The following is a 288,358-nucleotide window of genomic DNA, read 5'->3' as shown; positions in this document are numbered from 1 at the left end:
AGCTGGACCTAATTCATTTACTAGGGCCACCCTGTGACAACCCCCCTTCTAAAACTCTTGAATTTTTTAAGCCTTAATAAATAAATAGTCACTCAGCACCATACACATTTCTTAAGTCCATAGGAATTGCTGTCCAGTGGTTTGGGAATCTGGATAGTTTGACACCGAAGGCCAACTTCATGTTTGTGAAACCAACAACCAGGTCACAGTGAGAACAGAGCTACAGGCAGAAATAAGCCTCAGTCTTCTTTAAGAATCTCATTTCATGGAAAAGGCAGGGAGCAGATGAGGCAAGGGATTTAGCCACTTCATGCGCTTCCACAGCATAGGGGAAGGTAGAATTGTTCTAGGCAGAGTTAGTATAAACTCCAGAACCCCAGGATAGGCAGTTCGTTTGTCATCCTCCATGTCCCATGTTGAAATTGCCTTTAGAGAACCCTTGTCTGTATCAGAAGAAACAGCAAGAGGCCAAATACCATGTATAATTCTGGGAAGCTCAAATGAAGAATAGGTTGCTATTTTTTTAACAGTTTTAAAAATGTATCCCAGAAGAGACAGCCAATGCAAATGCAAAGTTCACGTAACTCAGTGAAAACTGCAACGCTTCCGATGACATCTCTCTTTTGGCTCTCTGAAGCAAAAAGTCAAGTTAAAACTTTAGCTATGTTACAAAATTATAACTGTAACAAGTGTGGGCTTTTCTATTTGCCTTTTTTTTTTTTTTTTTGGTATCACAAACACTCAAGTTGTTTGAAGAATGTGGAAACCACTATGGGATTTTTAGGAAACATCAGAAGACTATGGCCCTGAAGAACACACATGGGATCCTGACTCCCCTGTCCATGCCCCTGCCCCTGACCTGATGAAAGAATTCCACAAGTCTCACCCAGACAAAGCTGGACCGGCACCATCCTGAAGGGGTGCCTGACAGGGGAGAATGATGTAAGAACCTACAGAGCTGCAACCATGAGGGTTGAGGGCTGATTATGCTTCTGCATCACCACTGAAGACTTAGGAGGCTAGCCTCCCATGGGAGGACTCTGTGAGGCTGGGCTCGGTAGGAAGTACCGCCCAGCAGGACCTGAGTGGCGGCCCCTCACAGCCCACTGATTGGCCACTACCAATACTTAAACCAAGCAGCTATGATGGGAAGCTGTCTAAGCAACAACACAGACTGCCTGCCTGTCTCCACTCCAGACTCTGCTTGCACTAGACCCTAGACTACAGTTTTTGACCCTGGTTTGTCAGTGACTTTGCTCTTCGATTGCTGTCTGTAACCTGGCTGGCACCTGATCCTGATCTCCTGGTAGCCTGACCCTACCTGCCTCTTGATGCCTGAACCTCGGGATGCCTTCTGGCCTGTCTCAGATTCTGACTTCCCAGTACCTAACTTGGCATAGCTCCCAACTCCTGCTCCGATCACTGTGTCTGACCACCCTCGTCCCAGTCGTGACACACACGGAAGTAAAGGGCCAGATTGTGTTTGGCCCCGTGCATAAGGAAGAGCACAAAGAACATTCTTCCCCCCTTGTGTCTGTGCACTGGGCCCAGTTCCATCAGCAAGTCCCTGCTTCTTCCCCAGCACAGGCATGCTTCCTTCAAAGGGGTCAGGGAGGAGGCAGAGCCAAGCCCTCCCCTTCAACACTTCCTAGCTCTGAGGAAAGCATGTTACACTTATTGTAAGGGGGTATGGTGTGTGGGGGTTGAGAAAGAGAGAGAGAGAGAGATAGGGATCCATTTGGAACAGTGCTTCCTCCCAGTGCTCTCCATTGGCTGGGGTAGCACCACACTTCCTGCACCACAGGCCAGCAGCCAGTAGTGATAACTGACCCTGAAGTGACTCACCCAAACAGAGCTCGGAATAGCAGCCTGATCATCTGACTCATAGTCCTGTGCTTTAATTCACAGCAGAGCTGGTTAAAAAAAACTGTCCATTTATTTATTTACTGACAAAAATGGCCTTTTTTTCAAGACTTGTTCAGAATGTTCCAGTTCCCATAAATGAAGGTTAAATACTTGGCTACGCCAAGGCTGGGCTTGTTTTTGAGGCACTGGAGTGGGACCCAGGAGATCTGGCTTCATGTCCCAGCCCTGCCCCATACTTCCTCAGTGACCTAGAGTAAGTTATTAACCCTTCATTGCCGCACTTTCCTCCTCTCTAAGATGGGGCTAACCAGACTTTCTGACCTCACAGTGTTGTTGTCAGGGCACATTAATTAATGCTGATAGGGACTCAGGACTTCTCTACTCAGGGAAATTAATTCAGATTAAGGTAGGGCATGAATTTAAAGCAAAATGTCTATTTCTGATTAACTCCCTGGGCGGCTGCTGTTATTCCAGAATTAAAGCATCTGCACAGTGAGTTAATCAGGAATAACTACCCCGTACCAACTCCCTGTGTAGAGAAGCCCTTAGACACTTAATGAGTGCCAAAGAAAAGAAACAAGAATCCGTTATAAAACCTGGATGTCAAAGAACTGTTATTTCCCTGTAATATGTTCTACTGTGAAAAAGCCCAACTAGTTCCAAACCCTTCAGGGGGAATATGGGTGGGTTTCCTTTGAGCATCTGTTCATTGATATTGTTTTGTATTGTTCCAGCCCTACCATTTCTCCTGGTTTGTACAAGGCAGTTGGAGCTATGCCCCTGCAGTGTGTCTACTTTTAGTTTTCCTTCTTTTTAAAGAGGTTGCTGTAACTACTTCCAGTAGCCCTCTGTGAACATTTCCTGCCTCTCCTTCCATTGCAACTATCACCTCCTACGACTTGTCAATGAAGTGGTCTCAGATACCTTGTGACCTGCTGAATAAAGTGTGAAATGTGAGCTCTTGCATCTCTCTGTTGGCAGGAGCCGCCTGGTAAAGCATGACAATAAGGACAGAAACGCTTCCAGCCAGCTCTATGGCACCAGACTGTGCTGTGTTACAAGTGGCATGAGAGCAGTAGCAAACTGTTTCTCAAACATGACATTGAAAAGAAACCAGACTGCTGAGTGAATTGTTTGGCTCTCGTTTCAGCAGGGTAATTCTATCTATTAAGTGCCTGCACAATACAGCAGTGTTCCAGGGAAGCTGTAAAAACATTAGAAACCATTTTCAAAATCAAAGTGTTTATGCATCGTGTACTGTATGCCCATTACCCAGGAGAACAGACTGTTCAGAATATTTGTGCACGTGGCACTGAAAAGCAAAACGCCTGCTCTCTTGTAAGATTTTCTCAACGCAAAGGAAATCATATCCCCAGTAGCTGGGCTGCCAGGGCATATAGAGAGCTGAGAGTCACTTCAGAGGTACAGGGCATACTTAGATCTCAGGAGAGCCACTAATTTGGGGCCTTGAACCCTCTGCTACTTCTGTGAGGTGGAAAGATGGACCTCAAGCCCCAAGCACAGAATTTTGAGGAAATGCTGCAAGTACAAATTCAAGTTGCTGCCTCTCTGTGTCAGTCAAGAGGGCGGCTGCCCACGGAGTGAACCTCCTACCTGCACTTTGAATATCTTGGCTTTTGTTGGTTTCTGTTTGACCCTTATATTTTATTCATTCCTTTTTTTCCCCTATCATTTTAGATGCGACAGGCAGGAACTGGCTGCTATGAAATGGATTGGAACTGAATGATAAATCAGACTTAGAAGCATCTCTGGCCGCAATTTCTAGAGCGCTCCAGTGTCAGGGGCTCCTTTGGCACGAGAGCAGCGTTTGTGGCACCACAAGGAGAGCACAGCTCGTTTTCCTCTCCACCGCTATTGTCCATTTGACTCCATTGAGGGTTACACTTCTCTGTTGCTAAGTGGTCCATATGCTGCCTGGGATGCTGTTGTGTGATGTGCTGCAAAGGTTGCTTGCCCAGCCAGTCATGGAATTATATATATAAAAAAAAACCCTGCAAAATCAATATACATCAATGTTATTTTTATTTTCTTGAAATGCATCTAGTAGGAAAGGCTATGCCAAATGCACAGTTTCCTCTCCAACTGTTTCATGTAAGATATTTTGACAGGACATGGCAAGGGGCACAACTCAGCCTGCAGCACTGTTCAGTAGCTGTATCTCCACTGTCCGTATTTTGAACTCTGATGAGCCTATTTATAAAGTCATTGGCTGATACAAACCGGCACAGTTCCATTGGTTTCAATGGAGTTGCACAAATTTACATCTGCAGAGAGACTGGCCCACAGAGCTTAATATAGCCCATTCAGAAGCACTGCTTTGAACCCTTCATTATTTCAACCTTGCGTCTATTAGCTGTGCACAAAATGTGACCAAGAGGACACTTAGAATTTTATCAGGTCTAGATTTATTTTATATAGATTGCTCTTCTGTGGTGATTTTTACTGCTCCTTCAAACTTCATCATGATCTTTAATTTTAATGAGTTACACTTTGAAAGCCTTTATAAAAGTCTAAGTGATCGAGAGAAAGAATTTGCACACATTCTGGTTCTCTGTCAACTGGCTGCCTGGCAATAGGAGTTTCCCCCTATATTAGAGCCCAGCGTGGGATACCAGGGAATTACCTACCATGTGCACAATTTTTTGTGTTCTGGTCCCTGCACATGGCCAATTGCACAGGCTAAAACAACAAACACAGACTGTGTGTTTCATCGACCGCCAGGACTCCCACACCGTGCCACCCACCTGCAGGCAGGGAAGGTTCTCTGAGTACTTATTTACAGGTTTCAGAGTAGCAGCCGTGTTAGTTTGTATTCGCAAAAAGAAAAGGAGTACTTGTGGCACCTTAGAGACTAACCAATTTATTTGAGCATGAGCTTTTGTGAGCTACGGCTCACTTCCGTAGCTCACGAAAGCTTATGCTCAAATAAATTGGTTAGTCTCTAAGGTGCCACAAGTACTCCTTTTCTTTTTGTGAGTACTTATTCAGCTCTCCAATTCAGGGAGGTTGCCCAGGAAGCAATGCCTCCTTTTGGCTCCCAGTCAAAGAGTTCTCCTGTTCCATAGAAGAAATGGATGCTTTTATAGGCAGGGTTTTGCACATGTCTCATGTGTCGTGTTCCGTGTTTTCAATTTCTACCAATTGTCACTGATAAATTACCAGTTTTTTTAAAGTAGTTTGGTTTTTATTGATTTATACCTGTTTATCAATTCATTCAATTTTGGGGGGGGGTACTTATTTTTGTTAAACACTAATGCTTTACGCAATTATTGTGTCCTGTTGCTCTGTGTTTCAAAGTTCTGAAGTGTAAAACACAGAACACACACACAGAGGAGGTGGGAAAATCAAACAACATTAATATCGCACAAGGAGACATGGCCCGCCTATTTCTTTGCATCCATTTAGTGCGGCGCTGAATTTAAACAATCAACCCTCCACAGATAAACTTAAGATAAAAAGGTAAACATGGGGCAAAAATACAAATCTATGCCTGAATGCCAACAAGAAAATCAGTGCTTAGAAATTTTCAAGAAAAGTAAAGATGGGCGTGAAGAGGACGCCTCACGCTGCAAGTACTGCAGCACTGAGGTCAGTCCTCGCGCTGACAGAATAAAGGAGCATGTCGAAAGCAAGCGACACAAGAAGTTTAACAAAGAAAGTGAGCATCGGGATAAACAGTCCAGATCAGGAGCCTTCACCAGGGCTTTAATGAAAGCGTGGACACAGCATAATTTTGTGTCAATGAATTTGTGCATGCTCTTTGCTTCATTGGACAACCGCTGTTAATTGCAGAGGGGCCTATTGGTGACTTTGTGTGAGGCCAGCAGCAAAAACCCTTCGTAATGCAGACAACTTCACTCGTAAGTATCTGAATGAAAATGATGGTGCTTTCGTATCTAAACTGGTGGAACGAATTGATGGAATTGTGGTGTCTAGTCTGATTTTTGACAGGACTCCTGATGCTTTGGACCGTCTGATTCTTGGCTTTTTGTTTTCATTTTTTTATTTCCAAGTGAACAAACCCTCATTGTTTTGTGTTGATTGTGACATTCATCCCTTTTGCTGACACCTGTTTTGTCTATGCAACAGTAACTGACATGTTTGAGATGTACCAGCTAACTTGGGAAAATGTGGCCACAACTAACATGGATTCTGCTTCCGATATGGCTAAGTTTGCACAGGAGATTAAACTCAATCAGAAACCGGAGCTGCTACATGTTACCTGTCCTGTTCATCTCCACTGTCAGGACAGGAGCTACTGCTACAGAAGAAATGAAAGATGTGAAATCTTGCATCGTTGTATTCAGGGCCATTTTCAAGTATGCAAACAAGTTGAAGGTTTTGTTTTAGACGGTGCAAGATGGGTGCAGAGTTGACTGCCAGTCACTTACCCCTGTTGTGCCACGTCGATGGATGAGCTTGTACTTCGCTGCCTGTCATGTAAATAATGCATGGATTGTGCTAATGTGTCTGCTAGATCATCCTGAGTTTGTTGGTTCTAAAGCAGAAACTCTGAAGAGACTGGCAAATAACCAAAACAACTGCACACCAAGGTAATGTTCATTACTGAAAACTTGGAATCACTGTGTGACACACAGAAATCACTGGAGTTTTCTCTAACTACTGTCAACTTGTTTGTCAATACAGATGTTTAACAGATTCTGACAACCAAAATCTCAGCTGAATTGAGCACAAAAACTGCAAGAGAAACATACAGAGAGAAAACTCAGCAGTTTCTGGAAACTCTTCCGACCCCAGAACACAGGAGAACCAAAAAAGCATTCAACACAATGCTGAGTGAGAAATGGGAAACTATTGTGGCCCATAATCTAAACCTCAAAGTGTTTGGTGCCAAAGATTCTTTTTGGAATGTCATCCAGGTGTTGCACCCCTTCCTCAAGGTGAATTTTGCAGCAGACTATGACCGTTATGCCAGAGTGTTTCAACCATTTGCCACTAAAGATGAAATTTCAAATCTGAAAAGGGAATTTGCTACTTACATGAACATGCCTAACCCTGACAATGTGACACTGGATGTGCTGGTTTTTTGGAACAGTCATCAAGACACACTTCCCAACTTCAGCAAAGTGGCATGGCAAGCTTTGAGTTAACCCCTGGATCTATTGATACATAGTGCTTATTTTCAAAGTTGGACTACCTCAAAGACATCAAGAGGCTAAACATGAGTGAGGATACTTTGAAGAAAATTATGCGAACATACACAAACCAGGATTTCTGGAAAAAACTACTAGCTCTGAGAGAGACCAAAAAAAAACCTTTGTACTTTAAAAAAGTGTCAATTATACTGTAGTAAAATGTGTATATTATGATTTTGTTTGTTTGTTTTTATTTTTTCCTGATTTTTCAAATTTTTTAACCCGATTTCATCCTGGTTTTAATGTTTGGAAAAGAAACACTGAAAAATTCTGGAAATTTTTTTTTTTTACAAATAAAAACTGAAAAAGCAGCGGACGACTCACTTGGTGTCCTTGTAACTACTGCTGGTTAAGAAACCACGGGTGTTTCGCCAGAAAAAAACCATCAATCATGTTGCCAGGCAGCTGCACACCATTATCTCCAGATTTGAAGGACTTTGTACAAAACAGCCTAAAGGAAAAACATCCTGTGGTTCCCATTCAACTGACTTACATGTAGTGGGCTGTAGTTCACGAAAGCTTATGCTCAAATAAATTGGTTAGTCTCTACGGTGCCACAAGGACTCCTTTTCATGTAGCCTTCTGTCATCCTATCCCCAGAAACCCAGCCTGAGGGAGGGAAGGGATGGCATTTCCCCTTTGACTCAGCAATAAAATGCAAAAGGATTATTAGGTGACGATACTGGACCAAATTCAGCCCTGGAGTAAATAAGTGAAATTTGCATGCAAGACAATGGGAGCTGCTGCAATTTACTACAGGGGTGAATTTGGCCCATGTGTCTACCTGCCTGGCTTCTCAATGCACATCATGAAACTCTGTAAATTAGGAGAAATAGCACTAATAGAAATAGAAATGATTTTGTCAGGACAGATATGTCTATGGCCAGCTTAGGCACACCAGGACCCCTGCTACATTTGTTAGAGTTGGGGCTGGTACATGCACAACTGCTCGCACATCCAAACCCTAGCTTGAATGAGTGCACAGGGGCATCTGACTGCCTAAAGTGGGCACACACAAGACATTTTGGGTCCCCCTGCCTGATAACTTAGCTTTAAATATATTCATTTTTCATAAGTAATTGCATTCCATTGAAGTTTTATTGTGTATGGTATTCAGACAGCATGTATATTTAAATCAATGTACATCATAATATAGTTCTGTTGGATATTTGCACCCTGTGTGATGTAAAGGTATTAAGAATCCTTTTTGGCTTCTTCATATAGGTTGGTCACTTAACAGTCCATGATTCAATGATGGAACATACACAATAATTGTAAATAAAGTCCATCCAACTCATGTGGGAATGAATGAATAACTAAATAATAAATTAACCCTTCTGGGGGAGCCTCTCTCTCCTGGCCTCAGGTTTCTTGGAAGCACACTGGTCCTTTAAGACCTTGCTCTCCTAGCCTTCTAATTCAACTATCCCCAGATACCTATGGGTATGTTTACACTGCAATATAAGCCCAGGGTTCGAACTCAGGCTCAAGCCTATCCCCCTTTCTGTCTACACACAAAGCATGCTAACCCAGGGCTCAGACCCAGGGCCCCAGAACCCCACAGAGGTGGAGAGTATGAGCCTGAGTCAAGCCAGGACCCAGGTTTCAAACCCTATTGCTTTGCTGTGTAGATGCAGCCCCAGTGAGAGTCCACCAAAAGTATCCCACACTCCCATGGGCTGACTTTCTTTGTCCCCTGGACAGTCAAGTTTGGTGGGCAGTCAAGTTTACTCATACTGCACCAAGAACAAAAGGCTTGAGAGGCCACGTTTTGGGAGGGTGCTAAGAAGTCTGGGATATGGGTGGTTGGACTCCGGCCCACATAGTGCAGTGTAGATGCTGGATCCCCAGGTTGGGACCCATGGTTAAACAATTCCTAACCTGGGGTTACAAATGAGTGTAGACACTCAAGCCCTAGGTTAATAAACCCAGGGTCTACTAACCCTTGGCTTGTGTTGCAGTGTAGATGTACCCCAAGTCATAATCCTCCCAGACATGGTAACAGGGCCCTAGCATGTCCAGTTCTCCTCTAGCTTGCAAAGTTGAGGAGGAGTACCACCTGCTTAAGGCCTTCTCTCCCTCACCCCGCAGTCTCACCCAGTTCTCAAGAGCTTCTGATCCTGCTTCTTTTGTGGCTTTCTGTGTGTCTGCTGCTGAGACAGAGCAACTCTCAGCCTCTCGGGCAGACACCTCATCTGCCTGGGCTGTGGCCTCTTATGCCAACTGTTGTTGGTCAAACAGCTACAGCTGGGGAGGTAGGTAGTGTGTCCCCTAACCCCTTGGTGGCTGTGGAAGAGTAGGGTTTGCATACCCCCATCATGCCTTCTAAGCCCCGTTTGGATCAAGGGAAGTCCCTGCACACACTTATTCTACTCAAAGCTCGATCCACTGAGATCTATGGAAAGACTTTAATTGACTCCAGAGGGCTTTGGATCAGACCCTGGTCAATATAAATCAGCTGGCTCTGTGGGCTCAAAACCATATTCAGCCAAGGCCTCCCTCCGGACATAGGCTGTTCCCTCATATGATGCTGTGAACTAGTTTGTGCTGAAATAAACAACTTTACAGTTTTTCTGATAGCAATTCACATTTTTAGAGCAAGAAAACGCTCTCACAGATGCACTTCTTTGCCCTTGTTTTTCTCTCACTCTAGTGGAAGCAATGCAGACACAAGGAGGGGAAAAGAGCCCTTCCACCCAGGATTTAAATATCAAAACACAATGCTTAGCAATCAGATAAAAATACTTAAGGAGATTATCCAATTTCCTGTAGTTAATACCAAGATACAAGGTTTGTTGTGGATTTCAACCAAGAAATACATTTCCTGCTGGATAAAGTAGCTGCCACATTTTTCCAAGTTCCTTTATAGTCTTATAAAATCCTGATATGTTTGTATTGCCATAAAGTGGTCACCAGCTGGGATCAGGTAGAAAATTCTCCTCATGGCACATAGGTATGCAGAATTGTCCAAGTGTTTACAATGTTTTTTTCTTTCTGTTGCTTCAGATATAGGCCACTACTGGAGAAATACACCGTACAATGAAACTTTGGCTTGCTCTAATATGGCAATTCCTACATTCCCATGTCATTTAGGGGCCTGATCCTGCGAGGTGCTAGGTTCTCTTGAGTACTAATATGCTCAGGAGCTCCCAGGGGCAGGACCTTAAGGTCTAACCTGGGAAATGTTGTTCAGGATGATAATGTTGCAGATATTTTCATTGTGCACATATAAAAATGCAAAGAGGAGGGGGAAACGTTTGTTAGCAAAAATACCCCTGTACATTTTTGCTCCCACAAGTTTTTTTTTCTTAATAGGAAACATCTCTGTGCTGCTGCCACAGGGAAGCAAGGCCTGCAATGGGTTAAGTCTCAGACTACGGACTGCAACTGACTCAGGTGACCAAGTGTCATGGGACAGCAGTAGTGAAAAAGACCTCTGTGTGAAATCCTGTCCTCATTGAAATCAGTGGGAGTTTTGCCATTGATTTTAGCAGGTCCAGGAAGAGGATAAAGGTTGATTGCTCAGCCCTCCAGGGCTGAGGGGATGGGTTAGCTCAGAAAAAGGACACTGTTGGGTTTGGGGAAGAGCCTTGTGGTAGTAGGAATGGGGAAAGGAACCTGCAACCTAGCTCTGGCATGGGGCAGAAAGAACTAAGCCCAGAGGGGTAAAAAAAGGTTGTGAAAACCTGCTGTACAGAGAAGGAATTACTTGCGCCGGGCGTTTGGCTTTAATAAAGCGGAACCCAAGGGGGAGGACACATTATTTGAAAGGCCTGTGTGTTGGAGCTTGTCTGAAGAGGGAAATTAAGACCTGAATGACGGGATGCCAGGAGCGGTTAAACAGATCCCCTGACAGTTACATGGAAAGGCATCTCAGGGACATTTTAGCAGCATGCACCAGTCTGAAAACTTGGCAAGCCCTGACTTCAGACAGGTGTTTTAATGCTACCACCAATGCATTTAGAGAAGTATTTATGGCACTGACTTCCCTTGTGCCACATTCTGGAATGTAGATATCTTGCACACATTGTAAATCTGTGTTCCATCACCTATCTGCAGCTGAGTACAGTATGCAGATACAAGCGCTTTTCCATGTCATGTAAAGGTATCAGTTCCATATGATGAGGACATACAGTGGGTTTTATTAAAAAATAAGCACAAAATAATTGTTTATTCCACCTTGCCACATTATGAAAAGCTAATCTGATGAGAATACAGACTGATGTTTTAAAATAACATTTGGCTAGAAAATTTGCTCTTTGAGAATAGGATACCGCTGTAGGATTAAATGTGATTAAATTCAATAGGAGCTATTCTTATCTCATGGTGGAGGGTTTAACAAGTATTTCTCCTATTAACATTAATGGAAATTATGCATGTCAGTTCCCTGGGCCTCTACAGAAGACTTTATCCCTGCTCTGGGAATATGTGGAGATGAAATAATCCTAAATAAATAAATATTACAGGCAAGTCACTTGGAGATTATTAAGATTTGTACATTTAAAATATTACAAAATGTTAGCAAGAAACATATATTGGAAAGGTGGGAAATTCAGAGTTGAGGTTCTAAACAGAAATTTAATTCTGATTCTGGATCCTTCCCCCATCCATGTAACAGAGATCTTAGTAGAGTTAAATTGTAAATCTTACTGATGTATTACAGCCACTGTAGACGCTTTTCACGTCACAAACTATAATAGAAAATGCAATACATTCCTCACACGTACTGCACTGAGTTTCAGGGACTGTGGGACTTTGGCAGCTGCAGCCAGTTTGGGCCACGTGAAGAGGCTAGAAGCGAGTATCACATCTGCTTCTAGAGGGCAGGATCTCAGCACCATCTGGGATATTAGTAGCAGACACCTGTACTTGAACATGTCTTATCTTCGGTATAGTCACATCCTCTTCAAATTTGCCATAAGTCCGTTGTAGGGATACCCTACAGGTTTTCCTACACATCCGACTTCTCAAAGACGGGTAAAGGATAGGATGCCTCAGGGATGAAAGTAAGTCCAGTGACTTATCGGTACTCTGGGGCCAGCTCTGGCCCCCGGAAGGGGCGGGACCTAGGGCGGAAGGGGCAGGGTTGAGGGGGTCAGAGCCAGCCCCAGCCCACCCTGTAAGGAAGTGCCCCCCCACAGGGGTAGCAGCAGCAGCCCGGGGCTCCGGGGGCTATTTAAAGGGCCCTGGCGGCTATTTAAGGGACCGGGAAGGCAGAGGCAGCTGGAGCCCCGACCCTTTAAATAGCCCCTGGAGCCCCCGCTACCCCAGGGCTCCGGGGGCTATTTAAAGGGCCCGCGGCTCCCCTGCTTCTACCGCCCCAGTCCTTTAAATAGCTGCCGGAGCCCTGGAGTAGCGGCGGCAGGGTTCTAGCAGCTATTTAAAGGGCCCGGGCGGTAGAAGCAGGGGAGCCCCAGGCCCTTTAAATAGCTGCCAGAGCCCTGCAGCTGCTACCCCAGGGCTCCAGCAGCGGGGCTCTGGAGGCAATTTAAAGGGCCTGGGGCTCCAGCCACTGCTGGGAGCCCCAGGCCCTTTAAATTGCCCCCTGGGGAAGCCAGGCTGCCCCAGTACGGTGCACTGGCTCTTACCGGTATGCCGTACCGGGGTGTACCGGCTTACTTTCACCTCTGGGATGTCTGGATATGCTTCAAGAACATGAAATGGAGATGATACTCTAAGAGACCAACACAGAAGAGTGCCAGGAGAAAGATCAAAGAAGTTAACTCCTCTCTGTAAGGCAGCCCCTTCCTTGAGATGACATAAAGCCTTGCACAGCAACCGCCTAGCACTGCCTTCAGTTCTAATTCCTTATGCTCTTTTAAATGAAAATGAGCATCTCTTAAATAATCTAAAGTTACCATAAACAAAACTAAAAAAAAACAGATGCCCAGGTGCACCTGGGGAAGAATAAGTGATGTGAGTAAAATGAGAGTTAAATGGATTGATCTCTGTCTCACACACACATACACAACCAAACATTTCTCCACCACAGCTCCATGACTTTTTACTTTTCTGCCATGATAAAACTGAATTTCCCCTTCCAAATTTATACTAACATTTTACCCTGTCAGTTACCACCTCTGTTTTCACTACTCCTTTACCCAAATGCACTGAGCAGAGTGGCCCACATTTACTGTAATTATTTACACTCTTTCTCCATGTTTTTTAATCATAGTATCCCCCTTTTGGCCAATTTCCAGGTGTTTTTCTCATCTGCATAGCAACACAAAGGTGGCAGGGCATTCATTGGGTCCAGTCTTACAGCCCTTAATCACGTGAGTAATCTATTGATTTCATGTAAATAAGGACTGCAGGATCAGAGCCTTAGAAAAGAGTCTGCTTATGTTAATATTTATATTCATTTGACAACACAGGTTATATAACTGCTGAGAGAGTGGAACAGTGTACGTGGTCTGATTAGGGAAAGATGGGGGCTAGAAAAGAGGGGGCTTACTGCAATAATTCTGTAATAGGCCCCTAGCTGCTACAGCAATAGATGGTGCATAAAATAATTCAAGCAACTGACAAAGAACTAGGAGTGTTTCTAAATGGAGAAAGATAGCCCTTTTGCGAAACGGCAGTCACTATATTTGGCATGTTGCCCTGCATGAGATCTCACACTTATAGATATCATGCATTTGTCTGGCAGTTATTTGGAACTGGGAAGAAAAACCATCAACTCTGTTATATCTTGTACACCTCTACCCCGATATAATGCTGTCCTCTGGAGCCAAAAAAATCTTAGGCATTATAGGTGAAACCGCGTTATATCGAACTTGCTTTGATCCACCTGAGCGCACAGCCCCACCCCCCCGGAGCGCTGCTTTACCGTGTTATATCCGAATTCGTGTTATATCGGGTCACGTTATATCGGGGTAGAGGTGTATTTCTATAATATTCCCTAGCTCCAAGTTCTGCCAATGGAACTTTGACAATTTACACCAGCTGGAGATCTACCTCCCTGTCAGATTTTTAAAAAATGGAGCTAACACTCCCACCTTTTTGTCTGTCTTGTCTATTTAGATTGTAAACTTTTGGGGGCAGAGATTCTCTCTACATGTCTGTACAGCACCTAACACAATGGTGCCCAAGTCTCGGTTGTGGCCCCTAGGCCCTACTGTAATATAAATCAATAATAATAATAATAATGGGAAATATTAAGTCTACCAAACAAGACAGTCACCAGAAGTCTTCCATATATATATAAAACAGCCTTTATTGCCAGTCACTGTATGATATTCCCCAACAGGGTCATACACTTGACAGTTTGTCAGTTGTTCCTGGTAAATGCACTTGTCACAGTTTTCTTTTGTAGAGAGGGAGGGGCTGACCCAATCTGTCACCAGTTAGTCATTTGTTGCTTTCCTCTTTCTCTCCCCCTAACTTTAATAATCTTAACCAATTTTAGCTAAGCCTTCTGATGGCACTGAAGTTACCCTGCAGTTCTTTTCTTCTAGAACTGTAACAGTCAATGTGGTGTTGTAGCTATTGTACAGGATCATGGCCAACAGAAGAATGTTTCTAGCAGGAATAGCATTGATGAAGGGCTGATTAAGCCTTGTACATGCTACTGCATCTGCCTCAAAAAGTTTCAATTTTTAGTGCTTTTATTTTCAACCTGAGTAAACTGACGATGCACCCTCTACCTTTTAAAGAGACCTCAGGGGCCACACTGAACAGAGCTATCACATACAATGCCACAGCTGATGTAATAGTAATAACAGATAGCATGCACCAATAAAAAATATCCGTGGTGCCCAAAGAGGAGACTTTGTATTTGCTTCAGTGAAAATTCACACATTTAGCTAAAGAGTATTGGGAGGCTCTGCCTCCAGTGTCTTTAAAAAGACAACCCAACTCACACTTCTTGGGTTAATTTAATGCTCACTCAGGGGGTTAGATTGACAACCCCAGAGACTAGGGACAATGGCCTTGATCCTGCTTCCCATTCAAGTCAATGAAAAAAATCATATTAATTTTAATGGCGCAGGATCAAGTTAAATATGAACATGAGCGTCCCTACATTACCCCACCAACATGCCTTAACCCGGACCCAGAGGGATCATCAGTATGAATGAGAGGATGGTTCAGTTTCCTTGTCAGTTCAGCCCTTCGCCTGTCTGCTGTGGCTTGATCCTGGGAGATGCAGATTTCCTGTGGAGTCAATGATGTGAGGTTTAGATGCTAACACAGCTCAAGGTCAAGCTGTCCATTAGACAGATACAGAAGTAATCAAGAAATCCAATTGACGTCACTGGTAAAATTCCCATTGACTGTAGTGAGAACAGGATCAAACCCTATGCTGACGGTTTAGCAGAAAAGGCAGGCGTAGTCAGAAACAAGAACAATAAACTCCTCTGATACCTTTGTTTTCTCTAGTGAGTGCCATGGTGACAGTGATAAGGCAGCAGTGGTCTCACAGAAGTAAAGCCAACACATTGCAAAAATTCCGGTTTGATTCCAATGCGGTTTCCTCCACAGTTATCTGCCTCTGAGGGAAAAAATGTGGTGGAGTCCAACATGGTTTTAAATAAGCTAAATAAATCCAGTCCTCCTCGGAACCCAAACAAAAACCTCACTGGGAAAGTGACATTGATTGGTCAGAGATTGTACAGGTGAAGTGCTATGGACAGTCTGCTGTGCATGTTGAATGACTAGCTTATTTTCAACTCCAGGAGCAGATGTACATTGGAAGATGTTGCTCAAGTCTAATAATTGCAAATTGCTATTAGACTGGAGCAGAAAAATCATCCATCTGTAAATTTTACAATAAGTTTGCTTATTCCATCAGTTAGTAACAGCGTAAAATAAAATCCATCATGCAGTTTCTGTTCTCTGTTTAATTTAAAGAGCCCTGGCCACACTCGGACATGTTTGTCTTCAAAGACCAGGGACCAGGTTGCAGCCCCCCCACTTTGGCAGTGCAGAGGCCCTAAAAGAACCACAGAGAGTTCCCACAACGCAGCAGCAGCAGCAAATGGCTTTAAGCAGCTCTTTACCATGCTCCTCCCCTCTTCAGTGCCCATTATAGGGGCCAAGAAGGGGCATGTCAAGGACAGGAGAGGGAAGAGATGTAGCATATAGTACTTTGGAAATTATGGGCAATCCTGCAGCCCATAGGCACGACAGGTAAGGGTGCCATAGGTAAAGCAGCCCTTGAGACTTTACTGGCTAGTCTACACAGTGGGGTAATGCACTGTGTGTGTGGGGTGGGAGGATTTCTAAAGGGCACTAACATGTTACACATTAATTGATCCATGTAGACCCTGCTGGCATGCTTTAAAATAGTGCTAGATACCTTTAGCATGCACCAGGAGAGTCTACATGGACCAATTAAAGCTCAGCAGAACACAGAACATGTTACCCCATGACGTAAACAATCCCTAATGTACTCTGGGCGCCCTTTCCCTCACTGCATCAGCCCCGTCTCTGGGAACACAAAGATGGCGTAAAGCCATATTTGGCCCGCCAGTCTGTGCCCCTGAGCTGTGGCATTCAGGAAATGCAGCTATGTTTTCCTGAATTCTTAATTTGCTGTCTTGGGACATTATTCTGCTCTTGTTGAAGTCAATGATTTTGCCTTCTCTGACCTTTTGCAAGTCCCAAAGTGATGTAATTTCTTGATAAAACTTGAAGAGTAGGACCGCGGCTATCCTAATCAAAGGAAGAACTTTAAAATCAGCCTTGCTACTTTTTAACCAAGTTTTCTGTTTAAACTGTGCTGCCAGAACATGTGGGGGGAGGGGATGGAGGAATTGGGTCAGAGCCATGGCTCCACCCCATCCCATCCCTGGGGCTTTCAGGAGAAGGTACTGGCTGTACAGCACTCCTCCCCCGCCCCAAGCTACAATTTGAGCAGGCCCTACGTGGCAACAGTGAGGGGTGGAAGTTCCTTATTCCCTGACCCCACACACTTGTACCACGACAGAAAAATCATTAACTGAGATAGTCACCCCTTGACAGCAAATGCCATACAATGTAAGCCTTGCACTCTTCATGGTGTATTTTGAAGCAAAACATTTGTGTCCTCTTTAGTTTCACTATGGGCCTTTTCAGAGTAGCAGCCGTGTTAGTCTGTATCTGCAAAAAGAAAAGGAGGACTTGTGGCACCTTAGAGACTAACAAATTTATTTGAGCATAAGCTTTTGTGAGCTACATCAGATGAAGTGAGCTGTAGCTCACGAAAGCTTACGCTCAGATAAATTTGTTAGTCTCTAAGGTGCCACAAGTCCTCCTTTTCTTTTTACTATGGGCCTTCTATCTCTGGGATTTGCCATCAATCTAGTCGTCCATCTCTTTTTTTATTACGTGGTTTTTTACTTGGTTTTTCACTCCAGATGTGAGTACTGAGAAGTCTAGTGAGCTACCTGGGTATTACCTCATCTTTATAATGCTGTTAAACAGGCATGTAAATCAGAAGACATTTTCTGCTACCTTCTCTATCAGTCACTGTTGCCAGAGTTTGTTAGATGGGACTCAGAACATGAGATGTCTAGAGACAATCTTGACCGATGACTGACAGACAATGGTAATGAAACACAAAGGTGGTTGTTCCACGGCTGTTGCACGGGAAATGGTGTTGCTGTGGTAATGGGAACGTCTGAGGTGACCTTGGATTGGCTCATACCACTCCTTCTTGCAGTGTGTCAAAGCAGTCTGGCTCCAGCCTCAAAAGGTTTTCCCTTACTGATGACGGAGTGATGTGAGTCCTTAACGGCTTCCGCCTTTGGCAGTGAATAAACATGGAAGCAGCCTTTAAGCATTAGTGATTGAAAGGTGATCTATAGGGATGAGAGGGTAGCTGCTAGCCTCCTGCCCCATAAGCAACAGGGACAAAGCATAAGAGTTTGAGATGCTGGGCCCAATTCTTCTTGTACACCAGAGTAATTCCACTGACTTCAATGGAATCACTCTTGATAGACACTAGTAAATGTGAATAGAGAATCTGGCCTGCTGGGTCCAATTTGCAATATGTGCTGTACCCAAGGCATCCAAAATGATACTCAGTATTCTTCTAGAGAAAGTACTTTGGTCTGCAGGCAATTGAAGGTTCACGTCTTGACACATCCATTGGAAATAAATGCCCTTTACAGTATTTTATTGCCATTCCTTCTAACTTTATGGCTTGAAATTCTAATTTATGTTTCAAAGATTTTATTGCTTTTCTGTCACTGATCTTATGTATGCTGAAAGGTATTTCTCTCTCTCTTCTGTATTATTTAGGGCCCAATCCTAAAGTTAATGGGAATTGCAGGTGCCCAGCACTTCTCAGAGTCATTAGCAGAAATGCCGTATAAAAAGATATTTCATTTTTATTTTCCTTCTTGTTGTTGCAGCACATTTGTACAGAGGAAGGGCCCTACGGTAAAGGCACTGGACTGGGACTCAAGGTATCTGGGTTCAGTTGTCAGCCCTGCCACACACTTCCCGTGTAAACTTGGGCAAGGCATTTAATGGCTCTGTGCCTCAGTTTCCCTTCTGTAAAATAGGAAGAATAATTTTCTCTCCCATGCGTTTGTCTGTCTCGTCTATTTAGACTGGAATCATTTTGGGCCCAGGACCATTTCCTACGAAATGTTTGTACAGCAGACCTCATCTTGGTTCATACTTCCAGTTCCCACTGTAAGACAAAATAATAATAAATATCATTTGTGCCTTCCAGGCTTGAGTAGAGTAACATACTGAACCAAACAGATCCAAATGGTTCCAAATGCAGCAGCCCATCTGCTGAACAACACAGGGCAGCAAAAACTCCTCACACCTAGTGTTCCACTCTCTGCCCGGCTCCCTGTTCAATACCAAGCCAAATTCAAAGGAAGCCATTCTCATTTTTGATGCTTTCCATAGGACCGGTCCAAGGTCTCTCACTCTGTATGATCACAGCCTCCCATGACAGCTACGCCCTACTGGAACAATGGGACTGCCAAGCTCAAGAGCCCACAACTATGGAACTTGCTTCCGAAGGGACAAGAACAACCTTGAACTACAGCAACTTCAGAACCATTTCTTCCCCACAGTACCAGAACCAAGAATGAATCAAAGAAAAACACTCAATGACTAACTAACTAAATAAATAATTCCTAGTGCCTGGGGGCTGCTAGAGAGCAAACAAGAATTTAATATATTCCCTTACACAGTGTTTTTATGGCACTCAAATATCTTAAATAGGTATGATTAAAATAGACAGGACAACTAAATAATAACAATAATTAATAATAAAAAAACTTAGCTCTTATATAGTGAGGAATAAACCTGACTGATGATTGCCATAGACAATTGCAAAAAAAACGGAAAGGTTCTGTTGCAAGTACGTCATAAATCCCTTCTCCTTCAACATTTTATATAGAATTTTCTTTCTTCCTGTTTCTTATAATTTATTGTCACATTTACACTGCTCACCTTCAAACAAGATCAGTGGGGCCAATCTGCAACTGGTATATATTGTCACTGCTCCATGGCAATGCACTGATGTCAGTTAAGCTCTGACAATTTACTCCGCTGAGAAGCTGGCCCAGTATCTGCAAACTATATCATACAATGACTATAGGTATTTCCTATTTAAGTATGGAGTAAACACAGATACCACGGGTTGGTAACTCTTAGCATATGCTGACTTTTTATTTTTTTAATTAGTAGTAGTAGTGGGGGGTGCAACTGGAAATCACAGTACTAATCATTGTGTTGCATTGGTGTCTGTCTTAATAGTTTTGTTGCACATCATCTTAGCCATTTGTCTTGCTTTAGCAATAACCCTCATCAGGTTGTTGATTCCAGTAAAGCACATTCATATATAACTTCTGTTTAGCGCTTGTTTGTTGTTCTATGGCAAAATGCCTTGTGAAATAAACATTAAGCCACCTTGAGCTTTGTGTGTTCTGAACACCTTGTCATATAATCAAGTGTTTTTTTCAATAGCAAGTATCTGCAGCTTTATGAAAAGATGATGTGAAGAGAATTCTGGCATTAATCAAGCAATCTGAGACATTTAAACCATAATTATTCTGTTTCAGGAGTATAGTTTGAAAGATGATGTAGATTAATGTACTCAGGTCAAGTGTCCTGGAAAGTGCTTTCTTACATGAGTTTCACGTTGGGGATCCTTCCACTAGATAAATTCTAACACGCTGCTTTGTCTTAATAAAGGTAGTTTTCCAGCAAATGAGAGACCACAGTAGAAAATCTCTGTTCTTATTCTTAAGTTTAAGTGCAAATTATTGTCAGAAAGATCTCATACACAGTGGCCCTGATCCCGTTTTCACACACAGCAGCCCTGATCCTGCACTGAGCTCCATGCAGCTAGAACTGACTGGAAAATATAGAAAATTTTCAGAAAAAAAATCAACTTTTTTCATAAACATTTTTTGATCAAAATTTTCAAGTTTCAAAATCTTTCAATCCCCATATAAACTGACCAAAGAACAGTCCCACACCCCACCCCAAATTCTAATGCTTTTTCAAAAATAATTTCACAGAAATTTCAAGAATTTGGGACCCGTTCTAGTGTGAGCAGATCCCTCTGCCTCCACAGAGCTCCACTGAGTTCCGTACTGCAGAGGTCAGCCACACAGAGCTCATTGCAGAATCATGGTCTGTATTGCTACCTTTGAAATCCCATTGGGCTGAATTTTCAAAATATTGCCCTTAGCATTGGGCACCTAAAAGCAATTTGGCTGTACAATGTACAAGACTTTCAGTGGGCACATATTTTTCTTGCACAAATATGTAACACACTCAAAACCTGTGCAAGCAGCTAGCAGAGCTTGGGAAGGTTTTTGCTGCAGGTGACTAATTTTCCAATGCAAACCATGCACTCAACTTCACCATGCAGTCTATGGATACAGATGTAATCTTTGTGTTGTTTTTTTAACTTTAAACCTTGCAGGGTGTTATTTTAGTTTATATATATAAAATTTTAAAACAAGTATAGAAGACACTTAACCCTCCTTCTAGGAAATGGTAAGATTCATTGAGTCTTTTTAAGGAACTTCATTGTCTGGATTTTAATTCCATTGTCGTGCCATGGCTGTCAGTACAGACCAGTGAAATGCGGCTCTCTAATGCTTTTCCTTGCGCTTCATTTTTTGTTACACAGAATGCTCAATGTTCTTCTCTCTCACTCTCTTTTTCTCTTTGTCTCCTCTTGCTCTCTCACTCTTCCCCTCCCTTTGGTAATTTGGCTTCCATTTTATAGCATTTCTGTTCTCCACCTTAGTAAGAGAAACAACACTCACTTATTTGCCTAGAAAATTCATTTAATAAATAAAAGGAGGACTTGTGGCACCTTAGAGACTAACAAATTTATTTGAGCATAAGCTTTCATGAGCTACAGCTCACTTCATCAGATGCATACAGGGGAAAATACAGTAGGGGGATTTTATATACACAGAGAATATGAAACAATGGGTGTTACCATAGACACTGTAACGAGAGTGATCAGGTAAGGTGAGCTATTACCAGCAGGAGAGAAAAAAAAACCCTTTTGTAGTGATAATCAAGGTGGGCCATTTCCAGCAGTTGACAAGAATGTGTGAGGAACAGTAGGGGGAAAAAATAAACATGGGGAAATAGTTTTACTTTGTGTAATGACCCATCCACTCCCAGTCTTTATTCAAGCCTAAGTTAATTGTATCCAGTTTGCAAATTAATTCCAATTCAGCAGTCTCTCATTGGAGTCTGTTTTTGAAGTTTTTTTGTTGTAATATTGTGACTTTTAGGTCTGTAATCGAGTGACCAGAGAGATTGAAGAGTTCTCCAACTGGTTTTTGAATGTTATAATTCTTGACGTCTGATTTGTGTCCATTTATTCTTTTGCGTAGAGACTGTCCAGTTTGACCAATGTACATGGCAGGGGGGCATTGCTGGCACATGATGGCATATATTATTGGTGGATGTGCAGGCGAACGAGCCTCTGATAGTGTGGCTGATGTGATTAGGCCCTATGATGGTGTCCCCTGACTAGATATGTGGACACAGTTGGCAACGGGCTTTGTTGCAAGGATAGGTTGTAGATCTACAACCTATCCTGAAGGACGACCCATCACTCTCACAGATCTTGGGAGACAGGCCAGTCCTTGCTTACAGACAGCCCCCCAACCTGAAGCAAATACTCTCCAGCAACCACCCCCCACACAACAAAAACACTAACCCAGGAACCTGCTCATATTCTTTACCTTGACCAACAGTAAACAACCAAGCACAACTGGCTTATTAAGGTTTTTGAATCGTTTTGGTTTGCAGACATATAAGACAAAGTGGGACATGTAAATCAACCAAAAATGGAAAAGATTTCTGTTGCTTCTGGGCTGTGGATCCTCTTCACTTGGTGACTATCATCTCTACAGTCTATTCTTCCCTTAGGCCTGATCCTTCAGAAACTTAAGGGCTTGTCTACACAGGCAGTTAAGATGAAGTAACTAAAGCTGTGACGTTAATACACATAAATTAAAGCACTTTAACACAACCTTCCCCACCGCCCCGAGGTGTGGATACTCTCATTTAGAAGCAAAGTGATCTTAGCTGTTAGTTATGATTTCCTTTCATTCTTAGGACTCTAAATTTGGTAAATTATTGAAACTATTGAAATGTTCATTCTCTGAACAGTCTGAACTATGGAATCCCATTGTACCAAACATGTAACATTTGTCCTGCAACTCCTACACACATAAAATTCCCACTGATTTCAAGTGAGCCGAAGGGATGCAGGATCAGCTCTGTACCACATGAGTAAGAAAGAAGCTACTCTGAGTGGAGAAGAATTAGCAGTAAAGCAGCTGTGCAAACATTCAACTATCCCAGCAATGAGAATGGTAAATAAGAGAGATACATACTCTATCTAATCTGGTTTAAGTTGAACAAATACCTTGGCCTAAGGTTGAAGGACTAAATTGCTATGTTAGTGTCATGGCCCAACTGAGCATGTGATAACCTAGGTGCCTATTCATCAATTTCTCAGCATTCGTGCTGGAGCTCAGGCATGTATGGATTTGTGTATCTCAGCTTTTCCAACTGCATTCTCTTTTTTCAATTGTGAAGTTACTGACAGGCCTTCTTGCAATCTAGCTGAATCTTTACACATATTCTCAGGTCACTCAATTAACATCACACTGGAGGAGCTGCAGGAGTCTATGGGATTAAGGTGCATTAATCTCAGTGTAAAGACAGGGGATTACTTAAAATCAATAAATACCTCCCCCCCATTTCTTTTCCAGCCCAGCAACCACTGAGCACGGTGTAAGGAAGTCTAGGTGAGGCTGGTTTGAACCAATGAGGCTGCTGCTTCAGATGTGTAGGAGGGTGAGGTAATATTTTTTATAGGACCAATTTATATTACCTCACCCACCTTGTCTCTCTGATATCTTGGGACCAACCCAGCTACAGTAACGCTGCAGCCTTCAGATGTGTAGTCACATTGCTTAATGCACACTGGAAGGCACTCAGATACTATGGGATGAGCGCAGAATAAAAACTTGAATAAGTAGAACAGACTAAATTAAAATAGTTAACAGTGGCACACTCATCCCGGCTGCTGGAGGCCCCTGATGCTGGCTCTTTGTAATTAATCAATCACCAGGGTATGCACATCAGTCTGTGAGGGATGTGTCTGATGTGCCCAACTGATGTTTGCATTCAGAAAACGCCGACAGTCTCACCCAAGGTTTAGCGTGAGGCTCAGTTTTCTGCAGGAGAAAGCACAGATTTTTATTTCCTTAGCTCCAGTGTTTGTCCTGCTGCTCCCACGCTATTATGGAGTCTGTTTTAGTGTTACCTCGGTGTGCATTTTGCATTTCATTTCATGGTATTTTGAAAGACTAAACGGACAAGCATCCCCGACTCAAGCTCCTGTCTCTTGGCTGAACTCTCCCACTACAAATCTCTGATACTCTCTGCTGCTTCACCCTCTGCCTCAGGGTGATGCAAGAGCTGCTAACGCACTCCAGACATGACAGCACATTGCCTCTTCTAGTTTCAGCTAAACCACAGGCTTTTCCCTTTGGAAAGAGTCCTTTCAGCGACTGCCCCGCTCTTACTAACCAGGTGCCATAGCAGACTAACGTAGCACTGCTAACACTCTGTGATGATGTGATTTCAGGTGAGGGAGGGGTTACTGTCCCTGGCCACGCTGGCCTCAACTCCCCACTCCAGCAGAGCAGGCACCACAATCGGAAATCTCCTCAGGGCTGCAACTGGGATGTTCTCCAGAACCCACCACCACAGGCTCTTCAGTGGATTGGGCCTCTGGGCATCACCATAAATAGATTAGGCTAGGATGCTTCCCTCATCACAACATGGGCAAGGGTGGGAGACCCCACTCAGCAGCCCAGAGGGGTACAGGACACCCATTCTCTCATGAGGTCATTTCATTTTTTTAAAATTTGGACTAGTCAGTCTTCCAAGGTCCCTGCCTCGGTACAAAGGAATGAAGGTTCCTACAGTTCTTAAGGGGGCGTTTACAACCACTTTAGCAGTGGACTGACTCCCTGGGGATTTTCCAGGACACAGACTTTGCTGAGAACTGGACAATGTCAAGCACAGAGACTGGGAGCTTATTTGCACCTCATTGCTCCAAAGATGCAGCATTACCGTGTTAGGCCTTGTGAAGCAGGCTAACCCTATTGAAAGCAAGGTCTGCTGTGGTGTCAGTAACCTCAGCTCCTCGCAGCTTGCACAGCCCAGAGGGCTGCAACATGTATTGCATTGGAGTAGGCTCTAAATGGTTTGCCTTGGTAAAGAAGGAGAACTGCATTCCACTCCAGTCTGTTCACCCAATTACCATTAAACTTAATGGACAGACTCCCAGGCCCAGATCCTCAAAGGTATTTAGGCTCCTAACTTCCATTGATTTCACTGAGGATCGTGGCCTCATTGATTTTAACAGAAGCACGATCAAGTCCTAATAGAGCCCAGCCGCTTTGCCAGTGAAGCTTGACTATACCAACATACATGAGGATAAGCAAGCTGGACCATTCTGCAGACAGGTTAAAGGAGGGAAAAGACAAAAGAGTCAATCTTCTCTTTTGCTGAAATCTGAGCGACTGTATCCAAAGTCTAAGGCCCCGTCTACCCTATGGGGACTATGCCAGCATAGCTACAATACTGGTACCGCCCTGCAGTGTAGACACAGTTTTCACTGATGGAAGTGGATTTTCCCATCAGTGTAGGAACACCACCTTCCCAAGCAACAGTAGCTAGATCAACTGAAGCATTTTCCATGGACCTAGTGGCATGTATGCCGAGGGTTAGGACCAGCATAGTTTCTCTTCTTGGGGGTGTGGATTTTTCACACTTCTGAGTGACAGAGCTATGTCAATCTAAATTTCAAGCATAGACCAGGCCTAAGTTTTCTTACTTGTGTGTTAAAGTAGGACACGCACCTACAACCTTGAATTTGTCCTTTTTTGTTGCCAAAGTGGGGGAGACGGGGCCTGCATCACGCTGGATCTAGACTCTCAGGGCTTCCCAAACTTGGTTCGCGGCTTGTTCAGGGTAAGCCCCTGGCAGGCTGCAAGACACTTTATTTACCTGAGTGTCCACAGGTACGGCCACTCCCAGCTCCCAGTGGCTGCAGTTCGCCATTCCCAGCCAATAGGAGCTGTGGAAAGCGGTGACCCGGCCAGCGCCACGTCCCGCACCTCCCATTGGCTGGGAATGGTGAACCGCGGCCACTGGGAGCTGCAAGCGGCCGTACCTGCGGACGCTCGGGTAAACAAAGCATCTCGCAGCCCACCGGGGGCTTACCCTGAACAAGCCGTGAACCAAGTTTGGAAAGCCCTGATCAAGAGGTAAATCATCTTGAGAGCAGCATGATTGACAGGGCACACTCTGCACTGACAGAAACTACTTAGCCTACTTTCCCCTCCCTAAGGCAAACAGTTTCTTTGATTAACAAAGGCAGCATCCCTGGAGCTGGCATATGCCAGAAAATCCCTATTGTAAGCGCTAAAAACACACAGCTCAAAAGAGCCTCTCTGACTAACACAGTGAACAATAACAGCACTTTGAAGTTTATTCAGAAGATTCATCCACCCTAACAGTGTGCAACAGACACTATATTCAATAGCTGCACCAGAGCATGTTTTAAAATGTCCTGCCCTTTGGATACATTTCATTTTCTGGTCCAGATTCTGATCTCAGTTATGCCAGTGTACAATCAGAATTACTCCAGTGAAAGTGACTTGTAAGACACAAATTCCCCTCTAAAACTGCTAGTGTAAATCCTCTAAACAAGTGCCTGTGATGGGATAAATAAAACAAGATAGAGAGCAGGATCTGGCTCACAAATCAGGCTATTTAATTTCACACTAGCAATGCAAAGTAGCCTAAAAGTTACTGCGTAACCAGGTGGCATATAGCAGACATTACTGGCTCTATGTCACCTGTCCCTGGTCCCCCTCCAGCCCACAAGTGTAAAAAGTATGTCAAGGGAAGGAGTGTGGGAATCGGGGGTGGCAGATGTTGGGGAGGGTGGGATGTGGCCAATGATCCCTGCCTGTAGAATGGCCTCTCAGGATGTTCCCTATTAGGTCAGGCACTGGACCAGCCCCTGGTAGCCCCAGGAACTGAGGGAGTAAAAAGGTGCTTTACAGCTATGCAGAGCTCTGATGCAGATGAGGCACTGGGCCTGTAACCTGGTGTCAAGGGTGGCAGGGTTGATTACAAAACTGCGACCCAGATACCTGGCAGCTTCGTGAAATGGGACGTTACACAGCATGCTGTATTTGTGACATCAGAGTTAATTACACAACAGATTGTGAGTGGAGAAGGCAAAAGCGCCTCTTCAAGAAAAAATGACAGCTCATGTACATGGGGTACATGCTTTTTTAAAGCACTTTCTTTAGAACTTTGGAGCTGATCCCATAATTGGATGATGTCAATAGCTGCATTCACGATGGACTGACAGGTTGGCCAATTAAGTTTTAAATGGAATGGTAGGGAGGCTATTCCCATAGGGGAAAAACAAGGCTCATAGAAGGGACCAGAAGGGACCATTCATGATCATTCTTTGCTCCTGCTCTGTACAGGGTCAAGGCAACCTGTTTAGTGACTGTGGAAGACTGACAAGAGATAGGAATTAGGAGAGAAAATAAAGCTAAAACATTTTCATGAAAGCAAATGTTACTGATAGAGCACTTAGACAAGGAAAGGAAAAAAATCGTTTGTTATTTACTTGCTTTTTTGGGATGGGAGCAATGAGATTTTCTTTTATTAAGCTTTAATTTTCTGTTGCATGTTGTGAAGAGCTTAGAATTGTATGGAGATAAGAATACTGTGTGACCCCACCACACCAGAAATACATCACCACCACAGAATGACTCACAACATTAAACTACAACAGAAACAGCAAAACCACACAGCTTAGATTGCTTTGGGGTCACACCTTGTCTCTTCTTACTTGTTAACTATCCTCTCCAGTTCCAACAAATATTGTTGAGAGGAAATCTAAACCTCAGCATTCTCAGTGTATAAAAATAAAGCAAGATTCTTAGCTACTTGAATTTTGGAAAATAAACAAGTACGCCTGCAGCAGACAAATTAGTCTCAGGTACAGACCATTTACTAGTGATGACAATGCTTATGATTAAGGATCTACTCCAGTCAAAGGTCAAAACCTTTAAAATTCATGCATTAGTCATGGGACAAAGACAAAAGTCACAGGAGAGCCATGGGCATCACAGCTTTCCCAAGCAGCAACCCAATCCAGGTCCCCTCCCACTGCTGACTCCGCATGCACACCTTAGTCCTTTGGCATCCTCAGACTCAACCTATCGCAACCATGTCAGCACCAATATTCTGAACCCAACAATTCAATTGCTCAATCTGCCAGTAACTTCCCACTCCATTTCCTAGCAGGTCCCTCAACCTGATGAAAGGTGAGGGGAACAATGAGGAGCATTGGCCTGGGAGGAGGAGACAATATCAAGACAGCCTCATGGATTTTAACAGCTTTTTATTATTTTTTTAATTAAATACCCATCTGATGTAGGGGGCAGGGCTATGGAGGGGGCAGGGCTCCTGCATGTGTCCTGTTTTTTCATTTTGAAAAGGTGGTCACCTTAGTCACTTCCTGCCGCCGGAGAAGACGGAGAGCAGAGAGGAGTTACCAGGACTGTTGTCAGCCATCTACCCTGAAGTGACTTAGGACCCACTGACTACGGAGCCACACCAATAAGAAGTAGCCCCGGGGAACCAGACTTTGGTCAAGTTGTGCTGCCGGGAAGCGAGCAGTGGAATTCAGTTTCCCTGCCAACCCAGTGGCAGGACTACCCATCACTAACAGGGCCCTGGGGAGTATGGTGGACCTGGGTCCCCCTACCTCTTTCCCTTCCCCTTAGCTGCCAATCCCATAGCTGGGGATTGGCCACACACACACACCGTAGGCCCTCAGGCCTAGACTGTATTGCTGTCTGCCCTAACCCAGAGGCTGAGCTAAAGACTACTTATTGCTCTGCCCTGCCCAGAGGGTCAGAGCTCCAGACTGTCTTTGCCGTCTGCCCTAGCCAGGAGGCTGGACTAACAATTGCTGACCACTCTGCCCCACCCCAGGGGAAGGGCAGAGCCATGCTAAATGAATGTTGTTTGTTGCCTGACTCAGTGAGTCAGAGTGGCCTCCCTCCAGGCCTCAGGGGCCATTACACCTCTCTCATAAGGTAGTTGTGAGGCTCAGTTCATTCATGGTTACAACGCTTGCTGAGATCTGCTAAGGGAAAGTTCTACCAAGCCAGAGGGCCAGACCCACCACTGATTTAAATTGTCATACCTCCTGAACGGAGCTACAACCATTTACACAAGTTGAGGATCTGGCCCAGAAAGGACAGTCTTGGTATTGTTAAAGATTCCGGGTGCTATTGCTAGGGGAAATGAAATGTAAAACAAATAGATATTGTTCTCCTTTTTTATGGTGTGCTCGGGAATGGGAATGGGTGATACTGAAGCCTCACTACAGCAAGTTGTACATGATATATGAAATGAAGAGTCCCTTCTCAGAAAAAGAAAACCAATAGTGTGATACAAATACATACTGTGCAATCTGTTGTGTGCTATGTATAAAGGTATAGACTATTCAGCCCCCCGGTCCACAAGTCTCCATACCAAGATCAGAACTTTAACTGATGTCAAAGCATAAGGCAAGGGAGAAGGAAAAGGTATCAAAATAAAGAAATAAATAATAAGCACATTATTTATATAATAAAGCTTAATAAATCAGATTACTCTTTTGATGTTTAGCTACCTCAGTGGTCAGCACCTTGAAAGATAAAAGATTAGCTTAGATAGATTGCATCGTAGGTATGGTATATATTTCAGTACAGCTAGAGATTACCTGAAATGGCTGCCTAGCATGGGTTAGGTATAAAAGGAGGATCAGATTCAGACGTGAGAAAACAAATGCAACCCAGGTGCCCTTGAACCTACTTACACCAGTGTAGGCTTTTACATTATGGTAACTTATACATTAAGGAGTGAAATAGTAATTAAAATAGGTGTCCCCTGTAGTTTACATCTTTTTCTATCACCTGTTAATTATTTTTCCTACTGCAGTCCTCTTTTCTTACCTCCCACCCGCCCAAGTATGTGAGTTACACATCAGTTTAAACTACCACACACTTGGGGATGTGTAATGGGGTACAAGTTACATGGTGGTAAGTGGGTCTCAGGGTCAGATTGTGGTTGGTCCTTGCATTGGAGTAACTCTAAGTAGGGTGCAAACCTGCACAGTGGGCAAGCCCTGGCCTCATTTGCTATCCCTGTGCTCTACTGAGAACATGGACTGTTTCCTGCTAGCACCCCCTAGGCACAGGAAGGAGGCAGGATCACGGCTCCACACTCTGTTGTGTATCTGTCCAATACCACCCAGGTATTTTGGCTGAGTTGGCAAATTTCCCTCTATGGATGCCAGCTGCGGTGTGGCTTCTCCACATTCCCCTTCACCATATCCCAGGGTGTCTCAGTCACAATCTAGCCCATCATCCGTAAATCTGAGCTAGTGTAACACACACACACTGAGGGAGCAGGAAGAAGGTGTAAGTGTGACCCAAGAACCCCTTAATGTCATATGGCCAGGGGATTACAGGACTAGCTGGATTCTGGTACATACATTCTGATTCACCAAAGAATGTCATGTAAGTTCTTACATAAAATTCAGGGTCACACTAGTCATTAATAGCATTGTGAAATGTATATACAGATAGTATGTAAGGAGTTATGTTTATATACTTCTTCTTCTTCTTCTTCTTCTGCCATATGGCTGGGGTAGAGCAGCAACTACAATTTCGCCTGAAGTTGATCCAGCCAAATGGCTACATCAGGAGTAGCAGAATTTATTGCAGTGATGCCTCCTTTATATTTATAAATTGGGCAGTAGGTAATGATATGTTCGATCATCTGTTGTGGGGAACCACACTTGCACACCAGGGAGTCCTTGATTTTCCATTTGTGCATTAGATGTCCACATCTAGCATGTTTCAGAGTAACAGCCGTGTTAGTCTGTATTCGCAAAAAGAAAAGGAGTACTTGTGGCACCTTAGAGACTAACCAATTTATTTGAGCATAAGCTTTCGTGAGCTACAGCTCACTTCATCGGATGCATAGTGAGCTGTAGCTCACGAAAGCTTATGCTCAAATAAATTGGATAGTCTCTGAGGTGCCACAAGTTACTCCTTTTCTTTTTACATCTAGCATGGTTGGTTCTCATTTGGTTCAGAGGTGACCAAGATGACCGTGGAAGGTCAAATCCAGGAACCTTCTGCGTGGGATCTGGCACAAGGTGCTTATTTTTAAAGTCTTGTTTAGCCCAATCTGCTTTCCAAGCCTCCTTCTGATTGTAGCCTGATTGCACGAGGCTAAACGAATGTTTCCAGAAAGGCTTGTGGGTCTTAAGGCTTTGCAGGGTTGGGGGGCGTTGTCAAGGTCTTGGTGGATAAAAAGACATCTGTTTTCCTGGACTCGCTGAGCTTTACAGAATGTTGCAGCAGTTCTGTGTGTCAGCAGGGGAGCGATGTTAGAACAGGTAGCCATGGTGCTGGAGTCAACTTAAGGGTTCCCTTGATGCACCGCATCACTGTATTCAGCTGGGTATTCCCAAGTCGCGTGTGGCTGCATCTGCTCCATACCGGTGCACAATATTCAGTTACTGAATATACAAGTGCTATTGCAGATGTTCACAACACTGATGCTGATGCACCACAAGCTGTACCTGCTAGTTTCTTTTTTATCTTTGCAGCTACCTTCTCAAGATGATCATGGAAGTGTGAGAGTGTGGTCAAGTTTCACCTCAAGATATGTTGGAGTGTAATTGTGTCGCACATTTTTACCACAGAAAGCTACTTTCAGTGTGGTTTTGGCACTCCTATTATCAAGATGAAATACGCTTACTATTGTTTGGAAGATGTCAGCCTTCACGGGGCCCTCTCTGTTAAGTGAGAATTCATGATGAATGCCATCAACTCGTCAACCAATCATCACTCAGTGATCTCCCAGTCATCAGAGTAGCAACTCAACTCTTTTATATACTGAAAATATGGTTTTAAAGTCTGTATCAAGGCGGGGTGAAAAACTGGTTTCCCTCAAAGAAGGAGGTCAGAAATGTCTCTATTTCTCTCTGCCGGAATGTAAATTAAGCATTGTAAGCTAATACAACAGATTGTCAGAAGTTTACATACAAAGTCAGACGTTAGCAAAGAAATGTGAAGTCAATAGGGAATGAATACACAGAAAAAACAAATCATGGGTGGATATCCTGGGTGTGTGCACAGACAATAAACTTCGGGAGTATATCTATGAGGCAAAGATGACACCACATCACCCTGCACCTGGGAATTAAACGGGCAGTGTGTTTACATACATGAAGATGGGATTTCAGACAACCATGGTTAAAAAGCTGCAGAGGATATTGGATGAGATAAAACTTCTTTAGACTGGTTAACCTGTTGAGTTTAATCTCTAGAAGCGTGTCCGGGTTTTGTTTTTTATGTAACCATTTATTTCCAATATTCTTACTTGCTGTCACTTGAATCTGGAATTTTTTGATAATAAATGGATACATTTAAAATAGGGCTGTTGATTAATCACAGTTAACTCACATGATTAACTCAAAAAAATTAATCGTCATTAATCACACTGTTAAACAATAGAATTCCAATAGAAATTTATGAAATATTTTTGGATATTTTTCTACATTTTCAAATATATCAATTTCAGTTACAATGCCGAATACAAAATGTACAGTGCTCACTGTATATTATTTTTATTACAAATATTTGCACTTTAAAAATGATAAACAAAAGAAATTTTTCAATTCACCTCATACAAGCACTGTAGTGTAATCTCTTTATCATGAAAGTGCAACTTACAAATGTAGGGGGTTCTTGTTACATAACTGCACTCAAAAACAAAACAATGTAAAACTTTAGAGCCTACAAGTCCACTCAGTCCTTATTCTTGTTCAGCCAATTGCTAAGAGAAACAAGTTTGATTATATTTACAGGGGATAATGCTGCCCATTTCTTAATTACAATGTCACCTGAAACTGAGAACAGGCATTCACATGGCACTGTTGTAGCTGGCGTTGCAAAATATTTACATGTGATAAAGATTCATATGCCTCTTCAAGCTTCTGCAATTGCTCCAGAGGATATGCTTCCATGCTGATGACACTAGTTAAAAAAATAATGCATTAATTAAATTTGTGAATGAACTCCTTGGGGGAGAGTTGTATATCTCCTGACCTGTTTTACCCACTTTCTGCCATATATTTCATGTTATAGCAGTCTCAGATAATGACCCAGCACATGTTGTTCATTTTAAGAACACTTTCACTGTGTATTTGACAAAATTCAAAGAAGATACCAATGTGAAATTTCTAAAGATAGCTATAGCTCTCAACCCAAGATGTAAGAATCTGAAGTGCCTTCCAAAATTTGAGAGGGATGAGGTGTGGAGCATGCTTTCAGAAGTCTTAAAAGAGCAACACTCCAATGCGGAAACTACAGAACCCAAACCACTAAAAAAGAAAATTAACCTTCTGCTGGTGGCATCTGACTCAGATGATGAAAATGAACATGCATTGGTCCGCACTGCTTTGGATCGTTATCGAGCAGAACCCATCATCAGCATGGACACATTGTCTGGAATGGTGGTTGAAGCATCAAGGGACATATGAATCTTTAGTGCAACTGGCATGTAAATTCTTGTGATGCTGGCTACAATAGTGCAATGTGAACACCTGTTCTCACTTTCAGGTGACACTGTAAACAAGAAGCGGGCAGCATTATCTTCTGCAAATATAAACAAACTTGTCTGTCTGAGCGATTGGCTGAAGTAGGACTGATTGGACTTGTAGGCTCAAAGTATTACATTGTTTTATTTTTGAATGTAGGGGTTTTTTTTATATAATTCTACATTTGAAATTCAACTTTCATGATAAAGAGATTGCACTACAGTACTTGTATGAGGTGAACTTAAAAATACTATTTCATTTTTTACAGTGCAAATATTTGTAATAAAAAAAATATAAAGTGAGCACTGTACACTTTGTAGTCTGTGTTGTAATTGAAATCAACGTATTTGGAAATGTAGAAAACATCCAAAATATTTAAATAAATGGTATTCTATTATTGTTTAACAGTGCAATTAATCTCACAATTAATTGAGATAAATTTTTTTAATCCAGCAATTAATCACGATTTTTTTTAATCGCTTGACAGCCCTAATTTATAATGAAAATAGTAATGAGTGCTCTGCTTTTGAGCAAAGTGCTGGGCCTGAGTTGAATCATACGAATGGGTGTGTACACTGTTCTTTTGGGAACACAGACCTGGTATTTCTGTGAGTGTTCAGTGGATAAGGGCCTGGACACTGCAGGGAAATGCTTCAAATGGACTCAGGGTCTGGGGTGCACCTAGTGTTAACCTGCAAGGCAAAGTAAGGGCTGGCATTGCCTAGAGGCGAGCGTTTGGGTGGCTAACAGGCTGGTGGTGTTAGAGAGCTGGCACCCAGCCAAGCATACTCCTGCATGCTGGAGGCAGGACGTAACAAGATGACTCACAATCCTGCAGACCTGTGAGCCACCCCTGTAGGTCAGACCAAATCGGGTTCTTTCCATTGACTTCAATGGGCTTTAGATGAAGCCCTTAGACTCCCATGTGAATACGGCCCAGAGTCTCCTGAGCGAGGAGCAGAGCCTTCATTTCAGAATGAGTGTGGAGAAGTGGCTAGACTGGGCAGCTGGGTCACACATGCTCAGGTTCACTCAGCCCAGTTCCCTGGATCCCACGTGCGGCTACTTTAGGGGTACAACTCAAGACACATTGGTTTGGTTAGGCTTTTGGGTGACTGAAGGTTTGTCTTGTGCCTAGTTTTTCTTGTTCGTTTTTAGATCTTGACAATATGGCTGGTATTTCTAGCAGTAGCAGCAGTTTAATGCTATCCGCTGTAGACTGCTCTGTTCTACCTAATTGATGCCCTTAATTTCTGTTCATACCATGGCGAACATGATACAACACTGATAACTGCCACAGCAATAACAACTCGATAAACCTATACTGTAACTAATATTCAGGGTAGTGTACCTGAACAGTTCTGAGTTGGCTGAGCCCGCCTCTAATCTGATGTAAATGTTAGCTTCGATGCAGGTATTAAAACAGAACACCCAAGACAGGGTCTAGCGTATAGGCCCCCCTGGCCTGTAACTCCTACATGAGCATTCCCTTACTTCCTAGCATAGTTCTGTATCATTGGAGCTATGTAAGAATTACTCACATGAGGAAGATTTGGAAGACTGAGTGGGGAATCAGTACTCAGTATGACTCTGCCCTATATTGTTACATGAAGGACTTCAGCCAGCATGAAATGTAGGTGGGAACATAAATCCAAGGATAACTAGTATTCTCCTATGAGGCCAGAGATAAACAAATTGTGATGAGTGCAGCCTGTCAACATTTTGTGGTTGATTGGACCTGATATTGTAGCTCAGCTGAAACAGTTATGTTATGGCTAAAATTTTCCAAAGTGCTTAAGTGACTTCAGAGCCACGTCCTGTTTTCAGAAGTGACCTAGACACTTAAGGGCCCAAGACGTTCAGTGAGACTTTGCTGCTAAGCCCCTAACGATATGTCTATGATGGTCCTACTGAGCAGGAAGAAAATACTCACTGGCTGGAGAATTTTGTTGTGCTCTACTGCAGCATATCTGCTTTCAGAAAAGATTCTCGGTTAACCCCCTACTGTAACTGCATCTGTTCAACAGCAAAAATACTTTTTGTCCACTGCATGAGCCCTTGAGCCCTTGAGACAGGTTCCCTCACTTCACTCCTCCCTCTGTTTTGTTCTCTGGGAGACCATCCACTTGCCAGAATAAGGTCACTAACCTTTCTCGACCAGATCTGCAAAGTTTAACTCACGCTATTATTTGCAGCTGGCATAAACAAAAGGGGAAATAACATTACAGTACTCATGGTCCTCCCAATGAAGTGTGAAGAGGTTTATGCAGAACTGACTACTGGTGAGCTATGCAAGTATAGGAGACAGGTGCTTTGGTGTCAGTTTGACTGAGACCGGCGTCAAGGTGAAGGATATCAAGCTGGTCATGTCCCAGGCGAATGTATCCTGGGTGAAGGCTGTCCGGGCCCTGAAGAACAACAGTAACGATATTGTAAATGCTACTATGGAATTGACGATGTAGCCATCAGAAGGGAGGAACCTTTTGGTTTTTCAGAGAAGAGTAAAATGCAGCTAAATTGAACATTTGTACTATTTCTATCAATAAATAAAAGTTGTGGCTTATTGTCGGTGAAAAAAAAAGACTCTCAAACTGTAGTAGCCTCCATTAGGACGCCACAGGGAATCAATGTGAAGGGAAAGAATAGACACTAATTGTCTCCACGAGCATGTAGAAAACTATAAACAGAGGAGAGACAATCAGTACTAAGAAACAGATGATAACATAAAATACATACCTAGCGATTTTAGATTTTAGAATAATCACGTAACTAGGGTCAGGAGATTTTGAGAAGAAACAAATAACTAGTGTCTTGTGACAACTGTGAAGAGTCACAGAAGGAGTTGCTTTCTTCTAACAAAGCAACAATCTTTATTAGAATAAAGGAGTGCAGTGTTAGAATAAGGAAATTAGAATAAAGAATTATCCCTAAAGCTACTGTTTCCATCTCTACTCAAGCTCACTGTAGAGCTTCTGCTTGAAACCTTCCCCAATCCCACCCTTACCGCTACTCCTTCCACACTCTCTGATATTGTTTCAAGAGAAATCCCAAACATATCTTCACAGCTAGAAGAAAAATTTGTGTTAAGGAGACCTACCTGGCCCTCAAAACATTTAGTTTTTCAGAATTATGTCCCTCTGTTTTGGAATTAATAGATCAATAGTGCTATAATCCCAACACTTTGGAGATCAAATATTTCACTGAAGGGTTATTAAGCTTTTGCTGCTGTTCAGATTTGATCTGCAATCTGACTATTGCTGGAATGCATCTGATGGAGAGGGTTCTTTAAAAATGAGCTTGTCCCCCTTAAACTAGCAAAACAAGATACACTGTTCTCTTCATTTGAGCTCTCTCTGTGATCAGTGAATATTGCAGCAGGGATTCTGGTAATGCAGGAATGACATCATCTCTTTAGCTTAATGTCAACATTGATACATTGCATTATTTGTCACATGCCAAATTGTTACAGTGGGCCAAGTATAACCCTGGTGTTAACTCATGGGGGTTCCGCAGAGTTATGCCAGGGATGAACTTATCCAATTAACTCTAAACTCCTTTCCTACCATAAACTCAGGAGTAAGTAACAGGGTGCTGCATGCAGGAACTGGTATTTATGGGCAAAGAAACATCCAGTAGCAAGTAGTAAGGGGGGAGGGATAGCTCAGTGGTTTGAGCATTGGCCTGCTAAACCTAGGGTTGTGAGTTCAATCCTTGAGGGGGCCATTTAGGGATCTGGGGCAAAAATTGGGGATTGGTCCTGCTTTGAGCAGGGGGTTGGACTAGATGACCTCCTGAGGTCCCTTCTAACCCTGATATTCTAAGATTAAACCAAACAGAAACTCTTAAAGAATGTGTCAAAGTGGTGACATAAAATGTCAGTATAGCTAAGATGGCACGCTGAAGTTCAGGGAATGAGGAAAATTAACTTGTATTCTAACCCAGGTATTTCAAAGATAGGAACTGCTGGATGCTTATTAAAGCTACAGATGTTACAAGAGGATGTAGCATCTGGGTTTAAGTCATTCATTTCAATTTACATTTTCTGCAAATAAATTGTGATAGGACAGGAAGGATTAATATTTTTTAATTTCCAGTTGAGCCAAGAGTTATCTCCCTACTCAGACTGTAGGATAGTTGTACCCTAAGATAGTCATTCTCTCTTCCTCCCGCCCCATTTATTTTAGATGTATGTAAAACCGTTTTTTAAATTTTGTTTTTCTTATTATAACAAAAATTTGAGAAGGAAAACTTGACTGGCAGGCAGACTGTTGCTGAACAAGCTGATCCACTCCACCAGCTTCCAACATTAAAAAGTGTCCTGTGGTAACAGCAATGGAGATGAAGGAAAAAGATTTATGAATAGTCTGTTTCAGAATAGTGGTAGCTGTGGCTCCTTTCCTTTCTTACAAAGAGGCAGGAGCCATATGCTGAGGTATCTGCTCAGATTATTATTAAACATTTATATTGGGGTAACACCCAGAGGCCTCAACCAGGTCAGGACCCCATAGTATTAGGTGCTATACCAACATACAGTAAATGAGTCCTGCCCCAAAGAGCTTAAACCTCCCATGTCCCTCCATCCTTCCACCAGCAGTGATGTAGGGTTTGATGTTGTGGTGGAAAAGTTCTACAGATACCACCCCTGCCTTTATCTCGCCCTTCTACAGTAGATGCCATGTCCTCACTGCTGTTCCTATTCCACAGGAGATGTTAATACTTCTTCTTAGCATATAGTTAATCAGGGTCTAGCAGTATGTGTCCTATAAAAGGTCATCTCATTGTTTAGAAATGTCATTCTCTATCATTGATGAAAAGAGGCAGGGCACTAGTTCCACAACTGAGATCGTTTAGATCCTCAACAGAATCACTTTCACACCTGTGCTAGGAAAGTCAAATGGTCTTTAGCAATATCTAGTAACATACAGCCTCCTGCAGCAAAATATGATGTCAAAAGACAAGGCAGTGTACATTTAGTTAACCCTACAAAAAGGAGGTTAACCCATACAACATAAACCGTCTACGAAGGAGTCTAAATATCACAGCCACAAATAATTCTAAGATCACAATCTTATGGCCCTTTGATCAATGAGTTATTCTTCATGTCTGGCTCTTTTTTTTTTTTAAATGGCCACTCAATAATATTGGAGGCGTCAAAGTTGTCTAGCACACCATGACAGAGAATGCTACTGCAGGACATAATGTGTATGAAAGTTTATTTTTTATTCTAATGGGAACAATTGCAAAAAGTAGGCAAAATGGAACCAAACTTGCAATTTTCATTTCTGTTTGAAGCATGAAAGTGTTTGCTCTTTTCTTCAAATGCTACACGCAGCCTGCCTAACCCTGAAAATTCTGGTAGCAGACCCTGGGAACACCCTGCTTGGCAGTGCTCTACTATTATGACTGGGACTGCCTCTGGTTTTTCTGGTGAGAAGCCATTCCTCTCATTCAGCAACACACTGTGAGCTCTGCATATAGTGTGTAAACAGACTCAGATTTTAAGTCCAGAAGGGACCATCATGATCACCTAGTCTGACCTCCTGCATATTGCAGGCCACAGAACCTCACCCACCCATCCTGTAATAGACCCATACCCTTGGCTGAGTAACTGAAGTCCTCAAATCATGATTTAAAAACTTCACGTTACAGAGACTCTACCATTTACATTGGTTTAAACCTGCAAATGACCCTGCACCAGGCTGAAGAGGAAAGTGAAAACCCCCCAGGGTCTCAGGCAATCTGAACTGGAGAAAATTCCTTCCTGACTCCAAATATGACAATCAGCTAGACCCCGAGCATGTGGAGAAGACCCAACACCAGACACCTGGGAAAGAATTCTCTGTAGTAACTCAGAACCCTCCCCATCTAGTGTCCCATCACTGACTATTGGAGATATTCACTACTAGCAGTCACAGATAGCTACATGCTGTTAGGATATAGATATTCAGGCCTGTCTGTAAAGGTCTGTACTTTAAGAATTTAGGGGTATTCTTATCACTTCGCTAGTTCTAGAAGTATAAAAGAAAGATTCAAAATCACTGTCTGCTGGTGTAAGGGCCTTCTCTTACTGTGACAGTTTGAGGCCCTGTTCTTAGGCTAAGGCCTTTGGCTAAGCAGCAGAGGCAGCCATAAGCTAGGAAGCGACCGGTCACATCCTCACATTCCAAACTAGTCACATTGAAATCAGGTGCTATTGGGCTGTTAGGAATACAATCCTGTCCTGATAATGCCTATCACCTCCAGAGAAAGGGAAGTGCCTAGAAAATGTAAAAGGAAACAGCATCCTGTCTGGCAAGAACTCACTTATCAATACTGGGATGTGAAATCCTCACTTCTGTATTGTTTTGTCATTATAGTTCCCACTTTGCTATTGTTTGTCTGTATAATCTCTGTCTGGTTCTGTGATTGTTCCTGTCTGCTGTATAATTAATTTTGCTGGGTGTAAACTAATTAAGGTGGTGGGATATAATTGGTTACATAATCATGTTACAATATGTTAGAATTGGTTAGTTAAATTTCAGGAAAATGATTGGTTAAGGTATAGCTAAGCAGAACTCAAGTTTTACTATATAATCTGTAGTCAATGAGGAAGTGAGTGGGCGTGGGTGGGTGTTTGTGGGGGAGATGGGAACAGGGAATGGGGGTAAGGAAATTGGAACCATGTTTTGCTAAAGGGGGAAATGGGAACAGGGAATGGGAGTAAGGAAATTGGAATAATGTTTGGCTAAGGGCAGGAATGGGAACAGGGACACAGGTGTAAGGCTCTGTGGTGTCAGAGCTGGGAAGGAGGATACTAAGGAAGGAAACTGGAATCATGCTTGCTGGAAGTTCACCCCAATAAACATCGAATTGTTTGCACCTTTGGACTTCGGGTATTGTTGCTCTCTGTTCATGTGAGAAGGACCAGGGAAGTGAGTGGGTGAAGGAATAAGCCCCCTAACACATGCCATTGTAAGCAGCATCAAACCATCACCTCCATAAATGTATCAAGCTCCGTCTTGAAGCCAGTTAGGTTTTTTGTGCCGCCCCCCCGCTCCCTTGCCCCCCGCTACCCCCTTGCAAGGCTGTTCCAGAACTTCACTCTTCTGATGGTTAGAAACCTTCGTCTAATTTCAAGCCTAAACTTGTTGAGCAGTTTATATCCATTTGCTCAGAATCCTTCTGTACAGACCTATTATTTGTGGTATCTGACTTGAAGATGTCACAGCAATTTTAATAGATGCTCCTGTCTGGCTTGACCAAGCTGTTTCTTGGTACACTGTGATTGTGTAGTGCTTATTACAAGCAAACAGCGGAACCAATGATAGTGTGTCTTTCTGAGATCCTTTACTGTCCTCTTAGCATTAAAAGTTCAAAAGACAAATAGCTTCCACTTGTAACTTTTTCTAAATACATGTAATTCCTGACTCATTCTTATGCAATTTGTGAGAACTGTTCATCTATTTTATAGCTTTCTTCTGTGTGCAGTTTTATAGAATAAAGAAAACAACTACATGGTAGGAGTCTGCAGAGTATAACAACTACTTGTCATGCAAGAGACAAGTGAAAGTGAGAGATCGAGATGAAGGAGCAGCAAGGCGAGAGGACTAGGAGGTATGTAGGGAGGGAGTGAAAAAAAAATAAAACCTCTCCACAGGCAGCCTAGAAGTTTAAGTTATTTTTTTAAAAAAAAGTTAATTAAACCACCCATCATCCAGGATTCCTAAAAGTGAACCTTCCTCACAGATGACCTGTTGCCAGCCATGATACTGCTACTTCAGACAGTAATTAGCGAAGCAATATAAAATCGGATTGGGGTGGAAGAATTCATGACCACGGTTTCTCTGGTGTTTGCCTGATTTCCCGTGTCATTACTAGCATTCCAGGGTTGCCTTCTGTTTATATGTGTCAGTGGTTGTCTCAGTGGTAAGTTAAATGTATCTGGATTTTCCTTGCTGCCCCATTTGAGAGGTTATCCATGTAAGTCATCAATCTTCTCCATCCTGTATCTGCTGAGTCAGCTGTCTGTGAACATCACACAATCTACCATGAGTCTGCAAGAGACGAAATGCCTACTCCACTCCTTCAGGAAGAGTTTTGGTTTCAGGCCACAGATAGATAATAGGCAGCCATCCACTTCAGTGGAATTATTTCTGATTTACATCATTGTAAGAGAAAGGAGAATCAGGCTCAACGTTTCCCATTTTCCTGGGAAAAAACTTAGGCTTCAACCTTGTTCCAAAAGATAGGCTATTGGAGCCCAAACAAAGTAATTCAAAATTAAATGCCCCTAACCAGTGTCCAAATGGGGAGACAGGGATTGTTAAATGGGGCAGACCTGGGAGAATATGATTTGTGTAAACAAGAGTGTTTTAAAGGGCAGAGTTATCAAAGCAGACTGATCAGTGCAGGGTCTTAGAGACCTGCACTGATGGGCATGGAATAAAGAGAGCTGTCAGCCTCAAATTATCCATCTAGCAAACAAGTCCTAGTGATTACCATGTAACAACTGGCTGTTAAAGTTAAGTATATTTGCCTGCTGTAGGCCAGCCTAACAATAGAGTGATAGGTTTAGGAAATTCTCATTACCAAATTAGTCAGCGTTTGTTTATATTATTCTTGTGAAGTTTTGCTAAATGACTTACATGGCAGCAAGGGCAGGGCATAAGAGCCCGATCCCACAAACACAACATTATTCGCACAAGTAGTCTCATTGATTTCAACAGAGCTCCAAATGTGAATAAAAATTATTCACATGCATAAGTGTGTGCCAAAGTAGGCCCTAAATTTGTAGACCTGAATTGATCTCCTAGAAAGAATTGGAATAAGGTCTGCCAAAAATGGGATAACCCTATGTAGTTATTTGACAGCATTTCTATTTCTGATCTCTGCAATACACGCACAAAATGGTGCCTGTCATTTTCATTTCAACATCATCTACAGAGGCGATGCGTGGGGGCTGGAGGGCTTGCAGTATCACATGCCCCTCCCCAGATTTGCTGCTTGGCTTGTACTGAGCATGCTCAGAAACTCTGCTAAAGTCAGCTGCTCTCATTCTGCTCTCCCCCCCACTTTCAGCAGGCATGAGTCATCTCTGATCTAGCTCCTAGTAACCCCAATCTAAGATCAGGGTCGTATTGTGCTAGGCACTCTATAAAAAAGTAATAAAGAAGATAGAGAGGCATCAGCTCTCTGGGGTAGGGACTATCTCCCTTTTTCAAGTAGGCTTTATGGAATTACTTTAATTTTGCTAGCTCTTTTCAATGGCACTCATCCAAAACAACATGGAAATGTGAATAGAACTTTTGTTCTCTGCCCCACCCCAGCTAGAAAAAAGGCACCTCAAACCGTGATTGTCATTCAATGCAAATAATTACTCTCAAACTCTGATGTCTATTCATACTCTTATTATTCATTTAACATGAACGTTACTGCATGTTATTAACTCAAAGTATGTGCTTTAACTCCCATTCACTCTCCAACCCCTGACTAATGCCCAGATCAGAACCCTAGAGATCATGGAGATTCGCCACAAAAAATAAAAGCACTTGGGAGCTGCTTCTGTTCTCACACCTTAACTGAAGGGGCAGGATGTTGACTTTTAAACCAATACATTCTTTCTCTAGCAGGTTCGTTTTTATATGAGTATAAACAAACTATGCAGTTTTGAACAGTCTGAATAAAGATCCTCTCCCTTCTCAGTTGCTGAACTTACACTGTCTCCACTCTTGTTATGTCATTTCACTAGTTCTCTATTAGTTATAGAGTATTTCAGGCTACAGAGGACCTAAATTGCTAATATTATAAAAAACAAAACAAAAACAAAAACCCCTTTTAAGAAAAGTACAAGCTTCCTTTTATACATTGTAAGAAGAATGGACGAGTCTTTTTTCCCCTTTAAACTTACGATTTGAAGTGGAGAAGGGTGATAAGTAGCTTAAAATATATATTCAGGACATTTAGGAGAAGAGGACAAAAATCATGGAATAAAACAGAGTTTTAATGGAATTTCATTACTGTCAGAAGTCTAGGCTGATCAGTGTTGTGGTTAGAGGTGCACATGACTGCTCTGCTGATGAGATACAGGAAGATTGGGATGCCCTGGATCACCAGCAGCTCCAAAACAAAAAGTAAATGAAAGGTGATGCTTGTCTTAAATTCAATAAATTAAAAGGTGGCAATACCCAGCACAAATACAGAAAACAGAGTTTTATCAGAATCACTTTAATCAGAAACTCCCTCTCATTTGAATCTAGGTTATGTCCCCTGATGTGAATCCCTTTCCCTGTAATTCCCCTAGCTATCAGAATGCTTATGTTCCCAGCAGATTTGCACTATCTACTCCTGGGGAAAGTCTGTGCCACTGAGCATTTGCAGAATTCAATGTCCCACACAGAATTTTTTTTCTCTTCAGAAAATACATTCTGCTGGTGAGGTGCTGCAATTATGCCTTTCACCCACCAGGGGCTGCTGTGGCACCAGAATAGAGAGCAGCCGCTTCTGAGCAGGAGCAGCCCCAGCTGTAGATAGAGAAGAAAAGAGTCTGTTGGCAACATCAGGAGGTACGGGATATGGGGGGATGGACAGTGTGGGGCACATGGGGCTTCTGGGGGGTAATGGACTTGGGTTAAGAAGGGCTAGTGGGGTGGGGACAGACTCAGCAGGGGCTGAATGGGAGTGGGGGTGCAGGGACACATAAGGTCAGGGGAGTGGGGTGCAAGGCCACATGGAGGGACAGGGAAGGGGTGGCTGAGTGGGGGTACAGGGCTATATGGGGACAGGGGGGTGCAGGGCCATGGGGTGCAGAAGGGGTGGCTGAATGGGGGTGTAGGGACATATGGAGATAGGGGCAGGGGTGCAGTACACATGGTGACAGAGGAGGAGGGGAGGCTGAGTAGGGGTGCAGGGACACATGGACACAGGAGCAGATATGCCTGGCTGAATGGGAGAGGGTAGGGATCAGTCAGGGGCTGCATAGGGGAAGCTCCCTAACAATCCTGTCTCCAAAAAATACCAAACCCTTATTCCATATATTTCCTACCCACACCCTCCATGTTCACTCCCAGACTCCTTCCCAGCAATTACTTACCTCTCTCTCAGCTCCTCCCTTACCCCTGACTCCCCCAAGCCTTTGCACTGCTTCCTAGAAGTGTGGGAAATATGTTTCCATATTGTAGTTTAAATGAATTACTCAGAATTCTGTATTAATATCACTACTAAGAAATCATTTGTCAAAAAATATTTCCTGAATCTTTTTTGTTATCTGTATTGTTACAGACATACTTGCTAACAGGTATTTTGAAATAAATTACCAAAATAATTGAAAATGGCATGACAATACCACATTATTTTGACAAATAAACTATACAGAATTTTAAAATATGGTGTGCAGAATTTTTAATTTTTGGCATGGAATTCCCCCAGGCGTAACTACCACACATAATGAGCCAGGTTGCATGCAGCAGGCCTGGGTGCACAAGAACTATCCCACAGAGTTGGCGTCATGCATTCTGGAGTATATGCTTTACCCTTTGAAAGGGTGTAGTAGTGGCTGGTCTCCTGGAGGCACTGTGCTTGAAAACGGCAAAATGCCTCTGTTAGGATATAGATATTCAGGCCTGCCTGTAAAGGCCTATACTTTAAGAATTTAGGTATATGTTTATCATTTAGCTAATAATAGAGGTATACAAGAAAGAATCTGTGTAAGGGCCTTCTCTCACTGTGACAGTCTGAGGCCCTGTTCTTAGGCCAATGCCTTTGGCTGAGCAGCAGAGGCAGCCATAAGCTGGGAAGCGAATGGTCACATCCTCACATTCCAAACTAGTCAATATGGGGCTGTTAGGAAGGTGATCCGATCTATCACCTCCAGAGAAAGGGATGAGCCTAGAAGATGTAAAAGCAAATTTAGTTTGATAGTTTTCTGTCTGGTAAGAACTCACTTATCAATAGACACAGCTGGGAAACCCTTATGTCTTTATAGATGTAGTTGTGAAATCCTTACTTCTGTATTGTTTTGTCATTATAGTTCCCATTTTGCTATTGTTTATTTGCATGGTCTCTGTCTGGTTCTGTGATTTTTCCTGTCTGCTGTATAATTAATTTTGCTGGTTGTAAACTAATTAAGGTGGTGGGATATAATTGGTCAGCTAATCAAGTTACAATATGTTGGGATTGGTTAGGTAAATTTCAGTAGAATGATTGGTTAAGGTATAGCTAAGAATATTACTATATAAATTAGGGGCAAACAGGAAGTAAGTTGGGATTCGAAAATAAGGAAAAAGGAACTTGGATTTAAGCTTGCTGGAAGTTCACCCCAATAAACATCGAATTGTTTGCACCTTCGGACTTCAGGTATTGTTGCTCTCTGTTCATGCGAGAAGGACCAGGGAAGTGGGAGAGTGAAGGAATAAGCTCTCTAACAGCCTCCAGTAGCCCCCCCTTCCCCTCCCCATACAATGTGGTTTCAGGTTTGTTTGCATTAGTCTACTGATGTTTTTAGTTTTGTTTTCAACTCTGAGAGAAAATAAGTGTTGGATGAGCAATCTTCCTGTGCATGAAGCAGCAATTTGGGGTGGAGGAAGCATGTATCATGAGCCCTGAGAGCACAGTCTGGGGAAGTCAGGGCTGATGGAGTCTGTTCCCTCCTTTGACTATGACTCGCTAAATTCAAGCAAGTCACTTTAACTTTTCTGCACCTTTATTTATCGAGCTGTAAAATTAATATAATGCAGAACAATGTCATGGGGGTGTTAACTCCTGCAAAGTGTCTTCAGCTCCTTGGGCAGAAGGGGCTGTAGAAAAGCAATACATTATTCTTATGATAATCAGAAAAAAACAAGGGAGTCTACTAAACCCTATGTTAGGAATAAAATGGCCAGAAACAGCTCTTCTAGTTGTCATGATTGTGCTGTTCCTATCTCCAATGGAGGCAGAACCAGAGGTAGGTAAGGGCTTGAAGAAAAGCCTTTGGCAATAGCTCAGTTCACATCTCGAGTACAGAAAAGAATCTCAGACAGTAAATGTCCCACTTATCAATTGGGTTTGTGTTCTGGCTGTTTGGCTAGCACAGTCCCTAGATTATAATTATGCAGGCAAGGTAACTGGTGTTATGGAAAGGAGGAAATTGTGAAGATCGTATTTGTGAAGCCATTCTGATGCTTCTTGGCCAGATTCTTGTTGCTTGTTGCTTAATCCAAGGCAAAGAGTCTCTAGGAATCAAAGGCCAAAGATATGAGCAGTATGTGTGTTTGTCCATTTAAAATAGCATGGGCTACTTCAGTCCAGTAGTGTCAAACTCCTGCAGTTTTTATGGGAGCCAGTGAGTTGCTCTCTTTTCCTGTGAAACAGTTAAATTGGGTGCCAGCTAATTGGGCACAATTTGCTCTAATGTCACTGACTGATGGTTTGAGTTGTTAATTGACCTGTGCCAGATTTAGCACCCAACATTACGTCAGGATTTATCATAGACCTTCTCCTCCTCCACTGAGTCCCTTTGTCTTCACGGGGACATACATATACAGGGTGTCATATTAGCAGATCACAGAGCAAAAGCAAGGCCTTAAACTGGTTACCTAAAGGGGAAAAGGCAAAAACTGGTCTTGGAATTTTCCAAGGCTGTGGTAGTTGGACTTTAAACTTGAAGGCTGTGTCTACATCAGGGAAAAAATGTGTATTTTTAACCCGTGTTAGCTACACACATTAGCTAACAAGTTAAAATCCTAGGGTAGAAAAACAAATTGTAATTTTAACATGTTTGCTGATTAGTGTAGCTAACATGGGTTAAAAAAATACATCTTTTCTCCGAGTGAAGACAAGGACAAAAAGAGAGATATTTCCAGCAATGGTAAGTCGCTTCCTGTAGCTCAGCTGAGTAAAGAAAGGCTTAGTTCCTCTCGCTGTTTAGTAACCACTCATTTATGAAGCTCTGACCTCAATTCTAAGTACAGCGGTGATGCAAGCTGTTTACTGAGCTACTGCAAAATGCTGTGCAGGATTTAAAAGATAGCATCTAATTCTTTGGAGTATACCAAGCAATAAATTCCTGCTGAGATTGATTCATACCACTCTTTCTCTTCAGGTATATGATCAATCTTGAAGCTATTCATTCCAAATACACTTCAAAAAGCAAGAGAGCTTATTTTTATTGTGCAGCAGTAGGTAACAAACAAATATATTTTTCTTTTTTCATGTTGGAAAGTGCAGCTGGATTGTTTCACACGTTCCAGAACCATCACATTACAGCCAAGCGAGGCTGAATAAACAAGTAGAGGCTGGATTAAAAAGGGAGTAGTGCTTTGAGACAGTGGCCTGGGTGGAAAAGGTTGTGTGTGATTGAAGCTCAAGTCAGTGGAGGTTTCTGTGTCATATTACGAAGAGATAATATTCAATTTTCAGGGCCATGAGTGGGAGTAGTTCTTTTGTTGTACAATTCACAATAACTATCCATTAATTCTGATGGAAAGAATAGCAATTCATGGTATAGCTACTGACTTTACTTCATTGCAACTCAGTAAACAACGTCTTCATTGTACATTCAGGAACAAACATATGCTGATTGGTATAGGTTTAAAGGTCACTTGATCCTGTAGCTCACTAGCTATCTAGTGCAAATACAGTCAAATTATTTTTTTTGGCACTGTATGGGTAGAGCTTAGAGCACATCTTGTAACCGTATGTTCAATACAGAGTTCATGTCCTTTCCAAACAACACCGGGAGTGAAAAGGTTTAACAACCAATACACGTTGGAGGGTCTAGTATAGTTCCATATATACTATGTTTAAAAAAAATAAAAAGACTTGCACTGGTTTATAGCAATGACAATCAAATTCACACCATTAATTTACAGAAGAAATTGTAAAGTAATTGTGTTAATAAAACATTGACTATAATGTCTCCTGCTAGGGGAGGGCTTCCTGTATCGCAAACATGGGATATGTGTGTCACTGCTTAGCCTCTACATGCTAAGGTCAGAGTGGGAAGCCTACCTCAATCCTTTAAGCACCCATGAATAGAGCCCTAGGCATGGGTGGTGGGAGGACCCCCTCTCCCGCTTTGGGGACAGTAGACCCCGGCTCTGCTCCTTCTGCCCCACCCCCTGCCTGCCAGAGGGCCCCCTGTGGCCAGAGCCCAGAGCCCCGGGCTGGCTGGAGCTCTGAGTCTCCCCACCCCGCATCCTCCCACAGCTAGAGGAGCCCCAGGCCAGCCCGAGCCACCAAATGGGAAACTTGCCACGCCAGCAGGCCCGAGCCACCCCAGCTGCACCGCCCCTCTCCTCCCAAGACCCCGAGACACCTGGCAGGAAAAGCAAAAGAACCGAAGAACCTGAGCTTTTTATATGCCCCATGCAGGTTCCAGGGCGGCTGAGGAGGCAGTATCTGCACTCAAGGGTTCATCTAATCTTTCTGGAGTCCTGGGAGATGACTAATGAACCAGGAACCTGAATTGCAGATACCACTTCCTCAGCTGCCCCAGAACCTGCATGGGGCATAATAATAAGCAAAAACTTCCTCCAGTGGAAGCCCAGCCCGTTCAAACCGCCAAAACCCACAGCCTGGGGTCTGGCGGCGGTGGCTGCACCAGGGGGAGGCTTAGCCTTCTCTGGCCTATTATACCCATTGCCTATGGCCCGAGCTTCACGGTGCCTTGCACACTTCATTCCAAATGTCTGTTCACTAGTGCATGCAAACTTCACGAAGAAAATTTACACTGGGCTTAAATGTTCTCCAGGAGGCTCTTCGCTCCAAGGTAAACTTTGAAAATTGTCTGAGTTATCAGAGCAACTATTACCTGTTAAGGAAACAGTTCCAGTACTTATTTTGGCACTCTGAACTCAGAACTGCTGAACTGAAAACCTCTTACTTGTCAAAGAATGTGTCTTCAGTGAAGACAAAGTGCATCTGACAAATGTGAAGAAATTCTGTTGGGAATTAAGAGAGACAAGGTGGGTGAGGTAATATCTTCTATTGGACCACATTCCCTTGGGAAATAATCTCTTCCATGTTCACAGTGAGTTGCTAACAAGAATTCTGCATGTGGAACTAATGGAGACTTACATAGTAACTTAACAAAGAATATGTTCAGGGGTGACTTGATTACAATCCATAAGTACGCGAAAGGGGAACAAATGGGCTCTTCAATCTAGCAGAGAAAGGTATAACACAATCCAATGGCTCGAAGTTTAAGCCAAACAAATTCAGAGTGGAAATAAGGTATACATTTTTAACAGTGAGGGTAATTAACAATTGGAACAATTTACCAAGGGTAGTGGTGGATTCACCATCCTGATAATTTTTAAATCAAGAACATAAGAACACAAGAATGGCCCTACTGGGTCAGACCAAAGGTCCATCTAGTCCAGTATCCCGTCATCTGACAGTGGCCAATGCCAGGTGCCCCAGAGGGAATGAACAGAACACGTAATCATTGAGTGATCCTTCCCCTGTCGCCCACTCCCAGCTTCTGGCAAATAGAGGCTAGGGATACCATCCCTGCCCATCCTGGCTAATAGCCATTGAGGGATCTATCCTCCATGAATTTATCTAGTTCTTTTCTGAACGCTGTTATAGTCTTGGCCTTCACAACATCCTCTGGCAAAGAGTTCCACAGACTGACTGTGCGTTGTGTGAAGAAGATTGGATGATTGGATGTTTTTTCTAAAAGACATACTCTAGCAATTATTTTAAGGAAGTATTACATGGGATGCCAGGCTAGATCATTGGTCCCCAAACTTTTGAGGGTCACGCTCTCCCTGACCCCAATCTGTGCCCCCCTCTCCCCCACTCTCCTCCCAGAGCCAGGGCAGGGAGCAGGGTTGCGGCTCAAGGGGGGGTGGGACACACAAATAGGGGTAAGGGGGCAGAGGCTGGGGCCACAGCTGGGAGCGGAGCTGGGGCTGGAGCTGGGAGCAGAGCTGCTGCCGGGCTGCACTGGGGGTCAGCAGCCAGGCCCGGGGCCGGGTGTGGCTCCACTCCCGGCCTTGCCCCTAGCCTCAGCCTCTGCCCTGGGCCAGGAATGGAGCCATGGGGAGCCTAGGGGAGGGGTCAGGAGTAGAGCCGCCACTGGGACATGGTGGCGGCTGGTAGCCGGGCCCCAAACCAGGTGCAGAGCTATGCCAAGGCTGGGGAGGGGGACAGGCACAGGTCCAGGAGCCAGGGCCGGGGTGGGGCTGGGAGGCACTCTCTCCTTATCCCCTGGGAGATTACTGATGAACCAGGAAGCTGATACCATTTCCTCTGCTGCACCGGAACCTGCATGGGGCATAATAATAAGCAAAAACTTCCTCCAGTGGGGGCTGGCCTGGGCTCTGAATGTTACTCTCTGCCCCCCTAGGGCACGCCCCAGTTTGGGGACCTCTTGGCTAGATGATCACTATGAATCTTGAAATCTATGAACAGCTTTGTTACATATCCCAATTTCACTGTCATCTGTAATCCTTTTGTATTTGCATTAGTTATAATTCTGCCTTTTTATGTTCATCTTTCAACATATTTCCTAGCAAGTATTTAACTTTTTCATCTGTGTTCACTAAATCACAGTAAATATTTGTTGTTGTTTTTTAGCCGAGATTAAGCCTTTAGTCCTGTTTTAAATGCATGATAGTCAGTTGGGTTTTTTGTTTGATGTTCTCTACGCTACAGTGAACTCTGGGCTGTAAAGCTCACAAATGGACCAGATCATTCATGAATTACTAATACCCTTCACTCAGATTTTTCATGGAATAGATGCTATATTTATTCATCACACTTGGAAAATCAGATTTGAAGAATTCTTAGGCATTTTTGCATTCAACACCATTAATTGCCATTAACAGGAGTCTATTCAACCCTTGATGATGAACAGGTGTAACTTATTGAAGGCAATAGGAGCTACCCATCCACATCAAGAGGCTAATTAAGGTTAGGCATGAAGATTGAGAGGAAAATGTACTTTAGACTTAACTATTTTATCTCATTTACACTTGTGCAAATCTGGAATGACTCCATTGCCAGCTTCCAGATTCACAGTCATGAAAATGAGATCAGAATCCAGCCCCTTTAAATTTTTACCATCGGCTGCAGGCAGTGCTCTAAAACTCTGTTAGTAAAACAATTAAAATGCAGGCTACATATTTCACCGTTATTGCTGTAAACCAGTCTCCCTCAATACTATGCTGCTTGATTATTTCCAAAGACCCTGTGAGCTCAGAAACCTCTCAGTGCCAACCGGCTACAGAGTTACAAGAATATCCTGATCCTGGTATATTCTGGTTCAAAGAATGTCATATGAGAACTTAAATGAAAGCCAGGGTCACACTGGTCATTAATAGCATTGTGAAATATATGTACAGATACTATGTAAGGAGTTATGTATTTATACTGAAAATGTGTTTTAAAGTCTGTATATAGGCAGAGTTGACAAACAAGGTTTCTGTCATTTGTGACTGTCAACTGTAAATTAAGCATTGTAAGCCAACACAATGGCTGCACATGTAGAATCAACAGGGGATGTGAAATCAACAGGGAAGAAGCAGAACACAGGAAAAACAAGTGACAGAATGGTTTACTGTCTGTGTATAGACAATGAACTTTGGTAGAAGACAAAAAGACATCACTTTATCTTGTACCTAGGAAGTAAACGGGCTGTGCATTTACATTCATGAAAACAGGATCTCTGCCTACTTTGGTGGAAGATGCTCCAAAAGACTTTGGGTGAGATAAGACTTCCTTTGAGAGGAGATTAGCCAGTTAAGGTTAGTCTCTGGAAAACATGTTATGATTTTCTTTTATATGTGAACCTTTTGTTTCCATTATCGTTGCTCACTATCTCTTGAAATTTTGATAATAAATGTATTGTTTTTACTATACATTTATCTCAGTGCTGTGTTATTAAACAAGGTGCTGATCCTGAGTTGAATCTTACAACCTGGTGTCTACACTGTTCCCTTGGGGACAGCAGACCTGGTATTTCTGTGAGTGGTCAGTGGACATGGGGCTGGACACTACAGAGGAATGTTTCAAAGGGGTCTGGAGATTGAGGTACACCTATTGTTAACCTACAAGGCAAAGTAAGGGCTGGCATAGTCTGGAGGAGATGGTTTGGGTGGCTAACAAGCTGGGGTTGTCAGGAAGCTGACACTCAGTTAAGCACAGGCAAGTCTCCCTCTTGCTGGAGGCTGGGAGATAATAAGATGACTCACACTCTTTGGTACCCTAAGAACCATCACACCCTCCTGATAATGGATCCATATAGACTATTATACTGATCCCAGCCTCCTGCCTATATCTGATCCCCAGCATCCAGACTGATGCATAATCTTTACGATAAAGTGGCAAGATTATGTAAATATATGACCTGACTGGCCAATGGCAAATCCAAGTTGCTTGTATCTGTATACGTATTTGTGAGCATATAGCCCAGAACTTATTAGCAACACACCTATCAAAACACCGATAAGAAAGCAGAAAAAACCCACTATGCAAAATATTTTCCCCCCCACTACATTTTAGAATGTAATTTCATCTGAATATGATTGTTCTATGTACACCTTAGAGGGCTGCAGGAGCCTAAAGCAAGCAGCAGCCTGCATGAGACCAGATACTTTAATGTAGCTGCTGGTGACCAGAGATAAAGAAAAGTTTTTAAAAGGGAAGGAAAACTGAGAGGCTTAAAAAAGAAATCTATTTTTATGTTATCAATCATACAAAAAATCAGAAAATGGCTCCCTACTTCCTTCAAGGTTGCTCTTTTTATGACAATTATATTTCTGATCTTACCCTTAGTAGATTGAAATATCTATGCAAATGTTTCCTTCTGTAACTTCCCCTGACAAGACGATGTCTAATACTTTGAGGGATGCAAATAAAAGTGTTTTTAAAATACCCCACAACACCTTTGTGTTTTAGATTCCAAATCATTAGCAGAATACACTTGCAGACTTAACACACCCCGCACCCTACAATAAATGCATTTGTAGGCTTATCAGTGAGGATTTCCGTTCAGGTACTGAGGGCTCCATGTTCCTCCTTCAGCATTTGGTGACATTTCAAGAAGATCAACAGTGCATTCTTTACACCTTCTCAGGCATTTATGATGCAGCTTCTGATTTGGGAAGGCAAGAGCCTCCAGGGAAAGAGACAAAAAAGGTTTCCTTTTATCCTGCGACAGCGTGGGATAGAGGTAGCTGAGGCTTCTTTAGCCCTAGGGGGGAGAGGACCTGCTGCTCTAGAGCACCTGAGAACACTTGAGACAGCCTGTGGTCCTCAGGTGGCTACCACCCCTGCTGTATCTTATAGGGCATTCCAGCACATCAAGGAGAAGCTGTTGACCCAGTGTACTGTATATGGAGGCCAGGGAGGAAGCGGAATAGAGGAGGCTGTGAGACAGACTTTTCTCATTGCAAAATTTAAAGAGACAAGCACATAAATTAGATTGAAAACTCTTCAGAGTAAGGGCTGCCTGCTACTGTGTTTGTACAGTGCCTAGCACAACAGGACCCCACCCACTAACATAACAATAAATAATTTTCAGGTAAAACTTTAAAGTGCTCTGGCCATGTCCCCTCCCACATGATACGCTGGGAGCAGGGAACCAGAGAGGGATGGTGCTAGGCTTGCTATGCTGGTAACATGGTATTAAGAGATTCCTTCGGGCCAGAGGAATCCCTAGGTACCTGATTAGGGAAGCTTTATGTAACAATAACAGGTTTCAGCCTGGATTAGTTTAGGGTGCAAATGGATTTATCAAAAACAACAGGTTCACCACTCAGCTAGCTATGTAAGAACTTTTATTTGTGTTTGAGATTGGTGATATGCACACAGATTTTATGAGCTTTAGTTAATATAGATGAGTATAATCAAAACCATAAGAAACTAAGATATAGAGTATGTAAAGTACAGCAAAATGACCCTCTGGATCGTGCAGCCTTAGGCTGGTACAAGATAAAGCAGTCCCCCAGTGTTGACATACTTACAACCTTGTGCATCCTTACAACTTTATGGAGGCCATTAGAAGCATAAATACAAGAAAGAGTCAGTGAAGCACACCGCAAGAGATGCCAGTGTTTTGGACTGATGCCAACTCATTCACTCCCAGTGTCCCACTTTGTGAACATTCATGCAGCCGGTTTTATACTCCCTTTTTCCATACATTTACATATCCATGACCATATTTTACTTAAGTCTTGGCCCCTTGTGCATATGTGGCAATCCAGGTACCCATAATCGGGGTTCTGACTGCTGACATAAGCTATTTGCGTCAATAATGTGTTAATACATTTCCCAATGATTTCCAATACATTACTGTGTAACCTCATGGTTATACATACCACAAATCACCGCCCCCCCCAAAAAAATCCATTATTTCATGCTACTGTGGTGTACTTGTGTAACAAAAGGTACTCACTGCAAAATATTGCTAAATCTTATAACATTAGGTTAAACAGTCATACTAATTCCTTTGCTACTTAGACTAACTATTACAACTACTAATAGGCCCAGTAGGCCTCTGTTTATTATCAAGTCTACCTCAGTTATTATACAATTTCTTGTGTTTCCCTACTATTACAGCTTTAATAGCTTCTATTTTACTATCTTGAAGCATTTTAATATGCCTTGGCACATAATATATAAATTAATCTTATATCCTAACATCAAGTCAGGGTAACAAGGGAAAAGGGCAGTAGTTAAGCCACTTAAGGCCCAATTCAAAGTCCATAGAAGTCAATAGGTGTCTTTGAGTTTTGGTTCAAGCCCTCAGTCTTGTGACTACCAAGGCATCCAACAATCCTAAAACCTTTACATTCCTGTTCTCTGGGAGATTTTCTGCCCTGAAGAATGAATTTTATTAAATGACAATGCCTGTTAAAACACACAAACACCCCAAATCAAAAAAGCCAACCCCCCACTCTTTCCCCCCCAGTATATGTGGAATGTTAAGGCTCCTCATCTTTGTGTGTTACTACTTGATTTTTATAATCTGTCAAGACAAATCCTTCTAAAGGACTTATTTCTGCATCCAGTGAAGCAAAGGCAACATTCCAACTATTCATAACCCATGGAAGTAGGTTATTCTATGTCTCCTGGTCATGGCAAAGCCAAAAGAAACAACAAAAAAGTTACACTCACTTCCGAGTTGCATCACAGTTCTGACATTTAATGTCACCTGCATAATGAGTAAGGCTGTGGCTCTCCAGTAAATTTTCTTTGCCACAGAGTTTGGATTTTAACCAGAATATGTTGTGTGTGTCCCCTTTGTTTTATGACTACCAATATGTAACAACATGTTTTAGCAGGGAATTAAGGCTTTAGCTTCAGTTGCTAATGGCACAAGATTCAGTTCCTTCTCACTTGGCAATGCAATGTTCAGGATTATGACATCACAATTTTAGTACAATCATATCTCAATCTAGGATGCTGTATCAGGTTAGCTATGTTAAGGTCCAAAGTCAGAACTGAAAGATTGCCTAGGTGCACACAAAATGTCTGTGAATATTTTTCTAGAACAGATATAAGATGTACCAGATATATAGGAGGTATAGAAATTGAAGTGGTACAGTTAATGCCAGTTTAGTATTTCTTATGCATACCAGATCATCTCTGACTCTACCAATGGTTGCTATTGGCACTGAATCAGAATGAAAGTACTACCTATCTTTATAGGACTCTTTCAGTTAAACTAGGATCAATGTGTTGAAACTGAAAAATATGGATCCAGATCCCAAACATCCCAAAATTTGGGGCTGTTTGCATACAGGGTTTTGGTTTGGACCCAGAGAGCTTATGCCTTTTCAAAAAATTACCTTGGAAGGTCTTTGAAGGCAGAAATAAAATAATAAAGACCAGAGATAAATGAGAGTATTATGCAGATCTTTACTGGAGCCATGGGTTTCTTATTATTTTAATGGTGGTTGTAAATCTTCTAGGATCATGTACTAGTGGTAGCTAAATTGAGAATGAAAATAAGAACAAAGAAGAGATCTGACAACAGAGATGTCCACTTTATAACATCACCAAGCCAAAAGAGATGACAACACAAGAGTTTAGAATTGTGCTAGCAAACAGATAGTAGGTCAGAGGGGGCAAACTATGGCCCGCGGGCCACATCCGGCCCTCCGGACCCTTCCCTCTGGCCCCCGAGCTCCTGCCAGGGAGCGGGGTCAGGACAGGCTTGCAGAGGAACCAGCCCAACTCCCCCACAGCGTGGTGAGGGGGCGGAGGCTAGCCCCTGGCCCCTCCCGTTCCTCCCTGCCTCCCTCTCTCGCAGTCACAGTTCCCCCAGCACCTGGGCAGCATGGCTGCAGCTCTAGCCGGGCGGTACAGCTATAGCGCAGCCAGACCTGGTGCTCCAGGGCGGCACAGTCAGGGGGAGTTCCAGGGGAGGGAGGGTGGGGGTCTGGGCCCTGCTGCTGGGGACAGGGGCAGAGCAAACCAGGGGCCCCCTCTACCTCCAGCATGCTTGGCCCCTGTCCCCAGCAGCCAAGCCCAGACAGGGAGCGAGCCCTGCCCGACTGCCAGGGAGAGCAGCCAAATGAGCAGGGGAAACGCACAGGGAAAGGACTGAGACCCCCTTTCCCCCACCCCACAGGTAATGTGGGGTGGGGAGAGCAGGGAGGGTTGGATAGGGGGCTGGGGAGGCCCCAGGGGGCGGTCAGGGGGTGGGGAGCAGGGGAGATTGGATGGGGCAGGGGTCCCAGGGGTGGCCAGGGTTTGGGGAGCAGAGGGAATTGGATAGGGGATGGGCATCCCGAGGGGATGGTCAGGGGCAGAGAGCAGGGGTGTTTGGATAGGATGCAGGAGTCCCAGGGAGCAGTCAGGGGTGGGGAGCAGGGGGGGTTGGATGTGGGTGGGAGTTCCGGGGGGCTGGAATAGGGGCGGGAGCCAGGCCACGCCTCGCTATTTGGGGAGGCATAGCCTCCCCCAACCTTCCCTACCTGGCCCTCCATACAATTTCTGTATCCAATGTGGCCCTAGGGCCAAAAAGTTTGCCCACCCCTGTACTAGGTGCTTGAAGATGAAGACGATGGAACAGTAGAAGGCAGATGGAAAGTATTAAAGGAAACTTTCACTAAATTGTGAAGAAGTGCTGGGATTCAGGACAAAACATCACAATTAATGGTTACCTGAGCATATATTGCAGAAAATAGAAGAAAGAGTTCAAATTAAATGAACTAAATCAAGCAAGAACAAGAACACAGACACAGTGACTCCATGAGGAATAGCTCATAAAGATCAAAGAGGCCAAAAAGAATGCTAGGAAAGACAAACAAGACTTTAAAATGGCAACAGATGTACAGACCACTGCAGCACAAAGACATGAAGACTTCATTGGACAGTTGTCAGGAAGAAAAATAAATACCAATGGAGCAGTTCAAGAGAATGAGGGCCACTTAACAATGAAGACATCAGAACAATTAAATACCTGGAGGCATGATTTTAGTCAACTACTGAATAGTGAGTCAGTAGTGAATTACCCAGATAGAGAGGAAGAAGATCTGGATGTCGAACTAGGATCTGTAACCCAAGTAGAAATAGAGAGGGCAGTCAACTGGTTAAAAAGTGGAAAGGATGAAATTCAAGCAGACGTTCTTAAGGCAGACTTGAAGAACACAATAGGCAGTTTGATAGGCCTCTTACAAAAGATAAAGAGGGGGGAAACAAATGAGTGGACAATGGGTCATATAGTGAAGCTGCTAAAGACAGGAGACCTAAGTCAGTGTAAAAACTGGAAGGGCATTCAACTACTGTCTATACCAGGTAAGGAATTTACACATAATAAAGAAAGTGGTAGATTCAAAGTTACAAGAACATGCAGGGTTCAGACAGGAGAAATATGTATACATCTACTAGTAAGCCCTAAATATCATCATAGAACTGTCAATTGAATGGCAGTCACTGCTAGGATGAATTTTATAAATTTCCAAAAAGCCTTTGTTACAGTGGATAGAACAGTTTTATAGAAGGTGCTATGTCACTATGGAATCCCTCAGAAATTTGTGAATATCTATGAGAGGGGTCGGCAACCATCAGGGTAATTCGCTGGCGGGCCCCGAGACTTTTTTTTTTTTACGTTGACAGTCTGCAGGCATGGCCCCCCGCAGCACCCAGTGGCCGCGGTTTGCTGTTCCCGGCCAGTGGGAGCTGCAGGAAGCGACGCAGGCCGCAGGGATGTGCTGGCTGCCGCTTCCCACAGCTCCCATTGACTGGGAACAGCAAACCGCGGCCACTGGAAGCTGCAGGGGGCTGTGCCTGAGGATGGTCAACGTCAGCAAAATGTCTCGCGGCCCACCAGCGGATTACCCTGATGGACCACGTGCCGAAGGTTGCTGACCCCTGATCTATGAAAATAAGTCATGCCAAGAATTGACTAAGCCATTTGCAGTTACTACTAGTCAGACAAGGATGTTTTATCTCACCTATGATCTTTTTACTAGTAGTGGATTGGGCAATGAGAAAGCCCATAGAACGTCCAAAAGGCGTATGCTGGACTTTCACACAGATGTTAGAGGACCTTGACTTTGCAGATGACATTAGCTTGTTATCCCATACCCATAGAGACATGCAAGCCAAAATAAATCATTTCCAGGCCCATGGGAAATTAACAGGGTTGAAAATCAACACCTCCAAAACATAAAACTAAGGTGCTCAGATACTACACTAATTAAGGTGATATAAGAACCTACATAGAATAGAAAGTTTATACAAGTAGTTACAGCTTTATTGACTGTAGCTGTTTCACAACTACTGAACACTAACTATAAAGCATTTAAGCTGGACAAATAAGAGAGCCTGATTCTGCCACCTTGATTCAGGCCGAGTAGTACCTTACTATGCAAGCAGGCCCGTTGATTTCATTGCTTTCTTAGGATTTTAGTTAGCCTTCTTTTATAGTCAGATGCATTGGAGTAAGAATGGCAGGATCTGGCCCACGATAAATGTGGGGTAGAATGGATCTGTCATTAGTCATCCCTCTCGAACCATGGCAGTTATACAAATGTTTGGGTGACTAGTCTAACCTTGAATACCTTCAAAGGCTGAAACTCCACCGCCTCCCCCTTTGGTAACTTGTTACAATGCCTCACACAGGGCCGGCTCTAGGTTTTTTGCTGCCCCAGGCAAAACATTTGCCGCCCCAAGCTCGGGGGGAGGGGAGGGCTGGGGCTCGCAGGCAGCGCTGGAAGTGGGGGCAGTGATGTCACCTTCTCCCAGCGCCTGCAGGGCTTTACCCCCTCCCCCGCCCGGTCGCGCAGAGAAGCCCCAATATAAGGGGTGGCACAAGGCAGCGCGGCAGCCAGTGCGCGGAGGAGGCGGCGCAGCCCTGGCTCCCCGGCAGGACTCGCCCTCTCCTCCCCAGGTAGCGGCTGGGCCCTGGCAGCTCAGTGTCCCCGGGGCTGGGGCTTCCCCTTCCCGCCGCAGCCGGGGGCACGGCGCCTTCGCCCCATCTAAGTGGTGCAGCTCCGGAGCGCAATTGCCCCGAAGAAAAAGGCTGGCCGGAACGCCGCCCCTGGAAATGGGCCGCCCCAAGCACGTGCTTGCTTTGCTGGTGCCTAGAGCCGGGCCTGGCCTCACAATGCTTAAAGTTGCATCGTTTTTCCTAAGATAGCTAACAAATGGTCTCTACGTGTCGTCAGTTGTTGGCTGCGTGTGCGTGTTCGCTCTGCACGCTGTACTGGCTCTGGGCAGATAGCCTGGAGAGCAGGCTCCAGTCAAACTTCCCAAGACAAGCGCAGACTCCGTGCAGTAGCAAAGGCACTCGGCCAGGTTTATTATTATTTCATTGACGAAGCATGGTCCCAGTGTCCTGTACGTGCTACAGGTACCCTAACAAACGTATGCCCGTGACCATGGACTCGGCTCAGAACAGTGGAACTTTCCGTTCCCAGACAAAGATACTACCTCTGTGAGCCCTCTTTTATACACTGGTACACACAAGTTACATATTGCCCCTCTGACATGGTTAGTTACCACCCTTTACATGTTTGTTCAATCAAAACATTTCTATTCATCACCCTGTCATCCTGACCTGATCTTTAAGAGGGGTCGGTGTGTCCTTGTATCATCTTTGGGGACTGTGTTTACACCATAACCTTGTATTGGGGTGTTCTGGTACTACCCTTCTGGAATGTGTTTACGTGAATGCTTAGTGCCTGGGAGTGCTTGTGTTTTTGCAGCCCCAGCCCTGTTCTTGCCAAGCTCATGTATCAGATAGTGAACCTGCAAGCAGGCACCTGCTTTGTAACAGGGCAGGGCCTGACTCTTGCTAACTCTGCTTTATATTAGCAGGGCTTGACTGTGTTTGGGCCTTAGGCATTACACCAGGCCTTTTATACCGGGCCTAATGTCTCAGGCGCTCTCTTTTTATTACAGTACATCTTAAGGATGTTAATGTTGACCTCGTTGAATAATAAAAAAGTGGATCATGTCCTCTTTACAATATCCATTGTTCTTGCCAGAGAAAAATCCTTTCATGGCCAACATTTTAGTCCCTCCCTGCTTGGTTTCTCTTTGCAGACCTCTGAGGAAGACTCCACAAACCACTGGTAGTCCATGAACCCCAGAAATAGACCCATTGCTATAGTCTAGACATGGCAGCTTCTCCTAAAACTTGTAAAGAAGTCTTTCTCCCCCACCCCCAGAATCACATCTCGTCTTTGTAACCAGAGCATTCTTCTGAACACAAAGATGCAGAAGGGTAATTCTGTTTATGTTTCTCTTCAATTGCAAACACATAGAATAACAGATGGGAATGTTCCTACTGGGTGGTTGTTTATGCCAGATATTCTAGTTACAGTTTGTTCTGAGTTGCTTAGAGTTCAAAAGCTGGTTAATGGCTCCAAGGATTGATGAATCAAGTATATGGCCTCATCCAAAGAAAAGGAAGAGCTCCTCATGCTCTCTTTTCTTTGGTTAGTTATATTGCAAGGTATCATGGAATGAAAGATTGGAGAGAGAATCCCTACTATATAGATTTCCAAAACTACTGTGAAAAGGAATAAAAGAATTTAATACAAGGGAGTTTTCGCTTCTGTCTCTTCATCAAAATCTCAATTTTCCTACTAAATTTACAAGGAAAAATCAGAATAAAATATGCAACTGGTAAAACTGGTAAGTACTTGCAAAAAGGAAAATTGAGACACAAAGATCAAGGACAAAATTGTCACATGCCCACTAACTTAGGGTTGTCTCAGTTTTGTGGGCTCCCAACCTAAGACATCTAGGGCTGGGCTGAGAACCTGGAACCCTAGAGACTAAAGTTAGCAACTTCAGCATTGAGGCTGTGATGGGTTGCCCCCATTTGGATGCCACCTGATGTGCTGAGATACCACTGATCCTGCCTGTAATGCCAACCTGGGCACCCTTTTTACCTGTCTTGTTGAGCTAATCCAGTAAGCTTCCTCCAGCACACACACAGACAGGGCCACACCAAACTGCAGAATGAACCAGACACTGAGATCAGTTCTGGGAAAGCTCAGCTTAAGGGACTTGCCACAGCACTCAGGTGTCCACCTCCCTTGGAGCACAGACCCAAAGAAATCTTATTTATTATTATTTATTTATTAAATATTTATATTTTTTATATAAATATATTTTTTATAAATATATTTATTAAATATTATGAAATCCACCTCCTCCCTCAATGCGGAGGAAGGTATGCACAACCTGTGGACCCCACCACCACCTTTAATTATGAATTGTACACACAGGGTTATGTTATAAACAAGAAATAAGTTTATTAATTACAAAAGGTGAATTTTAAGTGACTATAAGAGATAAAAGACAGAACAAAGTAGATTACTGAGCAAATAAACCAAAGGATGCAAACTAAGCTCAATATATTTAAGAAACAGGTTACAAAATGTAATTTCTTACCCTAAATGTTATTTTAGGCAGGTTGCAAAGTTTCTGTGGTTCAGAGTTCCAGATATATTTCTTTTCAGATTGGACCCCTGTCTCAGTCTGGACTCCCCGCTGCTGCCCTTCACGTGGCTTTAGCAGTCTTTCTTCTTGGGAAGACAGGCCATGGAGAGGAGGAGTCCTGTTTGCCTTCCTCTCCACCTTTAAATAGACTTTACATAAGGCGGGAATCCTTTGTTTCCCAAACTTGGCCCCCCTTCCCTTTCAGTGGAAAGTTACAAGAAATCCCAGGTAATGTATAGTATCAGGTGACAAGACCACCTGACCTAGTAGTGTCACAATTACATCCCCGGATGCCTCCCAGGAGGGAGAGAGATTAGTATGTTCATGGTTTTGTTGTTCCTTCCTGATGGCTCATCCAATTTGATGGCCTGTTGTCCGGTGGGTGTCTTCCCAATACATACCCAGTTGTAATGGTTACATAGTCTGTATTCCTAACTATAGGTACATGCATACAAATTGGATAATTATATTCAGTAAATCATAACCTTTCCAATGATATCTTACATGTGCCATCTTGCATAAAGTACATCTCAGTAATGTCATATTCATATCATAAGTATAAATTCATAAAGAATATGGAGTGCAATTTTGGGCTAAGTGACTCACCGACCGTGATATAGCAAGTCAGTGAGCAAGCCAACCACAGAACGCTGGAGTCTTAATCCCAGTGTCCTACTCTTAATACACTGAATCACATGCCTTCCGTCATATGAGAGCATGATTCTCTGAGAAGTCCACAATACTGGCTAGTTATTGTTCCTTATATTTTTCTTTCACAAGAATTTTAATTTGTTGAACTTTAATTATACTGATTATATCAATAACTGCAAACAAATAATATAGACACATCCATCACACAAATGCCTCTAAATAAAATAAATAGCATTTTTAGGATGTTCCTTCCTCAGGGCTTTTAATGCTTCATTTCACAATGCTCATGGGTTTCTAAACTCCCCAGCATTTACCTTCTTCAGATCTAATACTCGTGCTGCTGTGTTCATTAACCCATTCCCTAACTATCCTATATACCAGCAGTCCTCAAACTTCAGCAACCCAAGGACCCCTATTTTGATTTAAAATTTTTGGGGACCCCCAGGCCCTTCCCTCAAGGCCCCACTCCCACCCCACCTCTTCCTGCCCCCCGCTCACTCCATCCCCCCACCATCACTCACTTCCACCAGTTTGGGGTGGGGGTTGGGGTGTGGGAGGGAGTACAGGAGGGGGTGCAGGATGCAGCTTCTGGGAGGGAGTTTGGGTGTGCGAGGGGGTGCGGGCTCTAGGGCAGGGGGTTGGAGTGCGGGAGGGGGTGAGGTGTGCGGCGCTTACTTTGGATGGCTCCTGAAAGCCACCGGCACATCTCTCTGGTAGCAGCTTCTAGGCGGGGGTGACCAGGGGGTCTCTGTGTGCTGTCCCAGCCCACAGGCAGTGCCCCGCAGCTCCCATTGGCCAGGAGCTGCGGAGTTGGCACTCGGGGAGGGGGCAGCACACGGAGACCCCCTGCCATCCCCTCCCAGCCAGGGGCCACAGGGACATGCCGCCACTTCCGGGAGCGAAGTGGAGCTAGGGCTGAGGAACCTGCCTTAGCCCCACTACACCTCCAGAGGGGAAGGAGTAGATCAGCGGGGCTCGTGGACACCCTGGAGTACCCTCAGGGAATCTCTCTAGGTACCATTTATAAAATCCAGTTTAATATTATGATCTCGCTGTATGTCACACTACAAACTCCATTTTGAAGGTGGGGCTTGTCTGCCTTCTCAATTTTCTTTTTACTTTCATGCTGAACTGAAATTCCAAGGAGTAACAACACAAATTTAACAATGGAAGGTTGTTAAACTTTGATGATCTTCTATTCACATAGAAGCCCCCTTGGACAAAGAGCTGATTACCTCCCAGAAAAACCAGTGTATTCAAGTGGACTGGTAACTAGGCAGTGAACCACATGGTGGGGGACTGATCATGCGATGAGACTGATCAGAGGGCCCCCTGACAAAGGGGACGGGAGATTTTAAAATTGCAGATCAGAAGCATAGTTAAGAATGCATGTGTTAGTATGCAGTGGTTTTGTAGCTGTGTCAGTCCCAGGATATTAGCGAGACAAGGTGCGTGAGATAGTATCTTTTATTGGACCATCTTCTGTTGGTGACAGAGACAAGTTTTAACTACCTTCACTCCCAATCAGTTTCTCTCTTCCCCCCACTCCACCCCAGACTATCTTCAGATATTTTAGCTGTGAAGGTCTAGTAAATCTCTACTGAGTACATGCAAACTGCAATTTTTCAGTGGCTTATAACGTAAGCCCGATTTGGGAAGATTTCATGGTGATGATAAAGGCACATCCCTGCCCCAGGTCACCTCCTGCCAAATTTCAAGTCCCAGCTCCAAAGCATGGAGGCACAACATCTTCTCAAAGGTCACCAGAATTTTAACAAGGGCAACACAATATGTTTTTCCCTAGCCTCATTCTCAGAAACAGCTAAAACATTTAGGCTGAAATTAAATAAATAAGCAAGCCTGAGAGACACCTGGCATGCATCCAATGAAGTGAGCTGTAGCTCACGAAAGCTTATGCTCAAATAAATTTGTTAATCTCTAAGGTGCCACAAGTCCTCCTTTTCTTCTGGCATGGAAAATTTCAACTCAAATAGAAATTTTGGGAAAATTATAAGCAACTGAAAACAGCGTCCTGTTGGGCAACCTTAATAATATAATACAACCTACAATATTGAAATACACTACTGGGAATCTTCATAATTTTATTCAATTATAAAAACAAAAGTGTCTCAGGGTTTAGCTGATCGCCTTATTCGGGGTCGGGAAGGAATTTTCCTCCAGGCCAGATTGGAAGAGGCCCTGGAGGTTTTTCGCCTTCCTCTGTAGCATGGGGCACGGGTCACTTGCTGGAGGATTCTCTGCTCCTTGAAGTCTTTAAACCACGATTTGAGGACTTCAATAGCTCAGACATAAGTGAGAGGTTTTTCGCAGGAGTGGTGGGTGAAATTCTGTGGCCTGCATTGTGCAGGAGGTCGGACTAGATGATCATAATGGTCCCTTCTGACCTAAATATCTATGAATCTATAAGATTACAGCACCTGAACATTTTAAAAAGTGGCTTGCACGGTTATATTTTACACTATGAATAAGAAGGTACTGAAACAGACCTGCTTCGACCAGTCAACACTGGAAAAGTCAAGATCAAGGCTGAAACTCCTTAAGGTTTAGACAGTTCACTCTTTTATGCAGCTGCTCTGCATTAAGAACTATCACTGATATCAATGAGAACACAGCTGCAGGATTAGGTCCTCAAGAATTAGATTCTGCCTTCACAGTTGGTTAGTTTGAAAGAAGAAGAAAAAAAGACCCCTCCAAAACCCAACAACCCATCAATAAAATGCACTTCTAATAGAATGGAAATTGGTTATACATCAAAACTTTCACAGCAATATAGAACTATTTCCAATATTGCATGTATGTTCAAGGGACTGAGTTAATATTTATATTGTTATGAAAATAATCCTATACACATTTTCCTCATGAACATGGTCCACTACCCTCAACAACTATTTTCATTTCCCCTAAAGCCTAAACGTAATCCTCATCTATGTTACTAGACATATGACTATTAATGTTAAAATCTGCCTGGATATAACTCTTAAATATGAGTCTTCCCCCCGTGCAGTAAAATCAACCATGTGTTTACTCTGTATAGTTACTTTTTGTATAATGTTTAATCTGATGCTCTGACTGGAAAATGAAGACTCCGACTAAAATGTAGGTCAGTTTCTAAACCCTATTGTTGTTATTAATTATATTTATTATTAATTATTAATTATTATGCAAAGAGAGTATGTGTCCTGCTAGATTTGTTAATAGCAACTCTCAACATAAGGGATCAGGCTACGGTTTGCTCTGTTAAGAGACAATATTTTTTAAAAACCTCACAATGGAGATATAATGGTATACAGTGGGCTTTGCTGGAGGCAGGGTAGGATGAAGCCACATGGGAAGCAATGTTACTGACGTGTCCTTAATCCTGCACGGAATAAGAGCTTCAGTGCAGCAGTTATTTTATCTGCTGGTGATTTCATGCAAGATAAATTGGCTGCTGACCCAGCATTTTCTGTAGCAGAACTATTTTGTATTCTTTTTGCCATAGTGTTTTAAACCAAATCAAGTCCTATTTAACACTTCCCCCTCCAGATTGATCACAGATGTTAGCACTCTGTCCATAGGCTTGTCTCTTTTTTTTGAATTATAGAACAGGCATATACTCCTATATTAAAGCAACTTCACTGTTGCTACTAATTATGTTTCATTTTCCATTGCCCTGGTTATTCCTGAAAATAATCACTGGTTTCAAGTCACAGGAAAATGATATTTATATTCATAGCACAGAAAGTCCATTTTTATAGTCATTAACAGAAGAATATAGATGTTGCCTTATATAAATTGCTACCCAAATGTTTTAGTCATGTTAGCGATAGCCAACACATTGCAAGAGCTACATTTTATAAACTCAGACAAGATCTTGTTGATTTTTATCTACCTATATATAGCCGGTTTGGCAAATATCACTAGCACACAGACTTTACTCTTAATCATGACAAATATATTGTATATGTCAGACTTGAAGAGCAGCTAATTCAGCCAACACAAATAACTCTTTAGTTTAATATATGAACATACTTGCCCAACTAATAAATAGTTGCACGGAAATTTACCAAAAAAGATGCCACAAATGGGTCTGATTAGCCTTTAAATTGTATATATATACACACATTTAGCCAACAAAAAATTATGATCTCTGCCTTTATTAACAACCTTGTTGCTCAAGTAATAAAAGCCAAATTCACCACAGGTGAAGATGGATACAATTCCATTCCAGTTAAGGGGGTTGCACCTAATTAAATGCAAGAGGTGAATTTGGTTTTTTTTGTGTCCGCTGCTGATTAATCAATCATCAGGGACACTGGAAGGGCAAGTTATAAAGATAATAGTAGAACAATACAAAATCCTTGTTATGCACCTTGACTTTTGATACAGAGAATGTTGAGTACTGAACAACAGAAACACTAGAAATATTGTATAACAAAGACAGCATTCTCATTTACCACTCCGCTTTCTCTTAAGGTGGTCTTGTCAAAAATAAATATATTTGACAGCATTTCCCTTAAATATGATCAAAAGTCCACCTTTACAGGCAAATATGGCTTGATTTAAGTATACTAAAACACAAACACAGGTGAACTTGCTAATTACCAGAAGTAAAAGTGAGAGTTTCCACTATTTTGTGATTAATATTTTATAGATTTTTGTAAAGAAACAGACAATACAAAATACAAAAAGGAAGCCAAGTTACAGCTTGAATATGTTCCTGAATACTGTACACTTTATGGGAGCTCCAACAGAGTTATGTAATTTTACAACTTGTCAAAGCTGCACAAATACAAGGCAATACTAAACAGACATTAGGATGGGGGTTACAATATTACATATCACATTAGGATGGGGGTTACAGTAATAAAACAGAAGACGTGCATGAATAGGGTGGAGAGAATAGGGAAGGAACGGACAGGGGGAGAGAAAAGGAGGGGAATGTTAGGTGCAATGGAGGTTTAGCATTCATAAAGAGGTCAAGGTTTTTTATCCAAATGTCCAAGGGTCCAAATTTCTTCTAATTCACATCACTAGTTTACAGTGGTGAACTATTTTTTCTTTGTTTGCAACACAAAAGGTCTGAATACCTCTGTTCTACTCTTCCATTTTTCTTATATCATCCATCTGGTGATAACTGCAGCCCTCAAAAATCACAGGCTCTGCAATGGAGTTAAACCCAGCTTCACAGGTAAGTATCCTAGGACATAATTTTCAGCAGGGCTTTGGCTTGTTGAAGTCAAATGCCATTTTAGCTTAAATTCATTTCTTTCCATGGTTATTTGACTGTTGAACAGTCCCACAGTATTATGCCAAGAAATGTCAGATGATAAAGCCTTATCTTGTGCAACCTCTATGGTACCCAGTCATTCTGAATAAAATCTTCTGTTGTATCTAGCTTAACCCGAGATCCACAGAGGCATTTTTAAATTACATAACATGTTCTGTCATTGACAGTTTTCTAAGGACTCTGATAAATCCCCTTTCCATGCTGTCACAAAAAACTCAATTAATTGAGCTTTTATTAATAAAGCATACACAGTGGACGTGGGCCTGGGGAGTTAAAGAAGCATTTCTAAAGCTCCCCGTAATTCTGGGGTTCTGGAAGTCCTAGGGTGTCTGAGCCAAGTTGATATCTAAGCAAGTGTCTTAGGCCTCGTCTACAGAGTTTTGTTGACAAAAGTCAGTTTTCGTCGACAAAACAGCAGAGGTGTACACACTACAATGATCCTTCCTCTGACAAAACTCCCTGCTTTGCTGACAAAATAAAACCACCTCAACAAGAGACGTAGAGCTTTTTGTGGCAAAGCTATATCGACAAAATGTCAGTGTAGACACCGCACTTGGTTATGTCGCTGTAAATGGCCTCCAGGAGGTGTCCCAAAATGCCCATCCTGACTGCTCTGTTCAGCAGTTCGAACTCCGCTGCATCCAGATACACAGGTGTCTGCCCCTCCCCCTTTAAAGGCGTGGGAATTTTTGAAATTCCACTTCCCGTTTGCTCGGCAAGGACAGCTCACATTGCATCTTCCCAGCTGACCAGGGCGGCTCCATGCAGCAAATGTTCTCCTGCTTGGAACATATCTGTGTTGTTGGATCTGCTGGCACTAGAGGAGAGGAGGCTGTGCAGTCCCAACTCCTTTCCAACTGTTGAAACTTTGATACCTGTAGTCAGATAAAGGAGCTGAGGCAGGCATACCAGAAGGCAAGGGAGTCAAACCATCACTCCAGTGCTGCGCTGACGACCTGCTGCTTCTATAAGGAGCTGGACACCATCCTTGGCGGTGACCCCACCTCCGCCGCCAAGAGCCCTGTGGATACTTGGACGAGGCTGGAGACAGCAGACAGCAGACTCAACCCAGAGGACAAAGTAGTGGACAAGGAGATCAAGTTGGAGGATGATGTGGAGCACACGGCAGGGTCATCCGGTGGTGCAGCGAGTCAGGACCTCTTTCCCACTCCAGTGGGGTCTAGCCCCAGCAGTCTGTGTCTGGCATGCATGATGCAGGAGAAGGAAGCTCTGGTAAGTGATCTTTTTGAGTTGATGCTGCTCGGTTATATGAGGCAGAGCTGCCATTTGCTTTGTATATTCTAGAAATGTACAAGACTAGCTGTGTTTGTGTGTGCTTCACATTCCCCTGTGCAGCTAAACAGTGCAGTGGAACAGTGTGTTAATGCACACTGAGATTTCACATGGGAATCCTCCAGAGAGATCTCTAGGAAACTTTCCTGGAGGTACTCGCCAATCCTTTGCTGAAGGCTCCTTGGCAGAGCTGCTTTGTTCCTTTAGGACAAAGTGTTTTAGGACACTTTCTTGTGCCAATCAGCAATCATTTGTGCGGGGACCAAAGCAGCACACAAGCGAGCAGCAGAAAGACCCAGTCTGAAGCTGCACGCATGCAGGAGATGCACCATTGCTTACTCTTAGGAGTGAGACATCAGCTTCAATCACCCCTGCATGTGGAAAATGGTGGCAGAATTTAAATATTTTTCCTAGTCACCTGTTGTGATCCCCTTAAAAAAACACCAAGACTCTTTGTTCCATCTTGAGTGCCCCCTGCTTCCCAGCTGAACTCACCATGTTTACAGCATTCGCCGAGCTGTGTGCTTGCCAAGGAACAGTGAGATTCATGTTTAAAAAGAGGTTCATTTTACTACAATGATTCGATGCTGTGCGTGCACTAGCAATCATGCTTCTGTTTATTGTTTCTTCTGTTTATGCAGATGTGGCCTTCAGTGGAACTCCTTACATACCGGTGGAGCACTTCCTCCAGATAAGAAAGAGACCAAGGAGGACATGTTTTGAGAGGTGCTCCAATCCTCAGAGGCCAAAAAACAAGAACACAGGGCATCGAGAGAGACTTTAAAATAAAATTATAAAACAGGCAGACAAAACAGAAAGGAGAGCCAGGAGCGAAATTTAATGGGCCAGAAGCGGATGATAAAAAGTGATGGAGGAGCAACCAGAAATGTTAAAGTCCCTAATCATGCTGCAGGCATAATTAATGCATGCTCGGCCCCGACTGCAGCCGATACAGAACTGCTTTCCATACCCTTCCCAAACTCCTCCCACACATTCCTTGCAACTTCCTGACCCTGTTCACTCCACCTCTTCAGACAGCTTCCAGAATGATAGCTGGACTTACACACAGTTATAAGAGCCTACATTGCCCTTTGCTGTTATCTCCCTTCTCACTGAGTCTTTTGTGTGTGTTATTAATTGATATTTAATAAAAACATATTCATATTAACAATAACCAATCTTTATTTGTCTCCTAAACATGGTGGTTGCTTCCGGAATTAAGATACAGTTGCAATTTGATCATTTGCTGACTACAAATCACGGTCAGTAATCATCAACGTTTTCATGAAAGGCAGCAAGTTAAAGCATGGAAGAGTGCTGTATGGAAAGACATATTACTGGTGCGCATTGTCAAAATGGTGCCGCAAAGCCTCCCTGATTCAAATAGTCCTCGTTGTGCCTCTCTAACGGTGCTCAAAAATCAGTCACCAGGATATCCACCTCCGCGCTCCACTCTGGGGGAAATTTTCTATCCTTAGCCTCACACATATTATGGAGCACACAGCAGGTGCTATGACCATGGGAATATATTCCTCATTTAGGTCTAACCTGCCATAAAGGCAGCGCCAGCATTCTATGGTCATTCTGCACCTGCTCAGCCTGTTGTTGAAGGGTTCTTGCTCCTGTCCAGGTTTCCCATGTAACGCTTTGTGACCCACCAGAGTAAGGCAGTGGTGGGCAACGTGTGGCCCATCACGGTAATCCACTGGCAGGCTGTGAGACAGTGTTTACATTGACCGTCCGCAGGCACAGCCGCCCGCAGCTCCCAGTGGCCGCAGTTCACCGTTCTTGGCCAATGGGAGCTGTGGGAACCGGCGCAGGCTGCAGGGCCGTGCTGGCTGCTGCTTCCCGCAGCTCCCACTGGCCGGGAACAGTGAACTGCGGCAACTGGGAGCTGTGGGCAGCCACACCTGTGGACAGTGAATGTGAACACTGTCTTGCGGCCTGCCAGCGGATTACCTTGACGGGCCGCAGGTTGCCCACCACAGGAGTAAGGGGTATGCTGGGTCTCCCAGGATCACTATGGGCATTTCGACATCCCCCACTGAAATCTTCTGGTCTGGAAAGAAAGTCCCTGCTTGCAGCTTTCTGTACAAGCCAGTGTTCCTGAAGACGTGTGTGTCATGCACTTTCCTGGACCAGCCTGCATTGATGTCAGTGATCAACAAGCACCTGCAATACCATAGAGAAGCACTCCTTTCTATTGATGTAGTCCATCACAGGATAGTCCTGGCCCTAAATTGGGTTGTGTGCCCCATCTATCACCCCGCTGCAGTTAGGGAACCCCATTTCTGCAAAGCCATCCACTATTTCACACACACTGCCAATAGGCACAGTCTTTCGTAGCAGGATGTGATTAATGGCTCTGCACATTTGCATTAATGCAGCCCCAGTGGTCGACTTCCTGACTCCAAACTGATTTGCAACTGACCAGTTGCAGTCTGGAGTTGGCAGCTTCCACCCAGCGACCACCATGTGCTTCTACACTGAGAGGGCGGCTCTCATTTTCCTGTCCTTGCGCCACAGTGCTGGGGTGAGCTCCACCCACAGTTCCTGGAAGGTGGCTTTCTGCATGCAAAAATTCTGCAGCCACTGCTCATCATCCCAGACCTGCATAACAATGTGATTCCACCACTCAGAGCTTGTTTCCCGAGCCCACAAGCAACAATCCCCCATGTGCAGCTGCTCCATGAATGCCAAAAGTAATCTGGTATTGTTTCTTTTCATGGAACACAGCAGGTCAGGCACCCCTGATTCCTGTTTAGATTGGGTGCTCATGATATACTGCAGGACCAGCTGTGATGTGTTCATAACAGTGACCACAAAGCAGTGCAGGATCCATGCTTTCAGACAGAAATGGTGGGTGCACAGTAAACAACAGCTGCTGAAAAATGTCACAAAACTCAGTCAGAAGCCAACGGAATAATGGGAAAGAAAAAACTGCATCATGGGACATTGAGCATGCACCTCTGGTGCATTGCAAACCACTCTGCCTTCCCACAACTCCTAGCTGCAGAAGGTGGCAAGTAGCACAATGGAATACGTACCCACAGTGCACTGCTCTCACTGTCGATGCTAGAGCACCAACTGTGGATGCGTTCCACAGACAGAAGGAGCATTGTTTGAACATGCACAAATGATGTAATTATACTGGTTTTTGATCATCAGCATAATCTCCGTCAACAAAACTCTGTAGTGTAGACAAGGACTTAGCCGTAAGTATGGACACTGTGGTGAAGGTGGCAGGCCACAGCCCTGCTTTTGCATTAGAAAAGAGACAAAGCTCTCATCAGTGACTAACTGGGAAATCCATATGATGCCCCTGCTCAGACAGTTCTTCCAAATCATAGATTTGTTCCCAATTTTCAAGTCTGGGTTGTCCATATAGGCACATCTGCATGAAGCTGAAGATGAAATTAGATTGGATACCTCAGAGCTTTTCACAGCCACCATTGTAGGCACCTTATTTTTCTCCATCGAACAAAAAGAGCCCCGTTTCCCACGGTCCCATCTTTCTTACCGAGAGCTTCCACTTGCTGCCTACTGTTCATCAGACCAGTAACACATTTTCATAACAATAATAAGTCCAGCTTCTAGCCGTCAGCCTTTCCGAGCATGACAAACTTCTTTGTGCATCAGTTGCTCCGGGAAGAAAGAGGGTGAGAAAAAGCCCCCAATACATACGTAACAATATATTCAAGCCATTTAGTAAGTTCATAAATCATCACACAGTTATATGGTAGTCCACATAGAAATCTGTCCCCGTTAGCAATCTATATGGCCACACCTGCCAAAAAGAGGACCTGGGCACGTTAACCACACAAAAGAGGCAGGAGATTATGTGTCACTGTATCTAGAAGTATGTGGAATACCATCTGTGACTGGTTCCCCCAGGGTGCCGCCTGGAACTGGGGTACCACTGAGCCCTCTGATCCACCAGCATGGGCTCCCTCTCACGCTGTGCTGCTGTGACAAGCTTCAGACATGCTCCCAATCTTACACTTCCACCAGCATACACACAAGTAGGGACACACCCAGCTGCAGTTACATGCAGGCTCTCTGACTAGCCACTGCACATCCAACAGTAGAAAGGCTAAACCAAGATAACTCTCAGCTCCCCAGGCACGCACACCCTCTGGAGCATAAACCCAAAATTATACTGTCTTGCACTGCCCAGGGAACTGTACAGTGTAAGCTCACAGAGTTCGCCCCCACCCCTCAATATGGAGAGGAATATGCAACAGCCTCTCTGAGCTAAGATTCCCAAGCCCTTCATTCAAACTCACTGATTTAGATAAAACAACAACAAGTTTAGCAACTACAAAAATAGATTATAAGTGATAGCAGACAGATCAAAGCAGATTACCTAGTAAAAAAACAAAAACACAAACTAAATTTAAGATAGGATATGACTTAGCAAATTCTCACCCTGGCTGATGATACAAGCAGACTGCAGATTCTTAAGGGAATCTTCAGAGACAAGCTGCACTTGCTTTACAGCTTGGAATCCCCACGTCTTTCATACACAGGCTAGAAATCCCTTTAGCCTGGGTCCAGCACTTCCCCCAGTTCAGTCTTTGTTTCTCAGGTGTTTCCAGGAATCTTCTTGTGCGGGGAGTGAAGAACAACAGATGATGTCACTCCCTGCCTTATATAGCTTTATCATATGGAGGAAACTCTTTGTTTCAAAACTTGGTTCCCAGACTGGTTTGTGGAAAAATACTGACATCCCAAGATGGAGTCCAGAATCATGTGGCCTTGTCACATGTCCTTTTAGAGTCATAGCAGCAATTATTTACAGACTGTCTGGAGTGTTCTCAGGAAGGCTCAGTTCTTAGGAAGGAGATAAGCTTTTCATAAGACTTATTGTTTTCCCTAATGGCTCATTACCCTGAATAGGCCCTTCCCCACCCACTAGCCCGACCAGGGGTTCTCACAACAAATTTTTGTGTGGCCTCAGAGTGCATCCACCAACTATTGCTGGTGGCCGCACTGACAATTTTTCCTAAAATACATAATTAACTTTAGGAGAAACAAATAAATATGCACATACACATGTCCAAATCATAGTAAGTTATTTATGTAGGGTTTTCTTCAGACTCAGTAATAAATATAATTTACAGTTGTCTCTATTCTTTACTGGACCTAAACAGAACAGAAGCACAAATAAGGCGCTTTGCATGTTTATATCTTGTTGTTGTTGTTTCTTTTGCTTTTTTGGCTGTACTTTTTTTTTTCTAAGACTTGCTAGTTGGTAAATCTTCTGCTGTGAAAAATGATATTTGTATGTTTGTTAATATCAGTTTTCACAGCAGACTTACTCAATCCCGGCAAGCCCTGACACAAATTAAGTCCTGGATGGGGAGGTGGGCAGGGAGGCAGTGCGGCCCAGCGGAGCCTGGAGCCAGAGCCTGCCACCACATGGACTAAGCCCGAAACCCTTTGGCCGAAGCATGCCCCCCCCCCCCCCGAGGAAAGTGGGGAATTCACCAGCTGCCTGCACCTCCAGCATTTGTGTCCCTGGAGGGGGGCAGGGCCCAACCACTGCTGTAGGCCCTGGGAGAGGGGCACTGCTTTGTACCCTGCCATCACAGCCCAGATGGCTGTGGCCGCAAGAAAAGGCTCTGGTGGCCGCATTTGAGAAACACTGATCTAGACTGAAAGCATCTTGCCTAGTGGGCGTCACCCAGATATAGCTACATGTGAAATACAGATACATAGTCAATATTCATAACTTCAGATACAAAAATGACACTTGCATACAAATAGGATAATCATATTAAGCAAAAAACTTTTTCAGTGGCACCTCACATGACTTATCTTATACAAAATGCATCATAATTATGCCATAATCATATAATAATAAATAATAATAATATAATTACTATGATGAATATGGGGTGCAGTGTCACACCATCCATGAATATGTTAAGACTGAGACAACTCCCAAACAGTAATATTGAAAAACTGAATTATTGCCAGCCTAAAAGCCCATCACATCCTGACTCTGTTGACCTACAAGAGACGCAGTTTCAGTTCCTGGACTTGCTGTATGAGCCAGATTTTCAAAAGGTGGCCTCTATTTGTTATCATGCTACTTGATATGTGGCTAAAACTCTTGCATATATTTTTTTTAAGAAGTCACATGCATGTGGAAGTGAATATCATCTGCCAACACAGATTATAACGCTTAAAAATGTGCATACACCACCCAGTGGAGATGGACAGAAGCTTCAAGGAGAAAATACCAGTGGAGACATGCTAGCTCTGATCTAGGACATGAAAGGTCTCAGACAGGTTTTGAGGAGTCACAACCACTCTCCCTTTATGCGTAGACAGAAGGTGGGAAGTCCAAAAACATTTTTTCTGTTCTAACATGGGGTCACAGTATGGAAAAGGTTGAGAACCACAGATCTAAAATGTAGAGGATTCTACTATGGAAAGAGACAGATCAGTCGGTGAACCTGGTGGCATCTGGACTAATGCCTTTCTCCCTTTTCCCTGAGCCTGTGGAACAATATGATCATAATGCATTTGGACCAGGATTGAAAATGAAACAGTCATATGCTGGATAAGTGCCTCACAATGGCCAATCCAGAAAGCAGAACTAGAGTTGTGGCCCTGTCTTCTTCACAAAATGAGGGCCATGCTCTCAGCTGTCTTTAGTAGTTCAAAAGTGAAAAAAGATGGTTCCTAAAATAAGAGCAGGAAAAAGGGTAAAATTCAAATACTCAACTTAACTAGTCTTCAGAGGTGAGAGATGCAATAAAGCAGGGTCAGATGTTGAGGGAAAGGTGGAAAGAATCAGTGGAAAAGTATCTTAAAATAATTATATGGTATTGTGATGCCACATGATTGAAATGTGACCATGTATATCATTGTTTCTACCGTTATACAACTGCAACAAATTTTAAACAAAGTGTATCATGTAAGGTGTCAATGGAAACTTATGATTTGCCGAGGATGATTATCCTGTTTATATGCATGTATCATTCTTGTATCTGAAGTTATGAATATTGGCTATAGATATGTATCCCAAATGTGTTTGTTCCTGGGGTGATACCCACCAGGTAAAATATACAATGAAGCCAGACAACTTTGTGTTGATGGTTCACTAAAGAAAATTAACTCTCACAATTGGCCACAGAAGAAACTCATCCAGCTCAGCAAGCCTTCCTATGGACACTTTAGAAATAATATGGGCAATAGCTGCTCCTGTGAGTCATCAAAGCATGTAAGGGCATGTGACTTGCTCATGTGACCCTGGACTCCCTCTTGTGCCTGTAATTTTCCACAATCTGAGACTGGGAGCTTTGTTTGGGACAGTAAAATCCCATCCACATGGGATTGGGAGAACATATAAAAGACCCTGGAAAACTCTCCATTTTGTTTTAATTTCCTGCTTCGTTTCTCTGGACTGGATTTCTAACAAGGAAGCTCTAAACAATGACTGATGATCCCCAAGCTGTCTGGGTAATTTCCAGAGAGACATCTGCAGACTCGCAGTTTATTCCATCACTGTTTCAAACCTAACATAAGAACTTTGCAATTACTTGCTTATATATGATTTCCTTAGCCATTTTAACTCTCCACTCCTTTTCTTTATAAATAAACCTTTAGATTTTAGTTACTAAAGGACTGGCAGGAGTCTGATTATTGGGTAAGATCTGAGTTAAATATTGACCTGGCTATGTAGCTGGTCTCTTGAGATCAGAAGAACTCTTTGTTTGATTAAATTGGTTTTCTATAACCACTCATCATAAAGTCTTGTGTCTGGGTGGTGAAATAAATGCTGGAATGCCTAAGGAAACTGCATTTTTTACTTCATGTTAACCAGTGTGGTGAGAGAGACATTTACTTTTGTTACTGGCAAGGTACATCTAATGGTAGAATAACTACCAGTCTAGGGTAAGTCTGCTCTATTTCTCAGCATTTGTCCTGAATCTGGCATCCGCAGCTGTGTGACCCACTGAGGCACAGTGACAGTATATCATTCTATTTTGTAAATTCTCCCACATAACTTTTGTATACAAAGACAGGATATTTACACCTGACATCAGCTTTGTCAACTTCTTAATTAGCCTTAATGCTTTAACCAGGATAAAAAAAGTATAATCTAAATCATTTTATCTTGTGGGGCAAATGATAGGTAATGAGCTAATCCCAAACTGCTTCTCCAAGTGCCAGGAATCCTAACTACTCTCTTATCCAGCGATCAGATCCTTCATACTCAACAGTACAATTTTGCTTTATCTTTACAAAAATCTGTGGTACACAAACTGAAAATGTGACAACAGTGTAAAATAAATTGAATGTCAACATAAATAACACCAGGGGACAGAGTCCTGATTGTATTACTCATTTTCATATTTAATAAAAACTCAAACTTTAAAATGCAAATGGTTTATTCTGTGGAAGCTTCAGAGTGCTGCAGATTTCATACGCCCTTCACCAAAGTTGTGGACCAGTTTGCCACAAGATACATAGGAACCTGCATACCTGTTAGGCTGTTTTAGTAATCTATTATCAGGTTAATACACAGAATCCAAGTTCAAGAGTGATCCTCTTTCACCTCTTCCTTTTAACCTCCCCCTCCCCCCAAAACAAGTGATTATGCTAGCAAAAGATAACTTAGACCTTTAGCCTGCCATGAGAACTGTAAAGGCAGACACTTATGCCTACACTGGGACCCGCTATTTTGTAATGAATCAAGTGCAGGGGTCCACCCAAATGGAGATGATTGCAGGACTGGGTCCTAAATTTTAAAAAAAGAAGTTATTTACTAGTCATTACAGTTGATATTCCTTGTGTTAGAACAGTCCGAGGCACCCATATTTTTCTCAAATGAGAGCTGCACTAGCAACTTACTGGAGCCTATGGTCTACACTAATGTGCATAAACTGGGGTCATTTGCCCTGCCCTCATCTTACTCAGACAGTGCAGCCCAGAGACTATAGGTCCCATCATGACGGGCTCAAAATGGAGAATCGCATGCTGGGCCTTGTAATCACTTCATTAAACATGAAGGTAGCCTTGGGGAACATTTTAAAACAACAAGCTTCACTATAGTCACTTTTTTTTTTTTTTAAAGCAAGAAGTTCATCTTTATCACCACAATATGTTTGAGCAACTTTTTTTTGCTTCAGTTTAACTCTTTTTCTCAAATTTCCTAAAGTTCAAGGTACTGTACCAACTTAATTTTTGCTCAAAATTCACATGCTGTAAAACAAACTTTTACAAAACCCCAAATTAATAGAAATTTTGGCAAGATTTTTTAATTCCAATGGAAATTTGTATTTAAATAAAGTTTTCTACTGTATTTGCAAACAAAATATGGCAGTAGAAGGACCTGAAAGTGAAAATGACTTCAATCAATCACCACTGAATGTACTGAGAAAAATGCAAAAGGGAAACAAACAGCACAAAAAATGAAGAAACCTGACATTCAGTTTTAATAATGTAAGTAGTTATTGACGAGAGAGAAAAGTATTTGTTTACAACATATGATTTTTAAGTTTCCCATATTACTTCAATTTAATAATTGATTATAAAATCCCTGTTGATATTAGTATTAATACCTAATACTATTACTAGGGATGCAAATATGATCGCTTCTCCCAGCTGCAGCTGCCCATTTACTCAGTATTCTCCTTCCTCCATGCATCACTATCCTGTTGGGATCCAGGGAGTGGGTGGGCGGAAGCCCGCCCACTGCTAAAGGACCTCCCCCAGCCTAAGGGGAGGATCCACAGGTCCGGAATTCCAAATAATTATGGGGGACAACTAAGGAGATAACAGGAATGGTAGTGAGGTCACAGGGCTAAATGAAGGGAACCTGACGGGGACACTGAGCAGAGAACCCCAGACAGTGCCCACTGCTCCTCGAAGGCATCAAGGAAGCCAGTGAATGCCGCCCAGAGGAACTCTGCCCAGATGCATGAATGGACGGAGGAGCGGAAATAGCCCCTACAGTCGCAGGAAACCCCGTTGGCCAACCTCCTCTCCCTGGTTTTGTAGATTGCCATTTTGGCCAGGGCTAGGAGGAGGTTGACAAGGAGTTCCCGTGACTTAGTGGGGCCACGGATAGGGAATGCGTAGACGAATAGGTGAGGGGGAAAGTGCAACCAAAACCATAAGAATATATTCAAGAGGAATCGGAATAGGGGCTGCAACCTGGCATACTCCAGGTATACATGCGCCAGGGTCTCCCTCATGCCACAGAAGGGGCAGGTGTCTGGGAGGGGAGTGAACCACGCCAAGTACACACCTATGCTCATGGCTCCGTGAAGGAGCCATCAGCTGATGTCCCTAGTGGGCCTCGGCACCAGGGTGGAATATAGGCTGGCCCACCGGGGCTCCTCACCCTCCAGAGGTGACAGGAGGTCCCGCCACTTTGTGTCGGGGCAGGACACGAGGGTGAGGATCTGACGAGTGCGGAGCACGAGCGGGTACAGATGTTTTCTTGACATGGTCTGAACCGAACGGGCTACAACTCGTGCAGCTGGCTCACGGTAAAGGGGCATGATGGTCGGAAGGTTCACAGGGCAGGGCCCTGTTGAAAAGGTCCAGAGGACCTGGGGTGGAGGGTGGGCAGGCAGGGCGTACCCTCTCGCAGGACCCAGTCAAGGAAAACCCGAGCAGTGGGCGATAAAGCGGCCCTCACCTCCTGAAGTTCATGCCGGGTCAGTACTAGGCCTGGAGAGCCCCATGTGCCAAGCGAGCGTCAGGGGATCCAGCTAGTCTCCCCAGTCGTAGTGCAGGAGGTCTCTGACTCTGGTGACTTCCGCCAGGACCAACCTCTGGCGCACCAAGGGGGACTCCACCACCTGCACAAAGAGCTGGGGGTTCTGTAGCAGGGGCTCCACAAGGATATCCACCCCTTTGGTGGCCGCCACAGACCTAGTCCATGCATCACTATGGTAGACCGTTAAAAAAACAGGTAAATTAAGGCATCAAGTTAAGACTAATCTTCAAGTAAGTCTTAGGATGAGAAACTTATAGAAAACTGACAATCACCACAGTTTGAAAAGATGTTTAGTAGATGTTTAGGAGTTTAGTTGTACAGCCTCTCTTCTGCACTCAGCCTATTTTTATAGTGACACAAGACCATGAGCCAGAATACCTAAAAATATTGGAAGCCATGAATACCATGTAAAAACAATCTGACAGATCAAATGTTGGCCAGTCATAATGTGGATTTACTTCCTACTATCGCTACTGTGATCAAAATGATTAGCTAAAGAATAGAAATTCTAGATTTCATATCCAGTCAGACAGTGCTTTACAGGAATATACTACAGTGGCCTAGAGTCTACTGTTGGATGTCTTAACAGTGAAAATATTGATGTGAAATGGATTATAAGAATATGGTAGACAGAAAAAAATTAGGGAAAATATATACAAAAACGGAACACAGTGTTTAAAATCATATTTAATTCAACTCCTTATGAAGGTCAATAAATTACAGAGACATTTTGACTTTTTAAACAACTGTTAAAGCTAGTTCTTTAGCTTTCCAAAGTTTTGATGGCACATACCACAGGTAACTTGCCAGGGAAACCAAAATTCACATTTAATTTGCATAAATATTTAAATGTGAAAAATGAGGTGAAATTCAAAATTGGGCAGATTCGCACAAGACCCACCACAATATGGTGCACAGGGCCAGAATCAATTTAACCCTAAATGCATACTATTACATTTGCTTGCGTTTGAAACCTGCCTGATAAATTAACAGAAATTGCTTTACTGAGTTCAACAGCAATACAAACCTGCAGTGATCTGCTTTTTCTTCCCTCTTTGTTATAGGAAGAAGTATTTGTTCTTGCAGTGAGCTTTGGGCATCCAGACTTGACCAGAACATGTTGTCACATAAGATTTTCGCCTCAGTTGCCCGAAATGCTTTATCAAGCCCTAATAGACAATCTGCAGAAAAACCTCGAAAAGGTTTTAAATTCACCAAAATTTTAAATTGCTTAATTGAATACAAAATGAGTGGTGGTAGTGTCAGGACCCTTTGGCATGCTTAGAATAGTAATTAGTTTTAAGAATAAAGCTTTAATTAAATAAAAATTAAGAATAATTTAAATTAGAAAATACAGTGATGGCGGCTATAGTATAGGATTACGTAATGTAAAGTGGGAAATCCCATAGGAATGCATGGGAGCCCACAGAAATGAATAGGGATGATGCAATCAAGGCAAATTATTGCATCACTTCCTGTGGGGAATGACTCAGCAGAACCCCATAGGAATACACGATAGCCCATAGAAACCAATCGGACGTCCAGACAGAAAGTAGCTAGGGCTCATCCAAAGATCAGCTGAAAAACCTCATAAGGATACATTGAGCCCACAAAAGTCTATGGAACAGAGGAGGAGCTTTTGGTAAGTGACTAATTAGCATATGCTAACCAGTAATTAACATTTGCTAATAACTGGAAGCTGATTGGCTAAGCTTGAGTGTCACATGTCAAGACACATGACAAATTAGCATATGCAAATCTCTGAAGGCTGATTGACTGAATTACAATAATAAAATAATAGCTAATGAGCTAAACTCATATTTAAAGGCAACAGCCAGCAAGCTAAAGCTCTGTAGGGGACCAGGACCAGCAAGAGACTGGAGCTCTGCCAGACACCTGCGAGGAAGAAAAGTGCTTATAGAACAGAGGCTGCAGCATAAGCAGAACCCAGCAAGGGAGAGGCTGCTTGAAAGGCAGTTACAGCAGCAGCCCACCCAGGATTCCATTTCTGCCACCCGGCCAGCGGGAGGCCTCCGCAGCAGCCCAACAGCAGCAACCAACAGGCTTCTGTCTTTCCTGCGTGAGGTATTGCTTTCACCTAAGGGAAGCAGTCAGCAGGTGACCCAGCGGCCAGTGACAACGGGCAATAGCTATCGATGCTCCCTAAATTTTGACAAAGCGAAGGACCTTTAGACAGTCTCAGAGGGAATCTTAAGAGGCCTCTAAGTCAAAATCTTTTTCTATTAAACATCCTTGAACGTATGTGTTTTAAGTATAAATAAAGTTGGATGCCCGTGGTTTGAGTGAGATCTCCCAAGCCATTTGGTACCTGCCACGCCAGCATGTACTAGATGTTTAATTTTAAGTGATTAATATTAGGGCTATCAATTAATCGCAGTTAACTCGCAATTAACTCAAAAAATGAACTGCGATTAAAAAAATTAATCGCACTGTTAAAAGATAGAATACCAATTGAAATTTATTAAATATTTTGGGATGTTTTTCTACATTTTCAAATATATTGATTTCTAGTACAACACAGAATACAACGTGTACAGTGCTCACTTTATATTATTTTTTATTACAAATATTTGCTCTGTAAAAATGATAAAAAGAAATACTATTTTTAATTCACCTCATAGAAGTACTGAAGTGCAATCTCTTTACTGTGAAAGCGTAACTTACAAATGTAGATTTTTTTGTTACATAACTGCACTCAAAAACAAAACAATGTAAAACTTTAGAGCCTACAAGTCCACTCAGTCCTACTTCTTGTTCAGCCAATTGCTAAGACAAACAAGTTGGTCTACATTTACGGGAGATACCGCTGCCTGCTTCTTATTTACAATGTCACCTGAAAGTGAGAACAGGCATTCGCATGGCACTTTTGTAGCCAGTGTTGCAAGATATTTACGTGCCAGATATGCTAAATATTCATATGCCCCTACATGCTTCGGCCACCATTCCAGAGGACATGCTTCCATGCTGATGATGCTTGTTAAAAAAAATGCATTAATATGTGATTGAACTCCTTGAGGGAGAATTGTATGTCTCCTGTTCTGTTTTACCCACATTCTGCCATGTATTTCATGTCATAGCAGTCTCGGATGATGACCCAGCACATGTTCATTTTAAGAACACTTTTACAGATTTGACAAAACGCAAAAAAGGTACCAATGTGAGATTTCTAAGGATAGATACAGCACTTGACCCAGGGTTTAAAAATCTGAAGTGCCTTCCAAAATCTGAGAGGGACGAGGTGTGGCGTATGCTTTCAGATACCTTAAAAGAGCAACACACTGATGCAGAAACTACAGAACCCAAACCACCAAAAAAGAAAATCAGCCTTCCATTGGTGGCATCTGACTCAGTTGATGAAAATGAACATGCATCGGTCAGCTCTGCTTTGGATAGTTATCGAGCAAACCCGTCATCAGCATGGATATGTCTTCTGGAATGGTGGCTGAAGCATGAAGGGACATATGAATCTTTAGTACAACAGGCACGTAAGTATCTTGTGATGCCAGCTACAACAGTGACATGTGGAAGCCTGTTTTCACTTTCAGGTGACATTGTAAACAAGACGCGGGCAGCATTATCTCCTGCAAATTGTAACCAAACTTGTTTGAGCAATTGGCTGAACAAGAAGTAGGACTGAGTGGACTTGTAGGCTCTAAAATGTTACATTGTTTTATTTTTGAATGCAGGGGGGTTTTTTGCACATAATTCTACATTTGTAAGATCAACTTTCGTTATAAAAAGATTGCACTAAAGTACTTGTATTAGGTTTTAATCAAAATAAATATAAAATGAGCACTGTACACTTTGTATTCTGTGTTCTAATTGAAATCAATATATTTGAAAATGTAGAAAACATCCAAAATATTTAAATAAATGGTATTTATTATTGTTTAATCGCATGATTAATTTGTTTAATCTCTTGACAGCCCTAATTGGTATATGTAATAAATATTGTTATAAGGTATAGAGTACTAAGTGAATGATCATATTGTTATATGTGATAGTTAACTGAAACTGTAATGGTAGGGCTGTGTCTTTATTTGCCACGCCGCTTCATGTTTATACTGTAACTCTATTACAGTAACTTCTCACTTAACGTTGTAGTTATGTTCCTGAAAAATGTGACTTTAAGCGAAACGATGTTAAGCAAATCCAATTTCCCCATAAGAATTAATGTAAATGAGGGGGTTAGGTTCCAGGGAAATTTTTTTCACCACACAAAAGACAATTTTTATATATATATATATACATACACACACACACACAATAAGTTTTAAACAATTTAATACTGCTACACTGCAATGATGATTGTGAAGCTTGGTGGAGGTGGTGAAGTCAGAAGGTGGGATCTTTCCCAGGGAATGCCTTACCGCTAAATGATGAACTCGCAATCAGCTGAGCACTCAAGGGTCAACCCATTGTTGTTAACGTAGACTCACACTCTACAAGGTAGCACGCATAGAGGGAGGGGAGACAGCATGGCAGGCAGAGACATAAACTCTGTGTGTATGTGTGTGTGTGTGACACAAAGAGAGAGAGAGAGAGAGATATTTGCATTGCCCCTTTACGTACACTGACCCCACTCTAAGTACACTGCCTTTTTAAAGTAGATTAGCAAGTTGAGACAGAAGCTGCTGCCAGGAAGCTCCCTCTGTCCTGAGCCTTGTTGTGTCCCGCCCCCCTCCCCCCGCTCTATGGAAATGGGATAAGCGGGGTACAGGAGGAGGGGGACATCCTGACATTAGCCCCTCGCTCCCCCCCCCCCCACGGCAAGCAGGAAGCACTCCAAGGCAGAGGGCAGGAGCAATACATGTCAGTGGGACAGCAGGAAGGACAGCTGAACTGCCAGCAATTGATAGCCTGCTGGGTGGCTGCTGCACAGGGAACTTAGGGGAGTGGGGAGCTGATAGGGAGGCTGCCAGACCACCCTGGTTCCAAGCCCCCACCAGCTAGCTCCAAGGGGCTGCTCTTCCTGTGAGCAGTGGACAAAGCAGGCGGCTGCCAAATGACGTTATAAGGGAGCATTGTGCAACTTTAAACTAGCATGTTCTCTAATTGATCAGCAACATAATGAAACAACGTTAACCAGAATGACTTTAAGTGAGGAGTTACTGTACCTCTATCTCTACTCTTTTACTGTAACTATTCACTTCCAAATAAATATTTTTGTTTTCGAATAATTTATTGTTTGTAGTCTAATCTTGGAGGGCTGTATCCCTGTCCTTCAAAGGAAAGTTAGCTAGCTGCTACTTTCCCGGGAAAATCACTTACGGCAGTCCACAACCTTTCATACCGAAACAGATACATTGGAAATAAAGGTTTTAAATTAAAAGCAGTGTTTCTAAAGTAACATCATTGGCTTAATATAATTGAATCAAAATCTTCCGGTAACAACATAGGAGAAACAAAAACATTGTTTTCACAAATCTTCTTCCGAATCATTAACCTCAGTCTTTTGAGGTAGTCTCCTAATACCAATTATTAAATCAATAGTGAGAAGGTTTGTAACACAATGAAGAACAGAAGCTACTAACTGATATTTACAATACACTGATTCTAGACCTTGGTGATGCATGGGCAGCTGCTGATTAGTTTGAAGTGCACTAATGGCTTTGAAATAGACCTGAGTAAAACTGTTCTCTTTTGTTGTCTTGTAAAGGATTTTTGGAATGCTTAGCAATGCATCAGCAATTACAGTAGAAATAACAGCTATTTTTGGTTGTTGGCATTGTTTTGCATAGGAATGGAGATAATAATGTAACAGGATCTCAAAGTTACCTCCAACTGGCAAAACTGACCCTGCCTGTATGACCATGTTGGTGTAACTTTGGACTGTGTGTTTATAACTCTTCTCATACTTAAATGGAACTATACGATTGCCTGCTTTCCAGTTCTCCTTAGCAGCGTTCAGCTGTTCAGACACAACTGATGTACTGGTGTTTTCTATAGCTGTCATAGCATCATTACAAAGCCTGTGGTTGTTGACAACTGGCTCACTCTTATTCTTTACCCACATTTCATTTGGATGCTTGCATTTCAGTGGCGGTTTCTGTAACTCTCTTCCAGAAATACCTCTGTCAATTAGAGCTGAAAACATAAGATCACTCTCTAATTCTACAATGGGCATGGCTAGGACTGAGGATTTTTGTAAGTCTGTTTGATTACATGATGGATTTTCACCTACCCATGAAGAAGAGTCTATAAACTGTTTTTCTGTTTCAGCCATAGATGTTTTCAGTTGTTGGTCATTGACCTTTTCCCTATTACAAGAAATATTCTCCATTATGAGTTTTTGTTGAGTAGCTGAATGTTGCCAACTACAATGTACAGCTTTTGATGCATTATTTGGGTTTTCAGGTTGTGCTTTACATCTGTAACTCAGATCAACTGCTTTAAATAGTTGCTGTAACATTTTAAATGCTCCATGAAAAGCAGAGGCATGCAGTTCAGTGACACCATGCACTGGTCCACAAAAGATTACACAATGAGGCTGAAAGGCACATGTCCTTGTCAAACCAAGATGAACATATCTCTTGGAGCCAAGTACAAGAGGCCGACAAAATTTTGCCATCATGGTTTCAGTGATCTCACCACATATATTGTCCCGAGTAGGTATAAAAGGTGAGATACCTGTGGTCTTGCAGAGAAGAGAGATTTCTTCTGATGATAAACACTCTACAATAGATATACCACTTATTTTTGCATAGTAACTAACTATTTCCTGTTGTTTCACGCTTGACAATAATACTTTTATATTGTTGTTCTTCAAGTGTTTCATTATAGCTTCTGTTCTTTTTGTAATCCAGACTTGGGATGCCTGACACTGAACTTCCGCATTTACAACAAAGTCTAAACCAGAGGCAGAAAGAGGAGAGTGGATCGATTCTGTTACAATTAACATTCTTATGTCCCCATCTGTTGGACAGTACACAGCAAAATCTCTGTGAAGAACAAGTCCCTCTAAGATCCTGGAATTTGAAACAGGAAGACCTGTTACAGCAGAATGCAATTCTACAAAATATTCATTCACTAAATTCAGCATTTCATTTCTACCATTTTTGAAAGGTATACACTGGTAATAAAAATCACAACTCAACTGGGAAAGAAGCTTCTGATGACTATTTCCTATTCTTCCACAAAAGTAAGCTTCGAATATTGACTCCATTGTGTCCCTATGTATCTCTCCTTCCCAACTAGAAAAAGCAGATAAAAAATGTTTTCTTAGGTCTTGTGACATAATGTGGTCCAATATGTGAGTCTGAAATGTCATAAGAGACTGAGATATTTGCTTCAGACTGTGACAATGTTTTTGATATCTCTCTCTCCTTTTAATATCTTCACAAAATGGAGATCCTTCACTTTTATCAAGAATTGCTTGAAGTCCTCTGAGTAATTTGGACAATAGGATGATGAATGTTTTAGCACCATCTCCAGTCATGCTGTGGTGCCTGGAGACACAAGCTACCATCATTCTGGTAGAAAAAGGAAAACAAAGTAAATTAAGGGCGGCTTTTACCAACACATTTTAATTAATAGTTTCAATTTATTAATAAAAGTGTTTCAACTATTCACTTTTCAAAAGATAATACTAGCCACTCATGACTCATGCTCCGTGTCTGTCACTGAGGTCATGGATTCCGTGACTTTCCAGGACTACTGTGACTTCTGAAGTGGCCCATGTAGCTGGCTTGGGAGCCACCTGAGCAGCACAGGCAGCCCCTTGGCCAGTCGCACCAGCTGCTGCTGGGGCAGTCTGACCCCCCCCCCCAGCAGCAGGAGTTTCGGTGTGGGGTCTGGGTGTGCGGGGCAGTGCTTACCTGGGGAGGCTCCCCGGAAGGGCAACAGGAACGCCCCTCTCTCAGCTCCTAGCTCCACCTACTGCCTCCGCCCGCAGGCACTGCCCCTGCAGCTCCCATTGGCTGCAGTTCCCAACCTGTGGGAGCTGCAGAAGCAGGGCTTGCGGCGGAGTGGAAGCAACACGTGGAGCTAGGAGTTGGAGATCACTGCTTCCAAGGAGCTGGGCAGGGAACCTGCCCCCACCCCACCTCCTGAGGAGCCCCTGGGCCACGCTTCCCCCCCTCCTCCCCCGAGTATCCGTGGCGCACCCACCCAAGTTTTAGTCAGGGATATATAGTAAAAGTCACAGACAGCTCATGGGCTATGAATTTTGTTTACTGTCCATGACCTGTCCGTGACTTTTACTAAAAATACCTGTGACTAAAACAGAGCCTTACTCATGATCCGCTGCAGGTTCTTCCAAGGTGTCATTTTAACAAATGGAAAGGTTTACCCACGGCTTGAAAGATAGGCCAGACCCAGAAGTAGGCAAGAGGCAGGCAGGCACCAGTGACAGCCAAAGGCCACAGCATCCTAGCGAGAAGCCCAAACCCCTCCCTGTCCCCAGGTGCTGCGAAGGGCGAGGGCCCTGGCCTATGCTGGGGGCAGGGCAGGGCTGTATTGCTCCCATCAGCGCCCGGCTGACGGAGGGGAGGATGAAGCTGGGTGGGTGTGAAGGGGTGTAACGCACCCCGGAACTGCTGGCAGACGCTGCTGTGCGGTCTCTGCCCAGGGTGAGCAGCTGCCCCTCGTTTCATGGATTTCTCTTCTCACTGCCGCCCGCCTGCTGCGAGGGCACCAGTCGCCACCGCTCTGCCCCGTGGCCTGGGCCGGAGGAGGGACGTCCCAGAGCTTCAGGGGCCGGCTGCGGCCCGGGAATCCGGGACCCCCACACAGGGGCGCTCGGCTCCGAGGCGCTGCAGGCCCGGCCCGCTCACGTTTCGCAGCCACAAGCCACCGAAACGCGGAGGCGGCGTCGGCCGCCCCGAGAAGGCGCGGGCGGCATGTACCCGCCCGGCGTTACCTGGCCGTGGGCGGGCCGAGGTTCAGCGCCTCCAGCACTCGCCTCCCGTCCCGCGTGAGCAGCGTCTCTCCCGTCGGGCGGGTCAGGAGCACCTGCCCCCCGCGCGGCCCGACCGCGCCCCGCACCGCGCTCGCCAGCGCCTCGGCCTCCTGCACCAGCCGCCCCAAGTCCAGGGACGCCGCGGACGCCATGGAAACCGCCCGCCGCTGCGGATCTCCGGCGCCGTGACGCCATCACGTTGGAAGGCGGTAACGTGCCCAGTCAAAGGGGAGGGGTGAAAACCCCCACCCCTTTCTGCCGTTTGGGGGTGGGGGGAGGGCGGAGCACGCGGCCGCCTTTTCTAGTTCGTGCCGCGTCTCCCAGAGGCCGAGCCTCGCTCTGAGCCGAGCCGCTCGTGAGTGGCGCGTGCGGGTACGCGCGCCTCGGGGGAACGCGGACCTGGCCCTCCCGCTAGGAGCAGGGGGCGGGCGATGCTGGGGCTCACGTGGGACCGCCTGCCGCCGTCTCCCGCAGAGCACGTGTTAGCCGCGCGCTGGGAGCACGCTGCCTAGGGCAACACGGCGGGGACTGCGCGGGGTTAGGCCCTGGCTCAAATAAGGGCGGGGGGGGACGGAAGCCGAGTCTCCTCTTAGTCAAGATCCGTTTCTAGCGCTGCGGGGTGTGGGGAAAAGCTCAGGCCTCCGAGGTCCCAGGGGGAAGTGGCGTCAGGAGCTTCCTCCCTCCAGCCAGGGAGCAGGGTGAGGTCTTGCCCCACTTCGCACAGCTCCCAGAAGCAGCAGCATATCCCCCCTCTGGCTCCTACAGGTAGAGGCAGCCAGGGGGCTCTGTGCACTACCCCCACCCCAAGTGCTGCCCCCGCAGCTCCCATGGGCCAGGAACTGCAGCCAATGGGAGCCACAGGGGTGGCCCTGCGGACAGGGCAGCACACAGAGCTGCCTGCTGCACCTCCATGTAGGAGCCAGAGGGGGATATGCTGCTATTTTTAAGAGCCGTTTGAGGTAAGTGCTGCCCAGAGCCTGTCTCCCTCCCATACCCCTGCCCCAGCCCTGATCCCCCTCCCATCACCCAAACCACTCAGTCCCAGCCCAGAGACCCTCCTGCACCCCTCCCCATGCCCCCCTGGAGCCTGCACCCCCAGCTGGAGCCCTCCCTCATCCCAACCCCTAATTTTGTGAGCATGGCCCACCATACAATTTCCATACCCAGATGTGGCCCTTGGGCCAAAAAGTTTGCCCACCCCTGCCCTATGCCCTTCCCAATTAACTTACTGCCAAAACTATTCAGTAGTAGAATTCAACAGCATCTCAAGATAATGGAGCTAAGCAAATTACAAACTACTCAAATGGACACAAACTAACAAACATATGATATACACACAGGAACGCTCCAATATATGGCTGCAGATCAGAACTACTGTAGGATTGCGGCAGGATATCTATCTACATCTATAGGAGCACAGCTTTTGGTGCAATCTCAACCAAAACAACATAAATTCCTTCTCTCAAAAAGCACAGTGATAAAAACTTGTCACACCCCACTCCTGTATTTTTATATATATTTTAGGGATGTCAATCGCAGTTAATGCATGCGATTAACACAAAACAAGTAAACTAGATTTTAAAAAATAGTTACAATTAATCGCAATTTTAATCACACTGTTCAAAATAATAGCATACCAATTTAAATTTATTAAAAATATATTTGGATGTTTTTCTACATTTTCAAATATATTGATTTCAATTACATCAAAGAATACAGTGAGTAGTGCTTCACTTTATATTAGTATTTTTGATTTTTTTTACAGTATAAATATTTGTAAACAAAAGAAACAGTATTTTTTCAATTCACCTCATTCACATCCACTTAGTCCTACTTCTTGTTCAGCCAATTGCTAAAACAGACAAGTTTGTTTACATTTATAGGGGGAAATGTTGCCTGCTTCTTATTTACTGTCGCCTGAAAGTGAGAACAGGCATTCGCATGGCATTGTTGTAGCCAGCGTTGCAACCAGATATACTAAATATTCATATGCCCTTTCATGCTTCAACTTGGAGGCTCTAAACGTTTACATTGTTTTGTTTTTGAGTGCAGTTATGTAAAATTCTACATTTGTAAGTTGCACTTTTATGATAAAGATTACACTATAGCGGTGGCTCTCAACCTTTCCAGACTACTGTATCCCTTTCAGAAGTCTCATTTGTCTTCAGTAACCCCAAGCTTTACCTCACTTAAAATCTAGTTGCTTAAAAATCAGGCATAAAAATACAAAATAGTGTCACAGCACACTACTGAAAAATTGCTTACTCTCTCATTTTTACCATATAATTATAAAGTAAATCTATTGGAATATAACTATTGTATTTACATTTCAGTGTACAGTATTTAGAACAGTATAAACAAGTCATTGTCTGTGTGATAAATGAAGTGGAAGGGTTACTCCCTTTGATGGACACCTAGCCAGTTAGCTGTAAAATCCACGTCAAGGCTAAATCCCCCTCCGTCACTTCGAGTACAGAAGGTGGGGGCCCACAAGGATTTTAAAAATTAATACTTGCCACTCCAGGCTTGTATTAAGCTCCCAGGGTTACAGCTTTTCTCTGACCTTGGCTTGGTAAATGCTGCCACCACCCCAATGCAAAAAAACAAACACACACTGGAGCCAGGAAGGAGTACTTCAGAATACCTCCACGTGGGGTACCCTCAAGCCCTTTCACCCGCCCTCCGGGGAAGAGCCGAGAAAAAAACCAAAGGAAATTAGCTGTTGCTACCAGCTAATCAAACATACACAAACCTCTTAGGACACCAAAAATCCAATCCTGTTTTTAATAAAATTTACCTTTTTTTAAGAACAAAAGGGAAGAAAATACAACTGGAACTTAGGCTTTTGCTAGATTTTAAAAGAGCAATTCCAAAAATTAAGCACCCAAAATAGTTTTCTTGGGGGTTATCTTAAAGGTTACAAGCAAAAAAATGCATCTGGGGTTAGCACAGAGGAGTCCACAAGCCTTAAAAAATAAACAGAAATAAACCTAATTACATCTTCCTAAACATTCCTAATTTACTTACATGTTTGGGTTGTTAAAAGTAGTTCTAGATATGATCTGATGGTTTTCATATCTGGTTCAAACTTTACACAGCATTCCTATTGCCCTCTCTTCAGCCCAGCGAGAACAACAAAGGGAAAAAGAAAAGGAGTACTTGTGGCACCTTAGAGACTAACCAATTTATTTGAGCATAAGCTTTCGTGAGCTACAGCTCACTTCATCGGATGCATACTGTGGAAAGTACAGAAGATCTTTTTATACACACAAACCATGAAAAAAATGGGTGTTTACCACTATAAAAGGTTTTCTCTCCCCCCACCCCACTCTCCTGATGGTAATAGCTTATCTAAAGTGATCACTCTCCTTACAATGTGTATGATAATTAAGGTGGGCCATCTCCAGCACAAATCCAGCGTTTAACAAGAACGTCTTGGGGGGAGGGGGGAAGGTAGGAAAAAACAAGGGGAAATAGGTTACCTTGCATAATGACTTAGCCACTCCCAGTCTCTATTCAAGCCTAAGTTAATAGTATCCAATTTGCAAATGAATTCCAATTCAACAGTTTCTCGCTGGAGTCTGGTTTTGAAGTTTTTCTGTTGTAATATCGCAACTTTCATGTCTGTAATCGCGTGACCAGAGAGATTGAAGTGTTCTCCGACTGGTTTATCACCAGCAGGAGAGTGGGGTGGGGGGAGAGAAAACCTTTTGTAGTGGTAAACACCCATTTTTTTCATGGTTTGTGTGTATAAAAAGATCTTCTGTACTTTCCACAGTATGCATCCAATGAAGTGAGCTGTAGCTCACGAAAGCTTATGCTCAAATAAATTGGTTAGTCTCTAAGGTGCCACAAGTCCTCCTTTTCTTTTTGCGAATACAGACTAACACGGCTGTTACTCTGAAACAAAGGGAAAGTTTCTTTCCCAATTTTAAAACGTTCTAGCCTTCCCATTGGCTCTTTTGGTCAGGTGCCCATTTTTTTTTCTTTACCTGGGGGATTTTTTAATCCTTTATAGGTAAAGCAAGTAGCAAACAGCTACCAAGAGGGATTTTACAGCTAACCAGCTGGCTGTCCGTCAGTCAAAGGGAGCTCTCCCCCCCTTCATTTATCACAGTATGAAATTTTAGTTTATACTGATTTTGCTAGTGCTTTTTATGTGACCTATTGTAAAACTAGGCAAATATCTGGATGAGTTGATGTATCCCCTGGAGAACCTCCGCGTACCCCCACGGATATGTATAATCCTGGTTGAGAACCAGTGCACTATAGTTCTTGTATAAGGTGAATTGAAAAATACTATTTTTTTTTTAAAATTCAAATATTTGTAATAAAAATAATATAAAGTGAGCACTGAATTCAGTATTGTAATTGAAATCAATATATTTGTAAATGTAGAAAAACATCCAAAGATATTTATAACAAATTTAAGTTGGTATTCTATTATTAACAGTGCAATTAAAACTGATTAATCGCAACTATTTTTTTTAATCTTGTGATTAACTGCGATTATTTAAAAAAATTATTTGCCAGCCCTAATATATGTAAAATCACCACAACATCTTAATACTAACCTTCACACCGAATGAGGAAAACCACCTCAAAGTAGCCTAGTACATAATTTATAATATTTGGTCTAATTACTTAAGTGCCAAGACATGCTCCCTGAGGAAATTTTAATCAAAATGAGAACATGATATCCTAGCAGCAGCAGAAGAAATAAACAAACAGTACAACTTAAATTGCCAGAGATCTCTTTACAGAGGCTTCATTTTGCAAGACTCTTACCACAGCAAAACACCTACAATAGATACCTTAGGCAGACCAAATACTAAATCTGTATTCAGAAACCGGAAACAGAAACTAAATAAGGAGCACTGGAAATCCAGGGATAAATGATTCTGTAACCAATTTGAAGTGTTCCTCTCAGTACCATTCCTACCATCTGTTTAAATGCAGTGGTGTCAGACACACAAATATGACTCAGCATACTGTGCTTATGCTGTTGGTGACATCTCTTTATTCTATTCATTAGTCATACAAAACTATTGACCAGTGGTAGTGCTTTAATTTACAAATGGCCATTTAACAAAATGTTGAACTCAGATGTACATTTAAACATGCGATATGGTCACAACTTCTGGATCTTTCTAAAGAATTCATAGTAGTTCTTATCATACTACATGAAGCATGTTTTTTAAAATAACCTGTGCAATACTATACTAAAGCAATTTTAACATGATATATGCAGAAACAAAACATACAGGAATAAAGGATTTTCCCCCATATAAATATTTTAGTACACACATTCACATTCATTTTTGTCATGGGATCTGGCTCTTTACATATTCTGTGAATTGGATTAATGAAACACTGGTCCTATACAGCTTTTGTATAACAGTCCATTTTCAATTTTCTAAAAAAAATATAACAGTACAAAAATTCAAACAATATGTAACATAATAAAAAGTGAATAAAAGTGTGCTAGTCTGAGTTACCGGAAATCCTGAAACTAGAGAAAAATGAAGAATTAGATAACAGTGGCAAGCTATGTATTTTAAAGAGCACTTTTCCCATGCAGTTAAATATACCTTTGGTTTGTAGTTTGTACAAAATGGCTAGATAATTAAAAAGGTACCACATGCTTAAGGGGAAGATTTTCAAGACACATGAATGGGAGTTGGGTATCTTGTTGCCCTTTGTGCACTTGAAAACCTCTCCTCCCCCCAGTTTTTCCTTTGTATCAGTTAATTTCTCGATTAAATTTAGTCAAGTACAAAGCGAAGCCAAAATAATCTGTCTGTGATGTTAAGTTTTTATTATGGCTATTTCTGTAATATCACAAACAAAGCACTGCAGCTTCATTGTACAGAAGAACAAAAAAGCAAAGACCAGACATACTGCTCACTAGCTAGAAATTCTAGAAAACTGAAACAGAAGTGGAAGGATGGATTTTTTTATAGTGATTTCTGATTTTTAAAAAAGTCTGACGAAGGGGGAAAGGTAGTCTTCAAAAACATAGCCCCCACAAAAGGTCAGCTGTATGTATGGCACAAATTTGACATGTCTTCTTTATACACCTCAAAACAGTGTGAAATCCATCAAGAAGGCACTGTTTACAATATTCAGAAATATCTGACTATTTTCAATGATGTCCAAAGAGTTCAGGATATATTTGAAATACAATGATTAGTCAAACTTTTATAAGAGTACAGCATTCTTGTTTACAAAAAAAACTAGGTGATGAAATAATGGCCTTTAAGAAAAATGACCACCAAGTTATGCTAGACAAATACACTGAATCCAAATTTTGTTTCATTAACATTAAACAGACAAGAAGGATTTCCCAAAGGCACAGAAGGGCACTGAACTGTAAAATCCATGAAACATCTTACAAGACAACAATAAGAATGAAGTTTTCAGGATTTAATTTGGAGAAAAGAAAAGAAAAAAAAGACATACTGTACCCTTATAAATAATGCAAACGATTTAAAAAATAACCAACATATGAAATACAAGAAACATTATCTATTGCTGGAACTGTGCTCTTCACATGACGCATACTTTCTTTGTAGGTCAATTATACCTAACTACAGTAGTTAAGTGGCAAATTAAAGGCTTAGAGTGCATTTTAAAAACAATCAAAAAACACATGGCAACAACCATCAGTTCAGAATATTTCCTAATTCCTGTACAAGAAAAAAAATAAAGAATCTAATCAAGTGAGAAAACAAGTGCTCTGTTTTAAATATTAACAACTAGCAGGAGGCCACTGCCTTCAGACATCTGCAAACTGTACAAGCAGAGTTTTTATGACTATGTGCAGAAAACTGATAATCTTCAGTACAGAATATTTCAAGATCAACTACACGTGGTGGCTAAATATGAAGTTATTTATGTATTAAGAAAAGGGTTTACAAACCAGGTCTGTAATCAACCTTACCCTAAAAATCAGGCAATACATACCTTTTCCTGCTCACATAAGGGAATTACATACAAAGAAGAGCAAAATAGGAATTATCAGGCTTTCAGTGCATGTGCTTTTTAGAATATGAGTAATAAATGCAGCTAAGAGCGGACCTGTTGCTTTACTTTTTCATGAAAAAATTTCATGAAGTACTCTTGCCTCTTGGGACCGGAATTAAACCAACAGCTCTTATATCTTAGATAGTCAGACTCTAAAAACATTGAGAGAGGAGAAAAAAAAAAAATCATCTTGCATGTAAGTAAGGGCATTTTGTCTAGCTCCATCTTATTCAAGTATATGCATATGCAAAACATAAGAGTTGAAGTGGGCAGGATCTCAAATATGGAATATATGGTGTGCATACATGTATTCTGATATTGGCCAAAACACCGTCAGCTAACGATTACAATATTTTGGCCTATACAATTGCAGCATGAGTATAAATATGCAGTTCTATAGATGCTTGCAAATCAATACTAAATTAGTTTAAAAATATATCCGTAAAGGGCTTCTCCTTAACTGCCCTTGAATAAAGCAGTTAAAACCCATAAATATTGAGCAAGATGGACATTTTTAACAAACATTTCTTTTAAATTTAGATAAGTTATTACCAAATATGAGGTTCAACACATAAAAACTGTAGGAATATCTCAGGGATCTAATATTACTGCCCAAATTCTTGGTGTAGTGCTTGTTAGCTCTCACATTTGCCTATGTATTATGTGTCCCTGTCGTGTATAGCACAAGTTATATGAGTATACCAACTACATTGCAGGTCTTGGAACAGATCTGCATAAGAGATCTCTCTCTTTCTGTGAGTGGTGTAATGACAATCTCTGTGCAATGCTGGCAATGTCAAATCAGTATTACAACATTCCATTTTCATCTTTTAACCTACCCTTTATGTTGTATCTGCTAACCTTTTATATATGTCTGCCACCTTTAGTTTCTATTAGGGACTTATTGTGTTGAACTATCTCCTCTTTACAGTAAAGCTCTTTCTATATTTTAAAAATTTAATTACAAGGTGTAGCATGGTAGTGTTCCAACCAAGTTACAAAAATTTGGTTGTGCCTGTGTACACAACACCGGTCTAGATTATAGTCATGTTAAAGAACAGTGCTGTAGAGAATCGTTCAAGACAAAACTAAGTTAGGGCATTCCTGAAAGGCTGCCGCATCGACCACAGCACTGCCCAGAATCTTTGCAGTGCTGTGGCCCTGCCTCCTACTTGCCAAACCTTGAGAGGGGCTTCTTGGAAAACAGCCTTATGGCGGTCTTCCCCAGTGTCTACACCAGGGAAGGTCTCCCCATCTAGGACTTGGGATTCTAGAGCCCCTTTTAACTTGTGTAAACGGGTCAAAATGGGGGCTGGGAGGGCGGGGGGAGGGAGGAAGAGGAGATCTCACCCTGTAAATGCTGGTATCTAAACTTAATTTTACTTAAAAAAATTGGTTGTTTGCAAACATATCAATTAAGACCAAAACCATGTTAGAATAAAAAGTTATATTTAAAATCCAATTTCAACTTCTATATTATTAGTTTGTCCAATTGTGGAATATTGGGATGAGTTCCAGAGTGTGTATATACTGCAGTAAGGAGGAATTTAATAAAGATTTAGGGCTTCATCTTGCTCTTAAATAGCTAAGGTTTGTTGCTGTGTATTTTATAAAATTAGCAGTGGTAATCTAATAGCAGGACTGAACTCTTATTTCTAAACTGCCTTTCATTTTGGAACCTAACATCAAGCCCTTCACACTAAACACAGCTTTGCATGTTAATATTTTTTTCTGAGTTACAGAAACACCAAATAAACCATTTGATAGCAGTAGTCTTTATCTTCTTCAACTTATTGGAAGTTCCCACACAATTTAATTCAAGTTTAGTAAACTGAGAAAAATGTAACTACATAGTTATAAATCCCTGACATATGGGTTCATAATGGAAATGTTGGTGGACCATTAATATAGTAGTCTTTATGGGTACTGTAGACTTGTACAATTCATTCTATGTACAATGTAAGACAGTGTTTTTAATAAAAGGATTGAAGTGGCCATCCATGAAAATCTAGTGGTTTGTATATCACCACCATAATCGAGAATTAAAATACTGCCATATATTTAGAAAAACCTCCTCCCAAATCAGAGCACTAAAACACACAGATTTCAGGTAAAGCCATAAACTCTGTGTTGAGCCAATTCCTATTACTTATGGTGCTTACTAATGTATTTGTTTTGTTTGATTTGAAACACGTTTCACCATACTTTCAATAAAATAGTAAAGCTGGTTACTTCAGAAGTTATTTTGTTACAAAATTGTTAAGTTTGTTCTTTTCTCAATTTATCTTCATCAATAGACATTACATGTCCCCACTAAGAGGGGAACAGATTTCTGAATTCTGAGTTTGACATTTTCTGGACGGAAATTTGTTAGGACAACCTATGAGATACTATAGATACAAGGCTATTGTTGTGTTTGTGTGAGGCATACACAAAGAGCAAGAGTACTGGCACTTACACATTTCCCACTTCAATTGGCTAGGCAGGAATACAACAGATCTTGATCCATGTACGCATAAAGATTTGAGGTGAAGTTCTTTAAGTTTTAACTATAGGTCTCTTTTAGATAATATTGCATCATTTAAAGTCCAAACCAACTTAAAATATGGTCCCCGTAGTATATCAGCATTCCAGTTCAAAGAGTCTTTTGTTCAGACCTTCTATTTGAATAAGAAATTGATGATAAGTTGCAGCAGAACCATGAGAAAAATAAAGACATAGTGCTTAAACTGCAAGAAATTGTTTTCCAGGGGTGGTGAATTTGAAGTAACACGGTTCCGTAGAGCCATAATATCCCTGTAAAATATAAAAAGAAACTCTCTTAAGTGGACATCCAGATGATTGAAACAGTTTCTTACATTATCTGTCTTCTGTGAGGAACACCATGAAATATCAAGAGGCTATTTTCTTTCAGCTTTCGGAGAAAAGGTTAATTGATGTAATTCTACTGGGCTTTTAGATACACAATATCAAGACACTAACCCAACAACAACAAAAAAAAATAAAAGACCTAAAATGAGAGATAAAATTGCAGGAAACTAACATTTCTCATCCCAAACTCCTCATATTGTTGAAGGCCTTGGAGTCTGCAAGTAAGAATACGGCAAAGCAGAAACATAGTCAAGAATTGCATTTTTCATCATGTTCAATAGATACTAGTCAACACATTCTCTTCAGTTAAACCAGGGGTCAGCAAACTTCGGTATGCAGCCCAACAGGGTAATCTGGTGGGGGGGTCACAGGACATTTTGTTTACGTTGACCATCTGCAGGCATGGCCCCCCACAGCTCCCAGTGGCTGCAGTTTGCCGTTTCCCCCACAGTGGGCAGTCAATGTAAACAAAATGTCTCGTGGCCCGCCAGCGGATTACCCTGATGGGCCGAGTGCCAAAGGTTGCTGACCCCTGAGTTAAATAATGCAAATCCTGTTTTGTAGTTGGCTATTGAAGGTAGCAGAAAGAAAAAGAATGTCAATCTCAAAGTAATACATACACAAACTATTAGAAAAACACAACTGTTTTAATCCCAACATCCGCAAAGCAGTCTGTAACTTTATTTTGATGTACAACATATTTCAAACGCCTGCATATCACAACTGAAAATCAATAATCTTCCAGTTACCAATATGCAGCTGTGTAGTGTGAAGGCAATTAAGATCAGGTTAATTCTTCAGCATCGAATCTACGGAATTTCTCTTTTGCAGCCAAGAAACACATTATATAAAAGGGGTATTTATAATTTATGAATAGAGGTAAAATTTAATGTTTAAAATTAAAAATTAAAAAACCTTTGTAACTAGGATCAATAGAATAATGAGGTCGTTCCCTTGACTTGGCAGAAAAATTAAAAAATCTGTGGAAATTTAAGTACATTTCTTCAACACACATGACAATTCTAGGTGAACTGTGTAGTAAATAGGGTTGCTAACCCACCAGAATTGTCACGGAGTCTCCAGGAATTAAAGATGAATTTTTAATGAAAGATTATGCCATGTGATGAAACCTCCAGGAATGCATCTAACCAAAATTGGCAACCATAGTAGTAAGTTAGCTGCTAATAAGTAGCTTTAAAGAAATGACTATTTCAGTTTATTTTTTTATTTTTGTTATCGTTCTTTAAATCCCTCTCCCTCCTTGAGCTCTTTCATTCCCACTTAAATTAAGCTATCTCCATATCGTCTCTCCCTGAGTAAACTTCAAATCCCCGGAGAGCTTTTGCCTTCCCCTTCCTGCAATAGCTTTACACTGAAGTCCAACAAGTAAGTAAAACTCAATATTTGTTTGGACATTTAGGACCCAATCATGCAATGAGATGCATGAAGTTGGCCTCTCAAGCACTATCTTAACTATTTCACTATTGGTTATTTTAGTAAACATACTGACATTTAAAGGGTCATCCTTTGGTTTCATAGTTAATATGCTAATGATAAGAATTAGGCAAAATCCCTCTGCAGTATCATAAAAACAACACTGCATTGGTTCACATAAGGAAGGGGTAGAAACTTTAAAAAAAAACAACTCCAGAAAACAATGGGAATACTAACAAAATACAGTGACCCAACATTTGTGCTATATATGGAATTCCCATGGTATTTATTTCCAGTAAACCTACTTGTAATTTGACAAACATACAGTGACGTTGATCTGCATTAACCACTGTATCTACCCAGTTTCTGAATCCGAGACGAAGTAATCAGGCTTGTTAGAGCAGCAATATCATTTTCTTTGACCTACTCCAGAGTACATTATACAAAGCAGAATTAATGACAACAAGAACAATCAACGTCCATTTTTCAGCAGAAGGTTCTGTTTTGATGTATTTATATTTAAACCAGGAATGTGAAAGTTTAATAAGAACAGTTTATATTCCTAACTTATTTTAAGCAGAACAAGCCTGATACGCTAAAATATATTTTAAAATATTATCATCGAATACTACCTCTTAATGTCTTCTTGTGTTTCTTTTATAGATTCAATGGCACTTTGTAGTTCACCAAGGTCTGCCCCCTTCTTTCTGATTCTTGTATTATGCTTTAGTAGTTGTGCTATGAAGATATGCCAGACAGATGCAATTGGTTAGAATTACTAATTTATCCAAATCTAAACTCCTTTAATCCTACGATAAAACTATTTAGAAAACACAGTTAGGTGAAATTGTCCAATTTGAGGTCCTGCTGAAAGCTTTGTTCCAGTCACTTATATCACAGGAAATCCACAACTGAAATGTTTAATCTTTTTCAACTGAGTATAGAAGTTTTAAGATTATAAACAGTGCCAACAATTATTTACACACATTTCATTGTTATATAAACCTAATGAGCTATATATTTAAACAACTGCTTTCTTAATATAGAGACTAATCCTTTTTTTTTTTTTTAACAAGTGAACGAACACAGTAGTTGTACCACAAATACTAACTATATAAAGTAGTAAAGCCTACTTAAATTACAGCCCTACATTTATAAAATGTAAGAAAGTTTTAGATATCTCACTACTAATACCATGGGCTACCTGCTTTTCTTGCGCTATGCATTTTTTGTCTTTCTATGAAGACACACAGTAATGCACTAGTACTGTAACTTATCATATTCCAATAGTTATTTTATACCACAAATATCTTGGGATAATAAAGAATAGGAAAGTAAATGCATGACTGTACTGTAGCAGTGCTCAGTCTAACTGAACAGAAAAACAATACAATTTGCTGAACAGATGCAGCTTATCCTACCTTCGCTTCCCGAGGAGTCCTGGTTATCAGGTTCTGGGGAAGAGAATCCACACTCTCCTTTCTTCGACTGACTGGTTGGCTTTCGTTTTATTTTTGGAACACTAACCTGCAATTCACAACCGAAATACTTATCTGCACAGAATCAAACGTTCTGGTGAAAAAGCTGTTGGTTTATTATAATAATGGCTGTGTGTTAGAAGCCTGAGTTAATATTTGAAAACGATATCCTAGAGGTTTTGGAGGGTTTACATTAGATTAATTAAAACAAGTGTGATGTTTTTTGTAAGTGGAATTAAGGTAACATAACTTTCAATACCTATCCAATTATGTCAGTTTTTCTACATAGCGAACAGCAGGAGAGTGACAGGCTGGGGCTGACTGGACTACACCTTTGTAGGACATGGGTGAAGAACCACGCTAGTGCTTTGGTGAATTCTAGATTTATAACTTGACGTTTGCAAGTGTCTGACCTCACTGTTTATTGAGAACAATTACAAAGCCAGAACGTACCATTGGTGTCCGATGCCTGACTTTTGTTTGGATGGCACCATCTTTTTCAAACTGTATCATATCATTCAGTGGATCCCATGGTCTGGTTCTACACAGAAGCAGAATGAACACAGTGTTACTGTATAACAAATCAGAGGCATTTTCATTTTTGTGTTAAGTTGAGGAAAGCTTTCAAGCAAATATTTTGAGAGAAAGGTGCCAGTATGACATTCAAAAGATTCAGAACTCCCCACAAGATGAGTAGAGAACAGGCATAAGTGATGTAAGCCTCCTCATATTACCCTGCTGATGTGCCTCAGCTCGGACTTGGAGGGACTATACACCCAAAGATGATATGATAACTCAGACTCCATGCACAGGTCAATCCCTACCCTGGCTATTGAGAATACCTGCCAGAGTATCACTCAATTTTGATAGCCTTTTTGTTATGCCAGTACCTAAGGCTGAGATATGTAAAGATTTCCTGACATGTTACATAAACATACCACATTCTGGAACCGGGGAAGAAAAATCTTGTTGCTTTGTCTCTTTGAAAGTGCACGACAAGGAAAAACACTGGTTTATATGGAGTGTAGAAAGTTTCAAGGCTATTTTTGTCAGTTGTGAAAATCTGTTATGTATGATAGAGTTTACAGTAAGGTATATAGCTCTGGAACCAACTGTCAGCACAAAGCTAGATATAACATTGATTTCAGGCCTACTACATTCTTATATGGGTATAATATCCCTCAATATTTTACTTTTCCCCCTTCTTAGTACAAATTAATATTTCAATTGAAAAAGGAACAGAAGCCTTTGCATGCTGATCCTGTGGTAACTGCTACTGGTAAAAGGCTCAATTCTGCCATTGCTCTTCTTGCTGAACTGCTTGGAAGTCAGTGGGAACTGAGGATGTGGATCAGTGCCAAGACTGGACTCAAGTTTCACATTTGTTTGTATACTTGCAGAGTTACACCTCCACCTTCTGATGCATAGTACCAACATAAGCCTTTAACAGTGAGCTATTCAGTGTGTGTCACACTTGTCAGGAGAACAGAGCTGTGTGGACCCAAGTAGGGGGTCTTGTCTAAAAAGCACGCTGAACTAGTTGTAAGAAGAAAAAACAAGAGTCAGTCTGACCCTCTATTAGCAGCAAATTACTACTTTCCGGTACAGTTACTTAACTGAGCATCAGCCATGTCTTTTTGTGGACACTAACTACATCCAAAGCCAACCCCATGCAAGTTTATACATTAAGTTTAATGTTGTAGTGTGGAAATGGCTTTAGGTGAATAGAGATATAAGACTACTCAATACCACTTGGACAAGTGTGGACTCATCCACATTTTCATGTTCTTTCAATCCTGACACATAAAACAAGTTTTCTCTACGTAACAACTCCTTTAAATATGTAGAATAGTTTAAACTGTAAGCAAAACACTCCACCACTCACTCTGCATATTTGTAGTGCCATTCTCCTGTGATTGAATCCTGTTCAAACAGTTTGCAGGTCCACTCTTCACCCTTCAGTTTCCTTTCTTTGGCTGCTTTTCTCTGAGCATCCTCCAGAACACATTTCTCATTAGTAGCTTCTGTCTGATCTTTGTTGGTTATAGCTCGAGTCACCTGTTGCCAAAGTCTAGCAAAGTAATGTAATAAGGGTGAAAGAATCAAAATCAGGATGACAGAAATAACTACAAATATTGCTTTGACAGAGGTAAAATGAGATTGATGATCAATTTATAAAGTTACTATTTACTGCATTATTGTGTTTGCTAGTTTTATTTTATTTACATTTTCCTACATTGGAACTTCTGTAAGTAAGGTTGCATTTAAAGGTGTTATTTCTCTCCATTTTACAGACTGGGAATCTGAAGCACAGAGAAGGTAAGTGACTTGCTCAGATTCACAAAAATAAGCTTTCAGGATAATCAGAATTAAAATCCAGATCACCATCTCTAAATCTTATGCTTTAACAGTAGGTCACGCTCTCTTCCATATTTTATTTGTCAAACAGCATATATACTCTCTTTTATGTAATTAACTAAAAGACCAGGAGCTAATAGTTCATGAACTTACTTCTCCGACTCAAAGCCATCTTGCTCATCAAATTTCACTGTGTATCTTGTTAATCTGCGCTGCTTGATCTCAGATGTTGGATTCCAGAAGGTCTCTGAAACATCTGTCTTTTTGTCGCTAATAATAATTTCACTGTCCTATAAAGTTCAACATTTTTAATGACTTTAGTTACCAAAAACTGTAGCAGCCTTAAATAAAGCCAGCGAGAACAAATCTGAGGAACAGAGACCCTGGATACAGAACTGTTTTGCAAATGAAGACTTTGTTATTCCCTTTTGACACACCTGGCTGGGAATGCTCAAAAGTCATAGCTCAAAACCAGATTTCCTTGTCTCTGCTACTCCTACTAACTTAGATTATTAAATGTATGAGGCAATTTCAGTCAGGTTCTAATGCACTACATAGCACAATGCTGCAGTATATTTCACTGCCACATGTCTTGTTAAACTTTTGATTGGAAAATAAGTTTATGGAAACATTTTTAATATTATTAAATTATGTAAAAGCACATTCCTACAAAAAGCTACATTTAGGGATAAATTTGACTTGACAGGACTATTTAAATTTCAAAGAAACTGATTTAAGGGATTTTCTACTTTTCTACTTATAAATATTAGTATTTGAAGTATTTGATTGTTACCAAGGAAGTGGAAAGGAATGAGGCTAAAACACCAGTGGTAGAGATCATATTTTGAATCTCACTGGCAGAAGCATGAAGAGTTCTTGAAATCATATGCAGTAGTTGTGATGTGATGGAAGAGACTCTAATGTCAAAGAGTTCTCAAGCAGGGTGACTGTCCTGATTAGTATAAAGTTTGATGAATTCAGATTGTCTCAGCTTGAATTCAGACAGTAGAACAGGGATGGAGAAACTATGGCCCACGGGCTGCAGCCGGCCCTTCAGATGTTTTAATCTGGCTCTCGAGCTCCCGCCGAGGAGCAGGATCTGAGGCTTACCCCGCTCCAACCGGGGAGCGTGGCGTGGCTCCGTGCGGCTCCCAGAAGGAGCGGCATGTCCCCCCCTCTGGCTCTTATGTGCAGGGGCAACCAGGGGGCTCGGAACATTGCCGGTGCCCCCGCAGCTCCCATTGGCCAGAAACCGCAGCCAATGGGAGCTGCAGAGGCAGTGCTGGCGGAAAGGGCAGCACGCAGAGCTGCCTGGCCACGCCTCCCCATAGGAGGGACATGCCACTGCTTCTGGGAGCTGCTTGCGGTAAGCACTGCCCAGAGCCTGCACCCCAATCCCCTGCCCCAGCCCTGATCCCCCTCCCGCCCTCCGAACCCCTCGGTCCCAGCCTGGAGCACCCTCCTGCATCCCAAAGCTCTCATCCCCAGAGCCTGCACCCCCACCTAGAGCCCTCATCCCCCCCGTGCCCCAACCCCCTGCCCCAGACCAGAGCCCCCTCCTGCACCCTGAACTCCTAATTTCTGGCCCCACTGCAGAGCCTGCACCCCAAGACAGAGCCCTCACCCCCTCCTGCACCCCAACCCCAATTTTGTGACCATTCATGGCCCGCCATACAATTTCCATACTCATATGTGGCCCTCGGGCAAAAAGTTTGTCCACCCCTGCAGTAGAACGTTTAGAACTATGGCAGTTTTTGCTTTAAAATCTGTTTATTGGAAAACTGTTCAGATTCAGACCCGATTGTCTGCATTCTTCAGAGCAGATCTGTGTCAGGATAATGCAAAAATCTCAGCATACATTTTGGCCTATGTTACTTTCTGAGTTTCTGGGGGAGACTTTGATTATGACTCAAGCAGGTACGCTAAGGAACGAGAGATATTCATAAAAAAATAATACAGATATTTCCCCTATTCTCTACAGTTTTGACCTGAACTTATCTATTTATTCATAGACTTGCTCTCAGAGAATGGGGTGCAGCTGGGTTCTGCTTAGCGTTATTTGTTTCTGATGAGTTTGGGACTGTTTTTATAGCATTGTGGAAGGTTGGATTATTTTTGTGCGTTAAATTCTGTATTTTAGAGAAGCTAGAACATTTATTATAAAGAAGAATAAGTAGTCTGAGCACATGCTACTTTTGTACAGAGTTTTGGTTAATAATTAAAAAAAATTTTGATGGGTAACATTGAAGAGCATCTTGCAGTACACAAAAATCCCAAGTATGCAATCTCCTCCTTTCCAGCTGCCTGGACCAAGCAATCTTGTGATGAATTGTTTGAAAAAACTGTGTGGTATTAAAAAAAGAGCTCTTCAAATATTAGAGGTTTTTTTTAAAAAACTCTTAAAAAGTTATACTTTAGGCATTAAATGAAGATTGTGCCTTGTACCCTTTAAGATCTACATAAGAGATTTGAAAAAGTTTCATATTAGGTTTTAGCACTACCATAGATTATTGCACTAGAACTTAGTATTTTAAACATCTAGTTTATTTTGCAATATTTATGCTGTCTTTAATTTTTGTATTTTGACTGGGGAGACTAAAAATCTTGTCACTTGTCACTATCTGGTACTAATATGTTGACATAATGTTATTGTGTTCTCAACACAGTAGAGGAATATTTTAAATCCCCACTTACCTCTCAAAAAACTGTTCTCAGTTCAGTTTTAAAAAATGAAAACATTTTTCATATTAATATTTTGGACGCCTATAATCCTGTAATACACACACTTGAAAACCCATTAAGCCTAAAATGTAGGTTTAAGCTACCTAACAGGGCCGTGCGACAGATCCTGTACTCGTTTAAGATTAAGCCTTATACTCTACAATAGGTAGTTAAGCAGTTTTGAATATCTAAATGAAAAGAAAAATTATGTTAAGCTGAAAAAAATTAGATACTCTGTTGGTTTAGACAAAGTTTGGAATTTTAAATGGTGAACTGCAAATATTATTTCTTAAATAAAAGACACTGGTATGTGCTAATGTCCAAAAGGACAAGACTAGAAGAGCATTTGTCCTATTTTTAGTTTAGAAGCTCCTGGGATTTCCTTCCCACCTCTCATCTGAGCTTTCCCAAAGCCATATTCTTTTGATGTTGCAGAAGAAATCCACCTACGAAGTTACAGCCATTACATTACATTAATGTACAAGTGGCCCACAGGACTTTGGGTAAGTGGTTTTTTAAAATTATATACAGTGGCTTTGCAAATAACTTTTAAAAATAATTATTCCAATCCCTTTAGAAATAAAATACTAGAATCACTGTACAAAACCACGCAACTAGATTAATTTTATAATATATACATAATATTATATATGTGTGTGTATATTTTGTACATATAGGGCCGTCAATTAATCGCAGTTAACACAAGCTATAAAGCAAAACAAATGAACTCGATTAAAAAATAGTCGTGATTAATTGCACTGTTAAACAATAATAGAATACCAATTTAAATTTATTATAAATATTTTGGATGTTTTTCTACATTTTCAAATATACTGATTTCAATTACAACACAGAATCATAAGACTAGAAGGGTCCTCAAGAGGTCACCTAATTTAGTCCACTGTACTCATGGCAGGACTAAGTATTATCTATACCATTCCTGACCGGTGTTTGTCTAACCTACTCTTAAAACTCTCTAATGATGGAGATTCCACAACCTCCCTAGAAAATTTATTCCAGTGCTTAACCACGCTGACAGTTAGGAAATTTTTCCTAATGTCCAACCTAAACCTCCCTTGCTACAAGTTACGCCCATTGCTTCTTGTCCTATCCTCGGAGGTTCAGAAGAACAATTCTTCTCCTTCCTCCTTGTAACAAACTTTTATGTGCTTAAAAACTGTTATGTCCCCTCTCCATCTTCTCTTCTCCAGACTAAACAAAGCCAATTCTTTCAATCTTCCCTCATAGGTCATGTTTTCTAGACCTTTAATCATTTTTGTTGCTCTTCTCTGGACTTTCTCCAATTTGTTCACATCTTTCCTGAATGTGGCGCCTAGAACTGGACACAATACCCCAGTTGAGGCCTAATCAGCAAGGAGTAGAGCGGAAGAATTACTTCTCGTGTCTTGCTTACAACACTCCTGCTAATACATCCCAGAATGATGTTCGCTTTTTTGCAACAGCGTTACACTGTTGACTCATATTTAATCTTGTGGTCCACTATGACCCTCAGATCCCGTTCCGCAGTACACCTTCCTAGGCAGTCATTTCCCATTTTTTGTGTGTGCAACTGATTGCTCCTTCCTAACTGGAGTACTTTGCATTTGTGATTATTGAATTTCATCCTATTTACTTCAGACCATTTCTCTAGTTTGTCCAGATCATTTTGAATTTTAATCCTGTCCTCCAACCCCTCCCAGCTTGGTATCGTCCACAAACTTTATAAGTGTACTCTCTATGCCATTATCTAAATCATTAATGAAGATATTGAACAGAACTGGACCCAGAACTGATCCCTGAGGGACCCCATTGGTTATGCCCTTCCCAGCTTGACTGTGAACCACTGAAAACTACTCTCTGGGAACGGTTTCCCAACCAGTTTTGCACCCACCTTATGGTAGCTCCATTTGGTTGCATTTCCCTAGTTTATGAATACAATGTACAGTGCTTAATTTATATTATTAGTTTTTGTTACAAATATTTGCACTGTGAAAAAGAAACAAAATAAACAGTATTTTTCAATTAATCTCATACAAATACTGTAGTGCAATCTCTTTATCATGAAAGTGCAAATTACAAATTATTTTTTTATGGCTGTCAAATCCAGTTAACGAAAGCGATTAACACAAAACAAAATCAATGCATTTTTTTTCCCCACAAGAATTAATCGCACACCTTTGTTCTGACCCTCTTCACATACTGTACTTCATCATTTAGTGGACACTGGCACAGTTCTACTGTGTTCTCATGATCTGGAGTGATTAAATATCAGCAAAAATTAACGGCGCAAAGCAGCAGAAGGTCAGGTCTTTTGAATAGGAAGTTTATTTGTAAAAAACTTCTGGATGGTTCTCTGGATAAAAAGACAGTTATCTGTAGCTGGTTTCAATACCAAGTCTGCAGTACCGCCTATGTGCTTTCGCATCCAGTTCTTGTGCTACAAATAACCCACCAATAGCAAATGAATTCTGCCAGTCACGACAGAGTATGCTTACAGGGTTTCACGATCACTATAAGACCACGGATCAAGCAAAGTACTTGTATGAGGTGAACCGAAAAATATTATTTCGTTTATCATTTTTTACACAGCAAATATTTGTAATAAAAAATAGTACCGTATATACTTGATCAAAAGCCGATTCGTTTATAAGCCGACCCCCCCAAGATGGATAAGTAAAGATGGTAAAAACTGTATGACCCTTTGATAAGCCGACCCTATATTTCAGGGGTTGGCAAACTTCAGCTCCCGGCCCATCAGGGTAAGCCACTGGCGGGTCGGGACATTTTGTTTACCTGGAGTGTTCGCAGGCACAGAGCTCCTCAGTTCCCAGTGGCCGCAGTTTGCCATTCCGAGCCAATGGGAGCTGTGGGAAGTGGCTCCAGGTAAACAAAACGACAACGTATTAGATATTCAATTCAATGATTTCATAGAGTTTAAAATCATCAAATTTTGGTGTAGACCCGTTTATAAGCCGACCCCCGCTCTTTGATGCGTCACTTTTTTACGAAAAATATTCAGCTTATGAACGAGTATATACGGTAATATAAAGTGAGCACTGTACACTTTGTATTATGTGTTGTAACCGAAATCAGTATATTTGAAAATGTAGAAAAACATCCAAAATATTTATAATAAATTAAAATTGGTATTCTATTATTAACAGTGCAATTAAAACTGCAATTAATCACAACTCTTTTTAATCTTGCCATTAATTGCGAGTATTTTTTTTAGTCATTTGACAGCCCATATATATTTTTTGAAAGCTGACCACTTACCAGAGTCCCTACTAGCTATCTGTGATAGGATGACCCTGTCTGGAGCGCCCTCCTGCAGCAGGCCACAGCACAACAGTTGTGTCTGCCTCAGTTTCTCCTTTCAGAGTCCCCATGCCACTCCATGCCAGGCTCTTACCTCAATTCCCTTTCCGCTCCCACCCCCATTTTAGTTCCCTTAGTTTGTATTCCATTATATATGGATATATATTATGTCTTTGTGTACGTGCCATATATGCCACTGATTTTTTTTTCCCCCATGAACACTGTATGTCACTCACAAATGCACTGCCACCCTTTTCATCCAACTCTGCACCTTTCAGGAGTACATAAAGTAACGAAAACAAGAGGGTCATTTAAAATCAGCATTATCTAGATTCCAGAGTCATTCCTGAGAGCTGAGTATATAGTAAGATATCTATTATCATGAGCTGCATCTTTTTAAGTGCCAGTGTTTACAGCCAGAATGAAGTAGCTTTATATGTAGGTGAATTTAAAACAAATTTGAAGGGAAAGTGCTATTTACTTGTCATTACTAGCAAAACAGGAATAGTTTATTTTATAGACACATTCACTACTTACCCAATGGCCCTCCAAAGTAGCCAGAACTTCTTTGCCCAGTTTAATTTTCCCTGATATTTGATTAACACTGTCATTGTTGCCCAAAAATGGCTACAAAACAAAAAAAGAAAAATACTCTAACATTATCTCTCACTAAAAAAATTAGCAAAGTCAAACATTAGGACAAAAACATATAATTACGAAATCTCTGGTGTAACAGCCAAAATTACTTTAAAATAACCCATAGCATGGCTATTTAATCCAAGGGTTAAAGCTGAGCCCATGACATCTTGTTCAGTCATCCCATCATTTCTCAAAAGCTATGCTGAAACAGTTTTATTAACATAAGGACTACTGGTCAAAACATGACATGATCCCTGACTGATCTAAAGAGGGTCGGACAACCCTTGAATTTTACCTGGACAGAGAGAAAGGGTTTTGAGATATTTAAACCAAAGTGTCATCCGTTGGATGAGTCTAACAGCACTGTATCAGTGTGATGGTGCACTGCTAAGGTCAGGGCCCAAGTCCCAGCAAAGGGCCCAATTCCTGACCTTTGGACCCAGAAGAGTATTCTACCTAATGATCAATGTAGATATTAATGATGCTGTTCCTTTTAGTACTACAGTCACTTTGTTGTGATTAGTTTGATTAACATAGCTTGATATACAGCAATTAGCATAAAGAAACTATACATTTTCCAAGAAAAGAGTTAAATCAATACCAACTTTGAAAATCTGAATAGTGACCTGGTAAGAGCTACATCCGTTTTTCTTAATTCCCCTTGTGCCCACATACAGAGCCCTCTTACCTTTAGTTTGAATTCAATTGTTGCACTGTATCCAGTTTTCTCACATGCAATGTTGACAGTTCCCCCAAGCTCTAAAGTCATTGTGCCATAAAGAATTCCTGCAGGAAAACATAACTTGTGTTACATAACATGCAAACAGAATTCCCCTATAATGCCCAGTTGCTTTTTATTGATAACTGAGCAACATACACACCAGCACTAAATTCTTGTAAAAAAAACCAAAACCCTTAGAATGAATGTTTATTGGTGCCAGGTAGAAAAAGGGATAGCCAAGAGAGCCAGTTTATCTTCTCTTCAGGGGATGTCTCCTAATCATGAGTATGTGCAGCCCTTTACTCTGTGGATGCTGGTACATTACATAATATATTTTATATCTGTTTGTCACAGAACTACACAAAAGGTCTTCCCTTTCTGGCATGAAATAAATTTTAAAAAAATCTGGAAAGAAGTGAGACGAGCATAGCTAAGCTTTCCAAAATCCAGCTAACTGGAGCTAATTCTGTTTACACTATTCGGCTACAATGCAACGTTTTACATGGAAGTGGCAGCATTTGGGGCAGACACTTGTCCAGTCTCTGCCAGAGAATATATGTATTGGAATAAACAGCAAATTGGATTAAAATTAGTCCCATTTGAATGTAAGTGTTTTGTACTGTTTCTCATCACCACAACACCCAGCACCTGTCCAAATAGCTTCATAAAAAACACTCACTTCCCAGAGAGTGAAACGATTACAGGCAAATGGACAATAAATAGCCCACTGTACTCATATCATATATACACCCTTGGCTATTAGACTTTTTGACATTCACTAATGGAACACCGACATTTTTAAATTAATTGACAATGTAGCCATGACAAATGGTTCATCCTCAACTATTTTGGGGAGTCTCAAAGGGATCTTTTACTTCCAGCTAGGCAGCTAAACCACCAGTTCAATATTTAAGCTGAAGAACAGCATCCGCTCCCTCCCCCTGCTCCAGTGCTGCACTGCAGTGTATCTTGTGATCACAAGCTCAAGGTCTGGTTTAACAGTGAAAGAATGAAGTGAAATCTGGCTGAATTAAGATGGTGTGTGAGCACATTTTTGTACATATGGTTGGGTAAGAAGTATAATTTCTTATGTTCCCTGATAAGACCAAGTTAAGAAATAAAATCTAGAAGAGGGTAAAAAGCAGAATAGTAATTAGGTACCCCTTTTTGAAAACTGGTTTAAAATATTAAGATCTCCAGGAGGAAGCAATGGTGCAGTTTGATTGGTTTGTTCCTTAAAAAAAAAAATAGGCCCAAGCCCTTGACTTCATTAATTACTTTTACTGCAATTGCAGGTGGCTTTATATATTTTTGTCATTAAAGTCACATGATTTTCTTCAAAATTTACCACAACAAAAATACAGCACTAACTAGGAGCCCCTCCACACAGATTTATTTGCTCTATTAACAGATGTGGAAGCATAGAATTAGAGAACCGTCAATGTTATGCATGAGAGACAAGGTGAATGAGTTAATATCTTTTATTGGACCAACTTCTGCTGCTGAGAGAGAAAGCTTTCGAGCCACAGAGAGCTCTTCGTCAGGTCTGGAAGAACCTGCATATAATAATGTTTTGTGTGTTCAGACAACTTCACTTTAGAGTAGGTTCTCTCTAACTCAAGCCTATCCACAGCTTATGATAACATCTAATTTTGTAACATTTCCACCTTCTGAATAAGGGGAAAAATCTACCTTTACAATGTGCATATGGCATGGTCATTACATAATCTTCTCCCCTATTTAGGAACATTAGTCGACCGTCTCCATCCAATATGGCAGATAATGAATTCCCTGAAAGACAAGGAAACCAAATTACACTATGTATTTTTCAAAGCCAATGGGCAATAGGCAGCATTTCCCAGTAAGTGAGCAATAGATTAGAGAGACTGGGTCATCCTCTGTTGCATTCTGTCCTTATACTGAAGCCCGTATGCTCTAGAGCATCCCCTTTACAAAATATAGCATCTATACCAAAGCCATTAATAGAGCACTTCTATTTGGAAGAAGGAGATGCCAATAAGTGACTTGATTCTTAATGGTTTGTAAATAAAGTTTTTAAAGCACTGTTTCTTTGTTTAAATAATCCTTAGAATTTTAGGCACTCCTTGCATTTATTTAATAAAAACATCTAATTGCATTTCCAACTTTTTATGGATTCCTTGTGTAATAATACAGTAGAACCCAGTTTAACCGAGCCTCCATTATCTGTCACTCCATATTTACCAAACCACTAGCCACCCAGGGCTTGCAGTGGGAGTCCCAGCCACCCATTCTCTGGTTTATCTGGATTTTTGGTTATCCGATCTGGTCCCTATTAGATTGGATAATCGGGTCTCCACTGTATATAAAAAAGCATAAAGAATTTACCATAGAACTTGGATTTGGCCAGGATACTACCACTAAGGCAAAATCCATCCTTTCGGTTGCTGACATAGAAGGCAGATACTGGGGGGTGATGAGACACCTGTTGAATGCAACAAAGTTGAACACAAGCAGTTGAAGTGTTGCAATAATTCTTGTTCTAATAAGGACTCATCTACACTACCGCACGGGGTCAATCTAAGTTATGTAACTTCAGCTGCATGAATAGCATAGCTGAAGTTGATGTACTTAGATCTACTTACCACGGTGTCTTCACAGCTGTAAGTCGACAGCTGACGCTCTCCTGTTGACTCCGTTTACGCTCCTCGTTCTGGTGGAGTACCGGAGTCGACGGGAGAGCGCTCAACGGTTGATTTATCACGTCTAGACTAGACGTGATAAATCGAACCCCGTTGGATCAATCGCAGCCCGCCGATCCGGCGGGTAGTGTAGACAAGCCCTAAGTAAGCTACAGAAAGCACGTATCAAAAGTGCCCATGATTTAAAATCCAAAGAAAGCCATCTATAGGAAATTTTTATAGACAGAAGTCAAGACATATTTAAAGATATACTCTGATCAAACAAAGTCAACATCCTTACTGAATCCAAGATGTAACTAGAAAACTTCAAATGATAGACTATTACAAAAATAAGTGTCTCAAATATTATCTTTAAGAAATCTCTTGTATAACCACCTATGTCTAGTAAAAATCCAGAGTACCATTAAAGATCAAGGTTGCCTGCAGACCTTCCTGTATACTTTTCACGTACTTAGCACTGTTTGTCCCTTGCAAGCACCACTATCCTTTAATAATTAATCTCAAACCCTAGAACACATGAATTGTCTCGCTAGCTGGAAGCATGCATTTGCCTGGTCGGAGTGTCCTAATTCCCAGGTTTTCCACCTCAGCTTGGACCAGAAGTACCATATGCTTGGATTTTCCTGGCCTACTGACTGCAGTTGTTTTACTGCCTCCTCTGCCAAGTTCCAGAGCTAGCTGCCATGTTATTTTTATTTTTCAGAAAGAGAAACTAGTAGACTAGAGGTTACTTAATAGTAGTGTCTCGCTACAGCCCCACTGTAAAAGATGGGTGCCTACCCACATGGCCAAGGAAATATTTTTGAGTAGCAGGTAGGAATATGTGCACAATTCCTCAATCCCAACAGTCCATAGGTCAAGGGTACAAATATACCAGTTCTTCTACCCATCCCTTAGTTCCCCTCTGTGCCTTTAGAAACATTATTTGTGGCTTGGCTCTGAGACAGAGGATCAACATGACAGTATTACATTCACAGACAAAACTTATTGCTGGTGAATAACCCTTTTTCTCCTCCATGATACTGCCGCAGAGCCCCTGTAGGAGACTAACACTGACTTCCCTGAGAAGATGGCCTAAGAAACACTATTATTTGAATGAGTAAAACTTTGTCCCTCCACTCCCAAAATCAGCATCTGCTCTTGATGTAGTGTTCAGACACTTAGTAATTCATGTAGCAGCCATTCCGCTAAGCAAATACACAAAGACATCAAATCATTTCTTAAATACTGGTTCAGATTCAGCAAGATACTGAGCCAGTATTAAGGAGCCCTGGGACTACTCAGAAATGTTAAGTACCTTGCCAAATTGGGGTAACTATGACTACACAGAATATTGTTACAGTAACTCCTCGCTTAACGTTGTAGTTATGTTCCTGAAAAATGCGACTTTACGTGAAACGATGTTAAGTGAATCCAATTTCCCCATAAGAATTAATGTAAATAGGGGGGGTTAGGTTCCAGGGAAAATTTTTTTTTTTAAATTTTTTATATATACATATATATACATATATATATACACACACACACACACACACAAGTTTTAAACAAACAATTTAATACTCGTACACAGCGAGGATGATTGTGAAGTTTGGTTGAGGCAGTGAAGTCAGAGGGTGGGCTATTTCCTAGGGAATACCTTACTGCTAAATGATAAACTAGCAATTGCCTGAGCCCGCAAGGGTTAACTCATTGTTGTTAATGTAGCCTCAGACTCTACAAGGCAGCAGGAATGGATGGAGGGGAGACAGCATGGCAGACAGACACAGAGACACACACCATATGTGTGAGAGAGAAATGCGCATTGCTCCTTTAAGTACACTGACCCCCCTCTAAGTACATTGCCTTTTTAAGTAGATCAGCAAGCTGAGATGGCAGCTGCTGCCAGGAAGCTCCCTCCATCCTGAGCCCTGTCATGTGTCCCCCCGCTCTATGGAAGATGGGGTAAGCAGAATACAGGAGCAGGGGACACCCTGACATTAGCCCCCCCCACCTCCCCGCACAGCAAGCAGGAGGCTCCAGGGAGCAGCTCCAAGGCAGAGGGCAGGAGCAGCACATGGCAGTGGGACAGCAGGAGGGACAGCTGAACTGCTGGCAACTGATAGCCTGCTGGGCAGCTGCTGCACAGGGAACTTAGGGGAGCGAGAAGCTGATAGGGGGGCTGCCGGTCCACCCTGGTTCCAAGCCCCCACCAGCTAGCTCCAACGGGCTGCTCTTCCTGCAAGCAGTGGACAAAGCAGGCAGCTGCCAAACGATGTTATAAGGGAGCATTGCGCAACTTTAAATGAGCATGTTCCCTAATTGGTCATCAACGTAACAATGAAACAACATTAACCAGGACGACTTTAAGTGAGGAGTTACTGTATTTTATCTGTTCAACAAAGCAGAGCAAAAATTAACTAACTGCTGGCATATATTAAAAAGTCAGATTAATAGCAAAACCTATTTTGCCAATACCTGTTCAGCAATATAGAAAGTCTTGCTGTTTGTCCTGGGATGAATCCACATGCAGCGGAAAGTCTCACCAAGTATAGGATTGTATGGTTTCTTTAGTCCCTGAACAGAAACATTGGAGATTTCAATCAGACAATACAATCACAGAAAATGCAAAACAGTTTACAGAAAATGGAATTAGCACTATCAAATGTAAAGGAAAAAAGAGCAGAGGACACTAGAATATACTGTATGAGAGAGAGTCCGACTTTGAAGATAACCCCATGAATTCTGGGGGACAAAGAGTAGAAACAGGTACTCATTAGTACTTCAGCGATCCTTTCTCATTCTGTGTACATCTTATGATGGGGGATAGAGCAGTTGGGCTATTGTGGGAGAACTGGTTTAATCACTCATGTCCTTCTGTCTGAAATTAAGCAGAGGCAAGCTGTGTGTCATTCAATACCCCTCCCATCAGCACTGCTAGAAAGAAGAAGTGCTAAGAGGCAAGTAGGGGGCCAAGTATAAAATACTAAAAATGTTGCTATTTAATCCTGGTTGTAATTTCCTACTGAGATTGATGTTCCTTACTGAAAGCATGACTATCAAGAATATAGGAACTGCCCAATTTAGCTGAAAATGCATATTGCAACATTCATTGCCAAAAATGTGCATTAATGCAGTCCATTTCAACCATGGCTTGAATCCAAATATAAGAGGCAGCTTCATATTTGTATATATTGCTTTTAAAATAATTAAACATTAAGATCATCCTTTAATAGCAGAGGAAGATGCAAAAGGTTACCTTTGGCTTTTTGTAAAATCCTGACAAATACCATTTCACTACTTTCTTCATACGATTGTAAGCATTCTCTTCAAGAGCAGCCCTATGAAACATGACAGAGTTACTGGATTAAAGATAAAATTGAAATAGACACGATAGATCTTCTACCATTATTATCTACTACCAGCATATTATCATTTACACTGATATACATTATAATATATTATCTATTGACCAGAAAATAGATCTTGTAACAAGTTTTTGAATTAGTACACATGGGGAATTTAAAATCACACCTATATTTTAAGTATATATGTTTCAAATAATTTTATCAGATTCACTGGTAACTGAATGGACATAGTTAGAAAGTACTCAGAATAAAGATCAAGAATGTCTTTTGGCATACAGTTGACCAAGAAGCTGCCAAATAAAAAAAAAAAAAAAAAGTCATGCTTCTTAAAGATTTGACAGTATTACCAAGAGACTGCTTCCCAAATATCTCACTGGAAACTTTTCCTACTGTAGATGGGGAGATATTGCTGCTAGTCAGACTAGTGAGGTCCAAGGAGAAAGTTAGCAACACTGAGTCCCAATAAGCTTCTTGAATACAAGAAAATGCTCATTTTATGATCAAAAAGCTTGGTTTGATTCTTGAAATTCAACTAAATATTTTGTTTTCCTTTATGGACTTTTGTTCCTTTCTAATATAGCTTAATACTGTAGACAGACATTGATCCAGACATTGATCCACGGGATGTAATCCCCATTTTAGGATTGTAGGGTGAAGTAGAGCCCTTTTTGTGTTTATTATTAAATATTTGTCAAAACAATAAAGTAACAAAAAAATCTAGTCTTGAGAACAGACTGGAGAACTGTTGGCTCTTGAGAGAATTGTGTGTTTCCCCCACTTAAAAGCCAAAAGTCAAGGGGGAAGCTATTTCTTTTGCAAAACTAATTACGTCCAATTCTGGGCAGAATGGCCATTGCAAAGATATAGTACTTAGGCCCTTGCACCCAAAATCTTATCTGTACAGTTCTCCAATATGGGAAGACTGCTTTAGAAATTCACAGGACTCCAAGTTGAAGTGAAGCATTCCATTTTACGTCCTTCTTATTCCTTTTGGTTCTCAGATAAATCAAGTGAATTCATCTAGGCCAGTGGTTCTCAACCTGCGGCCCACAGGCTGCTTGCGGCCCAATCAGCACAGACCTGTGGCCCATGTGACATCCTCAGGGCCAGACAGGTAGTATTGGATACAGCCCACAATGGTAAATAGGTTGAGGACCACTGATCTAGGCCCTCATATAGCTAACAAAACACTTTAATTGGACTACTTAAATGGTATTGTTTTGTAGATAGTTAGGAAATTTAATTCCCTTTGCCTTCACTAACTGGCTCTTAACTTCTTCAAGCATAGGAAAACCGAAGTTTCCAAAGGTTCCTATCCTATGTTTCTAGTAGCACTGACAAGCACATTTCTCTGTCAGAGTTATCATAAATTTCTGACCAGGAAAATTTGCCTTTGAGATATATTTTATGAGTTTTAGGAAGTAATAAGCCAAGGAAATCCCACAATACGGCGTTTAATACATTGTTAGATGAGCATTCAGACATTCAGCATTCTCTGCTTCAGTTTAACCGGGATGGATAGAAAACCTTGCAAAGTCATTTCACTATTTAATAAAATTTATTTTTAAAGTGAAAAGAATTAACTCACTCAGACAAGAAGTCTGCATGATAGTAGTAATCAGAGAGTTTGTCCAAGAAAGAACGAGGTTCCAAGATAAACGTAGGCAGTACAACCTTGGAGAGGTCCATTCCTGGACGGACTTGTTTCAACAGCATCCAGATCAGGCTTTTGTTCTCCTCTGACACTGTTTCAGTTTGACAAGCCTCCCCTGCCTTCCACCAGGAAAAAATGTTGATGAAAAAGTAGAAACACAGTAACAGTTCAACATATCCTATGAAAAAAACTACACACATTTAGGACAAATAATAAGTTAGGTTTAAGATACATGGTAGCTAACCAACTACCTGCAGGAGTATGGGAACTACCCCCGTTAGAGGCATTCTGAGAAGTTTAATATATGCTACCTGATTAACACAGCATATCAGATATGCTATCTAGAAATTTTTTTAGAAATTGGGTTTGCAACAATAATTATATTACTTTTTATATCAAGAGAGCCGTCTAGATGGGACCATAGTCAGAAGCCTGTTCCTTTCCCAGCCATCAACTATATGTTTCCCTTTTCTCTCACATGCGGTGAATGTGCCAGCTAGGGGGCATTGGTTACATTAATCAATTTCTCATTTTGAATGTTGCAGAAGAATCTGCCCATTTCACCCTCACCTCTACCCTTTGATATGTCCAGCACTCTTCCATATGCCTCCCTTCCTCTAGCAGCAGCAAGAGGATGCTTTCTCTCCCATCTACACATCTCCAGAAGACACTCTGCTAGACTAGGAGAAGAAAAGGGAGATATTTCCCTTTTCAAGAGTTTCAAGAAATGAAAAACAGGATTTTAGAAGAAGCTACCTTATTTCCAATTAAAAAAACAAAAACAAAAAAAAACTAGTTGCGGTTTTTGTCTAAAAAAAGTTCAAACATCTTTGGAGCAGAAATCGGTAACTGCAGCATTAAGGTAGGCTACAAATTATTATCTGACATCTTGTTCATTCCCTGCTGCTGCTTAAAAAAAAAAAAAGTCTCTAGCAGTGAACAGTCACAAGAGAGGCTCAAACAAGTCAAATTCAGTGTTACCATTTCAAATAGCACTGGTGATTTTTTTTATGGTGACTGCTACTTTTTAATCACACAGATGCTCAGGACATCACAGACAGGTGGAGCTTTGCCATGCAGAAGGTACGTCAGAGTCGTTGTGAAGATCAACTTAACAAATTTGTTAAATGATAAAAGGCAATGAAAGCAATCTCTGAGCCCTGAAAATCTTGTGACTACTGGCCTCTCTGATTAAGAGGGAAACTAGAATGTGAAGAAGCCTCTTAACTTCATTTAATAACACAGTTTCTTGCCCTTTTCCTTGAGAAGAGAGCCTTGAAACCAAGCTAATGTAATCCAATCACTAATAATGAAAGGACAAGCAGCTGGACTCCACTTCTGCTGCAGGAGGCACTTTCTATGTAAAATCAGTCCCTTAAGTTTGGGGAGTATTCCAAAGAATCATCTCAGTAGCTTTTGCCCAAAGTCCCTTGCTCAGCCACATGACTAGTGGTGAACAGGAATCTATTAAATATAGGGGCATGAGGGGGAGTAGTCACACTTTCACAAGTCTCCTTAAAGTACTAAATCCTACACTGCAAGGCAACTTTCCAATGACATTCAATTTGACTTCTAAAACTCTTAAGTCAATTTGCTATCTGGAAATAAGATGACTACTACTAAGAGTACATTATTTACCTCTCCAAGTTCTTCATGAATCTGTTCCATATAGGTAGTTTCCCTGATAAGATCAACAGGTTCTGGATCAACATAAGAGTCATCCTGTCGCTCTGATGTGTCAGTGTCACTTTCTTCACTTTTCCCTAGGCCATCATTATCAGACTCGTCATGATCGTGATCATTTTCCTTATCAGATTTGTCTGAGTACACGTCTTGATCTTTAAAGTGATGCCTTTCAATTTCACTATAATTTAATCTACAACAAACAAACAAAAGATGAATCTAAAATGTGATTGTCCTGCTCCTTCAAATTGTGCACCACTATGAATAACATCCTCAAACCAAGAACTTACCTAATGCAGGACATTTGTAGGATACATACATAGGCACATATAAAGGTAGATCTATGGTCCAGTTAGCTTACATACTGCATTTCAGAAGTGTCAAGTGGTGCAGTAGCTACTGCATAACTTTAAAAGAAAGGCCAAAGGAAGATTTTTGCAGAATTCTATGAAATGCCATCTCAATAATGTTTCTCTGTGTAATAGCTGGGTGTCCAGTTGGAGGCAGATCATACATATTGGTTGAAAGGAGTCAGTAGAGTGAGGAGAGTACATGTTCCAAGAGTTCTCACGGGCTTATTTGATAATCTGTACACACACACAATGGATTGGGCCATGAACCAAGGACTGACACAACAGGCTTCTTCCTCCTCCTCCCAGTTTCACCCTAATCTCAAGGGATCCCCTCAGAGGCAACAGTGCTGTATTTCTCCAGATGCAGGTCTTCACCCACTCCCCTGCATTAATGATATAATGTTCAGCATCCTGCACTGGGGAGGTGAGCAACATGATCCTCCCACAAAAGGAAGGTAAGGGAGCAGAATCCTCATGCACACTTCCTGGAGTAGATGGCAGAATTCTAACATCCTGCTCCAGGGTGCACATATGGTGGCATCTTTCTCAGGTTAGAGTTCTGATTCATGTGGCGGAAACGAAAAAAAATTTGGGGATAAATGATAAGAAAATTATGGAAAAAACTGTTACCTACCTTCCGTAACTGTTGTTCTTCAAGATGTGTTGGTCACATCCATTCCATTGTAGGTGTGCATGTGTGCGCCCACGTGCACGATTGGAAATTTTTGCCTTAGTAGCCTGTAGGGTTGGCTGTGGCGCCCCCTTGAGTGCTGTGCTCATGCGTTGGTATATTAGACACTGTCAGCCCTACGGCCTCTCAGTTCCTTCTTGCCGGCAACTCCGACAGAGGGGCAGGAGGGCAGGTAATGGAATGGACAACATGAGCAACACATCTCGAAGAACAACAGTTATGAAAGGTAGGTAACTGTTTTTTCTTCGAGTGCTTTCCCTAGATTCCATTCTAGGTGACTCACAAGCAGTGTCCATGGAGGTGGGCTAAGAGTTCATGGATGTGCAACTTGCCACACTGCTCTGCCAAAGCCAGCGTCGTCTTGAGCTTGCTGGGTAAGTGCATAATGAGACGAGAATGTGTGGACAGATGACCAGGTAGCAGCTCTACAGATCTCTTGGATAGGCCCTTGTACCAGGAAGGCCGCTGATGACGCTTGCGCTCTAGTCGAGTGTGCCGTCACGATTGCCGGTGAAGGCACTTTTGCCAGCTCGTAGCAGCAGTGGATGCAAGCCGTGATCCAGGACAAAATCCTTTGAGCAGACACTGAGCGACCTTTCATCCTGCTGCCACCACAATGAACAGCTGCGTTGACTTGCGAAACGGCTTGTCCTGTTGATGTAGAAGGCCAGCACCTCCTGACATTCAGGGTGTGCAACCTGTGTTCCTATTCTGATTTATGAGGCTTCAGGAAGAAGACAGGTAAGTATATGTCCTGGCTGGTATGAAACAGGGAAACTACCTTGGGCAGGAATGCTGAATGTGGCCACAGCTGGTCTTATCCTTGTAGGATACTGTATAGGGCAGTTCTGAAGTAAGCATCCTGATCTCAGACACCCCGCAGGCAGACGTTACTGCAACCAAGAATGAAACTTTCCAGAAGAGAAGAAAAAGAGAGCAGGAACCCAGAGGCTCGAAGGGAGGCCCCATGAGACTTGACAGCATGAGATTCAGGTCCTAGGGAAGGACAGGATCCTGGACAAGCGGGTAGAGACATTCCAGACATTTCAAGAACCGGGCTGTCATGTCGTGACCTAAGACCGACGACCAGCCTTGGAGTGGTGGGTGGAAAGCTGAAATAGCAACCAGGTGGACCCTGATCGATGACAGGGGCAATCCCTGGAGTTTGAGGTGCAAAAGATAATCCAGGATCACCTGCAGCGAGGCCTGCTCAGTCCGGATACGTTGTTTGGAAGCCCAGCATGTGAACCTTTTCCATTTGGCCAGGTAAGTCACTCTGGTGGAGGGCTTTCGGCTACTGAACAGGACCTGTTGAACCCAGGCCGAGCATTCCCGTTCTTCTGCCTTCAGCCATGGAGGAGCCAAGCTGTCAAGTGCAATGCCGCCAGTTTCGAGTGCAGAAGACTACCGTGATTCTGGGACAGAAGGTTGGGGCAGCTACCGAAAGATCCAGCAGCATGCCAAACCAGTGCTGTTGAGGCCACATGGGGTCTATCAGGATAATCTTCACCCTGTCCTGTTTGATCTCCACAAGGACTCTGTGGATCAATGGCACTGGCAGGAAGGTGTACATCAGGGCCCCTGATCATGGGAGCAGAAAAGTGTCTGACAGGGAGCCCCTGTCCATCCTCCGGATTGAACAGAACATGTGGCATTGCCTGTTCTGATGGGATGTGAACAAGACCACCTTGGGAGTCCCCCAGCTCTGGAAGATCATACTGACCACCTCTGGATGGAGCAACCACTCTTGGTGAGACAAGAAGGTCCTGATGAGGTGATCTGCTAACACGTTCCCGGTCCTGGGTAGACGTGTGGCTAATCAGAAGAATGGCTCGCTGCACGCAGAAGTCCCAAAAGTGGAGAGCTTCTTGGCAAAAGGCTGATGATCAGGCTCCGTCCTGCCTGCTGATGTAATACATCGCGGCGGCATTGTCCGTTAGGACCTGCACCACCTTGCCCCGCAGCTTGGGCAAGAAAGCCTGGCAGGCCAGGTGAACTGCTTTGAGCTCCCCGACATTGACATGGAGGGCCAGATCATCCCACAGCCAGCGGCTTTGCGTGCTGGGCTCACCCAGGTGGGCTCCCCAGCCCAAGTCCGAAGCATCAGAGACCAGGGGCAGCAATCGGGCTGGGGCCCCGAAAGGCACTCCCTCCAACACCGACCTGGGGTCTGACCACTAATCTAGGGATGACCGGATGTGATCGGGCACCCTGACTACCTGGTCTAGGTCATGCCTGTTGGGGATGTAGACCTACGCCAGCCACACTTGCAGAGGCCAGAGATGGAGCCAGGCATGCCTGATCATGTATGTACATATGGCCATTTGGCCCAACAACCGCAGGTAAGCGTGAGTAGTGGTGAGCAGGTGGTTCTTCACATGGGAGATCAGGTCTGACGTGGTCTGAAAACATGCCTCCGGAAGGAAGGATCTGGCTCACGTGGAGTCATGAACCGCCCCAATGAATTCTATTTGTTGGACCGGCCTTAAGGTGGATTTTTTCTAATTTATTAATAGGCCCAGGTTGTGGCAGGTGGAACGCACCAAATCGAGGCTCCTCTGCACTTGTTCCCAAGACCTGCCCTTGATGAGCCAATCACTGAGATACGGGAAGACCTGGACTCCTCAACGCCTCAGGTAAGTGGCCACTAATGCCATATATTTTGTGAATACCCTTGGGGCCGATGAGAGGCCAGAGGGCAGCACTGTGAATTGGAAATGGCGTCCGCCCACTATGAAACGGAGGAAATGTCTGTGACCTTGGAATATGGAAATAAGCATCCTTCAAGTTGAGAGTGGCATACCAGTCTCCCAGATCCAGGGACAGAATGATGGAGTCCAGGGAGACCATGCAAAACTTCAACTTCTTGAGAGATGTGTTGAGGTGTTGCAGTCCAGAATGGGTCTGAGGCCCCCTTTTTGCTTTTGGGATTAGGAAGTCGTGGGAGTGGAACCCTTTTCCTTCCATGTCCCGAGGGAGCTCCTCCACCGTCCCCAGGTGCAGGAGGTTCTCAATCTCTTCAATGAGGAGTTGCTCGTGAGCAGGGTCCCTGAAGAGGGATGGGAAAGAGGGGAGGTGAGAGGGAGGGGCGGACGAAAATGTCAGGGTGTAGCCTTGTGACAGTATCTGTAACACCCAGCGATCCGAGGTGACCCGCGACCAGGCCGAACAGTAGGGATGAAGACGGTCGAGTAAAGGATAGCGTGGATCCTGGGAGCTGACTGGGGCATCGCTCTCAAGTGCACGATCAAAAGGAGTGCTTCTGGCCCCCGGGATGCTTTGCCAAGCTGGACTGCGCAGGTGAGTAGAAGGAGGAAGGGTGGCGGCAACTGAAACTCATGTCCCTATCCCTTCTCCTTGCAGACCCCTGACGAGGCTGCCAAGGCCTTGGTGGCAGGGGTGGCTAGAACGGCTTCTGTGCAGACTACTGCGTACGCATGCCCAGTAAGCGAAGGGTGGCTCAAGTGTTCTTTATTCCATGCAGCCTCGCATCCATCTGTTCTGAAAAGAGACCAGTCCCATCCAATTGGAGGTCCTGGATCGAGGTCTGCATCTCTTGGGAGAGGCCGGAGGTCTGAAGCCAGGAGCTGCACCTCATAACCACCGTGACCACCCTAGCTGCCGAGTCCGCCGTGTTCCATGGCATTTGGAAGGAGCACCTAACCACTACGGTGCCGTCCTCTACCAGGGTACTGAATTCTTGGGCCTAACCCCACAGAAGGGGCTCCTTGAATTTATGGAGGGAGTCCCATAAGTTACAACTGTATCTGCTCAACAGGACCCGATGGTTCGCCACCCGGAATTGCAGGCTGGCAGTCAAATTTTCCTCCCCAACAGGTCCAGTCTCTTGGCCTCTTGTCTTTTTCGTTGGCTGCAAAGACAACCAACGAGCACAGAGGTGGGTGGATATAAAGGTACTCAAACCCTTTGGCTGGGACAAAGTACTTCTTTTTGGCCCTTTTGGAGGTGGGAGGGCTGGACGACGGGGTTTGCCAGAAGGCCTTGGAAATGTTGAGGACTCCGTCATGCACTGGTAGTGCAACATGGGCAGGGGTAGAGGCTGAGAGGACGTTAAACAAGATGTCTGCCTGCTCAGCCATCTCCTCCACCTCTAGGCCCAAGTTCTCAGTCGCCTATCGAAGCAAGGCCTGGTGTTCTTTAAAGTTGTTCAGTGGGCTGGCCCTCGAGGGTCCCGCGACCACCTTGTCCTAGGATGAAGATGACGACTGTACCACCAGCGGAAATCCTGGGGCATCATCCCCAATGCGGGGAGAGAGGTTTAGGGGTGGGTGCAGTGTCCTCTACCCCAGCCTCTGAGTACGACCCATGCACCAAGCCCAATGCCATCGGTATCGCCAACTGTTGCACTGAGGCAGCGGCAGATGAGCAGTGCAAAGGAGTCATTGTCATGACCGGCATGCCCCACGAGCTCCAATAAGGCTGATATACTGGCCACTGGCCGTGTGGCCAAGGTGGCGCCATCCATGTCCACACAGCCTCACATGCCCAATTGTTCCGGTGGAGTCTGGGTGAGGGGCTGAACTGCCCTTCCGTGCCAGAGGAATCCCCTTCCGGTGACCACGGTGGGGCTGTCGATGCCTACATCTGGCCACTGACCATCACTGCCAGAGACTGGTGCCCGGAGTGAGAGGATCGGCGCTGGTATCGAGGGGACTGGTGCCGGGGGGACCATAGTCAAGACGGGAAGCGCTCCCATGGGACAGGCAACCGAGATATGCGCCGAGAGGATGACCGGTAGGAAGGCAAACGGTGCCGGCGGTACAGAGACCAGTGTCTTCCCCTAGGCTATCTGCATCGAGACACCGGGGACCACAATTGTGGTGCCTGAGGTGAGCCCCAGAGGAAGTGGGCTGCAAGTCTGGAGATCTGCAGCGTGGAGGTGGAGCACTGTCTTATCTCAAGAGAATCGGTGGCACTCCACTGCCCCCCGAGGGGTCTTAGCAGCTGGCCTGCTCTTGAAGGGAGCCTCTGCTGTTTCTTGCGGCACGTGCAGTGCCAGCGGCACAGGCAGAGGCCTCTGTTCTCTTGGCACTGGGGGAGCTGCTGGGAAGGCACTGATGCCATCAGGAGTTTGGGTCTCTTACTGCTTCCGGGAGTCGGTGGTGGACCCTTCAAGGGGCTAAGGGCCCCAACCGGGGAGGCACATACAAGTGGCTCCAGAGTGGCCAGGTGGCCTGGGTCCTTTCCCCAATGATCTATGGCCCTTCTTGCCCAGTGCTAGGGAGCTGTGCTTCCTTGTTTTCTTTTTGGGCACCGGCAACAGGGAGCGGTGCCGGGTGGAGTCTGGTGCCGGGGGTGCACTGTGCACCGAGGCCAAGGTACTTGTCGAGTCTTAGAGGGACAGCTCGGAAACTGGATGAAGGGCAGCCTCCATAAGGAGAGCCCGCAAGTGAATATCTCGCTCCTTCGGAGTCCTGAGTCAAAAATTTTTACAAATACGACACTTGTCCTTCACATGTGATTCTCCCAAATACTTGAGGCAGCTGCTATGGGCATAACTTACAGACATAGGCCTGTTACAATCCGCGCAGGGCATGCCCCACCTGGGGCAACGTCCCCACTGGGACTCTAACTTCTAACTACACTTAACAACTACTAGAAACAAACTATTTACAGGTCCCTAAGCCTTGAAGTCAGAAGAGACGAAACTGCTAGCCCTTGCTATGCAAGGAAAGGAGCTCTGACTAATCACCATGGGCGATAAGAAGTCACAGAGAGGGCATAGGGCCATCAGTGCCTAATATACCAACGCATGGGCGCGCAGCACTCAAGGGGGCGCCACAGCCGACCCTACGGATACTGCTAAGGCAAAAATCTCCGACAGCTGTGTGGGTGGGCACATGCACACCTAGAATGGAATCTAGATGAGCAAGCACTTGAAGAAGCCATGATTTCCATAAACACCATTACCATGTGTCACTTGTGGAGTTAGGAAGATGGGGGTGTATGGAGAAGTTGACAATCCAGGGTCACTTGCAGGTCTTAAGCTCCACAGAGTTCCTTGGTTCCCAGTGCCCTGCAGGACCCTCAGCTCACTTAGTCTAGGGTCCCTATGCATGTGAAATATTTCAAAGTTTTAAAACCTTGAGGAAATGCCCAGACAAAAATCTTCATTAAGCCAGAGTAGGGTTGAAAGCACATCAGTAACTTAAGGGTTAAAAACCTTACAAGAATATTGTAGTTAAACAAAAAAAAACAAGCAACAGAAAACTAAGAAATACAGAGTTAAGGTTAAACTTAAAGAAATTCGAACACTGGAAAGTCTGGAAATTCCCAAGGGGAAAAAACCTGATACAAGCACATGCTAGTAAACAAATCCTGTCAGAAAATAAAAGCATCAGGTGAAGATTCTCTGAACAAAAGTATCAATTATGCAAAAGCTCGTTCACTTAGCAGAGAAACTCCCTCTGCTGTAAATATGAATGCAACCATCATGTAGGGGAAGAAGTCATAAAGCTGAGATTTTATTCCTGTATCTGCAGATAGGAGTTCTACCCAAAATGGGGATTATTAGCATGTACCACATGGACTTGGAGAAAAGGGGAGTTTTAATACTTTTCTAACATACCTTTTTATTTAGGTGAAAATGAATACCCTTCTGTTATCACTGCCTCCTCTCAGTGTGTCACAGCACCCCAGCATCCATTCTGATAGACATTACACCAACTACTAAAGATTATTTGGAAACCAAACTCAAACTTGAGACAGGCTTTGGTTACTAATATCCTTCTATTTTGAGTGTGATGTCACTAGCAGAGTGCATACTGGGACATCACACTGAGCAGGAGCCAAAAGGCCCTAAGAGGAAGATATTAGAAATGTGCTTAAATGAGTCTTCAATGTGTTTACTTTGGATCAGCAAATTAGACCATTACAGTTTTAATGCTCTAAACTGGAAACAAATATTTAAAAAATAGAAAATTGTTGTCAAAAGACAAGCATTACTTATATACAAATAAAGAGTACCTGTGTGCCAAAATTCTACAGGATACACTTTTGAGGAAGGAATTTATGCATGTGTTACAAGATTAAAAGACTAAAATACATTTTAAAAATATGGCACATAGAAAAGGAAGCAAGCAAGAAGATGAGAAACCAAAGAGATCTCAAAAGGTAATATTTTTAGACTAACTCCAGGAAAGAGTTAACACTGATTGATAATGAATGTATTCTTGGTTGTCAATATAAGCTTTTTGACTGCTTAGGTAGCTACAATAAAGTTTACACTTAGAAATGAAGATTCCAGAAGTGAGATGACATTCTGGACAACAGAAATAAAGTGCAGTCACAGTTGAGAGCAATCTTGCTCAAGTATCCTTCTCCAATGTATGTGTTCTGGGCATGCCTACTATATACTCACAAAACACATATATTAGAGTTCCAGTGCTCAGAGTTCTTCCAGCTTTATATGTGTATCCCCTATCAACCAGATATATGATGAAAAAAAATCAGAGAAAAATAATTCAAAAATAAATTTTACAGTAAGGCCCAGATTTTTGAAGGTATTTAGGCCTTGTTATGTTCAGCATTGCAATCTCTTAACTGACTTAGGAACCTAAGCCTCATTTTCAAAAGGGGTTTAGGTGCTTAGGTGCCTAAATCCCACAAATACCTTTTAAAAACCTCGGCCTAAATCACTTTCAAAAATCAGTTAGGTGTTGCAACACTGAGTGCAACAATGCTTAAATACCTTTAAAAATCTGGGCCTAAATTCTTTTGAAGCAGACTCCGGCCATGCCCTCCTTTGAGTTCTGTACAAGACTTAAGATTGTCCATGTTCAAAAATAGGAGCATTGCTGTTTGGAAATACCACTGATCTATTCTGGTTGTTTAAGAATATATTTCCAACCAGTTTATCATATCATCTTATTGGAATCTTTGTCCCAAAGCATCTTCAGCCCTGAATCATGTCTAGGAAGTTATTGCAGGAGAGTGGGGTGGCGGGAGGTATTTTTTCATGCTTTGTGTGTATAAAAAGATCTTCTACACCTTCCACAGTATGCATCCGATGAAGTGAGCTGTAGCTCACGAAAGCTTATGCTCAAATAAATTGGTTAGTCTCTAAGGTGCCACAAGTACTCCTTTTCTTTTTGCGAATACAGACTAACACGGCTGTTACTCTGAAACCTGCACACTGAGTGTTAGGCAAAATTTCTCATGTTGCCTCCATTGGTTTTTGGCACAGAGAAGGGTGGATGGCTCCAACGGTGAGATTTCAGTTTTTGTACTGAATCATTCAATTTTGAAAATGAGGGTATATATCAGTCTGGTCACCGAAAAAGTTGAGTGTCGGTCAAAGTGTATCAATGACTTTATTATACTGTTGTTCAAATTACCACCCATAGTACAAAAGCCAAAATCTAGCAATTTATGTCAGATGAATTAAACTTTTGACCTTCACATGAAGCAACCCAAAGGGTTGTGAGAGGGCTCCAAGAGGGATTAAACTGCAATACTTTAGCGATTGGAGTCCACATTTACTGCCTATTTTTGAACACGGGACTGTGTGCATTTTGGAGAAAATGAAGCAAGTTTTCTAGAAAACAATGGATGTGAGAAACTTGGTCAAAGGAAATGAAGGTTCCTTACTTGTAACCAGAGTTCTTCGGGATGCCTCTGCATATTCACACTTACTTGTGCTGTGCCGCCTTGTGGTACCTTGCAGTAGAACCATCTTCTAGCAATACCATCTAGAGCACTCCTGCGCCCCAGCCCTCATTATCACGCTGCACCCAGGGTGAGACTACATAGGAGCGGAGCACCCTTACCACCTCAATTCCTCCCACTGCAAAGCCAGAGACTCACAAAAATAAGTACTCAGAGGGGAAGGCATGTGGGAAGCGTGAATATACAGAGCCATCTCAAAGAACTCCAGTTACTGAAAAGTAACCTCAGTTTTCTTCTTCAAGTGGCTTTGCATATTCCCCACCTATGGGATAGATTGATCAGCAGTTCTGAATCTAATCTGGAGGCAGCAACAGAGTCCTACTTCAATAGAGACTGAAGCACCGCTTTGCCAAATCCAGAGCATAGTGCTTAGTGATAGTCTGCACTGAAGTCCAGCTTGCAGATTTGCAAATTTCGTCAACTGGCATCTGCCTAAGATAGGCAAATGAAGAAGCCGCAGCTCCTGTGAAATGTGGTCAAATCACAGCAGGCACTGGAATTTTTACTAGTATGTAGCATTCAGCACTACATTGTGTAATCCACTGAGAAACAGTCTGGGAAGAAATCATATACCCCATTTGTTTTTTTAGCACAAGACACAAACAAGCTAGGATTTATGAAAACTTTTAGTCTTGTCCAAGTAATGGGCGAGAGACCTTTGGGCATCCAAAGTACGTAGGACAGCATCTCCTTTCTTAGAGTGCAACCTATGGAAAAGAACTGGCAAATTAATGTGGAAAATCAGACACAACCTTAGTTAAGAATCTGAGATCAGGTCTGAGAACTACCTTGTCCTTAGGGAAAGAAGTGAAAAGCGGATCAGCCATAAGGGCATTCAGTTCACTCACTCTCCTTGTGATGGCAATAATGAAACCCGTATTGATAGATAAGTAGTAGAAAAAGCAATAAGCCAAGGGTTTGAAAGGTTTCGCCAGCATGGCCAACACCAAAATGAAGTCCCAAGAAGGGACAGGATCCCAATGGGGATACACATTTGATAAAGCTTTCATAAATCTTTTAATCAAACAATGAACAAACAGTGATATATCAACTAGATTGTGATACACAGAGATGGCTGCCAAGTCAACTTTTAACAGTGAGTTAGATAACCCATGATTCTTTCAGTATTCCAGATCACAAGACATAGAAGCTGATATGGGGGAGACAGAATCTCCCTTCAGCCATGCCTCAAATCTGGATCACATTAGACATTAACAGTTTCTAGTGGATTGTTTTCTACAATTAACTAGTATATCCTGCAGATGAAGAATATGGATTGCTCAGGAGCAGACAGAGTCAAAGTCCAATCGCCCACTCCATCAGGTGAAGAGTCCGGATGAAAGCTCCTGCCCTCCGGGTAGGACAGTAGATCTGGAGATCAAGGAAGACACACAAAAACTCCACCACTCGGTGGAAGGAGATTGGTAAACAACTGCTGAAATGGCCAACTGGCGCAATTAGTATCGTCCTCGCTACTGTCTCGATCAATAGAAAAGCAGGAAAAAACATTCATCAAGCCTTTCCCCCCAGTGGAGAAAGAAGGCATCCAACTGGGACCGTCTGTCCTTGCCCACTCTGGAACAAAAAAGGAAACAATTTTTGTTGACTTTTGTTGTGAATAGTTCCACATCTGGTTGACTCCAGCTGGAGAATACAGTATGAACCAACTGAGCCTTCACGGACCATTTGTGAATCATTGGCTAAGATGATCTGCTGTTCCCTGCTACATGTAAAGAGACAGACTAGTGCCATGATGAATACACGAATCCCATCGATTTATTGCCTTTCCACGCAGGAGAAAGGATCCTTGTTGATGTAATACATCACTGATGTACTGTCCATCACTACCTGCATAATGGAACAATCTGAGAGCCAGAAGAACAGTTCTTAATTTCAATATGCAAATGTGCAGGATTCTCTGCTAAAAAGACGAGTGCCCTTGAACTGTGAAATGGTTCAGATACACCCTCCCCATATCCCCAGCCCTTCGTTGATATGTCTGAAGTCACTATCCAGGTTGGACCCATACACCCCTGAGCACATTTGTTCTTACTGACCACCAGTCTTGGGACACTATCATCATCTAAGGCATGGGTATCAACAACTGAAGACTGTCAGTCTCAATTTGGTCTGTAGACGAAGGCATCTACTGCCGCATAGATCTCATTCTCAGACAGATCTCATTCTCAAACAGGCAAACAGAGTTACATAGTAGACCCATGAAGAACTTTACTCTCTGGATCTTTAACAAATACTGGCTTGTTTTGACAAATCTATACTCTGGCAGAAAAGCTCTCCCCTCTATGGAGTCTAGTATAGCGCCTATAAAAGGGATCCTTTGTGAAGGGCAGAAAATTGACTTTGGGTGGAGAAAGAGCCCTAAAATCTGAAAAGAGATTGGTCATGAAGATTATTTAACAGATCTTCATTCATAGAAACCTTCAGAAGCCAGTCATCTAAACAGGGATTAACAAAAATGCCCTGATTCCTCTGAGCCCCCCCAACTCCGAGAGAGACATTTTGTAAAAACTCTGCCAGTCTCTGCATTCTTCCTCTATCTCCTTCTTGGTAAAAATCTAGATTTGGAATAGAGTGAACCAGGGACAACAATAGATCTGGCAGAAGATATGAGGAGCCAGCTTTTTGTGGAGATCCTGTAGGGGTCCTAGGAGGAGGGAGCATAAGAGGATCTGTGAAAGGGACCTTGATGCCCTCTAGCCTCCTCTTCCTGACAGGGGCAAAGATGATGATCTTGAAGTTGGGGAAACATACCTCCTCTTAGAGCTCTTGCATTTCACTCTTGGATCAGACATGTGCAGTGGCATCAAAAGGTGAACCTAGGCTACCACAATGATTGAACTCTCTGGAACTGAGGATGTAGCTGGAACCAAAATGGGAGCCAAAATGAGAGCTAAACTACAGATTTGAAGATTGAGACAATATCAGATCTAGTGTTACATGCAAGTCCATCTCCCGTGCTACTGACGCAAAAGGCTGAACAAGTCCGCGCTTCAGAGCCGGGATTGCCCTGGTCTGAATCAGATGGATCCGACAGCTCTGATGCCTGTGCTGGGAACCAGAACCGCTCACTGTGGCCACTTTGTCCTTATGCCTCTCTCTTCAGTGCCATTACTGTCAGCACCAAAGGCACTACCTACCCTGGTTCTGGCACACCAATGGACTCAATCTTCCTACATCTGTAAGTGGACTTCGAAGCTGATCCTAGTCCTGCCACCACATGTGTTCCTTCAGGATCAGAAAGCTGTAAGGCACAAAATATGGCACCAGTGAGGGTGGATCACTTCTCGGCCTCTCCTCCAGAACTGGGCAGTGGTATCCGATCACGTGGCCCTCAGTTTGGCCATGTGTCACCTCAAAGTCTTAACTGAGGAAACCACAAGAATTGGGTCTGGTCCCAATTCGGGATTCAGCCTCTTGGAACCCTTCGGTCCTTTGTTGGGGGGAGCAACAGAGGCAGAGAATGGCCTTTGCAACCTTGGATTGGAGGATTGCTCAGAACCAGAGGGTCTGGTCTTGAGAGCTTCTTTCCATAGTAGGCGCTGCAGCTGAGTCTCCCTGTCCTTGTGGGCTCTGGGAGTAAAGATCCTACAAATCAAACAATCAAAAGGTGAACGTCTTTCTCCCAAGCACTTGAGGCACTGCACGTGGTTGTTGTGCACCTGGAAGATAGCTGGGCAGGAACGCACCTCTTAAAACCCAGCTTCTTCACTTCCGCCATATCACAGAACTGAAAATGAATCACTGACTAAATCAACATCTAACAGTAACTATCTAAGAAAAAAACCCCAGCTCTCAAGAGACCGGAGAGGTTCATATATGTTTGTGGCATGTGGTTGGAAGACCCCAGAAAATTGACCATTGGCGTGGTGTGATGTTGTGCGGGGGGGGGGGGGGGGTGAGGGGGAGGCACAAGACGGCTCTAGCTAATACTGCTAGAAGAAGGTTCTACCACATGGCACCATAAGGTGACACAGTACCCATAAGTGACAATATGCAGAGCTACTTGAAGATCACCAAGTAAAGGACCCACATCTGCAGGGTTTAAATGTTAAGTTTAAAAAAAAATACACAGTTACAGATCTTTAAGGGGCATTCGGAGGCAAAAGGAATTCCAATCTTAAGAAGGTTTCCACTTTGAAATTATCATTTCAAATTCAAAGATCTGCCTAAACAATTTAAGAGTTCTACACCAGTTTTAGTAACTTTCTTATAAGAATAAAATTAAGGGCTTGATTACTTACGGAAAACTTTCTGCACTGTGTAAGTTGTTCGCACGCAATAAGCCATAGAGAGAAACATGTGTGCTCTCTGCTGAAGAGTTCAAGTCATGCTCTTTACCTTCTCTAATCATCGTACGTTTAAGCAGACCAGAACATTTCAAAGCCAGTTCCAAAGCATCCATCCAACACCTGCCTAAAGAGAGATGCTTGTTAGTAATGGAATTTGATATTGTTCACTTCACAATGATGAGCTATTTAGGGCCCCCTTTTACCTTATCTTTGAAAGGCACATACTGGAATAATAAATGCACATCACTCCACACACTTTAGGTGACTTTGATTTTAATATCATTCCAGACCTAAAATATAAAAATAACTTACTCCCTATCTAGATGTGAAAGGGACTCCAGGGTAGGACCAACAAGGGTCTAGACCAGAACGTTATAACTAAGGCTATGATTATGTCACAGAGGTCACAGAATCCATGACTTCCGGAGACCTATTTGACATTATCTGCTTCAGCTCCGGATCTGGAGCTGTCAGCCAACGGGGGCCCCAGAGCTCTCAGCTGCCAATCCCAGAGCTCCAAGGCATGGCGGGGGCCCCCGCAGGTCCAAGCTGCAACGGGGGGCCCCGCAGGTCCGAGCCACCAGCCCTGGAGCTCCAAGCTTCTGTGGGATGGTGGTGGGGACTCTGGAGCTCCCAGCCACCGCAAGCAACAGCAGCGATGGGTGATGTTGGAATGGTGCCAAATTATTATTGTGAATTACTGTGATTGATATGAATGAATGTGGTGAACATGAGTTTGGCATGGCTTGGTATGTTTGAATTGGCTAGAGGATTCTGGGAGCAGGGATCTCTTAGCATCACACTGTTTGTGTGGAAATTTACTGAGTGCGCTGAAATTGCACTTAAATGGTTAATCAGAGGCTCTATCTGTGTGTGTTTCAGCAAGGAACTCTGGTCATATCACCTAATGGCCAGCTCACAAAAGTAAAGAAAACGCAGAAGTGAGCTTGGTATTGAATGACCAAGGTCAAAATGACCCTTTAGGATGGCACCACACTAGGAGTGCAAGTGAATGATTGATGAGAGGGTAAATGTTAACTGATCTTTTGTCTCTGTCTGTTTTGCAATCCCTTTTAAAATATTAATTAGAAAAACCAGTAATGAAAAGCCCACAGGGCATATTCCTGGGATGTGACTGCTCTGAGAGCAAGGAGTATAAATGTTAAGAATACCATACATGCAGAGTTAGTTCGTTAGTTAGCTCTCCAATTAACATCTGAAGAGGTCTGTGACGCTGTAAGACAGAGGGTCTTAGGGTAACGAACACCCTGCTACAAGGGACTTTTGTAGGACTTTTGAAACAGAGGACCTTGGGGTAACCAGGTACTTGAGAAGAAAAGAGAAGAGAAGAGTCTCTATCTAGGACTGGTAGCTCTACCTGCTTTGTTTGCCAGTCAGGATACTGTGTAGGGCCAAGATAGTTACTGAGGGTTTATGCTTGGGGAACTGAGGCTTATTAGGAAGACGTATTACATAACCTTTTATGGCTTGTGTGATTCTCTCTCAAACAAATTGCCATGCATTGAGCAAATTGAATCTGAATTTTCAGTGGTACCGGTAACAATCTGCCCAGCCGTGGGCCAGTAAAGATCCGTTTCAGCAGGTGATGGACCCCCGCCATTCCCCGTTATGTCACAGTTATTTTTATTAAGAGTCATGGACAGGTCACAGGCTTCTGTGAATTTTTGTTTTTTGCCTGTGACTTTTACTAAAAGTAACCGAGACAAAATCTTAGCCTTAGTTATAACAGAAGAAGCCAAGGCAGATATGCCTTTTCCCTAACAGAGGCAGACTGCCACCTCCCTTCTTGGCCTGCCAATGGATGCAGACACTCACTCTTCATCTCCAACCTTTCACCTCATTCAGAAGGACAATCATCCTCCTGCTCCCCTAACCAAATATGCACTTTAAGCAGTTAGAAAATGTTACTATCTTGACAGCATTTCTATTGCTCTCTAGTATTTCTCTGTTCTATCAAACCACAATACACTCAACTTTCCAGTATGGAGTGTCAACTGTACCAAATTCTCCTTCCCCGTTTGCAATATTTTTGTTCCTGACTGCGAATATGTAAAACTTCAGTACTTTCTTAAAGGCATCTGCTTACAAAGAAACATCAGCAAATGTCCAATGCAGACATTCCATTCTTTATACATTTACATTTTAACTTTACAATTATACCGAGGAAACATTTTCACTAAGTGGTCCACAATAACATGAACTTTTCCCCCCTGACTAATTAATTCAGAACCCAGCTAATGTTTGATTGGTTCAAATTACTCCTGCCAATGTACCATTTCTCCATTCACAACAGTGACCTTTATCTGCTATTGTGCTTCGTCACTTAACTTTATTAGATCCCTCTGCTGTTCCCTACAGCCGTCTCTAGATTTGGCTAACCTAAATAATTCTGTCATATGCAAAATTTGCCACTTCTATTTAGTAATGTTCTGAAAAAGGGATCAAACACCAACCAGTCCTAGAACAGAACCTTTGGGCACCCAACCATTAACTTTTTGCCATCTTGAAAACTGACCATTTATTCCTCCTCTGTTTTCTGTCCCTGTTTTGTTGATACACTCAAAGAACTCTAATAGACTAGACCGAAGATTATAGTTGAAAGACCACAGACAAAACTGTTTGTTTTTTTCCACTGCGTTACTTTAAGTATACCCATCTTTACTATTTCCCATGTTTGGTCAATTTTCTGGGGTCTTTCAACAGCAAAAGGAGAGCAAAAAGAATTTTGAAAAAATAATAAATTGATTGTAAAACCAAATAAATTGAAAGTGAACTTAGGACAACTAGGTCCTGAAATTACTTTTCACTCATTTCTTGAAATTTACTACATTTTCAGTTGGCCATAATCCTTTCAACAGTAAGATCTATATAAAATGTATATTGCAGTGCCAAGTTAATTAACTAGTGCAGTTGCATAGCAGCTACTCACCAAAGTTACACAACAGTCTTTTGAAATTCTTTCTAATTTAGAATCTTCCAAGATATTTGGCATTTAATGTGGAATAACACCACTTCTGCAAGGCTGTGTTTGTTAGTCTCTTAAGTAGGCTCAAACGTTTAGTTCAAAGGACTCAAAATTTATCACTACTAAAACTTTGCAAAGTTACTTCATGATATGAAATAAAAATGCTTGCATTATAGCTATCTAATATATTGGGTTAAAAAAAAAGCATGTTCAGCTGAACTACGGATCTGCAAATATGATGCTGTAACACTGTACAAGAGAAATGGAATAATTTGAATCTCTAATAAGCAAGCACTTCAAAAATGAAAAATCAAAACAAAACAAGAAATTTACTTACCATCTGATTCTGAAGCTGCTCGGATGATCAAATAACTTCCAGGTAATGGCTGAGTTATAGAACCAACCGCTTCACCTTTAGGACCCTAGAAATATATGAATACAACACCCGTAGACATTATTTTGAATCAGCTGTTTCATGGCTTGTTTGCTGTAGTAACAAGCTGATTACAATGCAGGAAGCTCTACTGTCACTCACAGCAACAACTAATGAAGATATGGTTCTGTAGAAGAGTTGCCTCCTTTCACTGGATTTTCCTCTTCAGACACTTATCTTAAAGTGGGGTTGAGTTGAGAACCACACTTTAAAGAGAAAGGTCTTCAGTTTATTCCAATTTATTTTTTAAAATTAATCTGGAGGCTTTAGTTGACTGTGGCAAATAACTTCTATGACCTGGCCTGTCAGCAGCACCCCGTGCTCTCTTACCTTGTTTCCTTGCCTCCTCCTCTAAATCAGGTTATAATGGAGGTACCTTCCTCCCCTCACAGAAACGGACTTATGAGTAGGTGGCAAGGAAACTATCTGTCCTAGGTACTTCTTTGACCCTCATCACTGTAGGTTCCAAGTGCCTTCTGCAAGCGGAATGAGCAGGAGAGGGTGCCACTCTGTCTCCAAACAGGAAGCGACGGCAAAGGATGCAAAGCTCCAGATACAAATCTCAAATTAAACTTAGGGCTGAGAATTAATCGCAGTTAACTCATACGATTAACTCAAAAAACCCGATCACAATTACAAAAATTAATCGTGATTAATCGCAGTTTTAATCGCACTGTTAAACAATAGAATACCAATTGAAATGTATAATATTTTTGGATGTTTTTCTACATTTTAAAATATATTGATTTCAGCTACACCACAGTATACAAAGTTGACAGTGCTCACTTTGTATTATTTTTATTGCAAATATTCGCGCTGTAAAAATAGTCAATGAAAGAAAGAGTATTTTTCAATTCACCCCATACAGTTCTTTATCGTGTAAGTGCAATTTACAAATGTAGATTCTTTTTTGTTATATAACTACACTCAAAAACAAAACAATGTAAAACTTTAGAGCCTACATGTCCACTTACTCTACTTCTTGTTCAGCCAATTGCTAAGACAAACAAGTTTGTTTGCATTTACGGGAGATAATGCTGGCAGCTTCCTATTTACATGTCACCTGAAAGTGAGAACAGGCGTTCGCATGGCACTTTTGTAGCCAGCATTTCAAGGTATTTACATGACAGTTATGCTTAACATTTGTATGCCCCTTCATGCTTTGGCCACAATTCCAGAGGACATGCTTCCATGCTGATGATGCTCGTTAAAAAAATGCATTAATTAAATTTGTGACTGAACTCCTTGGGGGAGAAGTCTCCTACTCTGTTTTACCTGCATTCTGCCATATATTTCATGTTATAGCATTCTCGGATAATGCCCCAGCACATGTTGTTAGTTTTAAGAACACTTTCACTGCAGATTTAACAAAACACAAAGAAGGTATCAATGTGAGATTTCTAAAGATACCTACATCACTCGACCCAAGGTTTAAGACTCTGAAGTGCCTTCCAAAATCTGAAAGGGACAAGGTGTAGAGCATGCTTTCAGAAGTCTTCAAAGAGCAACACTCAGATGCGGAAACTACAGAGCCTGAACCACCAAGAGAGAAAATCAACCTTTCTTCTGGTGGCATCTGAGTCAGATGATGAAAATGAACAAGCATCGGTCTGCACTACTTTGGATGGTTATCAAGCAGAACCCATTATCAGCATGGACGCATGGTTGAAGCATGAAGGGACATATGAATATTTAGTGCATCTGGCACATAAATATCTTGCAACGCCAGCTACAACAGTGCCATGCGAACACCTGTTCTCACTTTCAGGTGACATTGTAAACAAGAAGCAGGCAACATTATCTCCTGCAAATGTAAACAAACTTGTTTGTCTGAACGATTGGCTGAACAAGAAGTAGGACTGAGTGGATTTGCAGGCTCTAAAGTTTTACATTGTTTTATTTTTGAATGCAGGTTTTTTTGTACATAATTCTACATTTGTAAGTTCAACTTCCATGATAAAGAGACTGCACTACAGTACTTTTATGAGGTGAATTGAAAAAAAATTTTTGTTTTTTTACAGTGCAAATATTTGTAACGAAAAATAAAGTGAACACTGTATACTTCGTATTCTGTTTTGTAATTGAAATCAATATATTGCAAATCTATTTTAAAAAGGTATTATATTATTAACAGTGCGATTAATCACAATTAATTTTTTTAATCGTTTGACAGACCTAAATAAACTAAAAATTCCAGATGTTTAAAACATTTCTTTAGAAACAGTGCTATTGCTACAGATATTTCTGTTTCTGTCAAGTGTGCTTAGAGAATATAAAAGATCGAAAACACCACTCAAGAGCCCACTCTAAAAACAGTTAAGTTAGAGGAATTTTAAGACAACTGATAGGTAAAAGGGTTTGCATTAGGTTTGTAGCCATAGTTGGACGATACGTTAAATCTACTGTCAATCAGCCTAATTGATAAGAAAATCTGTTTGGGTCTTGGGGGGTGGACTTCCCCCAATGAATCTAATGAGAAACTGGTAAGTTAGAAGAGGGAATGTAAAATCAAGAAGTTTTGAACAAAAGCAAGTAAAGAGGAAGTTAGTGACCTGTAATGGAGGTTCTTAGAGATGTGTAGTCCCTATCTGTATTCCACTGTGGGTTATGCATGTGTACTATGTGCCTGGAGCTGGAGAATTTGAAAATAGGTCAGTTGGTCCATGCATGTGTCCTGGCTCACTTCGAGCCTCCATCCAAGGACATAAAGGGTGGGGCGGACCAACCATCTCTCCAGTTCTCTCTCTCCTGCAAATCAGAGAAGATCCAAAACAGAGAGGAAAGAGGGAGGGTAATGAAATACAGATGAGGACCACACGTCTCGAAGAACCTCCATTACAGGTTAATAAACTCCTCTTCTAGTGACGGTTCCTATTATATTCCGCTGTGGGTGACTGACAAGCACTACTGAAGTAGGAGGAAGGTGTGAGGATGTAGACAGTAGAGCTGAGTGGAGGACCCCAGTCCCAAAGGATGTATCAGCAGAGGAGTCCTGCACCTGGGCATAATGTCTTGCAAATGCATAAACAGAGCCTCATCTGGCCACTTTACAGATATCAAGGAAAGGCACCTTCTGAAATCATGCCATAGTTATTGCTTGTGCTCTTTTGGAATGAGCTCTCACCTCCTTGGTGTGAAGGGGGGAGAAGGTTTGATAGATGATAAAACAGACTGCAGCTAGATATCCATTTGGAGATTCTCTAGGAGGAGATGGCGTGTCCCCTGATTCCTTCTGCTATGGTGATAAAAAAAGTCTTGGGGATTTCCTGATTGGTTTTGTTCTTTGCAGTTACAAGCCCAAGGCTTGCTGAACATCAAGAGAGCGGAGTCTTTTCTTCCCAAAACCACACGCTTCCACAGAGGAAGACACAGGTAAGTGAATCGATTGGCTAAGGTGAAATTCTGAAACTTCTTTGGTGGTGAATTTGGGGTGTAGCTAGACGCAAAGAAAACTTATCCTTATGGAATACAGTGTAAGAAGGATCTGCCATCATCAGTCCAAGCTTGCCAACCCTTCTAGCTGAGGTGATGCCTACGAAGAAAGCAACCTTCATGGAAAGGAGAGAGACGGAGCAAGAAGCTAAAGGTTCAAAGGGGAGCCTTATGGGTACTGAGAGAAACCAGGTTCAGGTCCCATTGGTGAGTAGGCTTCTGAATAGGCAGGAAGGTTCTGTTGATTAGGCCTTTCCAGAATCTAGTGGTGAGTGGTCTAGTGTGCGAAGACCAAGTAGTCCTGAGAAGGTGGATGATATGCACTGATTGCCACCAAATGGACTCAGAAGGAGCTGATGGACGGGCCTGATATATTCAGAGAGAGGCTATAGTCCAAGATGAGAAGATTATTGGCAGTTTCTAGAAGAATGGTCCTTTGTTGTGTTCAAGAAGAAAAGCACCTTCATTTCGCTATTAACGTCTTACTCCAATTGTTCGTTAATTTTTCCCATTCTCAGTTAATTCCCCCAGAAGCATAAAACCTGTAAAAGTTTTAAGGCCCCTACATTGCCAGAGAGATGTAAAGTCTTATAAATGACAGTAAGGGAATCAGCTAGGAAGATCTATGTGCTTTCTCACTTTTTTCCTGTGCCAAAGTGGCACAATGGGGTTAGATTACAGCTCAGGATTTATTTCACATTAAAAAAAAGAAAAGACAAGACTTTGAGGGCAAATAAAACATTTACCAAGCAGTCAATAAAATATCAGGACAATCAGAACCAAGCACTTCCCAAAGTACCCAGCCAGGTCCAGGACAATGATTAGCAAAACTGTAAGACTTTCACATGTGAAAAAGTCTGAGCAATTTAAAATGACATTCTACTTTTCTTTTCCCCCCCTTCTGTTTGGTGTTCTGTAACGTAATTTCAATGAAAATTCAGGATTATAACTGGAATGCAGGGTATTAGTTACCAAGTGTTTGTAACTTTTCTTTCATGTGTTTAGGAAATGCTGAAAAGTTATTGTGACTTTTTTTCTGTATTGTAGTTTAAATAAATTATTAAAACAATTGAAATTGGTGAGATTATATTGCATTATTTTAACAAATATAATATGCAGAATTTTTAATTTTTTGGCACAGAAGCCTCCCAGGAGTAACATCTTCTAATAGAATTCTTCCTAATATTAGAAGACTGTCTCATACGGCTGGGTTAGGTTTACTCCCAACTGAACATTCTAACGATGATACCCATCCAAATATCAAGCCCTGAGATGGAACGAATGCAGATCGGGTGCTTGATCTTGCTGTTCCATTGAGTCAGGAGCTCAGGAAACATTGGGAGGAGGATTAGTAGCCGGGATGACATGTATAGGAGGTTGGGAAACCAGAACTGTCTGGGCCAGTAAGGGGCGATCAGGATGACCCCTGCCCTGCCAGACTTTGTATAAAATTCATGGTAGAAGCGATAGAAGAGGAAAGGCATAATTGAACTGGTCTGACCAAGGAAGAAGCAAAGCACCCTGGGAGTAGATGTGAGGAGTCCCCCCCCGGGGTGCCACCTGGAACTGGGGTACCACTGAGCCCTCTGACCCAACAGCCTGGGCTCCGTTTCACACTGTGCTGCTGGGACAAGCTGCAGACCTGCTCCTGGTCCTACACTTTCTCCAGCATTCATACAGGTAGGGACACACCCAGCTGCAATTACAGGCAGGCACTCTGACCAGCCACTGCATAAACCATCAATAGAGAGGCTACAGCCAAAACAACCACCGGTTTTTCATCCTAGGACCCCAGAGCTGTAGCGTCCTGCCCTGGTCAAAACCCTGACCAGTATGAATTTATTATCCAGTTCGCCTCCCGCTCAATGTGGAGAGGAAATGCAACAAGCCTATGTTAAACCAAGCTGAGCTTTTTCCCCAGACACTTCACTTAAAGGCACACTGGGTTTAAATTAAAACATAAAACAAGTTTATTAACTGCAAAAGATAGATTTTAAGTGATTATAAAGGATAGCAAAAAGATCAAAGCAGATTACCTAGTAAATAAACAAAAACACAAACTAGGTTTAACACACTAGAAAAATAGTATTTGAATTAACAATCTCTCACCCTGACTGATGATACAAGCAGGCTGGCAGATTCTCAAGGTACAAGCTGCACTTGCTTTACAGCTTGGAATCCCCAGGTTTTACATACACAGGCTAGAAATCCCTTTAGCCTTGGTCCAGCACTTCCTCCAGTTCCTCAGCTGTTTCCAGGAGTCCTCTTGCGTGGGGAGTGAAGAACAACCGATGATGTCACTCCGTGCCTTACATAGCTTTAGTACATGGCAGGAACCCTTTGTCCCAAAACCAGTTCCCAGACAAGTGTGTTGAAAAATACAGACACTCCAAAATAGAGTCCAGAGTCATGTGGCCTGGTCATATGCCCTTGTAGAGTCATAGCAGCCATTATTTACAGGCTGTCTGGAGCCTTCTCAGGAAGGCTCACCAGGTGGGAGATAAGTTTCTCCTAAGACCTATTGTTTTCCCTAATGATTCATTACCCGGATTAAGCCCTTCCCAACCAGCTATCTAGACTGAAAGCATCTTGCATAGTGGGCATCGCCCAGGTGTAACTACATTTGAAATACAGATACATAGCCAATATTCATAACTTCAGCTACAAAAATGATACATGCATACAAATAGGATAATCATATTCAGCAAATCATAACTTTTCCAGTGACACCTTATATGACCCATGTTGAACAAAATTCATCACAATTATATCATAATATTATTTCTAGGATGAATATGAGATGTAATGTCACAGTAGTGACCCAGGGCTCTTCTGGAGCAATATGTAATGCATTTCTTGTTCATTTGAGAAGCAAACAGATCCCTAGTTGGGGTTCCCCATAGAGCGAAAATATTATGCAATACCAAGTTATGGAGTTCCCAATCATGGTGGACTACAAAACATCTGCTGAAGGTAGGCTGCTGATAGGGTAATTCTATTGCTGACACACCAGTTCCAAAAGACTGACCGCTTCTGCACACAGGGAGATGGATCTTGCTCCCCCCTCTGCTTGTTGATGCAGAAAATAGTCATAACATTATAAGGACAAGATGAGCACGGTTGAATGGAAGAATGGCTTCGCATGCTTTCCAGACTGCTGGCAACTTCAGGATATTGACGTGCATCCTGGATTATCAAGACGTCCAAGTACCTTGTGCTATGCAGCTGTTCATGTGAGCTCCCCAACCAAATAGGTATGCATCTGTAATAATGGTCCCGTCCAGAGAGGAAGGTATACGAGGATGCCCACATATACCTGATGAGGGGTGTCTGATCTGAGCTATGATATATTGTTCACGATCTGGAACCTTTCCTGGGGCAAATATGCTCTTGCAATGATAAAATTCAAGGCGGCCACGATGAAGTCCAAAGATTGTGTGGGGATGAGAACAGATTTCTTGCCGTTTATACGGACTCCCAGTGAGGAGAGGAAGTGCAGCATCCTATTAGTTGACTCATAGGCTTCCTGGAGTGACTTGGCAACAAGGAGCCAGTCCTCGAGGTAGTGGAAGATAATGAGACCACAATCTCTGACATGAGCTGCTACTCTCAAGAACACCTTGGTAAAGACTCTGGGGGCAACTGTTATGCTAAAAGGCAGCACTCTGTACTGAAAATTGTCAGACCACCATGAATCTGAGGAAGCATCTATGAGTAGGATGAATGTCTATGGAAGAGTAGGTATCTTTCACATCAAGAACTGTAAACCACACGTCCTTTTCTAAACATGGGATTACAGATGCCAACATGACCATGTGAAATCTGAGTTTGCAAATGATGTGATTGAAATGGCAGTGGTCGAGGACTGGTCTCCAACCACCCTTTTTTTGGGTACCAGGAAGTAAGTCGAGTAAAACCTGTTCCCTTGGTATTAAGGAGGGAGGTGTTCTATCGCTTCCTGCCCCAAAAGGGAGTCCATCTCTTGTTTGAGAATATTCTCGTGACAGTGGCCCCTAGAGGTGCTTTTGAAGAGGGTTTTAGAGGAGGTAGGGATGCAAACTCTACCATAAACTATAAAAATTGTTAAAATTATTTACAAAGCTAAATCTAATTCTTATTTTTTAGGACGATGCTGAAGCTACAGACACTGGAGGTTCTGACGCAGATCATGAGGTGGTGAGAAGTAACAGGAGAGACCATTCGTCTGCCCCATCCTATATCCCCTAAGACGGAGGCACGAGGTTAGCCGGGGTACATGTGTGACCCAATGGACGTTACTTACAAATTCTCCGGCTCTGGGTGCCTGATGCACATGTGTTAACCACAGTGGAATGTAAGAACATAAGAATGGCCCTACTGGATCAGACCAGGGTCCATCTAGCCCAGTATCCTGTCTTCCGACAGTGGCCAATGCCAGGTGCCCCAGAGGGAATGAACACAACAGGTAATCATCAAGTGATCCGTCCCCTGTCGCTCATTCCCAGCTTCTGGCAAACAGAGGCTAGGGACACCATTCCTGCCCATTCTGGCTAATAGACATCGATGGACCTATTCTCCATGAATTTATCTAGTTCTTTTTTGAACCTGTTATGGTCTTGGCCTTCACAACATCCTCTGGCAAGGAGTTCCTCAGGTTGACTATGCGTCGTGTGAAGAAATACTTCCTTTTATTTGTTTTAAACCTGCTGCCTATTAATTCATCTCGGATCTGTGGTGATCTATACTTGGAGGATCGACAGCTCCTCCTGCATAAAAAACTGTATGGTTTCTTTCACAGTCTGACTTAACCCCCTATCTTAAAATGTCCTTCTTTCCAAATATACTCTTCATAGACCCACCAATACCTTTTGTCTCAATTCTGAGGACTTTCCCTTGGGGGACAGTTCTTGCTTTTAATCTCTGTAATAAGAGTTGAGAAATTCCCGGCTATAGTTGGGACCAGCACTAGCCTGTGTACATTGTTTCTTTAACACTGGCTGTTCCATATGATAGCTTCTAAAAATCACTGTCATCTTCTTCAAGTGGTTTAAACACAGCAGAGTGGGTACTACTGGTTATACACTGTAGACTGGAAGAGCATAACATCAAGGGAGCATGATAAGTGACTGGCCCCAGACTACTACAGAAAGTCATGCACAGTCAGCCAGACGGAGGAACCAGACACTATGATAAGTGCGCTTAGGGAAAAGCCGACTTCTGCAGTACCTTTATACATCTTGTGTACATAGTTCTAAGTGGTGGTGTCTCTTCAGATTGGGTGTGAACAAGTCTTGACAAGGTCCCTCTCCAAAGACTCTTACGCAAAGTAAGCTGTCATGGGATAAGAGGGAAGGTCCTCTCCTGGATCAGTAACTGGTTAAAAGACAGGAAACAGAGGGTAGGCATAAATGATCAGTTTTAAGAATGGAGAATGGTAAATAGTTGTGTCCCCCGGGAGTGTGTACTATTCAACATATTCATAAATGATCTGGGGGAAAACGGGTAAACAATGAGGTTGCAAAATTTGCAGATGATACAAAACTACTCAAGATAGTTAAATCCAAAGCAGACTGCGAAGAACTACACAGAACAGAGTGATTGGGCAACAAAATAGCAGGTGAAATTCAATGTTGATAAATACAAAGTAAAGGCACAGTGGAAAACAATCTCAACTATATATATAAAATGATGGGGTCTAAATTAGTTGTTACCACTCATGAAAGAGATCTTGGAGTCATTGTGGATAGTTCTCTGAAAACATCCACTCAGTGTGCAGCAGCAGTCAAAAAAGCTAACAGAATGTTGGGAACCATTCAAAAAGGGATAGATAAGACAGAAAATATTATATCGCCTCTATACAAATCCATGGTATGCCCACATGTTGAATACTGTGTGCAGATATGGTCGCCCCATCTCAAAAAAGATGTATTGGAATTGGAAAAGGTTCAGAAAAGGGCAACAAAAATTATTAGGGGGTATGGAATGGCTGCCAAATGCGGAGAGATTAATAAAACTGGGATTTTTCAGCTTGGAAAAGAGACGACTAAGGGGGGATATGAGAGAGGTCTACAAAATCATGACTGGTGTGAAGTAAATAAAGAAGTGTTATTTACTCCTTATAACACAAGAACTAGGGGTCACCAAATGAAATTAAGAGGCAGCAGGTTTAAAACAAACAAAAGGAAGTATTTCTTCACACAATGCACAGTCAACCTGTGGAACTCTTTGCCAGAGGATGTTGTGAAGGCCAAGACTATAACAGGGTTCAAAAAACCCTAGATAAATTCAGGATAGGTCCATCGATAGCTATTAGCCAGGATGGGCTGAGATGGGGTCCCTAGCCTCTGTTTGCCAGAAGGTGGCAATGGGCAATAGGAGATAGATCACTTGATGATTTCCTGTTCTGTTCATTCCCTCTGAAGCACCTGGCATTGGCCACTGTCGGAAGACAGATATTGGGCTAGACCGACCTGTGGTCTGACCCAGTACAGACGTTCTTATGTTCTTGTTCTTTGTTGAAAAAGAAGCTTTTTCTCTTGTGAGCCTAATGGTGAAAGCTTATTGGAGAGTAAAGTTACCTGCGGCTAATCTTATGAAAGTTTGCCCCCCACAGGATCTACAGTTTCACTAGCGGATTGCTGTTACTGACTGGGGGACAGGACAGGAAAGACGACATCGTTTTAACAAGGACTTCTAACTAAAACGAATAATTCTCTACTATACATAGCCACACCAGAATAAACAAATGCCACAATAGCCCTCAGCACATTTAAAATGGACAATATTGACTTATTCTGGTTTAAAATTTGACCTACCTTTAATAACGTTCAAGCAATTAGGAAATATAGCCTTGATTTATACAGATCTCAGCCTAAGACTGATTTGTCATCTTCTGCAGAGCTAGGTCACCCTAGTCAAACAGCTGTTAACAACCTTCATGAATTAGGTGCATATAAAGTATTAAACTTTTAAGTCACATTAACCACAAAATACACATAGCTAGGAAAGGAATGGAGGAAATGAGTACACAGCAAACTGACAATGAGAAATCAGTAGGGTAAAAAACTCTTCTGAAGTGGTTTTAGACTATAGTAAATCTACAACCAATTAAAAAAAAACCTAATATTTTGAGTATTTCATACTAAGAAGAGATAAGATTCCAAACAGACAATAGTTCCTCTGAATAAATGTCAGGTGATTATTACTTTAACTGCCTGATCTTAATGAAGAAAAAAGTTACCATTCTCCATCACTGATGAGATGGAACAGCTGTACAGGTACTTAGCATCTTGTATCAGATGTAGAATGCAGAGAGTATAATAAAATCCTCATCCATTATTAGGGCTGTTAGGAGGTAAGGTAATACAGTTGAACCCTGTTTATTCGGTCTAACTGGGACCAGGGCCAGATCAGACCATCAAAACTTTGGATAAACCAGAGAATGGGAAAATGTGACGATGCACTGCCATCTAGTGGTCACAGGAGAGATTGCCCGCTTCTGGTCCTCCAGTCCAAGTTGTTTGGTAAACGTGGAGAGCTTGTTAAGGGAGGGACGGATAAATGGGATTCTACTGTTCAAATAACCACCACCTCACCACGTTTCAAGATACAGAATCATGTATAAGCTTCAAATGCCTACAAGGTCATCATTACTGCTGTGCACAAAAGCAATTAAAACAAGTGCTTCTGTATGAAGTTATTAATTTACTCAAGCATCCAATCTAAAGAAATGAAATAGCTATTTACAAATATTGAATGAAAGACTTTTCAGCAAAGACACATTACATGAAACACACTGTATGCTCTTCAGCAAAGATTATAGCATCCTATTTATTGCTAAGGACTTCCTAAAAGATTAATCTGTTCATGTAACCAACATGTGATCTCCACAGTATAAATCATAGAGGTCACATCGTTACTTTTTTGGATGAAAATTACAGCAGTAGACACTGTATTAACACAGACTTAAGTTAAGAATAGCTAGAAGACAAAACACTGATGACTATATAGAAAAGCATAGTGCCTCTTATGTGTAAGGCTGCTTCTACTCAATGCTGAGAACACAGACACATTCTGCAATGTCTTCAAGAATGGATGTTCACTAACCTTAACAGCCCAGATGGACTGCTCCAGGGGATGGAAAAGTTTGAAACAAAAGCCATCTTTTTTGGAAGGCCGCTCAATGAGTTCACAAGCATTCAGGAGCACTGTTCCCACCCACTGGCCATTCTGGGGGGTTTTGTAAATGAGCAATACTCCTGGTTTCAGCACACACCACAGTTTGGTCCAGCTTTTCAATGTACCACGAATCTACAAAATATTAACAATTGGGTTTAGTTCATCACAATTAAAAATAAATATCGAAGTCACAAATAAATATCAAAGTCATCCCCCTCCTGCTGAAAGGAAAATTGAATCCAAGACAATTGATAGTTTTACCCAAAATAAAGTAAGTCTGTTGATTCTACAACAGTGTTCTGTACTTCCTTGTGGCAGAAATATGTTAAGATGCAGAGTCCTCCTTCCAGGGCGGGTGAATATTACCCTTGTTATGCAAGTGATGTACATATTGGTTCAAAATCTGGAAGTACTTCTGGATCCCTGATTCCTTCTGGATTCCCCAGGAGTGTCCACAGCCGGAGCGTATTTTACCATTAGCAATATTATTCATGACATATGGGTGGAATTACTATGAATGCAACTCAGAAGATACAATTGGTGCAGAATGCAATTGCCTCCTTAGGGTGTATCTACCCAGCCAAGAAAAACCCATTGCTGGCCCATGCCAACTGGCTCAGGCTCGGGCTGCAGGGCTGTTTCGTTGCTGTGTAGACTTCTGGGCTCAGGATGGAGCCCGAGCTCTGGGACTCTTCCACCTCAGAGGGTCCTAGAGCCTGGGCTCCAGCCTGAATCCAGAAATCTACACAGCAACGAAATTGCCCTGCAGCCCCTGCCCAAGTCGGCTGGCGCTGGCCAGCAATAGGTTCTTCTTTGTTGTGTAGATATACCGTTAGTGATGGTAGGTCGTAACAGTTCTCAGAGTTCTTAATACTTGATACTTGATTTTGAAATGGAAATAAAGGTGTTAACAACCAATCTATAGATATATAAAAATTCCAGATTTGGGTGGGATCACTGGCTATCTGAGAGAGCACCTCCTCTTGTGCACCACCAAGTGTTCTTAGGTTTATTGGATTTGAATGTCTGGGGTATGGATGTTTGTGATTAAGTCCTGGTCACTCTAGAACTTATTCCTCCTTATCAGGCTGACCAAACACTAATTTGTTGACCTCCATAGTACTGATTTAATCCTTCTATTTAGTAAGGCTTTTCCATGAGCAAGATAAATATTACCTCTTATGGATAAGCCATTTAGTTTAATCTCTGTGAAAGTACCCACACTGCTTCTGCAATCCTCTGTTGCTGGTGGTACTGCCCACTGTTTGGGACAGATGAACATCTCATCCCTTCTATGGAAATAAGCTTCTAGGATTATAGCGATTTCATATGGGAAGAGAGAGAAAAAAAGGAAGAGATGTGCAAGAAGGAACCTGTGTTAAAATACCTAAGATGACTGACCTTCCTTTTGTGACTTCTAACAAATTAAGGAATTCTCTATGATCAAGTATAAAGTCACAAGTACAAAAAACCCATAACCCCAACTAGTTTTTTTAATTAGTTGCTGTACATATTAGGTCAATATCACTATGGTGACTGCAGTAAGTAACTGCCAGGTTCCTCAGTTATCCCCTAGGACTCAAGCATGGAGTCTCTGGGTTGCAATTAATAGATGCTCTGCTAGTTGAAAAACATTAATCAGCAATCCACTAGGATTCTGAGTCTTTTCTATTTTGGTAGGTAAACACTAGGCAGCTGCTAAAACTTCAACTCAGATTTCACACTCAAGCTCTGACCTTCAGCCAGTCAGCCATAACAATAACTGATGGGTCTGTGATTGTGCTAAGCAATTCTTTTGTAGCTCTCTTCTTCTCTTCTCTGTAATTTTTCTTTTGAACCTGTAATTAACAAATATAGAAGATGGTAAAACTATTTTAAATCACAGGGAAAAAGCAAGTCAGAGCAATAAAAAAACCCCATTGCAATTAACAAAAACTCAGGAAAATTGTAAGGTATAAAGCTCAACCTATAATAATATAGTCAAAGAAGCAGCTTTAAAATGGGGAAGAATGTTTGTCTTGAACACATAAGACTTTTCCCTGCTCAGTTTCAAGACAAGTCACTTCCAATGTTAAATTAAAAAAATGTTACAAACATCATCTTAAAATTTAATTTTTTAAAATAACTGAAGTCACTTATTCTTAAAAATTTTATTGTTTATTTCATTGCTCCTTATCAGTAAGGCAAGTAGACCAGTCACAGTTTCACTTTTATTTATAATCAATTAGTAGTCAATTTCAAGTTCTCATACACTAGCACAATTGTGCAGATTCTGGGTTTAGGAGAGGTATGTATGGTTAAATGTTAATTAAATTGAAAAATAATGAAAGACAGATATGAAAGTATTTACTTGTTATTTATTTATTTATTGCAATAGAAATTCAGTGATGCCATTTTTCTCTCATGGTGACCGACCACTTTAAGGTCTGTGGCTATAACACATCAAGAGTTGGGTAAAGTTTCTTCAATAAATTGCTTTTTCATCATTGCATTTTTCAGGACCCAAAAGTATTTGAAATTTGGCAAATAGTTTCAGTTGAAAAAAAAAGTTCAAGAGTTGAAATGTTTCATCTTGGACTATTTTGTTTTGACGTTTCATTTCAAAATAGACAGTTCAATTTCAAAATTTGGCCAAATTTATTAAAAAAGGGGTAAAACACCCACACAACAAAATTGAAACAAAAACTTGAAACAAAGTACAGAAAGAAATTTTCAAGTTGACAAAGTTTTGGTTGATTCAAAACAAATCTGAGATTTCAATTTGATGAAAAGTTAGGAAAAAAATTGTTTTGGGTTCAAATCAAACCAGACTTTTTTCCCCCCCAAGATTTTTTGTTTTCCACCCCACGCTGAAAAATTCTGTACTAAACACCTCTAGCAGTGATTTTAAACTTTGTAGGGTCTGATCTTCTCAGTCTATGGAGGAAACCCCAACAAGGAAAACATAGGTACCACAAGACAGTGTTGGTGATTCAACAAGTGGCACTATTCCATATGTAAAATGAGTCCTAAAGACTGCACAACAGAAACACAAAGTCACCTTAGCAACATCGTGAGGCAATGGCCCTAGATATTCTTTAGAGTAGAGCACAGCAGCGGGACTGGGATCCCACAGGTCCCAAAGGACCCACTGCCATAATAGTGGGAGCAGGTAAACTGTAATTTGTTGAGGGCAGGATTGGATGCACACAAAAAAACCCCAACAGACTGCAGTAATTTGCGGAAAAAAACACTAAATCTCTCATCAGTTTGTCAAACAGAATTTCAGCAATGTAAAGCATATTTTTCTTTTTTTTAAAATAAAGGTTTTAATACTTACATTTAAGCAAGGGATACAAAGAGATTTGATGTTTATTATGACATAAGTTAAAAGTAGTTTTTACATGGTTTAAGCAATATTTGTTTTATACTTTTAGTGGTAAAAATTGTGTCTGAATTTCATTTATATATACACAATATATTAATCAATTTTTTTTTAGTAGCATGGGGGAATTTGTCTCTTTTTCAGGATCTAAGGTTTTTGCAGGTGGGAGCAGAAGAAAAAATGCAAGAAAATGAGGGAGTGGGTATTGCAGGACAGGATGGGAGCTGGATTTAAAAAAATAGCCCCGTGCAAGGCTCTACCTGAGAGGCTGTAGCCCTATTTAGCTTCTGAGGTCTGACTGGAAGGTGGCTTGGCTGGTCAAATGACAGGCTGTTAATACATTATTTTGGAAAGTGACACACCTTAAGAGACTCCTTTTTTGTGAGCTTGCTTGAAGTAGAGGAGATGTCCTTATCAGAGCCATTGAAGAGCTTGGATTCAGACTGAAATTTATAAAATACAGAATAAGTAAGTATTGTTGATAGATACGTGCACACATTAGGAAAATGTTTCACTCAGATAAAAAAAATAATCAGCGATGTGCACAGATATTTCTATAGGTTTCTACTGTCTTCATTTCCTTCAATAAAAATCAATTTCTCACAACCTTGTTCATGCAAAAACTATTTACAGAGTTATACTTTTGTCAGTTACTTTAAGGACTGAAGGAGCCTGCAAGTGAATCCTCCAGAAGCAGCTCAACTACATTCAGTAAATTTGTTGCATGTGCAATCTGTGGCTAAGGAACTCTTCGGATGTTCCAAACGTGATTAGTTTTGAATTGTTTTACCAGAGATGAATGGAGGGACGGGGGGGGGGGGCGGAGAGAAAGAAGAGGGGAGATGAGGGGTCACATTCTCTTCCCTCCCCCCACCCATTTTCTATATGGCTTATACTGAGCATGTTCACACAGACAGAGCATACTCAGTAACACTGCTGAAGTCGGTTGCCCAAAATCTGCCCCGCCCCTGCACACACACACTTTGGCAGACACGAGTCGTCTATGGCTGAATGGTTTTCTTCTTGTTTTTTATTTTGTTTTTGTTTTTTAATGCTCTATTTGGCTGAAAGATGGACCATAGGAATTTAAAATTGGGAGGAGCTCAACTCTTCAATATTCGACACCCATAACCTGACAACTCCTTCTGTGCCAGCTGCTATTTAGGCACTTACCCCCTAATCCATGAAGGGAATTATGCAACCTCTTCAGATTAGACTAGACTTAAATCTGTTCCATGAGTCAGTGGACTATGATTGCTCAAGAAGAGTTCAGTCACTGCTTTCTCGTCTCCTACAAACTCCAGAAGATCAAGATATCTCAAGATATCTCAGCAGAGTACCTACGTGACTGGAGAGTGGGATTCAAGGTTGCTTATAAAACCTGAGTCCTCATTCAAGACTGGGCAATGTGCTGACATGATTTTTTTTGGGGGGGGGGTCATGTCTTTAAAGATTCAAAGATTGCTTCTTTTTATCTGTTGCCCACTAGTTGAAAGGGAACTGGAAGAGGACACTGACTGCTCCAGCCAAAGACTGGCAACTGGCCATCTGTAAGGAAAGTCTGCTGTGATGTTACAATTTATCACTTGTCATTACTATTGCAATCCCGTGAATCACCACAGGGAATTGTTCAGTAGTTATCTCCTACCAACCCAAAAATAAATTTAAAAGAGATCTATTTCTTTATGCACTGAAACAACCCTGATTGATAAGAGTTGCTTTTTAGCAAAATGCCCAGGTACCAATACTAGCCTCCTTGCTGCCAGTACGAATTAGAGGACAATTTTCTGAAAGCAACCTCTTAATCTATTTAGCCTTTCAAATAGCCAGCTGTCCATTTTCAAATCTCAAATTCCAAAACAAAGTTTATTCACAAAAAGTTTCCTTTTGAAACACTTAGGAATGATTGAGTCTAAAATGTGCAAGTATGGAGATTCCCTACATTTGGGATAATGAGAGTTAAGGGAGCACTGTTCATTTCATATTAGAAGCCTGTCCAGAACAAAAAAAATTTAGGTTTAAACTCTAAATACACAACTGGACATGTGAATCCTTGGTCTATTAAGTCATAAGGATTCAAGTACTTTCATTGCATTAGATGAAGGGAAAGAAATAATTACTCTGTTTCAAGCATTTGTGGAGAGATGAGCCAAGAGAATCCAAAAGGCAAGGTGTAATGGAACACAACCCGAAATAACACTTTGAAGTTTTCAGATTGCCTGTTAAAAGGAATCTAATGCTATCTGAAATATAAGTATGTGCATGGGATCCCACACTAGTGCACATTAATCCTAGAACTATGAAACCTTGGTCTCCATGCAAGAGTTGAAGTTCGTTAGAAAGGCATTGTGATGAAACTGCCTACGGGAGACGTGTTCAGTAAATAAATGGAAGACTTTGAACTCCAGGGATGTCAACCCAACACCTTTCCCAAGCACTAAATTCACTTATAAAAAATGACAAGAGAAAACATTTTAAACAGGAAACATTGTAAAAGAGCCAACTGCAACTCCTAGTGAGGTACATGCTGTACCTTCCTTGTACTGGGTGGTGAGTAACTTTCATCATCACTGCTGGTCCAGTCCATGCTTAGATAAAAGGGCTATCACTTAGCCTTTGTAGCTGGGACAGCCAATTGTATCTCTGAAAGCTTATCCTGAGGTCTAGGGAGCTGTTGATTCCTATCAAAAGTCAGGCAAACAGTTACTGCAAAACTGAAGGTGGAAAAAGAGGTGTTAATGGGGGAAAGAAAACATCTTTTGTCTCCTTATTTCAGCTGTACAGACGTCTAGATAAGACAGTAACTGGAAAGGACAGAAAGACTAAAGTTATCCAACGGAAAACAAGAGTAAGAACCTAAAATGGAAAGATGAGAAAATAAATTGGATTAATAATCAAAGATCAGTAATTTAGTTAAATTATAAATTAAAGAATCTCAGTTCAAAAAAAACCACTGAATAGAAAGAGGGCTCAGAAGCTTCAGGACCAACCAGCTGTTGTGATCATAAAGGAGCTGGATAACGACCAAGTGTATTTTTCCCTTTCCCCGACCACTACAACCTGAGTGTGGACTAGAATTGAATGACTGGATTGCTTCAGATGCAAAACAATAGGAGTCAGAGCTTAAAGACTGAACAAAGGCTGACATGGTCCAGCCTTCTCAACTATGACATCACAGAATTCCAAGTCTTTTCCATCAGCTTCAGAGCAGTTGGGCTGGGAGACAAGAATTAGTGGCTGTAGAATACTACACCAAGGCAAAAGGTTTTTTGTTTTTTTAAAAGGTAATACCTGCAAGATGATTATGGAAATTCCGTAACAGCTCCATAGTTAAGGTTGCATTGAATTTTTCAGTTTAAACAACCTTTTGTTTTTGCATGAAGAATACAGGGTATCCTCCTTACAGAGGATAATCTATGAGTAAATACTCAAGTCATATTCTCTCCCACAAATTGCTCTTTTCTTCCAGTGTAAATAGGCTATAAAGCCACTGGATCAAGGTGATGTAGATAATATAGTAGGCAATAGCGGCATGATAGTTAAGGCTGTGTCACAAATTCTGTTTAAAGGTCGACCTTCCTAAATCCTCTAAAAACTATATGCTTAGACTTCTTTGAAGTAATTGAACATTTCTGTGCACCTCAGGAGGGGGGCAGGGTCATTTGAGCCAGGGGTTCCAGAGATAAGCCCTGAAAAAACAGCCATTTTCCAAAAAGTTTCTACGCCCTTCCCCAGAGCTAGAGATCAAACTATGACTATGATGCAGGTCAGAACAGTCGCGTGCATGGAACCCCACTAAATCTTTGACGACCCAAACTGAGAACAGTATTTAAGAAAACGTGTGGTTTCTGCAGTGTGCATGTACCAATACAGAGAAAACAGCTTTTCAGTGGTTCTCAAACTTCATTGTACTGCGACCCCCTTTGACAACAAAAATTACTACATGACCCTGGGAGGGGGAACCGAAGCCTGAGCCCAAGCCCGTCTTCAGCCCCAGGTAGCCCTGGGGAGGGGAGGGAGGCCTTAGCTTTGGCTTCAGCCCCAGGGCAAGTCTAACGCCAACCCTAGAGACCCCATTAAAATGGGGTCACGACCCACTTTGGGGTTCTGACCCACTGTCTGAGAACCGCTGAGCTAGAGGGTTTTCATTCCCACCAGTTTATATGCTTTAAACCTCAACTCTTGAGTGCTCTAAAATCCAAATGGTTATTTTGATTGCTTTTAAATTTGGTCTGCCTCATGAGGAAGTGGGGTAGCGCTAATGACTGAAATAGGAGGTCATTCGACCAAGAGGTTCCCAAGTTACAGACTCCCTGCCAAAAAATCCTCTTTCCTTCTAGTGACTTGTACTAGTAAACTGATAGGTACTAATCATTAGATTAATCACAGACCTCGTTGAGACTGATGACTGTGAACTCACCCTTCAGTTAATATAACTAAGTTAATTTTTATAAGTTAATCAAAAACCCACACCTAAAACAAAAAGTTTTGAAATGAGTGGCTGGAGGTTGTTGCAATTTGAGAGTCCTGGCAATTTTATTTTGGAGAATGTAATTAAAGTCTTTGTGGAAAATCAGACATAAGTGCTACGCCTCTCGTGGAGGTGGAGTTATGTCGGTGTAGTTGGCTACTTACATCGGCGGGACAAGGATGTAGTATGTACACTGACATAATTAGGTTGACGTAAGCTGCCTTACGTCAACCTAACTGTCGAGTGTAGACCACGCCTTAGACTGTGAGCTTGTTGAGGTAGGGACTGTCTGTTATTATAGTAGTTTGGCACTGTTTGGGTGCCTGGACTGTGAGTTTCTATTCAATGGCAAATACCTACGTTAATACAGAGTGATGGTTAAGAACACAAGAACGGCCATACTGCATCAGACCAATTGTCCATATAGCCCACTATCCTGTCTTCCGACAGGGGTCAGTACCAGATGCTTCAGAAGGAATGAACAGAACAGGGCAATTATCTTGGCAAAATAGCCATTGCTGGACCTATCCTCCATGAACGTATCCAATTCTTTTTCGAATCCAGTTATACTTTTGGCCATCACAACATCCCCTGGCAACGAGTTTCACAGGTGGACTGTATGTTGTGTGAAGAAATACCTCTGTATGTTTTTTTAAACCTGCTGCCTATTAATTTAATTGGGTGAACCCTGCTTCTCGTATTATGTGAAGGGGTAAATAACACTTCCTTATTCACTTTCTCCACACTATTCCTGATTTTATACACCTCTATCATATCCCTCCCTTAGTCATCTTTTTTCTAAACTGAACAGTCCCAGTCTTTTTAATCTCTCCTTATGTGGAAGTTGTTTCATACCCCTACTCAGTTTTGTTGCCCTCTCAGTACTTTTTCCAGTTCTAAAGCATTTCTGAGATGGGGAGAGCAGAACTGCACGCGGTATTCAAGGTGTGGGTGTATTATATAGTGGCATTATGATATTTTCTGTTTTATTATCTCTCTCTTTCCTAATGGTTCCTAACACGGTTAGCTTTTTTTGACTGCTGCTGCAGTTAAAAGGTTGCTTGGTGGTATGTGGTCCCTTGTAGAATGTCGAGGACATCTCAAACTTTTGATAAGCAGAAAATGCAGTTAACATACTGGCTGCACCTACAGTGTATCCAAATAATTCCCTTGGCTACTGCCAGCTCCAGAGGGAGAGACAGAAGGTAATGTGGGCAACCTATTTTCCCTTTAATATTGTTAGATGAAATCTAGTGGGTGACTGTGAATGGACAGTAAAAAAGTTGGCGAAGAGCTTCTACATTTATCGAAAAAGGGTAGAATTAAAGTTTCATGGCAACCTTAACTGTGAATTTCCTTGTTTTCAGAAGTTTGAGTTTTCCCTCAACTCAACGTTCTGCACGGAGTCGACATCTACCAAGCAACCTTAACCCTGTGTTAACAGGGTTTTTCTTTTTGCCATTGAATAGAAACATTCAGTTAAGATACCTAAACAGCTTTCACTTTGTCCTTGTAGAGATGCCTTGAGAAAAAACTGTCAGACAATCTCATCTATAAAAACAAATCAATTCAATTCAGTGACCAAACAGTAGTTCTTTACTCTTGTTCATACAGATGTTGTGCAAAATGTGGCCTTCTTTATAACCACACATAAAGATATACATTACAGACTGTTGATTAGAAAGATACCGAAGGCCATTATTCCACATGAAAACTTCATGTGCCACCAAATACACAAGAATCACCAAAGGCAGACCTACATATTAGACACTTAGACCCCAATCAAGAAGTTGTAGCATGGATGTGAACAGCAAAATTAGGGGGTCACAAAGCAACACAAATAAAAATTACCTCATATTGCACCAGTCTCTACAAGTATAGGTTTTTCATATGTAAGATTTCTGCAGCCATAGACTATAAACTTAAAGTATTTGTGTGATAAAGAGGGGTGGGGGTAGCTCCCTTTGATGGACACCCAGCCAGCCAGTTAGCTGTAAAATCCCTCTTGATAGCTGTTCTCTACTTGCTTTACCTGTAAAGCGTTAAAAAGTCCCCCAGGTAAAGAAAAAAAACTGGGCACCTGACCAAAAGAGCCAATGGGAAGGCTAGAACTTTTTTAAATTGGGAAATAAACTTTCCCTTGGTCTGTTGTTCTCTGGGCTGGAGGGACTCGGAGCAGCAATGCTATAAGCAGGAATGCTGTGTAAGGTTTGAACCAGGTATGAAAAAGTATCTTCCATACCTAGAAAAAATAATTTGGATAGGGAATGTTTAACTAGATGCTATCGGGTTTATTTCTTACTTTGGCTTGTGGATCTCCTCTGTGTTAACCCCTGATGCTTTTGTTTGCTTGTAACCGTTAACCTGAACCCCCAAGAAAGCTAGTTTGTCTGCTTAATTTTTGGAATTGCTCTTTTAAAATCTAGCAAAAGCCTAAGTTCCAGATGTATTTCCCCCCCCCCTTTTTTTAAAATAAAATTTACCTTTTTAAAAACAGGATTGGATTTTTGGTGTCCTAAGAGGTTTGTGCATATGCCGGTTGGTGGCTACAGCTAATTTCCCTTTTTTCCCCCCGCTCAGCATGTGAGCGTGTATGTGTGTGTATATAAAGGCTTGAGGATACCCCACAGGGAGGAATTCCCAAGTGTTCCTTCCTGGGTCCAAGGTTGTTTTTTTTTTTTTTTTTTTTTTTTTTGCATTTGGGTGGTGGCAGCATACAAGCCTGGAATGGCAAGTATTAATTTTTAGAATCCTTGCAGGCCCCTATCTTCTGCACTCAAAGTGCCAGAGTGGGATTTAGCCTTGACAACTTGTGAGGCAAAAAAACAAAGGGAATATGGCAATAGTGTGTTCGCTGTAGTAGTACACTGATCTTCCACATTCAAGATGTCCCGGTTCAGAATCTGGGAATTTCTTAAAACTCTTAGAAAATGTCTGATGTAAAAATACCACATCTTACAATATCAAGGCAAGTTCCTGAAAACCTTTATATGAACAACTCATCAGGCTCTAAGTACAAATGGATCTGAACTAAGGGGTCTGAGCCTCCCAGATCAGGTCTACAGACTTATGGAAGTGTGTTTTACACACTAAAAGTAGCTGTGTAGATGATGCTTTGATATTATAAACTCCGGCTGGAGCCTGGGCTTCGTTTTTGTTTGTTTGGCGCAGAAAAAGTCACAAGAAGTTTTGATCATTTCGAAACTTTTTTGAAATGCAAAATTCATCAAAACTGATCTTTTCCAGAAAACAGTTTCAACTTCAACAAATTGGCATTTTCTAATGAAAGATGTTTAATCAAAAAATTAATGACCAGCTCTAGTTTTAAAATGAATGTAAAGAAACCAGTGACCATAGTTTCTTATACTAAAGATCCGTAGACTGTTGACTGCCAAGGGAGATGATGGCACTTTGCACCTCCTAGGAGGCCCTCAGTGCTCAACAGGAATGGGACTTCATACTGAACTCATGAATGACTACTTCATGCTCTTAAATAGCAACATTAAATTAAAAATACTTTTGTATCTCAAAACACAAACTACATATAAACAGAATGATTGTTGGAAAACACACCTTTTCCCATTAAAGATTCTTTCACAACCCTCAACTCGTCCCATTAGGAGATATTATTACTCACTCAATGGCACTCTCACCTACAGGTCAAAAGGCTGGAAGTTCACATTCTGTATCAAGACCAGTGCTGCCCAAAAGTACAGTGGATTTAAGTTAAGAGATGCCATCTTGTAAATGAGATTTTTAACAAGAAGGCATGATAAACTGTAACTCAATTTCTTGAGTTTGCACTGTAGGTTTATGTTTAAATTCACCCTAATAAAGTAGACACTATGCTTTTATTAATATTTAATCCTTCTCTCTTGAGAAGTCTTCACAGCAATCCACCAGATTAACACTAACAGTAGCTAAATACACTTGCATTTAAACCCAGTACACAGAACAACTCCACTGTGTAACTGTATATTTAAAATCAGCTTTTGGAAAGGTGGCTGTGCTTACCTTGCTTTTTGACATTGAAAGTGCTGAATCTTCTTTACTTTGTGACACATCATCTTTCCCCCTATCAAAACCTTAAAAGAGAAGATGACATTGTTGCAATATGATAACTCATTTGAATACACTACATTTTATTTTATCTGACTCTTGAAAAATAAAACATAAATTAGCAAATTTCACTTGTCTGGTCACCATCCAGAATGATGCAAATAAATTAAAAAAAGAAAAACACTGCCCCCTATAAAATGTAATTAAATAACTTTGTTTAGTAAAAATACATCCTGAGGGTTCAACATATCACTTGCTGTACAGCTACTTCTGAGTTTCTAAAAAAATTAGTTTCCGCACTGAAAATACATTATTCTGTGTATTTATTCATATTTTAAAATTTCACATTATATACAATTTGCCCAACCGCCATTTCAGACTTAGTGTTGAGATTCTGAGCTATTCACACATACACCATAAATATTGCCCAAACTGTGCTCCTCTACACTCCACAAAGTTTTATATTGTGCATGTGAAGTACACAATGTTTTAAACAGGCATATTTATTAAATCAGAACTGACTTTTTTCAAACTAAATAGACACTCCTCACTGTTTGTTGCTTTTTAAAAAACAAAACATGCAATTACAAGTTCCAGATACATTTTTTCCAGTGTCAGGAAGCTGGGTTTTGGGTGTTTTTGTTTGTTTTTTAAATAGAAACAAACACACAAGCCACTTGACTCAAAACTGGCCAGAGATTTTGCTCCATTTTTTTTTTAAATTATTAACTTTTAGGCCTATGCAAGTATGGAAAGCTTCATTGAAAAAGATGATTTTTTCAGAATAAAGGGTTACAATTAAAATTATATGCAACTTCACAGTTTTCACTACCAAATGAACACTTGTAATGCATAATATACCTGTACTAACGATTATAGTAAACAACTGTTGGACAAATGCAAATCCTAAAAGCAGCTTTCCCCTACTGCAAAGTTGAACAATTTTTCTTTTTGGTTTGAACAGAAACCAGTATTTTCCAAAACCCATCTCTGGGCCAGCACCTGCACCCTTCCAGGATTTTTGCTAATGAAGATTCCAAATAGTGAGATTGTCTCACCGCCCATACTTTGGTTGGAATTTATTAGCTATTTGGTCTCTCAGATATAAATTCAAGAAGGAAAACAAAGAACAACAAATTCCCTTGCCTTGGTCATTAAAATACTTCAAACTACTGTACATAAGGAGTAAATTGACATGTTTAATGTATGTGAAAGTGCACACACAACATAGATGGAACTGCCATTTTGTAGTTCTTCTCCAACTACAGATTGTTTCACATCTTAACATGTGCTTACATTTTGAGTCCAAGAAGGTGTATGTGATGTATACAATATTAACTTTAAAATAATTGAAACAAAAGTTGACACTCCTTTGTATCTACAATATTTTATACAGTATGTATAAATTACACAATAACACTGGGCTTTTATCAGCGTCAAAGCTGTCATCCTACAACTTGATGACACACAGAACATTTCATGCTGCAAAGTGAAAAGTATAAAGTGGTGGAAGAAGTCAATATCATGCACGTGATGAGCTGCTGGTACAAATTATACCAGTGCTCCATTTTGTTGGAAGAGTTTTTTCCAGTGCAAGAATAAAAAATTCCTCATGCATATATTTCAGTATATCAAAGTACACTTGTTACTATGCCATCATAGGTACACCACAGATAATTTAAAGGTCACCTCAGAAAGAAGAGCATACCTCAGAATAGACCCAGACAGATGAAAAGCCTTGCACCATTTTGATTGCAAATATACCATAAAGTCTTGGCCTACAAGAGAGCTAGTTCCCCAGACAGAAATATTGCATGAGTAGTAGTTACTCCAATCGGCTACACCTCTCCTGCCAGCTGAAGGACTGCCTTAAGAATTCAGAATTGTGGAGACACTGGTATGTAGGGAGGTCGTGTGGAAAAAATAGATCGCCTCCCTCAAGAAGATGGGTTGCTCACTCTTTCTCCCCTCCCCCGACACACATTCTAAAGGTAGATTTCCCCCCCTCAGCACTGTAAAGTTGGACAATTTTTCTTTTTGGTTTGAACAGAAGCCAGTATTTTCCAGATCCCATCCCCTGAGCCAGCATCTGCACCCTTCCAGGACTTATGATGCCTAGAAGATATCAGATACCATTTAATGACCTGATCCAGCACAAATATCCACTTCTAGAAATTTCCTTATGTTGCTAGAGTCATGTGACTAAAAGTAACCTCAAATGAGAATGAACTTGATGAGAAACCCTAAATCTCAAACCCTGGTCTCAAACTGTGGTCTGTGGCCCACCAGTGGTCCGTGAGCTCCATTCAGGTGGTCCGCGGGTAGTTCCTGTGAAGGTGAATGGCCTGGTGGCTGCACACAAGAATGAAGGGCCACCCACCTAATTAGTGGAGCCGTGCAGGCATGGCTCCACTAATTAGGAGCCTGGACTCTGGAGAAGACACACACGTAAGGTGAGCTGGTGGCCTTGGGGGGAAGAGGGTAGGTGGGAGGATGTAGTGGGGTGAGGGGGGAATTTGGGATGTGCAGGGCTGCGGCGGCCAAAGAAAGAGGCGACGTTCCTCAGCCCCAGCTCGGGGGCTGCCGGGGAGAGACCCCCCCATTCCTTCCCAGTCCCAGCTCGGGGGCTGCTGCAGTAGGGGAGAGCGGGAGAGCCCCCCGCACTTCCCAGCCCCAGCTTGGGAGCTGCTGCGGCACAGGAGAGAAGGCACATTCATCACATTAGAAAGGTAAGACTACTGATATTAAAATGTGAGTTGTGTGCTTTTATTTGTAGAACAAAAAACCCATTTATTATTATTAAGGTTTTTTTATATAGCGCTTTTATCCAAAGCACTTTACAATAGTTAGCTAATGGTACAAACAACATTTGGAAAGAACACTAAGTGGTCCGCCAAGACCCTCAGCAATTTTCAAATGGTCCGTGAAAAAAACCACTTGAGAACCACTGCCCTAAATCATTTCATAAGAGGTAGGAATTTCCAGGTTATGCAAGAACTGCTATATTTCTCTCTGTTCTGGTTTGGTAGCCAAAAGAATAAATTCACATTTTTGTACACCAACTTCGAGGATGTCACATTTCAGTATATTAAAAATAAGTTTATTCCTTTTGGGTACTAATTTAAAAGGACTTCACATTCTAATTACTCTTTGTGCACAGACAACTGTATTCCTTGTAGATCTTCCTACTGAGTGGCTCACAAAAGGCTATTAAAACCCTTCATTTACAAGTCGTCCTGTCCACTAGATCAAGGAGTGCAGCGCCCAGGTAACAGCAATAGTTAAATGGAAGGTTGATCACAGGGTGTAAGTCCCTATACTTGAAGACAATTGTAGTAGTAGAGTATTTAATCTAAAGTATAAGGGCATAGCAAAATAGAATGACTGGAAGTTTAAGCTAAACAAACAAACTGCAAATAAGGTGCACATCTTTAAACAGTGAGGGATTAATCACTTGAACAATCTACCAATCAACATGGTGGATTTTCAGATACTGTAAGTCTTTAAATCAAGATTGGATGTCTTTCTGAGAAAATCTGCTCTAGCCCAACCAGAAGTCATTAGGTTCGATACAGAAACGACGGGGTGAAATTCTATGGTCTGTTGTCCAGGAGCTCAGACTAGATCACAATGGTTGGGGTGCCAGAATGGGAGGGGGCGGGGCCATCACTTTGAGAAGTGGGAGGGCTATGCCGTAAGGGCAAACAATGTGGGGGGGAGAAGGGATGGCACAGGGGTGGGGGCCACAGTTCTGGTGCAAGTAGCACCCCACACTTTAAGAGAGCTTCTGCCACTCCTGATAACGGTCCCTCCTGGGCTTAAAAAAAATGAATTAGGTATTTGATATGGATGGTGAAGGTGCATAATTTAAAATTTAAGGAACCCAGCTCCCTGAAAATTTAAGGCAACCAAAATAAATTTTCTAAGACATTCAATTAAAGCAACAGTTTAGACAAGTACATATTTCTATATAGTACACACAGAATAAGAGACTAATTAAGTTTTATACAGTGCTGTAGCCACAGTGGTCTCTGGATATTAGAGAGATAGGGTGGGTGAGGTAATACCTTTTATTGGACCAACTTCAGTTGATGAGAAAGACAAGCTTTCGAGCTTACACAGAGCTCTTCTTCAGGTCTGGGCTCACAAGCTTGTCTCTCACACCAACAGAAGTTGGTCCAATAAAAGGTATTACCTCACCCACCTTAGTCTAAGTTTTAACATTTCTGGATGTTAAGCAGAAAAGTTAATGGAGAAAGGACAGAAAATGACTATCCTAATTACAAAAAGATATAAGTTGAATTAACAAGAACGTAAGTAAGAGGATAGAAGCTATAAATTCACAGCTTCCTGTTAAAGGATGTCAGCTTTAAGAACTTAATTTTATATACATACACACACACAAACTTTCCTGACGTGTTCCATAGATTTAATCAGCTACACCAGGCACAAATGAAAACTGCATAAATCAATTGGGGCATGAGGAATTACAGGAAAGTAGGATGCTATCTGGTCCACTGTCATCTTTTTTATTTCTCTGAACTCCACTTTCACGCTTCAGTTTCTTCTCTCTTTAGTGTTCAGTTGTATCAAACTAATTTGTATTACTTGTTTCAAACACTTACTATTCGATTGAACAATTATACTTTAAAAAATTAACCAAAGCAAAACTATTGCACTCAGCTTGCTATTTAAGATAGCGTCCCGGATTTTGAACCTTTGCAGTAAAGAGCTTTGTTCCATTACCAAAAAAAAACCCTGCCTAGTTGTGCGTCCCAGCACTGTGTTGCCTTGGAGTTGCCTCTTTTCCAGCGACAGTAAGGCAGCTTTTTAAAACTTCTACTAAATATATTCTTCAGATTTTTCTCCCTGGTGTTATGAAAATGGTCTACAAAACTCAGTATTCTACCTCTAACCTAATCATCGCCTAAAATAGTTAAACACCACTTTTGCCATGTATTCTCATATGATGACAGCATCTGTGTATTTTAAGCTTATTTATTTTAACAGACGCACTACTAGTCTAACGCGTTCAAGGAGATTTGTACCAAAATAACCCTAAAACTATTTGTTAGCCAAAACTCTGTAGTCAATATGTATTTCACTTTGTATATACTCTGTTCTGATTAGCTGCCCCCTTGACTTATTACCTTCCTGAACAATTTGTATTAGAGGGTATACTTGTTTTTTGTTATTGTAGACAAAAATATACCTGGTTTTTCCATCAGTCATACACTGTGAATTTATCTATACATGCATATAGAATCTTGATGGCGATAACATGGCGTAACAGAGGAGGATCCATCTGTTTGAACTTAATGCTCTGTGTTATTGCTATATTTGTATTTCTGTTACCCCTTAAGGCACTGGAAGTCTGCATTTCGTGGTACTAAATGCTAATGCAAAATGCATTTGAGGTCACTGTCCAAGGTTGGAACTGACTGGGGACTGGAAGCAGTGTTTAAAAATCAACCCAGGTCTTAAGTTCTTCTATCTGAATCACCGACAGTTTGCAGTTCATCTTTTTAATTTCTTCTTTCATTTTCATGTAACTGGTTTCTTGGGTACACTTAAATATTCTGCACATTGAGCCCTGTTTAATTAGAAACTTAAAGTATAGCTTTCAATTGAATCACATATGTGCAGACAGATGTGTCAGCCTTAAAAGTATCCTTGTGTCCATTTCAACACAAAAACTATAGTGCTAAAAAGAAAATAATCTGAGTTCTTCTGTCCCAACGTGTGAATCAATTCAGATTTATGCATTTATGCTCATGAGACCAATCCTTGGGACAGGCCGAGATGTACTTAGCACAGTACCAAATGACGTGGCAAAGGTGACAAACTTAACTCTCATCTGATCCCAGAGCTGCAGGTTCATCCCCACACAGGATAAGTTAAAGCAGATTCAAGTTAAAGCAGGATCAAGTTCACCCCCAGGATAAGTTAAAAGCTGCTCTAACCTAAGCCTAGCTTGAAATGGTCTCCAAGGGGCTGTTACAGCAGCCAGGAATAGTGGCCAGGGAACTGCAGCACTCCCAACAGTCCCTCCCCTCGTATGCCATATACTGAGAGTTGTAAGGGGAGGGGAGGTGATGAGTGGCTTCGGGCTGGCTATACACCACTAGTGGGATCTCAGTAGGGAATCCACTAAGGCCATATTTAAATTTGCTTTTCTCCACCAGACCAAAACAAAGCGGATTTGGCATGGGCCAGGTTCTGGCCCTCAGATTATAAACTCACCAAGGGATTGCTCCAAAATTCGCTGAAGTCAATGGGTTTTGGTTCAGGCCCTAATTTTCGTGCCTACTATAAACATTAGGGCAATTCTTTTTATAACTGACAGTCTTATCACATTTAAATGAGACCCAACTGATTGCAAGACAGTATTTTTATACAACAGCAGTCAGAGTTTAGTAGTTACATATTAATTGAACTGACAACCAAGAGCTCTGATGGTTTAAAAATCTATTTAAAACACAATGAGGAGATATTAGTTTGTACAGTTAAGACAATATTTTCTGAACTAAAAAATCCTCCAAAAAGTATATTTCTTCTGCCCTCTACAGAAAGCTGATTTTAAAAAAGCACAAGGATTAGTCATTACCTTATTGTTTACGCAGGGTAATCTTTGGCACATAGTTTATGATATGGTGCCATTTAAAAACTGAATTTGAGTTTAACCTCAAACTTCACAAATGAAGCTCTTCATCACTGTGGGGGACATCATTTCATATGTTGATTTTGCATTTCACAACAAATAACCTTCCCATTTAGGACACTTAAGTGAAAAAAATATATAATAAAAGAAATTAATTAAATACTCAATACCAACACCAAACACATTATGATTCAAAATGTAAGAACTGTCACTTATTGTGATTTGTATTGTGATTTATTGTAATTCTAAAGTCCATATGTGCACCAATGCAAAAATGAAAGCATAAATGAAGAGATCAGGAAGATCTAAAGTCAATTAACCGACAAGGCTGTCAACTTTGACACATCAAGTTAAGAAGCAGGTTAACTTGAGTGGATGCAATAAACAGATTTGAAAGATAATGCACTGAACTGAAGAATTAAGCACTCTCTAAGGAATTACATGAGCTATGCTTAAGGGAAGGTAGCAATACTGGAGAAGGCTCGTGGGACATAAAAGGAAAACAGCATATTTAGCTCTGGAACAACATGTTTTGTCTGGAACAATGCAGGAGGCACACACTGGCAAACACCTACAGTGTGAATACTCAACTTCTGGGTGTTTCCCCACAACCAGTTTTAACATCTTTGTTAGAAATTAAGTAGTTTCAAGTGTTTCACGATCAGCAAGCTATAGTAGTAAAATCAAATTGGCAACTATATAATGAAAAACAACAACTTTGGTTACTAATTTCTCTAAATAAGATTTTGCTTTGAAAAAATGAATAAAGTAAGTCCACAGTAACTATTTTTCCCCAAGGCATTTCCTCAGGACTTTAACTACATATGCTTGTTTTACACCAGGTGTTTTCCGCGTATGCATAAACAGTTATTTACATAACAAATTGAAAGGCTACTCCTATCAAGTGAGGTAGATGCATTACCTAAATAGGTATTTACACAAGCCATACCAAGAGCTTCACAGAGCTACAAATCTGTTGTGTGTGTAATTCCCACAGACTTCTCAAATCAGTGTTTTTCAAATGCAGTCACCATGGCAGCGTGCGGCCGCCAGTGCCTTTCTTTGCGGTCACAGCCTCTTGGGCTGTGATGAAGGGAGTGGACACAAACGCTGGAGGGGCAGACAGCTGGTGAATTCCCGCTTTCCCAGGGGTAGGAAAGGCAGGCCTCGGCCACGGGACTTCAGGCTCCAACCATGCGGTGGCAGGCTCTGGTTCCAGGCTCCGGCCCCAGGCTCAGCACACCCCGCCATTGTCCCTGGGCCCCGCTACCTCCCTCCCGCTCCAGGGCTTAATTTGTCCCAGGGCTTGCCGGGGTTGAATAACTCTGCTGTGAAAATTGATATTAACAAACATACAAATATCACTTTTCACAGCAGAAGACTTACTAGTTAGCAAGTCTTTTTTTTTTTGGGGGGGGGGGGGGAGGTGTTAAGGAAGCACAACCAAAAAAGCAAAAGAAACAACAAAAATAAAAAGACAAGAACATGCAAAGCGCCTTATTTGGGTTTCTATTCTGCTTAGGTGCAGTAAAGAATAGAGACAAATATAAATGATTTTTATTACTGAGTCTGAAAAAAACCCTACATAAATAAATTACAATGATTTGGACATGTATATGTGCATATTTATTTTGTTTTTCCTAAAGTTAATTAAGTATTTTAGGAAAAATTGTCAGTGCCACCACCAGCAAGAGGTGGTGGCCACACTCGGAGACCAACAAAAAATTTGTTGTGAGAACCCCTGATCTAGTTCACCAAAGTAGGAACCATCTTTTCCATTTGTCCTACTTAAAAGAAATTTTTTTTTTAAAAGTGTTATTGTCAAAGTAACGGTCAGAGATAACACTTAATGTGCAGTCCTACACTAGACAAAAGACTAAAAATGGTGCTGTGTGGTCCATATTTCTTGTTTCACTGATTACCGTATGAGTTTGGTTTATAAGTAAAAGAGAGGATTTCTCTAATTTCCAGCGCTGCAGATTCAGCCTAGGCTTGGGGAATCCTATTGTATTCTTTTCTTCTTGTCTACCTCCACTTATAGTAAAGGTTCTGCAAGCAAAATCAGGCCATCAGTGACAATTGGCAGAACTTGAATATTAAGAAGTTGCCCCTCAGTGACACTCAGCAACCCAACTGTCCTCTATGGATTTACACAGATGTAACTAACTGCAACTTAGCCAGCTACTCTGTTGAGGGCAAACAATAAAGGAATGAAATAGCTTCCTCTTCCAGCTCTCCTGGCTCTATGGAGATAACTTGACAAAAATAAATGTTTGTCACACACACAGGCTATTTTTACATTGTAACTTTCAAAGCAGTATTGTACTTCAGACTGACAATACTTGGAAATAGATTTTTAAAGTCTAAGTTTTCTAAAGTATAATATAGAAACATATGCCCCATTAATATTGATTTGAATCACACTTATGTAGATGTACAATGAAAAGTTTTTTAAAAATCCACCACAGCTCTCATTATAGTATTATTAATTAACACTGTTCCCTGCACACCTTCACCTATCAGAACAAGCTGAAATGTATGACCAAGACGAGATTCAACCCATCCTATATAAAGTCATTTACTGGAGACCCCTGCAATACTAAAAGAGGGGGTGTGTGATTAAGAATAAAACTTTAGCCTTAACTCAGCTTCTTGACTTGTCATTCTAAGCAAGACCACTGACATTTTGTGTGTGAACTTTGTAGCAGTTACCATGGAACTGCTAAAAACTACAGTTCAAAAAATCTGTGTCTCACTTTCTCTCTCCCCATTGTACAATTTTTCAGTTGCAAAAAACTGCATCCTGTATGCAAATCAAAACAAAGCACGACATTCTCTATCAAGCATGTACAGAATCCCTTTTAGGAAGGCACACTTGTGTTCTCTCTGAAACAAGCTAGTTTATTTATGCACCTGTCAAAGATACAAAATTTCTGCTCTTCCCACAAGCAGATTTCATCCAGAAATATGTTTGGAATTATTCATTCTAGTTTCTGTAATACCAACATCTTAGTGAAGGGCTTTCGCCTAAATTGATGGATTTGAGATTGTAAATTTTGTTTTTATTAAGAGCTACCGAGCAAGAGTGAGACAAAACAAACCTGGTAAAGCAGGAGATATTTCATTGTATCCTCCAAACGAAGCATTCCGGACAAGTTTTCGGACATCTGATCGTGCAGGAAACACACCAGGCGAAACCCCAGCACATGAAGAAAACCTACGTCGCAGTGGACCCTCTTCCTTCATGAGTTAGATGGTCTGTGTAAGGATTATGTTCACTCAGACAGCTGGTTAGCATTAGCTGGTTGGAACAAGAATGTTGCAGTAACAGACTTTTACCTCACATTCTGATTAGCAAGATCCAAAGGGAACAGACACAAAGAACACACATACACACTGATGTGAGGAGATACCAGAGGATGTCAAAATCAGCAATAAACAGAGACATTATAGGCTCAAATTATGCTGCTGCAGATTCTCTTAATGAGCTGAAAGTGGAATGGATTGTGCCCCCTCTCACCATCCTACTTCAGTGATATTTCACATTTAATTCAATCAGTACATCTCAAGTCAGGCTGCTGTTCAGCACTGCTTGCTGGGCACTAAGCAACTGTCATTACTTAGGGTTTCAGAATGGATTTGTTAAATAGATTCCGCTGCCTGCTTGTCTCCCAAGCCCCAAACTTATACTGTATAAAAATTAACTCATGATCTAATGTAGTAATGTGCATTTCCTATTTGACACTTCATTTAAAAAATATACTACCATGAGTGCCAATGCTCAGAGAAGGCAGCCAATGCTTTATTTTATATAATAGTGATTAAATTCTACTTTTAATTTAGGTTCCTGCTATCCACTGTTTGTCACCTATGATTACTGTAGATTCTAAATAAAAATAAAAAGCTACAATTCAAAGGGAGAGATGCATCTTGATAGTCTCTCCAAACAATAATCCAATATAAACCTTTTAAGTCCACATGTTAACAGAGGATGAGTCCCATTCGCTAACAGTTAACAATTCACGAAATATATACCAATTCTGAAGACTAGTATTGGCTTAAGCATCCTAAAAAGACTAGGTATTTTAAGTACCTCAATTTTTGAATGCCCAACTGGACACACCTTAGAGGTGCCTGGCTTTCAGGGGGCAAGTGCTTAGCACTTGCTGAAAACCAGGCTCATTTAACATCTGTCTAGTTGGGCATTCAAAAATTAAGGCACTCAAAATAAATTCGTTGTTTAAAATTTTAGGTTGTTAACTTTTAATAATCAATGCTGCAACCCTAGCTGGTGGTGTTTCTGTTAACACTGACCTGAATTCTCATTACTTATTTTGATTTTTAAGCAATTACCCACTTCATGCAACAAGCAAGTATTTTATTCTAATTTTTTTCTTCTGTTAACTTTTTCTTTCTACATTTCTGACGCACAGTTAAAGCGATATAACCTCCACAAAAATAAAAAGAACCGTAATGTTTGCTTAATGCAGAAACACTTATACCCAATAAATATAATTAAGACTTGCAGCACAGTGAATCACCTTTTTAAACCTAAAATTAAGACTTCAGTGGAAGCAGCCAAGCAAACCAAAGGAGGATAAAACCCATTTAAAAAAATCCAATTAAGAACTCTGAGCTGACCTTATAAGTAACCTGATGAACCAAACCTTACCTGCTGTTACTCTCACATGTAAAACAACCAAATCAGTTTTCCTTCTCCCTACCGATCTATTTTAATATGGGCAATTCTCCTGTTTCCCATATCTAACAATTAACACCATTCAAATTGTCAGTAGCCACTAAGCAATATTTTTTTTAAAAAAACACATCCACTCCCACAAGTTAATTTTCTTCACTGCTGGGCACTTTTCTGCTGGCTCCATTTTCTTACTATACAGCAGGGGTGGCCAACCTGTGGCTCTTCAGAAGTCAATATGCGGCTCCTTGTATAGGCACCGACTCCGGGACTGGAGCTACAGGTGCCAACAGTTCAATGTGCTGGGGGGTGTTCACTGCTCAACCCCTGGCTCTGCCACAGGCCCTGCCCCCAACTCCACCCCTTCCCAGATCCTGCCATGCCCTCACTCCTCCCCCTACCCCCACCCCCAGCCTCCTGCACACCACGAAACAGCTGATGGGGAGGCGCTGATCGGCAGGGCTGCCGGATTACTGTGGCTCTCTAGCAATGTACACTGGTAAATTCTGGCTCCTTCTCAGGCTCAGGTTGGCCACCCCTGCTATACAGCATCGGAGACAAAAGTCATTATGAAACCTGGTTCATTTTAATTGGACAATGCAAAAGAAAAAAAATATACGTTCAGCTCAGCTGGGTTCCTTCCTCACACAAAGGCTATTTCTCCTTCGTTGGAGGAAGCCATTCTCAAAATCAAGTTAACGATAGAATAGTTTGTAATTAATGCTCAGCCACTCCAATTTTGTGAGGTGCTAAGCATCCTCAAGTCAGATTGGCTCACTGGATCACACCTAAACACAGCAGCCTGCAGTATTCTATTGTCCCTACAATGGCTGCTAAAAGTAGCTGTAACAGTGCAAAGTATGTACGTGGCACATAAAAATGTCTTTCAATCTAGAAAAATAATTGTAGCCTACTCCTCTCTGTGATGCTGTGAACTGTAAAATAATACTCAGTCCTCTTTTAACAGCCTAATAATTTCTAGCACATGCCAAAGGCAAGGCAGGCATTAAAGAGAGATTGTGACTGAAATATCCAACTCATGTGCCATCCACAGAAACCATAGCTCCAAAATACCCAAGGTAACACGAATGCTAAGTGGGCCAGAACCTTGCTAAATGCTGAATGTTCCAGTCCAGCAACATACAAAGATCAAGTTTTTAATACCTACTATCCCAATTAACTACCACATTTTATTGATTTGCCACGATAAAAATCTATATTTCCTGTTAATGGTAAACCTGTGACATGACTCTTGATACTACTCCTTTATGATCTCCTGTCTTTACCTTTTACTACTGATACAGCAACAGCACGGTTACACTGTGGTGGACATGTGAACTATCGCCTGCGGTGTAGTAAACATTCCAGTCTATGTTGCCTTAATTCCAGGCCCAGATTTCAGCAGACTCCACACTGTGACAGTACGCAGCACAAGCTGTGTTCTGCAGTCGACAAGCTAGAGAAGCAGAGTGTTCTGGTCTCAATATGTTCAGCATTCCAAATTTAAAGAAACCCTTCTGAATTTACCACAACCAGCACCAGCCTCCTCTGCTGAGAGGGACACTTTAGCATTTTGGACAACTTGGTAAATGCTCAGATTCTGGCCATCTTCTACATGACAACTTTGGAACTTTACCACGCTTCAAAAGTTGTGAATTTTTTATTTTATTTTTAAACACATCAGCACAAATTCAGAATGCCAACCATAGCAAGTGCCATCAGCACTTGGAAAACGCAGATTTACTAAGCCAGCACCTTTAGAACTGATAAAAAAAAATTAAAAGGGCATTTAAAAGGATTCCTAGGCCCCTGAGTTTCAGGACCTATTGCCTGCAGAATCACTTCAATTATAAAATTAATGGATTGATACGCACCCCCATGTAAAGTCTAGGAGACAAGACTACAAAATTCAACAAAACTACCAAGTGTATCTGCTGGCAACTCACAGGAGGGAATGGGAGATGACTCCATATGAATTGTGTGATAACCATTCTATATCCTGAATGCATCCAATCTGAAGTGCATCCGTGCACATAAGACACTTAAAATTCTTTTTACCAGTAACTTTAGATGCTTCATGCAAGCAAGCTTCTGATTTTAATACATCATTTATGTAGAAAAAATAAGGTAATATGGTACTATACAAAACAAGGAACAAAGGAGAAAAACGTGATGGTCTGAAATGGGTATGGTAAGGATTATTTTAAAAAGTGAGTAACATATCTTCCAATGAAGAAGATTGCAATCTACTGTAGACATTTTCTGAAGAACACAATGTATGCCCCATATTTGTTTGCAATTAAATTGGGGCTTTCTTTTTAGAAATAAATTTAAAGCCATCTGAAAAAATATGTCATAACCCCCTGCTTAAGGCATTCTTTTTTATAAGATTGCTTGGGATGGAACTAAATCACAGTGCACAGGATGGACACAATCAAAAGGTCTTTCTATATTAACAGCACAGCAACACATTTTAGAAAAGGTTAGGTTTTAATAAAAAATTATTCTTATAAGGAAAAAAATTACAATTAAAAATCATGAGTTGGTCAAACAAGAAGAAAGCTCTCTGGATGATTTAGGTATTAATACACTAAGCATGCAAATTAAGCTCCAAATCAACAGCACAAACTGAACACCCTTACTGAGCAAATCAGAACTTGTAATAATTTACACTATATTCAGCCAGTATTCTTAGCTCTGAGCGCACAGGCTCAGGATACAACCAAGAAATGCTACTGTTGGTGCAACAGCAGCCACAACTTAGATTCTCTTATGCAATAGCCATACTTTAAAACAAAACAAAGAGAAAGGAAAATAATTCCTTTTAGTTCCTGAAACAGAGACCTCCTTAAATCAATGAACACTGTAAAAGCCGGGGGATGGAGGAGACGCGGGGGGTGAGGGCGGTAAGGGGGGAAAATAGCCCTGGTGCATTTAAGTCTCTGACAGGAATATGGCCTGACATTTCTATAATGCAATATTATCCAACTGGCCGCCTCAAAAATAGATCTGTAAATAATTTCATGTTACCCACATGAATCAGCAGTATGTATAAACTTCTACAGTATGTAACTGATTGAAAAAAAAAATCAACTATTAACAGCTGTCAGATACATCAAAATTGTTTCTATACAGCATGCATATTTTACATTTAGTTTAAAAGCCATTATAATTGAGAAGTCTGTTTTTCTCCTATGGATCAAAAGGCTCTTTTAGAGGTATACTTGCCTTCAGACACCAGTGAGAGTCACAAAGCAGACATCCGAGCCACAATGCTATTAATTCTGAAAGCAGTGCTAATAGTATGCTAAGGGAAAACCAATTTAATCCTGCCAAATATTCTTCTCCACCATTTAGTAATTCCAAACCAGGCACAATTTATGCTGAAGCATAACTCCTTCGGTACTTCTGATTACAGTACAAGCATTTGCATCAAGGCTCTCTGCAGCTTGTACATGCTTGTATCCTGGTGTCTCACCAGCTGCATGGTCCCTCAGCTCCTCCCAGCAGAAGTGCATAGACTTGTTCACTACTGAGGTTTCAATAATTTTGGCCTCCACGACACTTGTGAAATTCCAGGTTCAGGTTCCAACAGTTCAGGTTCAAGTAGGTCAGCTTTGCTGAGATTTACTTGCAAAGAAAGCTTGGTTGAAAAGCCTTTTTCTCCTTCACATTAATCCGATACACTGTGCCTCTTAAAACACAGTCCAATGAATATTTCATGTCTTTGCAAAGCTACTACCCATATAGAAATAAGTAAATGTAATTTTAACAAGCAGCAGCTCTCTGTTGTATGGCATATTGTTTCCAAAATACAATGCCTTTACATATACACAAAGGGGATTCCCATTAATTTAGAATTTAATAGAGTATGCTATATGAATAGCAGACATGCTGCCAAGATAATTTTTAAAAGACAATCACAAAGCAAAATTTGAAAAATGTATAAAAATTTTAATTAGGCAATATAGAGCTTAAAATTAATGGCTGGGGGCTCAATGCGAGTGGAACCTTATTCACATGAGTTATCAATTAAAATTAGCAAGACTACTCATGAATAAGGATCCTACAAGGAAAGCTTAAATTCCATAAGGCAGACTCATTTAACCACATTTTCAATGTCTTATGAAAGATAAGCCATATCTATTCAATAACAGGAGGAAGCACACTTCAAAGTGACATTTTCATTTCTTTATTAAAGGTAATTAGTATGTTCAGGACTTCTCTCTGGGGGCTTATGTGGCAACATGTGTTGTAACAAGCCTTGGGCTCAAGAAATTCATCAGGACTACCTACCTTTTGCTCCATCCCAGGTTAAGACAGCTCAGATGCTTTGTGAAATCTGCTAATGCAGTGGCAACCAACCAGTCAATAGCAATCAACGGGTCGATCCTAGAGGATCTCTCAGTCGATCGTAATCTCTGGTGGCACAGCGGGGCTGCTGCTAAGACAGGCTCCCTGACTACTCCAGCCCCACACCGCTCCCAGAAGCGGCGAGCGCAGCCCCGCGAGGGCAGGGGTCTCTCTCCACTTGCTGCTCCTGTCTGAAAGCACCACCCCTGCAGCTCCCATTGGCCGGGAACAGGGAGCTGTGATCATGGGAGTTGCGGGGGCGGTGCTTGCAGAGATGGGCAGCGTGCGGAGCCAGGTGCTGTCTGTCCCACCCCAGGGGCGCGCTGGCCCCTTCTGGGAGCAGCATGGGACCAGGGTAGGCAGGGAGCCTTCCTTAGTGGCAGCCATGCTCCACTACCAACCGGGAGCCACAGGAGGTAAGTGTTGTCCGACAGGAGGCTGCACACAACCCCAAGCCCTGAGACCCTCCCAGAGCCAGCACCCCAAACCCCCTGCTGTACCCCAAGCCCCAGCCCTGAGCCCCCTCCCAGAGCCAGCACCCCAAAACAGCACTGACCCCTCCCAGAGCCAGCACCCCAACCCCCTGCCGCACCCCAACACTCTGCCCCAACCCAGAGCCCCCCCTGCACCTACTCCTGCACCCCAATACTCTGCCCCAGCCCAGAGCCCCCTCCTGCACCCAAACTCCCTCCCAGAGCTTGCACCCCTAACCACCTGCTGCACCACAACCCCCTACCCCAGGCTCAGCCCAGAGCCCCCTCCCACACTGCAAACCCCTCGGCCCCAGCCCAGAGCCTGCATCCCCTCCCTAACCCCTTACCCCAGCCCAGTGAAAGTGAGTGAGGGTGGGGGACAACAAGTGACGGAGGGGGGGGGGGATGGAGTGAGTGGGGTGGGGCTTTGGGGAAGGGTAAATTCAAAAAGTGATCTTGGGCATGAAAAGGTTGGAGACCACTGTGCTAATGGGTATGGGCCAGTAACACTGCTTGCTCTATACTCCCTCTGCCCAGATGATTCATGGAGTGGCATAGGGTAAGGGGCATGTGGTTTACTGTCCTGACCTAATTTAAGGAACATAATGAATGCCACATACATGAAGCAAAAGTGAAGTAAACAGGACATCGGAATGAGGTGGAACAAAATGTGACAAAAGTGAAAACTGCCTTCTTTAGGTGAGGCACAAGGAGTACAAGACATTGCAAAAATCCCCAAAGAACACAAAATGGTTAGAAATCACCTCTCAGGTTGCGTTGCTTGGGAACAATTTTCTCCTACCTCTGTTTAATTTTTGAAAATCTAAAAGCACTGTCTATTGCAATGCTATCTCAAACAAAGAGATCAAACATGCGGGTCTCTTGATGGGGATTTCAGATCTGATCCGGAGGGAATACTGTATTGTTTCTAGGGATTAGTAGCAATTTAGTCTCTAAGCAAGTTCAGTCTTGTATCTCTTCAGGGAACACAGGAGAAACTCAGTTCTTTGTTTTGTTATGAAAACCAGTTTGCCTAAGAGATTAGCCGAACAGAAGGGGTGCATTACCTTCCTTTGAGATAGTTTATATATTATACTATTTACACCATTTGCTAATTAATTAATTGGTTCTCTAATCTTATCACTTTTTTTAAAATACATTCTTAAATGGCATAATCAGATAACATTCTGGCTAGCCTTGATTCACCTACAAGAGAACATCCCAGAAATCCCTCATACAACTAAACAACTTGAAGACTGAGGAATAACAGTCTGTCAAGTGTGATTTCTTTTTAAACCATTTACCAACCCCCCTATTTCTGTGCCCAAGAATCCAGCAAGGGCTTTGGTAAACAAAAAAAAGAAATGCATAAATTATATAAGTCACACATACTCGAGACAGCCTTTCAGAAGGAGAGCCTAAAAGCCACAGTTGGAGGAATTATTCTGGAGATGCAAAGGGATATAACAAGGAGGATAATGGAATGAATAAGGAAAACATAGGTTGAGTATCAGCAAGAGTTTACTGACAAACTACCTTAGCCTAGAGCAGGGATCGGCAACCTATGGCACGCGTGCCAAACACGACACGCAAGCCGATTTTTAATGGCACGCTGCTGCCTACCGGGTCCCAGCTGCCGACCCCGCTCAGCGCCCGCTGCCAAACCCAGGCCAGAACCCCGGCAGGCAGCAGCAGGGGTGCCATTAAAAATCCTGCCCCCTCTTCTCCATCCGCCCCACGCGGGGGCAGGGTGAAGAAGCTTGGTCCTGCCGGCTGCTGCTGCAGGGCAGGCAAGCTCCCCCCTCCCCTTTACCGTGCTGCATGCCTGCCCACCCCTCCCTCTCTCCCTGCTGCTGATCAGCTGATGGCCCTTGCAAGGGACGGGGAGAAGCGGACCCAGAGTGCTCTCGCTGCACCGGGGAGGAGGTGGAGAAGAGGTGGGGATGGGGCCGTGGGGAAGGAGGGTAGAATCAGGGCATATCCCCCACCAGCCCCGTGCTGTGAACCGCTCTGGGCAGGGGGGCCGGGAGCTGCTCTGGGCATGGGGGCCGGGAGCAGCCCCATGACCCCAGCCCACACCCCCAGCCGTCTGCACCACCCTCACACACACCCCAGCCCTCTGCTCTGACCCCTGCACCCCCCCACACACACCCGAGCCTCCTGCCCTGACCCCTGCATCCCCCCACGACCCCAGCCCTGACTCCTGCATCCCCCACACATACCCAGCTCCCCATGCCCTGACTCCTTCACCCCCCTCACACGCCCTCTCCCCTGCACCCCCCATGACCCCAGCCTTGACTTCAGCACCCCCCACATATACCTAGCCCCCACCATGCCCTGACTCCTGCACCCTCCTCACACACCCCCAGCCCCCTGCCCTGACTCCTGCACCCCCATACATACCCAGCCCCCCCACACTCCGTGCCCTGACTCTTGCACTCCCCACATTCTCACTCCCACCGTGAGCACCAAATGGGAGCTCCTGCACCCCCCTCCCCACATTCCTACCTGCACCCCTTGCACCAAATGGGAGCTGCCCAGGTAAGCACTCCACACCAAACCTTCTGCCCCAACCCTGAGCCCTCTCCCTCATTCTAGCTCCTGGTCAGACCCGACATCCCAACCCCCAGTCTGCTCCTTCACCCCCAGCCCTGTGTTCAGTGCACGCCCACCCTCAGCTCAGTGCAGACAGAGAGGAAGAGAATGGGCTAGAACCAGAGAGAAGGTAGGTACCCACTCTATGTGGGCAGGGCCGGGATCCCAGACCGGCAGCGGGCTGAGCGGGGCCGGCAACCGGGACCCTGGCTGACAGGAGCCAGCGGACGGAACCCCAGACCAGCAGTGGACTGAGAGCCGGCAGCGGACTGAGCCGCTCAGCCCACTGCCGGTCTGGGGTCCTGGCCGTCAGCCCCACTCAGCCCGCTGCCGGTCTGGGGTTCTGGCTGCCAGCCTCTTGCCAGCCAGGGTCCCGGCCGTAGGCCCCGCTCAGCCTGCTGCCAGCCTAGGTGAACAGAACCTCAGGCTGGCAGTGGGCTGAGTGGGCCGGCGGCGTAAGATCAGCATTTTAATTTAATTTTAAATTAAGCTTCTTAAACATTTTGAAAATCTTGTTTACTTTACATACAACAATAGTTTAGTTATATAATATATAGGCTTATAGAGAGAGACCTTCTAAAAAACATTAAAATGTATTACTGGCAAATGAAACCTTAAATTAAAGTGAATAAATGAAGACTCAGCACACCACTTCTGAAAGGCTGCTGACCCCGGCCTAGAGAATCTCTGTCGTGAAAGCGCAACTTACAAGTGTAATTTTTTTTGTTGCATAACTACCCTCAAAAACAAAACAATGTGAAATTTCAGAGCTTACAAGTCCACTCAGTCCTACTTCTTGTTCAGCCAATCACTAAGACAAACAAGTTTGTTTACATTTACAGGAGATAATGCTGCCCACTTCTTATTTACAATGTCACCAGAAAGCGTAGCTGGCCTTGCAAAGTATTTAAGTGCCAGACATGCTAAACACTTGTATGTCCCTTCATGCTTCGGCCACCATTCCAGAGGACATGCTTTCATGCTGATGACACGCATTAAAAAAATAATGCGTTAATTAAATTTGTGACTGAACTCCTTGGGGGAGAATTGTATGTCCCCTGCTCTGTTTTACCTGCATTCTGCCATATATTTCTTGGATGATGACCCAGCACATGTTGTTTGTTTTAAGAACACTTTCACTGCAGACTTGACAAAACACAAAGAAGGTACCAATGTCAGATTTCTAAAGATAGCTACAGCACTCGACCCAAGGTTTAAGAATCTGAAGTGCCTTCCAAAGTCTGAGAGGGACAAGGCGTGGAGCCTGTTTTCAGAAGTCTTAAAAGAGCAACACTCTGATGCGGAAACTACAGAACCCAAACCACCAAAAAAGAAAATCACCCTTCTGCTGGTGGCATTTGACTCAGATGATGACAATGAACATGCGTCGGTCCACACTGCTTTGGATGGTTATCGAGCAGAACTTGTCATCAGCATGTCCCCTGGAATGGTGGTTGAAGCATGAAGGGACATATGAATTCTTGGCACATCTGGCACGTAAATATCTTGCATGCCCCCTACAGCAGCCATGAGAACACCTGTTCTCACTTTCAGGTCACATTGTAAACAAGAAGTGGGCAGCATTACCTCCTCCAAATACAAACAAGTATGTTTACCTGAGCGATTGGCTGAACAAGAAGTAAGGCTGAGTGGACTTGCAGGCTCTAAAATTTTACATTGTTTTATTTTTGAATGTAGTTTTTTGTACATAATTCTACCTTTGTAAGTTCAACTTCCATGAGAAAAAGAGATTGCACTACAGTACTGTTATAGGTGAACTGAAAAATACTATTTATTTTGTTTTTTACAGTGCAAATACTTGTAATCACAAATAAATATAAAGTGAGCACTGTACACTTTGTATTCTGTGTTGTAATTGAAATCAACATATTTGAAAATGTAGAAAACATCCAAAATATTTAAAATAAAGGGTGTTCTCTTTTTATTTAACATTGCAATTAATCACGCGATTAATCACGATTTTTTTTTATCACTTAACAGACTTAATATTTACTCATCATCATTATTGGCGATCCCTCGAGGTTGAGGATGATCTTTCACATGTTTTATTTTTCATGGGTCCTTTGGTGACCAAGAAGTCCACTCCTTGAGCCACAGGCTCATTGGCACATGGTGCAGGTGGTATTGGAAGACAGGGTTGGGCCACGATTGCTGCATGACAGTTGTCTTTACTTTCTTTTCTGCTGCTTTTCTGCTACCAGTGCAATGCAATTTTCCTCAAAAGTGGTCATGCCTCTCTGACAAGTCTTCGCCAGCTATCCCTATGCTGGGCTGCTGTTTCCCAGTGTAAAATGTCAATGCCACATCTCTTGATGTTTATCTTGAGGGTGTCTTTAAAGCTTTTCTTTTGGCCTCCCCGTTTCCTCTCTCCTTTGATAAGTTGGGAGTACAGCAGTTGTTCTGGTAAGCGTACATCAGGCATGAGCACACAGTGCCCGCTCCACCTCAGCTCGTGCTGGATAATCGGGGCCTCAGCACTGAAGATGTTAGCCTCTGTGAGGACACTGACATTAGTGTGATGATCCTCTCACTTTATGTTGAGGATCTTCTGAAGATAGTGCTGGTGCTCCAGGTTTTTCATGTGTTTTCCATAGGTCACCCAAGTCTCATAGCTGTAGGGGAGAGTTGGGATTACCACCACTTTATAAACTAAGACTAGTATGTGTTCTGCTGTTGTGATTGTTGAACACCTGGTGAGACAGTCTGCCAAAGGCAAGGCTGGTGCAATGGATTCTGTGCTGAATCTCAACATCTATGTCTGCCCTCTGTGAGAGATAGCTGCCAACATAGGCAAAGCATTCTACATTTTCCAGTTCTTCTTTATCAATGTAGATCTTCCTTGCTGGGTCTGATGATTGACTGGGGACTGGCTGGTGGAGAACTTTTGTTTTGCTGATGTTCAGAGTTAGCCCTAGGCTTTTGTAAGTTTCAGAGAAGCAATTAAGGGCTGTTTGTAGATCCTCCTTTGAGAATGCAACTATAGCACAATCAATCATTACGTACTGGAGTTCAGTTACTGTTGCCGATATTATTTTAGTTTTGGCACAGAGATGAGAAAGGTTGAAGAGGCTGCAGTCAGTCCAATATTGGATGCCAATGCCCTGTGGTAGACAGTCTTGGGTTAATGTTCTCACAGCTGCTAAGAAAATGGAGAAAAGGGTGGGTGCCAGTACACAGCCTTGCTTTACCCCAGTTCGGATGACAAAGGGCTCAGAGGTAGAGCCACTGTCCAGGATGGAGGCAGTCATCTTGTTGTGGAGGAGTCTTACAATGGTGATAAATTTGCTTAGGCAGCCAAACTCTGACATGATTTCTACAGAGTCTCATGGCTGACAGAGTCGAAGGCTTTAGTCAGATTGATAAAAGGCACATACAGCTCCTGGTATTGTTCTTGACATTTTTCCTGGATCTGCCTGGCTGTGAAAATCATGTCAGTTGTGCCTCGTGATAGTCTGAAGCCACACTGGGACTCTGGAATTACCTCCTCTGCAAGAGGGAGCAGGCAATTCAGTCAGATTCTAGCAAGAATCTTCCCAGAGATGGAGAGGAGAGCAGTGTCTCCATAGTTCCCACTGTTGACCCTGTCTCCCTTTTTGAAAATGGTCATGATGTTAGCATTACATAAGTCAGAAGGGATTTCTTCAATACACCAGATTTTGAGGAGCAGCAAATGAAGCTTGTTCGTCAGTGTTTCTCCCCCCACTTTCAGTACTTCAGGTAGTATGCCATCAGGACCTGGTGCTTTATTGTTTTTCATTTGTTTAATTGCTTTGCAGACCTCTTCAGGTGTCAGTGGGTTAGCAAGAGTTTCCCACACTGGGTGCAGAGGGATGGAGTCGATGGTGTGGTCAGTCACAGTTGATTCTCGAAGCTTTTGGTAGTGTTCCTTCCAGCGCTCTTTGATGGATTCGTTATCTTTAAGAAGGGTACTACCATCTTCAGGGCTCAGAGATGTGAGGCCACATAAGCTTGGTCCATACAGGGTCTTTGTCTCACAAAAAGCGCCTTGCATATCATGTCTGCCAGTGCATGTTTGGATTTCTTTTGCTTTGTCCTGGCACCATCTGTTTTTGATTTCTCAGATCGTTCTTTGAAGTAGCTTTGAGCTGATGGAAAGAGCTCTGCTTCTGACTGGCTAGTGGTTGGTTTTGCCAGTCGCAGAAAGCTTTTCTCTTCTGGTTCAAAAGGGCTGTAATCTTAATGTTGTCGTCAAACCAGTCCTGATGGCAGCGGGTAGCAAGGCCAATGGATTCCTCACAAGCCTCATGGGCGGTATGTTTTAGGGCTTCCCAGTCTTCTTCAACACTTGTGTTGTCATTTCCAGGTGTGCATATGGTCAGTTTTTCACTAAAGAGCATTTGGAAGTTCTTTTGGTGCACTGAGGATTTAAGTCTTTGGATGTTGTATTGCCATCTGTGTGATTTGGATTACTTTCTATGTTTCAATGCAATCCTGATGGACATGACTGACTTCACCAGGCAATTGTCAGTCCAGCAATCATTGGCTCCTCTCATGAGATGGGTGATTTGGACATCTCTTAGATCATGTGTTCTTACAATGACAGTCTAGGAGGTGCCACCATTTTGAGCGGGGGTAAGACTAGCTTTGCTCCAAGTTCAATACAAACTCTGAAGGAGTTTTTCCTCTGTGTTTAATCTATTGCAAAGCACTGTCACAACACTGTCAATTTATTTGTATGTGTAAATTTACAAATGATGCTTTATATCTGTCTACAGCATTTATTATTTATATAAAGCCATTGATGCAAATGGCAATTTAGAGATATTTTATTACTTCTCAAACATATTAAATGGGGATGAGGTAGTAGGAGATAAGGATTTTGAGACAGCAATAGAAAAAGACAAATGCTCTTCCAACTTTGAGTCAAAAGTGGTCAAAAAAAGTGGTCAACAAGAATGAGCAGAACTCCCACAATCTAATCCTGATATTGCTAATTCACTAAGGTTCTGAGGCACAATCTGGCTCTACCTGACTCTCCCCTTACCAGTCTACGACTCCATAAACTGTACCAGTGAAATTAATGGGATCACTTGTATAGTAAGTTACTACTCTTCATTAACAAAGGAGGCAGAGTCTGGTCCAATCTCTGCCTCGCTTTCAATACCTGTAAGAGTCAGTAATACTTATTACCTCCCCTCCTCTAAGTGCATTGAGTACACTGTCTACAACTACTGCCTGGAGTTGTTCTCCTCCAATTATAGCATAAATCCTCTCCAATGAAATTTCCACCTCCTACACACCACTAAAATAGTGACCTCTTCCTGGCCAAAACTCAGAACCAGCACTCCATCCTCATCCCTCTCAACCCATTGGTTGCCTTTGGCACCAACAACTAGGACTGTTGTCTTGAAATATTGTCATTTGTTGGCTCTTATGCTTCCATCCTTTCCTGGTTCTTCTCTCTCTCTCAAATTGATCCTTTGCTCTTTGTATTGGAGGAGCCTGCTTATCAGCTTTCCAACTTCCTGTTGGACTGGCTCAGGGCTCAGTTCTTCGCCTCCCACCCCCTTTCTCACTCTATCTATGCTTTGTCTTATGATATCCATCTATTCTCTTTGTGCTGGTGACTCTCACAAATCTACATCTCCTTCCATCCTGATTAAAATTCTGGCCCATCTTTTGGACATTGATTTGTGATTTCCTTCAAGTTTCAGCTTAAACTGAACCTGGCCAGACAGAGTTCTTAAGCTTTACGTACACCCCCCCCCCCCAAAAACTGTCCTGCTTCCTCCTTTTTCCACGCACAGTGGACAACCCCAACATGCTTCCTGTCAGGCCTGTCAGCTTGATGTCTTCAAACTCAGCCTTTTCTTTAGGGTCTCACATCCTGGCCATATCTAAATCTTGCTTCTTCTTCCTTCATAACACTTCTAACAACCTGGCCTTTTTTTCTCTCTGTCCACACAGACAAATCTCTCATCCAGGCCCCCATCTAGCATGTTGGCTTACTGCAACTTTACTCTCCATCGTTATGGCCAATGCAATCTTGCCCCACTTGCATCCATTCAAAGCATTACTACAATGACACATTTCCTGGCTCATCACTTTAGCCATATCACCTCTCTATTACTGTCCCACCTGTGGTTCCCCCTTCTCTACTACATAAAAGTGAAGAAAAGTAGTATGTGTGTTAAGGTCCTTCACAGACTACTCCCCTCCCATCTATCATAGGCTATCAAGTTGTCTACTATCCGCCACCAATAATGGCAGCCATCACAACCCAGTGATTCTGTTGCCAAACACACACCTTTGCACACTCTCCCTGCTACCCCTCAGACATGGAAGGCATTCGCCCAATCACATGTGCAAAACTACCTTCCTGTTCTTCAAATCCCTGGATAACCTAGCATTACAGACTTCATTTAGTGCCATTCTTTTTACAAGTGCTTCTACATGGAGTTGTCATATGCACACTTTTTTTAAGCCAAAGACCATTCTCTTGTCACTCAACAAAAAGCAGATAGTCCTAGAAAGCTAAACCCATGAGATATATTTTATCACTTATGTATAAAAACTGGACAGTAGGGTGAACACTTTTTATAAACTAAGTTATAAATTTAACAGACAAATCTTATCTGAATACTAGTAGCAAAAAGTTTTTTCAAAGCATCTTAAACAATTTTCAGTATCTATTTACAAGTCAGAGTTTTCTTAGTATTTCAGTTATTGCAAGTACAGGTAACCTTTGATCATTAAGATAGCCTGGGAACATATTTGTAATTCAAAAGTCTGACAATTTTGGAAGCTCAATTTCTGAGGACACTTCTGAATTTTGGAAGAATAGTTAACATGATTTACAAGTGTCCAATTTGAAAAGGATGATTTGTATAACGAATAATGTACACAACTTCAAGTTATAAGCAAAGATTCTTGCACAAGCCTCTTCGGGTACATCTACACGGCAGCTGGGAGCGTGTATCCCATCCATGGTAGACAGACTCATGCTAACCCATGAAAACCAGCAGCGTGGATGTGCTGCACCAGCAGAGGGTCAGGATAGCCACCTGAGATCAGATCTGGGTTTGAGCTCCAATGGCTAGCTCAAGTCTCTGCCAGTGCAGCAATATCCACACAGCTATTTTTAGCACACTAGCTCATATCCTCGTAACACGAGTTTGTCCACCTAGGCTGGGAGCAGTGAAGACATACGTTAAAACTCCAATCTTGTTTTCAATATTTGCCATATCTATTTTTAACACTGAAAATAAATTTAGCCTATTGTACTTTGTTTTTCTGCTGCAACTCTACTGGGGGGTGGGAGAGAGAATCTGTCAACATCAAACTACAAGTCTTTGATGATTTATAGATATAAAATTGGGCATTTGACCACAATATGTCATTTGATTTGTATTCCAGAAATATTCCTTTGTGGCAGAGGTTTTAGTAGTCCTTAGCAACATATGTTGCTATATGTAAGTCGTCATGGCTGTAAGCAATGCACTATAGGACCTACAAAATAAATCAAACTTTACAGCAAAAGAATTAATGTCAAATTCTCTCCAAGTCTTTTATCAGGAAGACTATCACTTGATAGGCCAAATTCTGAATCCATCTGCCTATGAATACAAAACAACAAAATACTAAACAGACCCGTGACTGTAATAATGCAAAGTCCCATGAGCTCAAAGCACAAAAGAAGTCACAAATGTGCATACTTTTTCACTGATCTTTTGTTCTCAGTTAGCTGCTAATGGCCTGTTTTGTATCAAGTGTATCATACAAATGAAATTATATAAACAATTTTTTTTAAATTGCATTAATTGTGTACCTCAGCCAAGACAGCTATACGATTAGCCTCTATCACTTATTTAAGCAAGCTACCAAATAACCTACATTTAGCGACAGTAACCAGAAACAGAAGCTGTTTCCTCTACCTCTAACAGACCTAAACTTGATCACTCAAACTTCCCAGGACAACCTCTTCTACATTATAAGCACTGCTATTCTAACACATGTGATACATCTTATGATTGCCAACCAGTCCACAATAAACAAGTGTCATCAGGTGACTCAGATGTGTAATTTAGCAGAACAAGGCAGAACCAAGGTGTTTTTTTTTTTTTTTTTTTTTTTTTTTTACACATACATATGCACTCACCACTTCCTAACACTGTCAGGCTAGACACCTGACCTACTGTACAAGGATATGCAGGGCGGTGTGGATACCTGCTCTTCCTTGGTCAGAAGCATGTTGTTAAAGCACACTTGGGCTCCTAAATACAGGAGCATAATGGGATTCCCAGAAGCACAAGGGGTGCTTAAACGTCCACTAAAATCAAGGGAAGTTAGAGTTAGGCACCTAGGTGCTTCTGAAAATCCCATTAGACTTCTATTTGCATTTCTGGGATTCTAAATACCTTTAAAAGTAGGGCCTACAGTCCTGATCACAATGTGAAAGAAGCATTAAGTACCAAATTAATTTTCAACAGCTAAAACTGCAGAAGTCACTGTTTCACTAGCGTCTTAGACTTTTCCCTTCCTCCTTCAAAAACTAAACTTTTTTTCCCAGCTTTACAGATCTTTGGAGCCTCTACACATGTTCATTCTTTTCTTTCCCCCTTTGAAAGACTCCTGTCTATCTAGTGATGACTTACTGCCAGCCAGGAAATACTTGGATTTTTTTCTTGTTTAGTCTGTTCATTTATTTAGAAGTTTTAGCTAAAATTAAGCAAGGCTTTTTACAAGTGTAACCTCCACACTGTGCTAATGCAGAAAAGTAATAATATTGGAATGGAGTGGAAAGTACTCCAATAGTAGTAATGGAAAAAAAGATTTAGGGATGATAGATATAACCTTACAAAGAGGTATGGCAGAGGAAACAACAAGTATGATTTCAGGTTACATATACAAAAGGATCACATAGTAATTGGAGGTGACAGTCCCTTCTGTATAAAGGCACAGTTAGGTTACACAAAGAATACTGTGCTTTGGTTTGACATTTTACCCAGATGAGGTTGATAGGCAATTTAAAGAAAAGCACTTAAAGGAATAGAGGATAGTCAAGTTTCAGGAAGGCTAACTGACACCAACATTAATTTTCTTAAATCAACCACTAGAATAGTATTGTTCAACCCGGGGTCCACAGACTATGTCTAAAATTTTCAAAGGGGTCCAGACCTCCATTCAAATTTGTTAGGGGTCCACAAGTGAAAAAAGGTTGAAAACCACTGCACTAGAGGATGCTGAAGCATAACACGTGCTGTACTCTGAGTGTTCAAGTGGGTGTGAGCTTCATCTAAAGCTTGCACTTAACATTCTTTGCAGTAACTAAGGTAAAGTACCAATTAATAAAAAAGTACCCGTAAGCACTACTACAATTCTGTACAATTCTGTGCAAGTGAAAGCTAGAGGTTACTAAAACTTGGCAGACTCACTTAACTCATCTATTCTTGTTGGACTAGGAACAATCCTACAATCATTCTTAAAAAAAAAAAACAGTTTCTCAGTTAACTTAAAACAACTCTCATGTAAGGAATTGTCAAGAAAAAATAGCAATATATCAGAGTTATTTAAAACAAGAAGTCCCCACAAAACCTGATATTAAGTAATGTTACTACTTTAAAGCTAGCATCCCAACTACAAATATATGAAGATATGTTCAGTTACTGCTGTATCTCAAGATGTACTTTACGACAAACAAGTTGATGTTTTCAGAGTGGCAAGAGCTAGCACAATAATATCATGACCACTTCCATTGACAGTATTTTCTGTCTTCTTGCCAGTGATTCAGAGAGTCACTGGTTCCCTTCTACCCTTACTCTTTCCTGAGAGATGTAAACCAGGGCTTGAAACTAAATCCAGAACAAATGAGGGTGGATTTATTTCTAGTGCTACGATATAACATTGCATGATGTCAGAGGTACTAGAGCAGAGGTGGGCAAACTACGGCCTGTGGGACCATCCTGCCTGGCTCTTGGGCTTCCGGCCGGGGAGGTTAGCCCCCAGCCCCTCCCCTGCTGTTCCCCCTCCCCTGCCGTGACGCTGCCACGGGGGCAGTGCTCTGGCCCGCTGCTCCTGTCGGGCAGTGCGGCGGTGTGGCTGGCTCTGGTATGGTAATGGGGCAGGGAGTTGGATGGGGCGGAGGTTGGGGGCAGTCAGGGGATGGGGAGCAGGGGGAGTTGATGGGGTGGGGTCCCGGGGGGCAGTTAGGGGCGGGGATGTGGATAGAGGTCGGGGCAGTCAGGGGACAGGGAACGGGGGGTTGGATAGATGTGGGAGTCCTGAGGGGCCTGTTAGGGGACGGAGGTGTGGATAGGGGTCGTGGCAGTCAGGGGACAGGGAGCGGGTGAGGGGTTGGATAGGGGGTGGGTTCCCGGGGGGCGGTTAGGGGCAAGGGGTCCTGGGAGGGAGTGGTCAGGGGTCAAGGAGGGGGGGGGTCGGATGGGTCAGGGGTTCAGAGGGGGGCGGATGGGGGGAGGAGGCAGATGGGGGTAGGGGCCAGGCTGTTTGGGGAGGCACAGCCCTCCCTACCCAGCCCTCCATACAGTTGTGCAACCCCGATGTGGCCCTCGGCCAAAAAGTTTGCCCATCCCTATACTAGAGCTAAGGCCAGGATATTTAAAAAGCTTGATTTCTTTTAAAGTTTATATTTGCATTCCACCCAAGGCCTGCAAAACAGCAGGTCAAAATGCATAGGAAATAGAATATTTGCATATCTTTTACTTTAGTTCATCCTCTCATTTCTGCAAAAGCTACATGACCGACAAACTTACTTTTATGGTACTAGAATAGGTGTTAGTCAAAGTATTCCTAAGCTTACTTTAAAAAAACAGGCCTCAAACAAAATTTCTACCACCCTATACACTTTTTTAGTTGTAAAAACCTGTATCACACTGACAAGACACTTATTATAATTAGAAACGACAACATTTGGTAAGGCAGACAATTCACTGAATTTATTTAGCTTGCCACTGGTCAGGTGGCCTAGAAAATACTGAACCTCCAACAGATGACTGTAAAGAAGTTGCTATGCAATTCTAAAAGTGTTTTGTTTATAGGAATAATGTACCTAGCCATATTTTACTACTTTCTACTGTACGTTTCAGTCCTGATGTTATACAATCCCATGCATAAGGATTTCAGTTCAGGTCAGTCAGAGCTAATGCAAACATCTGGAAGCAATGCTATTTTTGGAAAACAGATGAATTTGTAGTACAATCAAAGAATCTCATCCTCTTCAGGGTCAATTTCACTGCAATTGCAATATATTGCTAACATTTGTACTTGATTAGATGAATATTTCTATATGAAATATTCATTTTTGAAATCCAAACTATTCTAAATACATGAATCATTACTTTATATTGCAAGTTCATGGAAATATTAACATTGCAGCTGGCACAGCCATCTAAAAAAATTACACAAATCTTGAACAGAAAAAATTACTTCTGGGTACAGAGGTTTATAATGTTCTAGCAGTATGCTCCATGGACTGAAAACAGGGAATTTATTGTACTTTTACCCGCAAATATTTTACATTTAACCTGAAGCTACTTTTTGCCCATTACTTATATATTTGTACACTCTAGATATTATTTAAAAAGCAGTGTGTCAAGTTATGTACACATATTTTAAAAAATAACCAAGGATTGGATTTTCAGAGCACCTTGGGTGACTTTCAGTGGGACTTGCAGTCCTAAACCAGCTAGGGGCTTTGGAAAATCCCACCCTAATTTTTCATTTATGTTACAAATATACCTAACAGCAAAAGTAAATTAAAATCTAAATTACATTTCACAATTTATTTCACATTTGCTTTCTGCATTTCTCATCTTAAAAGAAAAAGCAGTCAGTTTCTCTTCTGGTTACTGAAAAAATTAAGTTCATTTGATAAATAGTTAAGTGCAATGTGATGGCAAATAGTGATAAGAAATGTTTGACTAGATACTTTCAATAGGATTTTTCTTATAAAAATGATGGGAAATTTGGTTGGTCTGTTTTTGTGAGCCTTTTGTTTAAATGAACCTTGGGGTACAGTTTTAAAGGAGACACTGTCAAGTTAAATACCTCTAACTGAGTGAATTTAGAAATCATTATACACACACACACACACACACACAGTATCCCTTGATGGCACTGAGCTGTTAGTATTAAATAATAAAAATAATACCATTTGGCACAGCTCACAGGAGTTAAAACTTACAAATCAGTTTAATTTGTACACAGATGGTACCCAGAGTTGTTGTGATTCTGTATTAAATTACACTAAATAGCAGAACAAGCTGTTCCAACATTTATGAAAATTCATGTTACAAACCACTGGGGCTTTTAGTTTTGGGGGTAAAAGGATTGGATCAGGAAGTAATCATTTATTAGTTTTTACATTTTCCATTAATTATTTCTTGGTGGTTGGAAACCACTAAATCCTGTAGTTGATTTCATGAAATGGATACTCCTACCTGAGTGAAAGTCACTTTCTGGACAGAATGATCAATCCTGCTATTTTACTTCTAATTCTAGATATTGCTCTGTGCAGGTGAACAAGTAGAATTTTTGCATACTGCTATAAAATTAATTGGTGGTTGTTTGTTCAGCCAATGTTATCACTTGAAGGCAGTCATTACAAGATTCACATCATGAAGAGCACCACAACTGCCATGCTTGTTGATAGCAGACTGGCCAAGGACTGACTGAGCCTGGAGACTGCATTCAAAAGTCCATCTATTGAAGCATATTATGAGGACAGCACGCGGCCTCCCTATACTCTACCTAGTCTCTAAGCAAGTATAGGAGGACTTAAGTCACCAGGGATGCCAATACACCAACTTCCAAAAGCACTGAATTCACATCTTTACAGAAATAATAAAACTGTCTCAATTAACCACCCATATTGGTCAATTCATTTGCATGAAGTAAGACACTCAAGTAACTTATTTGTGTTGTTGTCGCAGAAAAAATCCACCAACAATGGATTGAGACCCCATTGTACTAGGCCTACAATGCAAAATAAAGTGTCCCTGTCTCAAAAAAAACTTATATAAGCACAAGATGAGACAATAGGAGGGACAACAGACTATCAATGACATGATTATTGTAGTATGATCTAGCCTATTGCTTTTATAAATCTTTACCAAGCTTCCTTTTTTTTTTTTGGTTTAAATTTACAGACTGGTCTCAATTACTTTGGTGAGCAAAAGCAGAGCCAGTAAAGAACTCAATGAATGCTTGACCACATCTATATCATCAGGCATAATGGTTACATTAGGGGATTTATAAAAAAAAGTATTAGGAAACTAAGTATACAGGTACTGCATTGCTATATCTTATTCTTGACCAGCAAAGTATTCATAGGAAAGAACCACCACAAACTTGTTTTAGAAGGTTTATTAATATTAAAGTTAGACAAATTTTACAGCAGGACTGTTCCTAGAGAAAGTATAGACTACAGCATGAGTCAGGAGGTTATGTACCTGTTGCAATGAAATGTTAGCAGCTTTTAGAAAATATACCATAATTAGCAGTCAGTAGTGCAGAAGACCATAGTAAAATAAATCTGGGGAAACACTAAACAGAACAAAGTAGTAAGCCAGTGGTATTTTGGGATGAATTCTCAAGTGTCTCATCTGAATTCTTCCCAAATATATTGACTTTTTTCCACCGCTGTAGTCAAAACGGAAAACAAAAACACCAGGAAAGCTCAAAATTAACTGGTGAAAATACAGCAAAGTCAGAGCAGAATATTTTTATTTGAATAATTCAAAAGATGCCTATCCAAGGCCACAGCCATCCTAACACAGCATTAACAACATAATTAAATCTCAATAGCATTAAATGATCAATTTGATAGGAACTCAGCCAGCCACCTACACAAATTTCTTTCTGCCCCATCTACCTTCTCCAAGAACCTGAACACCTGTCCTTTGAAGCATGCCCAGAAGGTCAACAAAAATTCAGGCTATTTCAGACTAAAGGGGTATAGCATGCTCAGGAAGGTTTGTTAGACTGACCCTGTCAGATTTAGATTTGCAACAGATCTACTGCAGAAAGATCCTGGGAGTCCAAGGGGGAAAAAAATGGCTGTCTGTGAGAGGAGGACTTAAAGAAACTTGACAGGTAAGAAATTAGACTTCTCTAATATACTTTGCCATTGCAGATAGCAGAATGCCTACAGCAGTACCCATTCTTGTAAACAGAACTATGAGAAGATGGCAACTTACAGCACCTACCCCAAAAGAAACTGTCATATATTACCTGTAAAATTTAGGGTGAAACTCAACTGACCACTTGACAGTCCCAGTGAAGTTCCACATTGGAGGTCAACACTGCCCAAGTGGAAGGTGTCATTATTCTTAGAAGAAAGGCAGGAATTTAACAAATCAAAACACACTTTTGGCAAGCAGGGAGAATCTTAAAATTCACCCTCCAGAAGAATCAGTATTGCATACAACTCTAAGAATTCCCGTGGGTTTAATGCTTGCAGAATGGATGTCAGGATTTCCATCCATCAGAGAGAGGAAATTCTCAGAGATTGTTAATTTCTTCTAAATCATAATAGATGGAATGGTACAGAAGGCTCCTGAGCTACATTTAGTACACTGAAGTATCATAGTAGTCATTCCCTGGAAGGGAATTACTTAAATTTGCATTACTTGATTCAAAAATTCTGCTATTTGCTTCAAGACATTTTGGGGACTAGGAAGGGGGGAAGAAATAAACAAGTCTCACATATTGATGACTTCCACATTGAAGACACACAATGCATATTTTATTTGCTCCACACAGCTGTAAATCACAGGCCTATTCTACAGAAACTGGGGTAATTCCCTGACACCTTCATTTAGTCTCAAAGGACAAGGTTACTTACCAGCAACTGGAGATTTTTTGAGATGTGTGGTCTCCATCTGTATTCCACAGAGGGTTACACATGCACACCACACAACCGGAGTCAGAGAATTGGAAAGCAGTATCCGTTGGTCCGCACATGCATCCTGACTTGCCTCATGCTTCTATCTAAGGTGATAAAGGACAGGGTAGACCAAACACATCTCCAGTTCCTTCTTCACCACAAATCTGAGAGATCCACAGCAGAGGGGAAAGAGAGTGGGAAATGATATACAGACAGGGACCATATATCTCGAAGAACCTCCAGTTACAGGTAAGTAACCTCCTTTCTTCTTCAAGTGATGGTCCCTATTGTATTCCACTGATGAAGATTGACAAGCAGTACCTAAGTTGGTGGAGGGTGCAAGGATGACGATGGAAGGGTCATGCGGAGGACCACCGTGCAAAATAGAATCATAGGTTTAAAAGGGATTGCAAGGATCATCTAATTTAACTCCCTGTCAAAATGCAGGATTTGTTGTGTCTAAACCATCCAAGACAGATGTCTATCTAGCCTCCTTTTGTAAACCTCCAGTGAAGAAGTTTCCACAGCCTTGTAAGGCAGTCTGTTCCATTGTCCTCCTCTTCTTTTTCCTAAGATTTAATCTAAATCTGCTATCCAGTAGTTTGAACTCATTGCCTCTTGTCCTGCCCTCTGTGGCAAGAGAGAAGAACTTTTCTCCATGTTTTTTATGGCAGCCTTTCAGGTATTTGAAGACCACTATCATACCTGCCCCACTTAATCTCCTCTTTCCAAACTAAATATACGCAGTTCCTTCAGCCTTTGTTCGTATGGCTTGCATTCCATCCCTTTGATCATCTTTGTTGTTCACCTCTGGATCCTTTCCAGTTTCTCTACATCCTTTCTATACACTGATGACCAAAACTGGACACAGTATTGTTGAGTCCAGCAGTGAGTCCAACCAACTGACACCTAACCAGTGCCAAGTAGAGTGGTACTAATCACCTCCCATAAAAGTTTTATGCTATGCCTCTGTTAATGCAACCTAAAATAGCATTTGCTTTTTTTGCAAGAGCATCGCATTGCTGACTCATGTTGAGGTTGTGATCCACCACAACTCCCAGATACTTATCAGCAGTGCTGCTGCCAATCCAGTTTTCCCCTATTCTGTATTTGTGCATTTGGTTTTTCTTCCTTAACTGTAGCACCTTACATTTGTCTTTGTTGAATTTCATTTTGTTGTCTATAGCTTAATTCTCCAATTTATCAAGATCCCTCTGAATTTTAGTTCTATCCTCCAAAGTACTGGCAAGCACCACTAGCTTTGTGTCATCTGAAAATCTGATCAGTCTGCTTTCTATACCTCCATCTAGGTCATTAATAAAGATGTTAAACAACACCTAACCCAGAACAGATTCCTGGGGAACCCCACTTGAGACCTCCCTCCAATCCAACATCATTCTATTAATAGTTACCCTTTATTTACAGTTATTTAACAAATTATGGATCCACTTACTGGTAGTTCTGTCAAGCCTGCATGTTTCCATCTTATTTATCGGAATGTCATGTGGGACTGTGTCAAAAGCCTTGCTGAAGTCCAGGTATATTGTGTCCACCACATTCCCCCTATCCACCAAATCAGTTACCCTGTCAAAGAAGGAAATCAAACTGGTTTGGCATGATTTGTTCTTGGTAAATCCATGCTGGCTGCTAGTGATCACCCCTTCATCCTCCAAGTATTCATAAATTGAATGTTTTATACATTGCTCTAGTAGCTTCCCAGGTATCAAAGTCAGGCTGACTGGTCTATAATTTCCCGGTTCTTCCTTTCTCCCCTTTTTAAAGATGGGCACTGTGTTAGCCCTTCTCCAGTCTTCCAGCACCTCTCTTGTCATCCGTGAGTTTGTAAATATTATTGCTAGTGGCTCTGAGATTTCTTTAGCTAATTCCTTCAGTACCCTCTGGTGAATAGCATCTGGCCCCACTGATTTGAATTCATTTAAATTGGTCAGAAGATCTTTTACACCTTCTTTACTTATCCTGATCTGCATCCTTTCCCCTTTGTGGTCTATGGTAACTTTCCTAATCATCTGGTCACATGTTATCTTTTGTGAGACGACTGAAGCAAAGTAGGCATTGAGCAGCTCTGCCTTCCTATCATCTTTCGTTACCAGCTGAAGCAAATGAAGCATCCACTGCCAAGTCTTGCACCAGGGTATAAAGTGTTGTGAAGATGTGCAACCAACTCCACATGTCTGCTTTACTTATGTCTATGAGAGATACGCCGTGGAGGGAGGTCATGGTGGTAGCTTGCGCTCTAGAGGAGTGAGCCTGTATCCCTGCAGGGGGAGGTAGGCCCAACAGCTGGTAGCAGAGTTTGATGCAGTCAGAAATCCACCAGAAGAGAGTCTCTGGGTGGAGATGGCCTGTCCCCATAGTCTCTCAGCTATTGCAATGAATAGTCGAGGGGACTTTCTGATAGGTTTCGTTCTCTGCAGGTAGAAGGTCAGCACATGCCTGACATTGAGGGAATGGAGCCAACATTCTTGTGTGGAGGCATGTGGTTTTGGAAAAAAACAGGTAAGTGAATAGCTTCGTTAACCTGGGATATCACCTTGGCAGAAATTTAGGGTCTAGACATAAGGAAATTTTCCCCTTGTGGAATACTGTGAATGGCAGGTCCGCCATCATAGCACAGAGTTCACTGACTCTCCTCGCTGCAGTGATAGCTACCAGGAAGGCAACTTTAATGGAAAGGAGGGACAAGGAGGAGATTGCCAGTGACTCAAGTGGGCGGGGGGCGTCATTAAAACTGAAAATACGAAATTCAAGTCCCATTGAGATGCGACCATTTGGCGGAGAGGGAAGGTTCTGAGTAGGCTCTTCCAAAATCTAGGGTATGCAAAAACAAAGAAGCTCTCTGCACCGGTGGATAGAATATGCTAATTGCAGCCAAGTGGACAGTCAACGTGCTGAGGGCAAGACCCGATGACTTCAGGGATAGAATGTAGTCCAGAATCAGGGGGATTTCCACCTCTTCTGGTGGAGCTCCTTTAAGCTGGGCCCAAGAGGAAAAGCACCTCCACTTAGCCCGGTAGCATTGTCTAGTGGAGTCCTTCCTGCTGTTAGAGAGAACGTCTTGTACAGCCAAGGAGCATGCTCGTTCTAGAGTAGATGCCCATTGAATTACCACACACTGAGAAGGAGCAGATGTGGATTAGGGTGCCTGATTCTGCCACCGAGTTGGGTGAGATCAGGAAAGTTCAGGATGGGTATCAGGGGACGAGAAGACATGCGGAGTAGATTGAGGAACCAGAACTGTTTGGGCCAGAAAGGGGCCCTGAGGATGACCGTCACCCTGTCTCATTGGATTTTGAGGAGAAATTGAGGTAGGAGTGGCAGTGGAAGAAACACATAGTTGAGTTGGTCTGACCACGAGAGTAGAAGAGCATCACCCTGGGAGTGACAGCCGATGCCTTCTCTGGAGCAGTACGTAGTGCATTTGCTGTTGGTCTGAAAAGTAAACAGGTCCTTGGCAGGGATTCCTCATTGTTTGAAGATATTGCATAGCACCGTACTGTGAAGCTCCCATTCATGGTCATTTGCAAAGTGTCTGCTGAGCAAGTCCACGAGCACGTTCTGTGTTCCCAGAGGTAAGTTGCATATAGGGCAATTTGATGTGTGATGCACCAGTTCCAGAGCTTCACCACTTCTGTGCAGAGAGCGAGGGTTCTCGCTCCCACTTGTTTGTTGATATAGAAAACTGTGGTGGTGTTGGCTGACATGATGAGGATATGAGAAGATTGAAAGAGTGGGAGAAATGATTTGCACAGCCTTTGCACTGCTCCAAGTTCCAGAATGTTGATGTGCCTCCTGGACTCGAGAGGGGTCCACGTGTCTCGTGCTGTGCGGTTGTCCATATGGGCTCCCTAGCCTATTAGGGAAGCATCAGTAATGATAATTTTGCTTGGAAAGGAGGGAAGAAGGGGAACCCCCAGCAGTACGTGACCCAGGGGGCGGGGGGACGTGTTGTCCATCCACCGTAGTAGGGACAGTAGCACCAGATTCTTCAGCCTGAGGTCCAAAGAGAGATGGTTCGGTGAGTACAAGGCATGGAGCCATGTCTGGAGGTAGTAAAGATGAAGTCTCGCGGAAAGGGGTAACATAGGCACAAAGCTATGTGGCCCAGAAGAGACAGGCATGTCTTGACTGGTACATGTGGGTCGTTCACGATATGAGATATGATAGCATTCATTGCCTGAAACCTGTCTGTGGGCAGGTATGTGTGACACACTGTACCTCAAAATGGCACCCTGTAACCTCCATATTCATCATTCATGTATGCTTGTGATATTTTATACAAAGCATACCATGTAAGGTATCATATGAAAGGTCATGATCTGCTGAACCCCATTGTTCCATCCAAATATGTATATTGTTAGTGTGCAAGTTATGAGATTTTTCTATAGAGTTGTTACTAAAAATATGTTGTAAATTTGCTAGTGGCATAGAAAGGACCCCCACCCAGGAGGTTGTTCAACGACCATCAATCAGCAGGGGAATTGTAATCAGGGGATTTACAATTCAATGACAGTTGTGTAAGCACCACGCAATGGGAACTGCTCGACCCCATGACTCAGTTGCACAAGACAACTCCAGGGGGACTGCCTAACCCAGTGACTCAGCAAAGCCTACCAGCACATGTCTGGGCAAGTGTCTTCTAGGCATATGGACTAAGGATATAAAACAGTGACAGCATGCATTCACCTTTCTTCTCCCCCACCTATGCTGGAAGCAACAAAAACACTGAGAAGACAAAAACTTCAACTGAAGAGACTGGTCCATGCTTAAGAAAGGCCTGTGTATTAAGCATTGCAACATCCAGTGGGGTGAGAAAACTGCTTGATCTAAATACTGCCTAGTGCAATAAGGTTTAAGATTTAGATTGTGTGCTTATCTTTTATTTTCTTTGGTAACTAGCTCTGAACTCTTATGCCTACCACTTATAATCACTTAAAATCTATCTTTCTGCAGTTAATAAATCTTTTATATTTTACCTAAAACAGTGTGGTTTAGTTGAAGTGCTTCGTATGTTTCATGTTTCCATCTGCTGGAAAATAAGATTAAATCCATCATTTGAGCTTGCATAGGACATCCCAGTAAGGGATATGTTTCTCATGTTGTGTATGAAGTAACAAGTGTAAATATCTTATCACGCAGATAAAAATAACCACATCCATATCCTAGATTTTTCAAGGACAGTCCTACATTCTGCCATACCACTCAGTATAATTGATGATGAATAAACCTCTCTGCATCAAGTTACATTTTCTTGAAGCACTTTTACAAATGTATCGTATAAACATTGTTGCATAAAATACTTAGATGTGACATAAATAGCAGTTACAAGATTATATGCGGTCACCTTTATTCACTGTCACAATACGGAATATTTCTCCACAATTCATAATGTGTACTTTATGTAAAACAGTGTCATGAGCTATGCTTTAATCCTCTTCTGTTGTGCAATTAACAACTTTTATTTTAGTGGTACAAAGAATTGCATACAATCTGCTTTGGCTAACAGAATAATTTAAGTTAATTATATTGGAAGCTTTTACACTACAGGGTACTTAGACAAGTTTCCCTTTTCTGAAACCTCATTTCTGAGAGCAATATTTTGTCAAGAACTGAACTAATGTTTGATGCTTAGGTTAGAATAGGTAACAACTGCCAAGTTTGGAATATTTTAAGCCCTTCAGTAATAGAAGTAGAGGTCTCTTACCATGGCTGTGGACAGTTCCTGGACTGAGCGTCAGCTGGAGTAGATCTTTGGTTGGAGTGAGATGTGCTTCTTTCCCCTGGCGCTGGCTCATCTTTCCTGGAGTCAGAAGGTGTGATTCATCACCGTTTGTTACCACAGCTGGAACATAAAAAGGATGGTCACTCGACTATAGAAATCTATGCATGACAAGGAAATAAATGACAGCAATTAAATAATCTTTAATTACTGAAAATCTGCCCTTCAGATTAAATCCTTGGGACCTTCATTTTCTAACCCACAGGTGCTCTTTCCTCTCAAACAGGCTAAGGAATTTCCCAACCGGCGAATTGGTTGGGGTGGTCAGGGTGAATAGACAATGGTCTGGGAGAGTGAAGCAGACAGCAGAGGAAAAGAGTATTGGGAATCAGGAAAGCTGTGTGGCCTAGAATCCTCTATACTACCCCATTGCAAAACATATTCCTGTAGGTAAAGTGGCGGGTGGAGGGGTAACACTTGAAATCCAGCTTCCCCTCTGGATCCAGTCTGTGGGAATCCTTAGTACAGCACAGGCCATGGCTGCAGCTCGCCAGCTCAAGTGTCTCAGTTGCAAGACCATGTGTTTGTTCCTAAAAGCTATCAATGGACGCACATTACCATAGCAAATATGTAGCCCTCTGGTGAGGGAATGGGCAGAGGAGCAATGGAGAGAGATTAAAAAGCACAAGTGAATAAAAATAGAAATTTCCTCCATGAAGTTTGCCAACAATGGCAGGGATGAGGGGGAAATTGAACATCTTTTAAAAAAGCTTTATAGAGTAAATGCTGTAGTAATAAGTGGCCAATAATCAACGACCACTTTACTTGTATTCACCCATAAGCTGTTCAGGGTAGGGACTGTACCCTTCTTCTGTAATAGTACAGTGGCTGGTACACTGTGGGTGTTATTGGAACGAGTAGTCATGACTAATGAAACGAGGAGGGGGGGAAAATAAATACCAAAATGAAGACTGGGAAATTACAAAGGATGCCTAATTCAACAAGTCACCACATGACAGGCTGCAAAAATAAGAAGATATGAGCCCTTTGGCTGCAGACTTCACGATGCCTTAAGATTTCCACATGTCTCTTCAGACTGAGCCTCTGAACTGTACTTTTAAACCACGTCAGGTTAGGAGTTTAATTTTCCAGACATGACATTCCAAGGAATGGATGCCTGATGGCTTGTTTCATTATTATCATCACTAAGGTGGCAATGACCAGTGAAGACAGCATAAAGAGTAAAAGAACAGTATGAGTGCTCACTTTATAGCTCTATTCTGGACAAACTACAAACACTTATGTGACCTGCTGATCAGGAAAGTTGGGTGAAAAAGTAGAACTTCCTCTCCCTCCTCCTGAGTGGGGAAGGAGGAAAGAGTAGGGTTAAAAATCAAATGCTTTTTCAAGAGATCCAAACATATCAGTGCTGGCAGGCCAGTACTCCAGAGCCACCATATAAGCCAAAATAAAAGCAAATGCAAAGGTGCAGAAGATCTATAAAGGAAACAAAATTTCACTTTAGAGCTTTGGTGGATTATGAACAGTCCTAAGAAAAAATTATGACACTGTTCTTTAAAATAATATATTTTAATTTGTTTTATAACAAATAAGCAATTAAAATCTAGAATTTTGAAAGATAATTCCCCTCTCCTGCCATTTGATTCAGCCAAAAAAGCCTTTTACGTTTTTCACATCTCTTCCTTCATACTGTTGCAATGGAGCTGCAATTTCATTTCTGCTATTACATGTAGTGGAGTAACCGACAATTTGAAGAGAGTCGCCACGTATAGAACTATAATGCCCTCTGCTGGTTCCTGGAAGCAAAATCACGTCAAGTTCTCCAATTTTGACATTGTAATGTCCAAATTGCCTCCAACTGTGTGTCCAGTGTACACATATCAATCAAAATCACATGTACTCCAAAGGAGGACACTCAGGTGTTTAGTATTAATTGGTTATTTATATAACCATACCAAAGTAACACTGCACAAAATATTGCCAAAGTAAGTTTATCTGAACCAAGAACCTCTTTGGGGGCACATATATTACCAGTGTTATATTTTTAACTTTTCCTAACTTTTTAAAAATCAATGTAGTAGTTGCTACTTTTCAGTTTTTATTTAAGACATAATGAGGAATACTCTTGGTTAGTTGTCACCAGTAACTCAGAATGCTAATCCCTCATAGCGCATGGCTCGCTAATACACAGAACATCAATGAATTTAGTACTTTCTTTAGAAAAACCAGTCATGTTTTAAGGAAAAGTTTACCACCACCCACCCTGTTAAAGTTTGAAGTTAGCGACGTACCCAACACATACAGTGGTGTAGTGCCACTGCAAAGTTCCCCTAGTCAAGATACTGAAACAGCGATGGCACACACTCTCATGAAGTCTTGCAAAGATATTCTCTGGCAATATTTGCAAACCATTCCTTTTGAACTGTTATGTGGTATAGTGTATGTGTTTAAGTTAGTTTATATGTGCTTCAAGGCAAGGACTTTGTCTTTTAACTGTATTTCCACTTATGAAGCTTTAACATTAGCCTCTTCAATTGAGGGGGCTCTTCAAAAAAAAGTTAATCTGTAAAGCTGAAAGTGATCAACAGAAGAGAAAGGAGTTCAAAGTTGTTAAACTCCAATGGTATTTTTCAGCATAGCGTTACAGAACAGTAAGAAGGTGAATGGAAAGTTTTCAGTGCACGTGGACTTCTGCCTGTATTGCAGGTAATACAGCAAGCACAAGCTAGGAATCATCTGTCTTGTCTATTCCAGAAAACCCCCAAACCTTCCCCCCTAATCGCCATGGGCTCTCCTTTTGGCATGTGCCTGGTAAGCAGGCCAGATGACAGTGTCGGGCCATTTACCCTATGCAAGATCAAAGGGAGCCTCAACTTCTTATTCTGTTATAACAAGTAGCTTTTATTAAGGCCCTGACTTTCAGAAGTGCTGTATATCCACAACTCCAACTGAAGTCAATGGGAGCATCAAGTTCTTGAGCATCTTGGTAAAATTATGCCCTGTATGTCTGCGATGGGCAGTACCCAGAAGCTTTTGAATCCTAATTGGTACAAAGCTCTTTTGGAAACAGTTAAGAAACAGCCTAGTTCACTTTAAACGGAAACAAGAATTCAAAAATAATCAAAATGAATATTTTCAAAAGCTATGTGCTAAGGTAAATAAATGGAACAATTCCCAAAACAGGCCATTAACATGTCTGGAACCAAAGAAATCATACTGAGGAGTTTAAAAAGGAATAAGAGTGATAGGAAAGGAAACAAAAATTAGTTACTGGTATAATGAACACGGAGTGTTACCATTTAAAGTATGCCCTCATTTTGAAGACACTGAACTAATTTATTTCAACTCCCCTTGCAGCTTTGTACTGAAGGACTGGCATCACAACAAAATTAAAGATTGTACACAGGACATAATCCTTTCATGAAATGAGCTGTCCAATATTCCTGCAGTTTGGAACTTGTATTTTTGAAGTATCCATGAAAACTACTAAGCTTTAAATAGCAGTTTCAAGTGTCTATGAGCTCGCAAATCCTAGTTTAAAAAACACTCCTTCCAATACAAATTGCTATATAGTCAACAAGCTGGCCCACTAAGCTCTGTACAACATTTCAGTTACTTAAGACAGTATGGCTGTACAATGATATCAACTATCCTAGAAAGTTTTAATACCTCAAGCTTAATACTACTTATGCAGAAGCAGTCTAGCATTATTTATAGGGCATAGACCATCTAAATAAAATCCATACCTTCATTGCACCCTGTTAAGGTGAGTTATGGTGGATCAGAGCATCATCAAAATCAGTAAATATCAGCTCCCATAAATAGCATACTAGTGATCAAAGAAAACCAGGAGGATCTTCCTTCAACATATTTTAGACTTGGGAATCTGATTATCCAGCAGTTTAAGCAAGAAACAATGTTAATATCTTCTTTTTAAAGAGTGGTGACCCCCATCACGATGGCAGGCCCCTAACAGTTTTTAATACTGAATATATAAAGATTTAGACCAACTCAGAGGAGATGCTAGTTCAGTTTAGCCGTAAGTATATTTGGACACCAACTCAAACTCAAAAAGTTCATGATGTCTACAGGATTCAGGGCCCTAAAATGGATGTTAGGAAGCATTTCAAAACTGAGCTCGAACTACAATTTTGTTAATTAACTCTGAGTCCTGCTTAGACACCACCGCATCCAGCGCCTCAAACATTGGATTATGTTCACAGTATCCATGTGAAATAGGACAGCATTATACAGATGGGGAATTCAGACATGGCAAGATTAAATAACTCACCCAAAGCCATTCGGCAAGTCTACGAATTGAATTTAATAACTCACCCAAAGCCAGAGCTACGAATTGAATTTCCTTCACCACAATATTATTCTCTCCCCCTACTCGACAGATAGCATTTCAACTTACTGTTCTCCTTACTTCTCCGGCCCCAGCACCAGATACGAAGAGTGCCACACCTAGGTCCTTGCAGATGAGGAGTAAGAGACTAAGTTCTGGTCTTAAGCTCTGATCCCCATATGAGGGAACATTCCAACACCAATAAGACCACTAGGCTAGGCCAACAACTCTGTTTTAAGAACATTTTTATTTACCTTTTTCCGTTTCTTCACACTTGCCTCTGATCAGCTGTTGGGATGCTAGTTCACAGCAAGTCAATAACAGAAGATATGAAATGAAGAATTGAAATGAAAAATTACAAATTAGAGTCTTTATGTCAAATTTGCACAGATTCTGCAGTAGAAGCTATTTTAAGTATCTGAAATGGCAAGTTACCATTTCATTTGTTTCGATATTGAGAATATAGTAAGAGATCTTTAATATAATGCATTGGAAACTCAGTGCCACAATGGATTCCAATAAAATCCTATTCCCAGCACTGTCAACCCTGAGCACTCAAAAAAGCATAACAGCCTGCCGAAGGAAAGTTATGAGATTGGCTTTAAAACAAGATTTTTAGGATGAGATTTAAAAAAAAATACATTTTAGGTTATTTTTATTTTCCTTCTGGTGTTTAAGGGTTTAGGGTTCAACATTTTCAAGCTTTTCTTTGCAGCTCTGAGGCCTAGAAACTTACTTTACATGAGAATCTCAGCTTTCATTAAAAAAAGTAAAAAGAGGACTCCAAGAACTAAGGATTTAAGAGAAATACCAGATACTATGCTACTCAACTGAAATCACATCACAGGAGTTTGCAATGCTTCAATATATAAAAGGCTTCACTCCAGTGAACACTAATATATCAGAATCCCCAAACTCCATATTTAAACAACATTCCAGTTCCAGCCTATATTAAGCAGAGTCTTTAATTTAAAATACATAAAATTCTCATGTAATCAAAGCCTTTAAGAGATCTCTTGTACCACTGTCTGCAGCTCATGAGATGGGAAGTGAAAACTAGAGATGTAACAGAATATCAGAGAACAAGTGTTAATAAGACATCAGTAATTTGAATTTCTTAAAAAAAATGCCTAATGCATTAATCAGCAGCAATTTAAGTACGCGCCTTCTTAGAACGCGTCCTTTAAAGATTAAGCCTCAAGTACTTAGTGCCACCAAACAGTCCTTTATAATAATCAGGCTCAAGCCTTAGAATCTAATTTCCCTTTATTTGAGACTTGTCTCATCTTCAGTTTGTATTTGCTGTATGAACTACATGCAAGCTCCTGATCCTCTCATTTTCCCTTGGTGTTCACTGAAACTGGACTAGTGCTTGGAAAAGTATACTGATCCACTGCATGCATCTGATGAAGTGAGCTGTAGCTCACGAGAGCTTATGCTCAAAGAAATTTCTACTGGCTCTCCAAAGTATTTGAGCTAAAGTAATTAGTGTTCCATTCTCTGGTTTCGCAACTTCCCTTTTTCTACAAGAGGCCTCTGGAGTGAAGACCTTTCAAGGCAATTAACTGAAGAGCTGTCGTCTTGCAACAAAGAGCCATGACAAAACATGGCCCACAGACACCTTGAGGCAGTTAGTCTTAGAAATGAAACACCTTTTCTCACCAAACCACCATCCTCAACATAAACACATCTCTTTTGAACTTCAGGTTAAAGGATATGACAACTGGCAAAATATCTTCACAATGCACATTCAATGAAACCTCAAATAAGATTTGAAAATCTAAACTTCTTACCTCATGCTCAAAAGATGGTTTTTTTCAAAACCCCTTCAAAAACAGAAACTTTAGAGGATTCAACACTCTCAAGGTCTCCAGTCTGTCATGTGGAAGCTTTGCTGGGAACTTTCATTGCCAGTTCCAGCCCTCTTATTTACCAAGAGTCACGGTGGATTCTCTCTAACACTTTTTAAATCAAGATCGGATGTTTTTCTAAAAGACATGCTCTAGGATGGATTTTGGGGAAGTGTCACATAGGAGATCAGACTAGATGATCACAATGGCCCTTTGTGCCCCTGAAATCTATGAATCATACAAGAACTGTCCCAGGATGACTGGTCCTTTAACCGGTCCAACCCATCTTAGCTTGCATTCCCCAACCCCTGGACAAAATAAGCAAAGTTGCATGACAAGCAGGTCCTGGGGCTAAAGCAGGCATTGTGGGATGGAGAGAAAGCAGAAGCCAGGGGAGAGACTCAAGACAGAGAATGGTGAATCCTAGTAAAAAGCCCTGGGAGTTGCTGTTGGTAGACAGTAAGGCAAGACTCAAAAAAGCCCAGGAAAAGATCAGATGAGAAGACTGACCTTTAGGAAGGAGGGGTGGGCCTAGCTTGAGACTGGCGGAAGATTCTGTTTTGTGTTTATTTGGACTTGGATACCCTGGAAAGAATGAAATTTTTCTTTAATGATTTAGCCGGAGGGCCAAGTCACCACAGCAACTAAACCAGGCTACAAAATTGGGAGAACCAGACTGAGTAAAGAGAAACTGAGGCAGCAGTTAGCCCATGACCAGAATAGTGAGCTGGTGCTGCTACAAGAACTAAAAATAAAATTCTGTGAGGAACAGAAAGGCAGCACCACGGTAAAAAAGAAAGTACATCTAACACCTTAAACTAAATTAAAACTGACCTACCCATGTGCATGTGACAGATGATAACAGTATTTGCAAATCGTTTTCAGCAGTAGATAACTTACTTCATTTCACTTTAACAGTTTGAAGAAAAAAGCAATATACAAAACCCCAAACTGATTTGAAAATTTTCTAACATTAGCATTCCCATAGGTCAATGGCTTTTTATTAAATGGTATTTTAGTAATAATGCATCCAAACTAGTCTCCCTTGCATGTTGGGATACCTCTTTTTATTCACACTTCAGGATGTGAGAGGGCTTTTTATTAAAACTAATTGGACAACAAGGTACTGAAAGCAAACACTGCCCTATCACTGTACTAGCTTAAAATAAAACAAGCTGCTTCTACCTGTCCTTTTTATTGTTTATATTACGGTAGCACTTGGAGGCCCCAACTCAGATTAGAGCCCAGCTGTGTTAGGCACTCTATAAACAGAGTGAAAAGACAGTCCTTTCTTTTCAAGTGACAAATATTTCCATTTTAACTTCAGAACTCCAGATGGATTGTTCAAAGGATTCGTATTTTTCTAGCCATGACTGAAGAAGAACACTTCCTATGAATTGTGGGATTTTTTTAAAATTTACCAAATACCTACGAACAAGATCAACAAGCAGAATAAAGTATTTCTCTAACAGTTGTTGTCCTTGTTATCTCAGTTCTTCAGTTAGGTCATGACACACATGACCTAGTGTTATGTCCACTGGCCCATGTGCTCACACAAGAAGATGGTGACCTTGCCTAATATGCCCAAACATCCTATAGAAGAAGTTAGTCACTTACTTGATGGTCCATGAGAGTCTTTGATCTCACCATGATTCTGCAAGTGCAATGTAATTGGAGAACGAAGAACAGCGAACAAAAAAAGTCCAGGCCAGGAAGAAGCAAAATGCGCAGAGACGTCAGCAACAGCAGCAAAAGGAAAGAGGAAGCACAACGAAAACAGAGTTAGTTTATCACTAAAATACAACATGCACATCAATATTAAGGGAAGACTTCAAAAGGACTTAACAGTTCAGAAACAAAACAACGTTGAAGCAACAAAACTGACAAATATGCCTCTAGGAAGCCATTATTAGCTTGGATACAGTTAGTGAGCAGCTAATATCCCTTTTTAGATAGGCAAAAGTAGGTCTTCTGAAAGATGTTCAGCAATTTAGAATTCTCATTACAACAGAACATGTCTCAAGATCTATAGTTAAGTTTGTTTCAGAAAACCACAACGTCCTATGAAAGAGTTCGTATTCTAGGACAATCCACCTAAAACAACAGATCGTTTTTCTCAAATTGTACATGCAAACACAAACATTCCTAAAAGCTCATTAAATGTGCAGCACCCACTAGTATGATGCATCCAAGCATAATCACTGATGCAAAATTATTATTTTAGAAGCCTCAGTGTTTTAGTTCAGTAAGCACAGGTACCCATCACACAGCATATTTTTCCTGTGTAGGAAACAAGACAAACAATGGAAACAAGAGTTAAACAAGAAGCATTGTGTCCGTGCATCTCCAAAGAACTGTAAGCTGTAACACAAATTTCCCCCCACCTAAGTCTCCACTGAATTATATATCGTTGTAATCACTGCAGGAGGATGGAGTAGTTATAAAGTAACAGCCCTCCCCACCTCACTTTTTTGGGGATGGGGGGTAATTTGACTTGTATTATTAATCATTTATATTCCATTCGTATCCAAAGCCCCAGTCAGGATCAGGACCCCTTCGGCTGGGTGCTGTATAGATATAAGATATGATCCATCCCTGACCCCAAGTGCTTACCATTTTAAAAGAGACATAAATGGTGGGATCAAAGGATAAAACAAGCATAGTGACATGCCCGCTATTGGGGAAAAGATATCCCCAATTGCTCCTCTGCTAAACTATAGTTTATCTTTTCAATTTTAGCTCTTTCCTAGTCTAGTTTTGTGTGCATGATTTAAACAGCACTGTTGCACATCTGACTAACTTTTTTCAAATAAAAAAAAAAAAAGTATAAAATCCAATGCTTTGGAAAGCACAACCAGAACCCTACCCAATGTTCACTGCCAATGGCAAACTCTAGCCATATTTTAAAAAGGGTATCAGGTTTGCCTCCATGTCAGCAAAAATGAGCCCATGTCACCCCCAGAAGCTCTCAAGTCTGTGAGGGTGTATCAGAAGGAGTCTCTTGCCTCCTGGAGAACATGGCTACGTCCCTAGTTAGCGATGGGGGTTCCTGTGCCAATTGGAGAGGTTAATACTCAGTTCAAAAAATATCGTTACTATTGTAACAAGATCAGTAAAAAAAGAAAACTTCAAATTCTTCAGTTTGTTTACCGGGCCCATTTGGAAGCACATTCTGTATAGTCCATTTCAGTTTTTCCTGTTTAATCAGGCAGTTAGTTTCACCCTGTTTGCCTGGATCCTTCATAGAGTATCAGGTGAGAGAAAGAACATGTTTTTAAATAGGGGAATGTGAGTGTGAAACCCCCAGAAGTTAAAGGAAACTTGGGGACTGAAGTAGTATCAAACTCATTTTTTAAAAACTAGACATATATCAAGTCAGTTTCTCTTTAACTGCTTAATACAGTACGATAGCATACCTAAAATGGGAACATAATACATGTTGTTATCGCAAATGGGATTATATTACCTTACTGTTTTTAGATTTGAGAAAGTGCCAAGGGCAACAGAACAGCAGAGAGGCATGCAGTATTAGAGCAACGGTGTAAGAATTAATTCAGTCTGATAATGAGTCAGAACACCAAGCCTTTCCTGATCAGCACCACTCTGCTGCATCTGCTAGTTCACACTAAGAGCTTTAAAGCAAAAGAGGGAGTTGGGAGCGATGGGAAACAAAGTACTAATGAACAAACATACAGCAATGAGAGGATTCTGCAACTTAAGCTTCTTAATCAATCAGCGTTTCTCAAATATGGCAACCAGGGGGTTTCCATGCAGCCACAACAGCTTCCTGAGCGGTGATTTGGGGGGGGGGGGGCGCAAAGCATCTGCCCCTCCCCCTTCCTTCTCTGTTCCTCCTGGATGCACAGCCCTGCATGGCCCCTGGAAACAGGTGGGGTACAACACTGCAGGAGTACAAGGAGTTCTCTACCCGGGGGGGACAATGAGGCTCAGGCTTCAGCCCTGGGGTAGTTGGGAGGCAGGCTCCAGAGGCGGGGACTTAGGGAGCCTGGCTGCGCGGACCAGGGCTCCAGCCATGAGGCTTCAGGCGCTAACTCCCAGCTCTGGCCACGCAGCCCTGGCCTTTGGCCATGGGGCTTCAGTTCAGGCTCCAACCCCTGGCCACGCAGCAGCAGGCTCCAATCCCTGTCTCTGGCCACACAGTGCTGGCCCCGGGCACCGATCCCTGACCCAGCGGCAGCTGGCCCTGGGCACCGAGCCCCAGTCACGTGCTCCAACCCCCAGACCTGGCCGCTGACTCATAGTCCCAGCCACGTGGCAGTGGGCACTGATACCCAGGCACGTGGCAGCAAGCACTGGCCCCGGGCGTGCGCCGATCCCCGGGCATGTGGCAGCAGGTGCTAGCTTCAGCATCCTGGCAGTTGGCACTGTCCCTGAGCTTCAACTCCCTGTCCCGGCCATGCAGCTCCTGCTCCGGGCACAGGCACTGGCCCCCTCCTCAGCTGTGCAGCTCCTGCCCCCAGCTCCAGGCTCTGGCTGTGGGCACCGACACCTGGCTGCACAGAGGTGGGCGCCAACCCCTGGCTCCAGCTGCGCAACTGCGGGGCTCACCAGCCACCCTCCTTTCTCTGGGCTCCACATCCATGCCCCCACACCCCATCACTCCTGGACCCCACTGCCTTCCTGTCCCAGACTCTACCCCTCCACAGCCCCGGGCCTCCACTGCCTCCACTTCCAGTCCCCTCCTGTCCCCCATCCAGGGCGTAATTTGTCCTGGGACTTGCTGAGAAAAGTGATATTAACATGCAAGTATCACTTCACACAGTAATATTTTTATTGAGTCTGGGGGAAAAAAAACTTACATGAATAAATTACAATGATGCGGATGTGTATATGTGCTATTTATTTGTTTTTCCTAAAGTTAATAAAGTATTTTAGGAGAAAGTGTCAGTGTGGCCACCAGCAAGAGCTGGTGGCCGCACACAGAGGCCACCAAAAAATTTGTTGTGAGAACCCCTGTGGATGGTCTGTACTCTCATAGTGGTGAAATACACAGTGAAAAAGCACAGCAGCAGTCTTTACACCACTAACTACCTCTCAAGTACTGTCTTGACCAAGTAACAACATTAGAATTATACAGCATGGAGCAGGAGAGCTGGTCACCTAAGATGACTAATGCCTTTTATAGAAATATTTTAGCACTGTGTGGTTAACCCTTGGACTGATACAAAGAGCTCCCATGCTATAGGATGAAACACAAGTCTAACTCTGTTCCTGATCTTCACCAATAAACACAGTATTTATACTGATAGATTGGATTCCACGCTGCCCAAGCACCAGCCTGAACTATAGATACAGTGCATCTACACTGAACAATACAAAAGTATATATTTGTAATCTAGAGTCTTAACTGAAGATAACCTCTTTTCAGGATCTATTCTGGATACAAGAGACCTCTGTTTACTTCATAGAATCCTTCATGTGTCATCTGTATCATCTGGAGTCCATACTGAAATATGTTATTTGCAGTAACAAGTCTCCTAAAGGGATAAAATGTCAGGACAGACTTTTACCTAAATTGACAGGGTTTACTCGGAGAAGTGAATAAAATAGCACCAGGGATTCTGTTATTTTCTCTCCATGATTTCTATAGTAAACATGCTCATTTGATTTATTATTATTATTTTTTAAACTACCATCTCTGCAAACAACCTACACTCAGAGTCAAGCTTGGTTTTCTCTCACATGGTCACCAGTAAAAAAAGCTTTTAGTGGTCAAATTAGGCCCCTCTAACACCTGTGCAAGTCCCACCACCTTCACTGAATTTGCTCATGTTGAGCACTTCTGTTAATACACAAGATGAAACAGAATCCATCTTCTTCTCCTACTGCTGTTTTGGCTTTGCAAGTTTAAAAGGAGCAAAAATCAGAAAAAACTGTCACTAGAGACAGCAACCATAACTCTGATTACACACAAGAAAGTCTTTAGATAGTCGTTCCTTCAGGTTTAAACTCATTTTAAAGGGTAAGCCTAAAATTAGACCTACTACCTGTTTTGTTATGTGAAATTACGTTCTGGTTTGATGCATTTGTGATCAGGATAAATAACAGAAACATAAACCCTAAGCTCTTGATGGAAAAAGAATAGAAAAAGAACTGAACAATTTAATATGTACTATAAACTAAATTTTAAATTATATACTAAACTATCACAAATCATTGACAGAATATACATGTTACCTTAAGAATGACATTTTAAAAACTGGTTTCAGAGTAACAGCCGTGTTAGTCTGTATTCGCAAAAAGAAAAGGAGTACTTGTGGCACCTTAGAGACTAAGCAATTTATTTGAGCATGAGCTTTCGTGAGCTACAGCGCATCCAATGAAGTGAGCTGTAGCTCACGAAAGCTCATGCTCAAATAAATTGGTTAGTCTCTATGGTGCCACAAGTACTCCTTTTCATTTTAAAAACTGAAAGGAAAGATTTTAAGCCTGTCAGGACATACTGTCAGGGATTTTTCCTGCAAAAGAAGATTGAGTATCTGCTAAAACAATACAGAAAAGTGGCAGTCTAAAGACTACTTTAGGATACCTGTAATGTTCAACTGTTGCAGGGGCAAGTGATCCTGAATTCAAATACTAGCCAGTAACACAAATGTCCAAGTACCAAACATTTGTTTTAAAAATATTTTATGTCTGCATACGAATTCACCTACTAAAGACTTGTCCTCATACATATATGTATCAGTTAAAACAAGTTATTTAAACTAGTACAACTTTGTGTATTGATATTAAGGCTGCTTGAAAATTTTCAGTCAAAAACTTATTCAACCAGAAAACTGGGGTTTCAACTAAACATGATCCACAGTCTCTTCTTTCTATGTATGTTTAGAGATTTGAACTAAAACCTGATTTGTTGGGGGGGGGGGGGGTTTAATGAAAAGTCGAAGTTTTCTGTAAGAGAAAAACAAACTAAACCAACAGAGAGTCTAATAGAACTGTTGGAAAATGGCTTTAATAATCCTTAGTTCTGAATATCTTAAAAAACCCATTTAAACTATCATTCTACACCTTATTTCTATGCAAACTTGAAAAGGTTTACCTAAATTGGTTAAAAAATGTATGTTTAATTAATCAAACCGGTGCAAGTTTGCATATGAATAAGGTGTACAATGATAGTTTTTAATATCTTAAAAACTACTTCAGAAAACTTGATTGCCCATATGTATTTTCAGTCCCACCCCTGCACATAAAATCAGAGGAGGCGGATTTGTATATATAGAATCTAATTCTCCCACTTGAAAAGCTGTAAAAGGTCACCATATTCTGGAACAGACACACGAGGAAAGAGGGGAAAGCTTGAGCCCTCAGGGATCCAGAGATTATGTCTTTGATGAAGTTCTTTTGCAGGAAATATCAACTAGGTTTCTGGACGAAGTAGCCAAAAAAGTTTACCCTACATCCCATGGGAAAAACAGAATGGCTACACCATATAAGGATGGAAACAGGCACCTCTTTAATAGGTGTAGCTGGAGTCTTTAGAAAAAACATTAAAATAAGTTTAATATATACACTTGTTATAAATAAGACCCTTTTTTTAAGCTCAGTGTTAAGTTGCTGTTTGTTCACCTAAACTGCTCATGATTAAGCACACATACCTATGTAAACTTAATTGTTTTTTCTTCGTGGACTATGGATATTATGTTGCCTGTATATAACAGAAAGATAAAGACCAAGGGTAAAAGTTTCAAAAGCACCTGAGTCACTCAGGTGATTAAGTCCCATTGGACTTCCAGTAGGATTTAGCTGCTTTTGAAAATTTTACACAACCAGATTGTTAAAGGATTTATTTTAAAAAAGATCATCTCACTGTCAGAAGGCAATAATTAAGGCTATTTTTGCAAACTACTGTTTATTACCAAATTTAGTCTATTTTGGTCAATTTCACAGTCATGGGATTTTAAAAATCATAAATGTCATGATGATTTCAGATATTTAAATCTGAAATTTCATGGTGTTGTAATTGTAGTCTTCTGTGCATATATATCAAAACCTTACCACCAGACCTGAACCTGAACCTAAGTGATCATCCCAAACTGTATTTACTAATTTCTCAGACTGATTTAAATAGCATATGTAGGTCAATGTTTATAAACCATTTCTATTATTTGACCTTTAATGGTTACAAAAAAATGCTGGACTGATAAGACTTGAAGAGTGACAATGGAATTTATCTCAGTGCTGATCCTCTAGCCACTCTATCCCATCCCTGTTGCCAGGGTCTCCTGTGGAAAGCAAGAAGAACAGGCTCTGCACCTCCTGCAAGGGGCTCTTTTCCATGGAGTCTTGGGGTAAACCCTTTTATTTGTATCAGCAAAGTGGGCCATGAATTTCTAATAGTAACAGAACAAGTACACACTGAAAACTTCTTTTTAAAGTTGTACCTAACATTCTTGTAAGAGATATTGGAGGACACAGTACCCTTATCTGTAAATTTCCTGGTTTTCTAGTATCAGAATTTAGGCATTTAAGCTCCCACATTCAGGAAGAGCACAATGACTATGGGTAGCTTTGTGTGGCCACAATCATAACTCCACCTTAAAGTCTGCCTGGTGAACTTCCTTAGTTTAAAGTAGTGACATATGATTAGGCAGCAAAAAAGCTAGGGGCTCACTAACTTCCTACAGACTTGTCTACCCATGGCAGTCCCTCTATACATTCTAGGAAAAACCCACTTTCCTCCAAAGTACTCCTGCTCACCTCCAATCCAGTCTGCAAATCCAGAAAGCAACAATCATCGGAGCTGCAGCTGTTTGGGGGATGGCAGCAGCGCCTGCCCTCCTGGCCCACAGCTCGTCTTCCCCATAATTGCAATCTCCTCCTGATTGCCACCACTTCTGAGATCACTTCCTTCTGTGTCTCAGCCACTAACACAGCCTGTCAAGCAGCCTCACTTATGAGCCCTTTTTCCCAGTAACAACCCTCCCTAGAATCCTGTTATATTTTGAGCTCTCTCTGCAGGGGAGAAGGCAGGATGCTCACCTCAGATTTTATAAATGAAAATTTAGGATTTCTGTTGTACCCTTATGAATTCACAGGAACCTGGTTATCTTTAGCATTTTCCTCTTTTTGGAGCTGCAAGACTTAATGCTTCATGTTTCATGCAACTAAATTTTGGTATCACGGATTAAAAATCTTGCCTAGGAGAGTTTGGTAAACTAAGTTCATGTCCCTCCCCCCCGACCTTCTATTTTTATTAAGGGGAAAAAAAGTGTTAGAAAGCTTTTGCAACTTTGAAAATATCTTTTTTGTGTGGTGACCTCTGTCAGAAACCCCCTTGTTCACAAGACCTAAATTTTGGTATATTTTGTAAAGAAGCTCAAGACTTGTTTTTACCGATTTTCAGACTTAGTTGACTTAACAGATTTTAGCAAGACAGCAAAATATGGCTTTAAAACAGTAACATAACTGTAGCCTCTATGGAAAAGCTACTGCTTTTTCATGATAGACCAATAACTGTCCAAAGAGCTGATTATACAACTTGAATACAAATAACGAAGAACCCACAGTTGAACATTAAAATAACAGTGTAACACTAAGTTTCACCTATTGTACAAATCAAAGATTGGTAAAAAAAAAGCTTACATTTCATACACAACACAGTTGCAAATGCAGCAAACAGTTTTGCTAAAAGTTTTGTTCTTTTCATAGAATGGCTTTATGTACATAAAACAAATGTTCCTGTCCTAAACAGCTCTTCCAGTCAGCAATAAGATTACATTTTGATATAATTTAGGTTGTACGCTCCCTTGAGAGTGTGTCCAGACTTTCAGATTCTCTGTATAGCTCGTCAATAGCCCAAGAAGAACAGTTACAAGGTTTTCTGAAGTTCTTTCAGTTTGACAAATATAATCACAAAGTTTGTAGAACTGTTTCATTTGACCAATATACTAACAATTTCAAGTAGAGGGGCACAGTGGGGAGGGGAAAGTAGTAATATTAGAGATACTTCACCACACTTCATTGCTTCCATAAGAGCTACATATGAAAATGCAACCCAAGAAGTTGTTAGACAACAAAGAAGAACCAAAGCTATATTACTGGTTCACAGTTCTACAGAGGCAATATTAAGATAGCTTTCTGCTTTAGAGCAACAAAAATATACAATACAAATAATTAACAGATGAACAGTTTTCTAGTCAGAACTAAAACATTCTTGTTTTATTTTAAAAACCTTTTACCTACCGTGCAAATTATACATTTGTGTACTAGATGATGAATAACAGGTTCCTGTCAATATTTAAAAGAAAAGTGCCATGAACATCAAAAATATGTCTTGCCTCCCCTTCACCCTCTTAGAAGTTTTTAAACAAATAACTCATCTACAGTTAGATACTCCGCACATTACTGTCCCTAACCTCTTACATTCAATCTTCACACAATTCAAGGTATCCACTACTTTTAAGGGTGCACACAAGACTGGACTTGTGTAGGCTCCTCCTCACCACCCTTTTCATTTCTCCAAAAATATCAAATCTAAAATCATCTGTCTCACACCACTTTCAACGGTGTCACCTTTCCCTTAAATCTGATCACTGATTTCTTTCCACATCAACCTGTAAACTCTGTTCAACTTGAAGGCTTTAAGATCTGCCCCCACCTGCCTGGCTATCACCTCTTATCTTCTTCCATCTCTAAGGCCTCTACGCCAACCACTTTCACTTTATCTCCTTCATACTTGCAATAATATGTCTTTCCATGCCCAAACATCCTCTCCCTATATGCCAAGAAGTCTCGCTCTACTCCCAATTCCTCCTCAGATCTTACTTTTCAGTTAGCCTTTCGTCACCTTCTCTGATTTGGAATTATCTGCTCCCATTGCTGTTCCTAAAAATAGATAATTTTTTTTTTTTAGAATAAAGACAAGCAGCAAAACATCTGCTACCATGGAAATTACACTTTCTTCCCATTCCCACACCATCAGCAAGTTCCCTTTTCATTATCACTTAAACTACATTTTGGGGCCAGAATCATATTTATGTTTGAACAATGCAGAAATAAAGTTGTTCAGAGATACAGCCACCCTGTCAAAAGGAAAAACGTATACCTCAAAAAGGCAAAGATGAATAAAATATCATAATGGTCAAAGATTAAATTGTCTTAAGCAGAAAAGCCTTGCAGATAGTTACAGGGACTCTAGAATATACAGAGGAAGGGAGGTTCTTAAGACTGAATCTGTCCCTAAACAAATATGACCTTGTTCTTACTCAAAACCAAATGAAACACGGACAGAGTAGGATAACCAACTCAGCCGTAGGAGCGAAAAATCAAAAACAAAACAAGAACAAAAGTGGGAATGATTTATCAAGTAGAACTCATGCCTAGATCAGAGTTTAAACTAGAATTATACATGTGAATTTAGTCCATTAATTTCTCAGCACCCAGTACATAGTGCATGTGTTTTAGATTCCCTCTATTGATTGCACATTCAAAACATACCATGTCAACAGTAGCCTTTTCCTCCAAAATAATTCCTGCTATTCCTAGCTCCACTTCAGCTCCACCAGTATTATGATGGCCTGTGACTGAAAGCACTTTTACCACCATGTGGGCCAATTATGGTCATAGCAGGTCTACACAAGATGGTGATAAAGACACAACTGATTACCAGTCTCTTACCTATATTGACACTCCCACTACTGCTACTGCCAGGGAAGCTGAAACAGTGGGAAGTTTAGGAAAAAGAGGCTAGTGTAAACCAGGATATTTGGATACTTGGTTTTTTAATTAATAAATTGTATTAAATTCCAAGTCTGTGCACTCCAAGATGCATTATACAGTTTGACATTGGCAGCATAAAGGCCCAACAGAATGGCAGCTAGGGATGGAGGATCACTTCTGATGTCATCTTAGAAATATTGGAAGTTATGTTTCTTACAATTAAAGCATATGTAATTAAGATTAAGGGACTCAACCTTGTATGGGGACATATGATATAGGGTGAATGCACTGTCATTGTTCTATGGAGAAGAGGTGGTGCTCCCTCTGCAAAAGTGGGAGGAGGTGGCACCTCCCCTCAGGGGGAGGGGAAGTGATGGAGGAGAAGAGGGGGGAACATTTGAGGGACAGAGGCAGATGGGGAGAACCTGAGGGAGAGTCTGAGAGAAACTGTGAGTAACCCGAGAGAAACAGGGTGAGGGGAGAGGACAGCCAGAGTGTCATAGAGAAACCACTTACTATCAGTTTCTCTCAGTCCCGGAGAGGCTGAGATTGGGCAGGACAGACAGATGTGCAGGAAAGGATCCAGTCAGTTTAAAGCTGGCTGGTCAAGTCAGTCCATGTTTAATCGCGTGTTCTTGAGCATCCATTCCTTTATGTTCCTGATCATTGGATCTAGTCATTCCTATCATTGATTCATGTTGTTCCAGATATCCAGAACAGGAGAACCAAAGGTCCTTCAGATCCAGTGGGTCTGGTCTAACATGCACCCTAGCAAGCAAGCATCACTGGAGTCAAGACCATCTCTTCAGGAAGTCACAAGAGGTGCTTGAGACTCGGAGACTGACTTTGATGTAAGACAATACCCTGTGAGATATTTGGGGAAACGGGAACCTTGAACTAAAAATAACAACAACCTATAAGATAATAGCCTGTGCAGAGAGAGAGAGATTTTTTTTTTTATTTAGAGGGTTATATTTAGTTAAGTAGACTTAGCAGTAAGTTAGTATGCGCGTGCATTTGAACACACATGTGCATGTGTGTGGGTATTTGAATCAGGTTTTTAATTATATACTTCATATATTAAACATTATTGTAAGTACGTGGAGTCCAGTTCTGTTTGTTCCAGTGTAAATAAAATCCCTGTTATTTTTGTTGGATGATCATTTTTATTATTTTATCTATCATTCAACAATATTCTACCACAGTGTAATTCCCTCCCACAATCTCTCACCTGCTGAGTAAATTATACCATCATTGCAATGGACCACTGCTAAATCTTTGTCAGTGTATTTCAAATTATAACACAATAACCCTACTCTGAGAGGTCAGTTTACACATAGCACACAATATCTGCATGTGACCTGGAGAACATTATATTATGCTGCAGTTGTTGCATAATTGCAATAATGAACCTATGGCTCTACAAGAAAAAACTACAAGGAGAGAAAGAAAGAGGAAGAATGACCCTGAACAAGTCATCTGTACCTCAGTTCTTCTGTATGTAAAATGGGAATAATACTTCCTTTTTCCCCACCCTGGATCTATTTAGTTTGTATGCTTTTCAGGGCAGGTATTGTCTTATTAGGTGTATGTGAAGCGCTTAGCACAACAGGGCCTCAATCTGTATGTGGGACCCCAGGTGCTACTATTAATACCACTAACAAAAAAGTTCAGAATTGGGAAGGATTTCAGCTGATTGAATTTTAATGATCATAGGCAAGTTTTGGCCGAGCAGTATTCCAACTTCTGAAGGCACCACCACCTAATCTTCATCTAAACACTCAAAATATAGCTAGAGAATGCTCAGATTAGAATCCATTTAAATCACCCACAAAAAGGGAAAAGAAGGTGCGAAATAAAACACATCATTGAGAACAGAAGATTAAGATGTTTAAAACATACTAACTTCGTTGGTTGCACAACAGCAGAGTCTCAGTGTATCTCATGTCTTTTGAGACATGCTTAAAAAAAAAAACCCTTTATACTAACATTTCCTACTTTTAAAATTCATTTCTAAAACCAAGCTCAGCCAATCCACACACAGGAGTTAACACATCTCATGAGTCATGCAAAATCACAGTTCAGGCTTTTGGACAACAGCTCCCAGAACCCCCAACTCTACTCCAGAGGCACCAAGTTACTTTACGGGAAGAGAAGTTAAAGATATTTCTCTGCAGTTCCATGAACAAAGCTTGAGATAAACAAAAGGAAAAAAAAAAGTTTCCAAGGGTTCCAAAATTGAAACAAGATTCACATATGAAAAACTGATATTATTGTGCCCTCTTGATCATGCATTTCAATACCACCACCCAAATACACAAGCTACAACCAAACTATTCTGAAGCAAGAATTGAAGTTGAGAGTTTGAGAACTGCATCACCAGAACAGCTAGGAGAGTTAGTAAAGGTGCTTTTTTCTAACTAAATTACTAGCTCTTTTGAGCTTCCCCATTTTCCAAATGCATGCACAGAACAAACATTGACATTAATTGGACAAGAAAGCCATACTCTAAAAGCCACAAAAGTGTACAGCCTACTGTTTGCTCTCTACCAACCCAGCAATTGAGTCTAGGTGGATGACATGAGATGTCTTCTGCTATGGACCAACAGCAGAGCATGAGTGCGATCCTGCCACCAGTCCTACTCCAAGATCTCCTCCCTCACCAGCAGAGGGGAGGGCATGAACTGTAGAGCTGGAGAGTTCAAACGCTCACAGTATACACGAAATATTAAAAGAAATGGAGTCATGAGCTACTTTCCCACTCACATTTGTGATCACACTGATCACTTCCCACTCTGGTAACGACAGCTATTGCTTAGGCGGGAAAGTAATATTAGGCAATATTTTTTTGGTCATCTTTACTCCAATAATGGCTCATCTTTTGAAGAAAAGGAATCACACTGCATGTTTATGTTCTTATATGATTGTACCCCCCCACCTCCTGTTCTTCTCAGCTTAAAAAAGAATAGCCAGCACAATGTAAACCAGCCAGTAAGCCTCCCATTGACCCCAATGTGGGAACATCTGCTCTAGATTATACATCCCAATGTGAATGAACAGAATCCTAGTCAATACATGCATCAATTGAAGGCCAGCCTGAGCTTGGATCCTGTGAGTAACCCACAGATTTCAGAAAATATGAAAGTCACAGGAAGCTACAAAAGCCTATGAAAAGCTCAGTAGTTCAGCCTTCTTACAATTTAGAGCACCATGGCAGTCCAGCGTTTCTGTACAGAGGCAGAATTCTCTCCAGGCTGAAGAAGGGAAATACAGTACTATGTGACTCGGGCAACAGAAAATTTAAGTCATCATTTATTTCCCCCAATACTAGAACAAAAGCAACCAGGTCACAGCACACCAAGATTAAATGAAGGAATTTTTTTTAAAAGCCCTTATTACTTCTGGCTCCCACTACTCAAACCCTTCAATATTACACAGTGATACTGTATACTTCAGCAAGTTTCCTCTCTTTTGGGGCTCTAGTGGATAAATTCAAGTTTAGACTATCCACACTTGCTTGTCATATTAGTCATACTGTCTAATTACACAAACCCAAAAACCATTGCCCCACACCTGTCCCACCCCCCCTCCCTCCTTCACTCGCTCTCTCCCACCCTCACTCACTTTCACCGGGCTCAGGCAGGGTATTGGGGTACTGAGGGGGTGCAAGCTCTGGGCTCGGGGGTGGGGCCAAGGAGTTCGGAGTATAGGAGGAGGCTCCAGGCTGAGCCTGCGGCAGGGCGTTGGGGTGCCGGCTCTGGGAGGGGGCTCACAGCTGGGTCAGGCTGGGGTGCAGGAGGGAGTTTGGGGTGCAGGCTCTGGGAGGAAGTTTGTGTGCAGGAGGGGGATCAGGGCTGGGGCAGGAGATTGGGGTGTGTGCAGGAGGGCGTGCGGGGCGGGCTCTGGTCGGGCTACACTTACCTCGGGCGGCTTCTGCGAAGCAGTCAGCAAGTCCAGCTCCGAGGCTCAGGGGCGGCCTGTCAGCTCCGCATGCTGCCCCTGCCTACAGGCACTGCCCCCGCAGCTCCCATTGGCCACAGTTCCCAGCCACGGGGAGCTGCGGAGTTGGCACTCGGGGCAGGGGCAATGCACAGAAATCCCCTGGACGCCCCTGTGCCTAACTGGACATGCCAGTCACTTCTGGGAACCATGCAGAGCGCCATGGCACATAGGGAGCTTGCCTTAGCCCCAATGCGCCGCCAGACTTTTAGCGGCCTAAAATATTCCAGATTGGCTTCAGTAGCCTCCAGGAGATTGAGCCCGATTCCGAGACTCCCAGCCAATCCGGGAGGGCTGGCAGTCCTATTCATACTCCTCTGGAAGGAAAGCTTTCAAAAATACAAAACCTGTAAGATGTTGGGTATTTGTGCATAAAGGATTTTCAAAACTAAGAAGGAAATGAAATATTGTACTGATCCTAAATGCAGGAGTAATATTTCTGTATTGATTTTCAAATACTTTAAGCAAATCAAAAGCTTCAGGCAATGTTAAACTAAAATGTATAGTAGTCTAAGAAATTAGATACTGTACTTAGATAAGGTTTGGCCCCAAAAGAGAAACTTTTAATTGTGCTGACAGTTTGAAAAACACTTCTAACACAATAGCTGTGGTAAAAAATAGAAACATGAAAATGATACTTCACACTCCGCCTATAATCAAGGTACACATTTGTCAAACTTAATTGCTATTGTAAGTATTAATCTGGCAAGCAATGCTGAACAGTGGAAAAAAGTACTTAACACTAAATAAAATGTTAACATTAACATCACTTCTGAGGAGAATTCAAAACATTTTAGATTTAGGGCTTGTCTTCTCTGCCCTGCAGTTCAGACATTGGGAGTGTGAATAGCAGTATGCACCGAAGTGCTGCATTGTAATTCTCCCATGTGATCCGAGTGGGCACGAGCTAAAAGGTTCCTAGTTCACATTAATGTAGTTCTATTCAAACAGGACTACATTAACGCAAACCAGGGTCCACCTGGGGGAATTACAGTGCAGCACTTTGGTGCGCAGTGCTCTTCACACCCACCACAGTCCAAACCGCAGGATAGCGTATCCGTAGCCTTACTGAACTTAGAAAAACCTACTCTACAGATCTCATTTTTAAAGCATGTCAAGGAGGTACACTACCACACACTTGAAGTTGGCTGCATTGCCTTCCAATTTACCTTATCTCTGTATTTGCTAAATGTTGATAACAGAGGAAAGGTGCAGGATTCTCATCATTGCAAATAAGGTACCATGACCACAGGACATATTTTGGAGGAACAGGGAGTTTCTTCAAACAGGCCCTATATTGTGGTTGACATCTGACGTACAAGGTGTGAACAAATGGCATGGAAAGGAGAGTACCCTCTCCCATGGAGGAGTTCAATTCTGAATGATGTCAAGTATCAGAGGGGTAGCCGTATTAGTCTGTACCCACATGCATCTGAAGAAGTGGGTTTCTTACCCACAAAGCTTATGCCCAAATAAATCTGTTAGTCTTTAAGGTGCCACCAGACTCCTCGTAATTCTGAATGAGCAAGGAGAGATCCAACACTGTTGTAGGCTGTAAAGTAGCTCACTTTATACTCATCTCCAGATAGAAGCACATTTTCCATATTATTGATTGTGTCCTGGTAAAACAGCTGCTTTAGATTACTTATTTCTATGGCCCAAATACTGCTGTAAGATTTTCTTTTTGCTTTTATTGGTGACCAAAAAGTTTTATCATGTAAGTCAAAAAAAATTCTTGAATGAATTCAAGCATTCCTTTATTCTCACTAAAGAAAGGAAAAATTCTAAGTGAGTTTTGCTTTGTTTTTGAAGGGAGGTGATTAGCTCAGAAAATGACTTCAGAAGAAAAAGGTAACTTCCCACTAGACCATACTGTAGGTAACAGGCCCCTCGTGGAAATTCATTTAGTATTGGACTCTTTACCAAGTAAATGACAATCTTTTAAACAATTGTCCATGTGGAGGGAAGAAGATCAAAAGCTATATCTTTCCCCTAGATATAATAAACACCCCCACCCCCCCCCACCAAAAAAAAAAAAATTAGTGCATCTTGTGTCATTAAAACCTCACAAATAAGCTTGGATGATTTTTTTCGGTAATCTTAAACGATAATATTTTAAGTTATTTTTATTGATTTAAGTTTTCACAGTAGCGCAAAATTATGGCTTCAGCATTTTTCTGATTTTTATTTATTTCAGTTTTCAGTCATGGGGGTGTAAGATGATCATTTAATGATAGTAGATGTTAACATTCAAAAAATTAAAAGTTTTATAAACTTTAAAATTCAAATTGTCAACATCACTTGTCAAAATATACAAAGTAAATATCTGTAAATCAAATTCTAATGTCTCAAAGAGCATTTTTCTTCCTTTGCCCATCTGTACATTTATCAGCAGCGATGGAAATATTTTTTGTCTGTTAGTGTTTGTATGGCAAAATCTATGTTCAACATTTACCAGTAAAAATCTAATTCTTCTAAACCTGCTCATATATAAAGGCTTCAGCAGTTCATCATCTTCACTATTTTTACTTAAAAAGAAAAGGAGTACTTGTGGCACCTTAGAGACTAACAAATTTATTTGAGCATAAGCTTTCGTGCGCTACAGCTCACTTCATCGGATGCATCAAGTGAGCTGTAGCTCACGAAAGCTTATGCTCAAATAAATTGGTTAGTCTCTAAGGTGCCACAAGTATTCCTTTTCTTTTCGCGGATACGAACTAACACGGCTGCTACCCTGAAACCTGTCACTATTTTACTTAGTATGTTAACATAGTTGTTTAAATATGGTAGCACCTATAGACCTCCACCAGTATTAGGGCCCCACAGTGCTAGGTGCAGTATGGAAGTTGACATGGTCCTGCCCCAGAGCTTACAATCCTCCATGGAAAGTACTCACTGTCCTTGAAAAAGTCCTGGGAATCCCTACCATTCCTCCTACCCCTTATCTCATGAAGCAGCACGTCACTTACCAATCACAGACTGGAAAAAGAAAGCTAGTCTGCCCTGCCCATATGCTGATCAGCAAGACTGACAGAAATGCCCTCTACTACCTTACCTCCCCTAACAGTGAGTACCAAGTCCAGGAATCAAACATTTCTTCCATGGTAGTGAAAAGTACTACTACAAGGTTACCAGGCAGGCCCTGCTTAACAAGTGTTGGTACATTTCACCCCTGCTGATATGATATAAAATTTACTTTTAACACACACTGACAAAAAAGTACCGGCAATTTAAGATAGAAACTCAAGATCAATGATCCTAAAAAACCCTCAATATTAATTTAGTTTGAATATGTTCAATCACCTTGACGTTACTCACCGAAGTTCTGTCGGGTTCCCCTTCAAATAAAACAGTCTCCATGTTGAAAGAGGCCTTGTCTCAGTATTTCTTTCAATTAGAGTTCCTCCATGCTGCAAACCTGCATATCCTGGAAGAGAACAAATCAATCATCAGTGGCCGAAATTAATTAACACTGCAACCAGATATTCCTACTGTTCTTTAACAATAATACACTAGAGCAGTGTTCAACAAAAATAATGACTTAACTGCTACCATATGCCATTTATATCATACGTCCTCAAAGATTCCACATACTATCTGTACAAAGGGCCTACATTAAAGGAAAATTAAGGTTGCAAAGTGAAGCGTCCAAAACTCAAGAAATGATCACATTAAAGTTGCCTATTTTGCACATGCGTTGTGATAGTCTTAAAATATAACGTCATTTTCCCCACAGGATCCCACGCATTCAAGGCATAGAGCTGACAAAGGCCAGTGAATTAACAGTCAGTAAGCAAAAAGCAGATTCTTCTGTATCTTTTTACATCCTCTTAATCCAATGTGTAGCTCCAGGCCTCAAATACTGAACATCCAAACCCTACATTGAACAAGGAATGATTTTCTTTTACAAGCTTTTCTGTAGCACTCAATTTAGTCAGAAATTTTTATGCATTTTTAAGATCTCTCACCACAGTTTAAGTAGTAGTCTAAACAGAACTGAGGCACAGAGACTAAGCGACTTTGATACTTATAGTGCCATTTTTGGACGAGCTGGGGACTGGATCCATGTTTTTTAGCTTCCTGTCAAAAGACACACAGGATCATTCCACCCCTGCCTCAGGACCTTATTCCCTATACATGATGCAATGTTTTGTATAGAACAAGGATAGGGTGCTACGATACCACGCTTGTTCACATCACACTATAAAATCCTCAAAAACAGATATGAATTGCTCTGGACCTAAGTTCCCTGTAAGCTGCGTGACCATGCAGCCACAGAGCAGCTTATTTAGCGCCACGCAGGCGCTCAGGGAACCCACTCGGCAACCTGCCGCAGCTAGTGACCTGCCAGGGAAGAGGCACTCCTCCCCCGGCCCCAACCTAGCCTGGCCCCCAACCTGGCGCAGCCGGGGTGCCCCTCCACCGGCCCCAACTCTGCTGCAGCCTGACCCGGCCCAACCCCAGGTGCAGCCCTGCCTCGCCCAGCACGGGCGACCCTTCCCCAGAACGAACCCATCCCCGGCATGCACCTACTGCCGCCAGGGAAGAGGCACCTATCCTGCAGCCCCAGGCCAGAGCTGCCACAGCATGGGGAGGCACCTCTCCCCTCCAGCCCAGGTGCTGGTGCTGCTGCTGCTGCAGGGAGAGAGAAAGCCCCAGGGCACCCTCCTGCACCCCAAACCCCTCATCCCTGGCTTCACCCCAGAGCCAGCACCCCCAGCTGCAGCCCACACACCCCTGCACCCAACCCTCTGCCACACCGCTGAGCCCCTCATCCCTGGCCCCACCCTAGAGCCCACACCCCCAACCGGAGCCCTTGCACCCCTACATCCCAACCCTGAGCCCCTTTCCACACTCCAAACCCCTCAGCCACAACATGAATTTTGTTATGTGCACCAATATGGAGGTGATGCGTCACACATCACCGCCATATTGGCGCACATAACAAAATTCATTCCGCACATGGGTGGAAAAAATTACAGGGAACACTGCTCTGGTCCCCCATTCTGTTTAATGTACAGAACAAATTGAGGCCAGGTGTGAGGGAGAGAGATAGCGTACAAGATCATGTAATTTGAGACAGTATCAGTACGTCTATACACCAGGACAGAAATTCCACCATGAACAATTGTTCGGCAGTATCAGAACATTCTATAAAGTTTTTTTGTTTTAAAGTTGTATAACTACAGTATGCATTAGTTAAAATTCCTATAGTAATCATGTATAAAACTAACAGTTATTTTAATAAATCCAACACAATATTTAATCAGAGAAAATTTTAAAAGTAATGAAGGAAGGGGTTACTGTTGCCATTGCACTCATATCTTCTATTGTAGCTAGAAATTACAAGACTAATGTTCTTTATTAGAGGATCACAGGATTGAGGATGATCTTACAAAAGTGGTGTAGTGATATGCAATATAGTTGATTACTCAAGACAGTGTGGCAGCTTTATGTTTTGATGTTATTGTTTGAAGTATTGAAAATCTATACATAGTACTTGGCTAAAAACATTTCCTTTAAAAGACACACTGTTCTGTGTGTGGTGGGAAACTGTTGTTTTCCACCACACACAGAAAGGTCACAAGGAGTCAACTCAAGGTGATGCAGAAGGCAAACAATTATTTTTAAAAAATTAACAAATAAAGTAAAAACTCATTTTAAAGTTACTTGGGGTGAAAAACAATTCATTGACAAATGAAGTATCTTTCAGCAGCTACAGTCCCAGAAGTTACATGTGTGCCAAAGCTCTCTCGTATACACAGTGTACAGGGAATTCAAACTAACAAAATACCAAAAATTCATTTTTCAAAAATGAATTGCCATTTTCCCCCAACAACTCCTTAGAAACATGGAAACAATTTTGTTCTTTATCATTTTTATCCCCATCTCCAGCTACCATTTTAGGCTGTTATTGTGTTATTCATCAGTACTAAGCTATCTGAAGATATTTAATCCACTAAAACACTAAAATGTTTAAAGTGATACAAAAAATGATCAATTTTCCAGATTACATACATGTTCAAAGCAGTCTTTTCATACTCATAAATTTGTTAAAATACTTAATTATCCAACAACAGCGGATGTCTGACTCAGAATGTACAGTTTTCATTTTAAAGCAAAACTTGAGACTGGTTTTTGTGCTTCCTAGATTATCTTTGTATGTGTTTTTCAGTGAGTGTGAGATCAGGCTTTAGCGCACAATAATTATGTTCTCATCCTCTTCTCTGCGCACCCATCTTCCATGCCTCTTCCTCTATAGCGGCACTAACAGTAGCAGCAGTAAATTCTCCAACTCCCACCAACTTTATCTGCTCCCTGAGATCTGCAAAGGAGTCCCTGGGACTGAAACACACTTCTTAGCTGCCCACTGCCCTGTCTGTCTGTAGCTATCCCGTGGGTCCCAGGCAACTGATACAGGTAGGGTGTGTGTTGGGGGAAGTTGTAGGGGAGAGCTCTTCTGTAGACCTTTCCTTGGGTCCCAGAAAGCAGAAAAAGCCCAGACTTCCCAAGGATTTTGGGAAGTCTGGGGAGCAGAGGCAGTTAGGCCTGGGATAGTATATCCTCTTCCTTCCACTGCCCCTCAGGATTTTGATGTCGGAAGCAAGGCCAGAAATTCACCAAACAATGCAAGTGATTATACACATTAAGTGTTGTCAAACGTGCACAGTCAACAAACTGAAAATACCGTAAAAGTTTCTTCTTCTAGTCTTTCAGTTATATCAGTATGGCAAACCACAGAACATTCAAAAATTCTAAGTCACAACCTACACGGCCAAATCATAAGATTTGCTTAAGAGTCATGAGATTTTAAAAAAATGTATTTTGAGTCATTTGCCTCTGACTTTTCAATCTTTGGGGTGCAGTTGGGTCACATTTTCAAGCTTTACTCCACAACCATGAGAACAATATATTAATATAAACAGCTTGTCACATAATCAAGTATAGCAAGACCAGAGACAACAATGAGAGCTGGCAACCTATTACAGTCCTCTTTGGAGTTACCTGTGACAGCAGTAGATATTTCAAGAGAGATTCTTTTGATTACCAGTGGGAAAATTCCACTGAGAGCTCCTTGGAGAAAAGGGAGGGCAGTCTATATTTACTGAGATGGATAAGGTAATGAAAACAATGAAGGGATTCTAATTTCACTCAAACTTACTGAAATGTCATCAGAACTCCCTGATTGTATAGCGTATCAACTATTTTCTTTACCCTTCAAAAATACTGCTTGGCCCAACAGTGGTCTCACATAGTAGGCCACTGTTATATAAAAAATAAAAGTTTGAAGCTTTCAAATTTTGCACCCACCACTTATTTTGGGTCCACAGGAGGTCTTCTGTAGGATTTGGTTTCAAAATGCTTATTTAAAAATACGTTTCCCAGACCTTAAGAAGAGCTTTGTGTAACCCCCAAAAGCTTGTCTCCCTCACCCACAGAAGTTGGTCCAGTAAAAGACACTACCTGACCCACCTTGTCTCTCTAATATCCTGGGACCGTCATGGTACAACAATGCTGCATATTTAAAAATATAATGTAATTGTTTTTTTCCCCCCAAGCAGCTCAACATATTTTAAAAGTTAAATGATTTAAACCTCAGTCACCAGGTAAAATATATAAATATACATTCTACAGAGAGGCACAGGTTAAGTGCCTTAGCCAATGTCACATACAGCAAGTCTGTGGCAGTGCAAGGAAGAGAGTTCCAAGATTTTCTGTCTCAAGAATATCTTTGTATATTTTAAATAAAATTTGTTCATACTCTGTGGATAGGTCACTGATTTTGAGCTGCTTTGTAATTTATGTATACTGTATTTTGGCCTGGCAATTGAAGTGTTAATTGTATGACTATATACATTTAATAAGAGGCTGTTGGGAAAAGCAAGCAGGAAGGAAAATAATGGCTCAGGATAGCCACTTCTCAAACACTTCAGAATTGTTAAGGGACAATGCCACATCTATTAGCTTTGATGATTTTACTCTGGCTCCAGCCAACTTACACAACTGGTTTTTGACCAGAATGGCCAAAGCCCAGGAATGGAAAAGAACAAAAAAAGAGAGCGTTCTCAGTTTTAAAAAGGGACCCTCTCTCAAGAGAATGATGTAGGTGTTTTGGAGCACCAGGCTGAGACATCGGAAGCCTGTTGGAGATGTCTGAAGAAATTAGGCCTGCCAAGGACAACCAGCGGAGGATAAGCCTTTAGGTAAGAGACACGCACAGACTCTTAATATCCTTTCTAAAAGCTTTGCTATTACCCCAGTAGTTCTGTTTTAAGAAGATTGTCGTCTTAAAAAGTTACACCCTCTGGTGAGACTCCTCAAGGGAAGAGCCAGAGGTGCCCAAACATACAGCATAAGAACAGTTGTAGCCTAGGGATCAGTCTAGAGCACTGGATCTCAAACTTTTTTTTACTGGCGACCCCTTTCACATTGCAAGCCTCTAAGTGCAACCCCCTAATAAATTAAACACACTGTTTAATATATTTAACACCACTATAAATGCTGGAGGCAAGTGGGGTTTGGGGTGTAGGTTGACAGCTCGCGACCCCCCATATAATGATCTCGTGATCCCCTGAGGGGTCCTGACCCCCAGTTTGAGAACCCCTGGTCTAGAGTGAGACATATCAGAGGAGTAGCCATGTTAGTCTGTATCCACAAAAACAGTGAGGAGTTCGGTGGCACCTTAAAGACTAACAGGTCAGTATATTTATACCTGCATCTGTAATTTTCATTCAATGTGTCTGAAGAAGTGGATTTTTAACCCACAGAAGCTTATACCCAAATAAATCTGTTATCTTTAAGGTGCCACCGGTCTCCTCGTTGTTTTTCTAGAGTGAGAGAATTGCAAAATCCCACCACATGATAAGTAAAGCATGATATGTTACATCTGAAGGACCAGAAAAGGGATACGTGCAACCAGTCCTGTAACCATGACAGTACAATTGAAACAAATACTCGTATTTATATTGCATACACCCTTCCTTCATGTTAGAAGAAACCATCACTTAAGGTGCACTAATAGTCACACTGAAGATGGCAGTTAAGGGAAGGAATAGTTCAACACATGCAAATTTCTATATTTAGGGCTCTGCTCTCCAATGAAGCTAGAATGAATTTACACTTTATTGAAAAGCATTACATTTAGTAAGTTATTCTTAAAGGAAATTGGCAGGTATTTTGACCAACCTAAAAGGCACACAAGGTAAACCAGCATTTTCAGTACCCTTTTGGGGATGGCCTACTTGCTAATCACAATGACAGTGAGGTCCTTATGGAAGGGACTATTAAATATTAACTATTAACCTAAATAACAAACTTTTTTACCTATCAGGAACATTTGAATTATTTCTTGTATAAGTAAAATTTGCATTCTCAGACTCCAAAACGGCTCAACCATTATTCTGAAAACTATTAAACTGAAAACTGCTGCAGTTAGTTGTGACTATTTGGTCAGGAGCCCAATATATCTCAGTTACAGTTGGACTCTTCAATTTCCCTCAAGTTACTATGATGTAACAAGAAACTGTGGGACTGGCAGATGTATGTATTGACTTAATGTAATTTAGACCTGTGTCATGGATGTCAGTGACCTCTGCATTAGGTGACACTGTTCCCACAGGTCCTCTCCCACTGCTGCTGCTCCTTTCCAGTATGGTGCAATATGTAGTTTTTCTTGTTAATATTAAATTTAAGTTTAATTTCATTTCACACTATCCTACCCCACCTCACCCCAATTGTCATTTCTGTATTAAAATATGTAACAGCATTGCAGAGGCTCTAAGTGGGAAGACTGAGGTTTTGGAAGATGGGGCTTTGGACAGCCAGAAAGATGTAGGTGGTGGTTTTGTTTCCTGGGAATTTGGAACCATGGGGAGAAGTGATGTATCACTTGTTCCACTTCTACGCAAAACGGGATAGAGAATTCTTCATTCGCCACACCAGCAAGATCCTGACAGCAACTAGCTTACATCCAACAATGGTGAAGTATTAGCCTGACGTTTCTGCCAAGATCAGAGAAGCAATGTCAACATTTAAAGTATCCTTGGTTAGGATTTGGAGCCAGTATCCAATGGAGATAAGTAGCTCTGTTCACGACACCCTGAACTACTGTTCCAAGCTATTTGGTTTACACTCTGCACTGTTGGGTTATCTTCACAACTGCAAGGGCTATAGACTTGGGCTAAATGAAAGCTTAGGATTTTATAGCATAATTTTGCAAGAAAAAGAGAAAATTGGACAGCTGCATAATCACACTACACAGAGCCCTGCATATAAATTTCAGCCCTAGAATGCCTCCTTTACATTTTAAGGAGTCTGTTTATTGTTTTTAGTCTTCAAAACATACAAGCAATGAAGAATGGGTACACCAAACTGTTGCTGATGAAATAAGGTCTCAACAAGATAAAGGCTAGCAAAATTCTGCATAGTGACATCACCCAAGATTTTGCTATGTAGAAATTATTTGGTTTCTAAAAGCACAGATTGCAATTTCACATCATTAACACATGTACCTTAGACACAAAAAGCAATACAGTATATTTTTATTAGGCCGTTTACTTATTCTGACAAGACCTGATTTTATGACCCTGCATATACTCTTAATGATTTAGGATCTTATACCACCTTTCACGCCCCCCTACTCCTTAGTTAAGAGCTAGGTTGAGAGACAGCTGGGAATAGCTGGCAGTCAGTTTATAATTTTAGAAGCTTGTGCATAAAAATTGTGTTGGGTGGATTTGTTGTAGTATCCCTCTTTTCTGTTCTCCCCTCCCCAGTAGGTCACTTTCCTTCAGACTGCAGGCTCTTTGGGGCATAGATTATATCTTGACATGAATCTGGACAGCATCTAGCACAATGGTACACTTGAGCACTATGGAAATATAAATATTAAATAAAGTCTAATACCAGTGACATTTATACAAACCACATTGCTCAACTGGCTTAAATTCTGAATTCACTAATTTTCCATTGATGGAAATATATTGCTCTTTGTACAGTTACATTTTATCAGAAAGAAAGAAATGATCATGCAAACCTAAAAATTCTGATTGCAATAATGCAAGTTTGTACAACTAAACAGTCCAACTGAAATCTAGTCTTGTCTCATTATTGTAACGAAACAGGATCTCCACCAAATCCGTAGTTTGATAGGAGTTATCAGGGAAAAATCCTGTTGAAGGGACTTAGTCTTGAGAAAACACACCCAGGTAATCCATAGGGACCATGTGCTTCAGTATGGTGTTGAATAGCATACTGCTGGAAATATAAACTTTCAAATGTTGAAGTCATAAGATCTTAACACCTGTGGTCTAAAACACGGGTTCTCAACCTTTTTCCTTCTGAGCCCCCACTCCCCCACTCTATAAAAATTCCATGGCCTGTCTGTGCCACAATAACTGTTCTTCTGCATATAAAAGCCAGGGCCAGCGTTATGGGGTAGCAAGCAAGGCAATTGCCTGGGGCCCCACACCATAGGCGGCCCTGTGAAGCTAAGTTGCTCAAGCTTCGGCTTCAGCCCCAGGCGGTGAGACTTCGGCTTTCTGCCCTGGGCCCCAGCAAGTCTAATGCCAGCCATGCTTGGAGGACCCCCTGAAACCTGCTCGTGGCCCCCCCAGTGGGCCCTAGAGAACTACTGGTCTAAAATATCAATCCCTTTTGCAGGAGAATGAGCTTCACCCACAACATCCTATCAAATTTCAGTTCAGGTAAGCTTTACCCAAGTCCTTCCTGGCCTATTTTGTGTAGTGGTGCTGGGCATTTTTAACAGTCCTCAGGTTTCAGTCCGGGGGTGGCTACATTTTGGTGGTGGATGCAGTGATCCCTATGTATGGTATGCACACATACAAAACAAGTGTGTAAATCTTCAAAACACTTGGAAACTTGCACAGTGTAATATATAAAAAAATCTTAACATTGTCCTAAATCAGTTAATTATTGCAGAATATACCATTACACATCTGAGTAGGAGTGTTGAGCTTTGTGGTCTCCTGCTATACCTGTTAGCCTACAAAACCAACAGAGTACCATCTTCAAGGCACAGTATATGGAGTAGGCATTTTTTAGTGAAAAATATTACTCAACATTGATCCCAATTTACAATACTAAACCAAGAACCCCTTTAAAATAGCATAGTCACATTTGTCTTCAATGACTAGTGCTGCAAAAGAGAGAGTTTACCATCCATACCTGCATTCTGAAAGAAGCTGGAGATTAATTAAGAAACAGTTCATTTGTACTGGAATCACACCGACGGTGGAAATGCAGCTAAAGCTACCAAAATAGTTTATACTTTGAAGACCTGGAGAGTCATGATAGCACTACAAACATGCTTCCTACAGGAAATAGTTCTCACAATGTGGTTATCAACACACTCAGTTCTGTGGAGCCTGTGAAAGAATCTGAAATAACTTTGTTGACGTATATAAGAGAAGTGCCAAGAAAAAGCACCAAAAAGGGCTCTCTAAAAAATTAGTTCAGGTCTAAGATGAGTAGGTGTAGATCCTAGTGTAAGAATAGTAGAGTTACAAATCAAAGTACAGATTAAGGAATTCAGACATTATAGATGACAAGACACTATTTTTTTTCAAGTCTGCACTAATAAGCAGAAAAACAAGGTGTATACTTCAATTTCTGCACTCCCTCTGATAATTCAAAATTGATAGGTTCTCAATAGCAATCCCATAATAGATAGAAGGAAGTCAAAGGGAGAACTGAGGAAAGGCAACTGAGCCAGAGACTGGCAGGACTTGACAGCAAATGGAAGATTCTTGGAAAGCCAAGTATGTGGAAAGGACATCCACGAATGACCCGTTGACAAGCTTAAACACCTGAACTGAAGAATTCTCTCTTCAGTTTAAGGGTCTGCCACAGCATGGCAATAATAAAACCAAGAATTTTCTTGTATAATCACCCCCTCTCCCCCCCACAACGTACAATATAAACATCCAACAACACAACGCATCACAATTTATTTTGTCAAGTTGCAGCACACACCCACAAAAATGCTCTCTTCTGCACTTCTGGTACTTGAGCTTCACCACCTGCCTTCGCATTTCCTTGATCTGTGGTTTTCCACAATGAGAAGTACATTTCTTGTATCCGTTTCTGTACTTCTGTTCTTAAAAAGGATAGAATGGAGAAGGAGAAGTGCACAACTGCTGTGCTGAGTCAGAGGGGCTAAGTGCAAATACCCCTTCTAGGAGAAGATCTAGGCAAATGAGGATGTGTGAGGGGGTAGGGTGGATAAAAATAGATTTAAAAAAAAATCAAGATTCAGATTTAATTTAAATTAAATTAAATACTGGTTTATTTTTTAAAAAAAGGAAACCTGTTCAAAATTAAATTTGGAATTGAGGCCTAAATTTATTATAAATCGATTTAAATTAAATACAAAAAAAGTAATACTAAGCAGTACATGTTTGCTGCTAATTTTAAAGAAAGTCAAACCACTGAACTGGTGGAAGTCATGGGCTAAGCACATGCAACCAGCTTTGGCAACATCTACTACAGGTGCAGAGAGATTACTTTTTTCATTTCAGTTCAATGAGTAGAGGGTATTCAGAGCTAAAAAACCAATTAGAAGTTGAAACAGGAAAGGCTATTTTCCTCTTCCAATCTATTAATAAAAACTAGGTATGAGAAGATGAGATTTACTAGTTCTAGTGCCTTGACAAACATGGCGACCACAAACAACCAGTTCAATTCACTAAGTGTAGATAATGCTTCCTTTGTTTAATAAATGCAAAACATGATTGATACATTTTTGATGTGCTGAATAAATACAGGAAAAATAAGCTTAATTAAAAAAATTAAGTGCTGTTTTTGTGCGCTGACTTTGAATTTCTATCCAAAGAGAGTTTGACACAAATCACAAGTTAATTATTTAGTAAGAAATGAAACATTCACAGTTTTCTAACATAAAAAAGGTAATAAGCCATCTGAATAAGTAAAGCTATAGAAATGCTTAAATGTCTACAGATATAATGTATCCTCTTCTTTAGCAAAAATCAAGCTTCATATTTAGCATAAAGGTTATACTTTGTTGCAATCAACATGTTTTAATAGTTACCAACCAATGAGAATCAACCCTTCTTTAGGAAACTAAAAAAGTACAAATGCAAAACACAATTAAGTCACTCCCATAGTATTCTTGCCAGAAAGTTAAAGAAGTATGGGCTGGACGAATGGACTATAAGGTGGATAGAAAGCTGGCTAGATTGTCGGGCTCAACAGGTAGTGATCAATGGCTCCATGTCTAGTTGCAGCCGGTATCAAGCGGAGTGCCCCAAGGGTCGGTCCTCGGGCCAGTTTTGTTCAATATCTTCATTAATGATCTGGACGATGGCATGGATTGCACCCTTAGCAAGTCTGCAATTACACTAAACTGGGAGGAGAGGTAGATACACTGGAGGGTAGGGATAGGATACAGAGGGACCTAGACAAATTGAAGGATTGGGCCAAAAGAAATCTGATGAGGTTCAACAAGGACAAGTGCAGAGTCCTGCACTTAGGACGGAAGAATCCCATGCACCGCTACAGACTAGGGACCGAATGGTTCGGCAGCAGTTCTGCAGAAAAGAACCTAGGGGTTACAGTGGATGAGAAGCTGGATAAGAGTCAACAGTGTGCCCTTGTTGCCAAGAAGGCCAATGGCATGTTGGGATGTATAAGTAGGGGCACTGCCAGCAGACTGAAGGACGTGATCGTTCCCCTCTATTCGACATTGGTGAGGCCTCATCTGGAGTACTGTGTCCAGTTTTGGGCCCCACACTACAAGAAGGATGTGGAAAAATTGGAAGCTTCCAGAGGAGGGCAACAAAAATGATTAGGGGACTGGAACACGACTTATGAGGAGAGGCTGAGGGAACTGGAATTGCTTAGTCTGCGGAAGAGAAGAATGAGGGGGGATTTGATAGCTGCTTTCAAATACCTGAAAGAGGGTTCCAAAGAGGATGGCTCTAGACTGTTCTCAGTGGTAGCAGATGACAGAACGAGGAGTAATTGTCTCAAGTTGCAGTGGGGGAGGTTTAGGTTGGATATTAGGAAAAACTTTTTCCACCAGGAGGGTGGTGAAACACTGGAATGATTACCTAGAGAAGTGGTGGAATCTCCTTCCTTAGAGGTTTTTAAGGTCAGGCTTGACAAAGCCCTGGCTGGGATGATTTAGTTGGGGATTGGTCCTGCTTTGAGCAGGGGGTTGGACTAGATGGCCTCCTGAGATCCCTTCCAACCCTGATATTCTATGATTCTATGAATTATTTAAATCAAGGTTTCCTGCTTGCTGATTTAAATCATGACTAAAATTAGTGATTTAAAAATCATTTTGATTTAAGTCAATGCATCCAGGGAAAGGAGTAGGTATCAGGCTCTCTATTGACTGTAACCATTCGGGTGAGGGGGGACACAAGGATTGCCAGGGGCTAAACAATCTGTGGGGATAAACTCTGCTCCTTCAAATTTGCTAATAATTCATGCATCTGTAACACTGTAGTACGTAGGGGCATATTTATAGGATTTCTTTGTCCATCTGGACAGTGATTTGGAATGCCTGATAACTTGAATTCAGATCCTTCCCCTCAAAGAGAAATATGTAAAAAACCTTGATCCAAACCAGACTTGCCATGACAGGGGCATGGTCTAGATAATTCACTCAGTCCTTTGCAAATGGCAGGTAACCAACAAGTGCAGAAAAGCACTATGATCTTTTGGTCAAGTGGCTGCTACTTTATTAAACTTTTACTTTAAGCAAGATCTCTTACTTTTCTACCAGGATAGGCTGCTTAAAGGAGGAACAATAAGACAGCCAATATCATCCAAACCTATTGAAGGCCTTCCCCCACTTTGGATATACAACTTTCAAGTAACCTTAAAGCATGCCAGGACTATCAAGTCCACTTAACGGCAAGACCAAAGGTCTTGGCCTCCAAACCTATTTCTGGGAGCTGTCTTATGCAGGTTTTTTGACAAGTGCATGGGCTTTCCTGCCAATCCAAACCCCTTCTCAAATGAAGGTGTCTAATTCACAGGAAAGGCACATCACTTCAGCTATACCTCTGCAGGGTAATTTTAATTAGGGCCCAGACTAACGTTTGAATAGTGACATTAAATTTTCTCATGGTTTTTGCATATTTAAGAACAAACAAAAGGGCACTTGTGAGACTTCACAGAGCATGGTCTGAGTTCAAAAGGAGTTCTACTGCTTTGTTAATGAGGAGATAGAGAAAACGGAGACTGCTTTAAGACCGTTAGGATCTGGCCTTCATATTTAAATCTAATACATTATTTCTATAATTGATTAGGATACCTTGAGTTTTCAGCTCTTCACTGCACCTAGTTTGCTAGATTCAACTTTCCAAAATTTCCCGACTCGAAATATGATCTTGCACTAATGTATTCCATGAACTTCTTCCTAATTACATTGATCTCAGGTAGCTTGTGATTGCCAACCGTCTCTATTATTCATGTTTTTGTTTTTATCTTGTGAGAAATAGGTTCAGGATGACTTCTCCTGTAGCTGTATTCTTTATTTTCTGAATAAAAAAAGTCTCTTCTGCAACTTAGAAAGCCCACAGATCCATTTTTAGCTGCATATTTTAGCAAGCAGATGTCTGCTTTTGAGCTCCCTAATAGTTTGTACACACATGTTCAGGATCACTTTATTTCAATCTTAGAGAACAGGAGAAAGAGATAAAGAGAAAGTCTAGTAGACTTACCAGCACAAATAAACTGTTCAATATGAATCTTGATAGGCAAGCCTGCACACAAATAGTAAACAGAAGACTTCCTCTTCCTCCCTCCAGCCACCACTCCCCCAAACTTTGTATCATCTGCAAATGTTATCAGAAATGATATTATATGTTTTCTTCCATGTCATTCATTAGCATTGGGCCAAGAACCTATCTGTCTGGGACCCCACTACCTGTTTGATGATTCCCTATTTACAATCATTCTGAGATCTGGTCTGTTAATCTGTTTTCAATCCATTTAATGTACATTGATTTTGTATTCTAGTTTTTAATCTAAACATCCTGCAGTACCAAGTCAAATGCCTTACAGAGGTCTATGTATGTTAGATCATCACAGTGACCTTCATCAAACTTATAATATCATCTAAAGAAAGATATCTTGTCAAACTAACTTGATATATTTTCCATAAGTCTATGTTTATTGGATAATATAACTAATGCCACTTTTAATTCTTAATTAATCAAGGCCCATATCAGCCATTCCTTTATCATGGATGTCAGGCTGACAGCCCTATGATTATCCCATTTGCCCTTTTTAAATAATGGCGCCAGATTACCTTCCTTCTAGTCTTCTGGAATTTTTTCAGCGTTCTAAAAGTTATTGGAAAGTAAAAAAAAAAAAAAAAAAAAAAAAAACCCTAACAGTCCACTGAGCTTCTCAGCCCGCTCTTTTAAACTGTTGGATGCAATTTATCTGGACCTGCTGGTTTAAAAATGTCTAATTTTAGTAGCTTCTGTTAAACATCCTTGAGTCACTTAAGATGTGTCAGTTTCATTACTGACACCATTTGCATTCAAGAGTTGGATTAATTTTTTTTTTCTTTTTTTTTCTTTTTTTTCTTTTTTCTTTTTTAAAGTTTTGCGTTCTTATTGGCATTCTGGTTTTTAAGCCTTTAGAGTTCAAATTTTCAAGCTTTTCTCTAAAACCACAAGGACAAGAAACAAAACTTTCCTTAAAATAAAAGCAGCCTCACGTAATTACCCCGCTACAGGAGTTGGCACTAAGAAAAAACTACTAAACTTTCAGAGATTATGATAAAAATCGTGAGAATTGTCAATACTGCAGTTCCCAAGAGCTCTCAGCAAATGTAAGTTACAAAAGTTTGCTGATTTCATCCACAAGCTTTGCTTTTTACAGGAATAGATACATACAGCTAATAAGAGATTAATGTTAAACTGATGAACTGATTTTTCTTCTCAAGACCACTCTGAGGGCCACATCAATTATGATTTACTGGACAAGAGTAGCTTGTGAGGCTTAATTCATTAGTATTAGAAATTCCAGAGGCTCCCATCAAAGGATCTCAAAAGTACTAGAGTGTATTGCACTTGGTGTGATAATTTTCTAGTTAACATATGTTAATATGATGGGTGCTAAAACTTGAGGCAAAACACAAATAATAAAAAATAAATGATAAATAAAGGGGAACTGCAACAGACCCATACCCTCTTCGCCGAGATTGAAATAAGGTTGTCATGAAAAGTTTCTGTACAAACTCTTAGGGAGCTCAAACTCAGACAGCTACTTGATAAAATATGCAGCTGAAAATAGATCAATGGGTTTTCTAAATTATGAAAGAGGCAATTTTATATCCAGAAAGTAAAGAATAAAACCACAGAAGACTTCTTCAATCTACTTCTTAAAGATAAGAACTATAACATGAATAATAGAGAGCTGGTAACCACAAGCTACCTGAGGTCAACATAATTAACAAGTTCATGGAATGCTTCAGTACAAGATTATATTTTGAGTCAGCAAATTTTGGAAAATTGTATCTAACAAGCTAGGTGCAACATAAAGCAATATTAAAAACCCAAACACTGAAGATCTGGAAACCCAAGATATCATAACTAAATGCAGAAATAAAATCTTAACTTTTAGGTAACGTATCTTCTACTAGTTAAATTTAGTTTCTATAATGTTAACGGTGTGATTTATCAACCTAAAAAGTGACAAGGAATTCGGAGTTGCCAAAGTAGCTTTTAAAAGAATGGTGGTTGGGAGGAAAGCTCAAATATCAGAAGTAAATCTATACTGGAAATAGAAGAGTGGGGAGTAAACCAGACCAGAGTCAATTAATACTGTGGGCATTCTGGGTAATAAAAAGCATATTGTAGATGGAGCTGATAGCACCACCTATTAAGGTTGCCCGACACCTCCTATTGCAAGACCCTGTTTTCAGCTGCTTATAAGTTTGACAAACTCTAATCACTGAGGCTGAATTTTTCCATCAAGCTTATTTGGCTCAGGCAGAATTGGTTTGGCAAAAAACTCAGCCAAAATGGTTCAGCCATTTCCAAGAACAAAGGCTAGAGAAAAAACTACATGTAAGTGTTAAAGTTCCAGTGACCTGTTCTTTAAAAAGATATAGCACTGCCCACGTCCTTTGGAGCAAGGACTTGAAATTTTACCTTTATGTCAGGGATGGTCCATTTGCCAAACCTGTGAAAGTGTGCCCAAGTTACAAGTTTGCAAATGCTCAATAGAGACTTGTTAAAGCTTATCTAAAATTGCTGAAAATATAGCCTCACTAAGCATGCCTGAGCCTCTCCGCTCATATGTGAGACTAGACTGACTGCACATGCTTCAGCCAAGGGCTACAGGGGCAAAGCCAGACTTTCCCTCTAATGACTGTTCCCAGCTTCACCAGGCTGGGTAGGAGCCCGGCATGGCAGCCGACCAGATTCTGGTGCAGATCTCCCCTCCAGAGACAAGAAGCCCTGGGCAGCTGGGAGCAGGAAGGTGATAAGCCCAGAGTGCATCTGGGCTCCCAGCAGGGAGCTGCATGGAGCTGAGAGCCCTGGCTGTCAGCCCCTCCACTGCCCCTCTTCAGTCAGTGGAAGCGCTCCTGGTAAGGACGCGCACCATGGACAGAAGGAGGGTAACGGGGACATCAGCCACCACAGTAATTACTGCAGTTGCTGTCAGTCGACCTAACATAGGCCAATTTAAGATTGTTGTGTAGACATGCCCTTAGTGACACTGAGTTCAAATGCCCCTTTTATTCCCAAGACCCTTTTAACCCTGCCTATTTCTTCCTGGCCCCCCTCCCCCCAAAAGGACTGATGCAAAAAGGATGAAGTACCAGAGACTCTATGAAATCCACTAGGGACTTGACTATTGCTATTGATTTTACATGGAAGGTGCTCAGGCATTACAGTAAGGGGCAGCACTATAAAAAAAACTTAGATAAGCAGCATTAAAATTAGGAGATCATGAAAAATGTATAAATGTAACTGCTGACAATAATACATTAATAGACACTTACAGAAAAATAATGTGTAGTTTATTTACTTCACATCTACCATCTTTAATTTTATCAATACCCAGAGCAGTACCAGGAAATGGTATTACCTTTGCTCCCTACTCAATTTTTAAAATGTTGTCAGCTATGTTGGCATTGACCCATCAGTAAACCAACCTTATTTCTCGAATAACATGTCGCCCATAATCTGAATATCTAAAGTATAATGGAACTTTTAGCAATAACCATCAAGAGTTTATAAAGCAACCCATCATGGCAAATTTATTTTCAGACTTGTAAGTTCAGCATACGAGGAAACATAGTACACGCAATATACCAATGAAATTCTTGGAAAGTCCGAGATACCCTATCACTTGAAACATCAATTCAAATTGGCATGAGAAGATACCTTTCAAATGGACTGAAAACTGCGTGAAGTTATTGTTACTCAAATTCAAGAAAAGTAGCTGCCCTTTATTCTGACAAATGTACCTCACAGGAAATTCCTAGCCATTGCTGTGTAAGTTCTGGGGGCATGCCCTTGCATTTTCCAAACCGGATGAAACCAGTAATTTTTTGAAGCAACATGCAGATGAAGCTGCAGATGGGGCTAATTCTTTTTTTTTTTTACCTTGAAAATGCAAGTTTAGTAAAATCTTATTATCTGTGGTTATTTTATTTCTAGACATAGGAAGGATTTTCTAAAAAGCTACATATCTGCAAGACTATGTGTTCCTTTGATGATAATCATGGACTGCAGTAACCTTTTTGCTTGGTGATCTTAAACCAGTATAGGTTTACAGCAGAGGTGGGCAAATTACGGCCCACGGGACTGTCCTGCCCGGCCCCTGAGCTCCCGGCCAGGGAGGCTAGCCCCCCGGTCCCCGCAGTCTCAGCACATCGCGAGCGCACAAGGGGGCTGCACTGCGGGGGCAGGGGAGAGCAGGAAGGGAGGCTCACCCGAAGCCTCAGGGGAGCAGGTGGGCGGTGCGGGTGGCGGGAGCGCAGCGAACACGGGCGGACGACTCAGGAGGAGCACCAGGCGTCCATGCAGCCGGCCGGAGAGAAGCGGCGCTTTGACGGGGAAACCACCACTTCTCTCCGGCTGAACAGCTGCCCGGCTGCCCCTGCTCCTCCTGTGTCCTCCGCCCACCTTCGCCTCATTCTGAAAGGGGCTTAAGGGCGGGGGGGGTTCCATGGGGGGAGTCCTGGGGGGCCTGTCAGGGGGCGGGGGTGTGGATAGGGGTCGGGGCAGTAAGGGAGCGGACGGGGTTGGATGGGGGGTGGGATCTGGGGGGCGGTTAGGGGCAGGGAACCCCAGGAGGGGGCGGTCAGGGTACAAGGAGTTGGGGGGGTTGGATAGGTCGGGGGTCCTGAGAGGGGCACTCAGGGGGTGGAAAGTGAGAGGGGCAGATAGGGTTAGGGTTTGGGGAGGCACAGCCTTCCCCACCCGGCCCTCCATACCGTTTTAGAACCCCGATATGGCTCTCAGACCAAAAAGTTTGCCCACCCCTGGTTTACAGTGTCATTCTTTCCCGTCTTGTGGAAAGCATTAAACATTGTAATGAAAGAATGATAGTACCTTGTCTGCACCAAATGCTTAGGCAGGCACTGAGTGGAACCTACCATAGATATTAATATCTTGTAATGCTAGTACTGTGTACACAAGTTAAATTTCATACAGGTTGTTTGGAAACGTGTTGACCTTAATGCTCTTTCCTTTAATAGCTAACAAATGTTCAAAAAAGTCCTGCCACCTCTGCCCCTGGAACTCCACCCTGGAACACTGGGACTAAGTCCTGATTTAGAGTGTCACACTTTTTCCACCCACTCTTGGTTATTTTTAAATAAGACTTTGAAAGTGGGAAAATTCTAATGATGTGACCGAACATTTACCACAAATTGTTGCTGCCTATGTTATCAATAAATGGTTAACACAATTTTCATTCAAAATAGGAGCCTTCATTTGACTCCAGCAGCACTTTGAAATTTCTTTCCCAACTCTTGTAGTATTACTACAATAAATAAGTAAATCAGAAAGTTTATTTCTCTACCTAGTTAATTCATTTTCACCTAGAGAATGATTAGCATGAGAGGTTAAGATGTTCCTGTCAATATCTCAAGGCAAGAAAATCATCTGTATTTTGATGGATAAAGACCAATTAATATTTCCTTTAGTTTCTTATCGTGATAGGTTTGTGAGCCATCTGTAAGTAACACAACACTGATGAGAAGCTAATGCAAGTAAGGGGCCAAGCCAAACAGAAGAAAATATAGTTGTTTCAGCCAAATTCCTCAAACAAAGGAAGTTAAGTTAACAATGGTGTTTCCACAGACAGGATGGATAAGTGCAAGAATAGGTTCTTTCAATTTCTAATGCCAGAGTAGAATTAGCAGTTCTAAGAAGAGATACTAAATACAGATTTGAAATTTCCTTTGCATGTAACATTTACCAAAACAAAACCAATCCTATTCTTTTTAAATGAACACTTTTTTCCCCTTCTCCTTTGACTGACATTGCTGTGGAACGTAGAGTGAAAGCATAAAAGGAAAAAAAAAGAACAGGAGTACTTGTGGCACCTTAGAGACTAACAAATTTATTTGAGCATAAGCTTTCGTGGAAGTGAGCTGTAGCCCACGAAAGCTTATGCTCAAATAAATTTGTTAGTCTGTATCCGCAAAAAGAACAGGAGTACTTGGGGCACCTTAGAGACTAACACGGCTGCTACTCTGAAACCTGTCACAAAAAGGAAAGAGGCAGCACTTTTACTATTCCAAGCCTGTGAATAGAAGCCTGTAATAGTACTAGTATCAGATTCAATTCACTAAAATGAAAAACACATCTGAGAGAAAGGACACCGAGAAAACAATTCAACAGCTTTTAATGAACCAGTAGACAATGCTCCCAGTTATGACAATGTGTCAAAATATCTGCCAGAACAACAGATGCAAAACCGGTAGACATATCTCCACTGCTACAAAGATCAGCACCCCCACAACACACCTTTCAAGATCCAGGAGTCATGCCCATGCCTATTCAACTTGTGGCATACCTCAGCCAGTGCATTAAATGACCCAATAGCAACTGTGTGGGTGAAATCAGACGAGCACTTACGCTCTCAAATGAACTCACACAGGAAAATAATAAAAGACAAAAAAACCTTATCACCTATGGGTGAATACTTTTTACAAAGTAATCATTACTAAAGTAGCATAAAACTTAGGTTCACTTACAGCTGTAGTGTAGGACAGCCCTCAGAAGGACATCACTGCATTAGTTCAGACGGTGTATAATTGTTGCCAAAGTTTCAGTTTACCAATAAAGATGTTCCCACTTTCTCTTTATCATGTGTAGTAGAAAGAGAGAACCTGAAGCATGGGGCCTGGTACAAGGCCTAAGGCCCAAACTAAAGTCAGGCCCTGCTGATATAAAGCAAAGATAGCAAGAGTCGGTATATGGACTTGGCAAGAACAGAGCTGGCATTGCAAAAACACAAGCACTCCTAGGCACGAAGCATTCATGTAAACACATTCTTAAAAGGGTGGTACCAAACACCGCAATACAAAGTTATTGTATAAATACACTTCCTGATGATGATACAGGGACACACTGACTCCTCCTAAAGATAAGGTTAGGATGAGAGGGTGATGGATAGAGATATTTTGATCAAAGCAACAAGTACAATGTAAAGGGTGGTAACTAATCAAGTCAGAGGGGCCATTTGTAACTTGTTCGTAACAGTGTATAAAAGAGTGGTCGCAGAATGAGTGTCTGTCCAGCCTAGGGGGGAAGCGGAAGATCCCGCAGCTCACTGAGCTGAGTCCATTGTCACAAGCATGCCTCTAGAGTCTGCTGGGTGCAAGCAAAATGCTTTGTCGGCAATAAACGTGGCCAAGCACCTTCACCACTGAACCGAGTCTGTGGTCTTTTTAGACAATTTAATCAAGGTCTGCTGAGCTGGCTACCTGGCCAGAGTTGGAACAGCACACAGACACAACACACACATGCAGCCAACAACTAACAACATCATGCACAGCTTGCTGTAATTGAAAATATTTAGGATGAAAAGGTAATGCAAGTTAAAAAAACACAGAGAAAGATTAAATCAGGTTAATTTAGATTTCTAAGCCTATGAATGCATATTAACCATGGGATTAAAAAAAAACAAACACTACATGTTAGCAACGTACTGACTTCGCAATAAAATACAATTTAGTTGGGAATTCATAGATTATAAAGCCAGAAGGGACCACTGTGCTCATACAGACCCATTAAAGTTTGTCTTTAATGTGTGCAACGCAGCAGCTTCTTCCTGTTGTAGATTAAAAATATGATGAAGTGAGAAATAGCAGGCTTTGAAGTTGGATTTCTCTGCCGATATTGTGGAAATTGCCTTCCAGCACTCTCAGAACAAAAATAGATTTCCACAGTAGATGAAAAAGAACAGAAATCAAATACCATAAAAGTACAATGGGAAAAAAACCAAGAAAATGTGACTAACTGTTACAAATGTAAAGTGACCTTGCCAGCCTTTCACATCATGGATTATTAAATCAAAAGATTTAGACCATCTAATTTCCACCATGTTTTGCTAAACTTACAGTTACACTTACTTTGCTTGCCTAGTTAAAATTTCACTTCTAGGTTCTTGTATACTAGCACAATGCTCCACTGTTTGCAATTCAAATAGGAATGTTTACAGACTTCTTTTTAAAAGTATCATGAGCAAACATTTCTTCTACGCTTTGTAAAGATTTAACAAGACCTACATTTTTAGCCTGAATTACCCAAGCCTGTCCTTTTTAAGGCTGCTGCATCATCCTTTATACAACCAATACGCAGAAGAATCATAGGAATTTCAGATCCACGTGTCGAGTCATGCTGTAACCTATGCACTTCGGCATTTAAATTTAACTGGTTGAATCAAGAATGTTTCACTTTCATTTGGCCAACTAAAGTAGTCATAAATATTATTGTAATACAGGCCTCCCTAGTGTCTTCATATGACACACATTGAGCAGCCCTGTCATACCTCTCCACATCTCCACTGGGTAAGAAATACACACAAACCCCTTTTGGCACATAAAAAGGTACTCTTGGCTGTGCGCCAAGAGACTATAGTTTTGGTCACATCTCTTCCAGTGACTAGTGCTAAGGGTTGTGAACTGCACAGATCTACTATAGACAGGGCCCTACCAAATTCACGGTCCATTCTGGTCAATTTCATGATCATTGGATTTTTAAAAAATCATACATTTCATGATTTCACCTATTTAAATCTGAAATCTCACAGTGTTGTAATTGTAGGGGTCCTGACCCAAAAAGGAGTTGTGGGTGGATCGCAAGGGTATTGAAGGGGGCGGGGGGGTTGTGGTAGTGCTACCTTTCCATCTGTGCTGCTGCTGCTGGTGACAGCACTGCCTTCGGAGCTGGGCAGCTGGAGAGCAGCAGCGGCTGCTGGCCACGAGCTCAGCTCTTCCAGCAGCAGCACAGAAGAAAGAATGGCATAATATACTATTGCCACCCTTACTTCTGCGCTGCTGCCTGCAGAGCTGGGCCCGCAATCAGCAGCTGCCGCCCTCCAGCTGCCCAGCTCTGAAGGCAGTGCTGAAGTAAGGATAGCAATACCACGACCTCCCTAAAATAACTGTGCGAGTCCCCTGCAACTCCCTTTTGGGTCAGGACCCCCAATTTGAGATCGCTGGTATCTCCCGTGAAATCTGTATAGTATAGGGTAAAAGCACACAAAAGACCAGTTTTCACAGAAGGGGAGACCAGATTTCACGGTCCGTGATGTGTTTTTCATGGCCGAGAATTTGGTAGGACCTTAATTATAGGCCAAGTGTTCATACCCCTAACCCTAGGAGAAAAGCCGTCATTTACTCTCTTTTTTATATAAAAGAGTATCAGAAGTTGCTCAAAAGATAATTTTAGGCAGAACTGGGAAAAGACTCAGGCCTCTAACAGATCAGAGCCAAGTTTGTGCCAAATCTGTGTAGCTCTTTCATTTCAAAAGGCTATGAACTTTGCTATCTTCTGTAACCACTGGGACACATTCTGCTCCCAAAGCCTAGAGTAGGTATACTCCAGTTCAAAAGAAGTTATTTGGGGGAAGTTCAATGGCCTGTGTTATACAGGAAGTCAGACTAGATGATCACAATTGTCCCTTCTGGTGTTGGAATCTATCGTAGAGAGACCAGGAATCCCAATACCAAAGCATTCCACTATTCACTGGCAACGTGTATTTAATGTCCCCCGCTAAGGACTGATACAGAAATGTAGACCTTTATTCTCTGTTACCAGTTAATCACTTAGCCCAAGTGGAAAAGTGTGCACTGTGAATCTGAAGATCCTCTGCTCACAACCTGCTGAACATTCACGGAGGGAGGGGAAAAAAAATAGTATGATCACTTAATGGAAGACTAGCAAAATGCAAACACATATGAGGTTATAAAGTTGTATGAGAACCTTAATTCTGACATTTCCTAACTTTTGAGACCTTGGCTTTGCAAGCTTGGGAAATTGTGCAATTTTTTTTTTTTTTTTAATGTGACAAATCTACATGAAGACCATGGAGCCTCAGGCATAGCACAAGTTTATTTTTCCCCAGTGAAACGTAGCATTATATAATTACAAAAGGCAAGAATAGGTCTAAAAGGAGCCTCTTTCAATTCTCAAATTGTGCAGTTTTTAGTCTTCCTTGGCAGATCTTTTTAAGCATTCATAAAAGGAGAACTGCCATTTCTTCCTTTACTTATACCATTGTCTCATTCCTCTACAATAATCTGAGTTACAAACAGAGAGAAATTCCTGGATTTTGTTAAACTTAAAAGATAACACTCCCTTTTTGTATTTACTGCATAAATTTGATACTAGCTTAAAGTTATTCTATGCATCTAATATTGCTACCATAACTAATAAGTTTGTCATGGTTTTATGCTTTCATTTACATACATCATAATTTGCATTTTTATTTTAAAATATCTGGCATTTAGAGATCAAGTAAAGTGCATCAGTCCTTTACAGTAAGGAGTGGAAGTTAGCAACCATTCAACTCTGGTATTAGCAACATCTTCAACATGCTTCTAAATCCAGTAAGTGGATTGCTAGGATCATGGGTTTTCAAACTTTGCTATGCGAAGCTTCTCTGTCCTTGTGCATATTACACCTCTTATTCAATTTGGCAAATCTCACATGCCACGCACCTAATGTGTTGTATTAGTTTTCCCTTTCTTCTCAATTGCGCCATGAATGCATAGAATCTAGTGATTATGAACCATGGTATGTATGTCAGACTCAGAAAACACAAAAATACAGTGTACTAGATCTTCCAAAGGCAACCACTTATTTTGGGTGTCCAATCTGAAACACCTTATAAGGGCCTGATTTTCCAGGAGTTTCTGAGCACCCATGCTCTGAAATTAAGACTCCTTTTAAGATGTCGGTATTGGAAACCCAAAATATCAGTAGTCACTTTTGAAAATGTAGGATAGTAAAGTTAATCCTGACATTTTGTATCCAGTTTGAGTTTTTTCATTTTTTAAATGGAATCAGTATAGGCAGTGTGACTGTGAACCTTTAGAACATAAGCTCTTGCAGGACGACTTTGTAAAGTTTTATGGCCAGATTTTTAGAGGTGCAAAAAACACACTCACAACTGCCACTGACTTTAAAATATTCTCTGTACATTGAAGTTAGGGTATATTAACTTCAGTGGAAGCTACTGGAGCTGAGCACGCCTTTAAAAAAAAAAAAAAAGCAGTCCACAAGCTCTCAAAATAATCTATTAAACATGTAAAGCCCAGGGTTTGAGGATTTTGAGTTTGTTTTTTGTTAGTTTTGCAGCCCTGAGTGAAATTGAGTTGTTTGACTGATCATGCCAAAATACATAATGTTAAGTCATATTTTCAAATGTTAATATAATGGCTTCCATTACTCCAGTAGGATCTATGATTAACTTGTTCTTTACCATAACGCAGGAGTTCATAATGCAGGAGTGTCAAATTCTTAGCCCAAGATGGATTTTTCCTAAAACATATTCCATAGGAAATGCATCCCAATTTCACTGTAGTATTTTATCATTCTATTCTATTTTATCATTCTTTAACAAATTCTGAGCAGTCATTTGAGACCCTAAGAAAAGCAATTTTACTCCTATCTGATGTTATTTTTTAACTAGAGCCAATAACCTGGAAGAAAAATTACACTCAATTAAAAAAATATGTAATTTAACAGCACCCTTTATAATCTTTCTGCAAGAACTGAAATCACTTCTGTCAAGGTTCCTTCCCCACTCTGAACTCTAGGGTGCAGATGTGGGGACCTGCATGAAAGACCCCCTAAGCTTTTTTTTTTTTTTACCAGCTTAGGTTAAAACTTCCCCAAGGAACAAACTATTTTACCTTTTGCCCTTGGACTTTATTGCTGCCACCACCAAGCGTCTAACAGATATATAACCGGGAAAGAGCCCGCTTGGAAATGTCTTTCCCCGCAAAATCCTTCCCAAACCCTACACCCCCTTTCCTGGGGAAGGCTTGATAAAAATCCTCACCAATTTGCATAAGTGAACACAGACCCAAACCCTTGGATCTTAAGAACAAGGAAAAAGCAATCAGGTTCTTAAAAGAAGAATTTTAATTGAAGAAAAAAAATAAAAGAATCACCTCTGTAAAATCAGGATGGTAAATACCTTACAGGGTAAGCAGGTTCAAAACATAGAGAATCCCTCTAGGCAAAACCTTAAGTTACAAAAAGATACAAAAAACAGGAATATACATTCCATTCAGCACAGCTTATTTTACCAGCCATTTAAACAAAACAGAATCTAACGCATATCTAGCTAGATTAAGTTCTAAGACTCCATTCCTCCTCTGTTCCCGGCAAAAGCATCACACAGACTGAGAGAGCCTTTCTTTCTCCCCCCCGCAACTTTGAAAGTATCTTTTCTCGTCATTGGTCATTTTGGTCAGGTGCCAGTGAGGTTATCCTAGCTTCTTAGCCCTTTACAAGTAAAAGGGTTTTTCCTCTGGCCAGGAGGGATTTTAAAGGTGTTTACCCTTCCCGATATATTTATGACAACTTCATTGATAGTAAATGCTCTCCTTTCACAGATTTGTTTATCTTGAGGTTGTTGGATTTTCTGAAATAAGGATTTCAATCATGTTCACCCTGCACAAATTACAACAGTAGCAATAGGGTCCAGAGAAAGGCAGCCAAAATAGTTACTGACACAGCAGGATTTGCATGCAAGAAACTGAAAAAATCCGAGGATTACTGGTTGAGATTTATAAGTCTCAACCATTTTCTCCCTTCCATACCAAAAAAAAATGAGATCATCAAAGCTTTTTACTGTAGGACTTTGACTAATAAAAATATCAGGTATATAGGGGGGAAAAATAAGAGCCTGTGACGGGGCGCGCTTGCCCTGCAATGGTACTGCAAGGGTTAACCTCACCCTTTGGGCCAAAGAGGCCATGCTCCTTCAGCTCTGATGAGCATGCTCCGGCTGGAGACCAGGCATAAAAGGAAGCAGCTCAGCTCATCCCAGGCTGGAGCGCACAGCGTGCGTCCTCCTTCCTTGGCAGTCAGCCTGGAAACTGCTGAGGCCCCGGATGGCAGAAGCCAGAGACATCGAGACCCAGGTGAATGCCCAAGCTCTTGCGGACGCCCAAGGAGAGATTAAGCTGCTGAAAGCTGCTCAAGTGGAGAAGCCCAAAGACTTCAGAGATGCCATGACCACTACGCCAGGGCGAGGGTAGGAACTAGCTCAGAGGGAATTATTCAGTGTGCCGAGTGGTGTCAGTGTGTTTCAGATGGATTCCCCCACTGACCAAGTGACAATCGCACTTGCCACTGCCAAGGCCCTGAGCTGGGACCCAGCGGAGCAGTGGCAGGGCATGACAGTCACCCCCTGGGATGGTGGCCCACTCTCCCGACCAGCCACTAGGCCACACAGCCCTGCTGAAGAAGGCAGCTATACTGACTCTGGTCACTAGGCCACGCAGCCGTATTGACTGGGGCCCTTAATTCGCACAGCCCTGCTGAAGCAGGCAGGTATATTGACTCTGGGCACTGGGCCATCAGCCCCGAGAGAGGGGAGTTGTATTGACTTTCACCCCAGGCCATCCTATCCTGAGGCAAGGGGTGATCACACAGACTCAGCCATGGGGAAAAAATAACTCTCACCCTGCCCCAAAAGGGGATGGGGTGCGCTTCCCCCGTGACAGAACCCCTTTTGGTTCTGTCCCTGAAGACAGGGCCAATGATCTTTCAGTGAAGTTTCTGGCCACTAAATTTAGTGATTTAAAAAAAAGGAAATGTTAGCAACCTATGTATTTAACCAGCTGTACTTGGTCAAAGTTATCTAGCTTTCATCATTTACATTTATAAATCTGTAAGCTCAGAGAAGAGTAATCCAGTCTCATGATTCGGAGCATACACTATATCACCTGAGCAATAAATATCATTGCATATTTGATTACTTCCACTAAACTGGGATAGAAAAGAATCATAGAAAATCAGGGTTTGAAGGGACCTCAGGAGGTCATCTAGTCCAACCCCCTGCTCAAAGCAGGACCAATCCCCAATTTTTGCCCCAGATCCCTAAATGGGCCCCTTGAAGATTGAACTCACAACCCTGGGTTTAGCAGGCCAATGCTCAAAGCACTGAGCTATCCCTCCCCCCTCTCTCTGAATATTCACCTCTCTCTGAAATGGTCACTACTAGAGGCAAGATACTACATTCCTGTGATATTATTTTTCAGAATGGAGTTTTGCCAAACTGCTTACAAACAAAAATGAATTTGTACCCACACCAATTTTTAATCAGTGTACTGTAGACTTATCAAATTTTAAAATTTTGAGAATCCATATAATTTCCACCCCTATTCACCCCCACCTCCACCCCAAATCACTTGGGAAGAGTTTTTAGAGATACCAAATTTGTGACAATTAAACCTGAGTGCAGTTTTACAGATTTTACAGCTTTACTCAATGTCCATTTTGATGGGTGAACAAGTGTTACAAACAGGGAACAGTAAAATAATTAGGAAAATCTAAATCATCTAACCAACAGCAACATATGGACATTTTCACACATTTCTATATTAATCATGCAGTAATTAGTTGCTTGTGTGTGTTTTTTAAAATTGAAAACCAAACAGAATGCCAGCACTATCACAGAGTAATAACACATTTGTTTTCTAATGCTGATGCATATAATTAACCTTCACGACCCTGTATTTGGCTTTGAACACTAAACATAATGCAACTTGAAAACCAACTAAAATACTCAGTCTGTATCAGTGGTTTTCTAAATGCAGACCGTGACCCAGTAGTGGGTCACAGAGGCTCTGATCAGCACCACAGACTTGGGCTGTTAAAAGTCCCATCAGCAGTGCTACCCAGCTAAGGCAGGCTAGTTCCTACCTGTTCTGACACCGTGCTGAGCCCCGGAAGCAGCCAGCAGCAGGTCTGGCTCCTAGGCGGGAGGGCCATGGGGCTCCGCGTGCTGCCCCAACCCCAAGCACTGGCTCCGCAAGCTTGGGGGTGCAGTGCCTGTGGGCGAGAACCGCATAGAGCCGCTTGCGCACCTTCACCTAGAAGCCAGACCTGCTGCTGGCCACTTCCGGGGCACAGTGCGGCAGTGCCAGGACAGGTAGGAAGCCTGCCTTAGCACTACTGCTGCATGGTTGACTCGGAGCCACCCGAGGTAAGCCCACGCCCCAACCCCCTGTCCCAGCCCTGAGTCCCCCCCCCAACCCAGAGCCCCTTCCTGCACCCCAAACTTCTCATCCCCATCCCCACCCCAGAGCCTGCACCCCCAGCCCAGAGTCCTGACCCCCTCCTGCACCCCAACCCCCTATCCCAGCCCAGAGCCCCCTCCCACACCCTGAACCCATCATTCCCAGCCCCACCCCACAGCCCTCACCCCCATACCCCAACCCTCTGCCCCAGCCCTGAGCTCCTCCCACACCCCTAACCCTTCATCCCCAGCTCCATTGGGTTCCGGGCATCAACAATGTTCTTCAGCTGGGTTGCCAGAAAAAAAGGTTGAAAGCCACTAATCTATATCAACTAGACCTAAAGAAAAAGGGCTGCTGAATTTAGCACAAGATCAACTGAAGAGCAGAAATTCAAGTCTTACTTCCATACACATCACTGGGGATTTGTTGTGTGCTTGTAGTAAATATTCTTTTCACCGTCTGGGACAGCACACATCAAAAAGAACTGGAGCACACTTTGGAGAGACTAATACAGCAAGCTTGTAACATTTATGAAAGAAGGGTTACCTGCCTCTTCTAGTTATTACCTAACAAGTTGGAGGGTATAACATGAATTAATTAGTTTTCATAAATATGTATTTGTGATATATAGCCACTGGCACTTTCTGCAGGCATGGATGCCATTTTTGTTTTAAAGGTCTCTGAAGACTACTTCGTAGAGCAGGAGGTTCCTTCTTCTTCCTTCCTTCCTTCACAGATAGCTACAGCTTCCAAGAACAAAAAAGTGTTTAGAAGACTCATGCTGCTGTAAGAGGTTGTTTTTCTATATTACATATGTTAACAGGACAATGACTAAACCTGTGGGTGAGAGCTGAAATCCCTGTCTTTTCCAGTTGGCCTCCTCTTTCCACCCTCTTCTCTAGTGGATCACAGTGGAGTAATTCTATTAGAGCTATAGGCACTGTTGCTACTTAAAATATGGATACAAAGAGAGACCAGGTGCACTCTGGAAATAAATTCCCCAAATCAAGTGCCCTTTGATTCTTACGTACAGCTTTAGAAATGCTTCACTAGTGGCACAGTTTACTTGGAGAAGATTGTGTAGGCCCAAGGGTGAGCTGTGAAACTCCTGGTATACCAACTGTTATTATAGTGTAAAGTTTAACCTAATGTTCAAATGCTATTTATTGGATATTCATCATTTGCTCTGGGTTTTGTTTTTGCTTCTCCAAGAACACAAAACTTCTTCATTTTGTCACCTATGCTTCAGACTCTGAGCCAGTTACACAGCCTCTCTCATAAATATAAAAAAAACCTGACCTATGGTCAAGTTCTTTACATATGTGGAAGAATTCTGGCAAGTAGTTACAAATCTATCTTTCAACTGTTTATTTTTTCTGCAGCTGGGACATTCAGTATACTATTCAACTATTATCCCTCTGAGTAATGGAAAATATCAACTTAACCATCTACCCTTGCAGAAGAGAAGTAGACTACCCATGATGTCTGAGAATGAGTTTTGCTGCTAACCACCTGTAAAAATCCTTCATGACATACTAATTCCAACCAGGAGCTGCTTTGAACACCAAATTCAAACACTGAACACAGGTGAAAATTAAGCACACTTTTCCATTTGGCCCCAAAAAGACAAAATCTATTCCTGAGCACCCATCTCCACCCTTACCCTAATCCTCCACTTCAAGATGGACATTCCCATTAAAATATCACGTCTTAGACAGAGTTAGTTAAATATAAGAAGGGATTGGAATTCTTAGGGCCATTAGAGTGAGCCCAGAGAGCAGGAGACGCAGCGAACTCTCTCCTTCCTCATCCAAATGTCTCTTCACTACAATTTCAACATAGGAGGGTGTCACAATGACAAAAGACTTCTGAACAATTTTTGTAATTAGTGCATCAATCCTTTTACACAATAACTAATCATGGTTATTTCACATGACAGCAGATCACAAGTTTGAAGATATTTGCAGCACTTGTACTGAAAACAAAGTAATAACATTTCCTTCCTCAAGGCTAAACATTCAGAAACAAGACAGCAGAGTCTCTACTTATTCCCTTGTGCAATGACCATGAACCCCATTTGTAAATTATTTTAGGATGGCAAATTAAAACAAGCTAATTTTTTTTAGATTAAAATTAGAATTTTACTTTCAACGTTCTTATGCTATTTTGGCATCACTTTGCTCCTCGGCTTTTGCAATTTGACTGAAGGTCAAGCACAGTGAACCCTTTAATAATTTGTAATTCAGTTAGTTGTCTGAAGTTTCATGAGCAATTTCATAACGAACCAGCATGACGTGACAGCTTTTTTTCTGGCAGTGTTTACTGGCTGAATACATTTGTTCACTTATTGTGACAGGCTTGATAATTAACTATTTTTGAAAATGCTCACCTTATAATGTTTCAAGGAGGCCTCTCACTGATTTCATACAGTTAATTCCTATCAAGCAACTATCACACAGGGCATGCCAAATGCTGTGCCCAGTTCTCCACTTTCTACATGTCATGTTCTTATCTTAACCCAGAGTTAGATATAACCATTATGTTCATAACTGAAAAAGCTACAGCAAGTCTTCAGCTAAAATATTCAGAAACAAATAGAACAAAATGTCTTAAATTAAGAGAACAAAGTCTTAATCTTGTCATCTTATTTACTGCCCAGGAAACAGAGAATCATATTAGACAAACAGATGTACAGCCATAACTGATGAACCATGCAAACTGGGCTAGCAGATTTAGATTAATACAAATCACTTAATCTGAGAAGGGGAACAGGATATTTGAAAAGATATTAAAATATAAAGAAATGCTCCGATATTTACTGTATGAGCTTAGCATTAAAAATATGGGAGATCTGTCTTTCACTTGTGCCTATCTTTGCACGACCAGGCTAACTTAAGTCTTTAGTTAAGTAAAATCGAGACAACCTTCTCTAATGGTACTACACACTTGTTAAAGCCTCAGCTGTGTCCTTCCTTGTGGACAGTCACCAGTTCGGTGTAATGGACTCAGCCTCTGGTCCCATGCTTTCAAGCCCACTGAGTCTGGGTGCAGTCACGCCAGTGAGCGCACAGCAGAATATTCTTAAAAATGGCATCCTCTGTGCAGCATGTCCAGTGTTCTGGAGATGCATGAGAGGCCACCCCACTCAAGTCCCACAGCCCTTCCTGTTTTCCCTCACCCCCAGACTGGTGTTAAAATTTCCCAACCTGCCTCAATTGCTTAGGCACACTCTCCCAGGATCACATTTGGCTGTGCTTGCTCTAGTTTAAAGCTTAACTCTTCCACGACCATGCAACAGTCAAAGCAAGGAACAAAGGCTTTGCACCAAAAAAAAAAACAAAACAAAAACAAAAAACAACAAAAAACTACCTCATTGATTTTGTCTGACCACCTGTCTAACACAAATCCCATCTGAACTTATGCTCAAATAAATTGATTAGTCTCTAAGGTACCACTAGTACTCCTTTTCTTTTTGCGAATACAGACTAACACAGCTGTTACTCTGAAACCTGTCATTTGAACTAGGGCATCTCTGAGGCCTGGTCTACACTATGGGGTTAGGTCAAATTTAGCCGCGTTAGGTCGATTTAAAAATGACTGCGTCCACACAACCAACCCCGTTCCGTCAAACTAAAGAGCTCTTAAAATCGATTTCTATACTCCTCCCCGATGAGCTAAAATAGACCTTGCTGGGTCGAATTTGGGGTAGTGCGGACACAAATCGACGGTATTGTCCTTCAGGAGCTATCCCAGAGTGCTCCATTGTGACCGCTCTGGACAGCACTTTGAACTCCAATGCACTAGCCAGGTACACAGGAAAAGCCCTGGGAAATCTTGAATTTCATTTCCTGTTTGGTCAGCGAGGTGAACTCAGCAGCACAGATGACCATGCAGTCCCCCCAGAATCGTAGAGCGTAGAATATTTCTACGCTCCCCCCAACATCTCCGTCCCTGAGGTTATCGCAGATTAGAAGGCAAAAAAAAAAAAAAAAAACACACCACACTCGCGATGACATGTTTTCCGAGCTCGTGCAGTCCTCCCGCACTGATAGGGCACAGCCTAATGCATGGAGGCATTCAATGGCAAAGGCCAGGAAAGAATTAAGTGAGCGCGAAGAGCGGAGGCAGGACGCGATGCTGAGGCTAATGGGGGAGCAAGTGGACATGATGAAGCATCTATTGGAGCTGCAGGAAAGGCAACAAGAGCACAGACCCCTGCTGCATCCACTGTATAACAGCCTACCCTCCTCCCCATGTTCCATAGCCTCCTCACCCAGATGCCCAAGAACACGGAGAGGGGGCTCCGGACACCCAGACACTCCACTCCAGAGGATGGCCCAAGCAAGAGAAGGCTGTCATTCAAACAGTTTGATTTTTAGTGTGGCTACAATAAGCAATGTGGCCTTGTCCTTCCCTCCTCCCCCACCCCACCCGGGCTACCTTGTCCATTATCTCATTTTTTAAAAAAAATTAATAAAGAAAGAATGCATGGTTTCAAAACAATAGTTATTTTATTTCAAAGGGGGGAGGGTGGTTGGCTTACAGGGAATTAAAATCAACAAAGGGGGCAGGTTTGCATCAAGGAGAAACACACACAACTGTCACACCGAAGCCTGGACAGTCATGGAACTGGTTTTCAAAGCCTCTCTGATGCGCAGTGCACCTTGCTGTGCTCTTCTAATCGCCCTGGTGTCTGGCTGCTCAAAATCGGACGCCAGGCGATTTGCCTCAACCTCCCACCTCGCCATAAATGTCTCCCCCTTACTCTCACAGATATTACAGAGCACACAGCAAGTAACAATAATAATAGGAATGTTGGTTGCGCTGAGGTCTGACCTAGTCAGCGAACAGCGCCAGCGAGCTTTTAAACATCCAAAGGCACATTCTACCACCATTCTGCACTTGCTCAGCCTATAGTTGAATTGCTCCTTACTACTGTCCATGCTTCATGAGCAATGGAGCAAGAGATAGGCACGACCATGCGGTGCTGCCGGCTGGGAGAGCAGCCTGAGGCAGAAGCCTCCAGCTTGCATGATATTCCAGACAGGACTGAATCTCCATGAGACGAAACTTAAAGAAGAGAATGACCTGGAGTCTCTGGCTCCCATTCGGTGCTCTAAGAGGAGGATAGCCATGTCTGTCCAGCCACCCCTGATTGACCTCACCGAGGTCTGCCAGGAGCACCCAGGAGACGTATGACGGCTAGCAGTCCTACTGCACCGTCTGCCGCAAAGGCAAGGAGCTGCTGCTGTGTAGCAATGCAGTACCGCCTCTACCAGAGGCACCCAGGAGACGTACGGTGACGGTGAGTTGAGCGGGCTCCATGCTTGCCGTGGTATGGCATCTGCACGGGAAGCCCAGGAAAAAAGGTGTGAAACAATTGTCTGCCATTGCTTTCATGGGGGGGTGGGGAGCTGACAACATGTACTCAAAACCACCCGCAACAGTGTTTTTTCCCCATCAGGCATTGGGACCTTAACCCAGAAATCCAATGGGCAGCGGAGACTGCAGAAACTGTGGGATAGCTACCCACAGTGCACCGCTCTCTAAGTCGATGCTAGCCATGGTAGTGAGGACGCACTCCGCTGACTTAATGCGCTTAGTGTGGACATACGCAATCAACTGTATAAAATCGGTTTCTAAAAAGTCAATCTAATTTCTAGTGTAGACTTACCCTAGCACACACATCCAATCTTGATTTTAAAATCTTGATTTGCCTTGAGGGAAAGCAAAGCCTCTCTTGCCCATCCATCAAACTGGCTCTCAGCACAGAACAAAGTATGATCAGATAAAAAATGGAGCCCATAATCAATGCAGGTTACAATCACAAGTGATACAAAAGAAAATGAAATTTATAAGGTGACAGACATTTTCAAAACTGTCAAAGCACCTACCAAAAAAGGTCAATCTAGTTTGTTTTGTTCAGATGCCAGCTATTTAGGGTGGGCATGTCCACATTTTGATAATGAGAGTAAATTTGCGATTTGCCAGAGAAGGTAGGAGACCACACAGTTGGGTGGTAAGAGCACGTATTAAAGGGAGAGTGCTTGTCTTTGCTATGAAGTCACAAGATCCTGCCCAGTGAAAGGAGGCACCAAGAGCATTAGGAGTCATGGCTGCAAATAAGATTATGGTATGAGGGATTCAACAAGAGAGAAAGAGTATGCTTTGGTCAGGGTAACAGAAATTTTGAAGGTGGAGAGAACCAACCTATAATGGAGTAAGTCAGCATGGTCATGGGATTACCCAAGAGATGTTCAGCAGCAAACAGAAGCAGAAACAGAAATCAGATATTGGACATAAGCCAGGTCTGTGGGTTAATAGGACAGACTTCACAGTAGGAGACAGAGTCAAAGGTGGAAGACAAAGGAGTCTACTCAAGTGACTGATGAGATGTTTATGAAGAGGGGGCTGAGAGTGACAAAGAAATCATGGACACTGATAGACTGGACATTATGGAAGGCTAAGGTCAGTGATGTTAAATGAGATAAAAATCACATAGAAGGAACCCAAGAGAGCAGTTTTGCTTGAAAATAAGATCAAGCCAGCAGCTAATACATCGGTGGAGTATCAGCACGGAAAGTAAGGTTACAATGGATGATGCTGAGAGGAGGAGAGATATTTATTATCTTCTTTTCAAGAAAGTTTGAAAGGTACACACTTCATAAAATTTTCAAACATATATTATGCACCTTAAGTTGTGACCAAAATATGCTGACGGAGCTTTTGAGGGACCCCTTAAAATTCCACTAACAAACTGAAGAGAGTTTTGGATAATTTTACCCTCTTGCGATACTGCTAGTCATCTCCAGTATGAGAGACTTAGTGAGGTTCTAAAAAATACTCCTGAAGATCAATTATTTTTTCCACTGAAATATATTAAATGCCCAAAACATCAGATATTTCAAAAGCATTTCACAGGGAGGAAAACCCCTAGACTACTTTTGATGGAGACCCATTTAAAAACATTTTCAGCTTACTATGAGTCATGCATAAGTGCAGCACAACATTTCTGTATGACATTTGAAGACAGTAAATTGTTTTCCCCACCAGAGATCCACATAACAAGCATCAGACCCTGTTTCCTAAAGGATAGTCAGAATCCCACCATTAAATTTAAAAAAAAAAAAAAAAACACCCTTCTGCTTCTAAACAATAACATTACTAATGCTATTTTCCTGCATTTAAGATACAGTAAGTCTACATTTAATAGGGTAACAGTTATATTTTGGATTTTCAAACTAAGATACTGAGAAGTATTATCAGTGACCTATTAAAGAAGAAATGCTCATATCTATTATAGGAAGGTGGACAAAGTGAGCCTCCTCAAGCCAGAGCAGTAGGAAAAGTCTTTCAGCATCTGATATTCATTCCGGATGGCAATACCACTAATGCTTGCTGTGAGAAAACCTGAACTAGGCTGAAGTGGCAATAATATATATTTTACTAAATCTTTATTGGTGCTAGTATTTATGAACCAAAATCCTCTCCCAAAGCGTCAATCTTTTCTTGAACTTTACAGGTTTGACAAAAGGATGACTTGATAGTAAGACTGCAAGGTAAAACCTAACTTAATCCTACCTAACTCCCTTTTCTCAATGAGAGGGTAGACTCCTACTGAGTTTGCATCATGGAAGTCTAGGATTTATTTTAGAAACTGTTTTCATTACCCTCAAATTCCTGCCATCTGAACTGCTCTATTTTGAAGCACAGAATGCAGCTTGCAGAAGATCAATTCAGATGTAGTTACAATAATAAGAACAGCAGCAGCTATTTTGCGAGAGCAAATTTTTTTTGACAGACTAGTATTCACAAGTACCTGGTTAAAGAGGAATCCAAATATCATTGTCATCAATGATTCTCTATAAGCTGAACACCTCTTCCTGAAGGATGGGGTCAATGTAAGTAGCTTCTTTTTGGAATAAAACAAATATTCTGGTTGGCTTGCTTTCCTCCCATGAAAGTTTGGAAGTGAACGGCAATAATGAAACAGATATATGGCACTGACCTTGCTTAGCAAGAAGCAATTTAAAGGTTCTTAATTCCATAGTTTTAAATAAAATTTGTATAACCAGATGGAAAAGCCTTCCATATTCTAAATATCTACAGCAGCTGATACTAAACTAAGTGCTTGTAAGACATTGCTGTTTCATAGCACTTAAACTGAAGTAGTTTTTTTAATCCATAGAATGGCTGGATCACCAACAGTGCAAACTCATCTATGTTTCACAAGTGAATCTCAGTTGTTCTCTGTGGATCATGTCCCAAGGTGAATTTAGTTCACTTTCCATGCCCGTTCAGTTTCTCCCCTCTGTGACTAGCAATCCAATAATAAGTAGGCTGAGCAGGCCACCCACCCAGACAGTACTCTGCAACTGATGGCTTTCATTAGAGGAAAGACATTTCACAGATAGCGCTCAGCCCTCAATACCCATGCATGACAGATAAACAGAAAACTGAGGTAGATGAATCAAGCTTAAATCTGAGAGTGAATCAGCGAAAGAGCTATCAGTGGAACAGATCCCAGGAAATTCGACATCTTCTGCTCTTAACACTAAACTGCAGTAAGTGACTTGTTCACTATCTACTCAAAACTGTAGATGACTATTCACCAAGAGAAAAAACTATTTCATAACCTAACTACCTAAAGAGCCATGCAAACTCACTGAGGTATTGGGGGAGACCTTGATCTGTGGAATCAAGAAACAACTTCTAGCGGTTGGGGGTGAACCACATACAATATTTTAACATTCCTGTTACTGGATTTTCAGCAGCAATCTGATGCACAATATTGATACAGCTGGGCTTAGAGCATTTGTCAATGCTGTTGTACAAACAATGGTTGGGTGAGCTAGTATACTAGACAGCCATTTTTTCTTCATACACTTTTGCCCATGTTTTGAATACAGTTTGAATGAGAACAAACAGGCTGGTGTGTATCATGGCAAGTTACTTTTAAGGATGAACTAAACCAGAAGACATGAAGTAAGGGTAAAATGGGCTTTACTACATACTATGAACTACACAGTTAGGATATAACAGACCTACGAAAAGGACAGATTTAAAAAAACCCACATCTATAATTACATAATGAATAAGGAAGAATTCCAAAAACAATAGTATGCATTTCTTTTTAGTTTTCTGTTGTCAAGTATGTTTTATTATATTGAATTTAGTTAGGATATTAGCACTGAACATCTGTATTTATTCACGTAATCTTTTGGTTACTCAGTTCTGTGAATATAATTCCCAGCATTGCTAGGAGAGAAACAAATCCCTTCTCATTATAAAAGAGGAAAAATAGATTGTTGATATTTGCCTTATTTGAACATTCTATTTGCTTTCATTTCTTGTTGTGCTGCTCATATGACTATTTGATAAACAGAGCTCATTTCTGTAACTTCAAAGTACAAGATAACGAAAGCCCTTGTTACAGCTTGGCAGCATTTGCCAGGGACTTTCCACCCTGCATAGCAGGTATTCAACATGCCAGGAAAATGTGGAGTGTTTTTTCTGACTCATTGAGGCAGATGACTTGTTACCCCATCAGGTTGTAAGAGGGTCTGGGATGAGCAGACCTAACAGAGGGACTCTACAAGCAGCCTAATTTAGAGAGGAGGTTTCATCTGATCCTGTGTGTTATCTTAACAGTTTTGTCAACAACACCAAACCATGTGAAAGGAGAGAGGTTTGCATTTTACGTAATACCTAGAATGCACTTATACAGCATGTTGGGAAAGGTACATGTTCATCAGCAATCTAGTCCTATCGGCTGTCTACCAGCAACAGAAAAATCAACCAAGACTCCCACCCACCAATGCAGTACAATGAGAGTCTATGTATATTTTAGATCAAGTTATCTAATGTCAGCTTCCACCTTACTAAATGGCATGTCAAAAAGCTGTAATTACTGATAACTATGCAAAGCAGTATTGTCAACCCCAAGCATACAAAAAAAAAAAAAAAATTAAAAATAAATAAATAAATAAATAAATCAATCAGTCCCTAAAGAGTCAGTTATAACACTTTTAAAAGACAACTTTTTATGTCCTTGTATGTGCCTTCTAGTATTTGAGCCCTTAGGGTCCATGTTTTCCAGCTTCTCTCTGCAATCATGGGGTTCAGAATTTTTTTTAATTAAAAGCTGAGATTCTGATTTATTCACATGACTTCAGGAACTAGGGCTATCAGAAAGACCCCAAATATTGTGAGACTCAAAATCCTAATTTCCTGTTGTGTGTGCCACACACAATTTAGACATTTAAAAATACTGATTGCCTGTAAGTTAGATTCCAAAGTAGAGTGCAAACTAACTTAAAGGTTTCTATAAAATAATTTCCACTGTAAACATTGATATGCAGTTGCTCTGCCCAATCTTGTGAAAACTCCTTGTAATGAGCTTCTGCAAACAACATGGAATTTAAACCCCTTCACAAATCAGTGAGGTACTGAACACATAGAACATGTGTTCACATGCCACCCTTTAGAAGGAAGACATGTTAGTCCCAAACATATGCTGAGTCTGAGCTGCTGGTTGGAGGAAGTACACGTTAGAAAATGCAGAGTCTGGATCACTCCCACTCTTCTGAAGACAGATACAGCAATGAGAGTCAGATGCCCCTGCCAGCCAAAAGAGTAGAGCCAGGAAATTGCACGTCTACTGATTTAACTTGTTAAAGGCCTTGAAAAAGGGAACGGCTGGGGAAATGAGTACATAACTCAGCTAATGACTCATTCAGGAGGCAAAGGCAAACCAGAAAGAAATCAGGAGGAGACGAGCACTTCCAACTTTATTATTCAATGCACAACAGCAAGTGGAGGGCTGTAAAAAAGTCTCAGTAATGAGGATGTGGGGGAAGGGAGGCGAAGGACATCAACTTTGACATGGAAGCATACTCTAACTGAAGTTCAAACCTGCATTTCTCAGCTGAAAAGTTACATTACTTTTTTCAATTAAGTACTTTTCTCTGTCCTCTGACAACAAATGAGGTCTGTCCCCCACCATCCCACACTTAGTGCCTCAGATTAAAACACTGACTACCCAGCAACATGGTTAATGTACATTCTATCTGACTAAAGGCAGTTCTTTTACAGCCTTACTGCTAGCCTTACCTGTTTATTCAGGGTAGGTTTTTAGAACCTTCCAAAGAAGGAATTTCCATAGTACTGCTTAAGTGGGAGGAAAAAAATCCATAGATGAAAGAGCAGGGAATCCTAGTCTCTCTGCTGTAGGAACAGCAACAAAGATGGCCACATGGCTCCTTAGGGTTTGTTTTTGTAAACTGTTGCCATGGACTTGACATGAGAATTCGGAAGAGTGAATAGGCCTAAACTCTACTCCTGAATCCTGAAGTCTGTTATGCACCTTAGATCTTAGAGTACACCTACACTGCAATTAAAAACCTGGGAATGGCCCATGCCAGCTGTCTCAAGCTAAGGGGCTGTTTAATTGTGGTATGGATGTTCATGAAGTTGAGAAGATGTTACAATGTCCTCTAACAACAAATGTTGATGGGGAAAGGCATGAAAGAGAAAACAACTTGCATCAACCTATTTTAAAGAAATAAAACATGAACAGATAACGTTACATCAGACCTAGTCTCCAAATTATCTGAAAAGATCACGTCCTCTAATATGAAAAAGCAAAAAACCTTTTCTGTTATTCTAGTCAGAGGAAAATAAACTATTTATTATTTCCATTGCTGTAACTGCAGGAAAAAGGATGGGAAAGCTTAAGATGGAAAAGTCAGCCTTAAACAGAAGCAATCCCATGTTTATCCTGAGTAGTTTTGAAAGGTCTGAGAACAGAAGACTTCTACTATTGAATAGGATAGCTCCTTTTTAGTCTTTATGATTTGCCTAACAAGTTCCCATTCATAGATGTTGTGAAAGCAAAAGAGTGTCAAGCCTTTTCAAATGTTAAGGAATCATGGGGATGTTAAATTATATTTGAGATTTCAAAACTGTTCAGAAGATGTAGCTATACATCTTCAATTAAAATTAAGGCCTATCAAAGCAACCTTATAAGATATATTAAAGCAATCCTATAAAATCAGTTGTTTTTGCAAATTTAATAAATTCTACGTCGTCTACCAGGTTAAAAATACACATTGCTCTAAGTTACAGTACTGCAAGTCATGGGAGATGGATTACAAAAACTTCCACAGATAGCTGTTGCTAAATCAGAGAAGGATTAGAATGCAATAGAAATCTGAAGCTTTTCAGTCAGAACTAAAGCTGAATGGCAGACCTGAACAATGTAGCCCGTATGCTCAGGGTTTAGCCGATTGCCATATTTGGGGTCGGGAAGGAATTTTCTTCCAGGGCAGATTGGAAGAGGCCCTGGAGGTTTTTCACCTTCCGCTGTAGCATGGGGCACGGGTCACCTGCTGGAGGATTCTCTGCTCCTTGAAGCCTTTAAACCACAATTTGAGGACTTCAATAGCTCAGACATAGGTGAGAGGTTTTTCGCAGGAGTGGGTGGGTGAGATTCGGTGGCCTGCGTTGTGCAGGAGGTCGGACTAGATGATCATAACGGTCCCTTCTGACCTTAGTATCTATGAATAGTAATTGTATTCGAGAAAGCTTTGAGGGTACCTAGAAACAACCTTATAGACTTAAGTGTATTTGTGTTTCCCACATACAGCAGACTCCTTTTTGAAGAAGTGATTGACTAGACTGCATTTTGCTCATTGCTTCCCTGGCTTAGGCTGTCATGAGCTCTTCAGGCCTGTGCTTCATTCCCTCTGGTGATTCCTACTTGGTTTCTGCTGTCAGTTTAAGGCATTGGTCCTAATCTTTAGAACAAATAATGGATTGCGCCACAGAAGTGCTAAAGACCAAACAGAGAACACAGGTCAAAAAGCCCAGGATAAAGTTTGTGAGCGAGGGACAGGGCATTCTCAGAAAGGATCTGGGTGTGGAAGGAAGCTCCGAAGGAGATTAGGCAACTCCAGCATCTGATAGTATCTCTAGGAAATACTGTGCAAAACTTTGCTTTTCAAGAAAGCCTTTCCTTTATAGCAAGACTGACAGCCTCCTGCCCCCAAAAACCAAAACTTTTACTCCTGAAAAGGAAGAAGAGCCACAGGCTCCATAAAATCTGCTAGGGACTTCAGCTATCACTATTAATTTTATGTGGAAGGTGCTTGGTGCTATAGTGATGGGCAACAGTCTGAAACTCTAAAATGGACATATGCATTTTAAAGGCTAAATCCCACTGAAACAACAGCAATTTTCAGCGACTCCAGTGAACAAGAAAAAGGCCCTAAAGTAATTCCGATAATAATTCAGGTGTTCTGTTTTATGCTAATTTGTAAGCGTTGAATTTCATATTTTGTAGAATGATCCAGTTGTATGTGATATCAACAGTGACTTAGTTAACACCTCTAGCATCATGCAGTTAAAAATATATCAAATGTGTCTTCCTGGAATTTTTATCCTGACATTTCTGAAAGCATTTACTCTTGTTTTAACAGCCTCATAGATTTGATATTTAGAGCTTGCTAGCTGGTTAATTTGATCAGCTAATTTCTTGACTAAAGTTAACAGATGTTGTAGTGTTGCAACTATTTCAATTGGTGTAACTTTTTTTGTTTTTTAAAACAAAATAATGATACTGGTACAACACCTATTGTGGGTGCAATTACATTGGTATAGAAGTGCGTACGCCAGTATAGCTGGGTCCAGACAATTGTGTCCTCATTACGGCAGTTGTGTCAGTGTAGTTAAAAATGGTATAGATTTTGAGCTCGGACAAAGGCCTACTTTCTTGAATGTGTTTCTGTGTGTCTTGTCGTTAGATTGCTACCACATCTTAAACTAAGTATTTGTTTAAACTAGGCTGTAGTCCTCAGAGCACAGGTCTTATTTGTCTGTAACAGCAGCTGTGATATAACACCACTCTGAACTAGCATGTAGATAAATCTTAATTATGCTGTTTTACATTAGCCCAGTTTGTACCCATTTATTAGCAACTGTGCAGCTGCATTGGTCCTGGCAGAAATTCAGTAATATTATGCAGCTTCTTCCAGTTCACCAGTGTTGGAATTTTACCAGTGTTGGAATTCAGGGATCCAAAGAAAAGACGTGGGCATGTATACTTGCAAAAGTATCTATGTGCTGAATTATTTTTTCTCCAGCATGCTTTATAAATGTTTGATTTTTATTGTAATTCTCTAAAATTGTGTATAAAATAGAAATATAAATTAAATTGTTTATCTTCAGTCAGCTAAAACCAATAAGAAGACAGATCTCCTTGACTAGCACACCTGTAGTCTTTAATTTATCATGGGATGCCTAGTTCTGTCTTCTGGCAATCGCTCAGCGTTGTGTAATTAAAAAAAAGCATAGGTAAAGTTATTTTTAAGCATATCTAGCAAAAAAGGCATTATGGTCCATTTAGCTTTGTTTACATCAGGAAACTAACCTACCACAAAGAGACTTTCCAATCAAGGTAAATCGTTCCCTAAAGTGGAGGTTGTTCTAGTTTAAAAAAAAATAAATCATATTAGTTTGATATTACGGTAAAACATTACAAAATAATGGACTCTGCAGTGGAGAGCTTTTAAAGTGGTTGGTTTCAGTATGTGAAATATTGCAGCAAATTCTATTAAGATCAGGATTAATGGATTCAGATCCACAAGCACACAGCCTAGCTATTCAATAAATGGGGTGTACCATTTTGCAATACTGGCTTATTGTTCATCTCTAAGGTGCCACAAGTCCTCCTTTTCTTTTTGCAGATACAGACTAACATGGCTGCTACTCTGAAACCTGGCTTATTTTTGTGTATCTTGTCCCTTTTTTCCCCCAATGTAAACACCTGGTTAATATAATAAGTAAAGTTACTCTGTCTTAGTGCTTCACAAGAAACTTGTTTAAATGGATTGGTGTATGGATATGCTTTAAGGGGGGAGGGAAGAGGTAAAAGGGGGAAGGAATGGAATATAACTTTGTTCTTTCTTCCATAACATATCACCACAACTGGTAGCCCAAAGTCTTGAATATGCCTCTTCATAGTTATTTGGGATAAGAAAATCCCATACCACCATATTTTGCCACCTACTTTGGAAGTTATTGTTCTAAAATTACAGTAGAGCCTCTAGGTCTTACTTAGTGGGAGGTTGTGGATTACAGAATTTTTCACATTAGCAAGTAAACAATAAGAAAGCAAGGATAAAGTATCAGTGCCCTTTATTTTAACAACTGCTTAGTTTTAATTTTATTAAAGCATATTTGTGTAAATGTACAACACAGTATTTTGAGACTTTGGAAGACTTGGCTATTGAATATAAAGAGCAGTTTTGTGCATGTGCGTGAAATGGAGGTTGAGTGAAGCTTTCTTGAAACCCAGAGCATTTAGAAGACAAAAGTATGGGAATAATATTTTAATTTAGGTGAAATAAATGGGCCAATGATGTTAACATAACCCAGTCTATGTCCCACATTAGTTTTAAACAAGGTGTTTGGTTTGGTATACACCAATAAAAACCCTTTAAACCTTGTATTAAAAATACAGAAAAAAAAAAACAGTTAAAGCATTTGAAATGTAAAGCGTTAAATAAAGCTTTCATTTTAACATTTCTTGTTTCCTCTCACTCTAGCTTTACAGCGTTTTGGAAGGGACAAGTCCTTGTTTGACAGTCTCTTAAATGGCATCAACATTTTTTATTACTGCTGACATTAAAGTCGTTTAATCCCAGGTGGTGGTTAGGATTCAGCTGGAGCTGGTAGGGTGGTGATGTCATCCTGCTCCCTCTCTCTGGCCTGGTCTAGTAAGGACATATCTCAAGATCAGGATGAAGGCCTGGGGTCACAGAAAAAGGTGGGAGCGGCAGCCATGATGATGAAACGTGCTTCAGTAGCCGAACCCTCACTATTTTGTCTACCAATTATGCCTAATATCCGACATACCAATGTTGGCTCACTAACTTCTAGCTTCACATCTTCTATTTTTAACAAGAATAATTTCAACACAATCCTTGAATCTTAGCAACTTGTCCTTTTTGTTTAAACTAATTCTATTGATGCAAGTTGGTGATTGTAAGAGCACTAGAGTTTGCCAATCGTGCTGAACAGCATCCATTCCACCAAGTTTCCTACAGAAAAAAAAGTAACTTGACCGACAATTAATTTTAAAAAGGCCTTTGTAAATAATGATTAATGGCATAAACTTCCAAAGCTGAGTACCTGCAGTTAGGCTCTGAAATCCATATTTCAGCATTTAATTTAAAAATGGCCTGTCATGCTACTTTTTTCTGTAGGAAACCTGGTTCAGTAGGTGCTGTTCGGCATAAATAGAATCTGATGCTTTTTAGGAGATATGTATATTTTAATTATTCAGTCTTTGCTCTGTTCTTTTGAGAGACTTCTGAGGACTTTCAACACAATAGTTATGAGATTTAATAATATGACCTCCAAATAGCCATCTTTGTTTTTCTTTTCACGGATATGATATAACATAGGAATTTTCATACTGGATATGATCCATGTTGCCATCTAGTTCAGTGCCTTACCTGACAGTGGCCAGAACCAGCTTTTTCACAGGAAAGCATGAGTAACCCTATAATGGGAACTTATGGAGTAAACTGCACATTGGAATTTGGAAGAAACTTACATCAGTTAGTAGATGGATTATGCCCTAAAGCAGGGGTTGGCAACCTTCGGTACGCAGCCCATCAGGGTAATTCGAAGGCGGGCCGCGAGACATTTTGTTTACATTGACCATCCACAGGCACAGCCCCCCACAGCTCCCAATGGCCACGGTTTGCTGTTCCCAGCCAATGGGAGCTGCGGGAAGCGGTGACCAGCATGTCCCTGTTGCCTGCCGCTTCCCGCAGCTCCCACTGATCAGGAATAGTAAACCTTCTTTAAACAAGCAACACAAAGTTGGTGGAGTGATAAATAATGGAGATAGATCCATTATACAGACCTATCACCTGGCAAGGTAGGCTCATTTGAGCCCATCATCATACTTTTAGAAACAAAAACAGTAGGATACACTTACAAGATGGGGCACTGTACCCTGGAATGCAGTGACAGTGAAAAAGACTTAGAAGTTATGGTAGGTAGCCAACTGAACAGGAGCTTCCACTGCTGTAGCTAAGAGAATGTGACTGTGTAACTTATGAATTCTGGTTTATATTAAATTTTTGTATCATGGAATGCCTCTGAACAGATGTGGCACAAGGCTGTAGCACATCTCTGCCAGACCCAAGAAAACAGTCATTAGTCTTAATGACTGTGCTCTAATCATACAATTCGCATGCTGAAGAGGTTGTCTGATTGGGAAAAACCAGCCTAACAAAGTTTATTTGCAAAGGGTTGATGAAGTGGAGAATGGAAAACTCACCAGCATTAGTACTAAAACTATTAATAGGGGAACACAAACTTGAGATTCTCAGAGACCTACCCAAAGCTGCTGTAGAAGAGAGGAATTGATGGGCATATTTTCACAACAGGAGCTCTGGTTTAACTGCAGGACTACCAGCCAACGTCACAGAAAGCTAGATCATAGAATATCAGAGTTGGAAGGGACCTCAGGAGGTCATCTAGTCCAACCCCCTGCTCAAAGAGAACCAACCCCCAATTTTTGCCCCAGATCCCTAAATGGCCCCCTCAAGGATTGAACTCACAACCCTGGGTTTAGCAGGACAATGCTCAAACCACTAGATGACCTAAAAGGTGCCACGAGACGCAAGAAATTACTCTGGACACTTCAGAGGATTCCCCAGTGTGATGAAGAAGCTGAGACGGGAAAATGTGTAAAACTGTATTGTATTTTGTCTAGACTGGCACATATCCCATGCTGCTAAGTAAAGAGTAATGGTGTTTGGAATACTGAGCAATATCTGTTTGCTTTCACTGTCATATGCCCCTGAAGAGTTTAACTGTAAAGTCAGAATTTCAGCCACACAGCTGAAATTCTGGAGAAGAGCGGTGTACTTAAGATACAGAGAAGTCTGAAGGACCACGATTAGTCCCAGGGACTAGGCAATGGGGCACAGATCTCAGAAGGGGGTGCTAGACAGGGTATCTGCACTCTAAAAGGGCACCTCCAGACGGGGCAGTGCCTAGAGATTATGTTCAGACTCAGGGAGGAGTCAGGAGACTTAAAGTGCACATGGAGCCCAATGAGTTGAGCTCCAAATACAACGGACTCGGTGTGGAGATAGTGTCCAGACAAAGGAAGAGCTCTATCAGGGCTCTGTGTGACAGAGGGCAAATGCAATTCTTGCCTGCCTAAGCAGAGGAACATCAAGTAGGAGCAGGGAGGTGGCATCACCCCTGTTCACAGCACAGTGAGATTGTTACTGAAATACCGTCTCCATTTCTGATGTCTACACTTCAAAAAGGATGTTGACAAATTGGAAAGTGTTCAGAAAAGACATACAAGAATAGTTCCAGGTTTAGAAAACATGCTTATAGTGAGAACTAGGGAAGCTGAATGTATGTAATTTATGAAAGAGAAGGTGAAGAGATGACTTGAGCAAAGTCTACGAGTACCTAAATGTGTAAGAGATTTCTGATCGTGGAGGGCTCTTTAATCTAGCAGAAAAAGGCATAATGAGATTCAGTGGTTAAAGGTGAAGCTGGACAAATTCAGACAAAGAATATGCCACACATTTTTAACAGTAAGAGTAGTTAACCACTGGAACAACTTGCCTTGGGATGTGGTAGGTTCAACAGTTGAAGTGTTTAAATGAAGACTATATATCTTTCTAAGAGCTATGCTAACGCTCAAACAGAATTTATCGATTTTATAAAGAAACTACTGGGTGAAGTCCTATGGCATGTGTTATGCAGGAAGTAAACTAGATGATCATAATGGACCCTTCTGACCTTAAAACAAAATAAAAAGTCATCACGCATAAAATTTTAAGTTTTAAGTGCATGAGCTGACACAAATATGAACATCTCCTTCAAAATTATCAACTACATAGGACTGTATTTCTTTTTCCTTCCCTTGTCTCTGTTTTGACCAACAAAATTAAAATGTTTTCCTCAAATTCAGGTTTACACAAAGCACTCTTAGAAATAGGACACTTAGCAAGTAGTTACTTAAGATCAAGCATCCTCACTGTGTGTCTTTTAAAGTACTCCCGTAGGTCTCCAATCATTGGCTCTTTAAAGAGCCATGTCACCAGAAAACATTTCACTAGCTGGGATAATGGCACGTGCTACATTTGTTCCTTTTTTTGGTGTCTTCCATTTTATTTTTACATCTTCTGTTTTATTGGAGTATCTAAACATTTTATGTTAGTCCACACTGTAAAATATCTACATTTAGAAGAGACCAAGAAGTGAAACGAACAAAAGTATTGCAGAGGTGTGGGGAAGCTAACTGTGTCAGACAGCAATATGCTTGGCTCACTAAAGTTTGGTTTGGCCTCCACTTTCCAGATCCCAAAATTCATCTGAGTTTAATAAAGCATACATAAAATGCAGCTCCACTAGCGGTAGCAAAAGTGTGACTGTAATCTGGACATGGCAAAAGCATCACCATTGTGTTATCTCATCAGACAAGAAACAGTAAAAACACCCGTGCCTCATCTACATTAGCTGGAGCTGCACCAATGGTACATATCCCAAAAGAAGGTAGGGGCAGATAAATTTATGTTCCCTTGACTTCAAACTGAAAAGGTCAATCCAGTCAAGTGTGACCACTGATACAAAAATAAGGAATAGATTAAAAAAAATAAAATTAAAAAAATAAAAATCACTCGTGGCTCACAGCATAGCGCTGAAGTAATATACATCATACTGCTCTCTTGTTAACTGATAAGTTATTAAGAGTGTTTCAGTTAATACACAAGCTATGGAAAGGATCATCATTCAATTTGAAGAGTACCACAAATAATTCTGGTTTTGTGGTTGCTTTCCTCTGTACAGATTAGAAAGTGGGGCACTTACATCACTCATTATGAGGAGACTGTTCTCTTATTACAAAAAGGCTGACCTGCAGCCTTTTTCAGACAAAAAGTTATGCAATCACAAAGACTAGAGAGTTTGTAGACATAGTAAGTATTTATTTTCAGGTTACACTATTTATCGGTAGGAACAGCTCTCTGGTGAAACAAACAATGGTGAACTCATTCTCCCAGCACTGTTCAGCAGTACGGCACATCAGGCATGTTTGACTTCCACAGCTGAGGAACAAAACTGCAGTTCACAGAGATTCAGAACCTTAATGTCCAAGTAGCCTCATAACTATTTTGTCCATGTTAAAAAGCAAATTACTTGTTCTTATGAAGTACCAAAATACACCTCTCAGTAAAATTTCATCTATTAATGCCAGACTGCCTCATACTACTCAGTGATTTTAAAATGGCTCAGACATCAAGCCATATCAAAACCAAAAATAAGAATAGCTGGCTATATTTTTTTCCCCCATTCTGCCCCAAGCACCTCAACCTGGAATCTGGGCACCCAGGGCAAGAACGCACCAGTTCAAGGAAAAATGGGCTGTGGAGAGGAGCAGTATGAGTGTTAGGCAGAGGAGCAAAGTGATAGCTGGGGGGGTAGGAGAGACAGGAAGAAGTCACATGATCCTTGATTCACTCAACTTCTCGCTGAACGCATGCTGAGGGTAAGAGAGCACAGCTTCTTGAAAGCCACCTTCCGTTCCAACAGCAGTTCAGGCTTACAAGACAGATTATGCATCTGCTCTTATAACACAAACTCTCTTGAGAGAGCTCATGTCCTGGTGCTAGAGTGATCAATGACCCCCTACCTTACCCCAGCACCAGATAGCCTTCTGGCGAGCAATGAAATAGGCTGGGGGAACAAACAAAAGAAAAGGGGGGGCAATAATAAACAGAGTGAAAACAAGATGAGAAAAAAAGAGTAACAAAAGCAGAAGACAGGAGAGAGAGAGAAAAGACGTTAATTGAGGAAGGGTTATGCAGGAGGATTGTACTAGATTAGTGGATGGGTGCAAAGTGGGGACACAAGTGCACACTGGCTATGGGTATGGCTACACTACGCAGCTTTTAGCACTATAGCCGTGCCACCAAAAGCCGCAAAGCGTAGCTGCGGTTTGTTGGCAGGAGAGCTCTATCCTGACGACAAAAAACTTCCACTCCCCTGAACAACAGAAGGTTTGTCGACGAAGTACCAGTGTAGACAAAGCCTTAAAAGATTATGTACAGGCTTTTCTCTGGAGTGGAAAATAATGGTAAAACAGGTTTCTGTGGCTAACATTCAGTGGTTATGGCAGGCTAGTGATATATACCGTTTTCAGTGACAGAAAGGAATCTTACATCAATTAAATCTTTAATATTCACCCATGAAAGACAAAATAGATATTCAGCAGTAAAAGACAGTTATATGTCACTATGTATCCTCACTTTGACTTAGATGTGGTCTTTGGAAGCTGAGTTTTGAATATCCTGATGTCAACCCGAACACACAATATCATCAAAATACTTGCAGACTGGTGAAGATTGTGTGGACATATTACTTCAGTATATTCATCAAAATATGAGGTCACTTCATCAAACATTGCCCATGTTTTCCCCATAAAAATATTAATCTTGTCTTATGGATAAAGTTTTGTTATAGACAAACTTGCTATAGACAAACTTTATAGTCCATATGTGGAAGTTTTGTTTAAATATGTGAAGTATGTGATCACTGTAAACAAAACCAATATGACAACTTCCCCCACAACTAATTGCTTTATGATGACTCATCAAAATTAACTACATTTCTCTTTGGAATTCAGCCAAGTATCTTTTCCAGCAATTAATAAGACAACAGACCAACGTATAGGCTTCACTATACAATTCTCAGAGATTGCTCTAACTGCAGTGGGTGCAGTTTGTCATCTTCTGATCACTATAAGCAGAGTCATACACTGCTTTTAGAGGACTCAATTCAGACATAAAGATACATAAATGCAATACAAAAAAACCTGAATTTGAGCAACAAGCAGAATAAAGAAGTTAGTATTGGAGCGAACGCTCATTAAGATAAGAAGTTCCCCATAACTGTATTACTACATCAAAGATACTTAAAATATTGAAATTCTGATTATTTTTCAGTAGGTTTATTCTCCCATTTCTCTGAGCCCTAGCAAGGAAAATAAACTGATTCATCAATTTTTTTTGTTTATAGATAGTTTCATTTTCTATTTTCATGCCCCTGCACAATCTCTGTCAAGATGCTGACAGTGCAGGAAACATTTATTTGTTAATAAAAGCTTCCCATTGGAATAGGTTTTCACAAGTTTTGTGGAAGTATTTTTTATTGATCTTCAGTTTTTTAGGATTAAGTTCTTAAAGAGATTTGTGTCCAAGTTGGATGTAACAGTACCCCTTCAAAGCACAAAAGTTCATTTATTCACTTTATGATGTGTTAGAAGGTAGGTATCAATTTAGAGTCAACTAGTATCTAAACAAAAGGCCTTTTTAGCTTCATTATTTGAAGTATCATACACATGAAGTTTATATTTCAAGGGAAACAGCATTAAGACAATGTTCAGGTTGAGAAATCACAGGTTTTGGTAACTTTTAAGTATTACAATATTTACCTGAATGTAAAAATATACAAAATGTACAATGGGACCAAGTTACGGCACAGAATAAATACAGCAATAATTACTGTTTGGACTGAACAAAAACAAAAACAATGGAAGTCACTACAAAACCACAGTGTGGACAAGTTAATAATTCTTGCTGCACTAACTCTCCAAATTTCCTAACTTAAGCTCATGATTTTGCATCACTAATACCACATAAACAATTTTTTTGGTTTTTTAGTTTCCTAAGTTTTAAGACAAAAGAACTAGCTTTGTTGAAGAATAGTGTCGTACACTTAAAAAAGAAACAGTGTATCTTAATACACATACACAAAAGAGATCAGTGTAACAAGGTCCTGGGTCACACACATTTAGGTGCTTGGGCCCTTTCAGAATAGGCTGAGAAATTTTGTTGCCAAGAAAGAAATGAGCCTATCAGTCATGAGACCAAAGAATCAGGCAACTGCCTTTGAGAAATATATAAGGACTAGTCTCAGCTCAGTTGGAGGGTAGATGAATTACTTCTGGGGGGAAATCCGCACCAAAAAAATAAAATTTCTGCGTATTTTATTTTTCAAAACAACAATATAATCACGCCAGTATCAATTATTTTAGTAAATAATTTCAAAATACCTGTCAGCAAGTATATCTGTAACAATACAGACAACAAAAAAAGATTCAGGAAATGTTTTTTGACAAACAGATTCCTTACAAGGCATATTAATATAGAACTTTGAATAATAATTCATTTAAACTACAGTACAAACATATTTCCCACACCTCTTTGCACTGCTTCTGAGACTTGGGGGAGTCAAGGGTAACAAAGAAGCTGAGGGAGAGGGAAGTAATTGCTGGGAAGGTGCCTGGGGTATGAACTTGGAGGGCTGTTGGGTGTCGGTGGGAGAAGTATGGAACAGGGGTTCGTTGTTCTTTTTAGGGGGGGAGGATGGATTGTTAGGGAGCCTCCCCGATGCAGACCCTAGCCATTCTCATTCAGTCAGGCACATCTGCCCCCATCCCCATGTCTCTGCACCCCCACTCCCATTTAGCCCCTGACCCTGTCATCCCCCTCACTAGCCATTCTGAACCCCAGTTTGTGACCACCATCACCAGCCCCAGCAGCCCCATGCTGTCCATTCCCCCACATCCCATGCATCCTGACCTAGCCCCACGAGCAGGGTTCTTTGAGGAATACAGCCTCTTCTCTTCCCTATCCCCAGCTGGGCTGCTCCTGCTTGGGAGCAGCTTCTCACTGTCCTGGTGCCACAGAGGCCCCTGGTGGGCAAAAGGCATAACTGCAGCACTTCTTTGCAGAATATTTTCTGCTGAGAAAAAAAATTCTGAGCAGCACATGAATTCTGCCCATGCGCAGTGGTGCAGAATTCCCTCAGTAGTAATGAATGTTCAGGTAAAACCCTTCATGAGGACTTGTAAGGAGATCAAAAAGGTATCAAAAGAATCTACCCAGCGGAAGGGTGTTTCCACTCTCCCATGTGCTAAATGCTGTAAAAACCTCACTTTGTGGTTGTGTTTTTTGTTACTTTGATCCTATTTTTGAATCTTCTTCAAGTTAGTGCAGTCAGTCCTTAGAAAAAGAGGTTTGGACGGAACTGTAGTTTGGGCTTTATTATACCTTCTCCAACTGATGTATCTGTCAGCTTACAGTCAGCTTTAAATATATGTAATTTAAACACTAAGCCTGTTTTCTTCAACTCTGAAGTATTTACTTCAACCAATTAGGAAGCTGTCACTTCTCCCATTACAGTTATGTGATCATTAAGACATCTCCTGTAACATATAGGAAAAGTATTCCCTTAATTTAAGAATGGCTGTATTGATTGTTAAAAATCTTCCAATATAAGATTCACCTTTGCTCCAAGGTCAAACAAATAAATTTCAACCCAGAAGCAACTTTTCTGAGGAAGTTAAAAGCCAGTGAGTGAAGTTAGAATGGAAACTGTATCCTACGGTTCTGTTTCATGCAGTTATGCAGCTGCATAAACAGATGCATAATTGTGTGCCTAAATTTAAGATTCTTTTAAAAAAGAGAAAAACTATCCCTTAAAACCATAAAATAACCTTCAAAATGTAAGCCGACAAATGCAGTGGCATCTGCACATGTCTGCGGGCACAGTGAACAGGTCTGGAAAAGAAACAAATAAAAATTACTCCTATTCATCTCAGTAGAGCAATATTATTAACTAGCATTTGTATTGAAGTACCACTCTGAGGCACAGCTCAGGATCATTTGTGTTAGGGATTGTACAACCACAAACAGTAACAATCACTATCCTCAAAGGCTTATGAATCCAAAGAGACTAGATGCAACAAGTGAATTTTGTTTTAAAATGGAAGGACTGGGGGATGAGGTGAAGGTAACAAATGCAAGATCAGTTACACAGGTTATGTACTGTACAGTTTAGATACCAAAAATTATAGTTATTTCCCTGCTAAAATTTTCAGCCCCCCCAAAAAACACCCATCAAAAAAACCCTGAAGTATCATCTCCTTTTTTATTGCATGTAGGAGAAATTGTTGTGGACTGCAGTAAGAAGTTGTTCATTACAAAATAAAACCCACATTCCCACCTAGTTAAAGGTAGGAAGAAACAGATTTCTTTACCTCCCAGAATCAGAGTCCAAGCTGCCTCCTCACTGCCAAAAGCCAGGGCTGATTCCTCAGTTTCCCAGGCACCCTACATCAGAAACCAGTTGTCAACCACTACTAACTGCTCCCTCTTCCCCACCCCAAGAGGTTCTATAATTATGGCCTGTCACGGACTATGAAATCTGGTCTTGTGTGCTTTTACCCTATCCTATAGATTTCACTGGGGAGACAAACGTTTCTCAAATTGGGTGTCCTGACCCGAAAAGGAGTTGCGGGGGGGGGGGGGGTCACAATGTTATTGGGGGGAGGTGTCATGGTATTGCCACCCTTACTTCCGTGCTGCCTTCAGAGCTGGGCGGCCTGACAGTGGTGGTTGCTGACTGAGGGCCCAGCTCTGAAGGGAGCAGTGCAGAAGTAAAGGATGGCATGGTATAGTATTGTCACTCTACTTCTGCACTGCTGCTGCTGGCGGTGGCTCTGCCTTCAGAGCTGGGCTCCCAGACAGCAGCTGCCGCTCTCCAGCTGCTCAGCTCTGAAGGCAGCTCCGCCGTCAGCAGCAGCGCAGAAGTAAGGTTGGCAGTATCACAACCTCACCTACAATAACCTTGCGACCCCCCACACAACCCCTTTTTGGGTCAGGAACCCTACAATTACAACACCGTGAAATTTCAGATTTAAATAGCTGAAATCATAAAATTTATGATTTTTTAAATCCTATGATCGTGAAACTGACCAAAATGGACCATGAATGTGGTACGGCTCTATCTATAATGCATGCATTGCAACTGAAAATCTGCAACACATTATAAAGTGCAGATGGAGTAAAAAATTGGGTTTAATATCAAACTAAACAAGGGATAGTGTACTGAATTGGGGGGCTGGAAAACATATCACTATACAATCCACCTAAAATATAAGAACCTTGACAGAAGTATTTCCTGACAGTAAATGCTATAATACATGGAAGTGCTGTTTATAGATATACTCTTTATGTTCAGATCATCCATGATATAAATTGGTTCTCAATAATCAAATTAGAATTAAGAGAGCCTACGATGTACATACTCCTATACTGCAGAGTTCAAGGTCACTGATCTACAAACACCAAGGTGCACCAGCAAGGCTCTCTGTTGTGGGTGTAAAGCTACAAGGCTAAGGGCACAGATACATTATGGGTGCTATAGCAGCAGCTATGCTGGTGTAGCACCGATAGCAGAGATGCTTCCCATGTCGATGGAAGAGGTTTTTCAGTCAATGTAAGTAATCCAACCCCCCAAGAGACAGTGGCTAGGTCAACAGAAGACTTTTTCCATCAACTTAGCCACGTCTACAACAGGGCTAAGTCATCTTAACTATGGTACTCAGGGGTGCGAATTTTTCACACGTTGATTGACATGGCTAGGTCAATCTACATTTAAATGTGGACGAGGTCTAAATTAACATGTACCAAGTTACTGGAAAAGCATGTAACATACTGTTACCATGAGCTGACCAAGTAGTTACTTTAAATACTGGTAATTGAAGTTTCTTCTGTTCAGTCTTCAATCATCAGATTACATCAGTGAAGAGATTACTTCACTGTCCAAAAGGTTATGCCTTGTGTCACTCATAAAACTAAGCAAGGCTTAACACTGGTGGTACTCTCTCTCCAATAAGAAGCAAATATTTTTGTCCTGGATTTGAAAAAAGTCTACTCTCCAGCAGCAAGAACTTTTTCCCCCAAGTTAAGAGGGGGCAAGAACAGAAAGGTCCCAAAACCACTGGTTTCTACATAACTAAGTCTTTAATTTTAAATAGCAGCATAGGTGCCTGCTTTTGAGGATCTGAGCCTAATTACCTTTGAGAATCTGGGCCTTAGTTCTGATTCCTTACAATTGCAAAGAAAATCTTATAGCATCAATATGATGCAGTGCTGTCTGTCTAAAAGATTTATAGGAAGACAGCTCCGGTGCTTCAGCAGTTGCATATACCTTTCTCAGTAAGCAGCAAAACAAAACAAGCATAGTCATTTTCATTGCTACTGTTCACAACTATCAATTTCACTCTACTGGTCATTAGAAAAGTCAAACAGCAGAGGCAGCCACAAGAGTTATTCATGGGTCTCACTCTGCCCCCAAAACCCCAGAGCTTCCTGGCTGTGGGTGTGGTTTATAGGAAGGAAGAAGCGATGGAGTAGCAGAGGCCATCTTACAGCCTTTCAGCTGAGGGTGGCTTCCTCCTTTGCCCTTCCATCAGCCTTTTCTAGGTTCTTCCTTCTCCCTTCCACACGCAGGAATTTCTGGGGTTTTGAGGGCAGAATGAGACCACATCCTCTTTAAACAGCTGGTGGTGAGCAAAAATGGCTTCAACCTTATATTAATTAGCCAAAGACTGCTACAAGAGATGACTTAACCAAGCAGGATACAAAGACAGTTCTTAAGTAGGAATCCTACAGCATGGCCCCCTCCCCCAACCTATGTGGAAGTGGGGCTCTGGGTTGTACACCAGGCCTAATTTTGTCCTTGGCCTCTCATAACGCCAACTCCTAATCTTCCAATACTATTTATGCTGTAAGGTACACACACACCATATCTGTTAAAAATAATCAGACTAGAAATGTATTAGAACGGACTAAAAGGTAAAAACTTTATTCGTTTAACATGAGTAAATCTGTGCACAGAATGCAGAAAATAAATTTAGTACTACTCAATAAAGAACCTGTTCAGCTTGACATTTAGAAAAGCAAACACTCTGCACATCCCCCACTGACTGCCTGCATCTCACTGCATCTCTCATCTCTCATCTCACTGACTGCCTGCAACTGTACAATTGCAAAGCCTCTAATTTTTTATTTCCTGTAAACATAGGAGCCATGCAAATATACCTTTTAATGAGTTCCAGCTACAGCTCTCCCCGTCAGCACTCCTGACAGAGACTATTGGCAGAAATCTTCATTAATTACTTATCAGAAAACATTAAGCAGAAAGCCAAAAATTCAACAGTAAGTTCTTTGGGGTAAGGAACATCATCTTTTATGTTTGTACAGCATCTAGTACTTTGTGGGTACTTCCAAAAAACTACTGCAACACTTAACCAGTATAAAAACTGCATTTTACAGAAAACAATGATTCATTCTTGCTACCTTAAGACAACGGCTCCCTTCCCCTTGTCTCCTTTCATGATACCTAGCTCATTTATTTTTAAATCTTCTCTCCCTCTGAAGCGGAGATAGTCATTACATTAAAATAATGACAAATCATACTACGTGAAGGCTATTATGGTTCATACAGCAAGTCCACTGGCACAGCAAAGCAACACGTCAGCATATATTTTACAAATACAGTTATATCTACTTTCTTTATCAAGACTCTTCCCTGTTCAAAAGCAGGAGAGGATGAGGCCTGAATTAGAGAGCTCTTGTGACTTATAGCCTAAAGTGACAGCCACATACACTGCATGAGATAGAAAGATATCACAGTTGGGGAAACAGAGAAAAAAAGTGAAAGGAAAAAAGTCAGAGATCAAGCTCATAATCTCTTTTCAAGCCCTGTCTAATGTATTCAGAGTACTGAACACTTAAGTAGCATCTCAGCCAAGAATCAGTAATCACAAGTTTTTGTCAAGAATTAAGACTTTTTAGAAGTGCTGTTCCCCAGAATATACAGTACAGAAGTTCTGGGAGGCATTTCTGTTGTAGTAAATGGTTTTTGTATATATGTTTATATCTGGTGCATGCACCATCATGAAACACACAATTGGTCAGCTGTATTTGTGAGCCTTAGTTTAAAACTGAGAGTAAGGAGGGGACCTGTATGCTTCTATCATTAATTGCAGCTAATTTTTAGACATGGGGAAAAGGTTTCTTGCAGAGAGCATCTGAATGCTAAGATATGTAAATCCTGCATAATGTGGCTTGCTCTTAATAACATTTTGTCTATGTGTGGTTCAAAACATTAGTATCTTCACTTCTCTGGACTCACATCCTAAAGAAATGGCGTCTAAAATAGCTACAACATGGTTAGGTGCACATTAGTCAAACTGGCTGCACTTTATGCCAGACTTTCAGCCTGATCCATCTCTCCCACTGAAGTCAACCGGAGTTGGACCATGTCTTTAAAGTATGTAAATTAACTAGCACAACAGACACAGAGAACATTACATGCAAAAGACGATTTAAAAATCCTGTTACTCTACTTTCACTCTCTTGACTCTAGGGATTTAATAGTTTCAACTCCTCCAGGAGTCAAAGAGCCTTCCAGAGCAGACAAAACCTGAATTTGTAATTTGTTAAAAACAAGCAAGATTAAAAAAATATATACACTGGGCCTTCATTATATAAGAAGAGGCAAGAAGAGCACAAACCCAACTTTTTCTCCTCTGCAGTTAACCTTCACAAAAAAGAGAAAAGGATTTTAGGTTTTATACAGTGTTTGCCTTAATTTTTTTTTTTTTTTTTTAAAGTTCTTAATCTCAGAGTTGCTAAAAAAGTGAAAGGATCCTTGACAAATAAATAGAATGGGCTGGGAAAATGTTTCCTTGGACACTCTTTGAAAGTGAGAAGACAGAAAAGCTTTTAAACACAACAAGAAATTTTCAGATCTTTGGTTCCCAATTTAAGATAGTCCCCCTGCAACCCGTGGTTAAAAGCAGGAAAAACACTCAATTCGTTGCTGTCATTTGTATCTAGCTGTCTAAGCACCGGTTCCCTTTATTCACAGCTCTTAGTTAGCTTTTCTTTTCTCCAAAAGAAGGACTCTGTCACATCTTAAAAACTTAAAGCAGTGATACTCAGACCTCAGTTGTTCAGGAGCCAAATTAGCAATCAACATTACGCAAGAGAGTCACAGTAGTGTGAATTCACTGTTTCATTTACTACTTTATTTTTTTAATTAATTTTCTTGGTTATTCTAAGTATTATTATATCAACTACAATTGGTTAATAACATAGTACAGTAAAAGCTGGGTTATTCTGCATGTTAACGAGAAACCTCTAGAAACCGGCGATTTCTGATATCCATTAAAAGTCTGGTTGGCACCGGCAGGCTCCCTACCTGGCGACATATCCCTGCTGCTCTTTGGCAGAGAAACAGCCACGGGGGCTCTGTGTGCTGCCCCCGCCCCAAGCGCTGGCTCCACAGCTCCCATTGGCCAGGAACCATGGCCAATGGGAGCTGCGGGGGCAGAGGCAGCTTGAAGAGCCACCTGACCTCTCCTCCATCTAGAAGCAGCAGGGACATGTCACCGCTTGTGGGGAGCCGCCCGAGGTGAGCACTGCCCAGATCCAGCACCCCGAAACCCTCCCATGCCCCCCCCCACACCCAAACTCCCTCCCACAGTCTGTGCCCTGCATTCCCCTCCCTCCATTGGTAAGTATAACTCTTAGTTAACCGGAATTTTGACTTACCAGCACCCCCCATTCCCCAAACATGCCAGATAAAGCTTTTACTGTAAAAGCATCCTGACTGGTTAATAATTAAATCACAGTGTTTAAATATTACGTGCTGCAAAGAGCCACTTGCAGCTCCCGAGCCCCAGTCTGAGTATCACTGACTTAAAGCCTAACAGCTCACAAGTTACCATAACCATAGATGGGAACAAACATCCAGCACCCCTTCGCAACACCTCCCTTTTCCCCAGCTAGAAGCATTTTTAACAGGCAATGAACTAAGATGGACTAGAATCCTGCTTGTCAAGTGCTACTATATGTTTCAAAGACTAAAATACTCCACAGTACATATCAGATAGGCGTGTGGCAAACCAGTTTACAGCAGAGGCTAAAGAGTTTTTAGGAAAATTAGTACATGACTGAAAGAACATTTCTAGGTGATTGCATTGGATTCAGAGAAGCTCCTAGAGTATTTTCTAAAGATATCACAAGTCAGTGAAATGAAAGCGTGTTTGTTTTTGGTTTAAGCCCTGTGCTTAAGGAAGCAGGGCTATCAATTTCAGATTCCTGCCAGCTCACAAGAACTGAGTTGGCAAGGAGAGCAAAGGAATGGAACTAAATACATCCTCACCACAACATTTGTAGTGAGCAGACAACTGTCCAACTGCTGATGTTTTTAAGAACTGCTACCGCCCTTATTTCAAAGATCTGACAGATTTAAGGAGAATAAAAATGAGGTTAACATCAAAGTGAGTTTTACTTCGGAGCTAACCATACAAGTCAGGTTTTGCCTAGTGTTAATTTCCATTCTAATTTATCTCCAGGGATTAAAATAAAACATCTAAGGTTTCAGCCAAAAGAGCCCTCTCATTAAAATTAATGTTTTGAGATTTTTTTCTGTCCTCGGTTTGAACAGCTCTATGTTTTGCTTTAAATACACACATATAAGCAGATGAATTTCTAATAAAAAGTGACAGGTTCAACTCATTTAAGTTTTTTTTTTTAATCTACCTTTAGAGAACACTGGTTTTTTTGGGGGGAGGGTTATTTGTTTGTTTTTTGCAGCTTTCCTGGACACGGTGATTTATACAGATTGTTTTAAAACAAATATTATAGGGCTTCTGCATAGTGGACTGAGAATTAAAAGATTAACAGTATTTCATTAAACTACTAAGTACTAAACATACTTGTGAGTGTATCTAAAAGAGTCTTTCAAACAGACATTTCTAATAAATATATAGGAGGGTCAGTGGTGACATACAACAGTTTATAATCCTTGGGAAATTTAAGTTTTGCTCCCCTGGGGGAATTAAACAGTTAATCAGGAGACTCCCTTCCCAGTTCTAAGAAAAGGAGATTACTGACAACGGAGAAAACTAGGTTTTTAAAACTGTATTCTGTATTTTTAAAAGGGCTTATTAGTATGTTATCTTGATTCCCAGTTTCAGCTTAAATATGCCTTGCTCATTAAGCCTCCAATGACGATGCATCCCACATGACAATTCACTGCTCTTCATTTTCTCTAAATTTTGCAGAGCAAAATATTTTCTTAGTCTGATTAATACATCAGCAGATACGTTTACCTAAAACTGAATGAGGCACCACACTGAGTGCCAAGTGACAACCACCCATGATGATATCACGTGCAAAGTCACACAACCCTCAACTATTTTCCCCACGGGCCTAACCACCTTCTACACACGTTTCAACAAGTAAAGTGCCCCAGTTTTTAGTGATTTATCCACCCAGCCCCCCTGCCAAAAGGGTAATTCCACAACCCCAGCGACATCCCTCCCAATCCCAACAACGTTACCCGCCCAGTTGGTTATGCTGACGTCCTTCGCAGATCAAACACGGTTTGAAGTTGAGGTCGGCCAGTGCTAGCGCACGAGCAAGCACCACACAAAGGCGCGGGGGGCGACCGCCCCGCAGGGACAGGCTGCAGAGACGCGAACGCCTCTCTCCCCGCAGCGCCGCGCCGGGCGCGACCCTGGCCGGGCTCTTGCGGCTGAGCGGCGAGGACGGCAGTTAACGAGGCGCCGCGTTGCCTCCCCCCGGACCCCTCAGCGACACGGGGTGGGGTGCGGGCGGCGCTGGCCAGGAGGGACCCCCCCAGTGCGGGCAGCGCCGGGCTCCGCCATGGCAGCCGAGGGGTCTGGAGCAGCAGCCCAGGGGCCGGCTCGCTCGCAGCCCGGCAGCGCCGGGGCGGATTCCAACGGTTGGGAGAAGCCCCAGCAGAGTCGCCGCCACCTGGGCACCCCGGTACCACCCCAGTTAGTTCCCCGGGCGGGCAGCGCGTCCCAGACCGCGGCTCTCACCTCCCCAAGCGACACCCGGGAGCGCCCGGCCGTTACCCGCGTGTGACGAAAAGACGCCCGCGGCCCTGGCCGGCTGTAGGGGGTCGTGCCGGGACGCCTCCTGCCCTGCTCCTGGGCTCAGGCTCCTGTCCCCGGACCCCGCCGCGGCGCAGCGTCGCTGTTTGATCCCCTCAGCAGCCGCGCCGCCTTCGCCCTGGACCAGCCAGGCAGGGCCCACGCGCAGCCACGCCCCCTTCTGGTCACGTGACAGGGCCTGGCCGGACTCATTGGCACAGAGCCGGGGAGGGCGGGGTGCGGGTTTGACAGCTTCTCGCCCCGCTCCCAGCCCCCTGCAGATCCGTTAGCCCCGGTCCCCACCTCTGCCTGCGCTTCCCTAGGACAGCCTCGCACCCACCCCCACCCGGCAGCCGGCTCCCCCGCTGCAGCCGGGCACGCACCCCTCGGCCGCCCACAGCCACAACACCCCCAGCTACAGCCCGGCGCACACCCCTCGGGCTCCCTCAACCGCCGCTACAGCCCAGCGCACGCCCCTCGGGCTCCCTCAACCGCCGCTACAGCCCGGCGCACGCCCCTCGGGCTCCCTCAACCGCCGCTGCATCCCGGCGCACGCCCCTCCGGCTC

General features: G+C 41.7%; 2 protein-coding genes across 9 annotated transcripts; both read right to left on the bottom strand.

The window, feature by feature from the left end:
* Positions 1-84,942: 84,942 nt before the first annotated feature.
* On the bottom strand, positions 84,943-89,182 carry BBS10 (Bardet-Biedl syndrome 10). The gene is made up of 2 exons (XM_074951403.1): positions 88,981-89,182; positions 84,943-87,592 (listed from the first exon to the last, which is right to left on the bottom strand). The coding sequence occupies exons 1-2, from the start codon at positions 89,169-89,171 to the stop codon at positions 85,540-85,542; spliced, it is 2,244 nt and encodes a 747-aa protein (XP_074807504.1). The 5' UTR covers positions 89,172-89,182; the 3' UTR covers positions 84,943-85,539.
* A 4,840-nt stretch (positions 89,183-94,022) lies between these two features.
* On the bottom strand, positions 94,023-287,976 carry OSBPL8 (oxysterol binding protein like 8). 8 transcript variants are annotated; one of them, XM_074942004.1, is made up of 26 exons: positions 287,738-287,976; positions 226,509-226,617; positions 209,130-209,166; positions 208,023-208,097; positions 205,917-205,961; positions 201,279-201,416; positions 161,847-161,917; positions 153,724-153,804; positions 151,734-151,835; positions 149,926-150,129; positions 138,313-138,397; positions 134,942-135,113; positions 120,903-121,140; positions 119,199-119,383; positions 117,502-117,583; positions 116,721-116,819; positions 113,953-114,049; positions 113,278-113,376; positions 111,553-111,650; positions 110,763-110,852; positions 104,340-104,476; positions 103,714-103,899; positions 102,282-102,369; positions 101,772-101,877; positions 100,983-101,088; positions 94,023-98,841 (listed from the first exon to the last, which is right to left on the bottom strand). In XM_074942004.1, the coding sequence occupies exons 2-26, from the start codon at positions 226,548-226,550 to the stop codon at positions 98,706-98,708; spliced, it is 2,799 nt and encodes a 932-aa protein (XP_074798105.1). In that variant the 5' UTR covers positions 226,551-226,617; positions 287,738-287,976; the 3' UTR covers positions 94,023-98,705. The 8 variants fall into 8 exon arrangements, with proteins under 8 accessions (XP_074798105.1, XP_074798107.1, XP_074798106.1 ...); XM_074942006.1 differs by having other exon boundaries at positions 287,774-287,976; XM_074942005.1 differs by lacking the exon at positions 287,738-287,976 and adding an exon at positions 287,233-287,364.
* Between the last annotated feature and the right edge of the window lie 382 nt (positions 287,977-288,358).

This window comes from Natator depressus, chromosome 1 (genome assembly GCF_965152275.1).
Source record: "Natator depressus isolate rNatDep1 chromosome 1, rNatDep2.hap1, whole genome shotgun sequence".
Classification (NCBI taxonomy): Eukaryota; Metazoa; Chordata; order Testudines; family Cheloniidae; genus Natator; species Natator depressus.
Note: the sequence above shows the minus strand (reverse complement) of the source record. Positions and strands in the feature narration are given on the sequence as shown.

Excerpts from the sequence above, each read along its gene's own strand:
- BBS10 (XM_074951403.1), bottom strand. The coding sequence starts at position 89,171 with ATGGCGTCCGCGGCGTCCCTGGACTTGGGGCGGCTGGTGCAGGAGGCC. Across the intron at positions 87,593-88,980 it reads CTCGGCCCGCCCACGGCCAG|AATGATGGTAGCTTGTGTCT; the intron begins GTAACGCCGGGC and ends TTTTTCTACCAG.
- OSBPL8 (XM_074942004.1), bottom strand. The coding sequence starts at position 226,550 with ATGGAGACTGTTTTATTTGAAGGGGAACCCGACAGAACTTCG. Across the intron at positions 205,962-208,022 it reads CCCACCCCTCCTTCCTAAAG|CATCCCAACAGCTGATCAGA; the intron begins GTCAGTCTTCTC and ends GCTGTGAACTAG. Across the intron at positions 114,050-116,720 it reads CTTTCTATATTGCTGAACAG|GTGTCTCATCACCCCCCAGT; the intron begins GTATTGGCAAAA and ends TGCATTCAACAG.